We start from the raw sequence: 256,321 nt of genomic DNA on the forward strand, positions 1-256,321 counted from the left end.
GCCCTTCAAATCCACTTCAAAACTGAACTGGTCCCTGAAAAATTCTGATTTTGATTTTTTTTTTGTTATTGGAAAATTGCTGCTGAACTTTGAAGCCCTCTGATGTCTTCCAAAAGTAAAAATGTAATGTTCCAGTACGGGATATAGTCCCGTAGAGTACTTGTGCCCTGTCAGGTTGAGTCCCTCTGTGTCCTAGGGGCCCTCCTGCAGTGTCTCCCCCATAATGATATACTGTACATCTAATGTATAGTGTTATGTATATTTTGTATAAAGGACCTTTATGGACCTTTAAGTTGTCACATGATAATGTGTTCACATGATGTGTTGTGTTACCCAGAGAGCACCAGCTTACCAGGTGACCTGGGCTTCTGGCTCAGCCCCTCTTTATAGGAGGGGCAGCCATTACAATCACTCTCTTAGTTGCTGAGGAACAGTAAAGACCAGACATCTCAGAGCTAGTGTCCAGCTCATCTGGAGGCCTCAAGCCTACCTACAGCCACATTCCAGTAAGTCAAGTCTATGTCTGCTGTCACTACCTACAGTCCAGTCAAGTCTAAAGTCGAGTCTATAGTCAAGTCAATGATACTCAGCGTGGTTCAACTAAAGTCACTACAAGTCCCAGCAAGCTGCGAGGTCCTTCTATGTTACTGGCCACCTCTCTGGGATCCTGGCCTAGCTGTAAAGACTATTTCCATCTGTCTATATCAGTAAAGCTACCGTTAACTCTTACCTGGTCTTGGACTATTATTGCCCTGCTAAACCTTGGGATAGCGGTGCTACCGTTCGGGTGGTTACCGGGAAAACCATGCCCTGGCGTCAATATTAGGGGTTAATACCACCTAGCCCCTGGGCTACAACATCTGCCCCATGCATCTACACTTCCACACCCCGTGGCACTCCACAAAAACATGTCAACTTTATGATGCCAACATAAAGTAGACATATTGTATATGTGAATCAATATATAATTTATTTGAGATGTCCATTTTCCTTATAAGCAGAGAGTTTAAAAGTAAAAATAAAATGCTATATTTTCAAATTTTTCATCAGATTTTATAATTTTTCACCAAGAAATGATGCAAGTATCAACAAAATGTACCATTAGCATAAAGTAGAATATGTCACAAAAAAACAATCTCGGAATCAGAATGAAAAGTAAAAGCATCCCAGAGTTATTAATGCTTAAAGTGACAGTGGTCAGATGTGCAAAAAATGCTCGGCTCCTTAAGGTGAAAATGGGCTGGGTCCTTAAGGGGTTAAGGCCCCCATGGCCCCCAACGATTAACTCCCCCCACATGGGTTACATCGCTTTATGCCATTGAACACTCACCCATAGTGACACCAGTCCAGCCAACCCCGGCGTACATTTCATTTATCTGTCTATCTATATACTGTTTTTTTCGCCGTATAAATGCACTTTTTCTTCCGCAAAACTGGGGGGAAAAAGTCGGTGCGTCTTATATGGCGAATACACCCCTATCGTGGCGGTCCCTGCGGCCATCAACGGCCGGGACCCGCAGCTAATACAGGACATCACCGATCGCGGTGATGCCCTGTATTAACCCTTCAGACGCAGCGATCAAAGCTGACCGCCGTGTCTGAAGGGAAAGTGACACTAACCCGGCTGTTCAGTCGGGCTGTTCGGGACCGCCGCGGTGAAACAGCCCGACTGAATAGCCGGGTTAGTGCTTACAGGACACCGGGAGGGACCTTACCTGCCTCCTCGGTGTCTTCTCCGTTCAGGGATCCCCTGTATGGCCGGCACTCACCTTCCTCGTCATCACGTCATCGCGTACGTGCGTCGGCGTGCGTAACGACGTGATGGCGGCGATGGAGAGCGAGGATACCCGGCCAGCAGCAGAGACGTTCCGGAGCGACGGGGACATGGCGACAGCGATGGAGCGACATCCAGGGCAGCGGTGACGGGTCCGGAGCGGCGGGAACACGTGAGTATTACCTCCTATGCAGTGGTCTTCAATCTGCGGACCTCCAGATGTTGCAAAACTACAACTCCCAGCATGCCCGGACAGCCAACGGCTGTCCGGGCATGCTGAGAGTGTAGTTTTGCAACATCTGGAGGTCCGCAGGTTGAAGACCACTATTGGGTTCAAAATCTTAATTTTTTTTAGATTTTGCACCTATAAATTGGGTGCATCTTATACGCCGATGCGTCCTATAGGACAAAAAATACGGTATATATATATAATATATATATACAGGGTGGGATACACCTTAATAAAATGGGAAAATGGTTGGTGATATTAACTTCCTGTTGTGGCACATTAGTATATGTGAGCGAGGAAACTTTTCAAGATGGGTGGTGACCATGGTGGCCATTTTGAAGTCGGCCATTTTGAATCCAACTTTTGTTTTTTCAATAGGAAGAGGGTCATGTGACACATCAAACTTATTGGGAATTTCACAAGAAAAACAATGATATGCTTGGTTTTAACGTAACTTTATTCTTTCATGAGTTATTTACAGGTTTCTGACAACTTATAAAATGTGTTCAATGTGCTGCCCATTGTGTTGGATTGTCAATGGAACCCTCTTCTCCCACTCTTCACACACTGATAGCAACACCGCAGGAGAAATGCTAGCACAGGCTTCCAGTATCCGTAGTTTCATGTACTGTATCTCGTATCTTCACAGCATAGACAATTGCCTTCAGATGACCCAAAGATAAAAGTCTAAGGGGGTCAGATCCGGAGACCTTGGGGGCCATTCAACTGGCCCACGACGACCAAGCCATTATTCATTTTTTTATTACCTGTACCAGTATTCCTGACAGACAGTGAAATAGTTACCATATAGTTAACACCCACACTGCATTTAGATTTATAAGCTAAGCAGCACTGCCATCTACTGACATTTTTGGGGTACTGTTAAGGATAAGTGTTGCATAGAAGATTCCGGAACACAGAGACAAGATCTGTTTTTTAGCCTCTGTATACACCCAGTATAACTGGAGATCAGAGTTAAAGGGGTATTCCAGGTTTATACATCTTATCCCCTGTCCAATGGATAGGGGATAATATGTATGATCGCAGGGGTCCCGCCGCTGGGGAACCTTGCGATCTCGGTGCAGCCCCCAGCATTCTGTGCCAGGCGCTGCCTTCAAGACACGGATGTCATGGCCACATCCCCTAGTGACATCACAGCCACGCCCCCTCCACTAATGTCAATGGGAGGGGGCGTGATGTCCGTCACGCCCCCTCCAATAGAAATGAATGGAGGGGGCATGGTATGACATCACTAGGGGGCCTGGCAGTGATGTCATGTCCCTGTCTCGGAGGCAGCGCCCCGGAGGCTGCACCGAGATTGTGGGGGTCCCCAGCAGCGGTACCCCTGCAATCAAACATCTTATCCCCTATCCTTTGGATAGGGGCAAAGATGTATAAACCCAGAATATCTCTTTAAATAGAGTCAGAGGGGACATGTCTTACTAGCTGCTTCCCCTCTGAGGAATACAACAAAAGACAGACAGTGCTCCATAGTGTGACACCGTTGTTGCACAAAGGGTTTGGAATAGACGAATATTGCTCTTACCCCAATGGGTTACACTCCCCCAAGTGCAACAATGGATCAAGGTGTAGAGTATAAATATGAATAAGGCGTCAGCAGCCACTCCTCGTCTCGTCAGATATAGCAAAAGTAACAGTAGAACTCCAAGGTGTGGATAGGATACATGGGTGCTCAACAACCAGGTAGCAGGATAAAATGTTTATTCACCCATAATGCAATGCGTTTCACAGCACAGCTGCTTCATCAGGCATAGTTAGATGGGTTCACAGCATGCTATATATACACCATTTAAGCACCTAAGGGGTTACACAATTGTATAAAAACATTTTTTATATAGAAAACTGTTACAATAATTATGAGTAATTATAAAAATGTATACAATAATATATAATATGACATAAAAGATATGAAATTGAAATAATAAATTTTTAAATAAAAATTTATGAAAATAAAATAAAAAAAATCTAAAATGAAAAAATGAAATAAAATAAAAATAAAAATCAAGTTTGAATAGATGACTGGATCTCCAAAGTGCATGACCCAATGTATTAATGGGAATCTTAAAAATATATATATGAGGCTCCTTATTATATAATGCCAATGTATATGTGCGATCCAATCACATATATCAGAACAAAGCGCACCTTGTCAACATGGATTTAAATGTTTGAATAAAGACCTTAGCCCATCATCGTAGATGGTTACAACTCCAAATGTTAACGGAGTCAAATATCGTATATAGCCGATCAAACGGCTACAACTATCCTATCTGTATTGGTACCAAATATATTATAAGCCAGGAAACCAATGAATGCTTTTAAATTTGAATATAAAATTAAATGTAGAGTAAAGCCACTCAATAATTGTCCCAGGGTATGCATGAATGTGAAAAAATAATAATTAAATATAAGACTGATGGAATAAAATGAAATAAAATAAAAAATGATAATAAATGATAAATCAATGAATGAGCCAAGATAAAAATAAAAATAGATGAAAATAAAAATAAATAAAAATGAAAATAATAATAAAAATAAATAATAAATGAAAATAAAAATAAATTTAAATAAGAAAATAAAAATAAAAAATGAAAATAAAAATAAACATGAAAATAAATAAAAATAGAAATAAAATTGTAAATAAAAAATAATAAAAATAAAAATAAATGTAAAACTAATAATGAAAATAAAAATAAATAAAAATAAAGATAAATAAATATGAAAATAAAAACAAAAATAAATAAATATGAAAATAAAAATGACAATAAAAATAAGGATGAAAATAAAAAGGTAAATGAAACGTGAAATGAAAAATGAAAAATAGAAAAAAAAATTATAAAAATATAAAGGATAATAAATAAACAAAAACTAGTGAAATGTGATGTTCAAAAGTATATCGTTGTATAATGTGAAGATGATGATATAGACTTTGAGGTGAAGGATTGCGACCTGAAATGAAAATGTTATTTGGCATTTTCAATCATTTCATTTAATCCTCCTGGGGCTAAAGAGCCTAGTGAAAAAATCCAGAAGGATTCTCTATTAATCAATCTCTGAAACCTACTTCTAGTTTGAGGTGGAATGGTTTCAATAATCGTAAGCCTCAGAGATTTAATATTGCGCTATCATGATACAATGTTAAATGTCGAGATACACTGTGCAACATAACATGTTTTGATCAAAAAGTGCGCTAAGAGCCTCCATTTTGTTGACCAAGTGTGCTGCTGCCATTTTCTTTTTTTACATGTCTTGTACTTGCCACAGCAGCGTGCACCCGTGTATTGGGTTTAGGTGCTGGCTACATTTTTGTTTTATTTTGTTTTTGCTGTGCAATGTGGGGGGGAGTGGCTCCCTCTGTAGCCGTGCATCCCCTCCCCTATTTCACAGGAGGTGGTTTTAGGTTGTTAGTGGATCCAGCATGTCGCCCAGCCTGAGGTTAGTGAATGTTAGGGTCCCATCCTATATGAGGCCACCTCCACATGGTGGATGGGGGGACACGTTTTGATCAAAAAGTGCGCTAAGAGCCTCCATTTTGTGGACCAAGTGTGCTGCTGCCATTTTCTTTTTTTTACATGTCTTGTACTTGTCACAGCAGCGTGCACCCGTGTATTGTACTGCGGAAATTTAGGTTGGGTTGGGGGGCGGGGGGGGAGGTAGCAATTTCTTGAGAACCGGATCATCCAAAAGGATGTTCCAGTATTTGCTCAATGTTTTTTTAATGTTTCTAGTCGCACAGTTGTAATTTGTGATAAAGTTATGTTTGAACGTATTAGTAATTTTCATAATTGGATCTGGTAAGGTTGTACTGTCACATAAAAAATCAATAGGTTTAGATTGAACCAAAGATACTTGTTTCTTCCCCTTCACTCTATTAAAGGCATCAGACAATAACGCTTTAGGATAACCTCTATTGAAAAAACGTTGTTGTAAAATTAGGGCTTGTTTATTAAAGTCCTTATCTAATGTACAATTCTTTCTCACCCGAAGGTATTGGCCATATGGCACATTACGTATCCATTTTGGAAAGTGAGCACTATTAAAGTTAAAGGGGTACTCCGGTGAAAAACTTTTTTTTTAACCCCTTCCCGACCTATGACATACCTGTACGTCATGGGTGGCAAGGTGTTCCTGACCCATGACATACAGGTACGTCATGAACATTTTTGCCGCTACTCGCGGCACCCCGCAGTGCCCGGAAAGATGGTGGCTAACTGATAGCCAGCCATCTTACCATGCGACCACGGGGGGTTTCATCCCCCCCCCCCCAGCGATCGCTGCTATCAGCTAATCAAATCTGACTAGCTGATAGCAGCGTTTCGCTATCAGAATACTTAGCAGCGCGGTGTGTGAGTCCCGATCACGGGGATCGGGACACACACCGCTCTGCTAAGTGTCCCTGACCCGTCCTCCGGCGTCACTTACCCGTCCGAGCGGTGTCCCGAGCGGTCCCGGCGGCGAGCGGTGTCCTCCAGGCGGTCCCGGCGGCGCTGCGTCCCGGAGGTGAGTTTACGGCAGCAGTGCGGCATCTTCATTGGCAGCAGTGAGATCGCCGTAAAGCGATCTCACTGCTGCCTCTGGGAGTTTCAAAACTGCAACTCCCAGCATGCCCAGACAGCCTTTGGCTTTCTGGGCATGCTGGGAGTTGTAGTTTTGCAACATCTGAAGGTCCTCAGTTTGGAGACCACTGTATAATGGTCTCCAATCTGTGCTCTTCCAGATGTTGCAAAACTACAAATTTCAGCATGCTCAGTCTGTCCAGGCATGCTGGGAGTTGTAGTTCTCTAACATCTGGAAGAGCACAGATTGGAGACCATTATACAGTGGTCTCCAAACTGTGGACCTCCAGATGTTGCAAAACTACAACTCCCAGCATGCCCAGACTGCCCAAGCATACTGGAAGTTGTAGTTCGGCAACATATGATCCTTCAGATATTGCCGAACTACAACTTCCAGCATGCCTGGGCAGTCTGGGCATGCTGAGAGTTGTAGTTTTGCAACAACTGGAGGCACACTAGTTGGGAAACATTGTCTGTTTCCTACCTCAGTGCCTCCAGCTGTTGCAATTGTTGCAAAACTATAACTCCCAGCATGCACTGACAGACCATGCATGCTGGGAGTTGTAGTTTTGCAACAGCTGGAGGCACACTGGTTTGGAAACACTAAGTTTGGTTGCAAAACACTTGAATGTTTATTACTTAACCCCTTAAGGACCAGGCCATTTTATACCTTAAGGACCGGAGCGTTTTTTGCAATTCTGACCACTGTCACTTTAAACATTAATAACTCTGGAATGCTTTTAGTTATCATTCTGATTCCGAGATTGTTTTTTCGTGACATATTCTACTTTAACTTAGTGGTAAAATTATATGGTAACTTGAAAATGAAAATTTAGCATTTTTCTAACTTTGAAGCTCTCTGCTTGTAAGGAAAATGGATATTCAAAATAAAACATTTTTGGGTTCACATATACAATATGTCTACTTTATGTTTGCATCATAAAATTTATGAGTTTTTACTTTTGGAAGACACCAGAGGGCTTCAAAGTTCAGCATCAATTTGGAAATTTTTCACAAAATTTTCAAACTCGCTATTTTTCATGGACCAGTTCAGGTTTGAAGTGGATTTGAAGGGTCTTCATATTAGAAATACCCCATAAATGACCCCATTATAAAAACTACACCCCCCAAAGTATTCAAAATGACATTCAATAAGTGTATTAACCCTTTAGGTGTTTCACAGGAATAGCAGAAAAGTGAAGGAGAAAATTCACAATCTTCATTTTTTACACTCGCATGTTCTTGTAGACCCAATTTTTGAATTTTTTCAAGGGGTAAAAAGGAGAAAATTTTTACTTGTATTTGAAACCCAATTTCTCTCGAGTAAGCACATACCTCATATGTCTATGTTAATTGTTCGGCGGGCGCAGTAGAGGGCTCAGAAAGGAAGGAGCGACAAATGGTTTTTGGGGGGCATGCCGCATTTAGGAAGCCCCTATGGTGCCAGGACAGCAAAAAAAAAAAACACATGGCATACCATTTTGGAAACTAGACCCCTCAGGGAACGTAACAAGGGGTAAAGTGAACCTTAATACCCCACAGGTGATTCACGACTTTTGCATATGTAAAAAAAAAATATATATGTTTTACCTAAAATGCTTGGTTTCCCAAAAATGTTACATTTTTAAAAAGGAGAAAATACCCCCCAAAATTTGAAGCCCAATTTCTCCCGATTCCGAAAACACCCCATATGGGGGTGAAAAGTGCTCTGCTGGCGCACTACAGGTCTCAGAAGAGAAGGAGTCACATTTGGCTTTTTGAAAGCAAATTTTGCTCTGGGGGCATGCCGCATTTAGGAAGCCCCTATGGTGCCAGAACCGCAAAAAAAAAACCACATGGCATACCATTTTGGAAACCAGACCCCTCGGGGAACGTAAAAAGGGGTAAAGTGAACCTTAATACCCTACAGGTGTTTCACGACTTTTGAATATGTTAAAAAAAAAAATGTTTTTTTACCTAAAATGCTTGGTTTCCCAAAATTTTTACATTTTTAAAAAGGGTAATAGCAGAAAATACCCCCCAAAATTTGAAGCCCAATTTCTCCCGATTCAGAAAACACCCCATATGGAGGTGAGAAGTGCTCTGCTGGCACACTACAGGTCTCAGAAGAGAAGGAGTCACATTTGGCTTTTTGAAAGCAAATTTTGCTCTGGGGGCATGCCGCATTTAGGAAGCCCCTATGGTGCCAGAACCGCAAAAAAAAAAAACACATGGCATACCATTTTGGAAACCAGACCCCTTGGGGAACGTAAAAAGGGTTAAAGTGAACCTTAATACCCTACAGGTGTTTCACGACTTTTGCATATGTTAAAAAAAAAAAAAAAAATTTTTACCTAAAATGCTTGGTTTCCCAAAATTTTTACATTTTTAAAAAGGGTAATAGCAGAAAATACCCCCCAAAATTTGAAGCCCAATTTCTCCCGATTCAGAAAACACCCCATATGGGGGTGAGAAGTGCTCTGCTGGCGCAATACAGGTCTCAGAAGAGAAGGAGTCACATTTGGCTTTTTGAAAGCGAATTTTGCTCTGGGGGCATGTCACCTTTAGGAAGCCCCTATGGTGCCAGGACAGCAAAGAAAAACCACATGGCATATCATTTTGGAAACTAGACCCCTCGGGGAACGTAACAAGGGGTAATGTGAACCTTAATACCCCACAAGTGATTCACAACTTTTGCATATGTAAAAAAAAAAAAAAAAATTTTTACCTAAAATGTTGGTTTCCCAAAAATTTTTGATTTTTAAAAAGGGTAATAGCAGAAAATACCCCCCATAATTTGTAACACAATTTCTCCCGAGTACGGCGATACCCCATATGTGACCCTAAACTGTTGCCTTGAAATACGACAGGGCTCCAAAGTGAGAGCGCCATGCGCATTTGAGGCCTAAATTAGGGATTGCATAGGGGTGGACATAGGGGTATTCTACGCCAGTGATTCCCAAATAGGGTGCCTCCAGCTGTTGTAAAAGTCCCAGCATGCCTGGACAGTCAGTGGCTATCTGGTAATACTGGGAGTAGTTGTTTTGCAACAGCTGGAGGCTCCGTTTTGGAAACAGTGGCGTACCAGACGTTTTTCATTTTTATTGGGGAGGGGAGGGGGGCTGTGTAGGGGTATGTGTATATGTAGTGTTTTTTACTTTTTATTTTATTTTGTGTTAGTGTAGTGTAGTGTTTTTAGGGTACAGTCGCACGGGCGGGGGGTTCACAGTAGTTTCTCGCTGGCAGTTTGAGCAGCAGCAGAAAATTTGCCTCAGCTCAAACTTGCAGCCGGATACTTACTGTAATCCTCCGCCCATGTGAGTGCACCCTGTACGTTCACATTGGGGGGGGGGGAACATCCAGCTGTTGCAAAACTAAAACTCCCAGCATGTACGGTCTATCAGTGCATGCTGGGAGTTGTAGTTTTGCAACAGCTGGAGGCTCCGTTTTGGAAACGGTGGCGTACTAGACGTTTTTCATTTTTATTGTAGGGGTATGTGTATATGCAGTGTTTTTTACTTTTTATTTTATTTTGTGTTAGTGTAGTGTAGTGTTTTTAGGGTACAGTCGCATGGGCGGGGGTTCACAGTAGTTTCTCGCTGGCAGCTTGAGCTGCAGCAGAAAATTTGCTGCAGCTCAAACTTGCAGCCGGATACTTACTGTAATCCTGTACATTCACATTGGGGGGGGGGGGGGGGGGGAACATCCAGCTGTTGCAAAACTACAACTCCCAGCATGTACGGTCTATCACTGCATGCTGGGAGTTGTAGTTTTGCAACAGCTGGAGACACACAGGTTGTGAAACACCGAGTTTGGCAACAAACTCAGTGTTTTGCAACCAGTGTGCCTTCAGCTGTTGCAAAAGCTACAACCCCCAGCATGTACGGACAGCGGAAGGGCATGCTGGGTGTTGTAGTTATGCAACAGCGGGAGGCATACTACTTTGGCTGGGGATGCTGGGGATTGTAGTTATGCAACAGCTGGAGACACACTGGTTTGCTACTTAACTCAGTGTGCCTTCAGCTGTTGCAAAACTACAACTCTCAGCAGTCACCAACAGCCAACGGGCATGCTGGGAGTTGTAGTTATGCAACCAGCAGATGCACCACTACAACTCCCAGCATGCACTTAAGCTGTTTGTGCAAGCTGGGAGTTGTAGTTACACAACAGCTGAAGGTACACTTTTCCATAGAAAGAATGTGCCTCCAGCTGTTGCAAAACCATAAGTCCCAGCATGCCCATAAGTGCATGCTGGGAGTTGTGGTGGTCTGCCTCCTCCTGTTGCATAACTACAGCTCCCAGCATGCCCTTTTTGCATGCTGGGAGCTGTTGCTAAGCAACAGCAGGAGGCTGTCACTCACCTCCTGCTGCTGCTGATCGCCGCACAGGTCAGTCCCGCCGCCGCCGCCGTCGTCGTCGCTCCTGGGGCCCCGATCCCAACATTAACGCCGGGGATCGGGGTCCCCAGCACCAGGGGTGCACGTCCCGCACCCGCTCACGTCCTCCGGTAGAGGGGCGGAGCGGGTGCTGGAGTGACACCCGCAGCAGGCGCCCTGATTGGTCGGCCGGTATTCCGGCCGACGAATCAGGGCGATCGTGAGGTGGCACCAGTGCCACCTCACCCCTGCAGGCTCTGGCTGTTCGGGGCCGTCTCTGACGGCCCCGATCAGCCAGTAATTCCGGGTCACCGGGTCACTGGAGACCCGATTGACCCGGAATCGCCGCAGATCGCTGGACTGAATTGTCCAGCGATCTGCGGCCATCGCCGACATGGGGGGGCATAATGACCCCCCTGGGCGATATGCCGCGATGCCTGCTGAACGATTTCAGCAGGCATCGGGCACCGGCTCCCCTCCGGCTAGCGGCAGGGGGCCGGGAAAGGACAGGACGTACTCCTACGTCCTCGGTCCTTAAGGACTCGGAAACGGGGGCGTAGGAGTACGTCCATTGTCCTTAAGGGGTTAACTTAGTGTTTCCAAACCAGTGTTCCTCCAGCTGTTGCAAAACTACAACTCCCAGCATGCACGGACAGCCAAAGGGCATGCTCGGAGTTTGCAACAGCTGGATGTTTGCCCCCTCCCCCCAATGTGAATCTACAGGGAACACTCACATGGGCGGAGGTTTACTGGTACGCTACTGTTTCCAAAACGGAGCCTCCAGCTGTTGCAAAATAATAACTCCCAGTATTGCCGGACAGCCATTGACTGTCCAGGCATGCTGGGAGTTTTGCAACAGCTGGAGGCACCCTGTTTGGGAATCATTGGCATAGAATACCCCTATGTCCACCCCTATGCAAATCCCTAATTCAGGCCTCAAATGCGCATGGCGCTCTCTCACTTTGGAGCCCTGTCGTATTTCAGGGCAACAGTTTTGGGACACATATGGGGTATCGCCGTACTCGGGAGAAATTGCCTTACAAATTTTGGGGGGCTTTTTCTTCTTTAACCCCTTATGAAAAGGTGAAGTTGGGGTCTACACCAGCATGTTAGTGTAAAAAAATAAATTTTTTACACTGACATGCTGGTGTTGCCCTATACTTTTCATTTTCACAAGAGGAAAAAGGGAAAAAAGACCCTCTAAATTTGTAATGCAATTTCTCCCGACTACGGAGATATCCCATATGTGGGCGCAAAGTGCTCTGGGGGCGCACAACAAGGCCCAGAAGGGAGAGTGCACCATGTACATTTGAGGCGATTTGCACAGGGGTGGCTGATTGTTACAGCAGTTCTGACAAAAGCAAAACAATAAATATCCATATGTGACCCCATTTTGGAAACTAAACCCCTCACGGAATGTAATAAGGGGTGCAGTGAGCATTTACACCCCACTGGTGTATGACAGATTTTTGGAACAGTGGTCTGTGAAAATGAAAAATAACATTTTTGATTTGCACAGTCCACTGTTTCAAATATCTGTCAAACGCCAGTGGGGTGTAAATGCTCACTGTACCCCTTATTAAATTCCATGAGGGGTATAGTTTCCAAAATGGGGTCACATGTGGGGGGGTCCACTGTTCTGGCACCATAGGGGCTTCCTAAATGGGACATGCCCCCCAAAAACCCTTTCAGAAAAACTCGCTCTCCAAAATCCCATTGTCGCTCCTTCCCTTCTGAGCCCTCTACTGCGCCCGCCGAACACTTTACATACGCATATGAGGTATTTCCTTACTAAAGAGAAATTGGGTTACAAATTTTAGGGTGATTTCTCTCCTTTTACCCCTTGTAAAAATTCAAAAATTGGGTCTACAAGAAAATGCGAGTGTAAAAAATGAAGATTTAGAATTTTCTCCTTCACTTTGCTGCTATTCCTGTGAAACACCTAAAGGGTTAAAACACTTACTGAATGTCATTTTGAATACTTTGGGGGGTGCAGTTTTTATAATGGGGTAATTTATGGGGTATTTCTAATATGAAGACCCTTAAAATCCACTTCCAACCTGAACTGGGCCCTGAAAAATTACGATTTTGAAAATCTTGAGAAAAATTGGAAAATTGCTGCGGAACTTTGAAGCCCTCTGGTGTCTTTCAAAAGTAAAAACTTGTCAATTTTTTTATGCAGACACAAAGTAGACATATTGTATATGTGAATCAATATGTAATTTATTTGGAATATCCATTTTCCTTTCAAGCAGAGACTTTCAAAGTTAGAAAAATGCTAAATTTTCAAAATTTTCATGAAATTTTTAGATTTTTTACCAAGAAAGGATGCAAATATCAGTGAAAGTTTACCAATAACATAAAGTAGAATATGTCACGAAAAAACAATCTCGGAATCAGAATGATAAGTAAAAGCATTCCAGAGTTATTAATGTTTAAAGTGACAGTGGTCAGATTTTCAAAAAATGCCCAGGTCATGAAGGTGAAAATGGGCTGGGTCATGAAGGGGTTAAATCAACTGGTGCCAGAAAGTTAAACAGAGTTGTAAATTACTTCTATTAAAAAATCTTAATCCTTCCTGTACTTATTAGCTGCTGAATACTACAGCGGAAATTATTTTCTTTTTGAAACACAGAAGTCTGCTGACATCACGAGCACAGTGCTCTCTGCTAACATCTCTGTCCACCTCCTGTGAAATAGGGGAGGGGATGCACGGCTACAGAGGGAGCCACTCCCCCCACATTGCAAAGCAAAAACAAAATAAAATAAAAATGTAGCCAGCACCTAAACCCAATACACGGGTGCATGCTGCTGTGGCAAGTACAAGACATGTAAAAAAAGAAAATGGCAGCAGCACACTTCAACAAAATGGAGGCTCTTAGCGCACTTTTTGATCAAAACATGTTATGTTGCACAGTGTATCTCGACATTTAACATTGTATCATGATAGCGCAATATTACATTTCTGAGGCTTACGATTATTGAAACTATTCCACCTCAAACTAGAAGTAGGTTTCAGAGATTGATTAATAGAGAATCCTTCTGGATTTTTTCACTAGGCTCTTTAGCCTCAGGAGGATTAAATGAAATTATTGAAAATGCCAAATAACATTTTCATTTCAGGTCGCAATCCTTCACCTCAAAGTCTATATCATCATCTTCACATTATATGACAATATACTTTTGAACATCACATTTCACTAGTTTTTGTTTATTTATTATCCTATATATTTTTTTATTATTATTTTTCTATTTTTCATTTTTCATTTCACATGTTTAATTTACCATTTTATTTTCATCCTTATTTTATTTATTTTTTTTAATATTCAAAAAGGTCTTATTGAAACCAACACAACAACATACAAACCATAGAACGATAGTTCAAGCGCAGTGGAAGCAATCAATAAGTATGTAATTGCTCAGGCATTGACAGTATAGAGCAGTATAGAGCAGACTAACAGCACGCTTTGAACATCGGTGCATCGTGCAAAGTACTGCCGACAAATGAGCTAAACTCCGAGCAAGGCAGTGTAGTACCAACATCCGCACTGGAGGACAATCGGATAGGAAAAACGGAAAGACAGCAAAGGGAGAGTAGTTAGGGAGAGAGGGCAGGGGGGGGGGAATGAGGAAGCAGAGGGAGGAAGAGTGAAGAAAAGGAAAAGGAGATAGAAGGGAGCAAGGGGGGAGGATAAAGACTGACCTGTAATATGACGACCCGCACCGCCTCGGTCCCGGCCCGGACCAGCGTTCGCCCATCAGCAGGGGATGACACCGGAGAAGAGCACGGCAGTCGGGGGGGGGGGGGGGGGGATGGGGGATGAGTTCATGACATCACCCCTCTCTGTAGAGGGGAGTTTCTAGGAACGTCAGCCAGGGTCTCCAGGTCACAACATACTTTTTGTCGCGGCCCGAAGAGTCTGCCATCAATTCTTCCATACTATAAAGGAACAGGATCTCTTGGTACCATTCTGAGACAGTGGGGGGAGGAGTGACTTCCAATGCCTGGGGATCACTGATCTAGCATGAACTGGGCTAGGGTTTTAGCAGGGAATTTCCAAGCTGCGGGCATGATAGACAAGAGAAGGACCTTCGGGTCCTTTTGTGTAGGACACACTTGTCACTGTTGAGATTCGCGAGATCACAATTGACCAGAAGGGTTGTAGAGAAGTACAGGACCACCATACATGGGACATGGTGCCCTGAGCTCTCCCACAACGCCAACACAAGTCCGACAGCGATGGGTACATTTTGTGCAGTAATATGGGAACCCTGTACCATCTAGAGACTATCTTGTAATTTGTTTCCGGAGCCCTACAGGAGATGGAGAATTTGTGGCATCGGAGGAGAGCTGCAGACCAATCTGATGGGGCAAAGGTGGTGTGCAGCTCCCTCTCCCAGGCCATCACAAACGCTGGGGGGTTCTGAGCCGCCTCGTCCAAAAGGAGTTCGTAAATCTGAGAGACTGCCCTGGACACCAGGGAGGTGGAAGTACACAGCACCTCGAAGGGGAGAATTGGCTTGTCAAGTGGATGGTCCTGCCAGAGGTCTCCACAAAATGGTTGAGTTGCAGATATTGCATTCGTCTAGCTGGAGTATGAAGGGGTTCCGGCACCAAGTCAGCGTAGGAGCGTAGCACAGTCCCTGTTAGAAAAGTCTTCAGGGGCAGAGTCGGAGGGGCAGAGTAACCAAGAAAGGAGGAGCAAGACAACCCGGGTGGGAAAAGGGGGTTACCAAGGACAGGGGTCAGGGGACCGTCAGGAGAGAACAACGTAGTCTTAGGGAGGTAGCGTCGCAGGGTTGAGATAAGTTCCCTGGTCACCCATGGTAAGGCGCGTAGTACGTCCGACGTGGGTGACCCCCGGGGGAGCCAGGGGTAAGTGGTCGGTTCAAAGGGGTCCCAAACAATTCCACAGCCACCCATCACTTTGTGGTCCGACCATGGAAGAAATCCAGGAGTCTCATAACTGTAGCAGCAATATAGTACGATCGGCAGTCAGGGACCGCGAACCCACCTGCCTTCTTTCGTCTAGTCAGCACTTGCCTGGAGAGCCTAAATGGCCGACCCTCCCAGAAGAAAGAGCGAATCAGTGTGTCTAATTTGTGAAAAAATGGAAAAGGGATAGTCAGAGGAACTGCTTGGAGGAGGTACAATAGGCACGGTAGGACTCATCCTTATTTTTATTGTCATTTTTATTTTCATATTTATTTTTATTTATCTTTATTTTTATTTTCATATTTATTTATCTTTATTTTTATTTATTTTCATTTTCATTATTATTTTTATTTTTACATTTATTTTTATTATTTTTTATTTCCAATTTTATTTCTATGTTTATTTATTTTCATGTTTATTTACATTTTTATTTTCATTTTTATTTTTATTTTCTTATTTATATTTATTTTTATTTTCATTTATTATTATTTATTTTTATTTTAATTATTATTTTCATTTTTATTTATTTTTATCTATTTTTATTTTTATCTTGGCTCATTCATTGATTTACCATTTATTATCATTTTTTTTATTTTATTTCATTTTATTCCATCATTCTTATATTTATTTATTATTGTTTCACATTCATACATACCCTGGGACTTTACTCTACAATTAATTTTAGATTCAAATTTATGAGCATTCATTGGTTTTCTGGCTTATAATATCTTTGGTACCAATACAGATAGGATAGTTGTAGCCATTTGATTGGCTATATACGATATTTGACTCTGTTAACATTTGGAGTTGTAACCATCTACGATGATGGGCTAAGGTCTTTATTCAAACATTTCAATCCATGTTGACTAGGTGCGCTTTGTTCTGATATATGTGATTGGATCCCACATATACATTGGCATTATATAATAAGGAGTCTCATATATATATTTTTAAAATGTCCATCAATACATTGGGTCATGCACTTCGGAGATCCAGTCATCTATTCAGACTCGATTAAAAAATTTTATTTTTTATTTTTTAATTTTTTCAATTTTATTTTCATTCATTTTTATCTTTAAATGTATTATTTCAATTTCATATCTTTTATGTCATATTATATATTATTGTATACATTTTTATAATTAAATAAAATCTCATAATTATTGTAACAGTTTTATATATAAAAAATGTTTTTATACAATTGTGCAACCCCTTAGGTGCTTAAATGGCCCTGAAGGGGTTAATGTACTACTATAAGTGTATAGATAGCGTGCTGTGAACCCATCTAACTATGCATGATGAAGCAGCTGTGCAGTGAAACGCGTTCCATTATAGGTGAATAAACATTTTATCCTGCTACCTGGTTGTTGAGCGCCCGTGTCAGGCCATCGTAACCCAGGACCGATTGAGGTCAAGTGCTTCTGCCAAAGAGAAAAACTGTCCAAAAAGATTACTTTCTTAAGGCATAACCTCTTTGAGACAAGCAGGAACATTTACACACCACCTCAGGGAAGCAACAGCGGGCAACATTAAATAATTAGTAACAATAAGGACTAGTGACACACTGTAACAGCAGTACCTCTTTTGTACATGTGTAACCCTTTCACACCCATCACAATGGGGAAGTATTGGAGGTTTTTGCAATCTCCCAGTAAAGACTCGTAGCAACTCCTCCTTCTCTCCCTGTGTCTGGAATCACGTACCCCATCTTGGGGATCACAACATCCACCAACCAGATACAGTACCTGGATGCCCCAGGGGAACCCGCCCCATACTACCACCTTAATGCAGGCCCTTCATTGATAACTATGTGGAAAGTCTAAAGAGTGCAGTTGGGCTTCAGAACCCACTCAAGGCACTGGTGACATTACCGTGTTTCTAGTGCTGAGAGGAGAACTACAAGAACCAGCAGACCCTACACATAACGGCAAGACTGTCACACATGTAATATTGAAAAGTGGCAATGTTACACATGGAGGTGGTAGTTAGACCAAAAATACATTTACCTGTCCAGAAAGGAAGGTAAGAGGACCTCCGCTCGTGTCCCAGCTGATCGGGACACCGCAATTTCACTGCGGTAATCCCGATCAGCCCCACTGAGCAGCCGGGCAGCTTTCACCTTTGTTTTAGACGCGGCGTTCAACTTTGAACGGAGCGTTTAAAGGGTTAATAGCGCGCGGCACCGCGATTGCTGCTGCGCGCTATTAGCCCCGGGTCCCGGCTTCAGATACATGCCGGGACCGACCCAATATCATGTGGAGTTACCACGTGACCCCGTGTTATATCGCGGGAGTCGGCCAAGGACGTAAATATACGTCCTTGGTCGGCGTAAAGTAAACACTATAACACCTGAAAGAGAATAAGTATTTTGTGTACAGGAATTGAGACTTCTGTACAATAACCATGGACTTTGGTTTGACATTTTATAATAACAGACATTTTATTGGCAAAACACCAAAAATATTCAGGTACATTCACCTGCTGTATGGGTGCACATTTTGCACACAAAAATATATTACTATGAAGATATGTACAATAAACAGACACACAAGGATCAACAGTCCACCTGTGTTATGAGTCCTATTAGAACACGGCTGCCTCCAAAGCTGGGTATACACTTAGAAGGATCTCCTTGGACAAGGAGTCTCTCGGCCAGGGGCCCGGCAAAAGCTTAAGTGGTTACGTTGCTAAACCAGGAACTTTCATGGCATAGTGCTGCCAGCTACTTTTCCTCTTAGACAGGTTGCAACGGGAACAGGACAGTCTGTTGAGAAAACAAAGGTACTGGGTACCAAACAGTTAATGACAGGCAAAAGAAAATGAATGACTTAAACAGGGTATCTTCGGGATTCCCAACCTCGCTTATCAGGATTCTTTTTCCTCTCGGACATATAGCGAGGAGTGCGAGGTGGGAACTCCCTCATGGGATGAATAGCAGTGTCCCATGAAACATTAGTGAGCCTCTATTGTGAAACCGAAGGATTGACACTCACTACAAAATGAATGGCCCCTGCTGAGACCACGGGTAACACTGTTGGTGCTGGTTGATTCGGCCTCACTTCCTTGAGTGGAGTAGGCCGCGGCACTTCTGTGGTTGGTGCCAGCTGTTTAGGCCTCACCTCCTCAGAGGGAGTAGGCCTGGGCACATCCTGTGCTGGAGCTGCTGCAGAAAGATAGGAATACTTGGGGTGCATGACAGGTGCTCTGTTCTCCTCCTCTTCACAGGCTGTTTTAGGAAGCCTCATTGGCCGAATTCCGTGGGGGTCTGCATCCCAGTCGTCCGATGGGAAGTGTGTGAACAGTATCTGAGTCCCTGGTGATGCCACTTTCGGGGTAGCCGGCCATGCGTCATCCTCTGGTCGCGGGGGTAGGTTGCAGGCCTCCTTGGCCCCAAGGGACAACTGCTGCAAGCGGTCAGAAAGGTCTCGGAAAAATTGCGCTGCAGCCATGGCAACTTTCCTCTGCTCCGGCGCCATCTTGATTCTCTCCTCACGTGTCGTGGTGGTCTGTACACCTCGCTGCCATCTCAAGACTGAAGAGGTCTGGCTGCGTGGCTTCTTCTATGGGAGGCTTCAACAAAATGGCCACCAGCCGGAAGGACGTCATCGGTGCAGCTCTGACTTCCTGCCCCCCGGCAAACACAGAGTATTACAGTTCCACTTCGGCATTGCAACGTGTACTTGGTGTCCACGGAGAGGGGCGGGTCGCAGACCAGCGTGGGACATTTTCGCGCGCTTCTCTGGTAAATCTTTAACCCTTTCAGGTACTTGTTGCACTGGAAAGTGCAGCATGGCTTCGCTGCAAATTTTACACATGGTCACAGAAAGAAAATCTTCACCTCCCCCCTTACTTTTTCGTTTGCCCCAGTTAAGCACAATCTCAACAGTAAAGTCCTGTACACTTCTGGGCTTGATTTTAATCGCTACATGCGATAATTCCAGACAGTTCATATAGCACATTTCTTATTAGGGGGAGGATTATGGCTTCTGTCAGGGTAGCAAAGTTCTTTAAGGCACACACTCGTATCCTGTTCGTAAGACGCCAAAAAGACTTGTGGTGGTCTTGGGTGTTGCAGTAATGGTGTAGGGTCGGGTGGTGTTAACCCTTGAATGTCGTGATGCCAGGGTGCGGTTTCCTCAATGTAATGGTCCTACCGCCAACCGTCCCACAAACGGCAGGGAGAAATAAAGGAATGTCCACAGCAGATTTTATGAAGTAAACTTGAAGTAACTTTACTGCATATTTTATGCAACGGCATGGAACACAACAGTCTTTTGAGAGAGAGAACCAGGGTACAGGTTCCTCACAGGTTTGCTGGGACTACGGGATCAATGAGCTTTGATGCTAGCCACTGTGCTATTATTTTTTAGGAGATTTGAGTTTCTAGTAGTCACACAGGATTTAGTAGATTGAGCTCGGATAACTCACGGTTTTGTGGCTGCTAGGTATTAGGCTTCAGGCCTAGCTTGAATTGATTCTGAAGATATGAGATGTGCTTTCTTTTAAGTGCCAGGAACAAGAGAGAGAATTTAGTGGCTGCAGCCCCTTATATATTAAGGGGGTGGGACAAAGCTCATAAATCCTGACCCAGTGAACTCTGGGTATTACATGACCTAAAGGTCCTTAAACCATAGCACAATTTAATTAAAGGCACGTGACCTCTAAGGTCCTATACAGAGGTATTCCTATATTACATATTATATATATATATATATATATATATATATATATATATATACATTAAATACCATTTATATGAGGCGAGTAGGCGAGTCCTACAGGAGAGCCCTATTGACATGGAGGGACTCTGGCTGAGGGGACTTTAGATCCCCTGTAGTGGGACACCATAATGTAGTCTGCATATTGGGTTATATGGCTGCAAGTATTATGTCTTTTCATGGATCTGGGAAAGTCCAATATAGAAAAGTTACATAAATGATAATATAAACTAAAAAGCTCATACTAAACAATTTTTAAAACTTGCTCTTGAAAGATAATTAACCCATTAAGGACCACAGGTTTTTCAGTTTTTGCACTTTCGTTTTTTCTCCTTACCTTTTAAAAATCATAACCCTTTCAATTTTGCACCTAAAAATCCATATGATGGCTTATTTTTTGCGCCACCCATTTTTCTTTGCAGTGACATCAGTCATTGTATCCACAAATATACGGCAAAACAGAAAAAAAATCATTGTGCGAAGAAATTGAAGAAAAAATGCCATTTTGTAACTTTTGGGGGCTTCCGTTTCTACGCAGTACATTTTTCGGTAAAAGTTACACCTTATCTTTATTCTGTAGGTCCATACGATTAATGTCACGATTCGGCTGGCAGGAGGTGGATCCTCTGTGCCAGAGAGGGATTGGCGTGGACCGTGCTAGTGGACCGGTTCTAAGTTACTACTGGTTTTCACCAGAGCCCGCCGCAAAGCGGGATGGTCTTGCTGCGGCGGTAGTAACCAGGTCGTATCCACTAGCAACGGCTCAACCTCTCTGACTGCTGAAGATAGGCGCGGTACAAGGGAGTAGACAAGAGCAAGGTCGGACGTAGCAGAAGGTCGGGGCAGGCAGCAAGGATCGTAGTCAGGGGCAACGGCAGGAGTTCTGGAACACAGGCTAGGAACACACAAGGGAACGCTTTCACTGGCACGATGGCAACAAGATCCGGCGAGGGAGTGCAGGGGAAGTGAGGTATACATAGGGAGTGCACAGGTGAACACACTAATTAGACCAACTGCGCCAATCAGCGGCGCAGTGGCCCTTTAAATCGCAGAGACCCGGCGCGCGCGCGCCCTAGGGAGCGGGGCCGCGCGCGCCGGGACAGGACCGACGGAGAGCGAGTCAGGTACGGGAGCCGGGGTGCGCATCGCGAGCGGGCGCCACCCGCATCGCGAATCACATCCCGGCTGGAGGCGGTATCGCAGCGCACCCGGTCAGTGGATCTGACCGGGGCGCTGCAGTAGCGAGGATGTGGCGAGCGCTCCGGGGAGGAGCGGGGACCCGGAGCGCTCGGCGTAACAGTACCCCCCCCCTTGGGTCTCCCCCTCTTCTTGGGGCCTGAGAACCTGAGGACCAGACTTTTGTCTAGGATGTTGTCCTCAGGTTCCCAGGATCTCTCTTCAGGACCACAGCCCTCCCAATCGACTAAAAAAAATTTTTTCCCTCTGACCGTCTTGGAGGCCAGTATCTCCTTAACTGAGAAGATGTCAGAAGAACCGGAAACAGGAGTGGGAGAAACAATTTTGGGAGAGAAACGGTTGATGATGAGTGGTTTAAGGAGAGAGACATGAAAGGCATTGGGAATACGAAGAGAAGGAGGAAGAAGAAGTTTGTAAGAGACAGGATTAATTTGGCACAAGACTTTGAAAGGACCAAGATAGCGTGGTCCCAGTTTGTAACTGGGGACACGAAAGCGGACATATTTAGCGGAGAGCCATACCTTGTCTCCGGGAGCAAAAATGGGGGGAGCTCTTCTTTTCTTATCGGCAAACTTTTTCATGCGAGATGAAGCCTGTAAAAGAGAATTTTGGGTCTCTTTCCATATGGTGGAAAGATCACGAGTCACTTCATCTACAGCGGGCAAACCAGAGGACAAGGGAATAGGGAGGGGGGGAAGAGGGTGACGGCCGTACACCACGAAAAATGGGGATTTAGCAGAAGATTCAGAGACTCTAAAGTTGTACGAGAATTCGGCCCAAGGTAGAAGATCTGCCCAGTCATCCTGGCGGGAGGAAACAAAATGCCGTAAATAGTCACCCAGGACCTGGTTAATTCTTTCTACTTGCCCATTGGATTGAGGATGATAAGCAGAAGAGAAGTTTAATTTAATCTTGAGTTGTTTACAGAGAGCCCTCCAGAATTTTGACACGAATTGGACACCTCTATCCGAGACAATCTGCGTGGGCAAACCGTGAAGACGAAAAATGTGTATAAAAAATTGTTTTGCCAACTGAGGCGCTGAAGGAAGACCAGGAAGAGGAATAAAATGTGCCATCTTGGAAAATCGATCAACGACCACCCAAACAACAGTGTTGCCACGGGATGGGGGTAGGTCTGTAATAAAGTCCATACCAATCAGAGACCAAGGCTGTTTGGGGACAGGCAGAGGGTGAAGGAGACCAGCAGGCTTCTGGCGAGGAGTCTTATCCCGGGCACAGACAGTACAGGCCCGCACAAAATCAACAACATCTGTTTCCAGAGTCGGCCACCAATAGAAACGAGAGATGAGTTGCAAGGACTTTTTGATGCCCGCATGGCCTGCGAGGTGGGAGGAGTGACCCCATTTGAGAATCCCGAGACGCTGGCGTGGAGAAACAAAGGTCTTCCCTGGAGGAGTTTGCCTGATGGAGGCTGGAGAAGAGGAGATCAGACAGTCAGGAGGAATGATGTGTTGCGGAGAGACCTCTACTTCCGAGGCATCCGAGGAACGAGAGAGAGCATCGGCCCTAATGTTCTTGTCGGCAGGGCGAAAATGAATTTCAAAGTTAAAACGGGCAAAGAACAACGACCACCTGGCCTGGCGAGGATTCAGCCGTTGGGCAGACTGGAGATAGGAGAGATTCTTGTGATCGGTGAAAATGATAACTGGAAATTTTGATCCCTCCAGCAGATGCCTCCATTCCTCAAGTGCCAATTTAATGGCCAGTAGTTCTCGATCCCCGATGGAGTAGTTCCTCTCCGCCGGAGAGAAGGTCCTAGAAAAAAAACCACAAGTAACAGCATGCCCGGAAGAATTTTTTTGTAGAAGGACCGCTCCAGCTCCCACTGAGGAGGCATCAACCTCCAATAGGAAGGGTTTAGATGGGTCAGGTCTGGAGAGCACGGGAGCAGAAGAAAAAGCAGACTTGAGCCGTTTAAATGCGTCTTCTGCTTGAGGAGACCAGGACTTAGGATTGGCATTCTTCTTGGTTAAAGCCACGATAGGAGCCACAATAGTGGAAAAATGTGGAATAAATTGTCTGTAATAATTGGCGAACCCCAAAAAACGTTGGATAGCACGGAGTCCGGAGGGGCGTGGCCAATCTAAGACGGCAGAGAGTTTATCTGGGTCCATTTGTAGTCCCTGGCCAGAGACCAAGTATCCTAGGAAAGGAAGAGATTGACATTCAAACAGACATTTCTCCATTTTGGCATAAAGTTGATTGTCTCGAAGTCTCTGAAGAACCATGCGGACATGCTGGCGATGTTCTTCTAAGTTGGCAGAAAAAATCAGAATATCGTCCAGATACACAACAACACAGGAATATAAGAGATCACGAAAAATTTCATTAACAAAGTCTTGGAAGACGGCAGGGGCGTTGCACAGGCCAAAGGGCATGACCAGATACTCAAAGTGTCCATCTCTGGTGTTAAATGCAGTTTTCCATTCGTCCCCCTCCCTGATGCGGATGAGATTATATGCACCTCTTAAGTCCAGTTTGGTAAAGATGTGGGCACCTTGAAGGCGATCAAAGAGTTCAGAGATAAGAGGTAGGGGGTAGCGGTTCTTTACCGTGATTTTATTAAGTCCGCGGTAATCAATGCAAGGACGTAGGGAGCCATCTTTTTTGGACACAAAGAAAAATCCAGCTCCAGCAGGAGAGGAGGATTTGCGGATAAACCCGTTTTTTAAATTTTCCTGGATGTATTCAGACATAGCAAGAGTCTCTGGGGCGGACAGAGGGTAAATTCTGCCCCGGGGTGGAGTAGTGCCCGGGAGGAGGTCAATAGGACAGTCAAAAGGCCTGTGAGGGGGTAAAGTCTCAGCTTGCTTTTTGCAAAATACGTCAGCATAGTCCATATAAGCCTTAGGGAGACCGGTTACAGGAGGAACCACAGGGTCACGGCAGGGAGTACTGGGAACCGGTTTAAGACAGTCCTTGAAACAAGAAGTACCCCAGCTCTTGATCTCTCCTGTGGACCAATCAAGGGTTGGGGAATGGCGTTGAAGCCACGGTAGTCCAAGGAGAATTTCGGAAGTGCAATTGGAGAGGACCAAAAACTCAATTTTTTCGTGATGAGGTCCGATGCACATTAGGAGGGGTTCCGTGCGGTAACGCAGGGCACAGTCCAATCTTTCATTGTTAACACAATTGATGTAGAGGGGTCTGGCGAGACTGGTCACAGGGATGTTGAACCTGTTGATGAGAGAGGCCAAAATAAAATTTCCTGCAGATCCGGAATCCAAGAAGGCCTTAGTAGAGAAGGAGAAGGTAGAGGCAGATATCTGCACAGGCACAGTAAGGCGTGGAGAAGCAGAGTTGACATCAAGAACTGTGTCACCTTTGTGCGGAGTCAGCGTACGTCTTTCCAGGCGGGGAGGACGGATAGGACAATCCTTCAGGAAGTGTTCGGTACCGGCACAGTACAGGCAAAGATTCTCCATGCGGCATCGTGTCCTCTCTTGAGGTGTCAAGCGAGACCGGTCAACTTGCATAGCCTCCACGGCGGGAGGCACAGGAACGGATTGCAGAGGACCAGAGGAGAGAGGAGCCGGGGAGAAAAAACGCCTCGTGCGAACAAAGTCCATATCCTGGCGGAGCGGAGCGAGTGGCAAGATGAATGAGTTCATGTAGGTTAGCAGGAATTTCTCGTGCGGCCAGAACATCTTTAATGTTGCTGGATAGGCCTTTTTTAAAGGTCGCGCAGAGGGCCTCATTATTCCAGGATAATTCGGAAGCAAGAGTACGGAATTGGATGGCGTACTCGCCAACGGAAGAATTACCCTGGACCAGGTTCAGCAGGGCAGTCTCAGCAGAAGAGGCTCGGGCAGGTTCCTCAAAGACACTTCGAATTTCCGAGAAGAAGGAGTGTACAGAGGCAGTGACGGGGTCATTGCGGTCCCAGAGCGGTGTGGCCCATGACAGAGCTTTCCCAGACAGAAGGCTGACTACGAAAGCCACCTTAGACCTTTCAGTAGGAAACTGGTCCGACATCATCTCCAAGTGCAGGGAACATTGTGAAAGAAAGCCACGGCAAAACTTAGAGTCCCCATCAAATTTATCCGGCAAGGAAAGTCGTAGGCCGGAAGCGGCCACTCGCTGCGGAGGAGGTGCAGGAGCTGGCGGAGGAGATGATTGCTGAAGCTGTGGTAGTAGCTGCTGTAGCATCACGGTCAGTTGAGACAGCTGGTGGCCTTGTTGCGCTATCTGTTGCGACTGCTGGGCGACCACCGTGGTGAGGTCGGCGACAACTGGCAGTGGAACTTCAGCGGGATCCATGGCCGGATCTACTGTCACGATTCGGCTGGCAGGAGGTGGATCCTCTGTGCCAGAGAGGGATTGGCGTGGACCGTGCTAGTGGACCGGTTCTAAGTTACTACTGGTTTTCACCAGAGCCCGCCGCAAAGCGGGATGGTCTTGCTGCGGCGGTAGTAACCAGGTCGTATCCACTAGCAACGGCTCAACCTCTCTGACTGCTGAAGATAGGCGCTGTACAAGGGAGTAGACAAGAGCAAGGTCGGACGTAGCAGAAGGTCGGGGCAGGCAGCAAGGATCGTAGTCAGGGGCAACGGCAGGAGGTCTGGAACACAGGCTAGGAACACACAAGGGAACGCTTTCACTGGCACGATGGCAACAAGATCCGGCGAGGGAGTGCAGGGGAAGTGAGGTATACATAGGGAGTGCACAGGTGAACACACTAATTAGACCAACTGCGCCAATCAGCGGCGCAGTGGCCCTTTAAATCGCAGAGACCCGGCGCGCGCGCGCCCTAGGGAGCGGGGCCGCGCGCGCCGGGACAGGACCGACGGAGAGCGAGTCAGGTACGGGAGCCGGGGTGCGCATCGCGAGCGGGCGCCACCCGCATCGCGAATCGCATCCCGGCTGGAGGCAGTATCGCAGCGCACCCGGTCAGTGGATCTGACCGGGGCGCTGCAGTAGCGAGGATGTGGCGAGCGCTCCGGGGAGGAGCGGGGACCCGGAGCGCTCGGCGTAACAATTAAAATGATACCATACTTATATAGGTTTGATTTTGTCGTACTTCTGTAAAAAATCATAACTACATGCAGAAAAATGTATACGTTTAAAATTGTCATCTTCTGACCCCTATAACTTTTTTATTTTACCACTTATGGGGTGGTATGAGGGCTCATTTTTTTGCACCGTGATCTGAAGTTTTTAGTGGTACCATTTTTGTATTGATCGGACTTTTTGATCACTTTTTATTCATTTTTTCATGATATAAAAAGTGACCAAAAATATGTTATTTTGGACTAAATATACGTCCTTGGTCGTTAAGGGGTTAAATTATAATTTGGCTTCATGATACTTACAGAGGGAGACAGCTCTCCATTAGACATATGGGCCTCGCTCAGACGTCTCTCTTGTTCTAGTTCTTCATTGGCTTGTGTCATGGCACCAGATAGCCAGGTGTCTACATCTACCCCGACCTGGCGCAGCAGCTCTACGCGAGTGTCAGCTTTTACCTTGCTGACCTAAAATATAAAACATTTTAAAAAATAAATAAATAAAATAAAAAGTAGAGACTACATGAAAACAACAGCAGCTTTGGGCTAGTTCACATTGGCACCATGATCCGTTAAAGGGAATTCCGTTGGAAGAGCAAGAGTTGAGCAGAGAAAAAAAATACTGTACTCTTATTTTTTTTCTTTGCTCAACTACTGCAAATTAACAGACACCCGACAGATACTATTCAAGTCAACAGGATCAGTCGGGACCAAGCAGTGTCAGTTGTGCTCCGACACTTTCAGGGTCTGTTCGGCGCAATAAATGGCAGTGTGAACCTAGCTTTAGCAAAGATAAGTTAAAGAACACTGTACTTTTCTAGGGTTAAAGAATACTAAGGTTTATAGTCTAGCAATGGGTCCTATGCGGCCTCTACTGTGATCCCTAGCTGCAGCATGGATCCTATTACTGTGGGAAATTGTGTGGCTGCTGGTCTCTCTTCTGCCATTCCTTGGGGAGCTGTAATTACCCTGTGGTGCCCTATTGGAGTCCTGGCCTCTTTCTTCAGGGACTTTTGCTGGCCTGTCTGCTGAGCCTCCAATCCGGCTTGTGAATAACCTGGTGGGAGACATCTCTACTTGCTGGGACTTGTGGTGCATTGCAAGCTCCTTGGATCTATCCTCATTGCTGGGGTGATCTGTGCTTACTGGACTGTGTGGCTAGTGACTTTCTACCTGCTCTCTGTCTGGCCCTGTCAAACATGGATGGCCCCCATGGTAGCAATAGAAATAAGAAATCCTCCCGCTCCTGTGGCCCTTCTCACTGGGATTCTGGTGCTCAGACCCCGCATGCGGCTAAAGTCTTTGTGCAGGTGACGAAAGCGCTGAGCCAGTTCTTCAGGGCTCCGGACCGTCCTGGGGTGAATCTCCTGATCCTCCGCTGTCCTTATTTGCGGGATCTACAACTCCGCCACCGCAACAGTCCTGCAAGACCAGTTTATGATGGTTTATGATGATGCTACTATGGACCAGCGGTTCACTGAACTTTTGACTGCCTTCACCTCCTGTCTGTCAATTATGGTGACCAAAGTGGAGGAACTTAGGCAAGAGACATGAGACACAAATAATAAGGAGAATAGGGTCTCTAAGGTGGAAGATACTTTACACCCACTGCCGGAGCGAGTTGACAAGTTACGGGGGTTCTGAGTCACATGGATGACATGGAAAACCGCCTGAGGCACAATAACAACCGCCTTGTAGGCCTTCCTGAGAAGGGGGAAGGGAATGATCCTGTGTTGTTCCTGGAAACATGGATGAAGGAGATCCTTCTTGTGGACACATTTTCTCTGTATTTCTCCCCCTGACAGACCATCGGATTGAACTGTCCTGGACTACCCTGCTAAAGACTACTCTACATGATTGTCTTTAGATAGTGGTTAGGGAGTTAGCTTTTGCTTAGGGCCTCCATAGGTTCCTGATCCCCTAAGGTTTCTCGGGATAGTTTCTTCAGTTACTGGCCGCTTTAGTTTATGATGGGGTGGAGGGAGGCTTTTTTGTACTGGTAGTTCTTAGTGTACTGTGTTAGGGATAAGCTGTTTACTATGTCCCATTTAGTGTTAGACAGGGTTTCCTTGGGGATGTTTTGCTTATGCATTGTTGCCATTGTATATATGTTTTGTGTCTGTGCCCTGTTTGTCTTTCTGTTGGTTGTATGCGGTGTGTGGTCACGGTGCTTAAAAAATCACATTCGTTTTTACATTTGACAAAAAGAGGAGGTTTAGTTATTACGTCAAACTCATCATGTTCCATTTTGATTGTTTTTTTGAGTATTGCATCTGTATATATTAGCATATCTAGCATCCATTTATTTCTTGGCAGAAGTTCTTCTACTGGGAAATTCCAGAGTTCTCTGTCTGTCAGATATTTTGTCTTTTGACTTCTTATCTTGGTCCTCCTGACATCATCTCAAGGTCTCCATCTTAGACACGAGCAAATTGCAAGCTGATTTATGGATTAAGGGTAGTTAACAAATATCTTTCTCCAGCATCAGCAAAGGCATATCAGTATTAATATATTGATCAGTCATCAGAAACATAAGGGTCATCCTTATCAATTCCCCCCTAAAGGTATTTGTTAAACGTACACTTTACCCTAGAATATACTCCGCCTAACAGTCTCAGGTTCAGGGGGAAAAAAGAAAAAAATGGGTATGGGATGCTTCACTGGTTTGAAACGAGTGGCTCCTTATGAACCACCCCCCTTTGCACCCCTACTGATCCTTCACCTAGGACTCCTATATTAGCCCTATTCTACTGGAGCAACTAATAAGCACCAACGCTACTATAAGTCAGTGAATGCAATCTACATTTAATCGAATGGGACAACAATGGCTAAAAAGCAGCATTGTATGTTCTACAGGGCCTGAAAAGTAGCTAAAGCAAAATTATGCAAAACAGAAAAGTGACTTAACAGTATCTGTGAGCCAAAGAGATAAACTATACTGAGGGGAGAGGAAAACCAAAACAAACAGAAGAAGAGAAAAAAATAAAGGAAAAAACTACCAATTTTTTCATTTACTAAATGTATTACTGCAAACATTAATTACCTTTTGTCCCATGAAATTATCTATTTGTCACATATTAAACCATTATTTATGTAAAAAGAATATACATCAGGAACATTGTGTAGGAGTGTAGGAAACCCTCCTGCAGTGTGAGGCGTGTATCCATGTTGCTTTTTCTTCCATCTTCACCGATGGGTGGGTGTAATATGCAAAAACCTGCTGTTTGGGGTGTTTAGAAATGATCTTTCACCATACGTACTAATTGATATAATTTTCATCCACATTGTAAAGATGATCACAACCAATTAGGTACATTACCAAATATATGTGAGGCCTCTAACTTTAAGTAATGGGAAAGAGAAGATGCCCCAGAGCATGAAGACTCCCGAACAACATGGACATTAAGTGGTTAAGCTTTGCTTCAACAGTATATAAGGAAAATAGGAGAATAATTTGCCCTTATAACAATTAACAACACCATTGTTTATAGCTAATGTCTGACTATGAAGGGCAATGTAGCTAGGACCTTTAGAGATAACCTAAACAAAGCTGATATGATGCTTGAGAACATCCTGTTGTTATGAAAAAATGTCCATGAGAACAGAGGTTAGTATGTGCATCTTTAAAACTCTATTAAATGTTAAAAATCACTGGTGTTATGGGTGATCTAGTGTACAGCTTATATACAGAGTATGAATATAAAATATATGTTTGTGTAATGCACCATTTCATTTCAATCATTCTAGTATTTAGGGTTAAGATTTGAATGCATCTACTTAAACATGGCTGCCAGGATCAAAATGGAGACTCATGTCTCTCCACTTCCTTCTGATCCTATCAAAATACACAACATATTTAAAACACCCCCCCCCCCTTCATTTCCGTGAGTCAACAGGAAATTGAATTAACTGAAATGAAGGAAGTGTTCCCCATCATCATGTATTGGAGAACATACCTTTAATTTAAAAATAAATGGACCACAAATTGTGTGTACTTTTACGACACATACCCAATGTGCAAATATAATTATGCAACTTCATTTTCAGTGTATTAATGTTGATATTAGTTGTAAACAATTAGTGAATAAGTGTCCTAATGTTAGTGACAATCATTTAGATGACCACGGTAGGAACAAATGTCTCGAATATTGATTTAAAAAAACTCAGCTGTTAGTCCGGCACCTGATACCTCGGATGTAATGTACCAAGCTTCTATTTTTTCAATTTAGTTACAATTCAATTATTATTATTATTATTTAGAATTACATTTTACCTTGATTTGGTACAAACTGCTACGTGATGCAGATAAGAGATGTTCACAGTGAGCTGAAAAAACATGTTTACATAAAGCTGCAAAAATGTGACAGCCAATTTCTCCCTTCGCTATGCCCCCTCCTTCTTTGCTTCTTCTATTATAGAGGGCTGTTAAGTGTTAAAGTATACAGCTTTGCCATTCTTAGAGATTTTTTCCTTTATCGGGGATTATTTATAAAGAAAAAAAAAATATATATATATATATTAAAATGTACCTCTATTATCCTGCATCACACTCTCATATTTATTGTATTTATGGTTACGGAATCAGTACAGTCAGACAAGGACATACTTTTATTGGCCCACCTTAGGCAGTCAGATGAAGTCTACTCATAGTCTCTGAAACAGGTAAGATGATTATGGAGTGTGCTGGTCGGGTACCTTTAATGTTTTACCTAGGTCATAACAGATGCAGATAATGAAGTCTGCACAAACCCTCTTTTTGAATTGTTGAAGCCTAAGGCCACCCAATATATGGACATTACTACACACATAGATCCCCACTGCTTAGCGTATGAGGCCAAATATGTTACCATGGGGTACAAGACTGCTGGCACACCTTCAGATGCCGTCTTTGCCCTGTACCACCTTTGTCTTCTTCCATTGGTCTCTCTCAGCATGCATTGCCGGTTCCTGCAAGAGACTCTGACTTTGAACACTTGAATTGCCAACTACAGATTGGTTCGCCCCAGGATTCAAGAAAACCTTTACTTCAATAGGCCCATACTTGTGGGAGGTAATAAAAGTGTACCCATACTCATTGTGTCATACCTTCAAATATCTTAAATATATCAGTGAATATCTTCAACTCTACTTTCTGAACCAGCAGCTCAGATCGAGTGGTTTATTGCAGTAGAACTTCATTCTGCGTGTGGTCACCATATATCCTGTCTTATATATTACATCTTTACATTACTTGGAAACAGCTTACTTATAACTCAGCATCAACCATGGATGCTCTGATATTTTATCATGGCTCTTCAATTCTTAACCTCATAAGTTCAAAACAATTTAAATCATAATCTGAGAGTAGCACAGCTACCAAAAGGGGAAGAAGGAGAAAGATAAAAAATTATCATTATATGGTTATTCACTCAAATATTGGTATTATTCAAATAAATGCAATGTAGAATGTATAGGTATATCACATTGTTTGTGCAGGTCCTAGAAACATACTCAGTATAAAACAGTATATATATATATATATATATATATACACACATTTTCTTAAAGTGTGATTTTTGCATTTCAGAAGAGGAGGCTGTCATTCTTCCTATATGGCAACACCTTTCAAGGATGGACCCCCCCCCCTTTCTCCTCCTAATACTCTATGTCACCAGTCACCACCCCTTCAAACCTGTCCCTCTACTTTCCCTAAAGCTAGGTCAGTCTTCAACAACCTTTGAACATCCAGTGTCTGACTGGATTTCTGTGTTACTTTACATCAAGACACATACAAGACACATGTAACAATACCGACATACAACACACAGGGGCCATATAACACGCAGGGCCCACATTCTCACCAAAAATGAAAAAGAATTAAAAAAATATATAAAAATAAAGCTCTTTTGGGGAAAGAAAATTAGCTGATTTTAAATATTTAGGTAATACTTATCAATTAAATAGTGATTACTTTCTTCCTTTTATCTTATTTGAAAAACTTCATCTCTTATTACTCCTGTAAGATAATCAGACAATTAATCGCATTTTCTGATACATTTCATTTTTTGGCAACCGTCCTGTGCAACTGTGAAAACAAGGAAATTAATTAAATATCATCAAATAAGTTCAATTAATACCACGTGGATTTTCTTTTGTTTCACATCAAGCTATAAAGGATCCATTACAACACAAACAGCTTCACAAAGAAAACATTCACTGGTCATATTCCATACATTCCTGATTTATTAATACACATCACACATTCTACACAACACACCATTCTATGAACGTCATCACATGACTTCATACACACAGCTTTCCCAGAGATCTAGCATACCATCGGTATTCCACAGCACCAAACATTCCTGAACAAAGGATTAACACCTTTTACAGTTTCAACAAACTCTTTGGACTCTTCTACATTCTTGTACCATAATATCACTTAAGTGAACACTTTCAACTCTGCTAATCCTAATCTTTCTCTGCGTCTTCTGCAGCATACTGTTTCTCATCCTCCTAAACAGCAGCAGCAGTCACCTTTACATTTCCCTTTGCCTTTCAGCTTATAACTGAATTAAAAATTGTACAAAACACTGCTGTATTTAAATACCTCTATCCATTAACCATCAGTATATTCCAAACTTTCAACTGCCTTAATATCCACATGCTTTTCCTTCTTCACATCTTTTTCCATCAAAACGTTGAGTCTCTATTTTGTTTCTCTCTCTAATCCTATCAAGCTACTTACAACAGTCCGCTCCGACCTCACCTATCTCTTCATTTGCACACACCATCGACTCCCGGACCAAAACCACCAACTTCCTCAACACCATGCACACAGCCATTAGTCCACTCAAACTACCATTCAAAATCCCCAAGGAACATTCTTTAGGAGACACTGAGACAATCAATCCTACACAACAACTTAATTTACAACACAGATACAGTTTTGAAACTTCTTTGCATATTCTGCACACTTCTTTCCTTTGCACAACTCAGTCACCCATTTCTTTAGAGATAAAACATTAGGGCTCAATTAACACATAACACATTTAAATACAGTTCTATCTTTTCATCTAAGTCTGGCTGTGGACTGTTCACATCTATCAAAGTTTAACCATTTCAAAGTTTTTTTAAGGATTTTTTGGGGAGTAGTGAGGACTGTGGAATTACCCTTTTAACAAGATCTCTCAGAGGATATATCGGCCGTACAAAGATTGGGACTCAGCACAAACAAAAAAGGGTGCATATAGGTACAACCAAAATTTGTCTCCTGATACTAATCTTCTGGTACAAAATAGACTGGCTGATACACAAAAGTAAAATAAAAAATATATATATCAGCAGTACATTAAAAAGTTATCAAGGATACAGTAAAAAGATACTGGACTGGAATCTACCAGCAGTACAATACACAAAAGATATCACTTGATACAAAAGATACTGGACTGCTACAATTACTCAGATTACTCTTATACCCCAAAAGTTACCAGCTGCACGATTTCACACAAAAGTTATTCTCTGATACAGATACTGAACTCGTAAAGACAATTTTTCACACCCCAAAAGTTACAAGCGATACTGGACTGGGTTTCTACCAGCAGTACAATTTTACACAAAAGTTATCAGAGAATACATAACTATTTACCAGAGATTTTAAAAAAAAGTTAAAATCTACGGCACATTTAATTCCTTTGACCGCATCCACTGAGTAGATCAAGGAAACTCAAAAATCTAAATCCAAGCAAAATGTTTTCCCGAATCGAAAATGTCTGTTAGATTCCCTAAAGCTCAAAAATCCAAAAGAAATCTTATTAAAGGGGTACTCCGGTGGAAAACTTTTGTTTTATTTTTTAAAATCAACTGGTGCCAGAAAGTTAAACAGATTTGTAAATTACTTCTATAAAAAAATCTTAATCCTTCCTGTACTTATCAGCTGCTGAATACTACAGAGGAAATTATTTTCTTTTTGGAACACAGAGCTCTCTGAATCACAAGCACAGTGCTCTCTGCTGACATCTCTGTCCATTTTAAGAACTGTCCAGAGTAGGAGAAAATCCCCATAGCAAACATATGCTGCTCTAGACAGTTCCTAAATGGACTGTGCACTGTGCTTGTGATGTCAGCAGAGAGCTCTGTGTTCCAAAAAGAAAATAATTTCCTCAGTAGTATTCAGCAGGTAATAAGTACTGGAAGGATTAAGATTTTTTAAAAGAAGCAATTTACAAATATGTTTAACTTTCTGGCACCAGTTGATACCCCCTTTAACCCCTTAAGGACCAGGCCAATTTTCACTGTAGGACCAGAATGTTTTTTGCACATCTGACCACTGTCACTTTAAGCATTAATAACTCTGGGATGCTTTTACCTTTCATTCTGATTCCGAGATAGTTTTTTTGTGACATATACTACTTTATGTTAGTGGTAAAATTTTGTTGATACTTGCATCATTTCTTGATGAAAAATTCCAAAATTTGGTGAAAATTTTGGAGAGGCGGAGCCTAGCTGCAGACTGAGATGGTGGTGTGAGCCCACTGCTCTCCGCCCAAGCACGCTCCTGGCACCTATAACTACCCTATTTTTAGCCTAATAATGGGAAAGTTGGATGGGGAACCTACTGTGACTCTGCTAAACCCCCAGGACTGGGAAGGAACCAGGCGGATATGACCACATTTCTGAAGAAAAAGAACGTGGCCTCCCCGGCCAGACAACCCAAGATGGTGCCCGCAACTTCTCTATAGCGGCATATGAAGACGCCACGGACTCAGACGGTGAGGAGAAGGGGGTGTCTCCCCCGGTTGTTACCCAGCACTTTCTAAAGACTTTTATGAAGAAAGTCTTATCAGATGCTCTGCAGCCGGTTCTTGCTGACTTAACAGAAATTAAGTCTGAGATGCATGCCATAGGGCATCGGACTGAGGCCCTGCAGACGGAATACTCGGGAATGGCGGCGCACGCAGAAGTAATCGAAATCCCCACATGGCTTCCTGTTGCGGACTTACCTTCTTTACCATCGCTTTCACCACAGGACAGCTGGAAAGAGTTCTCCAAGCAGAGAAACAGCAACAAGAAGAAAAAGATGCCGGTCCAAGATCTGCCACCTCCCTGCTGAGAGGACTGGGACTTCACCACCATCAGGAGGGATTGAGATTCACAATAGGACTCTAATTTTGTGGCTTCTCAGATGGTTCTGTGATTCTGTGATAAAGGTCAGACTGTCCATGTTACCTGCTTAGTTGTCGGGCAAAGAGCAGTGTCTCCTACATTTAGTCTTGTCTTTCATAGGCTTGGTCTCACTTATGGATGTCTACCGCAGTGTTATGTTGCTACATGGACGTGATAATGGGAATACGATATATTCGTACCCCTCTCAGGCTGTATTTCTATTGTTTAGAATTTGAGTGACAACTGTTAGCTTCATATTACTGAGCCTTCTCTGCATGAGTGTACAGTTAGCGGGGATCTTCTAATGAAGGGGCGTATGTCTGTTGCTACTTCATACTACTTTAACACAATTCTTTCCACTCTACCATTATTTTAGAACCTCTCGGCTCTCTTCTCATTTTATCGCTTTCATACCTGGACCCTAGTTGCCTCTTTCTATATCTGCCCTTACCTTCCTCCCCCTCCCCCCCCCCCTCCTATCTATTCATTTTCCTCCTTTCTCTACCTCTCTCCCCTCTGATCAGACTCTCCCCTCTCCCACACTTTTCCTACTTTACCTTCATTGTCAGGCTATCTTACTCTCCACTCTCTACCCTGCTACACTTCACATGCTCGGTAGCCTGGAGCTTACCTCTCGGTCAGCCCCACATGTTCCAGGTCTTCTACATACATAAATTTTCACTGTCAGGGTACCATACTTATCTTTTCCTAACCTTTCTTATTTTCACCTTTCTTATCCCCCTCCTCCCCTCATATATTCAGGGTTATTAGAAAGCAGAAAGCGACAATATTAATGCTTCAAGAAACGCACTTTAGAGAACACAAAATTCCTAAGTTACCTACTAGACACTTTGACAGGTGGTATCACTCTTGCAACCCATCCTCAGCTTCTAAAGGGGTGTCCATGGCGATCCACAACTCCCTCCCCTTGAAGGTGATGGATACATATAGGGATGCTGATGGATGGCTGCTATTCCTGATGATGAAATCCCTTGCAGCTACATTCACACTAGCCAATATATATATATATATATATATATATATATATATATATATATATATATATATATATACACGCCTAACCAGGGCCAGGTGACAAGGTTATTGCAAGTACTGGATACTCTGTCCTTATTTGCTGAGGGTCCGATAGTCTTGGGAGAAGATTTTAATTTGACAATGAATCCTCTTTTAGACTCCACAGCTTGAAAATCACACATCTCATTTAGGGTCCTTGCTAAGGTGACTTCTAAACTAATCAATTTGTCTCTTATAGATGCTTGGCGTTACCTCCATCCCGCGGAGAAGGACTTCACGCATTATTCCTTGGTCCACGCCTCCTACCAGAGATTGGACTATCTCTTTATAAATTCGTCCCTGCTCCCTAATCTCCCAGCTGCAGGTATTGATTCTATCACTATTTCCAACCATGCTCCTATTTCTATTTCTTGGATGGATCCTTCGAGAAAGAGATTTTACGGTAAGTGTTAAAAAAAATCTCCTTTTCTCTCTCGGCTCCATTGGGGGACACAGACCGTGGGACGTACCAAAGCTGTCCCTTGGGTGGGCAGATAAGTAATCAGGCAGATGGCCGATCCACTGCCACCTGCAACACTTTACGCCCCAGACTAACATCAGCCGATGCGAAAGTAGGAACTCGGTAAAACCTCGAGAAAGTGTACAAAGACGACCAGGTAGCCGCCTGCAAATCTGCGAGGCCGAGGCTCTATTCTGGAGAGCCCAGGATGCCCAACAGAACAAGTGGAATGAGCCACAACCTTGAAAGGAGGAATCCTCCCCTTGCAGCGATAGGCTTCCGAAATGGCGGACCGAATCCACCTAGAAATGGTGGCCTTGGAAGCAGGTAGTCCCTTGCGACGACCTTCCATAAGGACAAAAAAGGAATCACACTGACGAAATGAAGAGAGATGGAAGGATAAGCTCGAACAGCTCGGACTACATCCAGCTTGTGTAGTAAGTGCTCTTCAGGATGAGAGGGAGCAGGACAAAAGGATGGCATGACAATGTCCTCATTGAGATGAAAAGCCGAGACCACCTTGGGCAAAAAGGAAGGATCTGGCTGGAAAAACGACCTTGTCCTGATGGATCACCAGAAACAGAGAACGGCAGGAAAGAGCTGCCAGTTCAGACACCCTCCGGATGGAGGTGATAGCCACAAGAAACGCCACTTTCCAAGAAAGGAGGTGGAGAGACACGTCTCTAAGGGGCTCCAAGGATGCACCCTGGAGGGCACTCAGAACCAATTTCAAGTCCCAAGGAGAGAGGAGGACCAATAAGGAGGAACAGAGTGTGCTTCTCCTGGAAGGAAGGTCCGGACATGAGAATGCGAAGCCAGAGGCCGCTGGAAAGGAATAGCAAGGCCGAAACCTGACCTTTAAGGGAACTGAGAGACAACCCCAGTTCCAACCCCGACTGCAAAAAGGAGAGAAGACGGGAACCGAGAAGGTTACCGGAGAGAAGCCCTGAGCCGTACACCAACGAAGATAAGACCACCAAGAATGGTGGTAATTTCTTGCGGAGGAGGGCTTACGAGCCTTGAGCAAGGTGTGAATGACTGGGAAGAGAACCCGCGGCCCTCAGAACCGCGGTCTCAACCGCCGCGCCGTCGAATGTAGCGACTGTAAAATGGGATGGCAAGGAGGACCCTGAGCGAGTAGGTCCGGGCGGAGCGTAAGGCGCAGGGGAGTGTCGTCCAGGAGCCTTCCTGTCGATTTATGTATGCCACGGATGTGGCGTTATCTGACAGAACACGGACAGGACGGGATTGAAGATGGAACTCCCAATGAATAAGAAAAGAAGAATGGAAGAATATGTTTATCGGAAGAAGGGTCTCCAGGGGAGACCAAAGTCCCTTAACCGTCCAATCCCGGAACACGCCACCCCAGCCCGACAGGCTGGCATCCATTGTAACCACCTGCCAAAAAAGGGGAAGAAACGACCGCCTTTAGAGGAGAAGGGGGGGTGGAGCCCCCAGAGCAAAGACTGACGGACCCTGCGAGGAGAACAATCTGACGATCGATGGATAGAGGAGACCTGTCCCATCGAGAGAGAAAGGGGCGGTAATGAAACTGGGCAAAGGGTATGGCCTCCATAGTTGCCACCATCCGACCCAGGACCTCTATACAAGTACGGATGGAGACTGATACCTGGGGCCGAAGGGAGCAGACCCCCGACCGGAGCGCTAGACGTCTGTTCCGGAAGACCAATTCGGGCAGAGGCCGTGAAGAATCGAAGTCCCGGAAGGGTTAGAGACTGGGTAGGACGGAGGACTGACTTGTCCCGGTTGATCATCCACCCAAAGCAAGTCAGAGTGTGGAGAGTGACGTTCAGATTCTCCAGAGTCAGGGCTCTGGTTGGAGCCTGATGAGAAGGTCGTCAGGTAGGTGTCACCGAGATTACCCTTGACCGTAACAGGCCCATCACAAGCCCCTCCCCCGAGGCTAGACCAAGGGGGAGGGCTACAAATTGAAAGTACCCTTCTGGAACCGCAAAGCGGAGGTACCGATGATGGCCCGTAAATAATGACACATGGAGGTAGGTATCCTTGATGTCCACCAATGGAAGGAACTCTCCTTGTTCCAGGGACGCCACTACTGAACGGAGAGAATCCATTCTGAAGTGGCGGATGGGAAAGAGACGATTGAGACGCTTGAGATCCAGAATCGGCGCACAGAACCGACCCTTTGGGGACCCCAAAAAGACTTGAAAGGAACCCCGAAAAACGTTCCCCTGGAGGAACGGGGCCAAAACCCCCCTGGAGAAGCAGGGATTGGAGAGCCGCTCTAAATTGCTTCGCCAGGAGGAGAAGACCGGGGGCCCGGAAACAAAAAAAGCGATCCCCCGGAAGGGAGGTGAATTCGATCCCGTAACCATTGGACACCACGTCCCTGACCCCAGAGTCCTGAATACATGGAATCCAGATGACTTGGAAAAACAAGAGACAACCTCTCACCTGAAAGAAACAGCGGGTGAGGGCCTTACTGCATGCAGAAGTGGGTTTGCGGTTGTCCGATTTGGGCGCAAAACGGCTGGACCGGTTGGAGTCCGACTTCCAAGAGGGGCGTGCCCGGAACGAGGGAGCCTTCTTGTCCTGCGAGAGTGCCTGTCCGGACCCTTAACTGGGGCCAGAGGTCCGAAAGAACCAAAGGAAAAACACTTCCTTTGGGAAGGAGGGCGTGCCTTATTTTAAGGTAACAAGGAACTCTTACCTCCCAATGCCTCGGAGATAATCTCATCAAGGCGTTTGTCAAAAAAGATGGCCACCCGTAAAGGGAAGCCCAGTGAGAGGCATTCCGGAAGCGGCATCCGCATACCAAGCCTTAAGCCACAGAGATCGACGGAGAGCCGCTAGGTGACCCACAGCAAAGGCAGAACAAAGGGCTGACTGCATGGAAAATGCGCACAGAAAATCCCCAACTTTAGCGCTTGGAGAGCCAGATCAGGAAGATCCTCTGGGGGGGAATCCCGCTAAGATATCCTGATGGGGATTTTGGCACCACTCCGACAGGGCCTTGGACACCCATGTCGAGGCGAAGATGGGAAGAAGAGAAGAGCCAGTTGCTTCCGAAGCGAACTTCGCTAAGATTCTACCTTCTTGTCCGTGGAACCCTTGAAGGCGGCGGCATCTGCCAGAGGCAGTGTAGTCGCCCTAGAGATCCGGGAGATTGGTGGATCCACAGAGAGAGGAGAAACCACCTAAGCGACAAATCCTTGTCAAAAGGATAACGTAGTTGCCTTCTTGAATTGTCTTGATTCCCGGGAACCTCTTGTCTGGATGTCTCCCTGCGGATACCAGAATGTCATCAAAGTCAGCATGAGAGCTGAACTATTGAGGTGCTGGCTTAGCACGATGAAAGGATACTTCTGGATGACATCCAAAGATCCTGGGTCCTCCAAGTGAAAGGTGTCTCTTATGGCTGTCACCAATGAGATTACCATTGCAATGAGCGCGAGCGGTCCTCTGAGTCAGATGCCGGCTCGGAAGCGTTGTCCACCAGTTCACCAGGGGAATGAATGAGCAGAGGTAGCTCTGGAAGTGGGTGACCCAGACTGGGTACACGGCTCTGGCGTGGCAGAGCGGCAACCCGAGAAGGTCCTCTGGAGGAGCGACGTTTGTGCCCAGATGACAGAGGGGGGGGGGGGGAGGGCGGGCCCACGAGGGGAACGCTCTTGTCTATCTGAAGACTCAATGCAGACGAGGCACCCCTAGCAAGCTTGTGAGAGCGTGGAGTACCAGGAGACGAGAAGCGGCCCTCCCAGGGGTCCTGCAAGAGAAGACCCCTTAAAGGCGGACACCACTTCCCGTGAGGCCTCAGCCACCGAACGGGAGAATTGGGTCAAGTCAGCCATATACCGGGTCAGGGAAGAAACCCGGGCTGGAGTAGCAGCTGAACCCACCGGGACCGGGGTGGCATCAGGGAGCACCCGGGGGTCTGGGGGAGCAGTGGAGCATGCAGGGCAAGAGGTCTAGGCAGAGCCATACATTTTAGCATCACAGTGCTACAGATATAATAAGGCACTGAAATTCCAGGTTTCTGCGTAGAGGGAGAATAACCCTAGAGAGGAGACCTGTCCCATGAACTTTCTCCCCTAGACTGCGTCCCCTGTTAGCTGCAGAGAAAACCCGCTCCCTGCAGTCAGGTCAGAGCTACTGAACAGGCCAGCCAATAGGAAGGGAGGGGCGTGCCAGAAGCAAGGCACACGGTAACCGGCCTCTTCACATAGAAAAATCGCGCCCACTGCGCTGATTGGATGCTGCTTCGCGTCCCTGAGAGCTCCAGCCCAGTGGGCGGAGCTACAGACGGCCAAAGAAGAACCGTCATGGCGCCTGCTCCATGTGCCGAGCGCCATGTCAAGTCCGCATGGCGCTTGGGGGAATAGGGCGGACGGCCTAAACGCCGGCAGAGACGGCTGGCAAAAGTGAAAGTAAGCCGGCGCTGAAGCGCCCGGCTCGTATCAGCGCCGCGGCTCTCAGCCGTGAATAAGGCACTGAGGGAATATGAAAGTAAGCCGGCGCTGAGAGCGCCGGCCCGAACAGCGCTGCGGCTAACAGCCGCATATAAGGCACTGGGGTGGTATGACTAAGGCGACCAAGGTTGCTGAAACGCGTCACTTTACTCCATGATCCGTGTTGCTGTTTGCTGTGTGTATCTTCAATAAATTTCCATCTTGCATCGTGCTTTGTGCTGGACATTCCACTACTTTTGCACTGGGGTAGTAGAACCAAAGCACCCACACACACACACACACACACACACACAACATAGTAAAGTGCCCCAAAACACATGCCCTACATATATGCCCCCTTAGGTGCCACTGCTCCCCCAATAAAAAATGCAGCCCCTGTATAAACCAGCCCCATAAACTGAAGGTGGGCCAAAAACTCCAGAGGTTGCGAGCTCCGTACCTATGGAGAAAAAGGGGGGGGGGGGAGGGAAAGTACTTACCTCAGTCAGAAGAACTTACCTAATGGAGTCTTCAGTGAAGTCTTCAGCCAGCTTATGGTCCCTGCATCACGCCTAGCTGCTATAGCGCGACCGAGGCGAGCAGAGACATAGGAGGACCCGGACCCATGAGGTACCACCCAGGCGCTGGCCGTTGGCGAGGGGGGGTGAACAGCGCATATATGAAATGTCTGTGGTCCCTTACTCGCAATGGGGAAATGGGGAACCGCAGTCCCTGAGTCTCCACCTGAAAACAGAAAAGAAAAAGGAATAAAAAACTAACACGTCCCTATACTAGGAAAACAAAAAACAGAAGACCTGGTCTGGAGCAAACCAGACCCGTCCACCTCCTTAGACACTAAGCTTAAACTGATTACCTCAGAGCCTGAAGGCGGGTATATCCTGCTGGGAGGAGCCGACTTTTTTTTTATTACCATAGTGTCACACCTCCTACAGACAGCAGCATACACCCACGGTCTGTGTCCCCCAATGGAGCCGATAGAGAAATCACTTTTTTCTAGACATATATGGAAGATAACCAGACCTCGCTTGGCGCATTGATTGCTAATTAGGTCGCCACTGAAAAGGGGTATTGGCCTACCAGACGTAGGTACTATTTATAGGGCGGTTCAATTGCAGAAATGGATGGAGCTGGTTGCTCCCTTACCAGAGCCACCCACACATGATTGTTTAAATGCTAGATCCAGGGTTCATTCACCAAGTCTTTTGCAGGACCTGTGGTTCCCCCCAAAAGTGAGATTTAGATTTGATTCTCCCCATCTTCTCTATTTAGGTATCCTCGCTACATGGTCAGACCTTTCTTCCTCTCTAGCCCCTTCTGTATCACCTCTTCTTCCTGCCAGTCTAATACCTGTGGCTGTGGGTAAGCAGTCCGCCACGTATCAGCCAATGTGGGATAAGCTTAGCAACATCCGTATATCACATCTACTGAGACCCTGGTTTTGCTGCTACCCACACAGAGGTACTTTTTTATGCACATTTTGTTAGCTGCTGCTCAGACTTTATGAAAAAATTTGGCCCACTGAGGAAGGTCACGAGGTTCAAAGAAATGGTCTTTCCTAAGCATAGAAGTATAGCGGGTGCCTCCCTTTGGTTATGTTTTCACCCCAGACTTCCATCCCACACTACATCGCCTCTTGGGCACAAGAATTAGGCTTGAGCCTCTCTGACACAGATGTGGCACTTATCCTTAGACATTCACATGGCTTTTCTCGCTGTGTACGGTTGCAGAAGTCAGACTATAAAGTAGTATCCAGATGGTATAAGATGCCAGAATTTCTCTAAACTCATAAGTTGTCAAACACTAATGTGTGCTGGAGGTGTGGATCGCATGTAGGTACTCACGCGCATATATGTGGACTTGCCCGGTCATAGCGGACTTCTGGAGGGAAGTAAATAAAGTGATAGATGCTATTACACATTCCACAATTCCCCTATCTCCATCCTCAGTACTTCTGGGTATGCCATCCTTGGGATATACTCCGGGAAAACATTCTCTCATTGCTCACCTACTAGCTACTGCTAAATCCCTTGTCCTGATACACTGGCTGCAAACGAATCCACCTTCTATGGAGGAATGGGTGACTAAGATCCATCAGTTGTGCAGGTTTGAGGAATTGTGCCATAGAGCGAATAGGACACATGACAAATTCTTGAAAGTGTGGAAACTTTGGTTGATCTCTGAGTATTGTACACTACACATATCTGCTTGTAACTTATTGGACACTACTGGAATGTAATGATGGTTTTTCTTAATGGCATCCCCTCCTACCCCCCTCCTTTCTTTCACCCCACCAATCCATCCTTACATACGATTTTCCCCACCTTGATTATTTTACTGATGTATACAGCTTATGCAACATACGGAGATTTGAAATTGTTTGCTGTTATTTTGTTCTGTAAAGGGCAATTATTCTATGCCCACTGTTGTATGTATGTTTATGTGAAAACCCAATAAAAACATATTTGAATTTTTTTTTTTTAAATGTAGCTTTTTTCTAACTTTGAAGCTCTCTGCTTTTAATGAAAATAGACATTCCAAATAAATTATATTTTGATTCACAAATACAATGTGTCTACTTTATGTTTGCATCATAAAGTTGACATGTTTTTACTTTTGGAAGACATCAGAGGACTTCAAAGTTCAGCAGCAATTTTCCAATTTTTCTCAAAATTTTCAAAATCTGAATTTTTCAGGGACCAGTTCAGGTTTGAAGTGGATTTGAAGGGCCTTCATATTAGAAATACCCCACAAATTACCCCATTATAAAAACTGCACCCCTCAAAGTATTTAAAATGACATTCAGTAAGTTTGTTAACCCTTTAGGTGTTTCACAGGAATAGCAGCAAAGTGAAGGAGAAAATTCTAAATCTTCATTTTTTACACTCGCATGTTCTTGTAGACCCAGTTTTTGAATTTTTACAAGTGGTAAAAGTTGAAAATCCTCTATAAATTTGTAACCCTATTTCTCTCGAGTAAGGAAATACCTCATATGTGTATGTCAAGTGTTTGGCGGGCGCAGTAGAGAGCTCAGAAGGGAAAGAGCGATAATGGGATTTTGGAGAGTGAGTTTTTCTGAAATGGTTTTTCGGGGGCATGTCACATTTAGGAAGCCCCTATGGTGCCAGAACAGCAGAACCCCCACCCCCCACACCACCACCACATGGCATAACATTTTGGAAACTACACCCTCAAGGCACGTAACAAGGGGTCCAGTGAGCCTTAACACCCCACAGGTGTTTGATGACTTTTCGTTAAAGTTGGATGTGTAAATGAAAGAAAAAAACAGTTTTTACTAAAGTGCAGTTTTATGAGTTTTCATGAGGCGGGACACTGCTGATGATCCTGTGATTGGCTGTGCATTTTCTAGTGCTTAGGAGCAGAGACCAGCACCATCAGCATGAGCACTGTTAAATATAAAAATATTTATCTGTATAAACCTTTTAACACATACATACATGTACTTGTACCAATGGACAGTATCCGAAAAAAAAACTTTAATGCCAACTGTTAAAAACTCTTAAAGCGTACCTTAAAAAAGCTGTTATATGTTGCTCAGTATCTCATCCTGATCATGTACATATCATTTTTATGTGTCTATGACCTATATTTTTCTCAGAATTCGCTTTATTTCTGAATTACCTTTATGTTGTCAAAGGTAACATTAGTTGATAACCACTCCCCCTCCCTCCCTCTCCTCAGTCACTGGTCTCAGTGAGCATCTGTTACCCTTTCCTTTCTGTTTTTATGCTATACACACACAATGTGTGCGTACAGCTTTTGCAAAACTACAGCTCCCAGCATGCCCACACATCCTTTGAATGTGTAGTTTTGAAACAGCTGGAGGCATATGATTGGTAAAACACGGATTTACAGCAGCGCTGCTGCAGGCTGTGTTCCTCCTACTGTTTCAAAACTACAACTCCCGGCATGCCCAAACATCATTTGGCTATGCAGGCATGCTGGGAGTTGTAGTTTTGCAACAGCTGGAGGCATATGATTGTAGTCCCCCTGTATTAGATACACACACATTGACTTCATTTATTCATACACATGTACATTACCTAGACAACACAGATTTACACACACACACACACACACACACATATATATATATATATATATACACACACATATATATACAGGGACACTTTTTAAACAAAAAATCCTCCATTCAGTCCCTATCTTCAGTCACCAGCTTATTTCATCATCTGCTCACAGGCAGCAGTGTATGTATCCCAGGAGGCAGTTTTTTGACTGAACATTTTTAATGAACGCGATTACAGAACCTATTGGTTTTGCATGCTTTACAACCTATCAAAAGTTTTTATATCTGACAGTGCCCATTTAAGGACTGCAATCCCATGGCAACATGAGTACTCAGCGGACAGTTAAATACTGACTCTTAGTCTAGCTTATGTCCCTAGAGCTGTCTAGAATTCACACACAAGCATTAAAGGGGTTATCCACCATAGGGTGATTTTAGTATGTACCTGCCAGACAGTAATGGACATGCTTAAGGAAAAATCTGTGCTTTTTTTTAGGCTAAATTGCTATGTTGTCAGATTACCATAATGCTGTGGCTACTTTTTTTGTTAACTGGGTATTTCCTGTTGCAGTTCGTTTTCTCAAACTACAAAACCCATAGTTCCCTGTTTGTAAGTGGGAGGTAACTTTCCTCCCTCCCACACCTCAGCCACCCCACCCATTAATGCACAAATGAGTTGCATTCCATTCAAAAGACCATTGTTTTCTAATCAGGGTGCCTCCAGCTGTTACAAAAATACAATTAGTTGCAGAATTATCTTTCCCACCCAGTGGTCGCTCTACCCATTGAAGCAGGACAGGCTTCCTTTGCATACCTGACTTGTGATGTCTCGACTGCACTGCAACCTGGGAAAACCTGAGATTTAAGTAATTTTTATGCTGTTAAACATAAATATTGTGGGGGGGGAAAAAAAAATCACAAAAGAATTGCGAGACCAACATCAAACACAGGTACAGACTATATTATGAGCTACATTAACTTTACAGCCCCTGTAGCATATTCAAATAATAAAAAAAAAAATCCTGGAATATCCCTTTAAAATGGAATTACAGAAAGTAAAAACAATAATAAAAAAAACTCAGTTTTGTTTGTTTTTTAAATAATTCATTTTTATTAAATAAAAATCTTGAAACTGTAAAAAAACATTAAATATTCCCACACTTAATAACTCATACAATAAAGTTATATCATCTGTTAAATAAAAAGAAACTAAGAGTAGCTATCAGAATTGTTTTAATGCATTCTGCCAAAATTAAATATTCTTACAATTAGACGTGAACTAATGCATACACCCTAAAATGTTAGCAAAAAAGGCCTCAAACCACACATCCTTATGAAAAAGTGGTGGGTGTGACACGTGTCAGGAATACAGACTGTTATCAGCGACTGTTACATGTTTAAACTGTAGGTTGACTTTTGAGGCTTTATGTAGTTTATAATTTTCTATGACCCATTTATTGATGTGATTCTAATTCTACATTGCTAACCTATATTTCATGGAGTGATTCTAATGCACACATCTTGCTGTACTATGTCACTAATGTATGTTGCACGTACTCTTATTTCAATATTCATTTTAAACAAAGTTTTTTTTTTTCTTTGTATCACTTTTTCCATTTACACCTTCAGTGTTAAGAATCAATAAGAAATAGATTTGGTTACTGTAACTCTAAAAGACATATATTGAAAGATAAACCTAGCCTGCTACTGCAGTTTAAACTTATTTATGGACATTTATCAATGGGTTTAGTCAGGTTTTCTTTACTATAATTGTCGCAAAATTGTCGCAACTGCGACTACGCAATTTTTCGTGCAACATTTTGACTGGAAAGCGAGAAAAGCAAGTTTTTCAAAAATTAACTATGTAGTAATAATTTTAAAATGGACTACGGGTAGTCAGGTATTTATTAACTGCGACAGTCGCAACTGCGTAAAAAAAAGTCGCAACAGGGTTAAAAATTGACTAAATTTACTCCAGCTCAAACATGGAGCAGAAAAAGCTACTACCAAAGTAAAAAAGGAAAAATTGCTTACGTGAAAGAAAATCATCAACAGGCGGAAACCAGTTGATAAATAAGTCACACATAAGCAAAAAAAACAGTAAGGAAAAAATGACTAAAAAAAAGAATACATAAGCAAACATTGATAAATGTCCCTCATTGTACCTAGTGGCAGGTGAACATAAAAATTATCAGCATCAGGTATTCAAAGTGTGTTTTTGTAGAAGTCACTTGGGAAAAATATGCTAAAATGAAGTTCAAGACTGGATGAGAAAGTAGAGGTGAGTTATTGTTATGGTTAAACCAACACAAAGAGTAGGCTCTATGGGTCAGAAGCAGAGTAGGCTCTATGGGTCAGAAGCAGAGCAGGCTCTATGGGTCAGAAGCAGAGCAGGCTCTATGGGTAAGAAGCAGAGCAGGCTCTATGGGTAAGAAGCAGAGTAGGCTCTATGGGTAAGAAGCAGAGTAGGCTCTATGGGTAAGAAGCAGAGTAGGCTCTATGGGTAAGAAGCAGAGTAGGCTCTATGGGTCAGAAGCAGAGTAGGCTCTATGGGTCAGAAGCAGAGTAGGCTCTATGGGTAAGAAGCAGAGTAGGCTCTATGGGTAAGAAGCAGAGTAGGCTCTATGGGTAAGAAGCAGAGTAGGCTCTATGGGTAAGAAGCAGAGTAGGCTCTATGGGTAAGAAGCAGAGTAGGCTCTATGGGTAAGAAGCAGAGTAGGCTCTATGGGTAAGAAGCAGAGTAGGCTCTATGGGTAAGAAGCAGAGTAGGCTCTATGGGTCAGAAGCAGAGTAGGCTCTATGGGTCAGAAGCAGAGTAGGCTCTATGGGTAAGAAGCAGAGTAGGCTCTATGGGTAAGAAGCAGAGTAGGCTCTATGGGTAAGAAGCAGAGTAGGCTCTATGGGTAAGAAGCAGAGTAGGCTCTATGGGTAAGAAGCAGAGTAGGCTCTATGGGTAAGAAGCAGAGTAGGCTCTATGGGTAAGAAGCAGAGTAGGCTCTATGGGTAAGAAGCAGAGTAGGCTCTATGGGTAAGAAGCAGAGTAGGCTCTATGGGTAAGAAGCAGAGTAGGCTCTATGGGTCAGAAGCAGAGTAGGCTCTATGGGTCAGAAGCAGAATAGGCTCTATGGGTAAGAAGCAGTTTTACACTAAAGGGATGTCAGAACATGTGGGTATTTTTGTTGAATGCTTTCATTGTAAAGGCAGATGTGGGTGTCATTACTGCCAGATGCCATGCTATGGAGTCTGATTTAGAAGGGATTGGATAAGTTTTGGTAGTTAGCGTTGGAACTTTTAAATGTTGGAACAGGTAACTTAAATCATTAAAGAAACTGCAGTGAGTATGACTTGAGTTAGGGATGCTATGGTACTGGAGTTGCGCTCTGCGGTGGGCTTGCACACACACAACTTATTCCTGACTGCCAGGAAGAAATGGGAGGTAAAATGGTTTAGCAATCTAAGTGCCACATCTGATCAGAAAGGGGAGATTTATCAAAACCTGTTCAGAGGAAAAGTTTCTGAGTTGCCCGTAGCAACCAATCAGATTGCTTCTTTAATTTTTAGAGGCCTTTTCAAAAATGAAAGAAGCGATCTGACTGGTTGCTATGGGCAACTCAGCAACTCTTCCTCTGGACAGGTTTTGATAAATCTCCCCCAATGAGACTAAAGGTGCCTATATACAATAGACCAAAGTTGATATTTGTCGCAAAACCTGAACAATGAACAATTGTTCTAGACGAGCAATGACAGGCTGTAACCATCTAAAAAGGAGTCATCAAATTTATGGGAACAATTTCTCCTTAAAAAATTCAACAGGCAATCATTTGTACAATGGTTGTTCATCAACATACTTCTACCTAATACATATTAGGTACATATTTCCCCCTTACGGGACAGATAGTCCCAACAGACAACGTGGAATATAGCATGTATTCTCAGGAGCCTGGTTCTCTTTGGTGGCTCAGCTTTACTCGAAGCTTTAAGCAAATAAAAAAAAGCTAATTCAATCAAAATTATTTTCCTGAATTACTATATCACTAAAACTAGGTAAAACATCTACTACAGTCTGAACTTTAAAATGGCTTCGCTTCTTATGCTGGGCAAGAGCTGCTCTATGGCTATAACATTTTCCACATTCCGAACATGAAAATGGCTTCTCCCCTGTATGTATCAACTGATGATTAACTAGGACAGATTTCTGTCTAAAATATTTTCCACATGCTGTACATGAAAATGGTTTCTCCCCTGTATGAGTTCTGTAATGTTTAACAAGATCAGACTTTTGGCTAAAACATTTCCCACAGTCTGAACATGAAAATGGCTTCTCCCCTGTGTGGCTTCTTAAATGTTCCATTAGACTTGATTTTCTTGTGAAGCTTTTCCCACACTCTGAACATAAAAATGGTTTCTCACTGTGAGTTCTCTGATGTACATCAAGACATGACTTCTGGCTAAAAGATTTCCCACATTCTGAACATGAAAATAGCTCCTCCCCTGTGTGAGTTAAACTATGTTCAATAAGGTGGGATTTCTTAGCAAAGTATTTTCCACACTGCAGACATGAAAATGGCTTCTCCCCAGTATGGATTACCTGATGTTTAACTGCAGCTGACTTATGGCTAAAACATTTCCCACATTCTGGGCATGAAAATGGTTTTTCCCCTGTATGAGTTCTTTGATGTTCAATAAGACATGATTTCCTTGCAAAACATTTCCCGCATTCAGAACAAGAATAAGGTTTCTCCCCTGTGTGACATTTCTGATGTTTAACAACATCTGATTTTTGGATAAAACATTTCCCACATTCTGGACATGAAAAAGGCTTTACCCCTGTGTGAGTTTTTTGATGCTCAACAAGATTCGACTTTGTTGTGAAACATTTGCCACATTCTGAGCATGAAAATGGCTTCATCCCTGTGTGAGTTATCTGATGTTTAAAAAGATCTTGTTTTCGGGTAAAACATTTGCCACATTCCAAACATGAAAATGGCTTAACGCCTGAGTGAATTTTCTGATGTGTAACAAGGACTGATTTTTGCATAAAACATTTCCCACATTCTGGACAAGAAAATGGCTTCTCCCCTGTGTGTGTTCTCTGATGCACAATAAGATCTGATTTCTGTTGAAAACCTCTATCACATTCTGAACATGAAAATGGCTCCTCCCCTCTGTGCCTTCTTTGATGTTTAAAAAGAACTGATTTCTGGCGAAAACTTTTTCCACATTCTGAACATGAGAATGGCCTCTCATCTCTGTGTATTCTTTCATGCATAGAAAGATTAGATTTCTTTGAAAAATGTTTCCCACATTCAGCACATGGAAATACTTTACGCCCTGCTTCTCCTGTAGTTTGATCAACACTCTGGTACTGTCCAGGTGAAGGTTCCTCCTGATTGGTGAGATCAGCAGATGGCCCTCTAATGTGAATGAATGAGGGTATATTTGTTGTAAGGAGTGTCCTGGAATGTTCTCCATGATTGTCTTCTATGATACTGTTATATTTTACTTGATAATCTTGAGCTAAATTGAGATGTTCTGCAAAGTCATCTGTTAGATAGAAGAACAGATTTCATCTTTTGCACTACACAATTACATACAAAGAAACATTTCTGCAACACTCTGCAAGGCATCCCTAACAAGGCAGCCCTGTGTATGTGTGATGACAGCACAAACATTTCTAACAACACCCACAACTGAGATGGAGACCTGTTACATTCATCCAAATGGGACTTTGTTCATCAGCAAGCATGTGGATTTCTGCAAGCCCTATTAAGATACATGGGCCAGTCACAAAGACTTCTTTCGCCTATAAATAAAAAATCCTTCCTGATTCATGCAGGATCATAATTTTACTTTAATAGCAATCATCCTATATATAATGTTTTACAAGAAAGATGTTCCTTCCCAAATTAAAGCAGAATTAAAACAATGACCCTCCTATTTCGTCTTAAACTTTCCCATGTAAACATCTGAAAACCTTTTCACTTTAACTATGGTTTCCATCAACAGGATCCTACCTAGTACCCAATTTATTTTCTTTTAGAAATGTACATGCACCATCTTCCTGCTACCTTTTACTCCCTTTTCTGTTTCGTAAATGTTTATTTTATAAATATTTCATGGGGAATTTCTTTTGTCGAACACACAAAAAATCATCCAGTTCTACATATAATACTTTTTTACATTACTTTCAAAAACTGTTATAAGACTGTTCATCTGTTGTATTTTTCGCCGTATAAGACGCACTTTATCTTTCCCAAAACTGGGGGGGAAAAGTCGGTGCGTCTTATACGGCGAATACAAACCTATCGCGGCGGTCCCTGCGGCCATCAACGGCCGGGACCCGCGGCTAATACAGGACATCACCAATCGCGGTGATGCCCTGTATTAACCCTACAGATGCAGATCAAAGCTGACCACCGCGTCTGAAGGGAAAGTGACACTAACCCGGATGCTCAGTCGGGCTGTTCGGGACCGCTGTGGTGAAATCGCGGCGTCCAGAACAGCTTACAGGACACCGGGAGGGACCTTACCTGCCTCCTCGGTGTCTGCTCCGTGCCGAGATCGCCTGCATGGCCGGCGCTCTCCTTTCACGTCATCACGTCGTCGCGCACGCCGTCCCGTCATCCAATAGGAGCGGCGTGCGTAGCGACGTGATGACGGGAGCATGATGACGGTGATGGAGAGCGTGGATCCCGGGGAAGAAGACGTCCGGAGCATCGGGGACACCACGGGGATGCGGCAACAGCTATGGAGCAACATCCAGGGTAGCGGTGACGAGTGGTGACAGGTCCGGAGCAGTGGGGACACGTGAGTATTACCTCCTATCCAGTGGTCTTCAACCTGCGTAGCTCCAGATGTTGGAAAAATACAACTCCCAGCATGCCCGGACAGCCAACGGCTGTCCGGGCATGCTGGGAGTTGTAGTTTTGCAACATCTGGAGGTCCGCAGGTTGAAGATCACTGTTGGGTTCAGAATCTTTTTTTTCTAGATTTTGCACCTTTAAAATTGGGTGCGTCTTTTATGCCGGTGCGTACTATAGGGCGAAAAATACGGTAGTTATTATTTGACTAACTTTAATGAAGAATTTTAAATCTGGTGTGGCTTTGCTGCTGTGAAACTGCGGCAGGTTTTCTGCTGCAGAAAAGTAGTATGGCGGTATAGGTTAGTATTTACATTAGTCACTTTTGTTGCTTTTTTTTTGGTAATTTTTGCAGTCAGTTTTTACAAGAATGTTTCAATTTTGCCAAAATTCTGCATATTGTTTGGTTAGCTCGATGGTAAGTCTCCATTATGTATTCTTTTTGTATCTAGGCACGGTGATGCATATTTACCCTTCCTTGCTGGTGTTTGTTCCTGCCAGATGGGAAAACTAGCTTTTAGAAAAAATCTGCATTTTCTTCTTTCTAAATAAGTGCAAAGTTAATTTGTTATTGATAAATAATATTATCTCTACATACTCTTATGCTCACATGTTAAGATGTTATTTACATGATTGCATGTACTATAGCAAAAATATAATACAGGGTATGTTCTATAGCAGATACTATTATACAGTAACCCCCCCGACCTACGATGGCCCCGACATATGATAAAATCGACATACGATGCTTTTATATGTCGGGGCCATCGCATTAACTGCTATCCGACAGCGCAAAATGCTTAAGCTGCTGTCGGATAGCAGTTTAAGCATCCCGGGCAGGTTCACTTACCTATTCCCGCTGCTCCGGGTCCACTTCGCGATCCTCCGGTGTCTTCCGCATCTTCTCCAGGGTCCGGGCCTCGCTTTCCGGCGTCGTTATTACGTCACTACGCACACCGCGCCGGCGCAGCAGCGTAATAACGTCATCAGAAAGCGAGGCCCGGACCCTGCAGAAGATGCGGAAGAAGCCGGAGGATCGCGAAGAAGACACCGGAGCAGCGGGACAGCATCGGGAGCGGTGAGGACCTGGTCCGGAGCGACGGGGACAGGTGAGTACAGCTTCCTATACTTTACATTGCACGGATCCCTCAACATACGATGGATTCGACAAACGATGGGTCGTTTGGAACGAATTACCATCGTATGTTGAGGGACCACTGTATAGGTGTCATGACTGTATATTATTTCTGAAGAATTGTACCATTTAATGTATACTAGTAGGTTTATGGTATCTAGGGTGCTAAATAACCTACTCTAGCTTCATTATTGTCAGGGAAGGTGGAGTCCAGCTGGTCAACAAGGGAAAATATTTGAGTTTTTCAGCATTTAATGGTTAACACTCACCGCTGTTCATATCTCTAGGAATTTCCTCCTCCTTACACTTGGTTACAATGGTATACGTCTCTTCTTCATCTGTTAAAACGTCATCTTTGAAATCAGATAATTGTTTAACCTAATCCACCATACAGGGAACAAATAATAAACAAATATGAAGATAGAAAAGTCTTGGAAAAAAGCAAAAATGTGTATAACCAACTTAAAAATTCTATGTGGCTGCACCAGTATATATATTTATAAAGAATAGATAAACTTCAGTCCATCCATTCCCTAAACATAACATTATACATACTTATTATTATGTTGCAGTCACAATCATTGACCGCTCTCATATATAGTATTTGATAACATCTTAGTTCCGTCTACCTGATAATTCTGTGGAACATTTGGAATATCTTCTGAATTATCCTGGGAATGCAATGGCCTGGGACTTCCCTCTAGTGGATTTCTCTTACTAGAGCCTTCTGTAAAAACACACATACAAGGCTGAATACAATGTTTAAACGTGACTGTCAAGTGATCTACTTATATTGGTGATCCCTTTAGACATTCAGATTTATATAGATGAAACAGCTAAAGAGAATTCTATAGAAATCAAACAGCCTGCTAGATGATCATAGTAACCATTTACAGAAAATAGTTCGATGCATTACTCCCCACTACTTCTGCAGTATTTGTAAATTGATGCCATTCATGTTATTTTTAATCCTGAGTAAGAGATGGGGTAGTGACAGGCCTGAGCCGGCCATGAGTAGACATCAGAACTGTAGTCCCGGCACTCAGCCGCTTGCAGCTAGGCCGCATGAACTGTCTATTCACGCACACTAAAGACCCGCCGGCCGGCACCTCAGGGGCTGAGAGCAGACTTGTGTGTGCCTGCAAACCTGCTCCCAGCAACAATTTGCCTGTATCACAGAAACGCCGGCGGGAGGTTGGTGGGGGCTGGAGAGGGAATAGGGTTCTGAGCAGCGGCCCCCGGCTACTAAAATCAGCTGGGGGCCGCCACCCCCTCCATACACCCTGAGCGCCGGTGTGAGGTGCAGACTTGCATCCCATGCAAGTCTGCATCGGCTCCTGTGCCTCACGCCGGCATTAAATAAAAATAAGGGGGAAATCGGTCTGTCACTGCTTGCCCGATACAGGGCTAAATCTATGAAAAATTCTCCTGCCCGGCGCCCGAAATACATGTCCTGGGCATCGGGCGATAGGATTTCCACATCCCTGATGAACATGTGGTGTCATTACAATGTTTCATTGCAACATACAACTGACATTATATAGTATGTTAAAACTGCTTCTCAAAGGTTTAAAGGGGTACTCCGCTGCTCAGCGTTTGGAACAAACTGTTCCGAACGCTGGAGCCCGTGATGTCATAGCCCGCCACCTCAATGTAAGTCTATGGGAGGGGGCGTGACGTCATGAGGGGGCGGGGCTATGATGTCAGGAGCTCCTGGCTCCAACGTTCGGAACAGTTTGTTCCAAACGCTGCGCAGCGGAGTACCCCTTTAAAGGGTTTGCCATGACCAGCCAGAAAATTACCCTGAGGCAAAAGTATTACAACATAACTATTCAGATTAATCGCCATCCATGAAATACATACAATATTTAAATAACTCAAGTTACTTTCTGTTTTGACTCATAGAGGGTGGTCAGGACCCTTTTTAAAGATCATGCCCAAGATATTAGTTTGGAGCCACTTCAGCTCAACAATGCATTTTGTGCACTCTATAAAATAACTAATTTCATAATACTTAAGAGGATTGGTTCAGAAATATTTAAAACATCCCAAAACAACCATGCTACAAGCATAGCTTACAATTGATCATGCTGTTGTATGAATCCCGAGGCTGCCTGAACAAATTCTGAAAATGATGTCATGTCTGAGTGCCTGACTAGCACAGCAACTTGATTAATGACAGATGCTTTGTAATGGAAATATAGTATTCTATTTTTTATTTTATCCACCTCCTGCTGTAATAGTCTTTTTTTTTCTTCTTGTACCTTGCACTATGTTCTCAGTTTGTTTGATTTTATATTTGTTATGTATGCTCAAAGAAACTACTACTTCTGCCTTATTTGCACAACCACTTCATTTTTACACTTCACCTACAAGTGGGACTATTTTTTTTTGCCATCTTTTTGTTTGGCAAATGTTCACATTGTCATCTTGTTGACCTGGTGTATGTGTATTAAACTTCAGCAAAAAAAAAAAAGTACATTCACAGACTGCAGTTATTAATGTAAGGGTTCATTCACGTCACGTTTTTGCAATACAGTTCCCTTATCAGGTTTTTGAGGAAAAACAGATTCCTCAAAACCTGACTAAACTGTATCAAAACGTGTGTACACATTTTAACCCGTATACAGTTAAAAAACTTATACGGTTTGAAAAATTACATCCGGTTGCATCCGTTTTTTAAGAAAAAAACGTATACGTTTTTACATTTTCACTATATTTTGAATAAAGTTTTACTTGTTTGATTGAAATTCCAAGAAAGTCAAAAACCGTATGGTGAAAACCGGATGGAACTGTATGCACATACAGTTCTGTACAGTTCCCATTGACTCCCATGTTAAAAAAAAACGTATACGGTTTAATACAGTTTTTCAACCGGACCTAAAACCGTGGTAGACTACGGATTTGGGTACAGGAAAAAAAAACCTGACAAAACCCGTACAGGATGCAAAACGGACACAAACTGATGCATCTTTTGGCATACGGTTTTCAATGGAGAGTCAATGCATACGTTTTCCAATACGGTTTTCACATAGAAAACGTATACGGGAACTGTATCGCAAAAACGTGGTGTGAATGCACCTTAACTAAATGATCGAACACAGCATCAAACCTGCAGCAGATCCTGTATGTGTGAATACACACCGAAAAATGTTGGATATTTTCTGCTGCAGCAAATTCACAGCAGTCTTCAAGTGGGCCATGCAGATTTGCAATGGATTTCAGCATCTGTCATTTTCTGATTATTGATTGTCCCTAATTGTCATTACTCACCGGCGCTTATATCAGTAGAAACTTCCTCCCCCTCATACAGCTGGGTTATCTCCGCATATGTCTCGACTTCTGTTACAACTTCAACTTTGATATCACGCAGATTCATAACCTAATTCACCACATATAAATCAAAGAAGTACGATTAAGAGAGATTCAAAAAGAAAAAAAAACTATCATGATTTTTATAGTAGAAGTGCATGTTTATACCAGGTACGAACATCAAATTCTTCAAATTTTAGTTCATTACATATTTAAAATAAATAAAAAAATACTAATATTATTATAATAAGTATCATAGATAGATCTGATGTTCTTGATGCCATTACAGCATTGTGAGAGAAGGACCTTACTTGGGGGCGGGAAACGTGGACATAACAATAGGCACCTCCTCTGCTGCCCCAGTGGAATCCCAAGATTTAAAGGGGCACTCCGGTGGAAAACTTTTTTATTTTTTTTAAATCAACTGGTGCCAGAAAGTTAAATAGATTTGTAAATTATTTCTATTAAAAAATCCAGTACTTATTAGCTGCTGAATACTACAGGGGAAATTATTTTCTTTTTGGAACACAGAGCTCTCTGCTGACATCACGAGCACAGTTCTCTCTGCTGACATTGCTGTTCATTTTAGGAACTGTCCAGAGCGGCAGATGTTTGCTATGGGGATTTTCTCCTACTCTGGACAGTTCTTAAAATGGACAGAGATGTCAGCAGAGAGCAATGTGGTCGTGGTTCAGCAGAGGGCTCTGTGTTCCAAAAAGAAAAGAATTTCCTCTGTAGTATTCAGCAGCTAATAAGTACTGGAAGGCTTAAGATTTTTTAATAGAAGTAATTTACAAAAAAAAAAAAAAGTTTTCCACCGGAGTATCCCTTTAATTTAGTTTGAAATTTTTTATTGTATTATTTGGTTATTAGTGCAGCCAAAGAAACAGAACTGGGCAAGGAAAAGGGGTGGTTCTGTTGTAGAATTAGGAACTATAACATTTTCTTTATTACAGGCAAATAAAGGATATATAACAATGGTCTTCAACCTGCGGACCTCCAGATGTCGCAAAACTACAACTCCCAGCATGCACGGACAGCCAACGGCTGTCTGTGCATGCTGGGAGTTGTAGTTATGCGACATCTGGAGGTCCGCAGGTTGAAGACCACTTATATATAGGATAATAAATTAGGGAGAAACAGCTTGGAGAACCTGCATCTAAAATTCACGTGATCTCCCGCAGAGACACCCAGAAAGAAGCCAGATTGCTGCAACTCCATCTGAAAGAATTATGCAGCCAGCGCCCCAAAAAGATAACACAATTTACTGGTACTAGGTAGTCAAGGAGCACCCAATACTTAAAGGGGTTATCCAGGAAAAAACTTTTTTTTATATATATATATCAACTGGCTCCAGAAAGTTAAACAGATTTGTAAATTACTTCTATTAAAAAATCTTAATCCTTTCAGTACTTATGAGCTTCTGAAGTTAAGGTTGTTCTTTTCTAAGTGCTCTCTGGTCTCGGGAACACATGTCTCGGGAACCGTCCAGTTTAGAAGCAAATCCCCATAGCAAACCCCATAGCAAACCTAAACTGGGCGGTTCCCGAGACACGTGTCATCAGAGAGCACTTAGGCAGAAAAGAACAACCTTAACTTGAGAAGCTCATAAGTACTTAAAGGATTAAGCTTTTTTAATAGAAGTAATTTACAAATCTGTTTAACTTTCTGGAGCCAGTTGATATTTAAAACATTTTTTTTCCTGGATAACCCCTTTAAAATATAGAAATATTTTGGGTATTCAAAAAAAAAAAAAAAAAACAGCTGTTCCAAATTCCAAAAGGTACAAACAGGAGGTATCTATCTATTCATATATCCAGGTTTCCTGTCCCTAGGATGAAGTTCTCCTCTTGTTATGCTGTTGTGGGGGAGGAGAAAAAAAATAAGTGATTTGAAAGTAGAACAATGTTGAACTGATGAATGTAGAAAAACAAAAAACAAATGCTGTATATGATAAAGATAAATCTACCTGATCCTCCTGTGGGATAGTCTGATTTCCCTCTGGATAATCCTTGAGAAACAGAAGACTGGGAAGTTCCTCTGGGGTTTCTTCCTTAGTGGATTCATCTGTAATTAACACACTAGTGACTGAATACCCACATTAGTTATACAGTGAATATCTAATTTTACAGCTCTTCCATATCTAATATGCAATTGTACAGCCCAGTATTTTGGGCCTTATTTTGTCAGTAGTTTTACAGAAACCAGAGGTAAAAACGACACCAAGAAAAAACTATAAAGATGTGCACCTTTTTTTGTCTTTTTGGACCCAGTTCTGGTCTTGGAAAAAATAACGACAAAAATGAGGCTCAAAATATTGTACAACATTTGAGAAAGAAAAAATGCTCAACTCACCATCCACTGATGTTACAAGGTGCAGAGACCTAGACTGTAGAAAGACCTCTGGAGCTCGGATGATTCGGGCCGCTTCCCGTATGCAGAGACCATGAAATAGGGAGGGATCCAGCTCGCAGAAAAAAGATTAGTTAAAACGTAGCTTTTACTGTCTCACATTAAAAACATAATAGATAAACACAAAAAGGGAGAAGAAAAGGGGGGGGGAAAGACCCCCCTAAAAACCGCAGGCCGACGCGTTTCAAGCTACACAAAAACTCTTAGCCATGACTAAGAGCTCTTGTGTGGCACGAAACGCGTCGGCCTGCTGTTTTTAGGGGTGTCTTTCCCCTCCCCTTTTCTTCTCCCTTTTTGTGTTTATCTATTATGTTTTTAATGTGAGACAGTAAAAGCTACGTTTTAACTAATCTTTTTACTGCGAGCTGGATCCCTCCCCATTTCATGGTCTCTCAAAATAGTGTGTGACCCCAGCCTAAGGTTTCCCCATGCAGAGTGTGCTGCTAAACTGCAACAAAATCCACATAACACATGAGAATTCCCTAACCCAATAGGTAAGACATGGATTTGTGAATTATCATGAATTTTTTGTGCAGATTTGACATTTGAATGTGGACTACGATGGACGTTTATCAATGGGTTTAGTCAGGTTTTCTTTACAATAATTGTTGCAAAATTGTCGCAACTGCGACTACGTGTGTTTTCGTGCGACAATTTGCATGAAGAACAAGAAAAGCAAGAAAATTCTAACTTGCTTACGTAGTAAATTTTTCAAAATGGATTTGCTTTAGTCGCAACTGCGCAAAAAAAAGTCGCAACAAGGTAAAAAATTGACTAAACTTACTCCAGCTCAAACATGGAGCAGAAAAAGCTACTACCAAAGTAAAAAAGGAAAAATTGCTTACATGAAAGAAAATTATCAACACGCTGAAACCAGTTGATAAATAAGTCACACATAAGCAAAAAAAAAAAGTAAGGAAAAAATTACTAAAAAAAGAATACATAAGCAAACATTGATAAGTGTCCCCAAATGTCTTTATACTTTCCTGCTGTTTATATATATATATATATATACACACACGTCACACGCCGCCCGCCCTGTAGTCGCCGGTAATCAGACCCGGAGTGAACATGCTCCGGGGACTGATTACAAACGGGGTGCCGCGTGCAAGATCACGGGGGTCCCCAGCGGTGGGAGTCCTGCGACCAGGCATCTTATCCCCTATCCTTTGGATAGGGGATAAGATGTCTAAGCACCGGAGTACCCCTTTAACTCTTCCTCATCACAGATTTTGATAAATCTCCCCCATAGTGTGCATGTACAGTTCACAAGTGTTCAATAGTAATAATGAATAATAAAATGTTATACTAATTGTAATAAATAAAAGTAAGCAAATTAATGTTGAAGTACATATTATAATATTTCTGTTACTATGAGTATAATAGATCCTACTCTACACCATAGATGTAAAGGATTTGTAAACTTTGGTGACCCAGAAGACAGATTTATCATATTTATTCAGATAATATATTTATATTTGCTGTATAGAACAGGGTATTGATCTGCGCTATTGCATAACAGTGGTTACCAAAGGGTTCAGTATTTTTCTATATGTTCATTAATGACCTTGAAGATTCTAATACATTTTATAATGCAGGGAGATAATATATTACAAAGGAAGTAAGAGAACCTAAACACTAAAAGGCAGAGACTCCTGTTTTGATATAAGTCCCTGCTTCTGTATGTCATTTCTGTGACATCCCACATTATTAGACAGGAGGGTGCAGAGTGGTGGGCCAGCACAGCGGTAACTTAGCAGCAAGACATATTGTGTAAAGCTGGTCAATGTACAGGAGCCAGGACCCATGTCTATGACTGGAGTCCTTGTGACTGTATATTAGGATTTACCTTGAACAAATCCCCAAATAAAACAGATTAAGACAAGTTCAAATTATTTGAGGACATTTCTTGAAGGCTGATAAACTAGCAGCATGTAATACATTTTAAAGGTAAACTGATAGCATGGTCACCCACACTAACCTGGATATACAGATAGATAGTAAGAAACAGAGTCATCTGCACTAACCTGAATGTACAGATAGGAAGAAACAGGGTCAGCTGCACAATCTGTGTATTCAGCTTAGTGCGGATGACCCTGTTTCTTACCATCTATCTGTATATTCATGTACAACACAAATAGAGAAACATAGCCGTACATCCACCATTTGTATTTTGATCTACTTACTTCTCAGCATAATTTAAAAAACAGGTTATTAGTATACATTTTGATCAAAAAGTACAAGCCCACTCGCCACGTTAAAGCCACCCAGTCAGAGTGAGTCCCTAACCTAACACTGGCGTAGCACCGGGTGGAGACCACCGCCTCTGAGTCCCCATGCCCACAGGGGGAACGACCCAGTGGTCAGGCAGCCCCACTGCTGCTCGACCAAGCCCCTGGCTTTGGGCCGCACCACCCCACAGACAAAGCATCACAGAAACAATGGCCGCCAGAGACCCACACCAGTGTGAACACTTACCATGTGCTCCCTACCAAGAGGGCTGGGAGAATGGAAGGAGGAATCCCATATGCAGTCTCCTGCTAATTAAAAATGCTTGGGCCAAATGGGTGGAGTGGAGTGCTGGCCATGGAAGGAGGGAGAGACTACAAATGTACAACACAAATCGAGAAACATAGCCGCACATCCACCATTTGTATTTTGATCTACTTGTTTCTCAGCATAATTTAAAAAACTAACAGGTTGTTAGTATACATATTTGTATTATATTCAGGTTAGTGCGGGTGACCCTGTTTCTTACCAAGTGAAAATAGGTGCAGCTCTTCAGGAGATATTTATGTTGTTGCTAATATGATAATTTATTCTTATCTGCAATGGAGGAAGCTGCAGATTTATAGGCAATGCTTTCCCCCACTAGCTCTGGCGCCCCCTTCAGCCGATAACCACATTCCTTCTGTCAATAATCCCCCTTCCTCCATAAACCTGCTGAGGAAGAGTGGATGAATTTTTATGTAGGGGTGGCATTATTGACCAAAGGGGGCAGGGATCTTGCCAGAGCTAGCGGGAGAAAGCATGGCACATACAGCAGCAGGAGCCTCCAGTGCAGTTAAGAAGAAATTACCATATTAGCAACAAAATCAGCAGCGTCACAAATATTCACCAAATAAGAAACATTAGAAACAGGATCAGACACACTACCTGAACATCTACCTGCACATATATTCAGGTTAGTGCGGGTGACCCTGCTGTCAGTTTCTCTTTAAGGTTGATAAAAAGGGATTTTTGTCTTACCGTAAAATCCTTTTCTCGGAGGATCCATTGGGGGACACAGACCTTGGGTATATGCTGTTGTTGCTAGGAGACTTGACACTAAGGAAACCAAAAGAGTCGGCTCCTCCCAGCAGGATATACCCGCCTACAGAGCCTGAGGTAATCAGTTTAGTTCCCAAGCAGTAGGAGAGGACCGAGAGGCAGAAATCAAGACCAGTCCGAGGTAACCAGAACAAAAAATTAACTGAACAAACCCTCGGACAGGTAACCAAAAAGCTGTGATTTTACGGTAAGACAAAAATCCCTTTTTTTCTATCGGCTCCACAAACCTTGGGACGTACCAAAGCCATCCCTAGGGTGGGCACAGAAAACAATCAAGGGGCAGGCTGGACCACCGCCGCCTGCAACCCCTTACAGCCCAGACTAGCATCAGCGGATGCAAAGGTATGAACCTGGTAGAATTTAGTAAAAAAGTGTGCAAGGACGACCAGGTAGCCGCCTTACAGACTTGAGAGGCTGAAGCCCTGTTATGGAGAGCCCAGGAAGCTCCGACAGTAGTGAGCTGAAACTCTGAAAGGAGGTGTCTTCACCCTGCAATGGTAAGCTTCTGAAATGGCAGACCTGATCCACCGCGAAATGGTCGCCTTCGAAGCAGGTAGACCCTTACGGTGACCGTCCATAAGAACAAAAAAGGAGTCACATTGACGAAAAGACGACGTAACAGAGAGGTAGGTACGCACCGCCCGTACCACATTAAGTTTATGAAGCAAACGTTCCCCGCAATGAGATGGAGCGGGACAAAAGGACGGGAGGACGATATCCTCATTAAGGTGGAAGGCAGAAACCACCTTAGGTAAAAAAAAGAAGGAACCGGACGAAAAACAACTTTGTCCTGATGGACAATCAGAAAGGGAGAGCGGCAAGAAAGAGCCGCCAACTCCGAAACCCGTCTGATGGAGGTAATTGCCATAAGGAACGCCACCTTCCAGGAAAGGAGATGAAGGGAAACCTCCTTGAAGGGTTCAAAGGGCGCGCCCTGTAGGGCGCCAAGGACCAAATTCAGATCCCAAGGAGGTGTAGGAGACCTGTAAGGAGGAGTCGCGTGGGACACTCCTTGAAGGAAGGTCTGAACATGAGAATCAGATGCCAGAGGGTGTTGAAAAAGAATGGAAAGGGCCGAAACTTGACCCCTTAAAGAGCTGAGAGCTAATTGCTGTTCCAGCCCTGACTGCAAAAATGCATGGAGTCGGGGAAAGGAGAACACCACTGGAGAAAAAGATTGAGATTCACACCAACGAAAATAAGACCGCCAGGTACGGTGGTATATCTTCGCGGAAGAGGGCTTGCGCGCCTTGAGGATGGTGCGAATCACCTGTGTTGAGAAGCCACGGGCCCTTAGTACCACGGTCTCAACCGTCACGCCATCTAATGCAGCGATGGTAAATTGGGGTGGCACAGGGGACCCTGAGAGAGAAGGTCTGGATGGAGCGGAACGTCGTCCAGGAGCCGGACAACGTCGGCGTACCACGCCCTCCGTGGCCAATCTGGAGCCACGAGAATGACGGGAATGCCCTCCGCTTTGAGCTTCCTCAGGACCCTGGGAAGGAGAGGAAGAGGAGGGAACAGATAAGGTAGGGCAAACCCCAACCAAGGAATCACCAGTGCGTCCGCTGCCAGAGCACAAAGAGGGGAACCTTCTGGTTGTGGCAGGATGCAAAGAGGTACACATCTGGAGTTCCCCAGAGGTCGCAAATCTCTGCAAATACCTCCGGATGAAGGGACCACTCGCCGGGGTCAGGAGAGGGCCGGCTTAGGAAGTCCGCTTCCCAATTGTTTACACCTGGGATGTGATTTGCCGAGATGGCCGGAACCCTGAGCTCCGCCCAGAGAAGAATCTTAGAAACCTCGGCCATCGCCGCCAAGCTGCGAGTGTCGCCCTGGCGATTGATGTACGCCACTGCAGTGGAGTTGTCCGACTGGACACGAAATGGGCGGCCCTGGAGAAGGATCTCCCAATGCAACAGGCAAAGGTAGATTGCCCTCAGTTCCAAGATGTTGATCGGGAAGAGTGTCTCTCTGGGAGACCAAAGGCCCTGGACTGTCCGGTCTTGGAACCCCCCCCCCCCCCAACCCGAAAGGCTGGCATCCGTGGTGACCACTAGCCAATGGAGGGGCAGGAAGGAGTGCCCCTGAAGAAGTATCGGGGAGCGGAGCCAATACAGAAGGGAGCGGCGAGATGTCCGAGGAAGTACAATCTTGCGATTGAGGGACAAGGGGGACCTGTCCCACCGGGATAGAATCGTGAGTTGAAGGGGTCGAAAATGAAACTGAGCGAAGGGAACGGCCTCCATGGCCGCCACCATTTGACCCAGGACTTCCATGCAAAAGCGAATGGACACCGGGGAGGGGTTCCTGAGTATACGAACCCCCGACAGAAGGGTCACCCGCTTGTCTGGCGGGCGGTGCACCCGGGTGGACTGGGTGTCGAACTGAAGTCCCAGAAAAACCAAGGACTGAGTGGGGGACAGGTTGGACTTGTCCTGATTGACCAACCAACTGAAGGGAGACAGAGCCTGAAGAGTGAGGTGAGACTCTCTAGATTCTGGTCTCTGGACGGAGCCTTGATCAGAATGTCGTCTAAGTAAGGAATCACTGAGACCCCCCTCGTCCGTAGCAGGCCGATCACCGGTGCAAGGACCTTGGTGAATACCCTGGGAGCTGTGGCCAGGCCGAAGGGGAGAGCCACAAACTGGAAATGTCCCTCCGGAACAGCAAAGCAGAGGAACCGCTGGTGTCCCGGAAAAATCGGAACATGGAGGTAGGCATCCCCGATGTCCACTGAGGAAAGAAACTCCCCCTGATCCATGGTCGCCACGACCGAACGGAGAGACTCCATGCGGAAGTGGTGCAGGAGGAGATGCCGGTTGAGCAGCTTTAGATCTAAGATTGGGCGTACTAAAATGCTTGGTTTCCCAAAAGTTTTACATTTAAAAAAAGGGTAATAGCAGAAAATACCCACCAAAATTTGAAGTCCAATTTCTCCCGATTCAGAAAACACCCCATATGGGGGTGAAAAGTGCTCTGCTGGCGCACTACAGGTCTCAGAAGAGAAGGAGTCACATTTGGCTTTTTTGAAGGAAATTTTGCTCTGGGGGCATGCCGCATTTAGGAAGCCCCTATGGTGCCAGGACAGCAAAAAAAAAACACATGGCATACCATTTTGGAAACTAGACCCCTCGGGGAACGTAACAAGGGGTAAAGTGAACCTTAATACCCCACAGGTGTTTCACGACTTTTGCATATGTAAAAAAAAATAAAAAAATGTACCTAAAATGTTTGGTTTCTCAAAAAATTTACATTTTTACAAAGGGTTAAAGCAGAAAATACCCCCCAAAATTTGAAGCCCAATTTCTCCCGATTCAGAAAACACCCCATATGGGGGTGCAAAGTGCTCTGCTGGCACACTACAGGTCTCAGAAGAGAAGGCGTCACATTTGGCTTTTTGAAAGCAAATTTTGCTCTGGGGGCATGCCGCATTTAGGAAGCCCCTATGGTGCCAGGACCGCAAAAAAAAACCCACATGGCATACCATTTTGGAAACTAGAGCCCTCGGGGAATGTAACAAGGGGTTAAGTGAACCTTAATAACCCACAGGCATTTCACGACTATTGCATATGAAAAAAAATACCCCACAGGCGTTTCACGACTATTGCATATGTAAAAAAAATAAATAAATAATATACCCTGGGCGATATGACCCCCCTGGGCGATATGCCGCAATGCCTGCTGAACGATTTCAGCAGGCATCCGGCTCCGGTCCCCAACCGGCTAGCGGTGGGGACCGGAATTCCCACGGGCGTATGGATACGCCCTGCGTCCTTAAGGACTCGGAATGCAGGGCGTATCCATACGCCCTGCGTCCTTAAGAGGTTAAAGGGCCAGCGCACCATTAATTGGTGCCTGGTCCAATCAGTTCCCAATCACTCCCTACACATATAAACCCACTTCCCCTTCCTGTCCTTACCGGATATTGTTGCCCTAGTGCCCTGAGAAAGCGTTTTGTGTGTTCCCTAGCCTGTGTATCCAGACCCTTTGCCGTTGCCCCTGACTACAAATCTTTGCCGCCTGACTTGACCTTCTGCTATGTCTGACCTCGCCTTGCCTTGTCCTTGTGTACCGCCCCTGTCTCAGCTGTCAGTGAGGTTGAGTCGCTATCGGGTGGAACTACTTGGGGGTTACCTGCCGCAGCAAGTCCATCCCATTTTGCGGCGGGCTCTGGTGAATACCAGTAACCCCTTAGATTCCATTCCCTTGGTACGGCCCACGCCATCGCCTCACTGACACAGAGGATCCACTCCCGTGTCCTCCCCGCATACCAGTCCGGACCCTGACAAAAGCACTTGAACCTTCTTTGTTTCTTGAAATCTCTTGTCAGGATGCCTCCAGGCAGACTCCAGCAAGGCTTCAAATTCAGCATGGGAGCTGATCATCTTGGGTGCCGGACGGGCACGATGAAAGGAAACTTCTAGGACCGCGTCCGAAGTTCCTGGGTCCTCTAGGTGAAAGGTGTCTCTTATGGCCAAAACCAATGAGTCCACCGTATCGGTCATGTCTGTGCGGTCTTCTGAATCAGAGGCAGAAGCAGAAGTCTCATCAACTAGTTCTCCAGGGGAGGAGGCAGCTTTAGAAGAAGGAGACACTGACCTGGTGCGCCGTTCTGGGGACTCAAAATGGCGACTCGGGGAGCGTCTTCTAGAAGAGTGACGCTTGCGGGAAGACGTAGCAGAGGGGCGATGCCCATGAGGGGAGCGCCTACGTCTATACAAAGACTCCGGAGAGGAGTCAGAGGAATTACCCCTATTACGCTTGTGAGAGCGTTTAACATAGGGTGAGGGAGAGAGAGTGTCTCTCTTTTTTTTTTTTATTCTTTTTTTTTTTTTTTTTATATATATTTTTATTAACATTTTCAGAATCATACAAAACCAACAGAAACCAGAGATGACATCAATGTCAGATAGAGAAAAGCATGGAATGCATCATAAGACATTTCAGTTACACATAACCCTACTAATAAAAAGGTGTCTCTAACTTCTAGCTAAGAGAATGTGCAATTTCAGAAGTAAGACAAATGGGACCAAAAAAACAGTCCAATCCCACCCTCTCTCTTTCAGCCCCCAAAAACATTTCCCAAAATGCAATATATGTACAACCATGTATTATCGCCATCTTCCACCCCCTGACCCCTAGGGGAGAACACCATCCATCAAAATGGTATGTCTAGCTGAATTTAGCTACCTGGTAGTTCTAATGCTCCCAAGGTGCCTTTAAGAGACTCCATAATGTACCACTCTGTGTGGCGAAACGGTCTGACTGTCAGCGATCCCCGAGGAGTCAAAGTGGGTGATAATAAAGGATTTCCACTTCGCAAAAAATGTCTTAGCACCCGAGTTATGATGACGTTCAGCGTCTAATCTGTCTATCCCCAAGAATAACTTTAATTGAGTTATTAGTAGACCAAAATCCGGAGTCTGTGCCTCCAGTCATTTTAGAAAGAGGCATCTCAGTGCTACCAGTACCACAATATGGACAATACGTGGGATGTGTCTCTCTCTCCCCTCTCCCCCCTCAGGAGGTCTGAATTGGTGAAATAACAGGGCCTGCGGAGTGAAAGGGAGAGAAATCCGCCAGTTGTCATGTATATATGTGCATACCATCCGCCAGTAGTCAGCCGAAGAGGGGCAGTCCCAGACGCAGAGATATAAATTTGTTAGAGATGCACCACACTTGGGGCATTTGGTGATCCTGTCAGGGATGGTAGGTGAGGGCAAAATATTAAAACCATATAGGGCCGCGTGAGACAATTTGAAATACGTTTCACACCACCTCTCATTAATGACCTGCTTACGTATTACACCCCACCCATTTAGTATGATGTCGTGTATGTCCGGGTTCCCTGTCCATCGTTCCCAAGTACTAAAGACTCTCTTTGGGTCCAACTTGAGAAGACGATTCCTAAGTGAGGAATAGAGTGACGAGATAGACGCCCTCCTAGGCTCCAGGCCAATGACATAGTCAAGAGGATGGTTAGTAGCCTCTTTGGAAAGGTCTCTCAATCTGGACGAGCAAAAAGAGTAGATTTGGTTGGCATAAAGTAGATGAGATTGTGGAAGATTATATTTTTGTAAGATCTCCTTAGGTGATAACCACTGGTGAGTGTCTGTATTCACAAGATCCTCCGCTGATACAACCCCTCTAGCTTCCCATAGATTCAGCCATGATGAGGTATTACAATGTGCTAATGTAGGGTGACCCCGTATGGGCATCCGTTTGGAAAGAAGGAACGGAAATCTGTAAGCCCTGAGTGGAGACGACGAATGTCGACATGTTTCAGAAGTAAAGGAAGCGTTTGAAGTGGATACAGGAGGCGAGGAAAACTGATCCTTTTAATGAGGTGACAGCGGCCCAGAAAGAAGCGTGGCAAATTTTCCCACCGTTTGAGTTCCGTGGAAATTTTCCTCAAGAGGGGGGAAAAGTTGAAGGAGTACAAAGTGTCAGGTGTGCGCCCTATGTGTATCCCTAGATATGTGATGTGTGAGATGTTGACTGCCACCCATAAATGCCCTAAGGAGGACAGTGCTCTGGGGTTCCCACCCCCCAATGGCAGGAGGGATCTCTTAGAGGCGTTTACCTTATAGCCCGTGAAGTTGCCCACCCTAGTTAGGAAATCTAAGATCCTAGGGATATCTCTCCCTGGTTCATTCAGGTAAAGTAGGACATCATCAGCGAACATGGATAATTTAAGCTCCCTGGACCCCACCATGATCCCCTCATATACATCACCTGAAAGCAGGGCATGAGCCATAGGCTCAATTGCCAGGTCAAACAATAACGGGGACAAATGGGCATCCCTGTCTGGTACCTCTCAATAGTGATATAGAGGTGGAAAGGAAACCCGGGGTGTAAACTTTGGCTGTTAAGATCATTATAAAGGCCAGATAGAATGAAACTGAAGGCTCCCGTAATCCCAAACTTTTTCAGAACCAGTCCCAACGAACATTGTCAAAAGCCTTTTCGGCGTCAAGAGTAAACAATGAAGGGTGGGTAGCTGGCCGGGACTGGTGCCGAACTTCATCCATTACCGCCAATACCTTTCGTATGTTAGTAACTGCTGATCTAGATTGTACAAAACCAACCTGGTGATCACTTACCAGGCCAGGCAGAAAGCGAGCTAGTCTGTCTGCCAATATCTTTGAGAGTAGCTTGACATCCTGATTGATGAGTGAGATGGGACGATAAGAACCTGGGTCTAGTGGGTCTTTGCCCGGTTTAGGTAGCACCTTTATGTATGCTAGTTTGGCAGCTTGGGATAAACATCCCGTGCGCAATACCTCGTTGAAATAGGCGGTCAAGGGGGGGGGGGCAATTTTATCTTTTAGGAGTTTATAGAATTCCCCTGGGTACCCATCAGGACCCGGGGCCTTGCCATTTGACAGGGATTTGATAACGTGGCACACCTCATCTACCGTTATTTCAGCATTAAGCTCCTGCCGTTGGTCTTCTGACAGGGACGGTAAAGCCAGATTATTCAAAAAGCGTTCACCTTCCCCATCCGAAGCTGGTGGCGCAGCATATAATGTAGTGTAATAGGAGCTCAGTATAGTATCAATCTTGTGTGGGTCGTGATGGATTTGACCCTGTGAATCTCTCAGTGCCAGAACGTCCCGTTTTATTACCGTGTTTAAATAAGTCTACTTCAAAATGCAATCTATAAATGCATTCTCGCCTATCTAGCCATAGTTCATATGTGTAACCAAAATTATGGCACAGTACAGTATATATTATAATTAGGGATCTATGATTCCTATATATAATTATTACATATGGCCCACTATACACTCCTTATACTGAGAATATGCACAAAAAATGGGATGGAGTACTAGATTAATAAAATATTATGACTATTAACAATTCATTGCATTATAAAAACAAGAACGAACATCCTGAAAGGGAAAAGCCAACTTGTGGTGGAAAGAGGGCGTCACTCCAGAAGGTCCACAATGTAAACTACAGTATTAGACACATTACATACCGTATAATCACACCTGTTCATTCTATTGCACAATCCCATAGAGGATATACCTCAACAACTATAAAGTGCTTAGAGACAGTATACATACCAATAAACAAAATAGACATACAAATGCTAGAAGGACCGCTGGAGAGATGCCACACCCAGGACGAAGGACAACCCGAAACGTACATTGGGGTGGCGTCTCTCCAGCGGTCCCTCTCTCATTTGTACATCTATTTTTTTTATTGGTATGTATACTGTCTCTAAGCACTTTATAGTAGTTGAGGTATATCCTCTATGGGATTGTGCAATAGAATGAGCAGTAGTGCAATATATGTAATGTGTCTAATACTGTAGTTTACATTGTGGACCTTCTGGAGTGATGCCCTCTTTCACCACAAGTTGGCTTTTCCCTTTCATGATGTTTGTTCTTGTTTTTATAATGCAATGAATTGTTAATAAAGTCATAATATTTTATTAATCTAGTACTCCATCCCATTTTTTGTGCATAGTTCATATGTGGAACGTGCCTCCTGCCACTTGATCTTATTTGGCGGAGTGGGCGAGTCAATAAAGCGTGAATACGCAGCAGACAGGGTCCTTCCCGGGTTTTATGATCGTGTCCACATCGTGTCCTTCCCGGGTTTTATGTTTCAGGGAGGAGCAGTATGCCATAATTTTGCCTCTCAAATCCACCGTAGCGATTTCCCAATAAAGGGCCGGATCATCCCTGTGGGCAGCATTATAAGTCTCGAACTCCACCCACCACCCCCCCAGGAGGTCCAGAAATTAATCATCTTTGGTCAAATAGGAAAGCGCCATAAGTAATCCGAACCCCTGGGGCAGGATGGCTGCAGCTCCAAGACTACAGGAGAATGGTCCGATAGGACCATGTCCTGAATATTTGTCTCAAGTAGGCTGGTACACAAAGAAGGGCTAATCAGAAAATAGTCTATGTGCGACCAGGTGTTGTGAACATGTGAGAAGTGGGTATACTCACGAATGTCAGGGTGGAGATGCCGCCAGGCGTCCCACAAACCCGTTTGGTTGAGAAATGGGGGGAGAACCTTGTCTCTTTGTCGGATGATCACTGGCGGAGTCAACGCCCCTGACCTATCCAAATGTGGGTTCGCCACTGTGTTCAGATCCCCATCCAGCAATGTAAGTGGGCCCGCTGTGCGACTAACAGTGTCAGCTAGAAGGTTAAAGAAATAAACGTTATCATCATTTGGCGCGTATACATAAAAAATATCATACCTGACCTGCTTGCTCTAACGTGACATGAGACATGCGCCCCTCCGAGTCATGTTCATGAGAGAGCAACCGGTGAGGAAAAGATTTATGTACGAGCATCAGCACTCCTGACCTGCCCTCCACTGCTGGTGAACCCATCACCTGGCCAACCCATAGCTTCTGCATTCTAGAAAAGTCATCTTCCGTGAGGTGAGTCTCTTGTAACAATACAACATCCGGGCATAACCGTTTTAAGTACCTCAGGATGGACATGCGTTTTTGTGGTGATCTCAAGCCCTTCACGTTTCAGGATATTATTCTACACATAGCGACTACAGACCCCGACTGCTACTGGGGCAGGGGGAGAGAGAGCACAACTGTAATGGTAAGTGATCACTCAACTCGGGGGAGAGGAAGACGGGAGTACAAGGAACATATGTGAGAATACCAGACAGACGAGAGGACAAAATGAAAAAGCTCGGGGACATCAGAGTGCCCCGCAGAGGTTCCATTACAATGCAAGAGAGCCACATAGGGAGAGACACCACAATGGGGAGCAAGAATGAGCAAAACAAAGTGAAACATCAAAACAAAAGAACGAAGAATAACAACAAAAAACGTAAGAACCCAGAAGGAGTAAGCGCCCGTGATGGAGAATAGGCCGCCATCAAGTGGGTGTAGGACTTCTCTTTTTTCAGGCACATAAGGAGACTAGGGCCCCCACCCCACACCCCTCTGAACTACAGAAATAAGTGAGGGCTCCCTAATAGCAAAGAGGCTAAAACCTGCGTTGTAACCCAATATAAATCCACTGTTAGTTGAGGTGCATGTGCCTGTCTAAAGCAACAAAATAATAAACATTACCCCCAAAGTAGTGACATGGTGAAGACTCAATGATAAAACGTCATACTGAAAAGATAATATTTAGAAATAATGAAAATAACCAGTTCCGGCAGCAGTGCCCCTAGCCATCTAACTCATTGAAGAAAATAAAAAAGTACTCAATCTGGTCAAGAGGAGCGGCTACTGCGGCTTCTGCTGCGTCTTCCCGGCGATTTTCTCCACTTTCTAGTATCGCCTGGCGAGCGGGCGCGGTCATCTCGTCGGCGAAAGGATCTGGAAGTTGGTTCTCCCCTTTCTGCTGGAGGTGAGGATCGACGAGGAGGGGTTGAACGTGAAGTGTGAGCAGTGGGGGTTAACAAATCCTGGAGAGCTGCTTCCGCTGCCTCTGGAGTTTGATAAGTTTTGAAGGAGCCATCATGCAGAAAAACCTTTAGGGTGGCCGGATACTGTAAAGCAAAACGTCTCTTCGCCATATACGGTGTGGTGCGTATTTTGCTGAAAGCCTTGCCATGTTTTGTTACTTCCGCAGAAAAGTCCTCAAAGATCAATATTTTTCTGTTGCGAAAAGTTAATGGTGAGGACCGTTTACGGAAAGCCCTGAGGATTTCAATTTTATCATTGTAGTCCAGCGAGAGGTGGTCTCATCCAGAGACCATGAATGGTTAGGTTGTAATTGACCTAGACGATGTGCCCGCTCAACTCTACATTTATGTTGCAGGCCTAGGGCTTTAGGGAGGTCATTCTCGCAAAATTCCTGAAGATCTGACTGAAGGAGGGATTCACTGACCCCCACTAAGTGGAGATTATTGCGGCGTGATCTGTTTTCCAAATCATCTAGCTTCTCGCTAACATAGCATAAAAGTCAGTTTTAGCTTGCTTTAACCTAGTAGCCAGTCCACTATTTTCTCCTTCCAGGGCTACTATGTGTGTTTCTGCCTCTACCAGTCGATTATCCTGATCTTTCACTGTGCTTTGCAACTGCGTCAGCGTGATCCTCAGTGCGGATTCCAGTTTGTTGGATAGTAGGAGCGATTAAGTGTACTAAGGCTGCTTCCAAGGACTGAAGATCGCCCGGGCAATTCAGTATAGTTTCGCAGAGGTGGGGGGGGGAGGTGTAGATGGGGTAGCGATAGGTTGCGAGGCTGTAGGCTGCGTGAACAGAATTTGGCTATCTGCCACCTCCATCCCCATTGATGCAGAACGATGGTCAGTGTCCATGTTTGGGGGAGTAGGCAACACGGGTGCTGGGTCAGTAAGTGTCAGTGGCCCGGAGGTGAAATGACATAAAGTCCCTTTGTTAAAGCGGTCCATAGAATTGCTGGTACATCTGAGGCCGGCAATCTGACAGTGATTAGATAGCTAGTAAACAGCTGAGAACAGAGCGGTCTCAGAAGGTATCAGTAGAGTATCAGGTGGTATATGGAAAACAGGCACTGAGTTGTCCAAGACTCTTAACTATCAGAGGCACACTGCATCATCCCCCCAGTAGCCATTAAGCAAACAGGTGGACTGGTACGTAGAAAGAGTGCGGACAGGCCTTGAAATGTCCCCCCTTGCAGGCAGCTTCAAGCAGGTCCCCGGTAAGCACTATGGTGCAGTTCAGAAATTTAGGGTCACAAAGCTGTATATGCCGTCAATAGCCCCTTCACAGAGGTATGGTGGGGACATAGAGGATATGCTGGGCCCCGCTCACCTTTATGTCACAGTTGCCGTGTGCCGGGGTTCCCCTGTAGCTGGTAGTCCGTGCGGCGCGTTTCCGTCTGTGTTGCATACAGTAATAAGCAGTCTCACCGCTCCGCTGCAAGGAGGAGAGATGAAAGATGGAGGCGGGCGGGAAGAGCTGCTGCTCGTGCTAGCGTGGTCTCCCTCAGCTGCAGAGGATCCGATGGACGGTTCGGGGCCGGGGCCGGTATGGGGAGGCACTATTGAACTAGAATTCCCCTGCGAGCCGGTGTTCTCTCTGCGGTGTGGTGACCTGCTGCGCTGTTCCGCTGTTCAGAGGGAAGATGGCAGCTGGTGGGGGCAGCGGGAGGCCGCGTCAGCTGCACCTGTAGCGTCCGCTGATCCGGAGGCCGGGTCACCCCACTTCTCGTCTTTGGAGGCCACGGAAGTCCGGACAGAGGGTCTGGTGCAGAAATAGCGGGGTCCAGAGCCGGTACAGTGCGGGTATGGGGTGTAGCGTGAGGGAGCTCCGTCTCCTAGCTCCTCACATGCCCGCGCCGGAACCGGAAGTCCTCAAGCGAGCCTCTCTTGAGGAACGGTGTAAGGAGGACCTTTTCAAGGCAGTCATCAAAGAACCACAGAATGGGAGACCTGCGCCAAGTCAGAGAGAGGGAAGACACCCATATTGGAGGGGCAGCAGAGCCCACTGGGTCTGGGGGGAGCATCCTGAGTAGGAATACCAGGGGGGGTCAGGAGGTGCAGTGGTGCTGGCGGAACAGGTGGGTTCAGCAGACCCAGAGTCTCACCAGCGTCCGTGAAAGAGAGAGAAGAAAGAGAAAGAGAGAAGAAAGAAAGAGAGAGAAGAAAGAAAGAGAAAGAGAGAAGAAAGAAAGAGAAAGAGAGAAGAAAGAAAGAGAAAGAGAGAAGAAAGAGAGAGAGAAGAGAAAGAGAGAAGAAAGAGAGAAAGAGAGAAAGAGAGAAAGAGAGAAAGAGAGAAAGAGAGAGAAAGAGAGAAAGAGAGAGAGAAAGAGAGAAAGAGAGAAAGAGAGAAAGAGAGAAAGAGAGAAAGAGAGAAAGAGAGAGAGAGAGAGAGAGAGAGAGAGAGAAAGAGAGAAAGAAAGAGAAAGAAAGAGAGAGAGAGAGAGAGAGAGAGAGAGGGAGAGAGAAAGAGAGAAAGAAAGAGAGAAAGAGAAAGAGAGAGAAAGAGAGAGAGAGAGAGACGATGTCGGCGTGGAAATGGCGGCCGCTCTCAATCCCAGTCACATATGCAAGTGCAGGGGGAAGGGAGCGGGTGAAAGCGCTGCCGGCAGCTTACTGCCAAGAAACTGAAAGTAAACTGTGCCCTGAACGCATCGGCACACGATGCGGCCGGAGCACAGGAAATAGGCAGAGTGAGACAGCAGCCGCGGCTGCTGAAGAAAGGACAGAACTGCCAATGTTAAAACACTGGTGTCCAGAGAGGTGCTGACAGTCCTACACCACTGACCAACACCCCCCCAGTTCCCCAATAAAGTAATAGGGAGCCCCTGCCTAGATAGTAAGAGAGGGGGATGAGCAGAGCCACCTCAGAAGTCCACACATAAAAGAGGTAGAAGAGATAATAAAGAGGAGTGGGACAAAACCAGAGGTTGCAAGTTCCCAAAACCTGTAAGAAAAGGAGGGGGGGGGGGAATACTTACCTTAGTCAGAAGAACTTACCTAATGAAGTCTTCAGTCATGAAGTCTTCAGCCAGCTTTTAGTCACCTGCATCATGCCGGGCTGTAAAAAGCGAGACGAGCAGGGAAAAGTGGGGGACCCGGACCCATGAGGTACAACCCCAGGCACTGACCGTTGGCGAGAGGGGGTTGACAGTACATCCACGATGTCTGTGCCCCCTCAATCGCAAATGGGGAAACAGTGAACGCTATGTTCCTGAGTCCCCACATGAAAAAAGGAAAATAAAAGGGAATAAAAAACTAAACGTCCCTAATCTAGAAAAATAAAAAAAAAGTTAGACCAGGTCTGGGGAGAACCCCGGACCAGTGTCCATCTCCTGCAGACACTAAGCTTAAACTGATTACCTCATGTAGGAAGGTATATCCTGCTGGGAGGAGCCGACTCTTTTGGTTTCCTTAGTGTCAAGTCTCCTAGCAACAAAAGCATACACCCAAGGTCTGTGCCCCCCAATGGAGCCAATAGAGAAATGTTTATTTATGTACCTAGTATGGCTATGTTTCCATATTTGGGACTTTTTTGAGACTTAAAACTGCTATTTTTCTTTACCTTAATTCTATTTTTAAAAAAAATGAATCACACTTAGCACCCACACTGTTTAGTTTTATGTCCCTAACTGTAATGACAGTTTACATGCCAAAACACATCCATATTTTGGCATGTATTTCCAGATGAAAACAACCCAAAAAAATAGCAACAAGCCATTTTTTTTGTAAAAAATCATTTTTTTGAGACTCAAAGTGCACATAGCCTTAGTATAGTATTAGTATAGAATGCCCTTTTCAAGAGGTCGTAATAACAAATACAATGTCATTATTAAAAAAAAAAAAAAAAAAAAAAAAAAAAAAAGATAGGTGACAAATAACAAAGGGCACTCAGGTATATAGTTATCATAGCCTAGCAAATTAAGTTGTATATGGTAAAAAAAAATTAAAAAAATTACACTTGACTGACTTTTCAAATTTTTTTTTTTTTTTTTTTTTACAACCTATGTAACTATGATTACAGTGTAACAAAACAAACAGTGTTTAAGGACAAGGAAAGCCTCATCTTACTTTGTGATGTAGTCTGGTGGTTTGCCATTATTATGTCTTTATAATGATCATGGTGTCCTTCTACATACTCCCACTCCTCCTTGGAGAAAAAAACTGTGACATCCTCATATCTTACAGGAACCTGACACACAAAGAGACAAACTCAGTATAACCATGCAATTTGTGAACTATACTGGATTTTGTAGTTCCATTAGCACTCACCCTGTCACGATGACAGCCAAGGTTTTAGTGTGTATTTTCAACTATTTGACTATTTTATTAGGCCGTGCATTTACAATAAATTGAAGAAGAAAAAGGCTAGGCTTTGTGTGCTATTATCACCCTATTTTCAAAGGCTTAGCACAACTTTCTGGCGCACAAAAGTGTCGCAAGTAAACCTGGTATTAAATGATGTTCCTTTTTTTTGTTGTTGTCATTGTTGGCGCTGGACAAACGTGTCACAATTTTTCAAAAGCCATGCCCTACTTCTGAAAATCTGGCGCTTATAACACTGTTATTGGTGCTAATAAAACACTACGGATTACAAAAGTCTTTGAATATTCCCCCTTGTCTTCTGCTTATTGTTAAGGGAGAGTTCTCACAAGTAGGGATTCTCAAAAGGGGAAAACCCCTTTAGGTCACTTAACTGCCTCCATGCACAAGACTAAATACACTGCTCAAAAAAAGAGAACACATCCTAGATCTGAATGAATGAACTAATCGTATGAAATACTTTCGTCTTTACATAGTTGAATGTGCTGACAACAAAATCACACAAAAATTATCAATGGAAATCAAATTTATCAACCCATGGAGGTCTGGATATGGAGTCACACTCAAAATCAAAGTGGAAAACCACACTACAGGCTGATCCAACTTTGATGTAATGTCCTTAAACAAGTCAAAATGAGGCTCAGTAGTGTGTGTGGCCTCCACGTGCCCGTATGACCTCCCTACAACGCCTGGGCATGCTCCTGATGAGGTGGCGGATGGTCTCCTGAAGGATGTCCTCCCAGACATGGACTAAAGCATCCGCCAACTTCTGGACAGTCTGTGGTGCAATGTGAAGTTGGTGGATGGAGCGAGACATGATGTCCCAGATGTGTTCAATTGGATTAAGGTCTGAGGAACGGGCAGGCCAGTCCATAGCATCAATGCATTCCTCTTGCAGGAACTGCTGACACTCTCCAGCCACATGAGGTCTAGCATTGTCTTGCATTAGGAGGAACCCAGGGCCAACCGCACCAGCATATGGTCTCACAAGGGGTCTGAGGATCTCATCTTGGTACCTAATGGCAGTCAGGCTAAATCTGGCAAGCACATGGAGGGCTGTGCGGCCCCCAAAGAAATGCCACCCCACACAATTACTGACCCACCGCCAAACCGGTCATGCTGGAGGTAGTTGCAGGCAGCAGAACGTTCTCCATGGCGTCTCCAGACTCTGTCACATCTGTCACATGTGCTCAGTGTGAACCTGCCTTCATTTGTGAAGAGCACAGGGCACCAGTGGCGAATTTGCCAATCTTGATGTTCGCTGACAAATGCCAAACATCCTGCATGGAGTTGGGCTGTAAGCACAACCCCCACCTGTGGACGTCGGGCCCTCATACCACCCTCATGGAGTCTGTTTCTGACCATTTGAGTGGACACATGCACATTTGTGGCATGCTGGAGGTCATTTTGCAGGGCTCTGGCAGTGCTCTTCTGCTTCTCCTTGCACAACGGCGGAGGTAGCGGTCCTGCTGCTGGGTTGTTGCCCTCCTACAACCTCCTCCACATCTCCTGATGTACTGACCTGTCTCCTGGTAGCACCTCCATGCTCTGGACACTATGCTGACAAACACAGCAAACCTTCTTGCCACAGCTCGCATTGTGCCATCCTGGATGAGCTGCACTACCTGAGTCACTTGTGTAGGTTATAGACTCTGTCTCATGCTACTACTAGAGTGAAAGCACCGCCAGCATTCAAAAGTGACCAAAACATCAGCCAGGAAGCATAGGAACTGATAAATGGTCTTTGGTCACCACCTGCAGAACCACTCCTTTATTGAGGGTGTCTTGCTAATTGCCTATAATTTCCACCTGTTGTCTGTTCCATTTGCACATCAGCATGTGAAATTGATTGTCAATCAGTGTTGCTTCCTGAGTGGACAGTGTGATTTCACAGAAGTGTAATTGACTTGGAGTTACATTGTGTTGTTTAAGTGTTCCCTTTATTTTTTTGAGCAGTGTATATAGACACCTCCCTTGGTGTAACTCTATATAGTCCCAGCATTCCTAGCAGCACTCACCTCTCCAGTCAGCAGCTCTGTGATCTTGTTGGTGAATTCCAGGATCTCATGAAAATTGTTTTTCTCATGAATCCGTGAGTGAGGAGGAGACAACGTGAAAGAAACCTGGTCATCGCCATATGCTTTATCTTCATCACTTATCTTCTTCATGACTATGTAATCCTGGAGAGCATGGAGAGACACATTGGAGGAGATTTATTAAAACCTGTGTAGAGGAAAAGTGGTGCAGTTGCCCATAGCAACCAATCAGATCAATTCTTTCACTTTTCAGAGGCCCTTGTACAAATAAAAGAAGAGATCTGATTGGTTGCTATGGGCAACTGCACCATTTTTCCACTAAACAAGTCTTGATAAATCTCCCCATTGACTTCATTTTATACATTTCCCTTCATTTTAATCTCCTGCAAGATTTATAAAGACATACAGTGATCCCTCAACTTACAATGGCCTCAACATGCAATAGTTTCAACATACAATGGTCTTTTCTGGACCATCGTAAGTTGAAACCAGACAGTCCAGATCTGTGAAACGTGTCAATGGCTGGAAGAACCAACCAATCAGAATGGACATTCACTGGTAAAACCCCTGTATTACTGAAGTGCATGCACTGACTGGTGTCTGGTAGCGCCTCCTACAGTACAGGGAGGTATTACATGTTCTGTACACTTTACCTGTACCAGGGTTATCTGCTCCTTTGGACACCAGGTGAGGGCAACTCCATTACTTTTTTTTAGGACCTTGTGTGTACCCCGAAGAAGCTCCTGTCCTCTACATACACCAGTGTTTCCCAAGCAGGGTGGCCCCAGCTGTTGCAAAACTACAACTCCCAGCTTGCCCGGACAGCCAACGGCTGTCCGGGCATGCTGGGAGTTGTAGTTTTGCAACAGCTGGAGGCTCCCTGCTTGGGAAACACTGACATAGACAGTGATTTACAGCTCCCAGCAGATCTTTCTTAATTTTATATGTAAAGATTTGCTTTATCTGTATTAGTTATCTACTTATTTTTCTTTAATCCTCACTTTTTCCTATTTTTGGATGACATTTTGGTGCCTTTAGAACTAGAGATGAGCGAACTTACAGTAAATTCGATTCGTCACTGACTTCTCGGCTCGGCAGTTGATGACTTAAACTGCGTAAATTAGTTCAGCTTTCAGGTGCTCCGGTGGGCTGGAAAAGGTGGATACAGTCCTGGGAAAGTGTCTCCTAGGACTGTATCCACCTTTTCCAGCCCACCGGAGCACCTGAAAGCTGAACTAATTTATGCAGGATAAGTCATCAACTGCCGAGCCGAGAAGTTCGTGACGAATGGAATTTACTGTAGATTCGCTCATCTCTATTTAGAACCAATTACCAGGTTTCCATAGAGTTATGGACTAAACATACAATGGTTTCAACATACAATGGTCGTCCCAGAACCAATTAATATTGTAACTTGAGGGACAACTGTACATGTGATCCAGAATCCCTCACCTCTCCGGTCAGCAGGTAGATGATCTTTAGGGTGAGGTTTAATATTCTCTCAGCCATATGTTTACTGTCCTTGTCCATTCTCAATAGGCCAATCAAGAGGAGAAGAATGTTTTTGCTTAAGAAAAATAGAGTGAGAAGTAGTCAGAAAATGCATAGTTGATCTTATCACCGGGTTGGAAGTTCTACAAAAAATATTTGTACTAAAAATTATAAAATCATTTTTAATACTGCTACTCATATGCCTCAACATCTCTGTCAAACAGAAGCCAAACAGAGCCATACTTTGTGGAAACAAAATGGGATTCACCGTATTGAGACAGGCAACTACTTGTCTGACAATATCAGAAACAACATAGGACAAGAGAGGTGCTATCTCTAGGGAAAAGTAAACATTTACCTGCCCATTAACCCTTTAAATTATTAGTTTCTGGCTCCTAGTGATGTGAGAGCAGTTTACACATTCTTCATATGCAGCAAAATCCTTACAATAGAGGAGGCCAGCAGACCTGTGGGAGAGATTTGGTCTATCCTCCAGATGAACCATTTATATTAGATCAGTGGGGGTCTGACTACCAGCACCCCCACTAATCGACTTTTTAAAAGGGGCTGCTGCACTCAGAGCGTCACAGCCTTTACACTGTTTACTTGCACTTCACCTGGCTTTGCCAAATTATTTGTAGTAACGGAGCAGGAAACTGCAACATTGTCCTATTCAAGTTAATGGGGCAATGCTGCAAATCCTTGTACTGCAACCACTAAAAGTACAATAATGTAGGTATGACGCAAGAAAATACTGAAGAAGATGCGGCATACTCGCCACTTGGGTCTTTTGAGCTCTAGGGTAGAGATGAGCGAACTTACAGTAAATTCGATTCATCACGAACTTCTCGGCGGTTGCTGACTTTTCCTGCATAAATTATTTCAGCTTTCCGGTGGGCTGGAAAAGGGGGATACAGTACTAGGAAAGAGTCTCCTAGGACTGTATCCACCTTTTCCAGCCCATGGGAGCACCTGAAAGCTGAACTAATTTATGCAGGAAAAGTCATCAACTGCCGAGCCGAGAAGTTCGTGACGAATCGAATTTACTGTAAGTTCGCTCATCTCTACTCTAGGGGCAAAAGGCCAAAGAAAATTGGTGATTTGATTAAAATGTCATGGCCGCCTTCTTAAGCGCCACACCTGTTCTTAGGCTGTATGTGTTAAAGGGGTTATCCAGGAAAAACTTATAGATATATATATATATATATATATATATATATATCAACTGGCTCCAGAAAGTTAAACAGATTTGTAATTTACTTCTATTAAAATATCTTAATCATTTCAGTACTTATGAGCTGCTGAAGTTGAGTTCTTCTTTTCTGTCTAAGTGCTCTCTGATGACACGTGTCTCGGGAACTGTCCAGAATAGAAAAAAAATCCCCATAGCAAACCTCTTCTACTCTGTGCAGTTCCCGAGACAAGCAGAGATGTCAGCAGAGAGCACTGTTGCCAGACAGAAAAGAACAACTCAACTTCAGCAGCTGATAATTATTGGAAGGATCAAGATTTTTTAATAGAAGTAATTTACAAATCTGTTTAACTTTCTGGAGCCAGTTTATATATATATATATATATATATATATATATATATATATATATATATATATATAAAAGTTATTTCCTGGATAACCCCTTTAATACAACTCTGCTCCAATTACCTCAATGAAACTTGGATTCAATACCACACACAACCCGAGGACGCAGTTTTAGGAAGAAAGCAGCTCTGTTTTTGTAATTCTGGATAATCCCTATACGGTTTTACTAGCTGGATGATAAATATGTCCTATTGCCACATAAACTAAACAGTGCATATTTTTTTTGTCTCGCCTGGATAAGATAAAGAGGCCTATATAACATATTTATAGATATATAGAAACACACATAGAATAGACATACATGGTACGCTGTATAGAAAACAAATACTTGTTTATATAAACACTAACCTAATTTATAACCCTGATCTATGTATACACACTATAGCAGTGTTTCCCAACGGTGCCTCTAGCTGTAGCAAAACTACAACTCCCAGCATGCCCAGACAGCCTAAGGCTGTCCGGGCATGCTGGGAGTTTAGTTTTGCAACAGCTGGAGACACTCTGGTTGGGAAACACTGCACTTATACTATATATATATATATATATATATATATATATATATATACATACATACTAGATAGGATACAGATCCGGACATGCTGGGAGTTGTAGTTTTGCAACAGCTGGATGCACCCTGGTTGGGAAACACTGCACTATATACATACACACATATATACATACACACACACACACACATATATATATATATATATATATATATATATAGTAGATAGGAAACAGGTGAGTGTGTGTGTGTACATGTATTGTATGATATATTTAGAGAAACACAAAAAAACACAAAAAAAACACTACTAATGTATACGATAGTTACACACGTATTACTATACTAAGTGACTTTATCAAATAATAACAATATAAGTCACCCTTACCACTATGATTGAGTCCAGTGAGTTAAAGGACCTTTAATGATGTCAGGATCATGTGACCAGTCATGTGTGGGAGGAGTCAGGCTTACAGGCTGTTCTGCTGGAGGAGCTAAAGGACCTTTGATGATGATGTCATAACCATGTGACTGATCACGTGTGGGAGGAGTAATACAGCAGGTAAAGGACCTTTGATGATGATGAAGTCATGACATGTGATCAGTCACATGTATTAGAGGAGGCTGGCTTATAACTATGGAGAAGGTGTTTCATATACGTTTCCGTACAGCTGGGAATGTTATGCTTTGGGATGTGTTCACATGCAGCATATTGTTACATTCCCAGTTATCCGCCTGAATGGGGCTCACAGAAATCCGTGGACTTGCTGCAGTAACAATCCCATTTAGATGCATTGGAAAAGGTGGATACAGTCCTAGGAGACTCTTTCCTAGGACTGTATCCACCTTTTCCAGCCCACCGGAGCACCGGAAAGCTGAACTAATTTATGCAGGATAAGTCATCAACTGCCGTGCCGAGAAGTTCGTGACAAATCGAATTTACTGTAAGTTCGCTCATCTCTAGCAGGGTGGATGGAATTACCCTAGGGGCAGATGGCATTAACCGCTTGTGTTCGTGACGCCAGGGCGTGATTTATCCTCAATACCACCCAAAGGTATACCGCTGGATCCTGTGCTAGGCACAGGGGCAATAATGACCCTGATGCCAGATTACGGAACAACGGTAGCTTTACTGAATTAGGTGGAAAAGTATATACAGCTTTGCCAGGCGCACTGAGGTGACCAGTGACTTCACAGACCTTAGTGCTTGTTGGGACTTGCAGTGGACTGGGACAATTTTGATGCAGACTGAAGACAGGTTGACTTTGTCTGACTATACCCCATTTATAGCTTACCAGCTCTGACTGACACCTGGGGGTAGTAGAATTTTGGCCCCCTCTGGACTCCAGACACACACCATGGACTTGACTGCACTGTGGTTCAGCAAAGACTTAGGGGGAGATTCATCAAAACCTGGCCAAAGGAAAAGTGGCTCAGTTGCCCATAGCAACTAATCAGATCACTTCTTTCATTTTACAGAGGCCTTGTTAAAAATGAAAGAAGGAAGCTGATTGGTTGCTATGGGCGACATTTCCTCTGGGCAGGTTTTGATGAATCTCCCCCTTATAGTCTCCAAAGAGAGCAGATCTCCAAGAGACTGAAGAGACTCCTCTCAGGGCTTATATAGGGGAGACTCAGGTGAGGTCACATGGTCACTGACACCTCACTGGGTTATAATCACATGACATGTTTAACCACATGACAACTGATCTTAAAGCTACAACATTTGATATACATTACATAGCATAATAATAACTGTACAATGGGAACAGATGCAGGGAGCAAGGGTACAGGAGTTTGGGACACCACACAAGCATCCCCAGTTTTTAAGGGGGAGGGGCTAAATCACATTTTTTGAATTTTTTTTCTACTATTTATTTTACACTTTTTAAATCCCATAAGGGACTATTTATTGCAGTCTTTGGATTGCTATTACTGTTCATTGCTATGCATAGGCAAAGCACTGCTCAGTGATAACTGCGATCTACTTATTTATATAGTCTGATTCACCATCATCACAGAAGAGAAAAAGGTGTCCAGCATTCTGTAGGGAACATAAAATGTTTAGCTTTATGAAATCCATTAAAAGTTCGGATACAGGCATGACGTAGTTTCAAGGGAGAAGCTTAAAACATGATGTGTAGCTTTATTAACTCCATTTAGTGTAGGAGTACAGCAGGTGCATTCACATACAGGAGTGACTTGTTTCACACTAAACGTCCCTCATTGGGCCATTTCTTTAAAGGAGTATTCAGTTGTTTTTTTTTTTTTTTTTATTTGATAATGCTACAGGGGCTGTAAAGTTAGTGTAGTTCATAATATAGTGTCTGTACCTGTGTGTGACTGTGGTCTCGCAATTCTTCTGTGATTTTCACCCCAATATTTATTTTTTACAGAATTCAAAATTACTCAAGTCTCAGGTTTTTCCAGGTTGCAGTGTGGCCGAGACATGACATCACTAGTCAGGTGTGCAAAGAGAGTCTGTCCTGCTTCAATGGGTGGAGCGACCGCTGGGTGGGAAAGATATCATTCTACAACTAAATGTATTTTTGCAACAGCTGGAGGCACCCTGATTAGAAAACACTGGTCTTTTGAATGGAATGCAACTCATTTGTGTATTAAAGGAGATCTGTAGTGCTCTGAACTTTATCCCCTGCGATCTCCTGTACAGGGCCGTGGCAATGTACAGGAAAGGGGGCGTTCCGTCCCCGCATGACGCGTCAGCCGGCACGCCCTTCCATGAATCCCATAGAGATATTTGGAGGGGCGTGCTGGCTGCCACATGATGCCGGGATGGAACGCCCCCTTTCCTGTACATTGCCACGGCCCCTTACAGGAGATCGCGGGGGGGCCCAGCGCGATCAGAGCACTTACCTTTAAAACTTCCTCCTTACCTTTAAAAAATCATAACTCTTTCAATTTTGCACCTAAAAATCCATTTGATTACTTATTTTTTTGCGCCACCAATTCTACTTTGTAATGACATCAGTCATCCCGAACAGCCCCCTGAGCTAACCGGCATTGTTTTACTTTCACTTTAGAAGCGGTGTTCAACTTTGAACGCCGTGTCTAAAGGGTTAATAGCGCGCTTTTAGCCACGGGTCCTGACCTCTAACAACCGTGGCCCCGCGTTATAGAACGGGAGCGGACTCAGGGTGTACAGGTACGCCCTGGTTCCTTAACAAGTTAATGGGTGGGGTGGCTGATGTGTGGGAGGGAGGAAAATGACCTTACACATACAAACTCTCTGTTTAATGGTGGTCTTGCAATTCTGTGATTTTTGCCTCAACGTTTATTTTAACAGCATACAAAATGCTTCAGGTTTTCCCAGGTTGCAGTGCAGCCCAAGACATTACATCACTAGTCAGGAGCCTGTCTGCTTTAACGGGTGGAGAGACCGCTGAGTGGGAGGTAGATCATTCTACAAAAATTGAAGTTTTGCAACAGCTGGAGGCACGGCTTATTATCCATGCTAAATCACACCATAGCCGGCCCCCAGCTGATTCCAGTAGCTGAGGGCCGGGGTTAATAGCCGACATGCGGCGATCACCCTTCAGATTGCTGCTGTCAAAGCTGTCACAGCGGCATCTAAAGGGACCTTAAAGTGTACCCGTCAGATCCAACATAAAATCTTTTTTTTTTTTTTTTTATCACTAATCCTGACCATGCACATTTATGTGTCTAGCACCTTTATTTTTTTTATTACACTTTTAACTTAGCTCACTAGTCTGACATCCTCTCAAAGGGAGGAGGCGTGGTCTCACTGTGCAGGTCTCTGCCCCCTCCCTCAGTATGCTGTCTGCTCACATCTCCCCTAGCATTAGCAAAACTACAACTCCCAGCTTGTCCTCACTGACAGTAGCGGGACACAAGCTGACAGTGGGAGGATTTTTCCCCCAGGTGTGAGCCCTGTGCTCACAGCTGTCAAGGAAGTGTGTCCATGACATAGGTGATGATGCATGGACACAGCAGGACTAGTTGTGTCCAAGCAGGCGGGGGGGGGGGGGGGGCAGTTGTTTGACTGGCTTTTTCGGTATGAAATATTGAAAATTTTCTAATGAAAGCAATTGCAAAACCTATTGGTTCTCCATGCTTTACAACATATACATTTTTTTGTATCTAACAATGCCCATTTAAAACACTCCCCAGTGGTCCAGTGGGGTCGATGATAGGGATCGACCGATTATCGGTTTGGCTGATATTATCGGCCGATTTTCATGATTTTGGTCGTTATCGATATTGGCAATTACCTTGCCGATAATCCGGTAATGCCCCGCCCACCGCCCCGGCCAGAGACCGCTGCCGCTGCTGCCCCATTGCCTCCCCCATCCCCGGTTTTATAATTACCTGTTCCCGGGGTCCGCGCTACTTCTGGCTCCTGCTGCGTCCTGTGTTACGCTGTGCGCTGCGCAATGACGAGTGAGGTCCTCATCGTGACGTCACCGTCAGTACACACAGTGACAGTTCAGGATGCCACTGGAGCCAGAAGTAGCGCAGACCCCGGGAACAGGTCATTTTAAAACCGGGGATGGGGGAGGCAATGGGGCAGCGGCAGTGGTTGGACTATGGATCGGCAAGGGGAGAGAAGCGGGTGGGGCAGCGCTGAAATAGTCGATAACTTATACTGATATTCCGGTATAAGTTATCGGCTATCGACTCCCTCCAGCCACACCCGCGAACGTACACAAGGTTTGTGTGTGGGGGGTTACGATCCACTGTGGAGGTAGCCGGAGGGCTTACCTCGCCTTTCTTCCTGCTCTTGATTTGATTGAGCCTGGCTGGATCAGGCTGAACCAAATGAGCACAGAGCACACAGATCAATGGAATTCTATGGAACTCCATTGATCTGTATGAGGAATCTAATGATTCCTCCTAAAAGTCCCCTAAGGGACTAATAAAGTGTAAAAAAAATAAGTTTAATAAAAGTTTAAAAAAACATATTAACCCCTTAAGGACGCAGCCCTTTTTCACCTTAAGGACTGAGCCCTTTTTCGCAATTATGACCACGTCACTTTACAAATTAATAACGCGAAAACGCTTTCACCGAATATTCTGATTCTGAGAGTTTTTTTCGTGACATATTCTACTTTATTTTGGTGGTAAATTTTCGGCGTTAATTGCATCCTTTTTTGGTGAAAAATCCCAAAATTTCATGAAAATTTTGAAAATTTTGCATTTTTCTAACTTTGAAGCTCTCTAATTGTAAGGAAAATGGATATTCCCAATAAATTTTATTTTTCTTCACAAACACAATATGTCCACTTTATGTTTGCATCATAAAATGGACATATTTTAACTTTTTGAAAAAATTAGAGGGCTTCAAAGTAGAACAGCAATTTTCAAAAATGTCATGAAAATTGCTAAATCTGAAGGGACAGATGTTACAGAACTACAACTCTCAGCATGCCTGGGCAGTCGAGGCATGCTGAGAGTTGTAGTTTGGCAACATCTGGAGGGCTACTGTTTGGGCACCACTGTAACAGTGGTCTCCAAACTGTGACCCTCCAGATGTTGCAAAACTACAACTCCCAGCATGCCCAGACAGCCTTTGGCATGCTGGGAGTTGCAGTTTGGCCCCCCTAGTGGTTGCCACAGTAAAGATCGATTTACTTTCACTTTCAATTCCCCCCCCCCCCCACTGTCGATTCCCTACCTGATCAGGATCCTGCAGGCTCCAGCGAAGAGCCCAGGTCCCCAGGCATCTTCTCCTGCAGGTACGGCCTCCATCTTCTTTCCAGAGCCCCTCGACATCCAGGGGCGGGCAGAACGGGGGGTTGCCATGTCAACCCCCTGTCCTGCGCTGCCATTGGTCAGAACTCCGTTCTGACTAATGCCAGGGGATAGGAGTAGATCGCAGCTTTGCGACCTCACTCCTATCCTTTAGGCTGATCGGGGTGGTTTTGCTGACAACTCCGATCAGCCCTATTTTCCGGGTGATCGGGTCACCAGAGACCCGATCAGCCCGAAATTGGAGAAAATCGCATGTCTGAATTGACATGCGATTTTCTCCGATCGCCGACATGGGGGGGTCTCAGGACCCCCCTGGGCGATGTGCCAGGGTGCCTGCTGAATGATTTCATCAGGCATCGGGCTCCGGTCCCCAACCGGCTAGCGGTGGGGACCGGATTTCCCACGGGCGAATGGATACGCCCTCGGTCCTTAAGGACTCGGAATGCAGGGCGTATCCATACGCCTTATGTCCTGAAGAGGTTAAAGGGGTACTCCGGCCCTAGACATCTTGTCCCCAATCCAAAGGATAGGGGATAAGATGTCTGATCGCAGAAGTCCCGCCGCTGGGGACCCCTGCAATCTCTCCTGCAGCACCCAGTCATCAGCCTCACAGAGCGAAGATCGCTCTGTGTCTGATTACTCATGATACAGGGGCCGTAGTATCGTGACATCATGGTTCTGCCTCCTTGTGACATCACGCCCCACCCCTCAATGCAAGTCTATGGGAGGGGGCGTGGGCTTGGTCACTAAGGTAAAAACAGGAGGCGTCCTTAAGGGTTTAAAGCCAATAGACTTTAATGGGATTCTGCACTCCCATTCACACTTCTGAATTTCTGCTGTTGGAATTCCGCAAGTGGAAATTCAGAAGTGTGAATGGGAGTGCGGAATCCTATAGAAGTATATGGGCTTTAATTTGAGGCGGAATTCCGCAAGCAGAAATTCTGCCGTGTGAATAGACCCTAACTTTTGGACCCAAAGTGTGCCATTATATCACACCCCAAACAATACTGGAACCCCCACTCTGTTTGACAGAGGATTTAGTGCAGTCATTACTGTAGGCTTCATTCAGGGATCTCCAGACATACACACAACTGGGAGTAGGAAGAACAGTAAAATCTCATCAGACCATTTCACATTTTCATACCCCCAGTATTAAAGCTTTGTCATCTTTGCACCACTGAACATGCTGTTTGACCTTTCAAGTGTCAACAAACGTTTGGCTATTGCGTCTCTGCCATGGATATTGTCTTTATGCAATAAATGCCCTGATACTGGTGCCCTTAAACTTGCATTCAACTCTGCAATAATTTGAGGGGCCATAGTTTTGGGGGGTTTTTTGGGCAAAAATTTGACAAAGTGCAATTCTATCACTCGTGTCAAGCATTGAATTTAAACTGGAAATAATCACTCTGTATGTGTTTAGGTATACTATATAGCAGTGGTCTTCAACCTGTGGACCTCCAGATGTTGCAAAACTTCAACTCCCAGCATGCCCGGAATTGTAGTTTTGCAACATCTGGAGGTCCGCAGGATGAAGACTACTGTTATATAGTATCAGGGCCATTATGCACATAAGATATCTAGCAGCTAAACACTCATTCAGCTGACAGCCATCTCTTCAATCCCCACATACACATTCACACCCAGCTTGCCTTGGCATGTGACTGGAATGGAGTGAGGATAAGTTCTTGACTCCTCTTGTGGCGGCTTAAGGGGTACTCCAGGGTATAATTAAATTTTTTAATTTTTTTTTTTTTTAAATCAAGTGGTGCCATAAAGTTAACAGATTTGTAAATTACTTCTATTTAAAAATCTTAATCCTTCCAGTACTTGTCAGCTGCTTTATGCTCCAGAGGAAGTTCTTTTCTTTTTGAATTTTTTTTTCTGTCTGACCACAGTGCTCTCTGCTGACATGTCAGGAACTGTCCAGAGTAGGAGCAAATCTCCATAGCAAACCTTTCCTGCTGGACAGTTCCTGATATGGACAGAGGTGTCAGCAGAGAGCACTGTGGTCTGACAGAAAAGAATTCCAGAAAGAAACATAACTTCCTTTGTAGTATACAGCAGCTGATAAGTACTGGAAGGATTAAGATTTTTAAATAGAAGTCATTTACAAATCTGTTTAACTTTCTGGCACCAGTTGATTTAAAAAAAAAAAAAAAAAAAAATGTTTTTCACTTGAGTACTCCTTTAACACCCTGAGATAAAAGCATATGTAGATGGTCAACCGGTGCCAGAAAATAATCAGGTTTGGAAAACACACATCTAATGTGAATGGTCAGCTTTAATTTAATTTATACTCATTGTAGCATGTACTTCAGCACTAGAGAAGTGTTACCCTGCTATGCCTGGTCCTTGAAAGTGAAGTTTACCTATGTGAGGAAAATAGTCTTACAATACAATAGCAATACACACTGGGGGAATAGGCAAAAACAGTGTAATTTCTAGACAGTGCAAATGCAAACGTGTTTCTCGAAAACTACACATGTTAAAAAGTGGTGCAAAATCTGGTGCATTTATTAGATGTGTTAGAAAACTGTCTAACAAACGGTTTTAAAAATTGTTCTGCGCAGAATACCATTCTTTTTGGTGCATAGGGAATTAGGAAACTGTTTTACATAATCTGTGCATCATTGGGTGCAAAGCTCAACACATTTCTGCCACACAAAGTTTTGTTTATTACCCCCAATCTCTATATAAATGTTACCCTAAGTTCTGAAAAGCATATGTGATAGCCTGGGGGAGTAGGGTATGGGGAGTGTAGCTGTGAGGTGACTAAAGGGTGCTTGTTAACCCTTGCTATTCGTGACGCCAGGGTGAGGGCTCCTCAGTAATCTTGTCCTACCGCTACCCTTCCCAAGAGCGATAGGGAGGTAGATAATAATGGAATGTCCACAACCGGAGAGTTTGCTGAAACAGTTGTAACTTTTACTGAAGATTTTAGGCCTAGGTAGGCCGGTAGGTTTTCAGGCCTAGCGTGTCTTTGCAAGTTGCGCAGATCCATCCTGCTAGTCCGGCATCCACGAGAGCAGCAACCCAAGAGAGCGATAATTGGCTACAGCTCCTTTATATGGGCAGGGGCTGGACTAATGCTAATTGGTCCAATACTTGTGTCAATCACCATTACAAAGGATTATGGGTAACATGTGACCCAAGGACCTCCAAAGGTCCTCCAACATACCATAGAGGATATTAATATAGTCACATGACCGAAGTTCCTGCGACGCTAAACAAGGTAAGTAATATACATTATTACTAAATATGTACATGTATCAACATTGTAGAATTAGAGTAGAGGAGAGGCGACTAGGGGCTATCTCACCTGGGGGACCCTACCTGAGCGTAGTTACTCTGACTTTGGAGACCACCACACTAGGTACGGTATGCAATACGGTACCGGGCCACCACACATATTTGCCTAGCTATGACACTATTTGGGATGGTGGACAGAGATTTATCTAGATAGCTTTAGTATTCAGCAGTTACTATTATAACATGGCATGGTTTATTACCCAGCTTTTTCGGGACCCTGATAGACAAATCTACCAGGCTATGGCCCTAGAAAAGATTTGTAAGTAGACATACTTCTCTTGGTAGATTAAGTATTCATATACTGCAGTCCAGATTACAGATCCACAAGGTTTGTTAACTTTTTTAAAGATTTATCATCTTGCTCTTCAATTTCAGTTTTGGCCAAATAGTGGGGCTGGATTAAAGGGGTTATCCACCATAAGGTGATTTTAGTACATACCTGCCAGGCTATCTGGGTATTTCCTGTTGGAGTTTGGTCTCTTAAAGGGGTACTCCAGTGGAATTTTTTTTTATTTTTTATATTAACTGGTGTCAGGAAGTTAAACAGATTTGAAATTTCCTTCTATATAAAATCTTAATCCTTCCTGTACTTAGCAGCAGCTGTATGCTCCAGAGGAAGTTGTGTTTCTTTCTGGAGTTCCAGAGTACAAGCAAATCCCCATAGGAAACCTATCCTGCTCTGGACAGTTCCTAATACGGACAGAGGTGTCAGCAGAGAGCAGTGTGGTCAGACTGAAAAGAACTCCAGAAATAAATACAGCTTCCTGTGGAGCATACAGCAGCTGATAAGTATTGGAATGAGTAAGATTTTTTAAATAGAAGTAATTTACAAATCTGTAAAATTTTCTGGCACCAGTTGATTTGAAAAAAATAAAATAAATTGTTTTCCACCGGAGTACTCCTTTAAACTACACATCCCATAGTTCCATGCTTGTAAGTGTGAAGTTACATTCCTCCCTCTCACACATCAGCCACCCCACCCATTGCAGCACAAATAAGCTCAAAAGATCAGTGTTTTCTAATAAGGGTGCCTACAGCTGTAGCTAAATTATCTCTCTGTCGCTCCACCCATTGAAGCAAGACAGGCTCCCCTTGCACAACTGACTAGTGATGTCATGTATCGAAGCACTGCAACCTGGGAAATCCTAAGATCTGAGTAATTTTGTATGCTGTTAAAAATAAATATTGGGGCGAAAATCACATAAGAATCACCGTCACACACAGGTACAGACACTATATTATGAACTACACTAACTTTACAGCCCCTGTAGGATAGTCAAATAAAAAAAAAAATCCTGGAATACCCCTTTAAGGGCTGTGGCTTGTTACACATGTAAGACTTTTTAAAAAGTCGCAAAAATTTTGTACAACAATATTTCACTCAATAAACAGTGTAAAAACCACAGAATAAAAAAGTACACTAAAAATATTTGCTAATTCATCATACATCATGGAACAACATGATACCATTTGCACAAATTAAACTTGCATAAAAAGGAAATGGAAGCTCCAAAAAAAAGGAGTGAAAAAGTTAAAAATTTGCCTCCCTGTGTGTATCTGTCACATAGTATAAGAGCAACTTAGTCTCAGGTGATTATTGCAGCTCCACAGTGTCCTTCAGGTCTTTGATTGCTGCAAGGAGGGAATGGCCTGTGCCATCAAAAAAAGGTAGTGAAATGTGTTATGCAGATGAGCCAGGTCCCATTTGGCCACACAGTTTTGTGCTGTGCTCAGTATGTTGTGGGGTATAACACAGGCACTGGGCAAAGATAGATTGTGAGCATATTTTAGAAAAAAAATGCCAAGAACAAAAGTCAAAACAAGAGCATTCTGTTGATAAAGTCTTTTTTTTAATCAAATTGATTTACCTATAGCACGACATCTAAAGGTAAATCATTTGCTACAGTCTGAAAATGGCTTCGCTTCTTATGTTGAGCAACTGCTGATTTATGGCTGTAGCGTTTTCCACATTCTGAACATGAAAATGGCTTTTCCCCTGTATGGATTACCATATGCCTGACAAGGGATGATCTCTGTGTAAAGCATTTCCCACATTCAGAACATGAATGTGGCTTCTCTCCTGTGTGAGTTCTTTGATGTACAATGAGAGCCGATTTCTGTAAAAAACCTCTGCCACATTCTAGACATGAAAATGGCTCCTCCCTTCTGTGCCTTTTTTGATGTACAATGAGATCCGATTTCCGACAAAAACATTTCCCACATTCTAAACATGAAAATGGCTTTTCCCCTGTGTGAATTCTTTGATGCATAACAAGGACTGATTTCTGCATAAAACATTTCCCACACTCAGAACATGAAAAGGGCTTCTCCCCTGTGTGAGTTCTCTGATGTGCAAAAAGTGATGCTCTCTGGGTAAAACATTTCCCACATTCAGAACATGAATACGGCTTCTCCCCTGTGTGAGTTCTTTGATGCACAATGAGGTCAGATTTCTGTTGAAAACCTCTCTCACATTCTGGACATGAAAACGCCTCCTCTTTTCTGTGCCTTCTTTGATGTACAATGAGATCTGACTTATAGCGAAAACATTTCCCACATTCTGAACATGAAAATGGCTTTTCTCCTGTGTGAATTCTCTGATGCATAGCAAGGGCTGATTTCTGCATGAAACCATTCCCACATTCTGAACATGAAAAAGGCTTTTCCCCTGTGTGAATTCTTTGATGCAGAACAAGTATCGATCTCTGCATAAAACATTTTCCACACTCAGAACATGAATATGGTTTTTCCCCTGTGTGAGTTCTCTGATGTGAAACAAGGTATGCTCTCTGGCGAAAACATTTTCCACACTCAGAACATGAATATGGCTTCTCTCCTGTATGAGATCTTTGATGTATAAGAAGATCTGATTTCTGCTGAAAACATCTCTCACATTCTGAACATGAAAATGGCTCCTCCCCTCTGTGCCTTCTTTGATGTTTGAAAAGAGCTGGTCTCTGGCGAAAACTTTTACCACATTCTGAACATGAAAATGGCCTCTCATCTTTGTGAATTCTCTCATGCATTGATAGTATAGATTTCTTTTTAAAATGTTTCCCACATTCTGGACATTGAAATGGTCTCTCTGCTTTGTGAGTTATCTGATGTTCAATAACACTTGATTTCCTTTTAAAACTTTTTCCACATTCTGGACATGAAAATGGCCTTTCATCTTTGTGGATTTTTACATGCATAGAGAGAATAGATTTCTTTTTAAAATGTTTCCCACATTCAGAACATGTAAATGTTTTACTCTCTTTCTCTTCTGTACTTTGTTCTACATTTTGTGATTGATAGTATGAAGGTTCCAGGGCATCACTGTGAAAGTCTGCGGGTACAGTTGGTGTAAGAAGTAAAGTGGAACATATGTCATGATTGTCTTCTGTGTTATTGTTATATTTGACTTCATAATCTGGAGATAAATAGAGATTTCCTGGATTTTTGGTGCAATCATCTGGAAATTAAACAAGGTTTTTTTTTTTTTTTTTTTTAAATCTTTTAAAAAACATAATTGAATTGATATTTAAAAATGTTGAACCCATAAAGGTAATCTCTTGATCACTTCTCATAATAACTATAGTAATAATACTGATCTTTTATAGCACTAGTGATGAGCACATTTGTTTTTCTTTAAATAAAAATAACAGTCTATCATTCTAGACCAGTGATGGCGAACCTATGGCACGCGTGCCACAGGTGGCACGCCGAGCCCCCTCTGTGGGCACGCGGCCATAGCTCGCCATCAGCCCATTCGAGACATCCATGTGTCCCAAAAGATCTTTTCGGGACACAAGGATGCCCCGGTTACTTTTCTGCAGCCCCGCGTTAACTTTAAAAACGCAGGGGCCGCCGGGAGGTAGCGCACACAGGGATGTAACTGACAGCAACCGCAGAGTGGAGCGGAGCAGCGAGGAGGAGGATGCACGCGCGCGCATAGTAAGTTACCTGTATGTACGTCATCTTCAGTATTCCGACCACCGCTCCTCCGGTCCCGGGACCTACTGCTATGGCCTGACCCCTGACTGGAGGAGCGTTGGACGGAGCACTGAAGTGGGGCAGTACACAGGCATACAGCCTCCAGCCATACACTGTATATGGCTGAAGGCTGTATGTCTGTGGGGGAGCTATACTGCACCTAAGTGGGGGAACTATACTGCACCTGATGTGGGGAAACTATACTGCACCTAATGTGGGGGAACTATACTGCACCTAATGTGGGGGAACTATACTGCACCTAATGTGGGGGAGCTATACTGCACACCTAATGTGGGGAAACTATACTGCACACCTAATGTGGGGGAGCTATACTGCACCTAATGTGGGGGAGCTATACTGCACCTAATGTGGGGGAGCTATACTGCACCTAATGTGGGGGAGCTATACTGCACCTAATGTGGGGGAGCTATACTGCACCTAATGTGGGGGAGCTATACTGCACCTAATGTGGGGGAGCTATACTGCACACCTAATGTGGGGAAACTATACTGCACCTAATGTGGGGAAACTATACTGCACCTAATGTGGGGGAGCTATACTGCACACCTAATGTGGGGAAACTATACTGTACCTAATTTAGGGAAACTATACTGCACCTAATGTGGGGAAACTCTACTGCACCTAATGTGGGGGAGCTATACTGCACCTAATGTGGGGGAGCTATACTGCACCTAATGTGGGGGAGCTATACTGCACCTAATGTGGGGGAGCTATACTGCACACCTAATGTGGGGGAGCTATACTGCACACCTAATGTGGGGGAGCTATACTGCACACCTAATGTGGGGAACTATACTGCACCTAATGTGGGGAACTATACTGCACCTAATGTGGGGAACTATACTGCACCTAATGTGGTTGAACTATACTGCACCTAATGTGGGTGAACTATACTGCACACCTAATGTGGGTGAACTATACTGCACACCTAATGTGGGTGAACTATACTGCACACCTAATGTGGGTGAACTATACTGCACACCTAATGTGGGTGAACTATACTGCACACCTAATGTGGGTGAACTATACTGCACACCTAATGTGGGTGAACTATACTGCACACCTAATGTGGGTGAACTATACTGCACACCTAATGTGGGGGAACTATACTGCCAACCCAATGTGGGGGAACTATACTGCCAACCTAATGTGAGGAACTACAACCTAATGTGGGGGAACTATACTGCCAACGTAATGTGGTGGAACTACAACCTAATGTGGGGGACTTATACTGTCAGACTAATGTGGGGGAACTGTGCTGCCAATCTAATGTGGGGGAACTACAACCTAATGTGGGGGAACTATAAACTATCAATAAAAAAAAAAACAAGTTTGGATCATTGTTGTGTTCTTCTTTTAAAGCACAATATGTTAATTAGTTATGGCAACTGTATGAGTTGTCTTTTCTAAACTTAAACCTCGGTATTCCGATTTAATTGCTCTGCTGGCACTTTGAGGGAAAAAAAAGTTGGCTTGCATTACGGTTTGGGCACTTGGGCTCAAAAAGGTTCGCCATCACTGTTCTAGACTTTCAGTGAACCCAAGGGTGTGATACATTAATATATATGTTCATGTTATTACCATTTCTAGATATACCAATTAGACAGGAGTGGCCTGAACTAAGTGACATAGAATTAAGGGGGACATTATATGTAATACATTTGAGGTGTAGGGGGTGACCAAACCCCCTTTGTGTGAAACCACATGCCTTCTGCTGCAAGTCCTGCCAGCTTTGTAGAAAAAGAGTTGCATAATTTTTGTGCACAGTTGGAGCTTGCACAAAAATTATGTGACTTTTGCAAGTTTTAGAACTGCTTTAGAAATATATGGGGCTGCAGGAAAAATAAAGCAATTTAATTAGACTTTATTACAATAAACCAAAAAGGGGCCGAATTCTAAAAAGGAGATTTTTTTGTACTCACCGTAAAATCTCTTTCCCGTAGTCTTCATTGGGGGGACACCTAACTGATGGGGTATATGCTCTTGCCACTAGGAGGTGCTGACACTAGGAAAAAGAAAAGTCGGCTCCTCCCTGGCAGGATATACCCGCCCACCTGCAGTGAGGCAATCAGTTTTTTTCACAAAGCAGTTGGAGAAGCCCAAGAGGGAAAACGTCCGGAGGACCCTAGAGAGGTGTCAGGCCCAAGGCCTGATTATGGAAACATACATGTGTTTTTATTGTATCTGTGTATAACCTAAGACCTGGGGGTGAGAGGTCATTCAGACTGTGGGTTTGTGTATTGCATTTTATTGGGGGTCTGGCTGTTTGTTTACATCTCCTTTGAAGTCAAAGGCTTTTTTGAAGTCATGCACTCTGGTCCCATCATATAATCAAACAGATAAGGGGTCAGGAAGAGAGGAGACCCCCTGGTGGGATCAGAGGGGAGGGGGGAATGGAGTCTCCCTTCCAAAAAGGCAGATATATCATATTTAACAATGCTAGACTCAGGGTGTTCAAGTCTGTGCAACAAGCTGACAAGACCATCCTAAGAACAGCTGGAACTCACTCTCATGGACTGCTATATTATCATGCTGTAAGAACTTCATCTTTTGTTTTCTGAACTTGCCTTGCTAAACTCTTTTATATTTTTTTGTACCTGTATGTCATTTGTTTATTTTTATGCATAGCACTGTGATACCTTTTATCAGATTAAATGTTTAATTAATCAGCTCTGGTCTTTGATCTCTAAATATAGGAGCTCACCTTTCTGAAGGCAGCTCTGGTGGAAACACGTTTATCTAAGGGTTAATTTGGTGACTTGCTGGGACTAGTAGTGGATACCCAGAGGTCTGGCGGCCTTAACCCTTGCACCATCACACTCTCTCTAGCGTCTTGGCTGGACCGATAGGGTGTGATCGTGACCAGAGGAATCCCGGAAAAAGAAGAAATGGGTGGGTGTGGTGTCCCCCAATGAAGACTACGAGAAAGATTTTACAGTACAAAAAAATCTCCTTTTCTCGATCGCTCTTCATTGGGGGACACCTAACTGATGGGACGTACCAAATCAGTCCCCTAGGGTGGGAAAAAACAAACACAAGCAGAAAGGAGACAGTCCAAGACTGAACTCGCATGCCCGCAAGGTCTATGGATGAGTCCCCAGGTCGGAGACATACTAGGCCCAGAACAATGAGGTCCTGTAAGATCTCCCATCCAAGGAGAAGGACCAGAACACCAAGGGAAAAGTCCATCCTCTGTAGGGACCCAAGGCACCTGGGTCCATAGAGAGACAAGAAACCACAGGAAAAAGGGAACCAGATGCTTGCAAAAAAACTCTCCTGCGAAAAAACTTCCAGAAAGAAAAGGAAGGAGAGCAAAACAGGAATACCGCCCTGACCAATGGATCACTGAGGAGTCGGAGGCCGGCCGCTATAAATGTCCAAGAACTGAACCATCATCAAGGCTCAAGGAATCTGAGAGAAGAAGGCACACCGCAGCATCTCAGGGCAGAGTCCATCAAGGGAACCAACATTGATAGAACAGAGTGGTCCGAGAAGACCCGAGCAGCCTCAAGAAACATCTCGTCAAAATGGAAATGAAGGATAACCGATAAGAGCCCAGCCAGACTCCCAGGATCCGGGCATTGGAAGTATTACCCCAGGGGACCTGGGGTCAATGCATTATGACTGACCCAGCAAAAAGGTAAGAAGGACATACAGAGCACTAGGCTGTGATAGCGTACAGAAAGCACACAAGCCTAGACTGTAAAATCCACTGTGGAATGCATCTTAGCAAAAACTAAACAGTCCCTCCAGGATGGAAAAACAAGGGTGGCCGAGACGACAACTGGAGTAGAGACCTACGACAGTACCCTGATCCCCGCACCCCAAGTGAAAAGGGGGCGGCAAGCGGGCTAGGCGCAGAAGGAGCAGGGAAAAGCCAATACTGGGCGGACAAAGCCCCCCCGGCTCCAGCACAACCGTCGCCGCCTGGAGGAGCCACCGTGCGATCCAAGAGGGATCGGAGCCCCGCACTCCGAAGCTGGGCAAAAAATACAAGACCTGTTGAGGGTCAATCCAGATAGTGACGAGGAGGCACCTGATCACCCGGACAGAAACCCTGGAAAAGAACATCCGAAGTACAGGGAGAGGCTGAACCAATAGGTGCCCCAGCAGGCCCCATGTCAGAAAAGAGGTGCTCAACCGCCCCGGAACTGCGGATACAACAGTGCCGTAAGCCCCGGAGCGCACTACCGAGCAAAGAAGGTGGCTCTACACCTGCGAACCGGTCCTAGCATATGTGGGAACACCGACCTGAGGACCTCACGACAACAGCGGCGGACCAAGACTGCAGACACTGTGAAAACATCCACAGGACCAGCAGGAAGGAGTTACGCCCACAGCAGACCAAGAGTGCAACCTAAGAAAGTAGAACAAAGACGCTCATGTTGCAGCAAAAGGCCCCGGAATCCACAGACAAAAAAAAAAAAAAACCCACACCCCAACTCCCCAATGGTGCTAGGCACCAGGGCTGCGGTCGCAGACTCAGGAGAGGAAGAATGGATGTGGAGCAGGAAAAAAGGTCAACAGTGTGACCTACAGGAAGAAGGAACCTAAGAACCCACATGCACACACTCTGCGGGACTGCACCCGAGTGAGAGACACCGGACTACAGCTGCACTTGCGGCCGAATGTAGGAGGTGACCAGGTGGATTGGAACACCAAACAGACACAGTCTGGCCATAGGGCAAAAAAGACCGTGGCCACGACTGGTCCTGCACACGACGATGCACAGTGGGGAGAGATACCGGCCCGTACACAGAGTAGCGGGCATGCAGAGAGGGACCTGCCAAGCAGGCCACCCAGTAAACCAGTATGTGGTGCAGTGTATAAGGCACATGGGGCAAATCGGAGAGACTCCCACGAAAACTACCATGGCAGCGGTGAACTATCGTCCACAGGGCGACAATGCATGGTAGATGACCCAAAGCAGCAGTCTGGCTGAGAAAGGAACCCCCCCAGACCATAGGGAAGGGGTACAGCCAGACCGGAGAGAACTGCGCACCTACAACAAAGGAGGAAGGGTGGGGAGCCAAGAAACCCCGCCCCCTGGAGAGAGATAGAGAGAAGCAGAGTAACCGAGTAACGTATCCTTGACATCCCGCATAGTGTCTATGGGACACACTGGGTCAGTTCCACGTACACCACCCACCACAGTGGGGTACTGGAATACTAGCCGCAAAAAAACATCTGCCGTGAGATAGTCGGCAGAAGAAAAAATGCAGACAACTATCTGGCTTACCGGCATGAGTCCCTAGCGGACAGAGAGTCATCCCAGCGGGAACCTCACCAAGTAGTGAGTGTTTGGAAGACCATTCGCAGATACACCGGTGATGTGATGCGTAACAAGTGGCGCAGGAAACCTTGCAGACCACTACCAGTTAGACAGGTAGAGTACTATGGAAAACGAGATAGTGTATTGGCACCTCACTCAGTAGGGAGGTACCAGAACCCCAGTCTCAGATACATCAGACGTGCGATGTATGACAGGCGGTGCAGGCAACCATACAGACCACCGGCTGGCATGGACCAGAGCAGATAATGGAACACTCCGTCGGACACCACTCACAATAGTGAGGTACAGAGACTGCAGAAGCAGAGACAACATGTGGTAGATGTAGGAAAGGCGGTGTCGACCACCAAGCAGATGAATGACTGGCTCACTGGTAAGGGTCCAAGACAACGATGCATCCCATTGGCACCTCACCAGCAATGAGGTACCAGAACTACCGCTGCAGATACAGAAGCCGTTTGAAGTTTGACAGACGGTGTAGGCCACCCTGCAGATCGCTCTCTGGCTAGCCGGCATGGGTGCACAGAAGACAACCAAGCATGCCACCGGCACTTCACTGAGCAATGAGGGACCGGAACCCCAGACGCAGATACATCAGCCATCTGATGTATGACAGGCGGCGTAAGCAACCATGCAGACCACAGTCAGGCTTACTGGCAAGGATACACCGACGACAACTATTCATCTCATCAGTACCTTACTCAGTAGAGAGGGACTGGAACACCAGCCGCAAACACATCCGCCGTGTGACGGTGTCGTCAACTATGCAGACCACCGTCTGGCCTACTGGCATGGATCCACGGAAGACAGCCATACACACCAACAGAAGCGAGGAAACGGAACGCTAGTCGCAGATGCAGCAGCCAAGAAACGTGTGACCAGCGATGTAGGAAACTATGCAGATTACTGTCTGGCTTACTGGAAGGGGTCCATAGAAGACTTCGTAACGAGCCTTAGGGTCCTTAAGACACATCGGTTCAGTCCTCCATATACCGCACACAGCAGTGGGATATCGGAACTGCCGCCACAAACACCTCAGCCGTGAGACGTGTAAAAAGTAACAGAGGAAACCATGCAGACCACTGGCTGGCTTACTGTATGGGTCCTGAAGACACATCGGTCAGTCCTCCATGTACCGCACCCAGCAGTGGGGTATTGGAACTGCAGCGACAGATACATGAGCCGTGATAAGTGTGGCAAACGGCAGAGAGAACCATGCAGACCACTGTCTGGCTTACTGGTATGGGTCCTGAAGGCACATTGGTCAGTTCTCCATATACCAGACCCAGCAGTGGGGTATCGGAACTGCAGCAACGGATACATCAGCCGAGAGACGTGCGCCAAGCAGCAGAGTAAACCATGCAGACCATTGTCTGGCTAACTGGTATGGGTCCTGAAGACACATTGGGTCAGTTCTCCATATACCACACCCAGCAGTGGGTATCGGAACTGCAGCAACAGATACATGAGCTGTGAGACGTGTGACAAACGGCAGAGGAAGCCATGCAGACCACTGTCTGGCTTACTGGTATGGGACCTGAAGACACATTGGTCAGTTCTCCATATACGGCACCCAGCAGTGGAGTATCGGAACTGCAGAAGAATTCTACCCTGAACAACCAACGCTCTGCCATAGATATGGGTCCAGAGCAGACAGCGAACCACTCCCAGTAAGGAGGTAACGGAAGGCCAGCAGGAGTGACTCCAGGAACCCAGGGCTGTAGGCATTAAACTTAAAGCAAATACAATGTAATGCCAGGATTGGCCACAAGAGGGTGCCAAACTGCACCAAATGGCCAGAAAAACAGTTTTTTTTTTTTTTTTTTTTAAATAAATATTACTAATGCAAGATTGTGTTTCCGCCCTCTGGGAGAGGGGGGGGGGGGGGATGGGGAGGGGTGGTGGAGCTAAGCCCACTCCCCCACCTCCAAAGAGAGCGAGCCGCTGTGGTGGGAAATGTAGTCCCCCACTTTACTGCTGTATGGACGGGGACATGTACCAGTCCCCGTCCAGCAACACACCCGCCGCACTAAGGTTGCGGGAGCGGACGGGAAAGAAAGACGGGGGGCAGAGCTAAGCTCAGAGTCCCCGTCCTGGAGCGGGGTCCTGCTGTGACAAAAGACGGGGGCGGAGCTAAGCTCTGAGTCCCCGTCCGGGAGCGGACGAGTCCCGCTCTTGAGAAGACGGGGGCGGAGCAAAGCTCCGAGTCCCCGTCCGGGAGCGGGGTCCTGCTCTGAAGAAGACGGGGGCGGAGCCCAGCTCCGAGTCCCTGTCTGGGAGCAGAGAGTCCTGCTCTGAAGAAGACGGGGCGGAGCAAAGCTCCGATACCCTGTCCGGGAGCGAAGAGTCCCGCACTAAAGACGGGGGCGGAGTTAAGCTCAGAGTCCCCGTCCGCAGCTGACAGGTCCCGCTCTGAAGAAGACGGGGGAGGAGCAAAGCTCCTTATCCCTGTCCCTCCGGCGGGAGAGTTGTCGATCGCGGCGCGAGGGACAGCAGCGCCCGAAGCCCCGCGCAGACTCACGACCGCTGCCCGGGGGTAGTCGGCTGGTAGTCAGTATGCCCCTGCAGCGCGCCAGACCGGAGAGCTTGCTGTGGGGAGGAGAGGGGCGGAGCAAAGCCCCGTCAGGAGAGGCAGAGTCTCTCTCCCCTGTCAGCGCTCTGAAGGCAGCGCCGGCAGAGAGCATCCCCACAGCTGAGACCCCAGGTTCCCGCTCGGAACTTGGCAAGAAGGGGGGCAGAGTTACCTGCATTATGGCTTCCGCCGCCGGCCAGCACAGCGCCGTGGCTGGAGCCGTGACTGTGGAGAAATGAATAAAAGGGAGCTGCCGCAAAAAACAGCGGCTGCCCGGGACAAGTGACACTAACAGTGAGAGCCCCGACCCCATTAAACATCCCCACAAGAGTCAGACCCCTGAAAACCACAAGGAAAGGAATAAACCCTTAAGTCCCGTGCAGGGAGGGGAACATACTCACCCAACCATCTGTACATACTCACCTATCTTCACATACTCACCTAGAGACGTCTTCAGCCAGCATTTCAGTCACCTACATCACGTCATGCTGCTACAGCCCAAGACGAGCAGTCAAAATAGGGGGACCTGGACCCACGGTGCAACCCCAGGCGCTGGCCGTTGGTGTGAAGGGGTTAACGGTGCATTGGAATCTTCGTCAATGTCCCGTGCCCCTTAGCCGCATATGGGGGAACAGGTAGCGCCATACTCCTGAACCCCCACCTGAAAAAGGGAAACAAAAAGGAGTAAAGAACCTGACTAAACAGCCCTTACTAGAAAATAATAAAAAGACCAGGAGAGCTGTGTGTCTACCTCCTAAGTGACACTAGCTAAAACTGATTGCCTCACTGCAGGTGGGCGGGTATATCCTGCCAGGGAGGAGCAGACTATTCTTTTTCCTAGTGTCAGCGCCTCCTAGTGGCAAGAGCATATACCCCATCAGTTAGGTGTCTCCCAATGAAGAGCGAATGAGAAACTTAAATTTTATTCATAATTCCTAAAATTACAATGTAGGAATACTGTATATACTCGAGTATAAGCCGAGATTTTCAGCACGATTTTTCGTGCTGAAAACACCCCCCTCGGCTTATACTCGAGTGAACTCTCCGCCCTTAGTGGTCTTCAACCTGCGGACCTCCAGATGTTTCAAAACTACAACTCCCAGCAAGCCCGGACAGCCATCGGCCTTTGTCATCATCCAGTAGAAAGAAGGGTCCCGGCACTCAGAAGCTTTTTGAAATCTCAAAGGTTTTTATTTATGCAACATGCATAGCATACAGGGTAGGTACGCGTTACGGCTCAATAGCCTTTGTCAACCAGGTTGACAAAGGCTATTGAGCCGTAACGCGTACCTACCCTGTATGCTATGCATGTTGCATAAATAAAAACCTTTGAGATTTCAAAAAGCTTCTGAGTGCCGGGACCCTTCTTTCTACTGGATTCTTGTTACATTGGTCCTCGGGCACCAACTATTGGTTGCAGTGCCGACCTTCTTGGGATTTGTCATCATCCAGACCCCCCCCCCCCCCGGCCCCCCCTTTACTTTTGTACTCACCTCCCCTCGGCGGGACGTTAGGGTGAGCTGGTCCGGTAGTGAGGGATCGTCCGGTAGTGAGGGACCGTCCGGTAGTGAGGGATAGTCATTCCGGGCTGTCCATCTTCACCGGGGGGCCTCTTCTCCGCGCTTCAGACCCAACCCCGGAATAATGACGTTGCCTTGACGACGCACAGGGACGTTCATGAGCAACGTCCCTGTGCTTCGTCGTCAAGGCAACGTCACTATTCCGGGCCTGAAGCGCGGAGAAGAGGGCCTCCCCATGGTGAAGATGGACAGCCCAGAACGACGGTCCCTGCAGCACAGATGGCCCGGACCAGCTCACCCTAGCGTCCCGCCGAGGGGAGGCGAGTACAAAACTAAAGGGGGTGGGGGGTCTGGATGATGACGAAGACCGCAGTGGTCTTCAACCTGTGGACCTCCAGATGTTTCAAAACTACTACTCCCAGCATGCCCGGACAGCCGGTGGCTGTCCGGGCATGCTGGGAGTTGTAGTTTTGGAACATCTGGAGGTCCGCAGGTTGCAGACCACTGTAATCAGACATTGACAAGCGGTGATGATGGAGGGGGTGGGGGGGTGGGATGATGACAAGCGGTGATGATGAAGGGGGGTGTGCTATGATGACAGGGTAATGATGACAGGCGGTGATGATGAAGGGGGGGTGTGGGATGATGACAGGGTGATGATGAAGGGGGGGGTGGGATTATGACAGGGGGGATGATGACAGGCAGTGATGATGATGGGGTAGGGATGGGGTTCGATGATGACAAGTGGTGATGATGAAGGGGGTGTGTGCTATGATGACAGGGTAATGATGACAGGCGGTGATGATGAAGGGGGGTGTGGGATGATGACAGGAGGATGATGACAGGCAGTGATGATGAAGGGGGGATGATGAAGGGGGGATGATGACAGGCTGTGATGATCAAGGGGGGTGTGGGATGATGACAGGAGGATGATGACAGGCAGTGATGATGAAGGGGGGGTGATGAAGGGGGGGATGATGATGAAGTTGTTAATGACGGGGGTCTGGATGATGACAGGGGGATAATGTATTTCCCACCCTAGGTTTATAGTCGAGTCAGTAACTTTTCCTGGGGTGAAATTAGGGGCCTCGGCTTATATTCGGGTTGGCTTATACTCGAGTACGTACGGTAAGTAAAAAAGAAATAAATGAGAAAGAAAGACATTTTTTTTTAGAACCAACAAAATTGTACCAATTGTAACTTAAAGTGTTAATTGTCAGCAGGTTTTTAGGGTATAAAGTAGGGGTATGGATATATACGTATTTTGACCCTGAATATGTACATTAGTTCACTAAACCCTACAGTGCAGAGATACCGAAGTTTAACCCCTTAAAGGGGTACTCCGCCCCTAGACATCTTATCCCCTATCCAAAGGATAGGGGATAAGATGTCAGATCGCTGGAGTCCCGCTGCTGGGGACCCCGGGGATCCCTGCTGCAGCACCCCTCTATCATTCCTGCACGTAATGACGGGCAATACAGGGGCCGGAGCATCGTTACGTCATGGCTCCGCCCCTCGTGACGTCACGGCCTGCCCCGTCAATACAAGTCTATGGGAGGGGGTGTGGCGGTCATCACGCCCCCTGCCATAGACTTGCATTAAGGGGACGGGCCGTGATGTCATGAGGGGTGGAGCCATGACGTCACGCTGCTCCGGCCCCTGTATCGCCCGTCATTACGCACAGAGCGAACTCGCTCTGTGCTGTAATGATGGCGGGGTGCCGCAGCGGCGATCCCCGGGGTCCCCAGCAGCGGGACTGCGGCGATCTAACATTTTATCCCCTATCCTTTGGATAGGGGATAAGATGCCAGGGGCGGAGTACCCCTTTAAGGACCACAGGTTTTTTCATTTTTGCACTTCTGATTTTCAGAAGGTGAGGTGGAAAATACAAAACACTTCCAATTTTGCACCTACTGACCCATATGAGGGCTTATTGTTTGTGCCACCAATTGTATTTTGTAATGACATCAATCATTTCACCACAAAATTTATGGCGAAACCAGAAAAAAAATATTAGGGCAAAATTGGAAAAAGAAAAAAAAACACCATTTATTAACTGTTGGGGGCTTCCGATTCTACACAGTGCACTTTTTGGTAAAAATGACACCATATTTTTATTCTGAAGGTCTATACGGTTACAAGGATACCTAATTTATATAGGTTTTAAAAATTATCTTCTGACCTCTATAACCTTTAAATTTTTCCATATACAGATCTGTATGAGGGTTAATTTTTTGCACCGTGATCTGAAGTTTTTATCGGTACCATTTTTGTTTTGATGGGACTTTATGATAAGTTATACTTATTGACAGCATGCTTCACCGCTCTGCTCCCTAAGCAAATGGAGCAGAGCGATGACGCAGGCTGTGGCCGGGCAGTATCCCATAGAAACCGAATTGCGCATGGATTTACTGTCTAATTGTGTTATTATGGCTTATTTCCACTCTCAAATTGGCAATTCCACAACATACTGCAGTGGGTTTAGAATTAATTCTTTGAGGCGGTATCTATGTAGCGGTGGGAATAGTGGCGCTACAGTAATCCTGTCTGGCTATCCCTGTTCTGTGGCTGTAGGAAGGGATTGGTATTATAAATTTTAGCACTTTTTTTTTTTTGGTGACATTTTAATTTATCTATTAAAAGTTACATCTTAGGGACTTCAAGCTTTTTATGGATCACTCTTATTTTGAGAATTGTTACCAATTGGCGGACATAAAAATCATTGGTATCTTTTATTGTAAAATGCTATGAAGGGATGTGAGTGCAAGAGAATGGGAGGGGGGGGGGGGGTGATGGGTGCAGAGAAGACCGGTTCTCTAAGATTGTACTGACAGAGGGCAATACAATAAAAAAGATTACTGTGAAGATTTATCAAGGAGGAGGTGTGTGTGTGTTTTTTAGCTGTAAATGGTTATCACTCACCGATATCTATAGGAAGTTCCTGCTTAAACAGCTCGGTTTCACCCATATGTGTCTCTACTTCTGTTATGTCTTCAGATTTTACATCACTCAGATGTGTTACCTAATACAATGAAAAAAATGTGTGAATTAAGCAAACAGCCGCAGATTTGATAGCAAGAGTTTATAGTTACTGGTACCTAGTTTAAAAAAAAAATAAGAAAAACATTCAGGTGACCAACTTTGCAAATAAAAAGAAGTGATTTCACTCCACTATTCAGATTCCATTTTTACTGTTATTGAAATAAGGGGACGCCTCTAGCCAATATTTACTATCACTAAGTACCATCAAAATATATTTTTGACTGTCTATTCTTCATCCTTTAATTGTCTGACTTTTTTTTTTTTTTTTAATTAATGAATTTGCTCTCAGCATACAATCTATGATCTATAATCTATAATTATTTGTGGATTACTAGTTGATATGGGTTTCTTTTTACATTTATTTATGCAATTATATTTATTTAAAACCATTTTTTAAACAAATTATATTTTTGGTCTGTTAATTTATATTAATAATAAGTTACTATTATATTTTCTAGACAGTATAGTCTTTCTAGATAGTATATTCATTGACACCTACAAAAACACTGCACAACCATTTTACCTAGTAGGACTGCTTTCTTCTTTGTACACTGCTCAAAAAAATACAGGGAACACTAAAACAACACAATGTAACTCCAAGTCAATGACACTTCTGTGAAATCACACTGTCCACTCAGGAAGCAACACTGACTGACAACCAATTTCACATGCTGTTGTGCAAATGGAACAGACAACAGGTGGAAATTAAAGGCAATTGGCAAGATACCCCCAATAAAGGAGTGGTTATGCATGTGGTGACCACAGACCACTTCTCAGTTCATATGCTTCCTGGCTGATGTTTTGGTCACTTTTGAATGCTGGCGGTGCTTTCACTCTAGTGGTCGCATGAGACAGAGTATACAACCCACACAAGTGGCTCAGGTAGTGCAGCTCATCCAGGATGGCACATCAATGCGAGCTGTGGCAAGAAGGTCAGTGTCTGTCAGTGTAGTGTCCAGAGCATGGAGGCGCTACCAGGAGACAGGCCAGTACATCAGGAGATGTGGAAGAGGGCAACAACCCAGCAGCAGGACCGCTACCTCCGCCATTGTGCAATGAGGAGCACTGCCAAAGCCCATCAAAATGACCTCCAGCAGGCCACAAATGTGCATGTGTCCACTTAACCAGTCAGAAACAGACTCCATGAGGGTGGTATGAGGGCCCGACATCCATTGGTGGGGGTTGTGCTTACAGCCCAACACTGTGCAGGACGTTTGGCATTTGCCAGAGAACACCGAGATTGGCAAATTCGCCACTGGCGCCCTGTGCTCTTCACAGATGAAGGCAGGTTCACACTGAGAACATGAGACAGACATGACAGAGTCTGGAGATGCCGTGGAGAACGTTCTGCTGCCTGCAACATCCTCCAGCATAACCGGTTTGGCAGTGGGTCAGTAATAGTGTGGGGTGGCACTTTTTTGGGGGGCTGCACAGCCCTCCATGTGCTTGAAGAGCCTGACTGCCATTAGGTATCGAGATGAGATCCTTAGACCCCTAGTGAGACCATATGCTGGTGCGGTTGGCCCTGGGTTCCTCCTAATGCAAGACAATACTAGACCTCACGTGGCTGGAGTGTGTCAGCAGTTCCTGCAAGAGGAAGGCATTGATGCTATGGACTGGCCCGCCCGTTCCCCAGACCTGAATCTGATTGAGCACATCTGGAACATCATGTCTCGCTCCATCTACCAACTCTACGTTGCACCACAGACTGTCCAGGAGTTGGTGGATGCTTTAGTCCATGTTCCGGAGGAAGATACCCAAGGGTGGGCATTCATGGTAGAACATAAAAAGAAAGGAAAACATGGGTAAATAGGGGAGGAACTGAAAGAAAACCACTAACCATTCAGAGCCTGTCCACCGTCAGTCCTCCGCCAACTGAACCGCAGCCATCAGAATCAGTCCACGCAATTCCCCACCGGAGGTCCGGCCACCCATTAGGCCAGGGAAGAGGTGATCCATAACATATCTGAAGTTAACCCGTCCTGTAAAGCGGGGACTCCACAAAAGCCAACCAGGGCTGCCATATCAGCACATATCTGTCTTGGCGACCCTTCGAGTCAGCCATCAGTTCCTCCATGCGGCAAAGAAAAAGGACTTCCTTATACCACTCCGAAACCGGAAAAGTGTTTCATATGATTAGTTCATTCATGCAGCTCTAGGATGTGTTATCTCAGTGTTCCCTTTATTTTTTTGAGCAGTGTACATATTACAACTATTAGCCTGGTCCGAATATATATTAAAGTATACCAACAAGAACTGATTTCTTTATATTTTGTTGTTTCTGCAGATTAGGCACATAGGGTAGTGTGTGACACAATAACCTTGGTATACATCTATTATTATAATCCATTTTTCTTTTGCGCTTAACTGGCAATTGCAGTTTGAGCTGCACAGAACTAATATTGCATACATTTGGTAATTCCATCTACCTGATGATCTTGGAAGAAATTCTGAATTTCCTTTGGATAATCCTCATAATATGGAGTACTAGGGAATGTCTCTAGAATTTCTTCTATATGTGATTTCTCTGTAAAGACACAGAAGGCTGAACACAACAGAACAACACAACAGAAGACAATCCCGCTCAAAACCACCTGGTGCACCAGATTGTGGATGTAGATGCAAGACTTCATCAGAAGAACAAAGAAAGTAGTTCTAATGTAGATTTCCCTTTAATATTATAAAATATTGTACACTTTTTTAAGCATTTAATGGTAATCACATTGCTGATACCTGTAGAAATGTCCTCCTCCTTATATTGCTGGGATACACACACATACGTCTCTTGTTCGTCTGTCATGTCTTCAGCCTTTATATTATTGACATTTGTAACCTATTTCACCACATATGGAACAAAAGATGTACAATAAAGAAAAAAGCTGGAGAAGTCTAAAAACTAAACATTTATAATCCCCAGCAAACATGACAATAAAATATTCTTTGTCAGCTCTGTATATATGTACACCAGGTAGTTAGATAATAAACATCTAACTTTAGTTCATCACCTCCCAAGTATTAAAGGGGTACTTTTTTTTTTTATATATATATAATAAAAAAATAGATAACACAACAACAAAACACACCTTTACAAACTACATACCTTCCGCGTTCCCCTACTGCCTCTGGTAAAGCTGATCCCGGTCTCCGGTGCTCTCCTCTTCCTGGTGCTGGGGGTCAATATGTCAATTGCCGCTCAGCCAATGACTGGCCGCAGCAGTGTCCTGCCTCAGTCAGTGACTGGATGAGCGGCAATGTGATGTACTGGGCCCCAGAACCAGAAAGTGGAGTGCGGCTTAGATTGGGGCTGGGTCAATGCGTCTTGTTGCCGCTTGGCCAATCACTGGCTGAGTAAGGACAATGAGGGACACTGACTGGCTGAGCGGCAATGTGACCGATTGATCCCCAGTATGTATTGAACACCTTTAAAAAACAGAATAACATTGACATTTTCGACTGTTGATTAAACATTATCATATTTACTATTGTGTAGTTCAATCTACCTGATAATTCTGTGGGACATTCTCATTTTCCTTTGGATATTCTTTGGAAAGTAGAGAATTGAGACATCTCTCTGGTGTTTCTTTCTTACTGGAAAAACCTGTAGAAGATACACATTTCTATCAACTAAACACAATGACCTATTCAGTCAGTTTCAGAATTTTATGTAAATTGTTGCACTCGAAATTGTAAAATATATGTAAAATTTGTCTTCCTACTCCAAGAAAGAGATCAGGTGAAAAAAGTAAACACAATCAACATGTATATACACCTTTAGCACACACTCTTCTAGCAAATAAATGTAATATTACTGTACATCCTAACTGCATTCATCCACTGCCAGTGTGAGAAACATGTGAACTTAGTTGTTTAACTCTATAGATGCTGCCACAACAACTGTTGTAGGGTGGGGATGCAAAGCAAATAGTCTACTGTAGCTGCCAGGACCTTCTAATAGTCTGCCATAGGTATTTAAAGTGTGCACGGCCTAACAGATTACTGCTCACTGATCCAATGGCAGGTGATAATGCTTTGGAATACAAATTATGCATAGGCATTATATAAGCAATTGTTTGACCGTTTATAAATAGCATTGTAAGTTTAAATGAAATGACAGTGTTTCATTTTAGCATAGCTGCATCTATGCGTTTCATTACGCTCAGGATATGTGCACATGGTGATACATCTACCGCAGAAATCCAGATTTTGGCATCCGCAAAAAGAAAAACTCTTGTCTATTCTTTTTGTGGATTTCCCTTAGAAAAGCATTGTCATCTAAGAGACGGAGCATTACTGAGTGGTCCGAGCGCCTGCCGTATTCTTCAAATGTGCGGAATTCCGCACATTTTACGCATGTGAACATGGCCTTACTTGGTCAGTTATATAGAGCCTAATAGAACTAGTTATAGTTATAGAGCCTAATGTGTCAAAATGAAGTCCTGGGTCAGCTGACTTACTGTAAAGTACAGGATAACATCATCACCTATCAGATCATTCCTGCTAGAGAATTCATGAGAAGTATAGGTAGTATGAGAAAATCATTCCTGTTCTGAATCAGAAACAAACATGTCTGAAAACTCATGCCTGCCACATCAGCTAAAACAGGTTACCACAAGGCATATACAAAAACCTCTACAATATTCTCTAATAACTGCATATGCTGCACTATATAAGCAAAAGCAAAATTCCTGGAGTGAGGTCTCCTCTTACCTGGTGAAGTACTTAACTGGTTATTTTCTATAATAAAGTCCTCATATTGATCCTTGTGTCCTTCTAAATACTCCCACTCCTCCATAGAGAAAAAGATGGCGACATCCTGACTCCTTACAGGAACCTTAGACGTACAGAGGTACAAACTCATCAGAATAAAACAGGGTCAACCGTGTAAGATTTAAAGGGGTACTCCGGTGAAAACCTTTTTTCTTTTGAATCAACTGGTGGCAGAAAGCTAAACATATTTGTAAATTACTTCTATTATAAAATCTCAATCCTTCCTGTACTTATTAGCTGCTGAATACTACAGAGGAAAGTATTTTCTTTTTGGAATGCTCTCTGATGACATCACGACCACAGTTTTCTCTGCTGACGTTATTATAATAATAATAATGCTTTATTTATTGTTGTGCTTAGTGGCATTTGAACCCAAGTCCCCAGCACTGCAAGGCAGCAGTGCTAACCACTGAGACACCATGCTGCCCTTAGCATACATCTGCTAAAATGGACAGAGATGTCAGCAGAGAGCACTGTGCTCGTGATGTCATTAGTGTTCCAAAAAGAAAGGAATTTCCTCTGTAGCATTCAGCAGCTAATAAGTACTAGAAGGATTAAGATTTTTTCAATAGAAGTAATTTACAAATATGTTTAACGTTCTGCCACCAGTTGATTTAAAAGAAAAAAGGTTTTCACCGGAGTACCCCTTTAAATCATCCTGGCTTGGTAATAGTGCAGATTATTCTAAACAACAGGGATAGAAAGGTTTGCTGTCAATGTCTAGTCATGCCACAAGCTTGTGACCATATAATCCAGTGTCTCCATGAAGTTTTTATTGGTCTATCCTTTATCAGAGTGGAACATATTCTTGTTTTTTAATGTAAAATATTTATCCACATAGCATATAAGTTTGACTTTGGGCAGTCCTTGTGCTACAGATGTGGAATTCTATAGACAAAGTTCAACTAAGTTATTTGACAATCAAGTGATCAGGGAGAAGAAACAGAGATTTGGCAGAAACATATCTGGTTTAAGCACATTGTTCAAATTTTAAATATTAAAAGTTTATAAAAATGTGTCCAATATCTATATTATCAATGAAGGTTTACAAATATTTTATACTTATATGGTAAAGACACATTTCTTGTAGGCTTATATACAGTGGGGCAAAAAAGTATTTAGTCAGCCACCAATTGTGCATGTTCTCCCACCTAAAAAGATGAGAGAAGTCTGTATTTTTCATCATAGGTATACTATAAGAGACATAATGAGAAAAAAAAATGGGAATGTCTTGATACTAGAACTCAATCTCCCAGAGTCCATCATGGAGCACGGAGATATCTTGTACTAATTCTCAATTCCCCAGTCACATGAAAAGGTAACAGGGATGTCTTGTTACAAAAACTCAGAAAACGGATACAAACAGATACACAGTGTGAACAGCTACTTTGCAGAAAGGACATACGAATCCTAAAAACCATCTAATCTAAAATCTACTATGAGCATGCTATAGAACCATGGCTAAAACCCAGAACATCTCAAAGATAAATACAAAGTGCATGCTAAGGCAGAAATAGTAGCATTATAGCACAAACAGACAAAGAGTGTTGCACTAACAACTTCATAGCAGAATGTCAATCACCAGCACAGAACTTAGACTGAGCTGGAGATATCTAGACACACATGCACAGCCATTGGGTGAAAGGATACAAGCTTTAACTACTTCCTAACCAGGAAACATCAAACTGTTCAGACTCAACCTAAATCCAATGGCTGTGTCTGAACATAACCAAGACAGACATTACAATTGATCTACCTATGATGAAAATTACAGGCCTCTCTCATCTTTTGTGAAAGAACTTGCACAATTGGTGGCTGACTGAATACTTTTTTGCCCCACTGTATCTGTAGTTGCACGTAGAATGAGATGGATTAACTAAAGCCCAACACTTTTCGTAATTTTGGCATATACTGTAAGAGTATAGGTAAGAGCATTCATTCTATGTATTGACCCACTCAAAGTAATACCAGTTACCATACCTTTATACATTTGTAGTCTTGATTATCCTAAAAAAAACAACAACAACAAAAAAAAAACATTTTTCATGGAGTCACCAACAGTCAGATAGATGTAGCCAGGGGTTTGCAATGCCCTGGGGCCACCAAGCCTGTATCCTTTAAGTCAGCGATGGGACCGCTGTGTGATTGACACACAAGACCCCAGTGCCTGCGCGCTCCATCTATTCTGTGTGCGTGCAGCAAAGTCTGTGTTACGCACTGAACCGGGAGGCATCGGAAGCGAGCGATACCTGACTGTTGGTGACTTCACAAAAAAGTGTTACTATAGGCTACTATAAAAGCAGCGTAAGGTATGGCTGCATTAAACTTCTTAGCAGCTTTCACATACTGAGTAAATTCACAAATACCCCCTAGAGGGTCTACGGGCACTTATATACCAAACAACAACCTTGGGGATGTATGTCCCCTCAGGGAAACCCTGAATAGAGACCCTCTACGGTCTAAAACTTAGCTTTTAATAATTACAAATTAATATTAAAGGTGCTCAAAAATTTCCACTAGGTGGCAATATGTGTTTAAAATTACAGTCCCTATCAGTAAAGTTTTTTAATGCATTCTATGCAGGATGGTCTTAATCACTGAACTCCGTGATTAAGACCATCCTGCATAGAATGCATTAAAAAACTTTACTAATAGGGACTGTAATTTTAAACACATATTGCCACCTAGTGGAAATTTTTGAGCACCTTTAATATTAATTTGTAATTATTAAAAGCTAAGTTTTAGACCGTAGAGGGTCTCTATTCAGGGTTTCCCTGAGGGGACATACATCCCCAAGGTTGTTGTTTGGCTTTCACATACTGGGCTTATTTTTATGGGGGTCGATACTCATGACAGTTGACAAAATGTATTACCTATCCACAGGACATGTTATCCCCTATCCAAAGGAAATGTGCATTAGCTGTCACGCCCCCTCCCATAGACATGAATGGAGGGGGAGTGGCGTGGCATGACATCACGATCATTGAATCCCCCAGGCTTCCGTAACCATAATGCTGAAGCACCGGCTCGGAGATCGCGGGGGGTCCCAGAGGCCGGATCCCCGGGATCAGACATGTTATCCCCAATGTTACCCCTTTAAGTAGGTTATCAAGACTATAATAATAATTATATTTTTAACAAGAACTTTTATTATGTCCTTTAACTATTTGGAACAAGTGATGTACATGCATGTCATCAATGAGGTGTAATTCTCGTACAATGCCAGGGCAGCTGTTGCTGAATGATGTTGCCTTCTGTAAGTACAGCATACATCTGCCTTACATTATAAACACACAAGGCCACAGTCATCAGCCTGGCACTTCCCTGGCATTCCCAGCAGCACTCACCTCTCCGGTCAGCAGCTCAGTGATCTTGTTGGTTAGGTCCAGGATCTCTGGATATCTGTTTCTCTTATGTATCAGTGAGTGAGATGGAGATATCATGATAGGAACACAGACCCTTTTATATGTTTCATCCTCATCCGTTATCTTCTTCACTACTATGTAATCCTGTGTATAGAGATAGACATTGATCTCACTTTATACATTCCCTTCACCTCTCCAGTCATAATTGCTTTATTGAGGCTGGGTTCACACTACGTTTGTATTGTACGGGTGATGGATGGGAGGAGCGAAAACAGTCCGGCAGGAACCACATTCATTTCAATGAGCCGATCGGAGTCAAACTCCGGTCATTTTTTACCCGTATACAGTTTTCGCACAGGACCTAAAACCGTGGTATACCACGGTTTTAGGGCCGGTTAGAGAACCGTATACGGAGCAAAAATGAGCCGACTGGGGTCAGCGTTTGACTCCGGTCGGCTCATTGAAATGAATGTGGTTCCGGCCGGATCCAGCTTGGGTACGGGAGCGGATGATTTTCGCGCCTCCCAACCAGCACCCAAACACTACAAACGTAATGTGAACCGGCCCTAAGAAATATAGGTCATGACACGTCATATGATTTCCAGAATCCCTCACCTCTCCAGTCAGCAGGTAGATGATCTCTAAGGTGAGGTTCAGTATTCTCTCAGCCATATGTTTTCTGTCTTTGTCCATCCAAGATCAGTCAGGAAAATAACTTTTTATTTTATTTTATTTTTTTGTCGAGAACTAGAGTAGAAAGGGAGAGTGAGTTAAATATTAAACCTACATCCTATACAAACTGAAATATCTAATTAGAAATTATATAGGTGAACTCCTGCTAGAAAAAATACACACCGATCAAACATAACATTAAAACCACCTGCCTAAAATGATGTAGGTCTCCCTTTAGGTGCTTCCAAAACATGACCTCTAAAGGTATCCTGTGCTGTCTCACACCAAGACCCTTTAAAGGGGTACTCTGCTGGAAAATTATTATTATTATTATTATTATTATTTTTTATCAGCTGGTGCCAGAAAGTTAAACAAATTTGTAAATTACTTCTATTTAATAATCTTAATCCTTCCAGTACTTATTGAGTGCTGTATGCTCCAGAGGAAGTTCTTTTCTTTTTGAATTTATTTTCTGTCTGACCACAGTGCTCTCTGCTGACACCTCTGTCCATTTTAGGAACTGTCCAGAGTAGGAGAAAATCCCCATAGAAAATCTCTCCTGCTCTAGACAGTTCCTGAAACGAACAGAGGTGTCAGCAGAGAGCACTGTGGTCAGACAGAAAATAAATTCAAAAAGAAAAGAACTTCCTCTGGAGCATACATCAGCTTATAAGTACTGGAAGGATTAAGGTTTTTAAATAGAAGTAATTTACAAATCTGTTTAACTTTCTGGCATCAGTTGATTTAAAAAAGTTGTTTTCCAGCAGAGTACCCCTTTAAACCTAGTAAACTGTAAGGGGGGGGCCTCCATGGATTGGACTTATTTTTCCTGCACATTCCACAGTTGCTCGATAGAATTGAAAGCTTAGGAATTTGGATGCCACGCTCCTCATACCATTCCTGAACCATTTATTGGTACCATGGTAATCACTCTCCCTGGTGCATAGGGGCCACTCTAACTGGTCTGAGGTTACATAACAAGCCGTGATGCTCTGTGAGTTCTGACACTCTTGGAGGATTGGACCAGGCACGCTAGCCTTCGCTCCTCATTTGCATGGGCCTTGGGCACACCTGGCCCTGTCACCATTTTACTTACTGTCCTTTCTAATATATCCGAATGATACTTTTTCAATTCTCTCTTTAGGGTACCCAGGGTGCACAACTTTCTTTACTCCTATTCCCTTCAGGGTATATATACCCCTCCAGGACTAAGCCCTATTACTAGGGTTTTCACATAAAATGTTACTTTTATTATTTTTCACTAAAAGATTTGATCTGGTGAAGTACAAATAATATAAGGTGTATGTTAAAAACACAACCTCTATATTGGTTTATAAAAAAAATCTACAGGTGACTTGCTAAGTCAAAAATACCCACCCTTAATGGGATTGTGCAGGCGTTTTCACACCTGATCTAACATCTACCCCAAAATAGTAAAAAAAATAAAAAAAACACACACACAGCCTGTATAACAGTGTTTAATGTGGTGTCCCCTCAAAATAACTCCACACACAGGGATCTGCCATTTTAGTGTTTTTCTTTTTCCTCCTCACCTTCTAAGAGCCTTAACTTCTTTATTTTCCCCCCAACAGACTTATGTTAGGGCTTATTTTTTGTGTGATCAACTGTACATTGTAATGACACTTTTCATTTTACCATAAATTACCATTTTTTTCAATAAAGTTTGACTTCTTATTAGTGTATTTAAAATTGTCCTGTTCTGACCCCTATAACTTTTTAATTTTTCCTGTGTACGGGGATGTTTGAGGGCTCATTTATTTTGCCGTGATCTATAGTTTTTATCAGTACCTTTCTTGTTTTGATAGTTTTTTTGATCGTTTTTTATAAAAAAGTTTCTGATATGATGTGATTAAAAATCTATATTTTTTACATTTACATAGGAGACAGGAGACAGGTAAGGAGACCTCCGGTCGCCATCTTAGCTGATCTCCTGTACCTGCTTCACAGTCGCGGCAGGACGCAGGACATACATGTACGCCCTGGTAAGCTAAGTCTCAGGTGCCCAGGCCTACCTGTATGCCCTGCGTCCTCTAGGGGTTAATGTCTAAACCTTAGCAACAAAAGTGAGTACACCCCTAAGTAGGAATGTCCAAATTGGGTCAAATTAGCCATTTTCCTTCCCTGGGGTCATGTGACTTATTAGTGGTCTCAGGTAAGAATAGGTAGCAGGTGTCTTAAATTTGGTGTTATCACTCTTACACTCTCTAATACTGGTCAAGTTCAATATGGCTTCTCATGGCAGAGAACTCTGAGGATCTGAAAAAAAGAATTGTTGCTCTACAAAAAGATGGCCCAGGCTATGAGATTTCCAATACCCTGAATCTGAGCTGCAGCTTGGTATGCAAGACCATACATTGGCTTTACAGGACAGGGTCCACTAAGAACAGGCTTCACCATGGTCAACTTGTTGTCAAGTTGAATGCACATGCTCAGCATCATATCCAGAGGTTGTCTTTGGGAAATAGATGTATGAGTGCTGCCAGCATTGCTGCAGAGGATGAAGAGTGTAAGGTGGCAACACAAGTATGTGTTGTGTATAGTCAAGCATGGTGATGGGAGTGTCATGGTCTGGGCCTGCATGAGTGCTGCTACAGTTCATTGAGGGAACCTTAAAGGGGTACTAAACCCATAACCCATCCTTTCCTACTCCCCAATCTATTTATCTGTCTAAATATCATTCATTACATATATAGAGCAGTTTCCCTGTTTCTGCTGTCACTTACATGCAGGGAGTGGTTGAAAAACATCATCCTCTTATTCACTCTGTCTTGAAAAGGTGGGGGCTAGTTTCAGTGCTCCAAGACAAGCCCACGTGATCTATGTCCTGTCTGGCTTCACAGTGTTTGGCTTTTTTTATATCAACTGTCTCCAGAAAGTTAAACAGATTTGTAAATTACTTCTATTAAAAAAATCTTAATCCTTCCAGTAGTTATAAGCTACTGAAGTTGAGTTTTTCTTTTCTGTCTGACAACATTGCTCTCTGCTGACACCTCTGCTTGTCTCAGGAACTGTCCAGAGTAAAAGCAAATCCCCATAGCAAACCTCTAATGCTTCGGACAGTTCCTGAGACAAGCAGAGGTCTCAGCAGAGAGCACTGTTGTCAGAAATAAAAGAACAACTCAACTTCAGCAGCTGATAACTACTGGTAGGATTAAGATTTTTTAATAGAAGTAATTTATAAATCTGTTTAACTTTCTGGAGCCAGTTGATATATAAAACATTTTTTTTTTCCTGGAATAACCCTTTAAGGCAGTGCTGGAAAATAATGGTAGCCACACAAAATATTGACACTTTGGGCCCAATTTGGGGATTTCTTCTTGGGAGTGCACTCACTATTGTTGCCAAAGTTTAGACATTATTGGTTGTGTGTGTTTGAGTTATTTTGAGGGGACACAACATTAACCTCTTAAGGACCCAGGGCATATGGATACGCCCTCACACCCTGGGCCTTAAGGACCCAGGGCGTACTAGTACGCCCTGGCGTTTTCCGGTCTCTGCCGCATGCCGGGCAGAGATCGGAACTGGATGCCTGCTGAAATCCTTCAGCAGGCATCCAGGGCAAACGCCGAGGGGGGCCATGTAGGCCCCCCATGTCGGCGATCGCCGCAAATCGCAAGGGAAATCGCCCTTGCGATCTGCGGCGATACCGGGCTGATCGGGTCTCTGGGACAGACAGCCAGGACCATGCTAATGTATAGGAGCGAGGTGCCACCTCCTCCTATTCCCTGCGATCTGTCGGTTAACTAATCGACCAATCGCAGGGGGGGGGGGGGCGGTTACTTCCTCCCGTCCTGCCCGGCCCCTGAAAGTCCGGAGAGGACGGGAGGAAGACCGGAGGACGCTGCGGGGGACGGGGGAGTGCTGGGGACCGGCCCCGGTACTTACCTCGTCCCTGAAGACCCGGATCCCGGCGAGGAAGATGGCGGCGGCGGCGACAGGTGAGTAGATCTTCAGCCGTGGCCGGGCCCTTTACAGCAATGCACGTCGCCGTAAAGCGACATGCATTGCTGTATTGGGACCCTGTAAACTACAACTCCCAGCATGCCCAGACAGCCCTTGGCGTCTGGGCATGCTGGGAGTTGCAGTTTTGCAACATCTGGAGGTCCACAGTTTGGAGACCACTGTACCCTTCCAGATGTTGCAAAACTACACATCCTCAGCATGCCCTTACTGTCCAGGCATGCTGGGAGTTGTAGTTCTGTAACATCTGGCCCTTCAGATGTTGCAGAACTACAACTCCCAGCATGCCTGGACAGTTTTGGCATACTGGGAGTTGTTTTGCAACATCTGGAAGGGCACAGATTGAGAACCACTGTATTAGTGGTCTGCAAACTGTAGTCCTCCAGATGTTGCAAAACTACAACTCCAAGCATGCTGGGAGTTGTAGTTCGGCAACATCTGGCTCTTAAGATGTTGCCAACTACTACTCCCAGCATGCCTGAGAATGCTGAGAGTTGTGGTTTTGCAACAACTGGTGGCACACTGGTTGGGAAACATTGTCTGTTTCCTAACTCAGTGTTTCCCAACCCGTGTGCCTCCAGCTGTTGCAAAACTATAACTACCAGCATGCACTGATAGACTGTGCATGCTGGGAGTTGTAGTTTTGCAACAGCTGGAGGTCCCCCCCCCTGTGAATGTACAGGGTACATTCACATGGGCAGGGGGCTTACAGTGAGTATCGGGCTGCAAGTTTGCGATGCAGCAAATTTTGCGCGGCAGCTCAAACTCGCTGTAACCCCCCGCCCATGTGACTGTACCCTAAAAACACTACACTACACTAACACAAAATAAAAAGTAAAAAACACTACATATACACATACCCCTACACAGCCCCCCTCCCCTCCCCAATAATAATGAAAAACGTCTGGTACGCCACTGTTTCCAAAATGGAGCCTCCAGCTGTTGCAAAACAACAACTCCGAGTATTGCTGGACAGCCGTTGACTGTCCAAGCATGCTGGGAGTTTTGCAACAGCTGGAGGCACCCTGTTTGGGAATCACTGGCGTAGAATACCCCTATGTCCACCCCTATGCAAATCCCTAATTCTGGCCTCAAATGCACATGGCGCTCTCACTTTGGAGCCCTGTCGTATTTCAGGGCAACAGTTTAGGGTCACATATGGGGTATCGCCGTACTCGGGAGAAATTGCCTAACAAATTTTGGGGGGCTTTTTCTCCTTTCACCCCTTATGAAAATGTGAAGTTGGGATCTACACCAGCATGTTAGTGTAAAAAAATAAATTTTTTCACTAACATGCTGGTGTTGCCCTATACTTTTCATTTTGAAAAGAGGTAAAAGGGAAAAAAGTCCCCAAAATTTGTAATGCAATTTCTCCCGACTACGGAGATACCCCATATGTGGGCGCAAAGTGCTCTGGGGGCGCACAACAAGGCCCAGAAGGGAGAGTGCGCCATGTACATTTGAGGTGATTTGCACAGGGGTGGCTGATTGTTACAGCGGTTTTGACAAACGCAAAAAAAACTAAACCCCACATGTGACCACATTTTGGAAACTACACCCCTCATGGAATGTAATGAGGGGTGCAGTGAGAATTTACCCCCCACTGGTGTCTGACGGATCTTTGGAACAGTGGGCTGTGCATATTAAAAATGTTGTACAGCCCACTGTTCCAAAGATCTGACAGACACCAGTGGGGGTAAATGCTCACTGTACCCCTTGTTACGTTCCTCAAGGGGTCTAGTTTCCAAAATGGTATGCCATGTGGGGTTTATTTTGCTGTCCTGGCACCATATGGGCTTCCTAAATGCGAAGTGCCCCCCGAGCAAAATTTGCTCTCAAAAAGCCAAATATGACTCCTTCTCTTCTGAGCATTGTAGTTCGCTCGTAGTGCACTTCAGGTCAACTTATGGGGTACCTCCATACTCAGAAGAGATGGGGTTTCAAATTTTGGGTGGTATTTTTTGCTATTAACCCTTGCAAAAATGTGAAATTTGGGGGGAAACACCCATTTTTATGAATTTTTTTTTTTTTTTTGTTACGTCTGCAAAAGTCGTGAAACCCATGTGGGGTATTAAGGCTCACTTTATTCCTTGTTACGTTCCTCAAGGGGTCTTGTTTCCAAAATGGTATGGCATGTGGGTATTTTTTGCTGTCCTGGCACCATAGGGGCTTCCTAAATGCAACATGCCCCCCAAAAACCATTTCAGAAAAACGTACTCTCCAAAATCCCCTTGTCACTCCTTCGGTTCTGAGCCCTCTACTGCGCCCACCGAACACTTTACATAGACATATTAGGTATGTGCTTACTCGAGAGAAATTGGGCTACAAATATAAGTATACATTTTCTCCTTTTACCCCTCGTAAAAATTCAAAAATTGGGTCTACAAGAACATGCGAGTGTAAAAAATGAAGATTGTGAATTTTCTCCTTCACTTTCCTGCTATTCCTGTGAAACACCTAAAGGGTTAAAAGGCTGACCGAATATCATTTTGTATACTTTGGGGGGTGCAGTTTTTATAATGGGGTCATTTGTGGGGTATTTCTAAGATGAAGACCCTTCAAATCTGAACTGGTCCCTGAAAAGTAGTGAGTTTGGAAATTTTGTGAAAAATTGGAAAATTGCTGCTGAACTTTGAAGCCCTCTGGTGTCTTCCAAAAGTAAAAACTTGTCAATTTTATGATGCAAACATAAAGTAGACATATTGTATATGTGAAAAAAAAATTAAAATATTTTGAATATCCATTTTCCTTACAAACAGAGAGCTTCAAAGTTAGAAAAATGCTAAATTTTCAAATTTTTCATAAAATTTTCAAATTTTTCACCAAGAAAGGATGCAAGTTACAAAATTTTTTTACCACTATGTTAAAGTAGAATATGTCACGAAAAAACAATCTCGGGATCAGATAGATAACTAAAAGCATTCCAGAGTTATTAATGTTTAAAGTGACAGTGGTCAGATGTTCAAAAAATGGCCGGGTCCTAAGGTGTAAAATGGCTGGGTCCTTAAGAGGTTAAACACTGTTATACAGGCTGTGCACTCACTACTTAACATTGTAGCAGAGGGTCGTCTCTTCATTGTTGTCACATGAAAAGATATAATAAAATACTTTAAAAAATTTGAGGGGTGGACTAACTTATAGGAGATACTGTATATAACATCACTGAAGAGCATTGGCGTAAGGGACGGGGGGGGCGTGGGTTGTAGTGCTCAGTAGAGATGAGCGAACTTACAGTAAATTTGATTTGCCACAAACTTCTCGGCTCAGCAGTTGATTACTTATCCTGCGTAAATGAGTTCAGCTTTCAGGTGCTCCGGTGGGCTGGAAAAGGTGGATACATTCCTAGGAAAGAGTCTCCTAAGACTGTATCCACCTTTTCCAGCCCACCGGAGCACCTGAAAGCTGAATTCATTTACGCAAGATAAGTAATCAACTGTCGAGCCGAGAAGTTCGTGACGAATTGAATTTACTGTAAGTTTGCTCATCTCTAGTGCTCAGTAACCAGAGGGATCCAGAGCGGCTGCCCCCACTCCTGCCAAACACATCTGTCCCACATTTTACATCATACATACAGGAAACAAGTAGCCGTCAGAATATCTTACCCGACAGCTGTGACGGCTCCTCCTGTTCCCTGTGTACTCTCTAATGACATGAAGCAGTAACTGACTACACCCTACAGGACTATGTGAGAGGAAGCAGAGATAACAGATACTAGTTCCCTGGGGGAACATATTAGATGCTGCACCGTCCCTCCTGTGCTCAGTACAAGAAAGATGTCTTCTCCCATTCTCTCATCTTTTTATTGCTAATTTTATTCAATCTGCTAATCTATATGTATGTTTATCTCCTATCAACCAATTCTTCTATGTCTATCTATCTCTACATCTGATCTATCTATATCAGTGGTCTCCAAACTGTGGACCTCCAGATGTTGCAAAACTACAACTCCCAGCATGCCCGGACAGCCGTTGGCTGTCCGGGCATGCTGGGAATTGTAGTTTTGCAACATCTGGTGGTCCGCAGGTTGGAGACCACTGATCTATATCATACCTATCTACCGTGTTTCCTCGAAAATAGTACCTACCCCAAAAATAGGCCCTAGCCGGATTATCGGGGTGGGCTGCAATATAAGCCCTACCCCGATAATAAGACCTAGACCAGTGGTCTCCAACCTGCGGACCTCCAGATGTTGCAAATGTTTGCAACATCTGGTGGTCCGCAGGTTGAAGACCACTGATCTAGACAATGCCCGGGCTGCAAATATTAAAAAGCAATCTTTAACTTACCCGTTGCTAAGGAACCGACCTCGCTGTCCTCCGCTGTTCTCGCTCGCCGGCCGGCTTCTTACATGACAGTCGGCTCAGCCTATCATCGGCCGAGGCGGGACATCGCTGCGGCCGGTGATAGGCTGAAGGCTCTGAGACGTCACAACACCAGGAAGCATCAAGAACAGCGGAGGGACCATGAGGCCGGTGCCTTGGCAACGGGGGAACAAAGGACGAAGGTAAGTTAAAGAATGCTTTTTAATATTTGCAGCCCGGGCACAGGAATAGATACAGCGCAGCGGCTGATAATTATTTGGCAGGGGGGGGGGGGGGGGAGAGAAGCTGCGCTCGCAGATGACAAATGATCAGTACCTCGATGTGGGGATTGTGCGGTGCAGAGCTGGGCTGATAAACCGGCGGGGGTGGGGGGGGAGGGGGGGTTAGGGACGTTGGGGGGCATTTCAGCAGCAGCTCACGCATATCACATGATGATAATTTGGGGGGGGGGGGTGTAAATACCGTGGAACCGCCATGTTATTCACGGTATGGGAGTGCAGAAGGAGTACGGCGCTCATGTATTTGTGGCGCTCCCATAGAGTGCGTACAGATACACCACTCCATGCACAGGAAGAGATGGGGCCCCATTCTTGAGGGGGGATGGGGGGTCTCAGCAGTCAGACACTTATCTCTTATGCTACTGAGAGGGGATACATTTTAAAGTAGTAGAGTAGTGGTTCAAATAAAATTATACATTGTAATATACAGATACATGAAACATACACAATTCTGTCCATTTTACACATTATAAAATATACACTGTATCTAATACATACACTAATATACTACTAATAATAAAATATAAATACAATACAGAAATCATATACTAAACAGTACTCTATATACACACTGCATAGAGAGAAGCAATATTTACATAGAATAGAATGATTACAAGAACATAATAAATACACTTATCCTGAACCTTACATATCAGTAGATGCTAGATACCAGTTGGCTATAGGACCTTTGATGATGTCATGATCACGTGATCATTAGTGTGGGAGGAGTCAGACTTCAAGCTGTGCTGCTGGAGGAGGTAAAGGACCTTTGATGATGTCATGACCATGTGATCAGTCATGTGGGAGAAGTCTCTAGTCTTTGCTTCTAGAGGAATTTCATGTAGTTTTGGTGATCACGTGACAATGTCTTCATGAGTCACAGAAAACTCATCCCCTTATGTCCTACCAGCAGCACAGATGGGGGTGTTCCACCTCCGGGAACTGGTTGGACCAATGGAATTTTTATTGAATAAGTTAAATTAAGTGAGAACTCACCCACACACACCCTATAAAGATGATGATCACCCTCAGTCAATTGTTTTTTTTCATTTTTTTTTTTTTTTTTCAGGACTGGTGGTAATCCCCTCATTTTCATGGGATCCATTTTTTACTTCTTTTCATTTCTTATTTTGAGGGGGGGGGGGATATTTTCCCTCCCTCTATGGTTCAGTCACTTGGTCCTTATATCTGATGCCTGTTTGTTCTCCCCACGAGAAGATTCCTGTGTTTTCTTCTTACTTTTGTTGGAGCTGCTTGCACTCCTCTGAGACAGTATCCTTATTAATCTGGATATCGCTTATTTTTAGTGATGGCTCTACTGACCGTAACCCGTCTAGGAAGGCAACATCCAAAAGCACAAATCTTCTGTACCATGATTGTGCCACTCAGGACGCTTATGATTTCTCTTGGTGTCCCCCTTGCAGAGCAAAGTCCCAGCATCAGAAACCCAGAGTTCAGGAGATGTATGTGTGGGTCAGAGATTATGTGACCTCTTCCATGTCAGCTATAAACGCCTCGTTAGAGGAGTTAAAACAAGCCTAACAAGCAAAACCTTCATTTTCTAGATGCTTTGGTTCAATCCAACCAAGATCCTTGGGGCCTGAGAATCGTTTCGGATGGGTATTCCATATACCTGGAGTCTATTCCTCCTAACAAGTTTACAAGACAAGAGTATTTCCTCCAATCAAGCAAGTAGCTTTGGAATCTTACATTCTTAAGTAGATCTAGAAAGATGCTCTGGAAGAGGCATCTCTTCCAAAACAGGGGCAGAGATCTATTCCCCAGTTTTCCTGGTACCCAAAGTCACAGGACACTGGAGTATTATAGATCTGAGATTTTTTAATCAGTACGTAAAGCACAAGAGCTTTTGTATGGAAACCATCCAATCTTTGGTCAACATTTTATCGCCAGGGGATTACCTGGCTACCCTGGACCTAAAGGATACTTATCTCCATGTTCCTATGCATCCTGCTTCCAGGAGGTTTCTAAGAATCGCTGTCCATGTCGGGGAGATCTTAAAACATCTATAGTTTGTAGCCCTCCTATTTGGAATTTCTTCGGCCCCACATACATTTACCAAAGTTGTGGTGGCAATAGTAGCCGCCCTAAAACTTCTGGGTCTAAATATTGTACCTTATCTGGACGATTGGCTTCAAAAAGCTCCGTCCCAGGTGATCCATCCTAGGTGAATAGTCTCTCTCTCATAGTACCCCGGTGGATAACTATCCCAACACTCATGAGAATGTTGGGACTTATGTCCGCTACCACGGATGTGGTTCCTTGGGCCCTTAGGCATTTACGCCCTCTTCAAACAGAGGATCTTGCCAATTTGAAGCACTGGCCAGCAGGCCTAAACAAGTGGCACTCTCGGTCTTCCACCACTCGGTCCTCTCTCAGAGGGTGGTCTCACCTAGAGGATGGCAAGTCCCTAATCCAACCCTCCTGGCAATCAACATGATTGCCGATCGCCTTAGCAGAGGACTTCCTACAGGAGAGTGGGCTCTCCATCCAAACATTTTCAAGGAAATAACGCTCAGGTGAGGTGTGCCAGAGATCGATCTCATGGCCACGAGGTTCAACACCAAGTTGGAGAGATTCTGCTCCTTTACAGGGAGGACAATGCGGTGGCAATAGAGGCTACATCTTCCCTCCAATTTCCTGGATTCTGAGGGTATTGATGAAACTCAGGCAAGATCGAGCATCAGTCTTAGCCATAATACCATTTTGGCCCAAAAAGAGCTTGGTTCACCCAAAACTTCAGATGAGTTGGGGTCAATATTGCAGATTTACCCCAGAGCAAGTATTAGTGTCGGGGGACACTCACAGCTGCTCAAATCTTCAAATGTTCAACCTGACAGTCTGGAGGTTGACTAGTCCCTTCCTCAGTTAGAAGGGCTTTCTAGTGCGGTCCTTAGAACTATGTAACACTCTTGAACATACTCTACAAACAGATCATATGCAAGAATCTGGAACATTTACCAAAGCTGATGTACCAGGAAGCAGAGGTCGGGCTTGGAGCCATCCATTTCTACAATCCTGAACTTCTTACAAGATGGTATGGATAAGAACTTATCCCCGTCCATGCTAAGAGTACAAGTTTCTGCCATTTCTGCCAGTCAACAGGTCATCATCTCTGGACCCACTAATCAAGAGATTCTTGAGAGGAGCCTCAAGACTAAAAAGTTAATCTCCCCCAATTTGTGCCTTTGAAGGACGTGGATATGAAGTACATTACACTTAAGTAAACATTCCTTCTGGCTATTAGATCTGGGAAATGTATTGGGGAATTGCAGGCATTCTCTGCCTATGAACCTTATGCAAAATTTCAGACAGGGTCTTACTCAGATTAATTCCATCATTCATCCAGAAAGTGCCATCACTCCAGAATTTAAACCAAGTCATCTCACTCTCGGTTTTGGCTCCATGTCCATCCTTGGTTGAAGAGAAAGGCCTTCATTGCCTTCATATCTGGAGATGTCTCAGGATCTACATAGATAGATCAAAAGAGTTTAGGAAGGACGAGAGTCTTTTCATTCTCTTTTCTGGAGCCCGGAAGGGCCATAAAGCCTCAAAATCAGCAGGTGGGTTAAAGAACCCATTCAAGAATCCATGGTATCTCAAAATCTAGAGTCTTAAGAGTGCACTCAACCAGGTCTGTATCTACTTCCTTTGCGGAAAAGAATCTGGTTCCTTTGGAACATATATGCAAGGCTGCATCTTGGAGTTTTCACTCCACTTTTATCACCCACTACAGGACTTGATACTAGAGTTGCCAATTACTCATGATTTAGGCGGACAGAATTATCTGCCGCTAGGTATGAGAGCCCTCCCTTATAGGGTTTCTGCTTGCCATATCCCCATCTGTGCTGCTGGTAGGACGTAAGAAAATCGTTAATTTCTAACGATAATTTGTTTTCTCTTAGTCCTAACAGCAGAACACAAATTTCCCACCCTATGTTATGTATAATTATTACTATAATTATTATCATGCTAGATTCTTCTCTCTTTTTTTTTCTCTAGTATATTGCATAAGTGAGGGTGATCCACTCCTTTATAGGGAATATGTGTTTTTTTTTAAATCAGGGCTGTGTGATTAACTCAAGTAATGCTTTGCCAATGAAAACCATTATGATATTTTTAATCACAAGTTGTACTACACGTACATAGTAATATAATTAGGCATGTTTGGGGCACAGCCAAGCTTCGTGACATCACCGCTGTTGTTTCACTAAGCCTGCCCGCAGCAGGACCCAGCAAATAAACAGCAGCAGTGACATCACAAAGCCCCGCCCATGCCCCAAGACATGTTTACTCTTTCTGTGTAGTCCGCACAAAAATGCATTGCCATCTATGAGACAATGCATTCCCAAGCATTCCTACCAGCATTTTCTCCTGCTGCTCCGCTGTTGTGGCAATGTCCACACAGAATTTTTTTGTGCAGACATTGCCCCTATGAACATAGCCTAAGCAGGTCAAGAAAGTTCCCAACCCAACCATTCATACCTTATGGGTACGTTCAGAGAAGCGGATCCACAGCATATTTTACGCTGCAGAACCGCCACCAATGGATTGCTAAAGGGTGACTCAGATGTGCCCGCTCAGAGCGGCAATACGCCCCTATGAGCAGACACACTGCTGCCATGTGAGAGTCGCCGCGCATGTGTGGTGTACTCGCACACATTGCAGCCACTGCCCCTGTTCCCTGAGCTAGGCCAAGAGCAGCTGCAATATGTGCGAGTATACTCGTAGTGTGTCTGCTCGTAGCAGCATATTTCTTCTCCAAGCATAAAATACACTGTGGATCCGCTTGTCTGAATGTACCCTAAGGTTTTCTAAGGCTGGGTTCACACCAAGTTTTTGCAATACAATTTCCGTATACGTTTTCAATTTGCATACCGTACGGAACTGTATTGAAAACCGTATGCCAAAAGATGCATCCAGTTGTGTCCGTTTTGCATCCAGTATGGTAGCCTTCCACGGTTTCTGTTCGAGGTGAAAAACCGTATTGAAACGTATATGTTTTATTTTTTTTAACATGGGAGTCAATGAAAACCGTACAGAAGCGTATATGTGTATGGTTCCATCCGGTTTGCACCATACGGTTTTTGACTTTGCACAGTTTTTTTGGGAATTTCAATCAAGCAAGTGAAACTTTACACCTCTGTCCGTCATTGGAACTGTCCAGAGCAGCATAGGTTTGCAATGGGAATTATAATGTATAAATAACCATAATATACTATTGGGGACCAGCTGTGCTACCAAACGGGTTTGATTTTGGGCTACGCCTGGGAGGAGTGTCTAAGTACTCTCTAGGTCTTCACTCTTTTTACCAATGCACGATGCAGAGGCTTCTGCTGCTAGAAGGTACCAGGTCTCTCCACAAGAGTGGTCCCTGCATGAGTAACAGCTGTCCCAGCAGATCAGGAAAGAGTTCTCTTACAGGGGTGATCTAGGAATGGAAAACGGCTAATTTCTTCTTGAAAACAAAACACAGCACTACACCTTCAACTTCGTCCTCAGGTTGTGTGTGGTATTACAACTTTGCTCCATTTACTTCAATGGAACTGAGCTGTAATACCACACACATACAAACTGATTCCAGAATACATATCTGTTGCAGCATTATCATTCAGGTGAGTTACCCAGGGTGCCTTTCTTCTCTCCATGCTTTGTCAGCAAATGTCATTTTACACACATTCATACATCCTCTTCCTTGCAACCTACATCCTAGGAGTAACTTAATTGCAAAGAATGGCTACAAGAAAAACAAACAGACAGGGCCTCCCATGGGACAGTACATATAGACAATGAAATGGTAATCAAAAAATCAGGAGATCTGCTCACCTTTTTGGGTTGTGTCACAGCCACAACCACTATAAACGCCTTGTGTGATATTTGCGGTGCTGCCTCCCGGAATCGGATCCTGGACGGTCCAATGCGATCATGTACAGCAGTAGTGAAGAAAAAAAACGGGGTTCCTCTGGTGCTATCCGCAGCGATGACAGGACTTCAGTGGATTATAATATCCAATACACTTTATTTGCCAAAATCAGATGGGTTTTGGGACCTCCTCCCTTTTTCAATGATACAAATGGCTTACAATACATTGATACAGTCTGTGTTATATAGACTACTAGAGATGAGCGAACTTACAGTAAATTTGATTCGTCACGAACTTCTCCGCTCGGCAGTTGATGACTTTTCCTGCGTAAATTAGTTCAGCCTTCAGGTGCTCCGGTGGGCTGGAAAAGGTGGATACATTCCTAGGAAAGAGTCTCCTAGGACTGTATCCACCTTTTCCAGCCCACCGGAGCACCGGAAAGCTGAACAAATTTATGCAGGAAAAGTCATCAACTGCCGAGCGGAGAAGTTCGTGACGAATCGAATTTACTGTAAGTTCGCTCATCTCTATAGACTACTAAAAAAGTGCGCTAGTGTGTGTCTTAATCCTGATTGACAGGATGCCTCGTGTGATCGGCGTTCCTGACTCAGGAAGCGCATTCCTATGATGTAAACAATCCTGTATCAGCTTAGATTAAAAAGAAAGAGATAGCGGGGGGGGGGCGTGGTTTGCCATGCAGGAGTGAGGACGTGCTTCCTAGGAGCTCCGGTCCTGCACCCCTTTTCTGCCTAAGACCTCTGTCTAATCCTATGGGGAACCAAAAAAAGAAGAAGAAGCAGAGACTAGCCCGATCCCGACCGTCCTCTCCACCAAGGGATTTACGGGGCTATTTCACCCATTCACAGCCCCAGAGGAGTATGTCCCTACCTCCTCCAGAGCAGCTCTGCAAGATGACGGCTCCTCCCTCCTCCGCATCAGCTATGGTGCGAAGTCCTGCAGGACCAAGAGCGCTTACCTTAGCGCTGGACCTGGCACCTGTTCCTCCGGTCCCCCTGGATCCTGCTGCTGCCTGGAATCCTCCGCCCTCGGCCTCCTGTGCGCCGAGCACCGCTGCGGCCCCGCTACTACAGGCCAGGGCCTCTCCTTCTATTAGGCCGCAACTGAAGGACCCCGGGGCTGCCCGCGCCGCGCCTGTCGCGTGCGCAGCACAGGCCACGGCAACATGCGCTTCCTCAGTGGATGTCTCCAGCGGCGGAGAGACTGCATCGCCACCTCCTGGAACCGGACAGGTGAGCCAGGGATCTCCCCCATCTACAGTTATCAGTGGCTCCCTGTCTGGGAGCCCCACAGCGCCTACTCCTCAGAGTGAGAGCTGCCTTCCCCATGCGGCAGCCTCACCTCTTCATCTGCTGGCTCCCCTCTCCCCGGGGTCACCGTCTGGGCCAAAGCAGGCCTCTGGCCCCATCGTAGTGCTGCCATCTGCATGCCCGGTGGGGGGGGGCTGGTGCTGGGGCCCCCTCATATGCCCATGGACTGGCCTCCACTCCCAGGCCCTTGCTCTTCCCCCCTGGTGGCCTTTTATGCAGTGCCCCAGCTGGGCTCTGCCTCTCAGCTGATGGCTGCCCCACCATCTCACCAGTGGTCATCAGGCTCCTACTGGGGGCACCCAGCCCAATGCTCTCCCGCTGCCCTGTGTGGGGACGTCCACCTGCCTCCAAGTGAGGGCCCCCCCTAAAGAAGACACGTTTATGGCCTCTCTGGCCCCTGTGGACCCACCCCTGAGTCTCCGGGGCACGCCACCCATACTTAGGGCCCCTTCACCGGGTTCCTCAGCACTGAGCCCAGCCATGGAGGTTCATACTTCCTTTGCACCCTCTTCCCCTGCTGACGGGACTGACCGACCATTAACCCTGGCAGACCTACGCTCTTTGATTACCTCTTTACCAACCAGAGAAGATTTCTCATCCATGGCTTAACAAATGGTGGCTGAATGTAAGCAAGAGTTTGTCCAACTCCGCTCTGAAGTTTCCACTTTATCATCCAAAGTAGAAACAATTGCTTCTGCTCAAGATTCCTCCTCTGCAGCAATTCAATCTCTTCAGGAAACGGTGCAGAAACACAGCGATCAACTTTTTCACTTGCAGCAACACCTGGACGATATGAAAACTGCAACAGGTGGAATAACATTCGCATACGCGGTCTCCCTGAAGCGGTTGGCCCTGATGAATTGCATTCTGCTTTGTTCACGATCTTTAATGACCTGTTGGACCGTCCTGCTGACACCCATATTGAACTGGACCGAGCCCACTGGGCCCTGAGGCCCCCATCACCAGATGACCGTCGCCCCAGGGATGTTATCTGTTGGGTGCATTTTTATACCATCAAGGAGGACATATTGCGATTTTCCCGTTCCCGTCGTCGGATTTACTATAAGGACGTAGAAATACAACTGTTCCCAGATTTATCCCGCCACACCCTGGCGCAACGTGCTGCCCTTCGTCCCTTGCTTGAGGTGCTTAGAGAGCGGGGCCTGTTGTACCATTGGGGCTTCCCCTTCGCCCTCACGGTCCGGAAAGATGGCAGAGCTTACACTCTGCACTCCCCAGACGACCTTCCCGGCTTTCTTAAAGATCTGGACATTCCATCTCCCTCCTTACCTGACTGGCCCACACTGGCCTCGCAAGCCCCCAAACGCCCTATCAAGAGATCTCCTCAGAAAACCTCCAAGCAGGCCTGACCTGGACTCCCACCACGGGACACCAGATGTCAACGCTTGGTCACTAGATGGGAGACTGTCCCTTCCTCGTCCCGGGCGGGCCCACTCCCCACCACCTGAGGGCCCAATTGTAGTGTATTGATTGTCTGCTAATTGCTCTTGATGCCCTTGGCCCCCACTCTTATAATGCATATGGGGTTTATTTTCTTATTTTTTCTTTAACTGTTTCATGCTATGATGTTAACCCATTTGTTCTCAATTTTGACAGGGTTGAGCCGTTTCCTGTTCTTTTCCCATTTTGTCTTCTCTAGTGTCTGCTACCTCTTCTGTTCTACCATATACTAATACAATTACCCCGTTCTCCATCTGCATCTGATCAACGTCTCTACTCCCTGACGGAGGTCTCTCTTCTCTAATGTCTCTCTCATGTGCGTCCTTGGGGGTGCCGGCTCCGGCCTCCTTGCATGCCTGTTTGCTTTCCACGTTTCCCACATAGGCTAAAACTGTCGCGGGCTCTCTCCCCCGGCACAAGTTTCTCTGGTCTTGGACCCTCTCCTTTGTAGATTATGCTGCAGCTGATCATAATCTGCTGCTACTTTTGTTTTGCCTTTTCTTGATCGCCTCCTGTTTGTCTTCTCCCTCTCCTCTTCCCCCTTCCTCTCTTGTCTTTTCTTCCTCTTTGGTTCTTTGTGAAGACGGAGCTAGTGGTCGTGCGCACCCCTCGTCTGTGAACCCCCATGGCGGATCTCAATTTTGCTTCTTTTAACGCGAAGGGTCTCAACACGCCGGCGAAGCGAACACAGATTCTGCACCACCTTCATAAATGCAAGGTTCATATCGCTTACTTTCAAGAAACACCCTTTAAAACTGGCCATGCCCCTACCCTTAATAATAGACATTTCCCACTTTGGTTCTGCGCTAACAATCCGGAGGCACACTCTAAGGGTTGCTATTGCTCTCCATAGGTCCCTCACACACCAAGTCCTTAATGTGGTTCTAGACCCACTGGCTAGATATATCATTCTGTCCCTTTCTGTGGGGGGGGGGGGGGGGGGGGGAGTCTGCTCACAGTGGTTAATGTGTATGCCCCTAACCAGGGCCAGGCAAACTTTTTAGTGGAATTAATAGATATGCTTCTGCCTGTGGTCTCGGGGACTGTGGTCCTGTGCTAGGACTTGAACTTGACTCTGGATCCCACTCTGGATAATTCCCTGGGACGTTCTAGTCTGTCTTATGCGGCCATCAAGCGTGTAAAACGCGCTTTTGGTCTCCTGCAATTGCACGATGTCTGGCGTTTACAACATCCCGCTGACAGAGACTACAGCTTTTTCTCTTCCCCGCACTGGACCTACAGTTGAATTGACCAAATCCTAGTGCCACATACAGCCTTACACTGGGCGAGCTCTTCCTCAATAGGAAACATCTTTTGGTCAGATCATGCTCCGGTGTTTTGCTCTCTCCGCTTACCCTCTCTGAGTCGGTCTACCTGGTCATGGAAATTGAATGAATCTCTACTTTTAGATCCCCTTTGCATGTCTGATCTGACCACAACTGTTTTACCATTCCTGAGCGACCACAGTAATGATATCACGGCTCCCTTTTATCAATGGGAGGCGTTAAAATGCGTTTTGAGCGGGGTCTTCATCAAACATGGTTCTCGGCTGAAGCAGGGTAGAGCCCACGCCCTCCGTAAAGCCCTCCTCCTGGTCTCCTCGCTTGAACTATCTCATAAGCGCTCGCTCTCACAAGCAGTTCTGAGGGAAATTCAACTCGCTAGATTAGAGGTCAAGCGCCTCTTGGAGGCATCTTGCGGGCGCTGGCTACAGGTAGGCCGCAGCAAGTTCTACGAATTTGGCAACAAAAGTGGCCACATGCTAGCTAGAGCACTACGTTCCAAAATAGCCCAGGCCCACGTACCAAGCATACGCTCCCCCAACGGTACCATTGTACACTCCACCCCTGACATAGCTTCCTCTTTCCTTGACTTCTTTTCAAACCTCTATAACCTCCCCCATCCATCCTCCTTCTCCGCCCTCACCTTTTCCGTTCTTGCCGCCGTAGGAGTTGGAGTCCCTCGAGGCTCCCTTTACCCCAGAGGAGCTTGCCATGGTAGGCCGGGACCTTCCGGGTGGGAAAAGTCCCGGCCCTGACGGCTTCACGGCTAGGTTTTTTAAATCCCTCCTTGACGCCCTTTCCGCACTCATGCTCCGGGCGTTTAATTCTGTCTACCCTTCCCATCCTATCCCTCCTTCCTCCCTGCTGGCCAACGTGGTAGTCATCCCTAAGCCCGGGAAAGACCCGCAGTCTTGTGGAAACCATCCTCACATTTCACTATTAAATGTGGATCTGAAGATTTATGCTAAATTACTGGCGACCCGCCTTAACTCTATTCTCCCTTCCCTGGTCCACCCTGACCAGGTTGGCTTTGTGCTGGGGAGGGAAGCCAGGGACAATACGATCAAAACAATTAATTTGATTCATTACGCTCAGTCCTCCAAATTGCCCTTGATGGTACTCTCCCTCGACGCCGAAAAGGCTTTTAATCGCGTCTCATGGTCCTCCCTGGCACAAACCCTAAGTCATATTGGCCTTGGTCCCGTCTTTATCTCCAAAATCATGGCCCTGTATAGCTCCCCTGCGGCCCGCCTGAAGATCAATGGCTCATTATCTGACTCCTTCCCCATACGCAATGGTACGCGCCAGGGTTGCCCCCTATCCCCCCTGCTGTATGTTCTGGTGATGGAACATCTGCTTGCTGACATCAGAACTGACCCCAACATATAGGGGATATCGGTCGGAGACCAGCTGTATAAATGCTCGGCTTTTGCCGATGAGCTTATAGTCTACCTCTCGAACCCTGTAATATCATTACCTAACCTCATGACCCGTATCCGAGAGTTCGGTGCCTGGTCTAATTTCAAGATTAATCTTTCCAAATCCGAGGCCCTCAATGTATCCTTGCCTGGACATACAGTAGACTCTCTCTGCTCTGCCTTTCCCTTTGCCTGGCCCTCCCGAGGTATCACGTATTTAGGGACTAAGCTATCCTCTGACTTATCCCTCTTGTTTTCTCTTAATTTCTCCCCTCTTCTTACACAGTTTAGATTGGATTTGACCGCCTGGGACAAACGGGAATTCTCCTGGTTTGGAAGAATTAGCATCTTAAAAATGAATCTTTTGCCCAGGCTGTTATATCTTCTACAAACTGTACCTATTCATCTCCCATCCTCCTTCTGGCGTGATATCCAGCGCTGCTTCGGACTGTTTGTCTGGTCATCGACACGGCCCCGCTTGAATCGCCTCCTTCTTTCCAGGCCTAAATTGTCTGGTGGAGCAGGCCTCCCGGATTGCCGCTTATACTTCTTAGCCTGTGTGCATGCTCGGGTCCTTGACTGGTCGCACAACTCTGAATCCAAGCTTTGGGTCCACCTGGCCCAAGACCTATGGCCTAAGGCTCTGGCCACCCTTCCCTGGACTTGGTCCCCAGCCCATTTTTCAACCTTATCTACCTCCTACTCCACACACCACACCTTAGCGTCTTTACACTCTGTAGGTGGTAACATTAGCCTAATTGACCATCAGGGCTCTCTCCTACCTATAACTGACCATCCAGATTTTCCACCTTTCCCTTTTGCCTATATGCAATTGCGCCATTTTTATTCCTCCATCCCCGCTCATTTTGCCCTGGCCCCTGACCTACTACCCTTTGAACACCTATGTCTTGCCTCGTCGTACCCTCGCCACTCCATCTCCATTCTTTACAATCTTTTATTATCCCTCCGAATGCCCTCCCTGCCTAATTATTGCAACGCTTGGGAGACGGAATTCGGTGTGCAATTCACCCCTGAGGCCTGGGCCAAATGTTTCTTCCTGACTCATAAGGCAGTGGTAGCCACCAAAGCACAAGAAACGTGCTACAAAATTCTCTCCCGCTGGTACCATGTGCCGGCGGTACTTCACTGCTGGTACCCCTCGGTCCCGAGTGTGTTCTGGCGTTGTGAGGCTGTGGAGGGTACGATGACGCACGTCTGGTGGAGTTGCCCCATACTTGCTCCATTCTGGCGTTCAGTCCTCCGGGTTGTTCGGGAGGTTACTGGGGTCGTGGTTCCCAGTACCCCTGCTGCTGCCCTGCTCTTTATGTTCCCCATGGCGCAAGCGAAATACAAGAAGTCTTTGGCGAGACACCTCCTTCAGGCAGCGAAGGCAGTCATTCCCCGGAGGTGGCAGTCTTTGGACCCCCCTACTTTAGATGATTGGTTGGCGGAGGTTGCTAACTCCCGTCAAATGGAGGAGCTAATGGCGGTACTCCCTGAGGACGCTGTGCATGTTGAGACCACTTGGCTCCCATGGGTGCAATTCTGCTCTTCTCAGAGGTGTAGGTCCCTGTGATATCCCTCTGATGTGACAGCAGTTTCCTATAGTGTGCTGACCCCGTGCGCTGTTGTGGACCCCACTGGCTCCAGACTCCTCTTTTTCTTGTTGCTGGTTCTCCCCTTCCCATTTCACTTCTACTGTTTCTGCCCCTTTTCCCAGTCTCTCCCCTTTCTCTTTTTTCTCTTCCTTCCTCTTTTGGTGTTTTCAGTCTTGTTTTGTCTGTACCTAGATACCCATGTACACTGACGTTAATCCATGTGTTTCTACTGGAGCACTTGTTCTTGTTAAATGTTTCTTTGTTAATGTTCTCAATTGCTTTATCTGGAGCTCCCTGGTCTTAGGGACTGGGAGGCTGTCTAGTGCTCTCATATGTTTGAATGATACACAGTTCCATAGGACACTTTATCTCTGTTGATTTATTTTATTTATTGTTTTCTGTCGACCTACTTGGTTTATGTATGTCTAGAATGTTGTTATCCATTGGGCCTACCCTGGCCACCAGACTTTATTCTCAGGATTGGCTTATATTGATGAATATTCATTGTTTGTATTGTTATTTCTTTGCATCTTTAATAAACTGCTCTTGAATTTGAAAAAAAAAAAAGAGAAAGAGATCGCTAAAATATATAAAATTATTTAAAAATCTTTTTTGTATGTTATAAAAGGTTGTTAATAAAATAATATAAATGTGTATTAATAACACTTCTTGGTCCTTTTTATTGCGGCGATGCTTCTTCTATACAATAATTACAATAAAGTGAGGGGTATATTTAGTTTTCTATTGTCATATCCACTTCCACATCAATAATTGCTTCCTTTAACAATGTTTCATTGTTTATTTGTTATTTACCTACTCCGATAGATTGTCAGTGCGCTTGTGTATTTATCTGCTGATGTTCCTATGACCGTTCATGCTGGCCTTGTGCAGGCGCACTGGCCATGGGTCTCTGACAATTCTTGTTGGTACTCCTTGTTTTCAACATAATCGCAGGTATCTATACTTCTTGATTCCTCTTCTTTGTATTAATTTCTTTTTGTTCACAAAATGTATAAGGGTTTTTAGCCGCAATGAGCCCGATATTTCCCAATTATATTAGTAAATTGGAGGCAGCGTTTTTTTTTATATAAATTTACTTCCTATTGTTTTTATATTTCAGTTTGCATATTTTTAGTATATATATATATATATATATATATATATATATATATATATATATATGTTTTTTTATATCGCCCTTTCAGGCTCTAGGATGCCAAGAAATTGGCTATAGTTTGGACTTTTTTTGAACTGTTTTTAGTTTTAGTGCCTGGGTGACCGAGATAATCAGACATGGTCCAAACATTCATTCAAACCCGATGGTTGCAACATGTCCATTTTGTAAATCCAAAATGATTCACGTTTACATAAAATTTCCGTATCAGTCTTCGCCATCTGCCGGTATTTGTTCCATTGCTGTAATTTTGAAGTCTTGCATTTTACTATCATGTTTCTCCATTGCATGACGGGAAACACTATGCTTCAAAAATTGGTGGGTGATACACACTGGCATATATTAAAACCCGATCCGATTTTGAAAAAAATCCTTCCGTACAGACCAAGTTTCACTTACAGAAAAGCAAAAACAATTAAGAACTTTATTGCTCCTAGCCGTTTGAAAAAGAAGAAAGGAACCCAACAACAAACACAAAAAAATGACAATATCCAACCAATAGGATGCTTCAGATGTAAAAACAGGACATGTAAATTGTGTGAGAGTATAACCCATGGAAAAAAAGAATTTACCAGCAGACAAACTGGGGAAACTTTTCCAATTAAGACAAGAATGGAATGTAGCAACACATATATAATTTATCTGATCGAGTGTACATGTCAACTACAATATATCGGCAGAACTACACAACAACTGCGTAGCAGAATGAATGGTCACCGCTACAATATCACCCACCAATTTTTGAAGCATAGTGTTTCCCGTCATGCAATGGAGAAACATGATAGTAAAATGCAAGACTTCAAAATTACAGCAATGGAACAAATACCGGCAGATGCCGAAGACCAATACGGAAATTTATGTAAACGTGAATCATTTTGGATTTACAAAATGGACACGTTGCAACCATCGGGTTTGAATGAATGTTTGGACCATGTCTGATTATCTCGGTCACCCAGGCACTAAGAAAAAACAGTCCAAAAAAAGTCCAAACTATAGCCAATTTCTTGGCATCCTAGAGCCTGAAAGGGTGATATAAATATATATATATATACACACCATATTTATCGGCGTATAACACGCACTTTTTAGGCTAAAATTTTTAGCTTAAAGTCTATGTGCGTGTTATACGCCGATACACCCCCAGGAAAGGCAGGGGGAGAGAGGCCGTCACTGCCTGCTTCTCTCCCCCTGGCTTTCCTTGGGTCTAGAGCGCTGCTGCCGGCCCTTCTCTCCCCCTGGCTATCGGCGCCGCTGCCCGTTCTGTCCCCCTGACTATCGGTGCCGGCGCCCCATTGCCGGCGCCGATAGCCAGGGGGAGAGAAGCGGCGCTGACAGCCAGGGGGAGAGAAGGGGCAGCGGCACCCATTGCTGGCGCCGCTGCCCCGTTGCCTCCCCCCATCCCCGGTGGCATAATTACCTGGGTCGGGTCCGCGCTGCTGCAGGCCTCCGGCGTGCGTCCCCGGCGTCGTTGCTATGCGCTGCACGGCGCGGCGCATGACGTCAGTTCGCCGCGCCGTGCATAGCAACGACGCAGGGGACACGCGCCGGAGGCCTGCAGCAGCGCGGACCCGACCCAGGTAATTATGCCACCGGGGATGGGGGGAGGCAACGGGGCAGCGGCGACGGCAATGGGGCGCCGGCACCGATAGTCAGGAGGACAGAACGGGCAGTGGCGCCGATAGCCAGGGGAAGAGAAGCGGCGGCAGCAGGGCTCTAGACCCCAGGAAAGGCAGGGGGAGAGAAACGGGCAGCGACGGCCTCTCTCCCCCTGCCTTTCCTGGGGGTATATCGGGGTATACACGCGCACACACGCACCCTCATTTTACCATGGATATTTGGGTAAAAAACTTTTTTTACCCAAATATCCTTGGTAAAATGAGGGTGCGTGTTATAGGCCGGTGCGTGGTATACCCCGATAAATACGGTATATATACTAAAAATATGCAAACTGAAATATAAGAACAAGGAGTAAATTTATATCAAAAAAACGCTGCCTCCAATTTACTAATATAATTGGGAAATATCGGGCTCACTGCGGCTAAAAACCTTTATACATTCTGTGAACAAAAATAAATTAATACTGAGAAGAGGAATTAAGAAGTATAGATACCTGCGATTATGTTGAAAACAAGGAGTACCAACAAGAATTGTCAGGGACCCATGGCCAGTGCGCCTGCGCAAGGCCAGCATGAACTGTCATAGGAACATCAGCAGATAGATACACAAGCGCACTGACAATATATCGGAGTAGGTAAATAACAACAAATAAACATTGAAACATTGTTAAAGGAAGCAATTATTGATGTGGAAGTGGATATGACAATAGAAAACTAAATATACACCTCACTTTATTGTAATATGAAAGAAAATAGAGGAAGCATTGCCGCAATAAAAAGGACCAAGAAGTGTTATCAATACACATTTATATTATTTTATTAACAACCTTTTATAACATACAAAAAAGATTTTTAAATAATTTTATATATTTTAGCTATCTAATGTGATATAGGATTGTTTACGTCATAGGGATGCGCTTCCTGAGATCACATGAGGCATCCTGTCAATCAGGATTAAGACACACACTAGCGCGCTTTTTTAGTAGTCTATATAACACAGACTAGAGAAGTTGAACACGTCTACTGGTGAGTGCGGCATTTCTTCTTTGCTATGAAGTTGCATATTGGACATATTACACCTCCATATCTGATAACCATACTGCACGGGATAGAGGTGACCCAAACTGGCAGTGCCAGACACCTATCTTTTACTATTGGACTATTCATTTTAAGAATGCCTCTTTCTTTTTTTTCCCTCTTGTATCATCCTCCAGATCCAAAGTTTATTTTTACCTACACATATGTCCAAGTCATGTTTCTGGAATGAAGGAACATCAATCAAAAAGTGGGTCTTTCTGCAGAAGCGCTGCTGTAAATTTCCTTCAGTTCAGTAACCACAGAAACTTTCAGGTTTAACCGTTTATTAGAGATAGTCAGAGCAATAGGACCTTCTGGACACCCTTGTCCCTTCCTCAGTTCCGTATAAGTGGGGGTGGCATGGTTTGCATCTCAGAATTGCACCACTATCAAGACACACATTCCCTTCTGAGCCCTCCTGTGTGCTCAGGTAGATTATTACCACATGAGGCACTGTGTACCAACTAGGGTAGCTGGAGCTGTTGCAAAACTTGGAGTTTTGTTTTGCAAATGTTAGGAGTTGTAGTTTTGCAATAGCGCATGGCACCCTGGTTGGAAAACACTTACATTAGGAATACTGACATACCCAGAAGACCCAGCTTCTGGGCTTGGTTGGCTTCAGTGTCTAATAACTATGTAACAGGATAGGGTCATACATAAACCAATAATTCACCTTACGGGCCAGGACTTGTGAAAAACAAAAGAAAGGTGCCATAAAATTAAACCTTTTATTCTAAATCATTAAAACTACACCAAATATTTTAATGGGTGTGTGTCAAAAAAAGTGGTACTATCACCAACAAAAGAAAAGGGTAATTAGCTATAAATACAGCCCCCCAGTCAATAACACTGGATGACCCCTTATTCTGTACATCATCTAATAGGTATATTACCCCCTTGCTATTCACCCAATGCATTTCTGTTCAATCAAAATGTAGAATAGATCGAATATCATCAGAGTTTTTTAAAATGCAAAGGATAATCAAATATATAGCATGTTCACAAAATACAAGGTGTCAGACAATTTCAGCAAATGGCCAAGGGAGATTATACAATGTAATATCAAATGATAATAATCATCATGGATATGATACTCCCCAGCAGGAATGATAACCTGTCAGAAAAAGGATAATACCAAATACCAAAGGGAGTATTTCAATTCTTCTCCTCCTATCATTTACACAAGATATACTGTCCGCCCTAAAAAATGGGTGCTTACCCTTTCTGTAGCATGGTACAATAGGTAGTCATACTCACAGTAAGAGATGAGAGGCCATATATATGCTGCCTGTATAAATAGGACCGAGGTGCTAGTTAATATCAAAACAGGGCACTTTTCATTCTTTACTTTGCCCCTAAACATATTATCCCCTATCCAAAGAATAGGGGATAAGATGTCTGATCCGGCAACGAGGACGCACTGAATACAGAAGCTTATTTACACAGCTGTCATGTCCCTTCCCATAGACATGAATTATGGGGTGCCGTGCCGAAGAGAACGTGGAAGTGGCCAGACTCCCCACGAGCAGACATCCTTTCCCCTATTCTTTGGATAGGGGATATGATTTTCAGGAGCGGAGTACCCCTTTAATTATTCTACATTTTTTTTTTTTTTTTTTAAACTAAATGTAGATTGAAAAATATCACTACACTCCTCTTTACAGGTGTACTTTCCTATATGGTGTCACTTCTGATAGGTAACTAATATTTTAACACTCCTAAAACTCTTATCATGGTACAGCACACAATATTAGCTAAGTAGGCCTCAAATGTTGCATGATGCAGCTACCCTTCAGAGCTCCACCCAAACAGCAGGTAACTGCTTAAAGGGGTTCTCCGGTGCTTACACATCTTATCCCCTATCCAAAAGGATATGGAATAAGATGCCTGATCGTGGGAGTCCCGCCGCTGGGGACCCCCGGGATCTTGCACGCGGCACCCCGTTTGTCATCAGTCCCCGGAGCGTGTTCGCTCCAGGTCTGAATACCGACGACCACAGGGCCGGTGGCGTGTGACGTCACACAGGGGCGGAGGCGTGACGTCACACGCCACTGGCCTTGTGGTCGTCGGTAATCAGACCCCTAGCGAACACGCTCCAGGAACTGATTACAAACGGGGTGCCGCGTGCAAGATCCTGGGGGTCCCCAGCGGTGGGACTCCCGCAATCAGGCATCTTATCCCCTATCCTTTGGATAGGGGATAAGATGTGTAAGCACCGGAGAATCCCTTTAACAAGGTATGTGTGGCTCTGATGGCATAAACTGGGCACAACATATCAATAGGCAGCCTCTATCAATATCAAACTCCAGGCAGTTGCAGAGCCTAGCAAAAATTTCACACATCCTTAAAAGGTAAAAATTTATAATCCAGGATTAGAAAACCAGAGCTAATTTTTTCAATAAACAGTACCACTCCTGTTTCCAGTTTGTGTGTAGTATTGCAGCTCAGATCCACAGAAGTGATTTGAGCCCAACTGTAATTTCACACACAACCTGCGGATAGGTGCGGTGCTATTTTTGGAAGAAGTAAAATATATAAAAAACAGATAAAAGCAGCAAAAGAGGAAACAAAAAGACTTGTTGCCAAGGAGAAAAACTAACTCTATAATGTTCTTTAATTATATAAATTGCCCTTTAAAGTGATGAGGGCAAAGTTATAGATGTGGATCAGAAAAAAGCAAGTATATATTAACCCCTTAACGACATCTGACGTAAATGTACGTCATGATGCAGTGGGACTTAACACACCATCCCATACATTTACATCATGAACATGACCGGGAGCACCGGACAGACCGGTGCTCGCATCATGCACGGCAGGTCCTGGCTGCTGTCAGCAGCCAGGGACCAGCCAGTAATAGCTGACATCAGTGATGGCGCTGATGTCAGTCATTAACCACTCAGATGCTGTGATCAATACAGATCACAGCATCTGTGGCACCTAAAATGGATGATCAGATCGCCCGCATCACTGCCACAGGCATCCGATCAACAATAATGGCGGATGAAGGTCTCCTCACCTGCTTCCGTCCATCTCCAGGGGTCTTCTGCTTTGGTCTGAGATCCAGGAGAAGATCGCCGATAATACTGATCAGTGCTATGCCCTATGTATAGCACTGTTCAGTATATGCAATCTAATGATTGCAATAAATAGTCCCCTATGGCGACATAAATAAAAAAAAAACAAAGTGTAAAAAGAAAGAAAAGTTAAAAAAAAATTGAAAAATCCCCTCCCCCAATACAAATTGTCACTTTTTCCCATTTTACCCCCAAAAAGTGTAAAAATAAATAAATTAATAATCATATTTGGTATTGCCACATGCGTTAATATCCAAACTATCAAAATATAATGTTAATCATATGGTATGGTGAACCGCGTAAACGTTAAAAAAAAAAAAAAGTTAAAAATTGCTGCTTATTTTGTCAAATTTTATTCCAAAAATAAAAATAATAAAGTGATTAAAAAGTAAAATATAAGCAAAAGTGGTACCAATAAAAACTACAGATCACGGCGCAAAAAATCAGCCCTCATACCACCCCATATATAAAAAAATGTGAGTTATAGGTGGTCAAAATAGGGCAATTTCAAACATACTAATTTTTTTTTTTTAAGTGGTACAATTATAGAAAAGCATATAACATGGGTATCATTTTTAATCGTATTGACCCACAGAATAAAGAAAACATGTCATTTTTACTGTAAAGTGTACAGCGTGAAAGCAAAACCCTCCAAAATTTGCTAAATTGCGGGTTTCTTTTCAATTTCCCAGCCCCTGGAGGTGAGATATCTCTCCGTTAGGTGCACAGACCATTCCTGTTATTGCTCTTTGTATATCTAGGTTGTCAGCTTCCCCCTTTCATGCAATTTATGTTTGCTTTCTGGTATATGCTGAATTTTTCTACATCTTCATATTTGTGACTTTGTCCCTTTTCATTTATTTGTTATCACCATGGACATCTACCCCATTTTCTGTATGTGCTACTAGCCGTGCCTGAGCATAAGTTTTTTCGTGGGTTTTGGTATTTATGTATTCTGTTGTAGTTTTGCTCTTTTTGTGTTCTTTTAACCAATAAAATATATTACTAATTCATGATAATCTACATCATGTGTTTTTTTTGCTGGTTATGGATACTAGATTTATGGGGACAGAACATTGATCCAGTGATTTATTCTGATTGCCATACTTTGAGTCAGGAAGGAATTTTTTCCCTTGATATAGGGCAATTGGCATTAGCCTCATAAGGGTTGAATTAGAAATCTTCTCAAGCTCTGAGTTATTTCAACAGCAGTTTACACTTGTTTGCAAACAAACTGCTATAAATCTGGCGAGCACCCAAAACCGCAGCCGTTCAGCAAGCACTCCTGAAAAACTGGGTGGATATTTGCACTTTGCACAACTAAAAAAAATAAATAAATAAAAACGCTTTGGACAATAATTTCCCTGTGGACCATGGTGTCTCTATTACAAATATTTTCCCTCCTCCCAATCACAACTTTCCTGTGGGTAGTTTCACATGTCTAAAGTCAACAATGCAGTTTACAGCAGTATTTAGTATTTATTCCATATATGCAAATCACATCCTGATCAGCCATATAGCTCACAAGTGCACAAACATATTTACTGTTTCCTTTCATACAGCAAATGGGCAAGTGTGCGTGTACAGTCTAGCCTGAATTTCAGTCCTAATCCAGCCCAGCCATTGCATGGTTATCAGTTCATTCCAGGAAGGAATCTACTTAGGCCATGTTAGGTTAGTCAGTCTGTGAGCTTCCCAATGCAGGACATGGCTAAGGGATCTTTATATAAAATATCAGTGAATGTGCTCAAGATGAGATGCCTGGTGAGTGCCTGGTAGGTAGGCCTCTGGGCCTATGTAGGTAAGGCAGACAGGAAGGCAGGCAAGAGAAGTGGCTAGTAGTTCTGTACATTACCTTCCATCAGAAAGAACATAAGGGACTGGGAGCTCCCTTAAGACAAGGTGAAATGCAGCATGGTGTCTGGAGCTGTACAGAGATCCAGGTTTTGCTCGGCTGCTAAGCTTCACACCATTTCACCTTGGTGGGAGATGTAACACATACACTGGGGCAATTATGGGCTCTGAAAGGATTTTTCATGGAGCACTACAGCTAGTGTCAAACATTTGCTACAGCCTGAACATGGCATCGTTTTTTATGTTGGGCAAGAGCTGATCGATGGTTATAACATTTCCCACATTCTAAACATGAAAATGGCTTTTCTCCTGTATGGATTACCTGATGATTAAGTACATCTGATTTATGTCTAAAAGATTTGCCACATTCTGAACATGAAAATGGCTTCTCTCCTGTATGAGTTCTCTGATGCTTCACAAGATCAGACTTCTGGCTAAATGTTTTCCCACATTCTGAACATGAAAATGGCTTCTCCCCTGAATGAGTTCTTTGATGTTCAAGAACGCTTGATTTTCTTGTGAAACTTTTCCCACACTCAGAACATGAAAAGGGCTTTTCTTCTGTGTGGCATTTCTGATGTTTAACAAGACTTGATTGCTTTATAAAACTTCTCCCACATTCTGCACATGAAAATGGCTTTGACCCTGCATGGATCTCCCTATGTTTAAAAAGACTAGTCCTGTGGCCAAACAATTTCCCACATTCTAAACATGAATATGGCTTCTCTCCAGTGTGTTTTTTACTATGTTCAACAACATATGATTTTCTAGTAAAGCACTTTCCACATTCTAAACATGAAAACGGCTTCTCCCCTGTATGGGTTACCTGGTGTTTAACAAGATCTGACTTCTGGCTAAAACATCTCCCACATTCTGGACATGAGTATGGTTTTTCCCCTGTGTGAGTTCTCTGATGTTCAATAAGACATGATCTTCTTGCAAAACCTTTTCCACATTCAGAACAATTATAGGGCTTCACACCTGTGTGAATTCTCTGATGTATAACAAGGACTGATTTCTGGGTAAAACACCTCCCACATTCAGAACAAGAAAATGGCCTCTCTCCTGTGTGCCATTTCTGATGTGTAACAAGACTTGATTTCTTTATAAAATGCTTTCCGCATTCTGAACATGAGAATGGCTTCTCCTCTGTATGGGTTAGTCGATGTTTAACAAGACTGGACTTTTGGCTAAAACATTTGCCACAGTCTGGGCATGAATATGGCTTCTCCCCTGTGTGAGTTCTTAAATGATCAATAACACTCGATTTCCTTGTAAAGCATTTTCCACACTCAGAACATGAAAACGGCCCCTCCTCTGTGTGAGTTAAACAATGTTCACTAAGATAAGATTTACTAGAAAAATATTTCCCACATTGTGAACATGAAAATAGCTTTCCCCCTGTATGATTTACTTGATGATTATAAAGATCCGACTCCTGGCTAAAACATTTCCCACATTCTGGACATAAAAATAGCTCCTCTCCTGTGAGAGTTCTCTGATGTTCAAAAGTAGTTAATTTACTTGTAAAACACTCCTCATATTCAGAACAAGGAATGGTTTTATGCTCAGTTTTTCCTGTGCTTTGTCCTAAAATCTGTAATTGACCCAATAAAGGTTCCTTGTGGTTTCCAGGGTCAGTAGATACGCCGTGCATATCTTTGCTGTGATGGACAAAGGGTATAGTTGTATCTTCTGTGATATTGTTAGATTTTACTTCATAGCCTGGAGATAAGAGATTTCCCACAAAGTTTTTGGTGCAGACATCTGCTGGAAATAAAAACATATTTTATCTGTTGCAAAAACACAATAAATATTTTAAAATGTTTGTAGATGGAGCTTCCCAAGCAATTGCTACAATACATATCAAAATATAATTTTCTACACTAAAGAGAAATTCTCTTTTTGTATCCCGACAAAGTCATCAAGGTAGTACATCAATGAAACAGCAAACATGATGTATATAGTACAGTATATAACATTAAATGATGACAAAATATATATTTTTAATATATACTGTATCTCACATAAGTGAGTAAACCCTCACATTATTGTAAATATTTTATTCATGTGACAAGAAATGACACTGCTGCAATGTAGTGAGTGCGCAGCCAGTGTAACAGTGTGTAACCCACATCCATTAATGTCCAAACTTTGGCAATACTAGCCTCTTCTAAAGAATAAGTATAAGTATAAGAGCCAGCGAGCAGTTTGCTGTAGACAAGCAGACTAAGAATATGGATTTCTGGAACAGTGTTCTATTGTATGAACCAAAATTAACCAAAATTAACTTATTCGGCTCAGATGGTGTCAAGCATTTTAGGCAGCAACCAGGTAAGGGCAAAGACTATGTTAATTTGTTGCATTTCGGAAGCTTACCTGCTTCCTTCCCAGACAAAAGAAGCAGGCAAGCTTCCGAAACGTGTCGGATTAACTTTGTCCTTTACAAGACCTAGTAGTGACGTCACTCATACACTGGAAGAGCTACTCCAGCGGGAAAGCGTCTGGTTGAGACTCCACCGGCCAGAGCAGACTCCCGACCTTCCCATTCACTAAAGCTGCTTGCTTTCTTACAAACAGACTCCATATTGAGGAATCTTCGTTTTCAGGAATCCTAAAAGAATCATAACGGACTTACTCTATTTCTTGTATAGCTATCCATCGGCTCCATAAACTTTTATGAATTATCTATGCACCTGCCTATTAGCCTGCAGAACATTTCACCTGTAGAAACTGCAGAGCGTTATATCTGCTTTAGAGCGTTTATATAATTTATTCTTTATTCGCAATAATTCCTATATTACACAGTATTTGTTCTTCTAAGTCCTGTATAATGCGCTGATTTTATTAGTATTCTATTGTTATTTTGCTTTGTAGGGGAAACATGGACCCATACACATAATTAGCAGCTAAACAGTCACACATTATTGGCCGACCTTGTGAATATTATCTATCTTGAAATGATAAGTTCCCCCATTAACCCCTGGAGAACATGCAACATACATGTCACTCTGCCCTGGGACATATATGTATGTCGCATAGTTTTGCGATCACTGTGTCCGACATGGTGATTGGGCTATGCCGGCTGCGGTTATCAGCAGTCAGGACATCAACGATAATGGTGGACACAAGTGATCATACTGATGTCTGCCATTAACCATTTAGATGCTGTGATCAATACTGATGACAGCAACTAAAGCATTTTGTGGTCTTTGTGAGACTCTTTGAACGACCTGCAGCACTATTTAAGGGGTCCGATGAGTCAAGATGGTGGCTGGAGCTCTCCTTACCTGCTCCGTGCCGCTCTGCTGCCATTTGCTGGTATGGTTTGGCAGACCATACCAGCAGATAAAAATGATACCATGTTTACATAACTTTTCTGTTTTTGTACTGCTTTTTAAAAACATATTCCTTTTTTTTTTTTCTTTTTGGCATTTCAATCTATTGATTGCTTGTACTATTCAATACTATGCATAGGCATAGCCCTGAGCAGTTATATCCGCAATATGCTCATATAACTGATCAGGGCTATGCCTATGCATAGTCCTGAATAGTTCAAGCAATCAATAGATTGAAATGCCAAAAAGAAAAAAGGAATATGTTTTTAAAAAGCAGTACAAAAACAGAAAAGCTATGTAAACATGATATCATTTTTATCGTATTGATGCACAGAATGAAAAAAAGGCTTTCAATTTTACCATAAAGTACGCTGTGTAAAAACAAAACCCACTAAAAGTTGCAAAATTGCGGTTTTATTTTCAATTTCCTGCCAAAAATAATATTTTTGGGTTGTGCTGTACATTTTACGGTAAAATGAAAGGTGTCATTACAAAGTACAATTGGATGCGCAAAAAAACAAGCCCTCATAAGGGTCTGTGGATGGAAAAGGCTCTTAAAGGGCGAGGAGGAAAAACAAAAATGCAAAAATAAAAAAATTGTGTCCACAAGGCCAAAATGGGCTGTGTCCTTAAGGGGTTAATGTTTATCACTCACCAGTGCTGATGTCTATAGGAATTTCCTCCTCCTTACACAGCTGGGTTTCACCCACATATGTCCCTTCTTCCTCTTTTGCCTTCATATTATAGTGCTTTGTTACCCAATTCAAACAATAAAAAATTAAGACAACAGTTAAAATTTTAAAAGGAACAACAATTTGTCAGCCCAGCAATCATAACCGCAATATATATGATGGCAGAAGCATACACCTACACCAAAAATAAATATATATAATAATAATAATAAACAACAGGCTATTTAATAAATGAGTGCAGATTAAACACTATCATGTCTAACATTTGATATTCCATCTACCTGATGATCATTTGGGGTATTCTGATTTTCCTCTGGACAATCCTTAGATGTCAAGGGATTGGGACATGTAACTGATGTTTCTTCCTTACTGGATTCATCTGTAGAAGACACATATGGTGAAGGAACAAATTTACCCATAATCATCTATCCAGCATGTGGTGGGTGTGTGTTTTACATGCATTGGAGCACGTCGTGCAGTAGTGAAGCAGCACTACAAAGGGGGCATACAGGCGGCTGGTGTCACATACAGCAGATTTTTGTTTAAAAAAAATAATAATAATAAATAAAACAACCAAAGCTGTTTCTGAGCCAGAGCCAGACATGGATTCAGCAGGGAGTACAAGTATATGTCTTTCCTCTTTATTTTTAAAGGGGTACTCCAGCATTTTAAAATTTACGCCCTATGCACAGGATAGGGGATACGTGTCTGATTGTGGGGGTTCCAACCACTGGGACCCCAGTGATCTCCTGAACAGCACCCTGTCTCTCCTCATGCATGCGGCGGGGTCAACACGCATTCTCTATGGAAGCGTTGGAGAGTTATGTTCTCAGCAGTCTCCTTTGTTCCCATGGAGAATACATGGAGGGGGAGGGTTGCAGCCTTAGATAAAGGAGTACTGCAGACTTAGACAACTTATCCACTATCCGCAGGATAGGGGATAAGTGTCTGATCACAGGGGGTCCGAACGCTGGGACCCCCGAAATCTCCTGTACAGGGCCGCTGCTCTCCCCATGCAGGAGAGATCTCACGGGAGATCGCAGGGGGTCCGATCCTGCGGATAGGGGATAAGTTGTCTAAGGCTGCAGTACTCCTTTAATGTTCTATGAGACAAAGATCAGAAGTGTAATAGGGAAAGAATTTCTTCATGTACAAATAGAAGAGACTATAGAATGAAAGACTGAACAAGGAGCATATGTAACTGTCTCTGATCAGAGCACTGGCTATTTACATCCTAACAGACTACGCCACTTTTCACAGGGACTTGGGAGGAAGAACAGGAAGACAGGTGTTCATGATGTTCCAGTGCTTCCCACTCTTGTTAACTTTTTTTTTCCTGCCATTATGAGACTTGGTTACTGTCCTGTGTCCACCATTACACCATTTACAGTTAAAGGGGGTACTCCATTTTGAAATACTTATCCCCTATCCATGCATCTCTATGGGAGAGCTGGAGATACACAAGTACAACACTCGTGTAGAGATGCATGGAGGGGTTGTGTTGTCCCCCACTCTGTGCACGGATCGTATACAGCAGCAGCGAAGAAAGTAAGAGTGTTAGTTTTAAAGGTAAGACATATGAAAAAAAGTTTTGTTTTTTTTACAGCTAAAAATACCAGCTGTAAATATTGTGTAAACATGGTCTTAGGAGTTAAGCATTTAATGGGGGGCATGGCTTAGCGCGGCATGTGAGCAGACTCGCAGTCCGGAGCTCCGTTGAGCATCATTTATTTATCCTGGACATCTGGCCAGAATTCAGCTTTTTCTTATTGCCTACCTGTGGGGGAAGGTGTCTGGAGCATTTTGATACAGAGATGGCCAGGCGGAGACGTAATAGGAAGACACAGGGAGTGCCGGAAGAGAGTGAGGCCGAGATTCAGGGGAAGCCAGCGCCATCTTGCGCAGAGGTGTCGGGAGTTGCGGAGCGGCTGCAGCACTTCGCACGTGTCACAGAGCCACCGGTGCGGGCTCCGGTGGATGACTGGAGCGAGGAGGAGCAGGATGGGGCTGACTGGCTGGTCGGGGTCTCTGTCTCTTCTGCGGCCGCGGACCCCTCCACTGTGCTGAGCGGACCTGAAAGTCATGCCGCCACAGGTCAGTCTGAACTTAACTTTCTCTCTTCTGGAGTGCCATCTGCCTGCCAAGGGGACTCCTCTAACATTGCTGCTCTACCCCCTGATGACCATGCTGAGCCTTTCAGTGTTATCTCTTCTGCTGGGACTCTCCCTGGTGTAACTACACAGCTCTCTGCAAATGTTAACCCCTTTGGTGCTGGTGTAGTGCCTGCAACATTAAATACCCCATCATCTACATCTGCTCCTGCAGAGCCCACTTTGAAGGATATCTTTTTGGCTGTCTCCAAGGGCAACAAATGCTACTGGGTGGCCTGCGTGAGGACATTAACATTATCGGCCATGATATGCAAAAGGTTTCTGAGCGGGTTAGTGCGGCTGAGGAAAGGGTGGGGGATCTGGAGGATCAGGTTCCTCCGCTCAAGAGATATGCATCGTGTGATTAATAATCTGATTGCATTTGCCGCCTAATCTGATGACATGGAAAACCGCCTGCGGCGGAACAATGTGCGCCTAGTAGGTGTTCCTGAAAAAGTCGAGGGTCGTGGAGAGTATTTTGAAAATTGGCTCCTTAATATTTTTGGAATAGAGACTTTGACGCCTTTATTTGCTGTTGAGCGCGCCCACTGGGTGCCCAATCTTCCCCTCCGACCTGGACCCCACCTTGAGCTGTTCTCATCCGCATTTTGCACTATAAAGAGAAAGATATCATCATTCCCCGTAAAGCCAGGGACATGGACTTGCTCACTATCAATGGCAGCCGTATCTCTATTTTCCTGGATTTTTTGGCTGAAGTTCAGAAAAGGAGAGCTAAATATACAGATGTTAAGCGACGTCTGGGTGCACTAAATGTGATGTACTTTATGCTATACCCTGCACGCCTCTGCGTAGTTGCTCTAGGAACTACCCATATGTTTGACTCCTTTGTGGCGGCTGTGGAATGGCTTGATATACACGAGGGGCAAATACGGCGCTCCCGTACCTGAGGACTATGTGTATTGATGATGTTGGACCTGCCGGCCTGCCTGGGACTTCCTGTATATTTAGGCCATGTAGTTTTGAATGTGCCTCTGTACCTATGCTGTGCCTTCATATTTTTTGCTTATATTACTGGTTATCTGTTCTCTGGGTACTTATCTATGTTGCCAGATGTCCTCATTATGTTTTGTTCTCATTTGCTCGGATTTGAGCATGGCATGTTGGTGAAGTATCTTCTATCTATACTTCACCTGGTCACGCTACCTGTGCTATTTTTTTGTTGCTCACTCTACCTGCTTTTTGTTGTTTGTCTGGGATGTCTGTGTTGTTCAGTGTCCTTTCATTGTGCAGTGCTCTGTCTTATGTTTCTTCCCAGTTTCACTTATTGACGGCTCCTGCGTCCACCCCCTTACATTGTCACTTATGCTTCCTTAATTGTCTTATGGCTATTGATTTGCATGTGGTGGCGTGGAACGTAAGGGGCCTCAATGATCCCACCAAGCATCGTGCTGTTTTTCAGGCACTGAAACCCTATCAACCTGCTTTATTGTACTTCTCTGAGACACACTTGATGAGTGATACTAAACATGTGCTGAATAAACCATGGTTTGGTCATACCTTCCACACCACTTTTTCCTCACATGCCCGGGGTGTAAGTGTTCTCATTCATAGAAGCATTTTATTTTCATGTGTTTTTAGTCTTATTGATCCGGAGGGTAGATATGTTTACCTTTATGGCACTTTTAACCGTACCCTGTGTGTGCTGGTTGCGCTCTATATTCCCCCCCCCCCCCCCCCCCCCCTCATACTCGAGTGATACCTTGCACTGGGTGGTGTCTTTTCTATCCTCTCTGCCTGACTCACCGCTCCTGGTGGTTGGGAATTTCAATAATTTGCTACAGCCGATGCTTGATAGGTTTCAAAACAGAGGGCCTTCTGAGATTCCTAGCTAGATTTGTGGAGGAGGTGGGGTGGGCAGATTTATGGAGAAGACATAATCCTACTACAATTTTCATCAGAGATATTACCACCTGTAAATCTAAGAATAGGGCGATTCAAACCTCAATGCAGCAACAAGTGCTCCTGGCGGAATAACAGTTTCTCAGTGACCCTTCTGGCCTGACTAGAGATAGTTGATAATCTTTGTAGACTTTGTTAGACTCACATTTGTTGCAGATGGCAGTTAACAGGCGCTTCTTTCAACAGCAGCGCTATTTTGAGTGAGGCTCATACGATTAGAGCCCAGCAGAGGTTCGCCTCTATCCCTTGCCTCTGTGATAGTGCCGGGACTGTTGTCCAAGATGATGCGGACATTTTGAATGTCTTGATATCCTTTTATGTGAAGACATATTCCTCTAAACTGACACATGATCTTGCTGCTATTGACCAGTTTGTTTCTGGCATTTCGCTCCCGGCCCTGTCGCAGACCCAGAGGGATCTTTTTTTTAGATGAGCCTGTTACTCTTGAAGAATTGGAGAATGAGTTGGGGGCCTTGCTTTCTTAGAAGTCAATGGGTGTTGATGGACTCCATCACTAGTATCTTAAACAATATCAAGATATTCTGTTGCCCCGGTTGCTGGGGGTTATCAGGCTGCGGCGGAGGGCTTTCCTGGGTCTATGCTAGAGGCAATTATAGTATTGTTATTGAAGCCCGGTAAAGACCCGCTTTCAGCAGGCTCATGCAGACCAATATCCCTGCTGTGCTCTGATAAGTCGATAGCGAAAGTCTTGGCCAACCATCTAAGCACTTGGGGTGCATGGGGATCAGACAGGTTTATGCCGGAGAAATCTCAGGAGGCTCTTTCTGAAGCTCCAGCTGCAGCCTGAGGGCGCTGTTTGTAGGTCTGTGCTTTCACTCGACGCTGCCAAAGCTTTTGACAGCATCGAGTGGAACTTCCTGTGGAGTGTTATGCGCCGCACGGGATTACGCCCTAAGTTTTCGACGTGGGTACATCTGTTGTATGCTGCCCCTGGTGCTAGAATTTGGGCTAACGGCCTGCTTTCTCACTCCTTTCCCCTGGGTCGTGGTACACGCCAGGGTTGCCCTCTGTCCCCATTCCCATTAGCCATAGCAATAGAGTCCCTGGTGGAACTAATTAGGGCATCCACGGAGTTTAAAGGCTTCCATTATGGGGACTTGGAAGAACGTATTGCCCTTTATACAGACGACATGCTTCTCCTCCTGGGAGATGTGGGGCACTCCTTGCCTCCTTTGATGGCCCTTCTAGAATTATATGGTAGTTACTCCGGCCTATCTATTAATTGGGACAAATCCAAGATCCTTCCTCTTGACCCCCTCCCTTCTATACCAGTTATTGCTAGGGTAGGCCTTCCTGTAGTTTCACAATTTAAATATCTGGGTGTGTATGTTACTGCCCTTCCCTCTGAATATGTTGCTTTCAATCTTGTTCCACTGCTAGACCGTAGTTCTTGTAAAGTAGTTACTTGGCGTATGCTTCCCCTACCCATGATCGATAGTTCTAACCTAGTTAAAATGGTTCTTATGCCCCAGTTTTTGTATATTTTACATTACACCCCTGTCTGGATTCTTATGAAATATTTTCTTAGGATTCAATCCTTATTTAGGGAGTTCATTTGGAATGGCAAGCCGACTAGGATCAGTGGCAAAGCAGCGTGGCAAAGAGGCGGGTGGTTTGTCTATTCCAAATCTTTGGCTAGACTTTTTAGCATCACAGGTTCAACAGTTGAAGGGGTGGGCGCAATATGCTACTATGGGGCGTATGGGAGATTTAGTCTCCAGGCGCATTGGTAAAGTGACCCCTATTTTTCTGCTGGAAATGGCTGCACAGACTCGTCCCCCAGACTTCCCTCCTACCTTTATCCTTATCCGTAAGGTATGGATGAAATTTAAGACTCTTATGCACTATCCTGTTTTTTTTTACATATTCTCCTCTTTGGCATAATCCTAGTCTATCTGAACTGTGTTCGTTACCTGATATGCCCCTTAGGATTACTCACGGGGTTTTGTATCTCTCCCAGGTGTATCATGGGCCGATTTTGAAGTCATTTGCTCAACTGTGGGAGGAATTTTTTTTCCTCACTCATTTTTTTTAACGTTACCTACAATTGGGACATGCCCTTGATGCGCAGTCTCGGGCTTGTGATTTGACTGTCGGCTCATCTGCAGTGGTAAATGATTTGTTCACTCAGACCTCTACTAAAGGTGTCATCTCTGTGCTGTATAGGGAATTGCTGTCCTCTTATCATGAGGCCTATCCGTTGAGTATTAAGGATAAATGGGAGGTGGATGTGGGTCCCATATCGGATGAGCAGTGGACACAGATTTTAACTATGACCCCGTGGCTTGCCGTGTCGGAGGCCCAACGGGTGTCCCAAATTTCTGTTTGTGACATCTTCTTGTTTTTTCTACATTGTCGTTTTGTGTTTTCTATGTACGGGTTGTGTCTGCCACTTGTTGTTGCCCCCTCTTTAGTGTTATTTGATATTACACTTGTTCCCATGTAAAGCTTATACAGTACAGTATTTTTGCATATGCTTTTTGCCTTTACCATGCTTCTTATATGTGGGATGATTTATTGTATTGTACTGCATTATTTTCCAGGATTGTTCTGGTTTTCCCTACTGTGAAGAAAAGACACAGGCTGGGGGGAGGGGGGGGGGGAGGGGGTTTCTGTGAGAGTGGGATTGGGGGGGGGGGTGTTCTGGGTTTATGTAAGTTTTTTTGTGCTGTTTGTTTTATATAAAATAATGTTTAATAAAATGTTCCAATTTAACAAAAAAGCATTTAATGGTCATCACTTACCTGTGCAGATATATATAGCGATGTCCTCCTCCTTACAGAGCTGGGTTACATCCACATATGTGTCTTCTTCCTCTTCTGTTTTGTCTTTAGCTTTTATATCATTTAGGATTGTAATCTAATTCCCACATAGAAAACAAATTATTTGCAATAAAGTAGGGCATTTGAGAAATTTTGTAAAGAAATTAAAAAAGTTGTTATTTCCATCTGTCAGGATAGCAAAATATTTAATGTTAGTAATAAATATTTAGGCTATGTTCTCACGCCGTTTTTTTCCTTTCAAAAACATCCCGATAATAAAGCAGTTTTTCCCCCAACTGAATTCAGGAGGAAAACAGATCTTTCCCCACACACTTTTATTTTAATGCTATGTTCCCTAAGGCTTGGGTTCACAACACATATTAACCCCTTAGCGACATTGGTAAATGTCCGCCCTGGTACATTCCAACTATGAAGCAAGCGCAGGAGCTATACTAGCTTCAAAGACGGCACGTTGATGCCAAAAATACTATTGACCACAGCATCTAAAGCATATGTGGGATTCCTCATCTGCTCTGTGCCAATCTCCAGGGATCCTCTTATATGGTCTGTCTTTTGGCAGGCTGTACAAGTAGATCGCAGTGAAAAGATTGCTATTAATAGTGCCTTATGGTGGCTTAAAAAATGTATAATAAATAGTAAAAAGTTTACTTTTTTTTTTTTAATGAATGAGTCCCTCCCCCAATAACATTTTATACACCCCTATTTTCCCATTTTACACATAAAAGGGGGAGATTTATCAAAACCTGTCCAGAGGAAAAGTTGCTGAGTTGCCCATAGCAACCAATCAGATCGCTTCTTTCATTTTTTTTTTGCAGGCTTTTCAGAAATAAAAGCAGCGATCCTCTGGACAGGTTATGATTAATCTACCCCAAAAATCCTACAATGTAAAAAACGACAGAACACAGTGCAATACAGCCCTGTATACGGAAACATAAGAAAGCTACAGGGGTCAATTTTATGGGTATCAATTTAATAATATTGACCCACAGAATAAAGAGAACTTGTCAGTTTTACAGTAAAATGCCATTTGTAACCACAAACACCCCTTTTCGTAACAACAAATTCCCCTCACAAAAATTTTTTTTGGGTTGTACCTGGTAAACTTAAAGGTGTCATTACAAAATACAAATGTAATGACACAAAACCAAACCCGCATATTGGTCTCAGAATGAAAAAAAATAGAAGTGATGGCTCCTGAAATGAAACAAAAACGCAAAATTAAATAACTGTCCTCAAGGCCAAGTGAAAAACCTTTGTTATTTTATCTTTGTAACCAACACAAAGATAAACAATAACGGAAACAAGGCTAAGAAAACTGACTGGGAGCATACGGAGACACTGATGTGGGCGCTGTGGGATGAGAAATCCGAGCGCGCCTGCGCTTGATCTGAGTGACATCACAGAAAACACTTTCAGAAGCAGGGAAGTCACGCATGCGCATTACGCAGACGGGTACATACCGGAAGTGCATCGGTGTTACCCCGGAAGTGTATGCCGGCCGGTGTATTTAATGGCAGTATGCTGAGCCATACACATGCCGCCGGTGATTAAGGAGTGCGCTTATCGTGGCGCTCGGTATCCATTGTTGGTACAAGGCGGGCATGAGATAGGTATGTACCACAGCTGGGTACCATGTTATATCATGTCTCCCCTGCTTGACTGTGTTAATGCAATGTGTTTTAAAACTGACGGACATGTACTGCTGCTTATTTATCTAGTGTTTCTTCTTTGGAGATGCAGTACAATAGACTGTCCATAATTTATCGGCCATGAGAGTGGTGTCAATCAAGTTATGGTATGTACCCCTCCTGGGGAGAGTTTGCATATATATCTTTTTTTCATTTCTTTCATGTATGTATTTAGCAGTTTTTATGCTGGACTGAGAGAGATGCAAATAGTTTGTTTATGTATTTTTTTTATTCAGGCACCTACTGCATCAGAGACAATCTAAAAACACCAGAGACAAGTTATTTTTATGACTGTTGATTGTATCCTATTAGTTCCTTGAGAAACCCCACAAGTTGGGGGGAAACGCGTCGGAACGGATACCAAATTGTAACATTTTATCTTATCACCTTTCTCACGTGGTGTGGGGAGAGGTCCTAGATTATGAGTAGCACCATTGAATATATATGAGAATGTATTTAATTGTACCACTGACATATCCGCAGTGACTGACAGTTGTGGTACATTATCTCTCTCACAGGGTGCTGTCTATCTAACAATAGGACCTGTGTCTCGTTATTTGATATATTTTTTCACCTATAGGTCACAAATTATAGTTTATTTTTGCTTTAGTTATTCTCATTTTAAAGCATACCATTAAAGTATATATGTTTTAGAAAAAGGTTATTTTCAGCTGCTGTGATACATAGCCCAAAGCCATAATTGTTTCGGCTGTAAAAATAAGTGCTGAGGACTTCTTTGGGGCATTTATGTGAAAAAGGTCTTTTCACTTGTAAAAAGGTCCATGTTTTGAGGCTGAAAATGAGCCTTAAAAACCTGAGTAAACAAAATATCCTTACACTCCGAATATCAATCCATCACCCTTTACATCAGGGGCGCCAAACCCACGGCCCTCGTGATATTTTGCTGCCCCCTGTCCAGTCAGGATTTGGGACATCCCTGTGTCCTGGAAGATCAAGAATGTCCAGGTTAATCCTCTGCAAGCCCACGGCCGCTTTTAAAACGCAGTGACTGGAAAAAGTAGCTTACACAGGGATGTCACTGACGTCCCTGCCATCCACCCGTAGGAGAGGGACCTATGCAGCCTTGCCTAATGGGGGGGATCCTATGCAGCCTTGCCTAATGGGGGGGGGATCCTATGCAGCCTTGCCTAATGTGGGGGATCCTATGAAGCCTTACCTAATGGGGGGGATCCTATGCTGCCTTACCTAATGGGGGGGGGATCCTATGCAGCCTTGCCTAATGGGGGGGGGATCCTATGCAGCCTTGCCTAATGTGGGGGATCCTATGCAGCCTTACCTAATGGGGGGGATCCTATGCTGCCTTACCTAATGGGGGGGGGATCCTATGCAGCTTTACCTAATGGGGGGGATCCTATGCAGCCTTGCCTAATGGGGGGGGGATCCTTTGCTGCCTTGCCTAATGGGGGGGATCCTATGCTGCCTTGCCTAATGGGGGGGATCCTATGCTGCCTTGATGTGACCCAGCCACACCCAGTCTCTACCTCCAGCGGCCCCCAGATAATTTGAGTTTGAGACCTCTGCTCTAGATATTTCAAGAAAAAAAATGTATATAATAATATTATAACAGAAATATATAATGTATTAAATCCATTTACCTGATAATCCTGTGGGCCATTCTGATTTTCCTCTGAATATCTGTAATTATTGGAATATAGAGGACAGGGACATCTCTCTTGTGTTTCTTCCATGCTAGATTCACCTGTAGAAGACACACACAAATATTGACAAAACATAAAAGATCCATGTTTATCATTCAGTTATAGTATGATTTTGGAAAAAACTGCACAAGTTTTTACTTTCTGTCACACGGATCCACCAGCATTCTGCCAAAAAAGGGATGCCGACATATACTGTGGCAGAGAGCAGCCGGAGCCATTCATTCCAATGGCTCTAATGGAGACATCTAGTGACTCTGTTCAGGCCATATAAGCTATTTTAACAGAACTTAACCTCCTGAGCGGTAATCCCGAGCGTGACTCGGGGTTAATTTTCCCTGCCAGGATCGGTAACCCCGAGTCACGCTCGGGGTAGAATTGCAGAGTTCCCGGCGGGGCTGCACGATATATCGCAAAAGCAATGCGATATAGCGATGCGGCATCCGGGAAAACATGCGATTATCTGCTCTGGTCGGCTCCCGTTGCGGGGGCCGGCCAGAGCAGGTAAAGAAAAATACTAAAAGTCAGTGTTTCCCTACCAGGGGGCCTCCAGCTGTTGCAAAACTACAACTCTCAGCATGCCCGAACAGCCAAAGGCTGTCCGGGCATGCTGGGAGTAGTAGTTTCACAACAGCTGGAGGCACCCTGTTAGAAAAACACTGAGCTAAATGTAAAAAGTAATAAAATAAAAAAAACTTTTGCTCACCTAGTCCCGGTCCCTGAAGATGTTGTTCCCCTCCGTGCGCTCTGGTCCCTGCTCTATTCATCTTACAGGACCTTTCACTTTTCAGCCAATCACAGGCCGCAGTGGTGTAAAGCCTGCTCTGCAGCAAATACACTAGGTTTGAAATCTGCCTGGCAAACCTAGTGTATGCTGCTGCAGGACAAGAAGGTGACAAGGGGGGGGAAGAATGTGACAAAGGGGGGGGATGTGACAGAGGGGGGGATGTGACAGAGGGGGGAATGTGACAGGGGGGGGGAAATGTGACAGGGGGGGGAATGTGACAGGGGGGGGGGAATGTGACAGGGGGGGGAAATGTGACATGAGGGGGGGGAATGTGACAAGGGGGGGTATGTGACAAGGGGGTATGTGACAAGGGGGGTATGTGACAGGGGGAGGGGGATGTAACATGAAGGGGGAGAATGTGACAAGGGGGGGAATGTGACAAGGGGGGAAGAATGTGACAAGGGGGGAAGAATGTGACAAGGGGGGAAGAATGTGACAAGGGGGAAGAATGTGACATGAGGGGGGGGATGTGACAAGGGGGGGATGTGACAAGGGGAGGGGAATGTAACATGAAGGGGGAGAATGTGACAAGGGGGGGAATGTGACAAGGAGGGGGGAGAATGTGACGGGGGGATGTGACAAGGGAGAGGGGGAATGTGACAAGGGAGGGGGAATGTGATGGGGGAGATGTGAAATGGGCGGGGGGGAGATGTGAAATTCAGTGCAAAAAATTGTACCGCTTTTGGTACAAATTTCCAGAAAGAATCATACCGCCAGGGAGGTTAAAAGCGCGGTCTGCAATGTTACAAATTTTTTTTTTTACCTCACAAACATTTCCATGTAGGAATTTCCATGTAGGTCAAAATTGCAGTGCCATCAAAACTACATTTTGTGAACAAAACTTTACCACTACGAACTTGGTATTACCTGGTGATAAAAGAGTCTGGTGAGTCTCAATAATAATTTCCTCATACTGATCCTTGTGTCCTTCTAAATATTCCCACTCCTCCACGGAGAAATAGACAGCGACATCCTGACACCTCAAAGGAACCTGAAACAAACACATTTTTTAACCACTTTCAGTCCTGAGGAAGGGGAGCCCTGAACATCACTGAAGTATAAGATGGAAGGGTGGGGGACCAAGGAAATAAGCAATGCTGCGGCACCCTCCTGGGCAAAAGCACCCACTGAACCAAAGTGATTTTACAAGCAATCCCAGGAGTAAGCAGCATGGCACAGGCAAGTCTGATTTACAGCGATAAACATCAGTCTAACATATAGTGAATATGAGCTGACAGACTCCCTTTAGGGTCTATTCACTCTTACAGTATTCTGTGCAGATTTGATGCCCAGGATTTTTTGCTCAAGATTTCAATGTAAACTGAATAACTGAACACAGCTTGAAATCCTGCACATCAAATCTGCGCAGAATACTGTATGTGTGAATAGACCTTTAAAAGGGAAGCTAACAGCAGGACACCAGCACTAAATTGAATATACAGGTAGATGTGGGTGACCCCATTTCTAACGCTTCTTACCAGGTGAAAAAATCAGCCATTCAAGAGATATTCATCTTGTTGCTAATATGGTAATTTCTTATGTACAATGGAGGCGTCAGCTGCTGTATGTGCAAAGCTTATTCCCGCCAGCTCTGGTGATATCCCCGCTTCCTCCTGCCAATGACCCCGTCCCCTTCACAGACATGGAGGAGGTGGTGATTATTTATGTAAGGGTGCAGAGATATCAGCCGAAGGGGATGGTGTTATTGGCCGTAGAAGGCGGGAGAAAGCATTGCATATACAGCAGCAGCCACCTCTATTGCACATTAGAAGAAATTATAAGAAAAATATATTAGAAAGAAAACCCCCAAAAAACATTGCAATCTGTATAAAGCATAGTAACAAGTTTTTTCCTTTTCAAATGTATAAAAAGGAGGAGATTTTATATACTTACTGTAAAATCTCTTTCTCGGAGGATCCATTGGGGGGGACACAGGAACCGTGGGTATATCTTGCTGCCACTAGGAGGCTGACACTAGGCCTTAATAAAAAAAAATTTAAAAAAAGAAGTCGGCCCCTCCTAGCAGGATATACCCCGCCCACTGACTCTGAGCTAATCAGTTTAGTTCCAAAGCAGTAGGAGGAACCGACAAATAACAACACAGGCCCAGACAAAAAAAATAATCAATCGAACCAGCCCACTGACAGGAAATCGGCTCTTAGTGCAACAAACTAATAATCAACAGGTTGGTGCTGTGTCCCCCAAGGGATCCTCAGAGAAAGAGATTTTACAGTAAGTATAAAAGAAAATCTTTTCTCGGCTCCATTGGGGGACACAGGAACCATGGGATGTACCAAAGCAGTCCCTGGGGTTGGAAAACAGAACCCAGACAGAATATCAGGCAGATGGCAACGCCACCGCCGCCTGCAACACTTTTCGCCCAAAACCAACATCAGCAGACGCAGAAGTGTGCACCTAGTAGAACTTTTTGAACTCGGCCTTACACACCTGCAGGGTCGAAGCCCTATTGAACACTGCCCAAGAGGCTCCAACGGAGTGAGCTGTAACCCGGAAATGGGGAGACTTTCCCTTAGAACGATAGGCCTCTGATATGGCAGACCGGATCCACTGGGAAATGGTCGCCTTAGAAGCCGGAAGCTCCTTTTGCCGGCGTTCCGCACAGACATGAATCTTTGTCACTTCCTCCATTGCAGCAAGGCTGCGAGTGCACCCCAAGCAATTGATATAAGTCTCGGCCGTGGTGTTGTCTGTTTGGATCTGAACCGGACAGTCCCGGAGTAGCAACTCCCAGTGAAGAAGACAAAGAAAGATGGCCTGAAGCTCCAGGACGTTGATGGGGAGACAAGCTTCCTGAGGAGACCAGCGGCCCTGAACCGTCCAATCCTGAAAAACACCCCACCAGCCGAGGAAACTCGCATCAGTCGTTAAGACCTGCCAATGCAGTGGGAGAAACAAGCGTCCCTCCCGAAGGAGAGCGGAGCCACCAAATGAGCAATCGGCGAGCCGTGGGGGCAGATGGATCCGGCGGTGGAGGGACCGAGGAGACTTGTCCCACAGAGAAGGGATGGCCAACTGAAGAGGGCGGCACCGAAATTGAGCAAAAAGGAATGACTCCCATGGCCGCCACCATCCTGCCCAACACTTCCATGCACAAACGGATGGACACCGGATCCGGGCAGCGCAATAGGCGGATGCCAGATAGAAGAGCGCTCCACTTGTCCAATGGAAGTAGAACCAGAGCCTACTCTGTGTCAAATCGAAGCACCAGGAAAACCAAAGACTGGGAAAGAGAAAGGTTGGATTTTTCCCCGTTGAGCAAACACCCGAAACTGGTTAGGGTCTGAAGAGTAATGTGGAGACTCTCCTGATTTTGGGTCAAGCTTTGATCAACAGGTTGTCCAGAAAAAGAAGCACCGACACCAGCACCCGAGAGCGGAGGATGGCGATCACCGCTGGCAGGACCTCTGTAAAGACCCAGGGGGCCGTGGCCAGCCTGAAGGGCAGGGCCACAAACTGAAAATGACCTGCCAAAACGGCAAACCGCAGAAAACGTTGGTGCGGTATGGATGTATCCTGGATGTCCACCGAAGACAGGAATTCGCCCTGGTCCATGGACACAACAACAGAACAGAGAGATTCAATTCGAAAGTGCCGAGCTTCAGATCGAGAATCGGACGAACCGTTCCCGCTTTTTGGGGAATGACGAACAGACCTGAATAGAAGCCCAAAAAAATGTTCTTGGGCGGAGAGCGGGGAGGCCGGGACCTGAAAAAACGATCTCGGGGAAAAAAACAACTAGATTCGGTAGCCGTCTGAAACGATGTCCCGAACCCAGGAATCCTGGACCTGTACCAACCAAACATCCCGAAAAAGGGACAGGCGACCTCCCACCCGAGGGGAAGGCTGGGGGCGCCCCTTCAGGCGGTGGTAGGTTTGCGAGTACCTGATTTGGCGGACTAACACCCAGAACGGCCATCCTGCTTCCAGGAGGGGCGCGCTTTGAACGTAGGAGCCTTCGGAAACTACGAAGATGCTGGTTTGTCCTGGGGGCTTGAGCCAAAGGACCGAAACGAAGAGGACACCCAACCGGAGGAGGGTCAGAGACCACATGTTCCAGGGAGCTATCCTGGTAGGCACAGGGGGCGTTGGGACGTGAAGTGAAGAAGGCAGAACAAGTGGGCTCAGTCGAACCACCTGACAGTTTAGTTTTACAACCCGTGTAAGCATAGTAAGTGACTAAGGCGGCGACCACCCGTCTGGGGTCGGACATGGAAAGAACAGAAAAGTAAGTTAACCCAGAGAAAAAAAAAAGGAACAAGCTCACCCAGGTTCCTGTGCCCTGAAGCAGTGGAGCGGCAGTGCAAGTGGGAGTCCCTTGCAGAGGTGTAGGTCCCTTGCAAAGGAGGAGGTTCCTAGAGAAAGGGAAGACCCTTGTTCCAGAAAACTGCGGAAAGCAGCGTGCAGGGACAGCAGCAGCATGCAGGAACAGCGGCAGAACAGCAGCAGAGTGCAGAAACAGCAGCAGCTGGTAGGGAGAACTGTGTTGTCAGGAACAGAATTCCTGAGGAGAGCAGCTGGACAGTGTCTTCAGTGCTCGAGACTAAGGAATCACGTGACCGAGGGAGAGCAGCCCCCTTAGGAGTTCATAGCCTCCCATAGGTGGAGGGACTCAGAGGGAGGAGAGCTGTGACCCCTGCAGATCAGGAGAGGTCGACACCGACGCGCGCTAGCAGGGGATTGGATATGCACATGATGTGCCAAAATAGAGGGCGGAGCTACCCGTCGATTACATATGCCCACCGGCTGCAGCCCCCGCTCCTGGACATATGCACAGCCAGTAATAATACAGAGACCGGCTGCGGTCTGTGAAGAAAAAAAAATTGCAGCGGCAGGGGCCGGAACAGGGCCACGTACGCATGAACGCTGCGGCTTGAACAGAGTCGGCTTGTGCAACAGTCAGCAGACTGGCGCACCAGAATAATGAGCGATGTTGGTCAGACTCTGGAGGGGAATGCCGGCAGTGTGAAAAAAAGGAAGTATAAGAGGAGAGACTGGGCTCCATCAGACTCCCTCCCCCACAAATAAAAATTAAGTATGAAAAAGAAATCCCCAGCAGAAACATAGCCCTCAGTGCCCGGGGTGGGGTGGGGGAGATAAGGAGAGGGAGAGGGGGTAGGGAAACTTACCCAAGATATCCCAATATACTTACCTCAGAAGTCTTCTAAAAGACTGGTGCCACCTGCATCATACCAGGCTGCAAAAAGCAGGGCGAGCAGGGGCCCCAGACCCAGGGCTCTGGTCGATGGTGAGAAAGGGTTAACGGGGCAAACCCTATGGACCGTGCCCTTTGGTCGCAAGTGGGGGGGGGGGGCAGGGGGAAATCAGGCAGCGCCATGCTCCTGTCGCCCCAACCTAGAAAAAAAACAACAAAAAGGATAGAAAAAAGTAACTCAATAAAGCTATAAAAAAGAAGACCAGGTCTGGGGAGCTCCAGTCCTGCGTCTGCCTCCTACTGACACTAAGTTAAAACTGATTAGCTCAGAGTCAGTGGGTATATCCTGCCAGGAGGGGTCGACTTCTTTTTTTAAATTAAGGCCTAGTGTCAGCCTCCTAGTGGCAGCAAGATATACCCACATTTCCTGTGTCCCCCAATGGAGACGATGGAGAAACATTTTTTAAATGGAAACAAAAACAGTGTATAAACATAGCCTTATATTTTTCATACTCAACATGTCTCAAATCTTGTCTGTAGTTTGTCTATCTTATATATGCATTTTAGTTCAAAGCATTACTGTAACTTTTTGTCCCCAAAACACCTGTTGTCTGTCCAGGCATGCTGGGATTTGTAGTTTTGTAACAGCTGGAGGCACCCTGGTTGGGAAACACTGTGTCAGAGACTCCCCTACTCATTGCTGGAATCTAATTGTAAGTCAATGGGGAATGTCTCTTGCTACAAGTCAGACTGAACGATGAGCAAGGGAGTAAAACATACAGCCTTGGGCTTCTTTCAGCAATATCTAGCGATTGGTAGGGATCTGAGAAAAAGACCCCCACCTATCAAAACTTTTAACATGTCAGTGTGACATGTCTTATTTTTTTGTTTGTTTGTTTTTAAGTGACAGTAGCACTTTATATGGAACCTGCCAGCTCTTTCATGCTCCCCTAACTGCAGACAACATGACTTAGTCGCAGCTGCCTCGATTCTCATGTTTTACTATAAAGCCTTGCAAATTATAGTTTTTGACACTGGCTTATGGTTATTTGTGTATGGTGAGATCATTTTTAACCAAGCTGGGCTGGGGGCCACCCAGCAAGTTCTTCCAAAGCCAGGCACCTATAAAAACTTTAGAGAAAAACAGTTTATAGCAGTGGTTCTCAACCTTTTTCGCGACTGTACCCCCAAAAGGTGAAAGTATGTCCACAGAACTTATGTGCGAGCCGTACCCACAGACAAAATTACTTATTTTAATAATGGCGTGTGCTTACCTTTATACTAATGCAATATTTAATCCCCTTGTGCCATTATCCCCCTCCCTCTGTTCCCCTTTTTCCATTATACCCCCCCCCTCCCGCCCCCATCTTAATCCCTTTGTGCCATTATTATCCGATATGGCAAAAGGGGATCAGAGGGAGTGGGGGAATAATGGCAAAAGGGATCAGAGGGAATGGGGAATAATGGCACAAGGGCATTAAGATGGAAAGGGATAATGCTACAAGGGGATTAAGATGGAGGGAGGTTAATCATCACCCCCTCCATACTAATCCCCTTTTGCCCTTATCTCCCCCCCCCCTCCATGTTAATGCCCTTGTGCTATTATTTATCTCTTCCCCCTCTGGGCTAATATATATATATATATATACACAAAATACACATACCAAAATCCTCCCTCTCTTCCATACACTTATTTTTTCCTTTTTTTTTTTTTATTTACATTCCTTGGCCTGTTCAAGTATACAGCCCATCCCATGTGGCCTGACTGGGTATACAGCGCATCCTAGAGTCCTGTTCGGCGGGGCCGCACTGACGTGTGATGTCCTCCTGCGCTGTAAGGCACCTCCGCGCAACATCAGGGGAGGTCACACGTCTCCCCAGCAACCACGCAGCTCCAGTACAGTACTAGCCGCAGCTCCGGCCGCAATACTATACAGGGAGCTGCCACGGCCATTCTCCACTGTGCGCTGACAAATACTGGCCAATGTATGGATGGAATTTGTCAGCGCATCGGCGCAACCCGGCACAACCGGTGGCGTACCCCTAGGGTTACACGTACCACCGGTTGAGAACCCCTGGTTTATAGCAATCAGGGCATTTGACACATAGGCTAGGTTTCCACTTGTTTATTTTTTTTTTGTAGACCTAAAAAAACGCCAGCAAAAAGGCCCGAAAAACTGCCACAGGTTTTTCCTGCTTTTTGGCAGTTTTTCTGTCGTTTTTTCTTGCATTTTCCCTGGTGTGTGGAAACAGCCAAATTTGTACCCTGTTGCAGTTTTTTCACTGTCTTCTGGGTACCACTCAGTGGGTCGGATGCTGAGCGCCCGGTCCACAGAGTGTAAGGAGGTGAGGAGTGATGTATAGCATCACTACTCACCTCCCCAGGCCCTATAGTATACAGGGGGGCATAGTGTACCCGTGTATACTATACAGGAGCCAGGAATCCAGTCACTATACTGACAGGACTCCCTGCTCTTAGGCTAGGTTCAGACTACGGAATCTCCAGGCAGAAAATTTCCGCCCGGAGATTCCGAGTGCGGCCAGCGCCGGCTGAATCAGTCGGCGCTAGGACCGCGCGGACACTGCAGTCCCCAATAGACTGCAATGTGTTCCGCGTGGATTTCCGCCTGAAGAAAGAGCACCGCCTATCTTCAGGCGGAAATTTCTAAGCGGATTTTCAAAGCGGATTTTCCGCTTCACAAATTCCGAAGTGTGAATTTGTGAACGGAAAATCATTCACTACACTATACATTTTAGAAAGCGGAATTTCCGCCTGCAATTTCAAAGCTAAATTGCAGGCGGAAATTCCGTAGTCTGAACCTAGCCTTATAGCCCTTTTGGGCTGTATACAGAATATACAGCTATCTATAGATAGTTGTATATAGTGTATACAGAACAGGAGGTCCACTTACCTCCCTCGTTTCTGTCACCACCGGGTCCGTGTAGCTCTGCCCCCTGGTGATGATGTCATTAGGGGGTGGAGCTACAGACTGGATCCAGGCTAGTAAGTCTGAAGCTCATATTGTCAGTTTTGGATAATGGGAACAGACCCTTCTGCCAGTGTCTACCCAGACAGGGAGACTCCAGCTGTTGCTAAACTACAACTCCCAGCATGCCAAAGGCTGTCTGGGCATGCTGGGAGTTGTAGTTATGCACCAATTGGAGGCTCCCTGTTTAGGTAGACATTGCATTATGGGCGCTCTCCCCTGCAGAGAGTGCAAAAAATGTCCTAACCCATTTTTTTGTTTTTTCTTCTCGTTTCAGATCCGTGTATGCAGAGGATTACGGCAGATTCGATGGATTAACTTGATTTTTTTTATTTTAATAAAATTGTTAACATGGGCTGTGGGGGAGTGTTTTTTTTTTTAAATAAAATAATTTTTCCAATGTGTTGTGTTTTTTTTTTAAATTGAATATTCAGGCTTAGTAATGGAGGCTGTCCAATACAGTGTTTCCCAACCCAGTCCTCAAGGCACACCAACATTCCGTGTTTTTTCAGTTACTCCATTGGAATAGAAGAGGGAAAAATTAAAATCCTGGACTGTTGGTGTGCCTTGGGGACTGGGTTGGGAAACACTGGTCTAATAGATGGAATCCATTACTAAGCCGGGGCTTAGCGTTAGCCCCAAAAACAGCTGGTGATAACCCCCAATTATTACCCCAGTACCCAACGCCACAGGGGTGCCGGGAAGAGCCGGTACCAACAGGCCCGGAGCATCAAAAATGGCGCTCCTGGGCCTAGGCGGTAACAGGCTGGCATTATTTAGGCTGGGGAGGGCCAGTAACAATGGTCCTCGCCCACCCAGGTAAGGTCAGGCTGTTGCTGCTTGGTTGGGATCTGGCTGATACTGAAAATAGGGGGAATCCTATGCGTTTTTTTAATTTTTTTTATTTATTTATGAAAAAAAAAAAAACTGCATAGGGTTCCCTGTATATTCAGTATCAGTCAGATACCAACAAAGCAGCAACAGCCTGATGTTACCAGGGTGGTCGAGGACCATTGTTACTGGCCCTCCCCAGCCTAAATAACGCCAGCCTGTTACTGCCTAGGCCCAGGAGCGCCATTTTTGACTGTTGGTACTGGCTCCTCCCGGCACCCCTGTGGCGGTGAGTACCGGGGTAATAATTGGGGGTTGGCGCCAGCTGTTTTTGGGGCTAACGCTAAGCCCCGGCTTAGTAATGGATTCCGTCTATTAGACAGCCTCCATTACTAAGCCTGAATATTCAATAAAAAATGAAAAAAACAACATATTGGAAAAATTATTTTATTTAAAAAAAAACCCTCGTTAACCGTTTTATTAAAATAAAAAAGTTAATCCGTGGTAATCCATCGAATCCACGAATCTGAAATGGAAAAAAAACACAAAAAAATGGGTTAGGACATTTTTTGCGCTCTCCGCAGGGGAGAGAGCCCATAATGCAATGTTTTCCCAAACGGAGCCTCCAATTGGTGCAATTGGTACGATGTATATCTACTGCTCAGCATCAGCTGTTCTCCCGGCTCGATAGCCTTGAGAACAGCTGATCCCGACATTCACTTCAGGAGGATCGCAGCGGGTGTCAGGAGGAGTGACATCTGCTGTGATCTGTACCTTAGTGCAGGTACTACTGCTCCCAACATGGAGCCAGCTCTGCTCCATGCTGGGAGCTGTAGTACCTGCATTAATAGACAGATCGTAGAAGGTGTAACTTCTGACACCCGCTGTGATCCTCCTGTAATAATAATGTATAGATACGGGCGGCCGCTCTTCTATGGTCCCCTGCACTGACGTATATATAAACATATTCATATTTCCCACAGAGTTGTGATTGGCTGGAACCATCTGGCCAATCACAGCTCTCTGCAGGAAATATGAATAGGTGTATATATATATATACGGCAGTGCAGGGGACCATAGAAGAGCGGCCACATCTATACATTATACAGGGAGGATCGCAAGGGACCCTGGTGATCTTTCAATTAGTACAGGTAACTGTTGTGTTCCATGCAGGGAGTAGTAGTACTACCTAAAATAAAAAACACACACACACACACACACACACACACACACACACACACTACATTTTTATTTTTGTCCGCTACATTTTTAGTGCCCTAGCTGCCCATATAAATTGATCCCTGTTTAAAAATTAATTAAAATTTTGTTATAAAAAATATAAATTTTGTTAATTCCAATTTTTTCCATCACTTCGGTATCTTTTTTATTATTATTTTTTTTTTTATGGTACCCTACGAAATTTTAATAAAAAAGGTATTTCCATCACTTTTTTGGATCGCTAAAGTCCAAAAGAGAATAAAAATCGCCTGAAAAAACCCCAAAGTTAAAACCCCCATGGCGTTTTTGTTGGCGTTTTTTCACTCCCATAGATTTCTATGGGAGGAAAATGCCAAGATTTTCCCGAAAAAATGCCAAAGTCTCGACAACAGGACGTTTTTCAAAAACTGCCAAGGAGTCCAAAAACGCCAAAAGGATAAAAAAAAAATGCCAAACTGAAAAATGTCAAGTGGATTTGGCATTTTGCAGTTCCCTACTGACTTGCAGCTAACATCTGGCCGCAGCGTTTTTTAACAAAAAAAAACACCATGCGGCAGAATGGGCATTTTTATTGGCGTTTTTGTAAAAAAAAAAAAAGTGGAAACCTAGCCTAAATTATGTATCCCTTGGTTGGGAAACTACTGATGGGATCCTTTAAACTGTGTTTCCATACAAGGTCACAGTAATCTGACTGCATCTCCCTGTAATTCCCAGCAGCACTCACCTCTCCTGTCAACAGCTCAGTGATCTTGTTGGTGAGGTCCAGGATCTCCTGATAGCTTTTTCTCTCATGTTTTAGTGAGTGAGGTGATAGCAGTGCAATAGAATCTTGGTTCTTGCTCCATTCTTCTTCAGTTGACCTCTTTACTACTATGTAACCCTGTGCAAAGAAGGGCATTGATTTATATACATTTCATTCATCTTTCCACATTCAATACATAAAATAAAGACATGGGGGGGGGGAGATTTATAAAAAAAAAAAAAAAAATTCCCAGTTGCCCATAGCAACCAATCAGATCACTTCTTTCATTTTGCAGAGGCCTTGTTAAAAATGAAAGAAGCGATCTGATTGGTTGCTATGGGCAACTCAGCGACTTTTCCTCTGGACAGGTTTTGATAAATCCCCCGCCATGGTGTCCAGAATCCCTCACCTCTCCGGTCAGCAGATAGATGATCTCAAGGGTGAGGTTCAATATTCCTTCTCTAATTTGTTTTCTGACCTTGTCCATCCTCGATGAGAAAGGAAAATAACTATTTTCTTTTTAAGAAACCAGAAGGAAAAAAGAAGAGCAAGTGAGTACTTAGGAGAACATCCTATATGAAATATACTAACCCACTAATTCAAAAATTATAGTCTGGACAACATCCTAGGATTGCATCTTTGTACAAGCTTTGCTACATTTACATATATGTGTTAGTTGAATAATCATGCAGCAGATTATTTTAGATTTTTGGTAGCATGTTGACAATTTGCATTCTTGTACTATGTATCTACACCATTGTTTTGTCTAAAATGTAGCCCATATACACTATTTGGTGAAACCTGTGCACATTAACCTCCTAAATATTGAGGTCAGATGTTTCATCCTCACCCACTGCAAACAGGGGCCAAGAAAATCAAGCAGGGAACCACAGACAAATATTTATGGGTCATACTAATGAGCTCAGTGACATTAAAGGGGTACTTCACCCCTAGACAGCTTATTCCCTATTCAAAGGATAGGGGATAAGATATCTGATCGCAAGGGTCCATTAACTGGGATGGCATGGCATGGCACCCCAGTCATCCGCCACATGAAGCGAACTCTGCTCCGTGCCGAATGACAGGCGACCAAAGCTGTCAGGCCCGATCCATTCATGTCTATGGGGAAAATTAGTCACGCCCCCTCCCATAGACATGAATGAAGGGGGCGTGGCATGACATCACAAACACGGAAGTTCCAAGCTTCTGTGTTCAGAATGTTACGGTGCTGGTCCTTTGGATAGGGGATAAGATGTTTAGGGGTGGAGAACCCTTTTAACCTCTTAAAGACGCAGGGCGTACCTGTACACCCTGCGCCCGCTCCTGCGATATAATGCGAGGTCACGCGATGACCCCGCATCATAACGGATCGGTCCCGGCGGCTAACAGTAGCCGGGACCAGTGGCTAATACTGGACATCACTGATCGCAGTGATGCCCGGTATGTAGCATTGATGAAACCGTCCGGAAACACTATGAAAGGAGGAATCTACACAGACATTCCATAAACCGCCTTAAAGAAAATGACTACTGAACCCCAGTTGGACACCATTTTACCCAAACAGGCCGCTCCATACATGACCTTACAATCAAGGTACTGAGAGGGAACTTCAAAAACACACAAGAGAGAAAGACATTTGAAGCTAAAATTATACTGTTTTTTTTATTCCAAAAACAAGGGACTCAATGTGGTTTTGAGCTTTTTATCTCATCATCAAAATTTCTTATAACCTGTGCTATATACTGTATTCTCTTATAACCGGTGCTGTACTGGATTCTCTTATAACCTGTGCTGTACTGGATTCTCTTATAACCCGTGCTGTACTGGATTCTCTTATAACCTGTGCTGTACTGTAATCTCTTATAACCTGTGCTGTACTGGATTCTCTTATAACCCGTGCTGTACTGGATTCTCTTATAACCCGTGCTGTACTGGATTCTCTTATAACCACGTGCTGAACTGGATTCTCTTATAACCTGTGCTGTACTGGACTCTCTTATAACCTGTGCTGTACTGGATTCTCTTATAACCTGTACTGTACTGTAATCTCTTATAACCTGTGCTGTACTGGATTCTCTTATAACCTGTGCTGTACTGGATTCTCTTATAACCTGTGCTGTACTGGATTATCTTATAACCTGTGCTGAACTGGATTCTCTTATAACCTGTGCTATACTGTATTCTCTTATAACCCGTGCTGAACTGTATTCTCTTATAACCCGTGCTGTACTGTAATCTCTTATAACCCGTGCTGTACTGGATTCTCTTATAACCTGTGCTGTACTGGATTCTCTTATAACCTGTGCTGTACTGGATTCTCTTATAACCTGTGCTGTACTGGATTCTCTTATGACCTGTGCTGTACTGTATTCTCTTCTAACCTGTGCTGTACTGTATTCTCTTCTAACCCGTGCTGTACTGGATTCTCTTATAACCCGTGCTGTACTGGATTCTCTTATAACCCGTGCTGTACTGGATTCTCTTATAACCTGTGCTGTACTGGATTCTCTTATAACCCGTGCTGTACTGGATTCTCTTATAACCCGTGCTGTACTGGATTCTCTTATAACCTGTGCTGTACTGGATTCTCTTATAACCTGTGCTGTACTGTATTCTCTTATAACCTGTGCTGTACTGTATTCTCTTATAACCCGTGCTGTACTGTATTCTCTTATAACCTGTGCTGTACTGGATTCTCTTATGACCTGTGCTGTAATGGATTCTCTTATAACCCGTGCTGTACTGGATTCTCTTATAACCTGTGCTGTACTGGATTCTCTTATAACCTGTGCTGTACTGGATTCTCTTATAACCCGTGCTGTACTGTTTCCTCTTATAACCTGTGAGGTACTGTATTCTCTTATAACCTGTGCTGTACTGTATTCTCTTATAACCCGTGCTGTACTGTTTCCTCTTATAACCTGTGCTGTACTGGATTCTCTTTTGTATCTCACTTTGTGCTGCTTAGTTACCAGTCTCTCCCCTGCTCCCTCCTCCCTCCCCCCTTTTTCTCATCCTTATCTATTTAGTCTATGTTCCCATAACAGGACAATTTATGGCCCATCTTAGTGTGAATTCTCCACATCTATTGTCTTAACCCCTGCATATTTGTGAGATGTAACCTGTGTCTTTTGCTTGTGAGCTTAGATTTGCTTTGGACTTAATAAAGGGAGGAATCCCGAAAGCTTGTCTCTACAAAATGCTGTTAGTCCAGTAAAAAAGGTATTACAAAATACTGCAACATTTTATGATTTGCAACTGCATCACTGAACTAATACGGCTACTCAAATTTACTATATACCAGGTATGAATGACAAGCTGTAATGTTTTCATAGTCTCCTCCTATATGGAATCCCAAATCATTTCCTGAAATCCAGTAAACCATAGAAGACAACCATCAAAGCCCACCATCTGAATGATTAGACATACATTACACTAACCTTGTCCACTAAATATCAAGAGATGCTAGATCCCAGTGAGCTAAAGGACCTTTGATGAAGTCATAACCATGTGATCAGTGACAGTAGTGGGTGGAGTCAAGTTGTGCTGTTGCAGGAGCTAAAGGACCTTTCATGTCATAACCATGTGATTGGTCACATGTGTGGGAGGAGTCACGTGTATGCTCTTCATACGCATATTGAGGAGATTTATTATAAAGTCTGTGATGAGGAAGAGTGGTACTGTAAAAACCTGATTGGTTGCTATGGGAAACTTCACAACTTTTCCTCTGTACAGGTTTTGATAAATCTCCCCCACCCTTCCATGTAAAGCAGCAGTGTTTCCCAACCAGAGTGCCTCCAGCTGTTGCAAAACTACAACTTCCAGCATTCCCGGACAGCCGAAGGCTGTCCGGGCATGCTGGGAGTTGCAGTTTTGCAACAGCTGGAGGCACACTTTTGGGGAAACACTGTTTTAGAGTATGTTGTGGTGAAACATGAGTAATAATGTTGGCACACCAAAGTGAGATGCTTATCCCCTTAAGGACCGAGCGTTTTTCCATTTTTGGACTTTCGTTTTTTCCTCATTACCTTTTAAAAATCATAACCCTTTAAATGTTGCACCTAAAAATCCACATGATGGCTTATTTTTTGCGCCACCAATTCTGCTTTGTAATGATATCAGATTTGTCCATACGATTAAAATGATACTCTACATGATATGATACTCTATATATATATATGATACTCTATATAGGTTTGATTTTGTCTTACTTATGGAAAAAATCATAACTACATGTACGAAAATTAATGGGGGAGATTTATCAAAAAATTTGCAGAGCAAGAGTGGTGCAGTTGCCCAGGGGCGGACACAGACAGCAGAGGGCCCCTGTGCAAGGAATGTGCCTGGGCCCCCCCCAGCACTGTGCCCCCTCATGTACCTAGACCCCACCGGAGGGCCTCCACTTACCCCACGTGTGTAGTGTCGCCACTTGCCTTGTCCACCACAGGTGGATGGAACGGCTTCTGAGGTGGGCTCCGGGTGGCCCCTGTCCCTCTCAGTGTGCGGCCCAGTGAGTACTCCCCCGGGTCAGCCTGACCCGTATCTAGCTGGGAGGCAGAGGGCAGTGCTCCCCTTTACATTCGCACCCCTGGACTTAGCACGACACCCCTTGGCACCCCCTGGTTCCTTGGCTTCTTATCCTTAGTGATAGAAGTGGCTTACAGGCAGGGCCAGACTGGGACCAAAAATAGGCTCAGGCATTTTAAAATAAACAGCCCATTTTTATGGTGGGGGTCTGACCCCCACCAATCACCTTGGTTCAAGTGGCTCCCCAGATGTTGGAAAGCTGCAACTCCCATCATGTCTGAAGTGACTACAGCTGATGGGACAGTCGGGAGACTACACAATGATATCAGTGACTACAGCTCTGATGGGACAGTTAGGAAAATACACAATGATATCACTGACCTGAGTGACGTCTTCTCTGTTGTCTTTACTTTTCTGGTCCAGACACCAGGATTTCTTCCATCTTCTCTGCAGAGTCTGACACCTGGACATCATTGGTTCCTTCATTTGTCAGTAGATCCTCATTCTCTGTATGATGACAATAATCATTATAACCTGTACCCCCTGAATATAATACTGCCAACCACTGTACCCCCGAATATAATACTGCCAACTACTGTACCCCCTGAATACTGCCAACCACTGTACCCCCGAATATAATACTGCCAACCACTGTACCCCTGAATATAATACTGCCAAATACAGTACCCCCTGCATATAATACTGCCAACCATTGTACCCCCTGAATACTGCCAACCACTGTACCCCTGAATATAATACTGCCAAATACTGTACCCCTGAATATAATACTGCCAACCACTGTACCCCTGAATATAATACTGCCAACCACTGTACTCCATGAATATAATACTGCCAACCACTGTACCCTGAATATAATCCTGCCAACCACTGTACCCCTGAATATAATACTGCCAACCACTGTACTCCATGAATATAATACTGCCAACCACTGTACCCTGAATATAATCCTGCCAACCACTGTACTCCATGAATATAATACTGCCAACCACTGTACTCCATGAATATAATCCTGCCAACCACTGTACTCCATGAATATAATCCTGCCAACCACTGTACTCCATGAATACAATACTGCCAACCACTGTACTCCATGAATATAATACTGCCAACCACTGTACCCTGAATATAATACTGCCAACCACTGTACCCTGAATATAATACTGCCAACCACTGTACCCTGAATATAATACTGCCAACCACTGTACTCCATGAATATAATACTGCCAACCACTGTACTCCATTAATATAATACTGCCAACCACGATACACCACTGAATCACCCCTTACACCCCACGCACTCCATCTTCAGTCTCCTCATCACCCCATACACCCCACGCAACCCATCCTCAGTCTCCTTATCTCCCACATACACCCCACGCACCCCATCCTCAGTCTCATCCCCCCATACACCCCACACAACCCATCCTCAGTCTAATCATCACCCCCATACACCCCACGCACCCCATCCTCAGTCTCATCACCCCATACACCCCATGCACTCCATCCTCAGTCTCCTCATCACCCCACGCACTCCATCCTCAGTCTCCTCATCACCCCATACACCCCATGCACTCCATCCTCATCACCCCCATACACCCCATGCACTCCATCCTCAGTCTCCTCATCACCCCATACACTCCATCCTCATCACCCCATACACCCCATGCTCATCACCCCATACACCCCATGCTCATCACCCCATACACCCCATGCACTCCATCCTCAGTCTCCTCATCACCGCATACACCCCATGCACTCCATCCTCAGTCTCCTCATCACCCCATGCACTCCATCCTCAGTCTCCTCATCACCCCATACACCCCATGCACTCCATCCTCAGTCTCCTCATCACCGCATACACCCCATGCACTCCATCCTCAGTCTCCTCATCACCCCATGCACTCCATCCTCAGTCTCCTCATCACCCCATACACCCCATGCACTCCATCCTCAGTCTCCTCATCACCCCATGCACTCCATCCTCAGTCTCCTCATCACCCCATACACCCCATGCACTCCATCCTCAGTCTCCTCATCACCCCATACACCCCATGCACTCCATCCTCAGTCTCCTCATCACCCCATGCACTCCATCCTCAGTCTCCTCATCACCCCATACACCCCATGCACTCCATCCTCAGTCTCCTCATCACCGCATACACCCCATGCACTCCATCCTCAGTCTCCTCATCACCCCATGCACTCCATCCTCAGTCTCCTCATCACCCCATACACCCCATGCACTCCATCCTCAGTCTCCTCATCACCACATACACCCCATGCACTCCATCCTCAGTCTCCTCATCACCCCATGCACTCCATCCTCAGTCTCCTCATCACCCCATACACCCCATGCACTCCATCCTCAGTCTCCTCATCACCCCATGCACTCCATCCTCAGTCTCCTCATCACCGCATACACCCCATGCACTCCATCCTCAGTCTCCTCATCACCCCATGCACTGCATCCTCAGTCTCCTCATCACCCCATACATCCCATGCACTGCATCCTCAGTCTCCTCATCACTGCATACACCCCATGCACTCCATCCTCAGTCTCCTCATCACCCCATACACCCCATGCACTCCATCCTCAGTCTCCTCATCACCCCATACACCCCATGCACTCCATCCTCAGTCTCCTCATCACCCCATACACCCCATGCACTGCATCCTCAGTCTCCTCATCACCGCATACACCCCATGCACTCCATCCTCAGTCTCCTCATCACCCCATGCACTCCATCCTCAGTCTCCTCATCTCCCCATACACCCCATGCACTCCATCCTCAGTCTCCTCATCACCCCATGCACTCCATCCTCAGTCTCCTCATCACCCCATGCACTCAATCCTCAGTCTCCTCATCACCGCATACACCCCATGCACTCCATCCTCAGTCTCCTCATCACCCCCATACACCCCATGCACTCCATCCTCAGTCTCCTCATCACCCCATACACCCCATGCACTCCATCCTCAGTCTCCTCATCACCCCATACACTCCATCCTCAGTCTCCTCATCACCCCATACACCCCATGCACTCCATCCTCAGTCTCCTCATCACCCCATACACCCCATGAACTCCATCCTCATCACCCCCATACACCCCACGCACTCCATCCTCAGTCTCCTCATCACCCCATACACCCCATGCACTCCATCCTCAGTCTCTTCATCACCGCATACACCCCATGCACTCCATCCTCATCACCCCCATACACCCCACGCACTCCATCCTCAGTCTCCTCATCACCCCATACACTCCATCCTCAGTCTCCTCATCACCCCATACACCCCATGCACTCCATCCTCAGTCTCCTCATCACCCCCATACACCCCATGCACTCCATCCTCAGTCTCCTCATCACCGCATACACCCCATGCACTCCATCCTCATCACCCCCATACACCCCACGCACTCCATCCTCAGTCTCCTCATCACCCCATACACTCCATCCTCAGTCTCCTCATCACCCCATACACCCCATGCACTCCATCCTCAGTCTCCTCATCACCCCATACACCCCATGCACTCCATCCTCATCACCCCCATACACCCCACGCACTCCATCCTCAGTCTCCTCATCACCCCATACACCCCATGCTCATCACCCCATACACCCCATGCACTCCATCCTCATCACCCCATACAACCCACGCACTCCATCCTCAGTCTCCTCATCACCTCATATACCTTAAGCACCTCATCATTATTACACAGCTGACACCCCCCCAGTCCTTCTCATCAACATTAAACCCCCTAATCACTACACCCCTGACCCCCCTTCTGGTCCTCCTTATCAAAACGATGCTCTCCCAATCCTTCTTATCATTACACCACCAACCTCTTCAACACCCCTCCTGTCCTCTTCATCATCATTACAATCCCCTCCCCAACCCCCCACCGCCCTGCACCCGATCGTCGCGCTCCTCACCTTATCTGCTCAGCGATGCGGCCGTGTGAGGCGGGAGGGTTTGCTGCTCCTGTCGCTTCTGCCGGGGTCAGAGGCCATGACACGTGACGTCAGGGGCTTGGAACAGAGGTGTGTGCCTGCGCGGGGCACGTCTGTTCCCATCATCCCCTGGCCTGTCCATCTCGCCCGGCCGGTTTAAAGGTAAATTATTGCTGTCAGCGGCAGGTCCGGGACCTGTTGCTGCAGCATTTAGTATGAAGTACTGGCAGGGGGTCCTACAGGGGCCCAGACTGTGAGGCCCAGGCTGTGACCTGGGCTACTAGGTGGGCCCCCTAACACGCTGGGCCCCTGTGCAGCCGAACCGGCTGAACAAGTGATATGTCCGCCCCTGCAGTTGCCCATAGCAACCAGATTGCTTCTTTTATTTTTAACCTGTTCAGGACCCATGACATAACGTTACGTCATGATTCCGCTCCCGATCCTAGCGGGTCGGGCCCGGCCTCTAACAACGACCGGGACCCGTGGCTAAAAGCGGGCGGCATTGATCGTGGGGCCGCGCGCTATTAACCCTTTAGACACGGCATTCAAAGTTGAACGCCGCGTCTAAAGGGAAAGTGAAAGCATGCCGGAGACAGCTGGAGGGTCCCTACCTGCCTCCTCGCTGTCCGATCGCCGAATGACTGCTCAGTGCCTGAGATCCAGGCATGAACAGTCAAGCGGCAGAATCATCGATCAATGGTTTCCTATGAGAAACCAGTGATCAATGTAAAAGATCAGTGTGTGCAGTGTTATAGGTCCCTATGGGACCTTTAACACTGCAAAAAAAAAGTGAAAAAAAAGTGAATAAAGATCATTTAACCCCTCCCCTATTAAAAGTTTGAATCACCCCCCCTTTTCCCATAAAAAAAAAACACAGTGTAAATAAAAATAAAAATAAACATATATGGTATCGCCTGTGGCTAGCTATGCCTGTGTGAGGATGTGCGTGGCTCGAGCTCCGGCCCTGTGCCCCAGCATTTGTGGAGACCACTGAGGACTTTTATGGGGAATAACAGGAAAAAGCACAGGAAAGGGGCCCAGACCTGTCCTTCATCCCCCCAGCGAGATATCACGGGCTATTTCACCCATTCCCAGCCGCGCCGCAGCTCCTCTCTGCCGCCATGCAAGATGGCGGACTCCTTCTCATCCCTGCTCGCTCCTGTGGTGCGGCCTGCAGGCGGACCGCATTTCCTCCCTGGAACTAACCTGCCTCCGGATCCCGGTTCAGCCCGGCTGCCACTTACCTCCGGGCCCCAGCCGCATCCTGTCCCGTCTGCTGCCACCTCCGAAGTGCCGGAACCCTAGGCTTCTTCCTCTCTGCGGCCGTTGTTGGAGGCCCCCGAAGCTGCCCCTGCTGTGCCTGTGAGGAGCGTGGTGCAGGCTCCGGTTCCCTGCTTCTCTGCTCCGGAACCTTGTCCTCCTCCTGGCCTTCCGGACTCTTAGGTGAGCCAGGAACCTAATGCTGCTTGTCCCCTTCCTCCCTCCCTGGGAAACACTGCTTTTACCAATGCCATGGCTCTGGGCTCTCCCCCCGCACCGGCCCCTCTGGCTCCTGAGGTTACCCCCTGGCCTCCCTCATCACGGAGTCCTCCTGCTGCTCACTCCCCTGCCGCTGCCACAGGGGGAGCTTTGAGGGGACCCTCCATGACACCCCCCGACTGGCCTCCACTACCTGGACAGTACCCATCCCCTCTGGTGGCCTTCTATGCGGTGCCCTCCCCAGGGTCGGCACCCCAACTTGTTTTGGCCCCCCCTCTCCACAGTGGTCCTCTGGCTCCCCCTGGGACCCCATACATTCAGAGCCCAATCTCTCCCCCAGCTAGCCAGAGTTTGTTGCCTCCCTCTCAGCAGCTTTTGCCCACAGGGAGCCCTTTGATGATGACCTCCATGCCTGGAGACCCTCCACTGAGCTTGAGGGGCACACCGCCTGTGTTTCACACCCCCCTGCCTGACTCCTCTCTACCACCCCCCTCATTGGGTGACGTTTCTACTACTATACCTCCTCCCGCTGCTGGGACGGATCGCCTGATCACCCTGGCTGACCTGCAGTCTTTAATTGTCTCATTACCTACGAGAGAGGACTTTTATGGCTAAACAGGTGGTGGCGGAGTGCAAACAGGAATTCGCCCAACTCCGTACTGAGGTGTAGACATGTGCAGAACCAAAAATTTCGTTTTTTTCGATTTGTTCGTTTTCGTTTTTTTTAAATTTTCGGTTCTGTGAATATTCGGAATGCTGTGCATTCGTCATATTCGGTTTTCGGATGCATCCGCGGAAATTTCTGTCGTTTTCAGATGCATTAGTTAATAACATCGAATGCATTCGTTAATTCGGATCTTTCGTTATGTCTGTAAAATTCGTTAAATTTAGCATTCGTTACTAAACGAAATGCACATTAGTTTCACTTGCTGATCCTCTTTTGTAAAAAATAGCAGGTGTTACCTTAGGATTCTTGTTGTTTTCACCTTTTTTTGCAGTTTTCTCTGTGTAGGAAGGCAAGTTTTCCTCAGGTAAACCCAATGAAAAGAATCATTCATTCCTTACATTCGGTTTACTAATAACGAATGCATTCGTTATTCGTTAACATGCATTATTCGTTATGCGTTACTTAACTAATGCATTCGTTAACTGTATATTCGTATTCTTTTTCGGAAATATTCGTTTTTTTTTTTCATGCATTCGGATTGTAACGAACACCGAAAACGGGAAAATTCGTTAAGTTTAGTATTCGTTCCGAAACAAATTGCACATGTCTACTGAGGTGTCTGCACTATCATCCCGGGTGGACACGGTTGTCACTGCTCAAGATTCCTCTGCTGCTCCACTCCAAGCTCTCCAAGCCACTGTGCAGAAACCCACTGATCAGCTTTTCGTATTATAACAGCACCTGGATGACATGCAAAATCGTAACAGGCGCAAAACAACATCCGCCTCCGTGGTCTGCCTGAGAAGGTGGGCCTCTGATGAACTGCACCCTGCCCTGCTGGCGATTTTTAATGATCTCCTGGACAGGCCTGCGGATGCCCACATTGAGCTAGATAGAGCCCCCCCCCCCCCCCCATCCTGATGACAGCCGCCCCCGAGATGTTATCTGCCGGGTCCATTTCTACGCCATTAAGGAGGACATTCTACGCGTGGCTCGCACTCGACGTCGGATCCTCTACAAGGATGTTAAGGTGCAACTCTTTCCGGACTTGTCCCGTCATACCCTGGCTCAGCGTGCGGCCCTCCGACCCATCCTGGAAGTGCTTCGAGAGAGGGGCCTGATTTATCGTTGGGGGTTCCCATTTGCCCTCATGGTGCGGAGAGACGGTAGAACCCACACCCTGCGCTCCTCAGATGACCTTCCCGGGTTTCTCCAGGACTTGGACATTCCATCTCTCTCCCTGCCTAGTTGGCCAATGCTTGCCCCCGTGGCCCATAAACGGCCCACCCAGCAGTCGCCCCAAAAGCCCCCTAAACAAGCCAGTTCTGGACTGCCGCCACGGGGTTCCCGCCGCCAAAGGTTGATAACTCGCTGGGAATCTGTCCCCTCATTACCCCCTGCGGGACCCTCCGATGCCACTTGATTGTTAAGCTATTGTGATGCCTATTATTGTTTACTTTTCTTGTCTTGCAGGTCCCTGATGACTCCTGGCGGCTTGTATTGTGATTTCTTTATTTTTTTTTTCTTAACCAAATGTTATCCACCACCTTTCTCTTCCTCTTTTCTCCACCACGATTTTCTTTTGCCTTCTCCTCATTTCTGAGTTTCCGCACTTCGCCCACGCTGGTCCGCTTTTCCCTGGCTCCTATCCATACCTCTTCACTGTTTCTACTCCTCTTCTAGTGGTCTCCCTTCCATTCTCCCTGCTCCATCTGGCTTTCTTTTGGGTGCCGAGCTCGGGCTCCCTTCTCGCCTGTCTACTTCCCACTTCCCCCTCATAGGGTGGAGACACCGCTGGGCTCCTATCCTGGCGCCTGTCCTCCGGGTCTTTGACCGCATCTTACGTAGCTTGTGCTGCAGCGGTACTTCTGCTGCTACTTTTGGTGTTTTTCTTCATTTCTTTGCCTTCTTCTCTTTTTCTTCCCGCTGTTTCTTGTTATCCTTCTCCTTGTTTTGTTCTCTATTTCTTTTCTATGCTAGGAAGCCGACGGGTTTGTGCTCCCTCTTTCTTTGCTCACCATGGCAGGGCTCAACATTGCCTCCTTTAATGCGAAGGGACTCAACACGCCTACGAAACGGACGCAGATCCTGCACCATCTCCACAAACGTAAGGTTCATGTTGCTTGCTTTCAGGAGACCCACTTTAAGGTAGGCCATGCCCCAACCCTTTGCAACCGACACTATCTGGTTGGTTCTGTGCCAATAATCAGGTGGCGCGTGCTAAAGGGGTAGCCATAGCTATCCATAGGTCCCTTGTGCATCAGGTCCTTTCTGTTACCTTAGATCCTCAGGCTAGGAACATTGTCTTATCCCTTTCCCTGGGGGGTGCCACGTTCACGGTTGTTAATGCATATGCTCCTAACCAGGGACAGGTAGACTTCCTAGTCAACTTGGTTGACTCAGTCTTGTCTGCGGTTTCCGGAACTGTGATCCTGTGCGGGGATTTGAATTTGACTCTAGACTCTACCCTAGATAATTCCACGGGTCGCTCCTGCTTGTCCTACGCTGCCATTAAACGTGTAAGACGCGCTCTTGCCCTTCTGCAGCTAACTGATGTTTGGAGTTTGCAGCACCCTTCGGACAGGGACTACAGTTTTTTCTCTTCCCCGCATGGGTCCTACAGTCGGCTAGATTATGTTTTGGTCCAACACGCTGCTTTGCCTTGGGAAGTATCCTCCTCATTAGGCAACATTCTATGGTCAGATCATGCCCCGGTTTTCTGTTCTCTCCATCTTCCATCCTTGACTTGGTCAGTCTGGTCGTGGAGACTGAACGAATCCCTGCTTCTGGACCTGCTCTGCCTGGCTGACCTGACCAAGACTGTTTCCTCTTTTTTGGACGATCATAATTCGCATACGACGTCCCCTTACTATCAGTGGGAGGCTCTCAAATGTGTCCTTAGGGGTGTACTTATTAAACATGGCTCCCATCTGAAAAGGGGCAGAGCCCAAGCCCTCCTTACCGCTCTTCTCCGGGTTTCCTCTTTGGAATTATCCCATAAGCGCTCGCTTTCCCAGTCGGTTCTGAGGGACCTGCAGCTCGCCCTGCTTGAGGTCAATCGCTTGTTAGAGGAATCTTGGGGTTGCTGGCTCCAGATGGGTCGGAGTTGGTTATATGAGTATGGGAATAAAAGTCGGCGTATGCTGGCCAGAGTGCTGCGCACTAAATTAGCTCAGGCTCATATCCACTGCATTCGCACTTGCACAGGCTATGTTGTCCACGCAACCCCGGATATCATTTCCATTTTTCATTCCTTTTTTTCTGACCTGTACAACCTACCTCCTCCTGCCACTCCCTCCCAGACCCCGCCCTCCCCGTTCCCTACTCTCTCTTCAGACGCCATGGCAGTGTTAGAAGCCCCATTCTCCCCGGAGGAGCTGAACTTGGTCATTAAGGACCTCCCTGGTGGGAAGAGCCCTGGCCCCGACAGGTATACAGCCAAGTTTTATAAAACCCTTCTGGACTCCATCTCACCCCTTATGCTTCGTGCCTTTAACTCTGTCTCTCCCTCTGTCCCCATCCCTGCTCCCTCCCTGTTGGCCCACATAGTAGTGATCCCCAAACCCGGCAAGGACCCCCAGTCCTGCAGAAGCTACCGCCCCATCTCCCTCCTAAACGTAGACCTGAAGATCTATTCTAAACTATTAGCAGTCCGCCTTAACTCGATTTTCCCCTCCTTGTTTCATTTAGACCAGGTGGGTTTTGTGCCTGGGAGGGAGGGAGGGCAGGGACAACACCATTAAGACTATTGATCTCATTCATTATGCTCAGTCTACCAACTTACCACTCATGGTGTTTTCACTTGATGCCGAAAAGGCTTTCGATCGTGTCTCCTGGTCCTCTCTGGCACAAACCTTACACCACGCCGGGCTCGGCCCCAACTTTATCGCCAAGCTTATGGCCCTCTATAGTTCCCCCGATGGCCCACCTAAAAATTAACGGCTCCTTGTCGGGTCCCCTTCCCATTCGTAATGGCACTCGTCAGGGCTGCCCTCTATCCCCTCTGCTGTATGTCCTGGTGATGGAACATGTTATGGCTGTAATTAAAGCGGACCCCAATATTCATGGGGTGACAGTTGGTGATAATGACTACAAGTGTTCCGAGTTTACCTTACGGACCCTATTGTGTCCCTGCCCAACCTCATGTCACGCCTCCGAGAGTTTGGTGCGTGGTCCAATTTCAAAATTTACTTTTCCAAATCGAAGGCGCTTAATGTCTCTGTGCCGGGACGTACAGTAGACTCTCTTCGCTTGGCTTTCCCCTTTACTTGGCCCCCCAAAGCATCACTTATCTAGGGACCCGGATTCCGTCCGACCTCTCTCAATTGTTCTCCCTTAATTTTTCTTCCCTACTGTCTCATTTTCGTGTAGATTTAACTACATGGGACAAGAAGGAGTTCTCTTGGTTTAGTCGAATGAGCATCCTTAAAATGAACCTCCTGCCCCGCCTGTTGTACCTCCAACAAACCATCCCTGTTCACCTCCCTGCCTCTTTTTGGCGTCTCATGCAGCGTTGTTTTGGATTGTTTGTCTGGTCATCGACACATCCCTGCCTGAACCGTCTGCTCCTTTCCAGGCCTAAATTGTCTGGTGGAGCAGGCTTGCCTTACTGTCGCATGTACCTTTTAGCTTGTGTACATGCTCGTGTCCTTGACTGGTCGCATAACTCCAACTCTAAACTATGGGTCCGCCTAGCTCAAGCTATCTGCCCTAAAGCCCTGGCTACCCTGCCCTGGACCTGGTCCCCAGCCCAATTAGCCAACTACTCGACTTCCTATTTCACCCATCATACTCTCGCCTCTCTACACTCCGCTGGGGCGGGGGGCTGCTTAATTGACCGCCGAGGTCCTCTACTCCCTGTGACCGACCATCCAGACTTTCCTCCTGGGGCCTTCGCAGAGGGGGCCTTTCTTGGGGCCTCCCAGTCTCATCCCCTCCTTTTTCGACATATCTTAGCAGCACGCTGGCTAAAGCCACTGGAGACTCTGATGGAAGAGAGGCCGTCTTGCAGACGGGCTCCCTTTGCTTATCTCCAATTGCGCCATTTTTACTCCTCTTTCCCGACTTCCTTTGAGATGCACCGAGACTTGACGCACTTTGAGCGTCTTTGTCTTGTCTCTTCGTACCCCAGACACTCCATATCCATTCTCTATGATTTGTTATTGTCCCCTAGGTCTCTATCCCTTCTGGCGTACTGCCATGCTTGGGAAGCTGAGCTGGGTAAAACATTCTCCCCGGAGGACTGGGCTAGATGCTTCTATCTGACTCACAAAGCCGCGATCGCCACTAAAGCACAAGAAACCTGCTACAAAATTATGTCCCGATGATGCCGGGTGCCAGCGACCCTTCATCGCTGGTATCCTTCTGTTTCGGAGACCTGCTGGCAAAGTGGTGTGTCTGTGGGTAGGATGACGCATGTTTGGTGGAGCTGCCCTGCACTTGTCCCGTTCTGGCACATAGTTTTGCAGGTCACATCTGAAGTGTCAGGTGTTCATGTCCCCCGTACTCCTGAGGCTGCATTACTGTTCATGTTCCCTATGGCGCAAGCGAGCTACAAGAGGTCTTTGGCGTGACACCTCCTTCAGGCCGCAAAAACGGTCATTCCTCTGAGGTGGAAGTCTTCGGAGCCTCCCACCCAGGAGGAATGGTTCGCAGAGGTTGCCCATTTACACCACATGGAGGAACTACTGACTGTCCTCCTGGCGGATGCTGCTCGTGTGGAGGCCATCTGGCTTCCTTGGTCGCAGTTTTGCTCTTCCCAGAGGTACAGATCCCTGACTTAGACCCCTTGGTCATGAATGACCAAGGGTTGTTCACTCCCTGGCCTCCATGATGACTCCCCTCCCATTTTTCTACACCTTTTTTGTGTATGCTGAGCACCACGTTTATTAAATGGTCACAGAGCATTTGATAAATTTTGTGCAGGTCACATTTTCTAAAATTTCTCTCTTCACATACACCAAAAAGCTAAGTCTGGGCTGGTGTAGTTTTAGACACTTATCGGTGGCTTTGCGCAATTTTTGCGCCTTTTCACAAAAAGGCGCAGTTCATAAAACCCTTCCATATAATGTGTATTGCCAAAATCAGTGGATTGCAACTCAAAATCAACAGAAATGTGCAAACCAAAAGGCGCAAAAAAAAAGGACACTTAGCGCCAAAATAGCGCCAAATATAGACAGGGAAAAAAAGGGTAAACACAAATCACAATTGCACGGATATACTTGTTTGGTGTGCTGCATTTATCCAAGAAATATTGCTCTGGATTGATTTACCACAAACCTATACCTGTGTTTACCCGCTACTGATTGAATACTCTGGATGTGCTTTATCTATCATATCTATCTCATATATATCTATGTTATATTCAGGGGCAGACTGACAGGTCAGGCACCTGTGCAATGCCTGAGGGCCCGGCCTGAGGATGGCCCACCATTGCCAACCTATTAGGACGTTGTGCCGGGAGGGAAAGAGAACCTGTCACCAGCCCTTTCCCTGGTGCCCCAACTCATTTAAATGACGGGATGGGCTGCAGGCCCTATAAACTTGGTGTAGCCACTACCTTCTAGGGCATTACCCACCTGGGGGAACAATCTACTTGAGGCACTATCTACTGGGGGCACTATCTACTGGGGGCATTACCTATGACCTACCTGGGGGCATTACCTACTGAGGGCATCGCCTTCAACCTACCTACTTGGGCATTACCTACTGCTTACCTACAGGGGACATCAACTAATGCTTACCTACTTTGGGCATTACCTACCTGGGAGCATTTTGGGGGGAATTATTTGCTTTGTACATACTGGGGGCATTACCAACCTACTGATGGATTTTATCTTATAGGGGGATTCCTTACCTACCTACTGGAAGCATTACCTAATAGGGGAGGAGAAATTGTCGACCTACCACAGCCCAATCCCCCTACTCTTTCCCCCCCAACACACTTATCTACTCCCTGATACTATGCAGGGCATCAAGGGGGCAATATTTGTTGCATTTAGCATAGGAAACAGGTGGGGATTGTGCTGAAAAAGTGTGATGCATAATATGTTTGTTGTCTGGCAGTTTCTGTGAAGATGAGTCATGACTGGATGATATCTTTATGGCGGTCTGAGCAAGACAGAGAAGAAAAGGAAAGAGAACGACTCTAAGAAGACGCCTTCTGTGATTCAGTAGATGTAACTGCACTGTAATCACTTATGCCATCTACAGAGAGATTTATCAAAATAAGTCAAAAGGAAAAGTTGCTGAGTAGCCCATAGCAACTAATCAGATCGCTTCTTTCATTTTTCAGAGGCCTTTTCAGAAATGAAAGATTGAAATCTGATTGGTTGCTATGGGCAACTCAGCAACTTTTCCTCTAGACAGGTTTTGATAAATCTTCCCTGGGGTCACCACTGTATGGCATTTGTATGGGGGATCTTGGTCTGTGTTCAGTGGTTTTTATACAGTGACTATGTGGTGATAATGGTAGAGGTCATGGTGTGGCGTTATTATTCTCCCTTGTATACTGCTATTATTGGTAATATTGGTCAGCATACAAGATTTGGTCAGGAACAGTATGATGTTAAATATGTATGTTGATAATATTCCTCCTTTCTCATTGAACTAAAGGGGCTCTTGCTTTTCTTGTCCTGTGATTTAAAATAAGGAGATTTTTTAACACTTACCGTAAAATCTCTTTCTCGAAGGATCCATTGGGGGACACAGACCGTGGGTGTATACTGCTGTCTCTAGGAGGTATGACACTATGGCAACATAAAAAGTAGGCTCCTCCCAACAGGATATACGCGCCTCCAGGCCCTGAGCTAATCAGTTTTAGTACCAGAGCAATAGGAGAGGACCGACAGGTCAAGGAAAAAACACGAACTGTCCGAGAACCAGAAGAAAAAATATAACTGAACACACCCTCAGACTCAGAAAACCAAAGAGAAACCCAAAAGGGTGAGAGCTGTGTCCCCCAATGGATCCTTCGAGAAAGAGATTTTACAGTAAGTGTTAAAAAATTTCCTTTTCTCTATCGGCTCCATTGGGGGACACAGACCGTGGGACGTACCAAAGCCGTTCCTTGAGTGGGCAGATAGTCAGGCAGACGGCTGTTCCACTGCCGCCTGCAGCAGTCTATGGCCCAGACTAGCATCAGCCGATGCGAAGGTATGAACCAGGTAGAACTTCGAGAAAGTGTGCAAAGACGACCAAGTAGCCGTCTTGCAAATCTGCGAGGCAGAGGCTTTGTTCTGGAGAGCCCAGGATGCCCCAATAGAACAGGTAGAATGAGCCACAACCCTGAAGGGAGAAACCTTCCCCCTACAGCGATAGGCTTCCGAAATGGCAGACCGGATCCACCGAGAAATGATGGCCTTGGAAGCAGGTTGTCCCTTGCGACGACCTTCCGTAAGGACGAAAAAGGAATCACACTGACGAAACGAAGAAGTGATAGAGAGGTAAGACCTAACAGCCCGAACCACATCCAGTTTGTTGAGTAAATGCTCCTTAGGATGAGAAGGAGCGGGACCAAAGGACGGAAGAACAATGTCCTCATTGAGATGAAAAGCTGAAACAACCTTAGGCAAAAAGGAAGGATCTGGCCGGAAGACAACCTTGTCCTGGTGAAGCACCAGAAACGGAGAACGGCAGGAGAGAGCTGCCAATTCAGACACTCTCCGAATGGAGGTGATAGCAACAAGAAACGCCACTTTCCAAGAAAGGAGGCGCAGGGACACTTCCCTAAGAACCACATTCAAGTCCCAAGGGGGAGAAGGTGACCGATAAGGAGGGGCAGCATGCACCACTCCTTGAAGGAAGGTCCGGACATGAGAATTAGAAGCCAGAGGATGCTGGAAAAGAATAGAAAGGGCAGAAACCTGACCCTTAAAGGAGTAGTCCAGTGGTGACTCAGTGGTGAACAACTTATCCCCTATCTTAAGGATAGGGGATAAGTTGCTTATCGCGGGGGTCCGACCGCTGGGGCCCCCTGTGATCTCCTGTACGGAGCCCCGACAGCCCACGGGAAGGGGGCATGTCGACCTCCGCACGATGCGGCGGCCGACACGCCCCCTCAATACAACTCTATGGCAGAGCCGAAGCGCTGCCTTCGGCAATCTCCGGCTCTGCCATTGAGATTTATTGAGGGGGCGTGTCGGCCGCCGCTTCGTGCGGGGGTCAACACCCGCTATCTGGCCGGAGAGCCGGGGCCCCGTACAGAGAGATCGCAGGGGGCCCCAGCGGTCGGACCCCCCGCGATCTCAAACTTATCTCCTACCCTTAGGATAGGGGATAAGTTTTTCACCACTGGACTACCCCTTTAAGGGAACTGAGAGACAAACCCAGTTCCAATTCCGACTGCAAGAAAGAGAGAAGACCGGGAACAGAAAAAGTAACAGGGGACAAAACCTGAGCTTCACACCAATGAAAATAAGACCGTCAGGTACAGTGGTAAATTTTTGCCGAAGAGGGCTTACGAGCCCTGAGCATGGTGCGAATGACTTGGGAAGAGAAACCGCGGGCTCTCAAAGCTGCGGTCTCAACCGCCACGCTGTCAAATGCAGCGACTGTAAATTTGGGTGGCAAAGAGGACCCTGAGACAGCAGGTCCGAACGAAGTGGAAGGCGTAGTGGAGTGTCGTCCAGGAGCCTGACCACGTCGGCGTACCACGACCTTCGGGGCCAGTCCGGAGCTATCAGTATGGCGGGAACGTCCTCCGCTTTGAGCTTCTTCAGAACCCTGGGAAGGAGCGGAAGGTAACAGATAGGGCAGGGCAAACCCCGCCAAAGAAATCACTATGGCGTCCACAGCTAGCACCAGGGGGTCCCGGGACTTCGCCACAAAGGGAAGGATCTTCCAATTGTGCCGAGACGCGAAGAGGTCCACGTCTGGAATGCCCCAGAGGTTGCAGATCTGCGCGAAGACCTCTGGATGTAGGGACCACTCGCCGGGGTCGGCTGAGGACCGGCTGAGGAAGTCCGCTTCCCAGTTGAGCACACCCGGAATGTGAATCGCCGAAATGGCCGGAACCTTGTTTTCCGCCCAGATGAGAATCTTCGTCACCTCGGCCATGGCTGCCGAGCTGCGAGTGCCGCCTTGACGATTTATGTACGTCACGGCCGTGGGGTTGTCCGACTGGACGCGGACAGGGCGGGACTGAAGCAGGGACTCCCAATGAAGAAGGCAAAGAAGAATCGCCCTCAGTTCCAAGATGTTTATCGGAAGAAGGGCTTCCCGGGGAGACCAGAGGCCTTGAACCGTCCAGTCCCTGAACACACCGCCCCAGCCCGACAGACTGGCATCCGTTGTAACCACTTGCCAGTGGAGGGGAAGAAATTATCGCCCCTGAAGAAGAAGGGGGGAGCGGAGCCACCAGAGCAGAGACTGACGGATCCAACGAGGGAGAGAAATCTTGCGATCGAGAGACAGAGGAGATCTGTCCCATCGAGAGAGAATCGCCAGTTGAAGGGGGCAGTAATGAAACTGGGCAAAGGGTACGGCCTCCATGGCCGCTACCATCCGACCCAAGACTTCCATGCAAATGCAGATGGAAACTGGGACCTGAGCCCAAAGGGAGCGGACTCCTGACAGGAGAATCAGACATTTGTCCGGCGGAAGGCAAATCCGGGCAGAGGCAGTGTTGAATTGAAGTCCCAGGAAGATCAGAGACTGGGTGGGAGAAAGTACAGACTTGTCCCGGTTGACCATCCACCTGAAGCGATCCAGGGTCTGGAGGGTGAGATCCACATTCTCCAGGGTCTGGACTCTGGTGGGAGCCTTGATGAGAAGGTCATCTAGGTAAGGGATCACTGAGACACTTCTCGACCGCAACAGGGCTATCACTGGCGCAAGGATCTTGGTAAAGACCCGAGGAGCAGTGGCCAGACCAAAGGGGAGGGCTACGAATTGAAAATGCCCCTCCGGAACCGCAAAGCGGAGGTACTGTTGATGGCCGGGAAATATTGGAACATGGAGGTAGGCATCTTTGATGTCCACCGAAGAAAGAAATTCCCCTTGTTCCATGGATGCCACTACCGAACGGAGGGATTCCATTAGGAAGTGGCGGATGAGAAGATGACGGTTGAGACGCTTGAGGTCCAGGATTGGCCGCACCGAACCACCCTTCTTGGGGACCACAAAAAGATTGGAATAGTAACCCCGAAAATGTTCCCTTGGAGGAACGGGGACAATAACTCCCTGGAGAAGCAGGGACCAGAGAGCCTCTGGAAACTGCTTCACCAGAGAAGGAGACCGGGGGGCCCGGGACTGAAAAAAACAATCCCTCGGGAGGGAGGCAAATTCGATTCGGTATCCGTTGGACACCACGTCCCTGACCCAAGAGTCCTGAATGTGTGTGGTCCAGATGTCTCGAAAAAGCAAAAGACGACCTCCCACCCGAGAAAAATCTGCGGGTGGGGGCATCACTTCATGCGGAAGTGGGTTTGCGGTTGCCCGATTTGGCCGCAAAACGGTCGGAACGGTTGGTGTCCCACTTCCAAGACGGGCAAGCCCGGAACGGGGGAGCCTTCATGTCCTGCGAAGGCGCCTGCCCAGACCCCTTATTGGGGCCAAAAGTCCGAAAGGACCGAAAGGAAGAGGACTTCCTCTGGGAAGTAGAGCGAGCCTTATTTTGAGGCAACAAGGAACTCTTACCCCCCGTCGCCTCAGAGATAATCTCGTCAAGGTCAAGGCGCTTGCCAAAAAGACGGGCACCAGTAAAAGAAAGCTCTGTGAGAGACCTTTTGGAAGCGGCATCCGCATCCCAAGCCTTAAGCCACATGGAACGGCGGAGGGCCGCCAGGTGACCCGCAGCAAAGGCAGCACAACGGGCTGACTGCATGGAAGCTGTGCACAGAAATTCCCCAGCTTTAGAATATTGGAGAACCAAAGCAGACAGATCCTCTGGGTTGGATTCCGCCTGGATACCCTGACAGAGTTTTGAGCACCACACCGATAGGGCCTTGGACACCCATGCAGAGGGGAAGGTGGGAAGTAGAGAAGAGCCTGCTGCTTCAGAGGCAAACTTCGCTAAGGACTCCACTTTCTTGTCCGTTGAATCCTTGAAAGCAGCTGCATCTGCCAGCGGCAGAGTAGTAGCCTTAGAGAGGCAGGAAATTCGTGGATCCACCGAGGGAGGGGAAACCACCTTAGAGACAAGGTCTTTGTCGAATGGGTAACGCACCTGAACCTTCTTCATTCCCAGGAACCTCTTGTCCGGATGTCTCCATGCAGATTCCAGAAGGGTGTCAAATTCAGCGTGAGAGCTGAACTTTTGAGGTGCCGGTTTAGCACGATGAAAGGATACTTCAGGAGTCACGTCCGAAGATCCTGGGTCCTCTAAGTGAAAGGTGTCTCTTATGGCCGCAACCAATGAGTTTACCGTTTCAACTGTATCCGAGCGGTCCTCCGAGCCAGATGCCGATTCTAAAGCCTCATCCGCCAGTTCACCAGGAGAATGTGAATGAGTGGAGGCAGCCCTGGAGGGGGGCGACCCTGACCGGGTACGCGGCTCTGGTGAGGCATAGTGGCGACTCCGGCATCGTCCTCTGGAGGAGCGACGTTTGTGACCAGATGACCCATGAGAGGAGTGCCCACGTCTACCTGAAGACTCAATGGAAGAGCCAGAAGATGCACCCCTAGTACGCTTGTGAGAGTGTGAAGTATGTGGAGAAGAGGAGCGGGGCCCTTTAGAGGACCGGCGCAGGGCAGACCTCTTCAAGGCAGACACCACGTCACGGGAGGCCTCAGCCACCGAAAGGGAGACTTGAGTCAAGTCAGCCATATAATGGGACAGGGAAGAAACCCAGGCTGGATGGGCGGCCGAATCCACTGGAACTGAAAGAGCATCCGGGGGTACCAGGGGGTCTGGGGCAGCAGAGGAGCAGGCAGAGCAAGTGGGTTCAGCAGAACCAGGCATTTTGGAATTACAGTTCTTACAGACAAAATGTCACGATTCGGCTTCCAGGTAGTGGATCCTCTGTGTCAGCGAGGGATTGGCGTGGACCGTGCTAGTGGACCGGTTCTAAGAGGCTACTGGTGTTCACCAGAGCCCGCCGCAAAGCGGGATGGTCTTGCTGCGGCAGTAGCAACCAGGTCGTATCCACTAGCTACGGCTGCTGACTGCTGAGAAGGCGTGGGACAGAAGGACTAGGCAGAGGCAAGGTCAGACGTAGCAGAAGGTCGGGGGCAGGCGGCAAGGTTCGTAGTCAAGATGGATAGCAAGGGTTCAGGTAACACAGGCTTTGGACACACTAAACGCTTTCACTGGCACAAGGCAACAAGATCCGGCAGGGGAGTGCAGGGGCAGTGATCAGATATAGTCTGGGAGCAGGTGGGAGCCAATTAAGCTAATTGGGCCAGGCACCAATCATTGGTGCACTGGCCCTTTAAGTCTCAGAGAACTGGCGCGCGCGCGCCCTAGAGAGCGGAGCCGCGCGCGCCAGCACAAGACAGCAGGGGACCGGGACGGGTAAGTGACCTGGGATGCGACTCGCGAGCGGGCGCGTCCCGCTGTGCGAATCGCATCCCCGACGGCCATGACAGTGCAGCGCTCCCGGTTAGCGGGACCGACCGGGGCGCTGCGGGGAGAGAGACGCCGTGAGCGCTCCGGGGAGGAGCGGGGACCCGGAGCGCTAGGCGTAACAGTACCCCCCCCCCCCTTAGGTCTCCCCTTTTCTTTGTCCGGTAACTGCCTCCCCTGGGATGAGGACACCGGGAAAGAATGGAGGGTTTCCTCAACGGCAGGCAGCACAGCAGGAGTGGGAATGGGGAGGGAGGGCAGAGGGCGAAGCCTGGCACGGGGCAGTGTGACACCAGGACGGGGGCCATGAGGAGGCATTGAGGCTTGCCTGACGGGACTGGGAGGGGGGAAGAGGCACTTCCTATGGCAGGCAGAGTCCCAGTTCTTGATCTCCCCGGTGGTCCAATCAAGGGTGGGAGAATGAAGCCGGAGCCATGGCAGACCGAGGAGGACCTCAGAGGTACAGTTGGGAAGGACGAATAACTCAATCCTTTCATGGTGGGGTCCAATAGACATCAGGAGGGGTTCTGTGCGGTAACGCACGGTGCAATCCAATCTGACTCCGTTGACCGCGGAAATGTAGAGCGGCTTGACGAGACGGGTCACCGGGATGCTGAATTTATTCACAAACGACTCCAAAATAAAATTCCCAGAGGCACCAGAGTCCAAGCAGGCCACGGCTGAGAGGGAGGAGTTGGCTGAAGGAGAAATCCGCACGGGCACCGTGAGACGTGGAGAAGCAGACTTTGAACCAAGAGACGCCACACCCACGTGAGCTGGGTGCGTGCGTGCGTTTCCCAGACGTGGAGGACGGATAGGGCAATCCACCAAGAAATGCTCGGTACTGGCACAGTAAAGACAGAGATTTTCTTCCCTACGGCGATTCCTCTCTTCCTGGGTCAGGCGAGACCGATCCACTTGCATGGCCTCCTCGGCGGGAGGCCCAGGCGTAGATTGCAACGGATACTGTGGGAGAGGTGCCCAGAGATCTAAGTCTTTTTCCTGGCGGAGCTCTTGGTGTCGCTCAGAAAAACGCATGTCAATGCGGGTAGCCAAATGGATGAGTTCTTGCAGGTTGGCAGGAATCTCTCGTGCGGCCAGCACATCCTTGATGCGACTGGATAGGCCTTTTTTAAAGGTCGCGCAGAGAGCCTCGTTATTCCATGATAACTCGGAAGCAAGAGTACGAAATTGGATGGCGTACTCGCCCACTGAAGAATTACCCTGGACCAGGTTCAACAGGGCAGTCTCGGCAGAAGAAGCTCGGGCTGGCTCCTCGAAGACACTCCGGACTTCAGCGAAGAAGGACTGGACTGTGGCTGTGGCAGGATCATTGCGGTCCCAGAGCGGTGTGGCCCAAGACAAGGCCTTTCCTGAAAGAAGGCTTACTACGAACGCCACCTTAGACCGTTCTGTAGGAAACAAGTCCGACAACATCTCCATATGCAGGGAACACTGAGACAAAAATCCACGGCAGAGTCTAGAGTCCCCATCAAATTTGTCCGGCAGGGACAAGCGGAGGCTAGGAGCGGCCACTCGCTGCGGAGGAGGTGCAGGAGCTGGCGGAGGAGAAGGTTGCTGCTGTAGCAGAGGCAGAAGTTGCTGTAACGTGGCGGTCAACTGCGACAGCTGCTGTCCTTGTTGGGCAATTTGCTGCGATTGCTGAGCGACCACCGTGGTAAGGTCAGCGAGACTTGGCAGCGGCACCTCAGCGGGATCCATGGCCGGATCTACTGTCACGATTCGGCTTCCAGGTAGTGGATCCTCTGTGTCAGCGAGGGATTGGCGTGGACCGTGCTAGTGGACCGGTTCTAAGAGGCTACTGGTGTTCACCAGAGCCCGCCGCAAAGCGGGATGGTCTTGCTGCGGCAGTAGCAACCAGGTCGTATCCACTAGCTACGGCTCTACCTCGCTGACTGCTGAGAAGGCGTGGGACAGAAGGACTAGGCAGAGGCAAGGTCAGACGTAGCAGAAGGTCGGGGGCAGGCGGCAAGGTTCGTAGTCAAGATGGATAGCAAGGGTTCAGGTAACACAGGCTTTGGACACACTAAACGCTTTCACTGGCACAAGGCAACAAGATCCGGCAGGGGAGTGCAGGGGCAGTGATCAGATATAGTCTGGGAGCAGGTGGGAGCCAATTAAGCTAATTGGGCCAGGCACCAATCATTTGACCTGGGATGCGACTCGCGAGCGGGCGCGTCCCGCTGTGCGAATCGCATCCCCGACGGCCATGACAGTGCAGCGCTCCCGGTCAGCGGGACCGACCGGGGCGCTGCGGGGAGAGAGACGCCGTGAGCGCTCCGGGGAGGAGCGGGGACCCGGAGCGCTAGGCGTAACACAAAATAGGAAACTAACGCTCCAGTTGTCTGTTTAGAGGAAGGAACAGTTCTGGGTACGTACATAATGAAAAAAAGAACTCTCTCACCCGAGTCTGTGTACCATGTGGCAGCTGCTGTGAGAGAACTCCGCTGTGTGAATAGAGAGGGAGAAACAGGCCAGCAAATAGCCATAGAGGGGCGTGCCTGGAGCAGGGGCACTGTTTGATTGGCCTCTGCCCCCGAAAAATCACGCGCACAATGCTGATTGGAGGACAATTCGCGTCTCCAGTAAGCTCCGGTGGCCCTGTGGGTGGAGCTATAGCGCCCCGGCCGCCAAGAAGAACAATAGTAATGGCGCCCGCTCCTTGCCCCGAGCGCACGTCAGCCGCATCTGCGTCCGCAGGGAAGTGAGCGATACAGATATCCGCCGGCAGCTGTATGCTGCCGAAACTGAAAGTAAGTCGGCGCTTCGTGCGCCCGAACAGTACAAGCGCCGCGGCTGTCAGCCGCAAAGTAAGCGCCGCGGCTGTGGTCGCATAGTATAACACACACACGTGCATAATAATAAAGTAACCCATTCATTCCCAAAATGCCATTGCTCGTCCCTTTTTAGAATAAAAGATATAACCCCAACACAGGCCAGCCCCTTGGACCCTGAAAGGTGGGCCAAAAAATGAGGGTCTCCAGAGGTTGCAAGTCAGCACCTAAAGGGAGAGAATATATACTCACCTCAGTCAGAAGAACTTACCTAGTGGAGTCTTCTGTGAAGTTTTCAGTCAGCTTTCTGTTACCTGCATCATGCTGAGCTACCATGTGCGAGCGAGGCGAGCAGGGAAATAGGGGGACCCGGACCAATGAGGTACAACCCCAGGCGCTGACCATTGGCGAGGGGGGGTGAACAGCGCATATACGCAATGTCTGTGCACCCCCCCCACTCGCAATGGGGAAACAGTGAGCTGCAGTTCCTGAGTCCCCACCTGAAAACATGAAAGAAAACGGAATAAAAAACTAACACATTCCCTAACTAGGAAAATAATAAAACATAAGACCTGGTCTGGAGAATTCCAGACCATGTCCACTTCCTTCAGACACTAAACTAAAACTGATTAGCTCAGGGCCTGGAGGTGGGTATATCCTGCTGGGAGGAGCCGACTTTTTTTGTTGCCATAGTGTCATACCTCCTAGAGACAGCAGCATACACCCACGGTCTGTGTCCCCCAATGGAGCCGATAGAGAAATATATATTTTTTATAGAAGATGGTTAAGATAGTGGACGGGCTCTGTGAGCATCCTTGGGAGTGAGCATTGAGCTGTGTAAATTTTTAATGGCAGCCCTGATTACCATTCATAGCTGGAGTCAGTCCCCTGTGAAAAAACCCTTTTAAACCTCTTCTCAACCTATGACTTATATACAGGTCATAGGTTGGGTCGAGAAACATGGAGCAGCCTCAGATTCTGACTCATTAACGTATGTGTTTAGTACATCATAAGTCAAAAGTTTCAATAAACTTTATTTTTTGGTGCATTTTATTGTATTATTGCCTGTCTGGACCAAGTACGCCTAAGGAGATGCTCTCTGCCTCACAATCTCTGTATTATATGGCTAAAGGATTATACTATTCCTATGAATGAAAACCCTACTTTGTATTTTTATTTTGAATGCTAAGCCTCCTTTTGAATAAGCCATTTGAACGTCAATAAAACAGTGTGTAACTTTTATGTATATATCCTGAGCATTTTATATGATTTCTTAATATTTACTCCACATATGGTAATTATCTGAATAAATAATTTTTTAGGATTAATGTATTGTGTTTTGATGCAGATAAGTAGAAAAGAATAAGAAAAGAATAAGTAGAAAACAGCCAAATGCCATGTTTTGAAGCTAAGCCAGAAAAACATCTGATTAACTACAGTTATGAAGGTCACTAATATGGGATTTGGCTGGGGGATGTAGCTCTTCCCTGCAGTTGACCTGTGCAAGGACAGCTTGCCATTGCTTTCATAATTGCCAGGAGGCTATAGCTGGAAATGTAACTTGTCAACCTTTGCATCACCTACTGCCAGAAGGATAAGGGATCATGAGTTCAAGCAGACACAGTAGAATGTGGCTGGAATTGAGCAGGAAGAAGGATTCAGTTTGGTTAGGAAAATAACACAGCCACTGGACTAAATATAAGTTTGAGGAAAGAAAATCATAACAAAAAAAAAAAAAAAACTGAGAATGCTGACAATAAGGTTTTTTAATCTACTATCTGAGATAAAATATTTAATACAGTTTGTACATTAATATGGTTTTGCTTCTTATGCTGAGCAAGAGCTGATCTATGGTTATAACATTTCCCACATTCTGAACATGAAAAAGGCTTCTCCCCTGTATGGATTACCTGATGCTGAACAAGACTGGACTTCTGGATGAAAGATTTCCCACATACTGAACACGAAAATAGTTTCTCACCTGTGTGGATTTTTTGATGTTTAACAAGATCAGATTTATGGCTAAACCATTTACCACATTCTGAACATAGAAATGGTTTATCCCCTGTATGGATTACCCGATGTTTAACCATATCAGACTTCTGGTTAAAACGTTTCCCACAGTCTGGACATGAAAAAGGCTTCTCCCCTGTGGGAATTCTCTGATGATCAGTAACACTTGATTTTCGTGTGAAGCTTTTTCCACAATCAGAACATGAAAATGGCTTCTCTCCTGTGTGACTTTTCACATGTGTAACAAGGACTGATTTCTTTATAAAACACTTCCCACATTCTGAACATGAAAATGGCTTCTCCCCTGTATGGGTTACCTGATGTTTAACAAGACTGGACTTCTGAATAAAACATTTCCCACATTCTGGACATGAAAATGGTTTCTCTCCGGTATGAATTCTCTGGTGTTCAATAAGGCGTGATTTCCTTGTAAAACATTTCCCACATTCAGAACATAAATATGGCTTCTCCGCTGAGTGAATTTTCTGATGTGCAATAAGGGCAGATATCTGCGTAAAACATTTCCCACACTCAGAACATGAATACGGCTTCTCCCCTGTGTGAGTTCTTTGATGTACAATAAGATCAGATTTCTGAAGAAAACCCCTTTTACATTCTAAACATGAAAATGGCTCCTCTCTTCTGTGCCTTCTTTGATGTACAATGAGATCTGATTTCTGTCTAAAATACTTTCCACATTCTGAACAGGAAAATGGCTTTTCCCCTGTGTGTATTCTCTGATGCATAACAAGGACTGATTTTTGCATAAAACACTTTCCACATTCAGAACATAAATAAGGTTTCTCCCCTGTGTGAGTTCTTTGATGTATGACAAGATCTGATTTCTGATTAAAACTTTTCTTACATTCTGAACATGAAAATAGCTCCTCCCCTGTGTGTCTTCTTTGATGTTTAAAAAGATCTGACTTTTGCCGAAAACATTTCCCACATTCTAAACATGAAAATGGCCTCTCATCTCTGTGAATTCTTTCATGAATAGAAAGGTTAGATTTCTTTTTAAAAGGTTTCCCACATTCGGAACATCGATATCCTTTACACTCTATTTCTTCTGTGCTTTGTTTAATAACTTGTGATTGACCAGATGAATGTCCCTTCTGAACAGTAGAATCAGAACACAGAACTCTGCTATGAAAGTCTGAGGCTATGGTTGTAAGATGCATTGTGGAATGTTCCCTGCAACCATTTTCTGTGATACTATTATACTTGACTTCATATTCTGAAGATAAAAGGTTTCCATTAATGTTTTTGGTAAAGGCATCTGTTAAAAATAGAAAGAGATTTTAATTGTATCCTTTGCGTAACACAAAGTAGGAATTTTTAAAACTTCCTACATAAAAATGTTAACACCTGGATTTCAATTTTAATCCATTTAGACAAATTCCCTTTCTCTACCATAATGAACATAGAAACAATTCTCAACTACACTTTTACTACCAACAAAGTTTGTAAAGACTTCAGTCCTTAAAAAAAAATCAGTATGGCATATTTCACCTTCCTATGTGCATAACCTTACATTTATCATGGTGAACATCTGTCACTTATGAGCCCAAGCCTCCAACTTATCCATATCCCTTTATAACTGTGTACAATACTCTAGTGTTAAAGTGTAACTCCGATGTTGATCCAGTGGCAGGATACCAGTTTAAATCTCCCAGCAACTTTGTAATCCGGAACTTGTCTGCTGCTAAAGCAATCAGGATGCAGATTTGCAGGAAGTCCCATGCAGATCTAGGGTGACTACCGGAAAATCTATATACTGATCCCTTTAGTCTTGTGCAAGTCTCTGGCTTTGAAGTTTCCAGGAGATTTAAACAATTTAAAACTATTTAACCACTTAACCATAGAGCTTGCTATTTGAATGTAATGCCTGCAAGGGGCAAAAGTAGACTCCCAGCAATATATGAGAAATAATAAAGGGGATAAATCAATAAGAATCCCTAGGGAGGTGCATGTAATACTTAACTTTTAATTTTACAAAGTTAAAATCGTCACCAAATTATATCAGTGCTCAAATGACCCAAACAAATAAATAAATGTTCTGGTTGCGGTATGGATCTCACACCAGAAGCAATATCAAGCATTCAGGGTATCGCTCTCAACGCGTTTCTGCCACTAATGATATGGCGTCATCAGGAGAGACAAAAGACAAAGCTTGAGACACCTTAGAGTTGTGGTACTGAAAGCACACTATAAGTAGATACACAAACCAATGTGACTAAGAGATCACGGCAAGGACTGTCTGTATCAGGCCACCTGCAAAGAAAGCACAACAGAAAGGTACCAATATCATTTATGTGCTCCAGGCATAATAAAGCGCATGAGTAATTCCTGCGGAGCATACACTCACTGTGCCGTGGATATTTTCCAGAAAACCTAAAAAGGGAAGCACATAAAGAAAAGCCCCTATCAGTAACTGTCCAGCTGGTACCTGTAAAGAAGAACCACTTCTCCGCAGTATGCGGCTACTTACAGTTCCAGTCTGCCGGTATCCGTGATCCCAGGACGGCACGCTATACCCGCAGTGGCGGGGAGCCTTGCGGTAAATGCAGGCTGCTAGTGCGCTGCCGTACCTGGGATCACGGCGTGTGACGTCTTATACGCTGGCCGAGCCGCGCGTCACTTCCGCCGCGCCCCTAATAGACGTCATAGGGGCCGGCGATTATCGTGCAGCGCGCGGTCAGATGACGGCCGCAATGAAAACAAAAGGATCATGTGATTACGGCTATGGTAAATACTCTTATATCCTTATATCCTGGTATGTTCATAATGGCTAGATGTTTAAAGCAGGTATTGAGGGAACTAACGGAATAGTGGTTAAGTATATAACCTAAAACTATTTATATATATATATATTTAAGAGGCGATAATTAGGAGGTGCCTAGTACATATATATATATATAGACACATGAGGTGGGCCTATCAGCTATAGCATATTATTTGTCTTTTAGGGACATCAATATGCAGGCCCACAATGAACTAGTGCTTAAATTGATGCGGTTCGTATTGACGCACAATTATTTCCTTTTCAACGGTACTTACTTCCACCAGCTCAGGGGAACGGCGATGGGGAGCCCATGCGCCCCCACATACGCTAACCTTACCCTGGGCTGGTGGGAGGCCACCGTAGTATTTGCAGATACAAGGGAACATTTTAGTGAATCCGCCCTGGTATGGGCTAGATTCATAGATGATGTCCTTATTATGTGGCAGGGTACAGCCCAGGCCTTTCAGGACTTTATCAAATCCCTAAATAACAATGGGCTAGGGCTTTTCTTCACCTTTGAGATACAGGAGAAATGCCTAGCTTTCTTGGACATTATGATTTACAAACAAGATAGTGGTACCTTGCGGACCACCGTGCATAGAAAAGCCACTGCCACCAATAGCCTCCTGAGGTGGGAGAGCTGCCACCCGGGACCCCTTAAACGGGGTATCCCGCGTGGACAATATCTCCGCCTCAGGAGGAATTGCTCGGAGAGGTGTGAATTCGTGGAGGAGGCTGGTAAACTTCGTACACGGTTTAAAAATAGAGGCTATCCCTCACACGTTCTCTCAGCAGCATACCAACATGCACTTGCTACACCTAGGGAATCATTACTTATACCCCGACCGAGGGAAGATCAGTTAGGGGAGATTACGAGAATAATAGCGACATTTGATCAAGGGTCCACCAAAATGCGTGAGATCCTTAATAGACATTGGGATATACTCAGAATGGACCCTGACATACGTGATAAAATCCCAGAGGTACCCCTACTGACTTTCAGGAGAGGTCGTAACTTAGGTGACATACTTACACAAAGCCATCTACCACCGAGATCACTGGGAAACACCTGGTTAGAACAAAGACCTAGACAATCGGGGTGTTTTCCATGTGGACACTGTAAGGCCTGCATTAACATCAGCAGGTCTCAGTTATTTGTTAATGAATCCACTGGAGAACAGTTCAGATTGAGAGAGTTTATCAACTGCTCTACAATATCGGTTATTTATCTAGCTACCTGCCCATGTGGTAAAAAATACGTGGGTAAGACCAGGAGAGCATTCAAGACCAGGATTCTTGAACATCTGGGGGACATCCGACATCGTAGGGATAAGCCCCTTGCAAGGCACATCAATGACTCTCACCAGGGCCGAACAGATAATTTAAAATTCATGGGTATAGAAAAAGTTTGGCCATCACCTAGAGGAGGGGATCTGGACCGTGTACTTCTACAAAGGGAGTGCAGGTGGATTTACAAGCTAGACACCTGTACTCCGTCTGGCCTGAACGAACAGGTTAATTATGCTAGTTTTTTGTAGATCGACCTGGGGGTACCCCCCATTCTTGGTGACTATAGGCAGTTAGTGGAGGCTTTAGTAAGCCTAAAGTCAGTGTCACCAATTTCTAGGGACCTACTAGGCAAGTAGGAGGTTCGGGAGCAGGCCCGCCCTTATTAGGGCGGTTTCCCCTGCCTAGGCACTAGGGCTATAGAACTAGCGCAGGGTTAGGTAGGTTCCCTAGGCCCCCGTTATCCCCTTGTCACGCAACTTATCTAGTGTCCCCTTTTTGGGGGGTACCCCATTAGTTTATAGTTTATAGTTTACAGTTTATATAATATAGTTTATAATATATGGTATATATCTTGTATATTCTATGTTATATTATACTAATTTGAGCCTCAGTTAGTATAAGTTTTAGTCCTCGTCTGCGGAGTCTAACCTCTTCCGAGCATCTAGGGTATATATACCCATGGCCTTTGTGTTTTGGCCTTGTCAAAACTCTATATATATGCAAATTTTATTTCCTCTGACCAGTTTGTATTAATATAATTATGGGAGTCATCAATGAATTATGGCAATAGTACCTAGTTATATAGGGTACCTAGACTTCCCATTATGTATGTATACACTCTTATGGTCCGGCTCTTCTATGCACCTGTTCTATATATATATATGTACTAGGCACCTCCTAATTATCGCCTCTTAAATATATATATATATATAAATAGTTTTAGGTTATATACTTAACCACTATTCCGTTAGTTCCCTCAATACCTGCTTTAAACATCTAGCCATTATGAACATACCAGGATATAAGGATATAAGAGTATTTACCATAGCCGTAATCACATGATCCTTTTGTTTTCATTGCGGCCGTCACCTGACCGCGCGCTGCACGATAATCGCCGGCCCCTATGACGTCTATTAGGGGCGCGGCGGAAGTGACGCGCGGCTCGGCCAGCGTATAAGACGTCACACGCCGTGATCCCAGGTACGGCAGCGCACTAGCAGCCTGCATTTACCGCAAGGCTCCCCGCCACTGCGGGTATAGCGTGCCGTCCTGGGATCACGGATACCGGCAGACTGGAACTGTAAGTAGCCGCATACTGCAGAGAAGTGGTTCTTCTTTACAGGTACCAGCTGGACAGTTACTGATAGGGGCTTTTCTTTATGTGCTTCCCTTTTTAGGTTTTCTGGAAAATATCCACGGCACAGTGAGTGTATGCTCCGCAGGAATTACTCATGCGCTTTATTATGCCTGGAGCACATAAATGATATTGGTACCTTTCTGTTGTGCTTTCTTTGCAGGTGGCCTGATACAGACAGTCCTTGCCGTGATCTCTTAGTCACATTGGTTTGTGTATCTACTTATAGTGTGCTTTCAGTACCACAACTCTAAGGTGTCTCAAGCTTTGTCTTTTGTCTCTCCTGATGACGCCATATCATTAGTGGCAGAAACGCGTTGAGAGCGACACCCTGAATGCTTGATATTGCTTCTGGTGTGAGATTCATACCGCAACCAGAACATTTATTTATTTGTTTGGGTCATTTGAGCACTGATATAATTTGGTGACGATTTTAACTTTGTAAAATTAAAAGTTAAGTATTACATGCACCTCCCTAGGGATTCTTATTGATTTATCCCCTTTATTATTTCTCCTATTTAACCACTTAAAACAGTTAAGCATAATCTGAAAAAGTATATATATTTTACTGTGCAAACTTTATAACTTCAACTTGCATATCACTCAGATTTGTAGCCTAATTCACCAAATAAGGTTTAATTAAAGGGGTACTCCACCCCTAGACATCTTATCCCCTATCCAAGGATAGGGGATAAGATGTTAGATCGCCGCGGTGCCGCTGCTGGGGATCCCCGGGATCCCCGCTGCAGCACCCCGCTATCATTACAGCACAGAGCGAGTTCGCTCTGCACGTAATGACGCGCAATACAGGGGCCGGAGCATCGTTATGTCATGGCTCTGCCCCTCGTAACGTCACGGTCCGCCCCTTTCAATACAAGTCTATGGGAAGGGGCGCGGCAGTTGTCACGCCCCCTGCCAGACTTGCATTAACGGGACGGGCTGTGATGTCACGAGGGGCGGAGCCATGACGTCACGCGGCTCCGTCCCCTGTATCGCCCGTCATTACGCACAGAGCGAACTCGCTCTGTGCTGCAATGATAGCGCAGTGCCACAGCGGGGATCCCGGGGCTCCCCAGCAGCGGCACCGCGGCGATCTGACATCTTATCCCCTATCCTTTGGATAGGGGATAAGATGTCTAGGGGCGGAGTACCCCTTTAATATTAATGGTGGAGAAATTTAGATAATTCTCGACATCTGATTAGATATTGCTATATTACTGAGGATGGTTAAAAAAAATAATACTCACCTATCCATGGTCTCCCAGAGCTGCCAATGTAGCTCTTGTTGCAGCTCCTTCCAGTCTCCAGCTTCCTCTCTCTTCTGCCTGCTTCAAAGATAAGAGGCCAGAGCAGGACCTGCCCGCTCGGCCAATCATTGGCCACAGCACTGTCCCATCTCAGTCAGTAGTTGGCTGAGCAGGTAGGACCAGTCAGAAGAGAGGAGCAGCTGGAGACCAGAAGGAGCCACACTAGCTGAAGAGGACATCGGGTTGGTAACTATACTACAACTTTTTTCCTTTTTTCACCAGCAATATAGCAATAATGTTTAAATGCCAGAACACGCCTTAAATGGTTATTACTCACCGTTGCTGACATCTGTAAAAAGTTCCTCCTCCTTACACAGCCAAGTTACACCAGTATATGTATCTTCTTCTATTATAACTTTAACTTTCATATCACTCAGATTTGTAGCCTAATTTACCAAATATTGAACAAATGAAGTACAATTAAATAAATATGGTGGCAAAATGAGATAATTCTTGACATCTAATTATTTACATTGAGACAGTAAAAAAAAGTAGTGGTCGCGGATCGTTATATTTCCCTTAGGTATCTGTCTCATCCGGGAGAAGCTGGGTAAGTTATGAGAAATCTGAGAGATAGTAACGTTTTGGTCTATTTGGTTAGATGGGAAAGGGAGCTGTAAAAGTATCTATGAGGTGACAAAAGGTTAAGGAAGAAAGTAATCTTGGGCCAAATGATGGCCCCTAGGTCTGCTCTCTTAGTACTCCTTTTACATGCTGCAGAAGGCAGGGTGAACTAAGAGAGCAGTCACAGTGCAATACACAAGGAAACAATTCATATCAAATCTTAAATCAATAAATATATTTATTCTATTTATTGTATATGAGATTGGTATGTAAGAAATCTAAATAGAAAATTCGGTCACCTTGTCTCCCCTCCCACTCCCGAAAAAAACATAAATAAATGAAAAATAAAATATGGAATAATGTTAAACTAATGACTTGAAATTAAACACTACGTATACAGAATTTAAAATGGCAATTTTATCTACCTGATGCTCTTGTGGGGCATTCTGATCTGGATAATCCCCATAATATAAAGAACTGGGATAGCTCTCTGGTGTTTCTTCTTTACTGGATTCCTCTGTAGGAGACAGACACATATAGTGATGGAATATAATGGTGCACATATATTATTTAGTTATCCTGATTTATGTTGGTTATTAAGTCACATATCAAAGGGAATGTATCACCTACCGTATTTTTCGCCATATAGGACGCACCGGCGTATAAGATGCACCCAATTTATAGGTGCAAAATCAAAAAAAATTAAGATTTTGAACCCAATAGTGGTCTTCAACCTGCGGACCTCCAGATGTTGCAAAACTACAATTCCCAGCATGCCCGAACAGCCGTTGGCTGTCCGGGCATGCTGGGAGTTGTAGTTTTGCAACATCTGGAGGTCCACAGATTGAAGACCACCGCATAGGAGTTAATACTCACGTGTCCCCGCTGCTCCGGATCCGTCACCGCTGCCCTGGATGTCGCTCCATCGCTGTCACCGTGTCCCCGTCGCTCCGGAACGTCTCTGTTGCCGGCCGGGTATCCTCGCTCTCCGTCGCCGCCATCACGTCGTTACGCACGCCGATGCACGTACGAGACGACGTGATGACGAGGAAGGAGAGCACCGGCCATACAGGGGATCCCTGAACGGAGAAGACACCGAGGAAGCAGGTAAGGTCCCTCCCGGTGTCAAGTAAGCACTAACCCGGCAGTCTGGCTGTTCGGGACCGCCGCGGTGAAATCGCGGCGATCCCAAACAGCCCGACTGAACAGCCGGTTAGTGTCACTTTCCCTTCAGACGCGGCGGTCAGCTTTGATCGCCGCGTCTGAAGGGTTAATACAGGGCATCACCGCGATCGGTGATGTCCTGTATTAGCCGTGGGTCCCGGCCGTTGATGGCCGCAGGGAGCACCGCGATAGGGGTGTATTCGCCGTATAAGACGCACCGACTTTTTCCCCCCAGTTTTGGGGAAGAAAAAGTGCGTCTTATATGGCGAAAAATACGGTATATTTTTTTCTGTTTAAAGGCAGATAGAGAATCATGTTCTTTTTCTAATCAGTTTCAATTTTTTTATTGTCATTTTTTTCCTTTACCTTTTTTGTGCATTGTTATAGAGGCTGCCATTTTGCTTGAGCTGTTATTTTTTTTTTACAGCTTTTAGAGATATGCTTTCAGCAGGACCCATGGATATACGTCACTAAATATGTGAATGTCACAATCTTGGACACGGGACAAACAGACCTGTAACTGTATGGTTGCGGTGGTGCTCAGCCTCGGAAAGCAGTAACATAAAGCGAACAAGGAAGAAATAGAAGACGACACTCATCATCCAGAAAGATGCTTTATTCACAGCGTGCAGGCATCACACGTACAGGCAGGTATGGCAATGTGAGGACGGGGGTAACTTAACAAGTGATAACAGGTTAAGTTGTATCACTTTATTATTAGCAGTAGTCACATGTTCAGCTGAATGCATCAGGTTGCCTAGCAACAGAGTCGCGTCCCCTCCCTATAGGAGGTGGTGACGCTAGTTGCCACTATACTGGCTTGAGAAAGTGCGTCACACATATAAAACGGCCTGTTCCAGTTGCCCCCGTCTTCACATTGCCATACCCGCCTGTACATGTGATGCCTGCATGTTGTGAATAAAGCATCTTTCTGGATGGTGAGTGCTGTCTTCTATGCCTTCCTTGTTAGCTTTAAGTCAAATAATAAACCTTACCTACTGCCACTCCCCTGATGCCACTAGAATTGCTCTCCCATTCAGTCTTCTTCCTGCTTTTGTGGGTCCAGCGTGTCACACTGTGGCTCAGCTAATCACCAGCCGCTGCGATGTCCTGCCTCGGCCAGTAATTGGCTGAGTGGCAGTGTCATGTATTGAGCACGGGCACCAAAAAGTAGACCGGGATACATCACTCTGCCTCTCAGCCTATCACCAGTTAAGTCAGGACATCTCTGCAGTTGGCAACTAGCTGAGCCACAGTGTGATGTGTTGGGCCACAAAAGCAGAAAGAAGACTGCGACAGAGAACATAAAACATTTCACTGAATAACCCCTTTAACATAAAAACATGATCTAAACATTAGCAATACAAACGAGGCGCAGACCGGTGCGGACCCCAGTGAAACCAACAGTAAAACAAAGGAGAATGTCCAGCCTTCCAGCTCGTGGATGCGATGCTTGACTTTATTCACAGGATATCTTCATAAACACACAGGTAGGGACACAAAGTGACGCGTTTCTAGGCCTTACTCATACTACTTAAACTTCTTACAAATGACTCCAATATGTAGGGAAGAAAGAAGGCGGCCTCCTAATCAGTCTCACCTGAGACTCTCCAGGACCTACCTCTTCCCTACATTCACACGGAAGAAGTACACTTCAAATTCCATAAAACCAAATGTACAACTAAAAACAATAATACAATAAATCACATGCCCATATATAGATATTACATATAGTGATCTTCATACCTTCTTGCTTTAAATAGTTTCAATCAGGTATAATGGGCATATGTGCATGTACCGGTATATCTTTTTGGTGCTTCCAATGTCCATCAGCAACAGCATATCTATTCAGTACCATATCCTTAAACTGCTGAGGTCACATACATATAATTACAATATCTTGCTGGTGCCAATGGACATGTAGTGTCAAAAATTGAAAGAAGGATCCAACTCCAAAATTATACCGAGGCACTATACTGTATACTATTAGACTTAGAGAAATAATAATAAATCTAAAAATGTAATTTCTTTCATATTGCCTGCCTCTAAGAGGAATGGGGGGGCGGGTCCATTCTTCATAACCGCTACTCACAGAGTCTAGTGTGAACAGGTATCACACAATCTGTATCCGAACAGAGAAATGGATTCAATAATGCTACATTACGTCCTGTCATTTATTCATACCTCCCGGGTAGCGAGTGTTAAGCCGGATGATCCAATACACTTCGCAATCCAAGAGTTTCTGTTTGTGATTCCCTCCTCTGATCAGGGCTGAGACTCGCTCGATACCTTGAACTCTCATTGTAGAAAAAGATCCACCATGATGCTCAGCACAATGTCTGGACACCATGGATATATATTTAGAGTTGAAGTGAGGGATATCTGACAGGTGTTTCCTCACCCGAACTTTCAAAGGGTTCATGGTGAACCCCACATATTGTACCCTACACACAATACAGGAGAATAGGTAAATTACATGATTAGTATTGCAATTAATATATTGTTTCACCTTAAATTCTTCCTGATTTGTTTAGGATGTAAATATGGATGCATTCTACATGATCTAGCAACATGTACATTTAGTGTGGCCACATTTATATGACCCAACCGTGTGGAGCCAGGTAGGTTTAGAACAAGCACTATTAAGAAAAAGGCTGGGAGACAGTTTTTGTCCCAACCTTGGTGCTATTTTAGCTACACACTTGTAGCCCCCAGATAGTGCCTTAGAGAACAAAGGATCCGAAAATATAATCGGCATATATTTGTGTATAATATCACACACCATCTTATATTGGTAGTACTGCTGATGCTTTCTTACTTTTTTCTGTAGGAATAATTAATTTCTGCCTCTTTTTTGATCTCGCTATGTTCCATGCACATTGTATGCTCCACATGGGTTAACCCCTAGCAACTAGCTGTTTTTTCTATGTTATTGGCTTCAACTTCAAAATCCTCTATAGAGGAACAATTACGGCGTGCACGGATCATCTCTCCAGTTGGTAAATTATTCACAACATGTGAAGGGTGAGAGGATTTGGCATAAATCCTTTCTATAGGTTCTCCTATACATTCTCCTTCGTTTTGCTATTGGTTTCAGTGGGGTACGCAACGGTCCGCGCCTCTGAGGCTGCGCCTGGAGTGAGCTGATTCACCTGCCTTGCCTTCTTAACATTACATGGACCTGCATCGTGCTCTTCCAGCCCTCCCAAGGTAGCATCCCGCGAATATGGCTGTGAATAGATGTTTGAAATGGGTGGACGATCGTCAAGCTCGAACGTACCGTATGCAATCACTATTTGATGTTTCTCAAGTTGAGACACAGAATTCAGTGGACTTATCTATAACCATGGAACAGCTGCAAGATGCCCTAGCTTCCGAATTAAAGATTTGGTGTGACCTGTCAACACTCAAACAATATACAGAAAATAATATGGTCCCGAGGGGCTTGCGCATTAAAAAATTCCCAACCACTGTCTACAATGAGAAATTCAAAGAAGAATGGGAATTATTGTTAACAGATTCCGCACAAAAATTTATAAAACTCATTATGCAATATGAGGAAGAAGCGCTGAAGGAAGTGAGTGCCAAGATAAATGCACTACCAGTGAAAGCTATGCAATTTGAACACCACTCTATGTTTATTGAATTGGACAATAAAATAATAGACAACATAGTGAAATTAGAAACCACAATTACTGAAGTCAAACAGATGAAAATTTTAAGGGATTTACAAGACTACAAAACCAACACGGTATATCATTGGCCTAATTCTGATGATAAAGAACTAACTCCTAGATCTATTCTCAAGAGAAATAAGGGGCGATCCAAAGCCTACATAACTTGAGTCCATGGAGTCTGCCCTGGAGAATGGTGACTTATCTGCACACAATAACATTCCTAATCCTACAGCTGCATCTCCTCGCCGGTTTCTACCACCTCAGCGACTGTGCACACTAGGTCATTGGCAAAAAACGCCGGGCGGGGCGGAAACACCGGGGCACCACCAAGAGGTCCGAGAAGATACAACCGGAGAAGGTATAGACATTATCTATATTTAATCTAATATCTAATGACCAGTTGACAGTACTATCTAAAGGACTAACACTTTCACCTTTTTGTGGACTGGGACTCTATTGGATCTAAATCAATTTGTAGAAAATATTACTATACGTAAACATTTCTCCATAATTGATAACCATATGACAGGTGTATGTGATGAAAATGATATGTCTAATGAAAATACAAGTCTATTGCATGCACCGGAGATATTTGATGTGGTTCATGGGTCTGGATCTGCTGCTGGTTTTACTTTCAGTGAGCTAGTTGCGGTTTCGGACTTACAGGAGTTGAGAGATAAACATATCTCAGATTCAGTACCTCATTTCCCCATGTCTAATCCAGACTTCTATCCCATAGCGTCTCGTACACCGGTTCTTTACATGTTTCAGGAGGTGGTGGAACGAGAGATTACATTATTGGTACAGGGACCCCCCCATTCTTACTCTAATCTTACACAAGGTCAAAGACGGACAATTTTACAGTTAAAAAAAAGCAGATAAAGAGGGGGCAATTATTCTCCTAGACGGTGGTCTGTATTGTAATTTGAATATACAAATACTTACAGATGATAGGAGATACAGACGTCTGTCAGGAAACCCCACATCTATGTTTCGGAAGCAATTGCAAGAACTTGTAAACCTTGGAGTTGAAGGACGTTTTTTTTCCAAAAAACTGTGTGATTATCTAATCATAGAACACCCTGTAATACCTATCTTCCACTCTTTACCCAAGGTTCACAAGCCCGGTTTTCCACCACAAATGAGACCAATCTTCTCATGATCCGTGCACGACGTTATTGTTTCTCTATAGAAGATTTTAAAGTTGAAGCCAATAACATAGAAAAATGGCTAGTTGCTAGGGGTTACCCCATGTGGAGCATACAACATGCACGGAACACTGAACACAGCAAGATCAAAAAACAGGCAGGAATTAATTACTCCTAAAGAAAAAAGTAAAAAAGCATCAGCAGTACAACCAATAGTATTTTCCACTTAATATAGTCGGCAATATAAGATGGTGTGTGATATTATACACAACTATATGCCGATTATATTTTTGGATCCTTTGTTCTCTAAGGCACTATCTGGGGGCTACAAGTGTGTAGTTAAAAGAGCACCAACATTGGGACAAAAACTATCTCCCAGCCTTTTTCTTAATAGTGCTTGTTCTTTTTATCAATTCTTTATTTATGAATTTTCAAGACACAACAGTTGAGTCAACCAAGGAATTCAACAATAATCATATAAGTTCACAAGTACATAGCGCCTAAGACATTCGACAGACTAACAAACGGTAGGTGTCTGCATAATGAGTCCTATGTATGTACAAGACCCCTGATAAACCCATGAGAGAGACATTGTGGGCCAGGGACACGACATACATGTAAGGATGGGTGAGAGGACCCACTGTCCACGAGCGAGGCCAGCTGCACCCGTGTACCATGGATGGTCTGTCTCAAGCAAGATGATTCAACTTACATGGAAGCATTGAAAGAAGATGAGATGGAAAGAAAGAGTAGGGGGTGAAGAACATAGCAAGTGGTCGGGAATTAGAAAGTGATGGAAGAGAGAGGTGGGGTGAGAAGTTGGAGGAAGGAGGGTGACCACAATAGGAGGGTAATGGATGAGATGGGGGTGGGGAAGGACACAATAGGGAGAAGAAAAAGAGGTGAGGGATGTGGGAGAACCCGAGGACAAGGGAAGACGCGGATGTGGGTAAAATGCAGTACTGATGGAGTTCAATCGGTACGTCCAAACCAGAGTGTGTGATATGTGGGGGAAGGTCAGAAGAAACAAAGGAAACAGCGAGCAGTAATTAGGAAGTTCCAGGGGAGGCTAGGTACCTCCTCCACGGGGTCCACGTCTGCATAAAACGGTCATGTGTGTGAGTCCCCCAGCTCGACAACTCCTCCAAGCGGCATATCTGTGAGACTCTGCCCTTCCATTCATCAACAGTTGGCAGAGTGGTCTGACGCCAGTGTAACGGGATAAGGGCCTTAGCCGCCATGAGTAAGTGCGCTGTCAGGGATTTGGGATGTAGGGGGCACCCCGAGCCCGGGAGCCCAAGGAAGATCTGGAGTGGTGTAAGGTCGACCCTAGTGCCAGTCACCTCAGTCATAGTCTCCTCCACACCCTTCCAGAAGTCTGTTAGGAGGGGGCAATGCCACCATATGTGTGAGAGGGAGCCAATGTCACCCCCACATCTCCAGCACTCCGATGTCTGTGTGAGGCCCCAATGTCTGAGCAGCTCGGGTGTCCTATACCACCTAGCTAGCAGTTTGTAATGTCCCTCCTGTAACCTAACGCACTTAGAGAACCCATGAGAGCTATCTAGAATCTTCTTCTTGTCAGCGTCAGTGAGGATAACATTCAATTCCTTTTCCCAGGAGGTAAGGAAAAGCGGAGGAGTAGCACCGTCCTCGTCCATATAATGTGAGCGGAATACAGAGAGCCGCGGCTTAGTGTCAATGTCCGTGGTAGCTAAAGCTAGTCTTTCCACCCAGGATAGGTCGGAGCCGATGACATATTGCCTCAGTAAGGAGGCACATGTGCGCCGTATAATGTAACTTTGCATGAAATTTAGAGTCGTGGTCGGGATCAGCTCCTGGATTACCTCCTGAGACGGTGGGTGGCCTCCCTACACAAAAGCTTCAGCGGCACGGATCTAAAATGTCTCCAAACACCATCCACCTCAGAGGCGTTGGGCATCAGGATGTGTGGAATCAGTGAGCTCGGTAAAGTTGGGGACAGGGTAGGTCTGCCTCCCACCATACGTCCGCCCGACCTATTAAAAGCCTTTTTAAGCAGGAGTGTCCCCCGCAGCAATGGGTTAGCTATCTGGGTGAGTATGCCTGTCGAGGGGAGCCAGAGTGTTCTCTCGCGTGAGGTATCAGGTACCGCTAGTTGTAGTGATTCTAAAGAAGTGCCCTGCAGAAGGCTAGTGCGAGAGAGAATCTCCATCCATCTCTGCAGATGCACCACCCGGTGCCATTGCTCGACATCTGGGAGAGCTATGCCCCCGTGTGATTTACGCCTGAGCAGGAGTTTGCACGGCAAGCGTGGCTTCTTGCCTGACCAGAGAAATGAGGAGAACAATCGCTTCCATTGAAGCAAATGCTTGGTCGGTAAGGCAATAGGTACCATTCTGAGCAAGTACAGGATGGAGGGCATAATGTACGTCTGTAGTAGATTCCGCCTACCCATCCAAGACAAGAAGGGCAACTGGTAAGACTCTAACTGTCATTTCAGTTTTGCAAACATAGGCACGTAGTTGGCTGCAAACAGGTCGGACAGCGATGGGGGCAAGGCAATGCCTAGGTAAGTAATGTGGTCTGACGGCCATCGGTAAGGGGAGGAGTTTTGTAAGAATACGGCTCTAGTGTTGGGCAAGGAAACATTCAATATTTCCGACTTAGTGTAATTGACCTTAAAGTTGGAGAGCGAGCCGAAATGGTCTAGCAAGTCTTGCACTTTTGGTAAGGCGGTCTCCGGGTTCGTGATGAGAAGGAGCAGATTGTCCGCGAAAGCAGCGGCTTTATGCTCATGCTCACCCACCACCAAGCCTTCTCCCTCCGTAAAGCCTGCAATAACGTCTCCATGACTATAATGTACAATGACGGGGAGAGGGGGCACCCCTGCCGAGTACCATTTCTGATCTGGAAGATGGGGGACAAAGTGCCATTGACCCTAACGCGAGCGCTCGGGCTCGAGTAAAGCGACATGACAGCTGCCGTGAATGCTTGGGGCACTCCAAATGAGGCCAATGTGTGTTGTAAGTACTGCCAGGAGACTCTGTCGAATGTCTTCTCGGCGTCTGTGCCGAGGAGGATAACCGGTGCGTGTGTGGACCTAGCATAATGCATTGCGTGCATCACCCTAAGGGCGTTGTGTCTGCCCTCCCTGCCGCGCACGAAACCCGTTTGATCCGGATGTATGAGGCGTGGGAGATATCGCCCCAGTCTAAGCGTTAGCACCTTGGCCCACACCTTCACGTTAAGATTGAGTAAAGATATGGGCCTGTAGCTAACATAAGAGATGATCCTTGCCTTCTTTAGGAAGGATAGTAATATGTGCTTCGAGCGCTTGAGCAGGCAGGCTACCCCCCATCAATAGAGCGTTGCACCAGTGCATCAACTTGGGGGCCAGACCTCCTGAAATGTCTTATAGTAAGTCAGGCTAAGTCCATCTTGGCCCGGGCTTTTGCCGTTAGGGAAGGATTGTAGTACTTTCTGTACCTCCTCAATGGTGCAAGGCTCCAAGAGGGATGCACCCTCCTCTGCAGTCAAGGTGGGTAGTGCCAGCGAGCGCAGAAAGGATGTTATAGCTTGAGACCGTTGTGTGTGGTCGGGGATATGGGGAGAGATGTTATATAGGGTAGTATAATAATCCGTGAAAGCCGAGGCGATTTTCTTAGTGTCTGTGGTTAGTTGGTGTGCGTCTGTTTTAATGGCAGGGATAAATGTCTTCTCCTTCCGCTTTTTAATCATAGTCGACATCAGTCGCCCCCCCTTGTCCCCATGTTGGAATAACTTTTGACGGAAGCGGATTACAGAGTCTGCATGTTTCTGAGTGAGTATGTCTCGCAGCTGTTCCCTAACGGAAGTGAGTTCCCGGGCAACTGATGGGGATAACGGAGCTCTGAATCGTCTCTCAAGCTCAGTAAGTCGCTCCAACAACGAAGAGACCTAATAGTGCTTGTTCTAAACCTACCTGGCTCCACACGGTTGGGTCATATAAATGTGGCCACACTAAATGTACATGTTGCAAGATCATGTAGAATGCATCCACTTTTGCATCTTAAACAAATTAGGAAGAATTTTAAGGTGAAACAATATATTAAGTGCAATACTAATCATGTAATTTACCTATTCTCCTGTATTGTGTGTAGGGTACAATATGTGGGGTGCACCACAAACCCTTCACTTCCTTCCTTCCTTCCCCCACTTCAACTTTAATATATATCCATGGTGTCCATACATTGTGCTGAGCATCATGGTGGATCTTTTTCTACAATGATAGTTCAAGGTATCGAGCGAGTCTCAGCCTCGATTAGAGGAGGGAATTACAAACAAAAACTCCTGGATCGCGAAGTGTATTGGATCATCCGGCTTAACACTCGCTACCCGGGAGGTATGAATAAAAGACAGGATATAATGTTGCATTATTGAATCCCTTCCTCTGTTCGGATACAGATTGTGTGATACCTGTTCACACTAGACTCTATGAGTAGTGGTTTCTATGTCTATGTGCTGACTTCAGTTTTTAGTGCAGATGTGCTTTCGCATATGCACCTTTCCGTGGTTATGAAGAATGGACCCGCCCCCCCATTCCTCTTAGAGGCAGGCAATATGAAAGAAATTACATTTTTATATTTATTATTATTTCTCTAAGTCTAATAGTATACAGTATAGTGCCTCGGTATAATTTTGGAGTTGGATCCTTCTTTCAATTTTTGACACTACATGTCCATTGGCACCAGCAAGATATTGTAATTATATGTATGTGACTTCAGCAGTTTAAGGATATGGTACTGAATAGATACACTGTTGCTGATGGACATTGGAAGCACCAAAAAGATATACATGCACATATGCCCATTATACCTGATTGAAACAATTTAATCCAAGAAGGTATGAAGATCACTATATGTAATATCTATATATGGGCATGTGATTTATTGTATTATTGTTTTTATTTGTACATTTGGTTTTATGGAATTTGAAGTGTACTTCTTCCGTGTGAATGTAGGGAAGAGGTAGGTCCTGGAGAGTCTCAGGTGAGACTCAGGTGAGACTGATTAGGAGGCCGCCGATAAGGAGGGGGAATAATGAGCAGGGGGGATTGTTAGCAAGGGGGGATGATGAGCAGAGGGGGATGATGAGGCAGAGGGGGGTAATGATGAGCAGGGGGGTGATGAGGCAGATGGGGGTAATGATGAGCAGGGGGGTGATGAGGCAGATGGGGGTAATGATGAGCGGGGGGGATGATGAGGCAGAGAGGGGGGTAATGATGAGCAGAGGCGGATTATGAGGCAGAGGGGGGTAATGATGAGCAGCGGGGTGATGAGGCAGAGGGGGGTAATGATGAGCAGGGGGGATGATGAGCAGAGGCGGATAATGATGAGCAGGGGGGATGACGAGGCAGAGGGGGGTAATGATGAGCAGGGGGAATGATGAGCAGAGGCGGATAATGATGAGCAGGGGGGATGACGAGGCAGAGGGGGGTAATGATGAGCAGGGAGGTGATGAGGCAGAGGGCGGTAATGATGAGCGGGGGGATGATGAGGCAGAGGGGGGTAATGATGAGCAGGGGGGATGATGAGCAGAGGCGGATAATTATGAGCAGGGGGGATGATGAGGCAGAGGGGGGTAATAATGAGCGGGGGAGTGATGAGGCAGAGGGGGGTAATGATGAGCAGGGGGGGGTGATAAGGCAGAGGGCGGTAATGATGAGCGGGGGAGTGATGAGGCAGAGGGGGGGTAATGATGAGCAGGGGGGATTACGAGCAAGAGGGTATGATGAGCAGGGGGAAAGATTAGCGGGGGGAATGATGAGCAAAGGGAATTACAGGGGAAAGGGGCAAACAGGGGATCAGAGGGGGGTAAATGTGGCACAGGGGCTGATAAAAGGGGAGGAATGATGTGGCACGGGGGGACATCAAACTGAAGAGCAGGGGAAATCAAAGTTGGGGAGATGATGAGGCATTAAGTTCCGAGCTTCCAAGTTATTTATTTGACATTTATTTTTTTTCCTCAAATTTTCCTGTGAAAATGAGGGCGAGTGTTCTACGCCGATAAAGATTTGTTTTTGTTTTTTTATAACGTGCAATGGGCAAAGTAAAAAAAAAAAAAAAAAAAAAACACCCTACCGCTGGATAAGTCCTTTAATATCTGTAGTGCAGATTGAACTGTGTATGGAAAAGTAATATCACAATAGTATCTTTTAATGGGTATACCGAAAAATGCAATCATGGCTGCTCCAGAATGTTTATACCTTAACATCTATCCAACAGTGTCAGCAGCTCTTAGCAGCAAATACAGCTGACAGATTCCCTTCAATAAAGGCTCAAATCAGATATACAACTGCTAGTATAGCAGGCATCATGGTGATGCCACTTTTTTTTTCTTTTAATTACAGTATCTATTTTATAGTCTTTTTTAACAAATGTGGCATAAAAGATTGGGGCTAAAAACAGCCACATGGGAATACCACCTAACAAATAGGTTGAAAAACAAATAACTTCAAAACTCTGTTTAGTACCCAAGTTCTGCAATGCCGAAGGAGGTCTACCATTACCTGGTGTTGTGAGTGTTACATGATTCTCTAAAATAATATCCTCGTACAGATCCTTGTGATCTTCTATATACTCCCACTCCTCCATGGAGAAATAGACAGCGACATCCTGACACCTTATAGGAACCTGAAATACAAAGAGATACAAACTGAGGAGAAAAAAATATAAAACTATCCTTGCGTCAACAGTTCAAATAGCATCTTTAAAGATTTTTTTTTCCACACTACTGTTTTTAACCCTTTCTCGACTGTGGTTATATACTTCACCTGTTGGGAAGGGGTGTATGGAGCAGGATCAAGAGCTGAGCCTGATCTTTACGTGGCGAGTGCTGCCGACGTTAATGATTGTGTTGTGGGCAGTCATTTTTCTCCTAAATGCGGTAATCAATAGTGTTTGAAGCATTCAGGGGCTGTCTGACAGGTACCCACAATGTTAGACCTCTGTTCTGCATCCCTGCATGGCATTTGTGGCGTGTCAATTTATTAACATGGCAGGCGAAGGCCTGAAAGCCCCCCAGGCTAATGTGCGAACATGGAAAAAATAAATAACAAAAAAAAGCTAAATTGTTGATTTTTAATCACACACCAGATAACATTTTATAAAAAAAACTATCAAAAAGTCCTTCCTATCTACTCCAAAATGGTACCTATAAAAACTACAGATCATGGCACAATAAATAAAACTCATACAGCTCCATAGATGGAAACATAAATAAGTTCTAGGGCAGGCATTGGCAACCTACGGCACTGCAGATGTTTTGGACTACATCTCCCATGATGCTCTTACAGCCAAAATGCTGACAAAGCATCATGGGAGATTTAGTGCAAAACATCTGCAGTACCGAAGGTTGCTTATGCCTGTTCTAGGGGATCAGAATAGGACGATTTTAAACATATAAATTCATGGTAAAAAGGTTTTAATTGTAATCTTTTTTTTATTTTTTTATTAGGGGCTGGTGGGTATGGTCTTGGCTTCACACATGGCATTAAGGTGTTCCTTAGTTGCTCATTACTTTTATTTTCTTTATGGTCCTTTTTTCTATGCATGTATTTCTCAGCAGTATAGTGTAATCTGCTTTTGATTTGTGATATGCTTTAGTGACTTTTTGTTATGTTTATCATCTTTTTCTGTTTTATTGGTTCTTTTCTGAGCTCCTGTGTTTGTGTGCTCTCTCCATAATCAACGTCCAGTATGTGCTATGGTGTCATATACATTTTATGTGATATGTTTAACCCATTAAGGACCAGGCCCAATTTAGGCTTTAAGGACCAGGCCAATTTTGTTTTTTTTCCCCCCCTTTTAAAAACCATAACCCTTTCAATTTTACACCTACAGACCTATATAAGGGCTTGTTTTTTACGTCACCAATTGAATTTTGTAATGACATCACTTATTTTATAACAAAATCTGCAGCCAAACAAAAAAAAAAAAATTCATTGGGTGAAATTAAACAAAAAAAAAAACAACTGCCATTTTGTAACTTTTGGGGGTTTTCGTTTCGACGCAGTGTACTTTTCTGTAAAAAAATTATCTTTATTTTGTAGGTCCATACAATTACAAGGATACCTAATTTAAATAGGTTTTATTTTATTTTACTACTTTAAGAAAATGTAAACTACATGCATTAAAATTAGTATGCTAAAAATTGTCCTCTCCTGACTCCTATAACTTTTTTATTTTTCCGCATACGGTGAGGCATGAGGGCTGATTTTTTTTTTGTGCTGTCATCTGTAGTTTTCATTGGTACTATTTTTGTTTTAATGGGACTCTTTGATCCCTTTTTATTAACTTTTTTATGGTATATGAATTTTGGAATTTTTTTTTTTTACCTGTACGCCATCGACCGTGCAATTTAATTATTATTATATTTCAATAGTTCGGACATTTGCGCACGCAGTGGTACCACGTGTTTATTTTAAATTCCATTTTATTAAAAAAATGGGAAAAGGGTGCAATTGAAAATTTTATTAGGGAAGGGGTTAATTCACCTTTATTTAAAAAAAAAAAAAGTCACACTTTTGACTTTTTTTTTAGTCCCCATAGAGGGCTATAACATGCAATCTTGTGATTGCATACACTGTTCAATGCTGAGCTTTGGCTCAGTGTTATCGGTGCTCTTCTGCTCTAGCCTGCCATGGCTGCCTGGAGCTTCAGAGGACCGATCAGACAGCGAGAAGGCAGGTAAGTGCCCTCCCGCCACCCACTCAGCTGATCCGGACCTGCGATTTTGCTGCAGATGTCCCGATCAGCTCTGCTGAGCTACCGGCAACATGAGATCCTGCATTTAGATGCCACGATCAACTTTAATTTTAGCATCTAAAGGTTAATGCCAGGCATCGGCCCGATCAGCGATGTCCGGCATTAACCATGGGTTCTGGCTGCTGATAGCAGTCAGGAACCACCAGTACCCCCTTCATCCTTAACAAGTTAACAAACAACAAGTGTTTCAATAAAGTTTATATTTTGTACCATTTGGTTTGTTGTGCACTATTTAATATTAGATGTAATAACCATAACGTGAATAAATAAAAGTGGACAATTGAATTCTCTCTTTTCAATTTTATTAGTGGCTTGTAGCCCTGTTATGGGAACAGATTATTCTGAAAATGGATCTATATGGTGCAATGCTCCTTACATCTCAAAAAAGGCCGTTCATTATTAGAGCAGGGGGTGTGTCACAATCAAATCTATTTGTACCACTGCTGGAGCACTTCTCCTGGTTCCCCCATTGATTTTAATGGAGATATAAGTGTGCCGCCACTCAGTGGCGTAGCGTGGGTTGTCAGCACCCGGGGCAAGGCAATTCATTTGCGCCCCCCAACCCGTGGATTTTAGCACTCGAGTCTCTTCCACTAGATTAGTTAAAGAAACCCTTACCCCTAAGCACATGTATTGTTTGTTATGAAAATACTGATGTAATTAAAGTAAAATGCATCTAAACACAAGTTTATTTTCAAACACTTTATTGAGTGCGAACATGCAATATACATTCTCCACATTTTCAGCAGGTCTATGAATACAAATCTACAAATGTAGTAACCTAGCATGGGCCATGCTATTATATATCATCTCACAACCATCGTAAACAACAAAAAATATCAAGAACAAAAACTAAACATCAAAATGGAACCATACCCTGGAGATGATCCAAGACTGGGCTAGATGGAGCCAACTTCCTCAATTGTAGACAGCTCCCCCACATTAGATAAGCATTTCCCCCACAATAGTAGGCAGGCTCCCCACAATAGTAGGCAATTCCCCCACAATATTAGGCAGCTCCCCCCCCCCCACAATATGAGGCAGCTCCCCCCACATTTGTAGGCAGCTCCCCCCCACATTAGGTCAGCAGTTCCCCCACAATAGTAGGCAGCTTCCCCCCACCCCAAAGACATACAGCTTCCAGCCATATACAGTGTATGGCTGCAGGCTGTATGTCTGCACTGCTGCCCCCACAGTGATCTGGTCACCACTCCTCCGGCCCGGAGTCACATCTACTGCTATGGCCTATATACCATAGCAGTAGGTGCCGGGACCGAGGGAGCGGTGACTGGAACACTGAAGAAGATGATGCGCCGCCGGTCACTTACCAGGACCTGGCCAGCGCGCGTCCTCCTGCGATGATCCTGCGATCCTCCTGCATCTCTATGGTTGTACGCACGGGACGTCAGCGACGTCCCGTGCGTACAACCATAGAGGCGGAGAAGCGAAGGAACGAATGAGGACGCGCGCTGGCTGGGGAATGGTGAGTGACCGGAGGACATCCTTATGTCCCGAAAAGATTTTCCGGGACACAGGGATGTCCGGGATAGGAATACTTCTTTTTATGTGCCCGGGCCGGCTCCCGTGTGTGGCTGCAGGTGGGGGCCGACCAGAGCATATAAAAACTAATACTGTATACTAAAAACCAGGGGGCCTCCAGCTATTGTGAAACTACGACTCCCAGCATGCCCGGACAGCCTCTGCTCCCCTGGTTTTTAGTATACAGTATTAGTTTTTATATGCTCCGGCCGGCCCCCGCCTGCAGCCACACACGGGAGCCGGCCCGGGCACATAAAAAGAAGTATTCCTATCCCGGAGAACGTGCCCTCCCCTCAGATGTTGCGCCCGGTGAGGCCGGCCCCCTGCACCCCCCACGCTACGCCTCTGGCGCCACTGCATTCAAAGTCTATGGTACTGAAAAAGATGGCAAAGTGCTGTACGTTGCAATTTCTGTTATCCCTAAAACTTTGAATGTTGAGGCAATGAGCATGCTTGGCCACCCCTTACAGACAAGGGTACAATCATCAGTCAAGCACCTCCCTTGGTATTGCCAACCCAGCTTTCCCAAGCAGCGCTCACCTCTCCAGTCAGAAGCTCAATTATCTTGTTGGTGAGGTCCAGGATCTCCTGATAGCCGTTTCCCTTTTGTATCAGTGAGTGAGGCAAAGACAACATGATGGGAACCTGGTCCCTGGTATATGCTTCATCCTCATCAGTTATCTTCTTCACGACTATGTAATCCTGGAGAGACACAATGATTTTGCTTTATACATTATCTTTACCTCTTCAGTCATGTCCTTGTTTTATTATGAAATACAAGACATAACATATGACATGGTCTCCAGAACCCCTCACCTCTCCAGTCAGCAGGTAGATGATCTCTATTGTAATGTTCAGTATTCTCTCAGCCATCTGTTTATGGGCCTTGTCCATCCTAAGTATGTCTGGAAACTACCTAGAGGAACAGGGAGTCATAAAGCACTTAGAAGTACAACCTTTATACAGGATACTATCCCAGTAATTGTAAGGTATAAAGGAATACTCATTGGCACTCACTGACAGTTCGGGCTCGTTCACATTGCTGTTGGATTCTGCTCTGTCATGCCCGTTTGCTGAAGGAGTAGTCCAGCGAAAAAAACGTATCCCCTATCCACAGGATAGAAGATAAGTAGCTAAACGCGGGGGGTCCAACTGCTGGGGCCCCCCTGCGATCACCGGGACACCGCCAATGATGCCCGAGAGCTGTACTTGGGTCTTTGTGGAGCTCCCATAGGAATGAATAGAGCGTGTGCATGTCCCTGTTATCGTATTGTGCCCCACAATCCTGTGGATAGGGGATAAGATTTTTCTGCCAGAGATCTCCTTTAAATCCATTCAAGACTTTTACTAATGGATGTAAAAGAATCCCATTGACATAAATCAGATTGTTTTATAATCTGTTGGCATCAGTTTGGTTTCTATTCTGTTTTTTTTTTTTTTTGTTTTTTTTTCAAACACATTTTATTAAATTTTCCAAGTAAAATAACAAAAGAGCAGTATAACAAAACACTTAGCCCAAAATGTCAGGGCAGCGAAAACAGTACAATTTCCTGGACTAAAAGGGTTACACGAGGTATACCGTCAGATAAAACATAAGATGGAATAACCCAAGGCACATGTGACAGAAGAAGAATCAGAGTACAAACAGCCATCACGATATAGGTAGTCTAAGGGCCCCTAGTGTGTCACCCAAGTCGCCCCTGCTATACCACTCAGTAAACCGAAAAGGTCTTACTATGTCCTCAATTTCAGCCGTGGTATACGCTGTTGTGATAAAGACTTCCCATTTAGCAAAAAATTTATTTGTGCGGGTCATTTTGTGTCTTTCTGTGTCTAGCCTGTCAACATGGCAGAACAGTTTGAGTGGGGAAAGTAACATGTCACGGGTAGGTACGGAAGGGGATAACCAGGAAGCGAAAATGCATCGCAAAGCCACTAGCAGAACCACATGTACCAAGTGGGGTACCTTCGGGGGAGGCAGGGAATTGTCATCCGGGGGGGCGGAACTGGTGAAAGAGTAATGCGTGTGGTGTAAAAGTAAGGGTAATGTTCCAGGTGTCACGAATATAGCCTAGGACTATAGGCCAATATTCTACCGTCCTGGGGCAAGACCACACCTATTCTGTTTTTTTTTAAGGGGAAGAAAAAAGACATGCAGCATTTTTTTCCCCGTAAGAAAAAAAATAAAAATGGATATAATAAACTTAACATTGAAGTCAATGGGAAACAGATGATACCTTAATGTCATGTGCTTGACTCCGTTTCCGTTCATGTTTTACAATATATTTTTTGATCCATTTTACCATTTTACTTCTGAGCATGCTCAGAAGAGGTGGGAGCAACCAGGATGTAGCCAAAGGATGAACGGACATAAATGGACAATAATGGATGCAAACGGATACCATTTATCCGTCAGTTAAAATAATGGCATCTGTTTGCATCAGTTTACACCAGTTTGTTTAAAGTATAGTTAAAAGTATAGTCTGTTTTGCATCAATAGAGGAGAATAGTAGGACAGAAGGCAATGGCCATGTGAACTTAGCCTTATCTGCATCTACACTAAAGTTTATATTGACTAAATCTGCAGCTGATTCAGTACTTGTCAATGTAACCTTCATGAATCTCTTCCCACAAAACTATATATCAATCTACATATCAATGTTAAAGGTTCCCTTTTGACCCCTTAAGGACATAGCCAAGTTAACTTTGGGTTTTCATTTTCTCTCTGAGACATTTATCATAAAATGTACGGCAAAGCAAAATATTGTTTGAAATTGGAAAAAAAAAAGCATTCCATTTTGTTCCTTGGCAGCACACAAAGGGTTAATACATTTCTTTTTCCTACTGGACAGAAGAAAATTACTCATTAATTAACAAGTAATTAAACAATTAGGCACACCTAGAAGGGGTTTTCTTACGACTTTTTAGTATGGTTTCTAGCTCTGCCTGTGAGATCTGCATGTTTCCAGTTACCCCGGCGCATGTCTCTTCCCAGAGGTTCTGTGGAAGGGCATGCAGGCAGTCAAGGTAAGTATGTAGTGTTATGGGTTTTGTATCGTGGCCTATAGTATTCACGCTACTCGCTAGGAACTGCTTTGGCGGCTCCCCGGGTTTTCTGTACTGATGGACATTGCAGAGCGCATCGCTTCCGGATTCATGATGCGCTTCCGGGTCATGTATGTCGGCGCTCGGGAAATGATGCAACGCAGGTGGGAACGTTTCAGGCTGGAACGAAAGGTATTTATTTTTCCACTGTATCTTACTGAAGTCCAGCTTCTGCCTGGTGCGTCTCCTTGCTAGCGTTACAGGTATGTCACTTATGTTCTATGTAACAGGTTTGCCTGTGCCTTATTACATATTTTGGTATTCCATTGTGTTTGGGTATATTCAGATTGCCTTTCTTAGGTCGGGCATTCCTCTTATGACTTGAGCTTGCTTTTTTTGGCCATATATTCTGTCACATGCTTATAGTATGTTACTTTATTATCTAGGATAGAAGGTCCTTCTGAATGTTCCTCCAGGAAGAAGAGGGGAAAAGAGCATCACAGGTCATGCTTTCAATGCGGTCAGCCCATTCTGTTCTTCTACTACACTATCATCAGAAGCTAAGGAGCTTTTGGGATGGTTAAGATCCAGTCTGAAGACTACATTAGACGTGAACGGGATTGGGCAGCTCAACCAAGACACAAGGAAAAACATTGTCCTTAAGTCTGGTCTTAGGTATTTCTATATATGAATACGTATATATAATCTCAGTCAGAATAATAGTGAAAAATATATAATTTATAATCAATATACATGTATATAGTAGGCACAGTCTGCAGGGCCCTTGCAGACGTGCTGGGGAGATGATAAATTTATAGTACATACAGCATTAAAGAGTAGTTATAAAATATATTAAAAATGAATATAAAAAGGTGAATATAAAAACATATGCAGCTTATAGGAGCTGTATGTAGAAAGTTCAGCTCACCTCTGAGTCCCGTAGTGCGCGGACTACACCAATGCACAAGCTGAGAACAAAGAACAATGTCCAACGCTACTCTCGGTAAAACTTAGCTATTTATTCCAAATACACCATAGGTACAAAAGATGTAGTAGACACAGATGACGCGTTTCGGCCCGTCAAAGGGCCTTAGTCATACAAAGTGCAAGAAACAAGTGAATCCTTTTGTAGAGGAAATGGAAGGATGTCACATCCCACTAAGGAGGTGCAATCTCATCACTCAATGAGAGAATGTGTTCATGGGTGGATGCGACATTACAGCCATTAATTGTCCAGATGCCAGGCTACATGAAAGACACCGGACATGTATTGCAAATGATGGGTGATGTAGCCTGGCAGGATGATTTCATCTGGATGATGGCAGATGTCACATTCCTCTATGCAGTAATCCCACACCTTCTAGCTTTGAATGCACTGTCCTGGTTTCTTGGAATTTACTCCAATTACCCTAATAATTTACAGGAATATATTCTTCAGGTTGTAGATTTTTTGCTCCTTCAAAATACTGGACTTTCAATGGGGGCGAAATTCTCCCCCTCTCTCACTAACATATACATGTGTTGGTGGGAGAGGGGGACACTCCCCCCCCCCCCAATACGACATCAATTCACTGGTATGGTCTATGGTAAACTAGGAAGGGGGGGGGGCAAAAGAGTGAAAATCCATGAGTCCAATTGCCCCCCGAAACAATGCCAGAACATGTCAGTAGCCCAGAGGTTAAGAAATGACAAGCTCAGAGTCCTGTCTACAAATGCCCGCAGTCTAGGTAATAAAATCAATGAACTTGGGTCAATAATGGCATCTGAGAATGTAGATTTAGTGGCTGTTACTGAGACATGGTTTAATGAAAGGAATGACTGGGACATATCCATACCAGGGTACTCTTTATACAGAAGAGACAGAGAAGGCAAGAAAGGAGGAGGAGTGGCCCTATATGTGAAAGATAGCATAAAATCTAACCTAATACAAGTTAGTGAGGCAACCACAGAGTCAGTTTGGGTTACGTTGCAGTTTGGTAATCATGCAGTTACTCGTGTAGGTGTGATATATAGACCACCTGGCCAAGTTAAAGAAGTAGATGATCTACTAGTTGAAGAAATATCTAAAATGACAATGAAAGGAGAAGTTATCATTATGGGAGACTTCAATCTTCCGGATATAAACTGGAAAACCAAAATAGCTAGTTCTGCCAGGAGTACAGATATTCTAAATTCCCTACTGGGATTATCTCTACAACAAAAGGTTGAGGAGCCAACGCGGAGGGAGGCCATTTTGGATTTGGTATTCACAAATGGGGATTTGGTATATGATGTTATTGTTGGCGAAAGCTCGGGATCTAGTGATCACCAATGAGTGTGGTTTAATATGAGAACAGTGAAGGAGTCACACCACACAAAAATTTTAGATTTAAAAAAAACAGACTTTTCAAAAATGAGATTAGTCATAAATGAGTCCCTATCAGACTGGAACAAATTACATGGAGTTCAGGAGAAATTGAACTACTTAAAATATGCTTTATTGAAGGCAACAGAAAATTGCACTAGACTTGTCAGTAAAAGCATAAAAAGGAAGAGACCACTGTGGTACTCAGCAGAAGTGGCCAACATCATAAAAAACAAAAAACTAGCATTTAGTAATTATAAAGCAATGAAGATAGGGAAATCTACAAGACTAGGCAGAAAGAGGCCAAGCAAGTTATAAGAACTTCTAAAGCACAGGCAGAAGAAAAACTAGCTCAGTCTGTGAAAATAAGGGGATAAGACATTCTTCAGATATATAAATGAAAAAAGGAAATTAAAACAAGGAATAACTAAATTAAAAACAAAGGAAGGAAGGTATGTAGAAGAGAATAAGGGGCTAGCCGAATGCCTTAATGAATACTTCTGTTCAGTTTTTACAGAAGAAAAAGAAGGAAAAGGACCTCTATTAGAGAGGAAAACTAAGGAATCGTTTGATGCATGTGTTTTTACAGGGGGAGAGGTTCTACGTTTGCTTTCTAAAGTGAAGGCAAATAAATCACAGGGGCATGATGAGATACACCCAAAATTATTAAAAGAGTTTTGTGGTGAGCTAGCAAAACCGTTTACAGATTTATTTAACCAATCAATGGTAACAGGAGCCGTCCCGGAAGATTGGAAATTAGCAAATGTTGTGCCCATTCACAAGAAAGGTAGTAGGGAGGAATCAAGCAACTATAGGCCAGTAAGTCTGACATCAATAGTGGGAAAATTAATGGAAACCCTACTAAAGGATAGGATTGTGGAACATCTAAAATCCCATGGATTGCAAGATGAAAAACAACATGGGTTTACTTCAGGGAGATCATGTCAAACAAATCTTATTGATTTTTTTGACTGGGTGACTAAAATAATAGATGGTGGAGGGGCAGTAGACATCGCATATCTAGATTTTAGTAAGGCTTTTGACACTGTCCCACATAGAAGACTTATCAATAAACTACAGTCATTGAGCTTGGACTCCAATATTGTTGAGTGGCTTAGGCAGTGGCTGAGTAACAGACAACAGAGGGTTGTAGTCAATGGAGAATATTCAGAGCACGGTCTTGTCACCAGTGGGGTACCTCAGGGATCTGTACTGGGACCAATATTGTTTAATATCTTCATTAGCGATATTACAGAAGGTCTCGATGGTAAGGTATGTCTTTTTGCTGATGACACAAAGATATGTAACAGGGTTGATGTTCCTGGAGGGATCTGCCAAATGGAAAAGGATTTAGGCAAACTAGAAGAATGGTCAGAACTTTGGCAACTGAAATTTAATGTGGATAAGTGCAAGATAATGCACCTGGGGCGTAAAAACCCTCAGGCAGAATATAGATTATTTGATACAGCCCAGACCTCAGTATCTGAGGAAAGGGATTTAGGAGTAATTATTTCAGAAGACTTAAAGGTAGGAAGACAATGTAATAGAGCAGCAGGAAATGCTAGCAGAATGCTTGGATGTATAGGGAGAGGTATAAGCAGTAGAAGGAGAGAAGTGCTCATGCCGCTGTACAGAACACTGGTGAGACCTCATTTGGAGTATTGTGCGCAGTACTGGTGGCCGTATCTCCAGAAGGATATAGATACTCTAGAGAGAGTTCAGAGAAGAGCTACTAAACTAGTACATCGATTGCAGGATAAAACTTACCAGGAAACGTTAAAGGACCTTAACATGTATAGCTTGGAAGAAAGAAGAGACAGAGGGGATATGATAGAGACTTTTAAATACATAAAGGGAATCAACACGGTAAAGGAGGAGAGCATATTTAAAAGAAAAAAAACTACCACAAGTGACTCTGAAAATAAACAGGTTATTACGTCCACACACAGAAAAAGCATTGTGGTGAATTCGATACTCCATGCTTCTTCATGTCACCCCACACACGTAACCAGAAATCTACCAATAGGAGAAATGATCCGGGCCTGCAGAAATTGTTCTGCGGACCCTGATTTTGGAAGAGAAGCAGATCAGATCGGACAGCGTTTTTGGGCAAGGGGTTACCCTAGATGGGACGTTAATAGAGGTAGAGAAATCGCATCCCGTAAAAAACGCAACGCATTAATTAGTTCTACAAAAACTTCTGCTTCTACAATTCATAAATGGTACAAATCAACACCTATAAATTTTTTCCACCCAATACAACCACGAGTTTAGAGACATTTGCGGCATATTGCAAAAATATATGCCAGTAATTATGAGTGACCCGGCATTCAAGAATGTATTTTCACATGGATATAAGTGCATATTTAGAAAAGCCCCGACAATTGGTCAGTGGCAGTGTTCACAAAATCAAACAATACATAAATTGCAACACCTCTTATGTAGTTTATGTTTTCACGTGTCGTGAGTGTGAACTGCAGTAGATGCACATCAAATCCATTAAAGGTTCATGTCAGAAAACATCTATCCGACATACTGCATTTCAACTCACACCACACCTCAATGGTCTCTCGGCACTATGCCGAAAGACATGCAGTCAGTACTGCATCCCTTGTGTTACAGGGTTTAGAAAGGATCATAACTCCGATCAGAAGAGGAAACATGAAGCAAAAATTACTGGATCGAGAGGTCTATTGGATTCTGAAACTGGAAAGTCATATGCCAAAGGGTTTAAATAAGAGATTGGATATTATATTACATTATTAAAAGTTAAATCCTGTTTGAATATATATAATACAAATAAAATAACTCTTGTGCATATCCTCTAATATTCTAAACAGTCTTAAATAAAATCTTGTCTTCCAATGTGTATTATTTGTACACAGCATATGGCTATGTATATACTTTTATATATAGTTATGCTGTTATATATATATCCATATGAGTATTTGTGTATATTTATATACCTTCTTTCCACCTTCATAATGTATCCCTTTGTAAGCTAACCCAACGTGCTGGCATCTAGTGTGGTCTTATAGTATTATTGTTAATTATAATTGTATTATATTTATTTATTCCACACTAGACGTTCACCATGTCTGGAAGATTTTAGGAGCTTGTTCACATCTTGCGATATTCATATGCGGTTTTGTCCTCAGGTGACACATACAAGATACAATTTCATATTTATGAGTTTTCTTTTATGTCCATTGAGATATCTCCGTGGACAATGCGCATGCTCATATGCAAAGGTTTTATATATTTTTTTGATGCGTCTGATGTGGATACTAAGAATTGTAAAGGATGCTACATTGCAGGGATATCTATTATGTTGATTGATTTCAGCTTACCTGCATGCTGACACCTGGGAGGACGTTGCACCTCCTTAGTGGGATGTGACGTCCCTCCATTTCCTCTACAAAATGATTCACTTGTCTCTTGCACTTTGTATGACTAATGCCCTTTGATGGGCCGAAACGCGTCACCTGTGTCTACTACGTCCTTTGTACCTATGGTGTATTTGGAATAAATAGCTACGTTTTACCGGAAGTAGCGCTGGACATTGTTCTTTGATCCATCTCACAGCCGCCACCAGTCCTCTCCCTCCCCAGGCATACAAACGCTGGTGACACACAGAAGCAGCAGCGGCCAGGTGTCCAAACAGAAAGCCCCAGAGGGTAAGTGTGAGAGCGCCGTGGGACCCCGTCCGGAGCAGTGAGAAACACAGTTGATACAGTGTATACTCACTATCTACCTAAAAGGAAGACTTTCATTATACATAGTATCTAAAACATTTAAATAGGCACTGTCAGATATAAAAACTTTTGATATGTTGTAAAGCATGTATAACCAATAGGTTTTGCAATTGCTTTCATTATTTCATACTGAAAAAGCCAGTCAAAGAACTGCAACCCCTGCCTTCTGGAATGCATTCAGTCCTTCTGTGAACACTGCTTCGTCCTGGACATTTTGGAGGGGGGAGGGGCTGTACACACTGCGGACTCATGTGAAGAGAAGGGGAGGGGCAGTAAGACTGCTGCCGGGCTCTCACTGATGTCTGCTGTGTGAGAGAGGCAGAAAAACATTGCCTTGCAGACGAAAAAGTAAGTGTCCCTGCATGTATGTGTGTGTGGATATATGTGTATGTGTGTATATCAGTGTGTCTATCTAATGTGTATGTGTAAGAATATATGAAGCCAGTGTGTATAATAAAGGGGGATTACAATCACATGCCTCCAACTGTTGCAAAACTAAAACTCCCAGCATGCCTGCACAGCCAAATGATGTGTGGGCATGCTGGGAGCTGTAGTTTTGCAACAGCTGGAGGCACCCTGGTTGGGAAGCACTGAACTGAGGTGAGGAACGGGGAGGAGAGGGAGTGGTTATCACAGTGAGTACCCGCCCCCTGCTTCTGGTGGACAAAATTAAGGTATTTCAGAAATAAAGCTAATTCTGAGAGAAATGTAGGTCATAGACACATAAAAAAAAGTACATGTACATGATCAGGATGAGATACTGAGCAATATATAACAGTTTTGTTTTTTGAGTGATCTGACGGGTGCTGTTTAACTATTCACCTCCACAGGAATCTAAGACATTAGTGTATAGCACTTACCGGAATTGTATAATACAACTATATATGGAAAATATTTAAAATAAGGTGCAGCTCACAACAGAAGGACCGAGGTAATTAAAGCTATAGCCAGACCCCACCGGCAGTAAAATAGGAATAGTCAGAGTAATAGCTTATTCCTCTAGGACCTCACCAACCTTGGTGCATAATGGTGGAGGTGGAAATAAATTTAAATATAACAGTGTTATATAAAATTTTAATTAAATATAAATAAAACAAATTTACACATTAAATTGGCACTGTTAGATGATGATCCCACTGGGCCCTAGTGGGGTATCAAACAATTATTGGAAAAATATTGAGATGGATAGTAACCAATAATCAGATGGATAGTGTCCAATATTCTAGTATTCCAGTGTGTATGAAGGAAAAAGTCCGTTATTAGCGAACGAAAAAAAAAGCCCGTTTTGTAACAGAGTAAGTCACTTAGAAAATAATAAAGTCAATTTCCAGATAAAATATGTAAATGATGTTAAACTGTTTCTCACCACTGTTTCTGGCGGCTCGATGGTCTTTTATTGTATATCACAGTCCCGTACTCCTCTCCTGCTCCGATGGCAGGGGGCACGGCAGTCTCACGTCTCCCTTGCAGCCCCGATGGCAGGGGGGTGCAAAATGTTGGTCCGTGCCGCAGGCTCCGATGGCAGGGGAGCGCGATGTGATGTTCCGTGCTGTAGGCTGCACTTGCTCACCGGCTGTCTCTTGATGGTGTTGGTCTGACACTCCGGCAAGAGTGTCAGTCAGCACGGGAGCGTAAGTGGTTCTAGCGGCAGCGGTGCGTTCAGAAGCGGTGGACAGTCCGGGGATAGCGTCCCACGTGGAAACTTTGACTGCGGGAGATGTAGGCTGTGAAAGGTAATTAGAGGTGAGGTTGCCGCCAGGCAGGGTGGATTAGACTGAATATGCTGGATTAACTCCTCTGTTGCCGGGACTTGTAGGTTTGCCGACGGACACTGGTAATAGCTGTATGAACAGTGCCAAACACCTAAACGAGTTTCGGGGTGCTGGGAATTGTGATCCTCCGACCCCTTCCTCAGTAGAAATGTGTATATAGTAAAACTTAGTGGTAACGCTGTTTTTATAATAAAATTACACCTGTTGGTGATTACTGAAACTGAAGAGAAAACCCGGTCTATGGATTATGGTAAATTGTCTCTTAGATCTATCAAATATGTAGAGCGGAGCAGCTTTCCTAAACCATTCGGGGAAATCGGATAGAACCATGTTCACACCCCGGTTTTCCCGGATAGCCAGATCAGTCATGGCATTCGCAGCGCTGCAAATGGCATGACGATCATGGGAGTTGACAATGATACACTCTGGGAGTGTGTGTTGATGATTTGTTGAATATACACAAAAATATTAAACCGATGTGGCTTAATAATGATACATTGTTTCTACATAAAATAGTAATAATAAAAAGGGACTAATATTGTATACATATACAAATGAGAAATAAACATATATATATATATATATATATATATATATATATATATATGTATATACACACACACATGCACATAGACACATATATATATATGCATATACACACATACTTACAATGCCTATAGTAAATTAAAAATAATGGTAATACAATAGTGAAAATAAAATAAATAAAAATACTTACAATATACATCTAAATAAGAATAAAAATAGAATAAAATTGAAGATAAATATAAATTAAACATTTACAGAGTCAGCAAAAATAAAAATTAATTAATTAAGTTGTGAACACGCAATATCTGACGCAGGAAGATGTACAGTGAGGGGTTCCCATCAGACCACAGACAGGAAAATATGGAAAATACTTTTGGGGCATTTTAAAACTATTGCTGACTATCCCCCCTACCACTAACTATGCTAAGTATATGAAAACAAAAAAAGATATATTGGCCAGTTTAACAAGGCAGTTCTTTTATATTCACCTTTTCTTATTAATTTTTAATATATTTTATAAGTTTTATAAATACTCTTTGTACATACTAATGCTGTATGTATTATAAATTTATCATCTTCTCAGCACGTCTGCAAGGGCCCTGAAGACTGTGCCTACTACATACATGTATATTGATTATAAATAAATCTTATATATATATATATATATATAAAACTCAACGTGTGTGTGTGTGTGTATGTATGTATATATATGTATGTATGTATGTATGTATGTTCCACAAAAACTTTCAAACGGCTAAAGATATTAACATGAAACTTGGCACACATGTTACTTATATGTCAACAACAAACATAGGATAGGTAATTTAACCCTTACTCACCCCCATATGCCAGGGGCGGGGCTTATGTCCCATGCGAGTCAATGGGAAATATATGTTACTGCATAACTTCCAAACGGCTGGAGATATTTCGATAATACTTGGTCACATGTTACTTATATGTCCACTTAAAATATAGGATAGTTAATTTAACCCTTAACTACCCCCATTTGTGAGGGTCAGGTTTTTGTTTTTTTAAAGTCCCATGCAAATCAATGGGAAATGTATGTTCCCATATAATTTCCGTTAGGCTGGAGCTATTTCATTACCTGGTACACATATTACGAGTCAGGATATGAGGACGGGATGGGAGGTCGGGATAGGAGGACGGGATATGAGGACGGGATATGAGGACGGGATATGAGGACGGGATGGGAGGTCGGGATAGGAGGACGGGATATGAGGACGGGATATGAGGACGGGATATGAGGACGAGATATGAGGTCGGGATAGGAGGTCGGGTAGGAGGTTGGGATAGGATGTCGGGATAGGAGGTCGGGATAGGAGGACAAGAAAGGAGGACGGGATATGAGGACGGGATATGAGGACGGGATAGGAGGTCTGGATAGGAGGTTGGGATAGGAGTTCGAGATAGGAGGTCGAGATATGAGGACGGGAAAGGAGGTCGGGATAGGAGGACGGGATAGGAGGTCTGGATAGGAGGTCGAGATAGCAGGATGGGATAGGAGGTCAAGATAGGAGGTCGAGATAGGAGGTCGGGATAGGATGTCAGAATAGGAGGTCGGGATAGGAGGACAAGATAGGAGGACGGGATAGGAGGTCTGGATAGGAGGTCGAGATAGGAGGACGGGATAGGAGGTCGAGATAGGACGTCGAGATATGAGGACGGGAAAGGAGGTTGGGATAGGAGGACGGTATAGGAGGTCTGGATAGGAGGTCAGGATAGGAGGTCGAGATAGGAGAATGGGATAGGAGGTCGAGATATGAGGACGGGAAAGGAGGTCGGGATAGGAGGACGGGATAGGAGGTTGAGATAGGAGGTCGAGATAGGAGGACGGGATAGGAGGTTGGGATAGGAGGTCGGGATAGGAGGTTGGGATAGGAGCTCGAGATAGGAGGACGGGATAGGAGGTCGAGGACGGGATAGCAGGACGGGATAGGAGGACGGGATAGGAGGATGGGAAAGGAGGTCGGGATGTGGGGTTGGGATATGACCCCTTGATTTGCTAGCTGCATCAAGAAAACCTTCCACACTGAAAATTTACTCAAGAGTTATTAAAGTGTGTCAGTCTTGGTGTACAGATCGTCAAATCAACATTCCAGTTCTCTCTCATGTTCTCCAGTTCTTAAAGAATGGTTTTGATAAAGGCCTCCAGCCACACACTCAAGATTTCAGTTTTCAGCCATCAATAATTTCCTTCAAGGCTCCTTATCTAACCATTCTTTGGTCAGCAGGTTTTTTAAAGCAGTGACAAATCTCAGACCTGTGGGAGCATGGGTATTCAGCATAAACTGCCAATAGGCTTCTCTATTCAATCATTTCCTGTGAGAATCGCCTCCTCTCATGCCAGGGGCGGACACAGACAACAGAGGGCCCCTGTGCAAAGAATATGCCTGCCCCCCCCCCCCCCCCCCAGGTAATATGTTTGCTAGGTAAGCAGGTAGTACGTTTGCAAGTAGTAAATTAGGTAAGTAGAACATTATCTAAGTAGGTAGGCAAGTAGTAAGTTTGCAAGTTATTTAGGCAGGTAGTAAGTTCAGTTGGTAGGAAGGCAAGTAAAAGGTTTGCCGCTAGGTAGGTAGGTTACCGTATATACTTGAGAATAAGCCGACCCGAATATAAGCCGAGGCCCCTAATTTCACCCCAAAATCCCAGGAAAAGTTATTGACTCGAGTATAAGCCTAGGGTGGGAAATCCCCCCCTGTCATCATCCAGACCCCCGTCATTAACACCCTCATCATCATCACCCTGTCATCATCACCCTGTCATCATCCCCCCTTCATCATCACTGCCTGTCATCATCCCCCCTTCATCATCCCACACCCCCCCTTCATCATCCAATTGTCATCATCCCCTTGTCATCATCCCACACCCCCCCTTCATCATCCCCTTGTCATCATCCCCACCCCCCTTCATCATCCCCTTGTCATCATCCCACACACCCCCTTCATCATCCCCTTGTCATCATCCCTTGTCATCATCCCCACCCCCTTCATCATCCCCTTGTCATCATCCTCTTGTCATCAACCCACACCCCCCCTTCATCATCCCCCTGTCATCATCCCACACACCCCCCTTCATCATCCCCTTGTCATAATCCCACCCCCCCCTTCATCATCCCCTTGTCATCATCCCGACCCCCCTTCATCATCCCCTTGTCATCATCCTCTTGTCATCATCCCACACCCCCCCTTCATCATCCCCTTGTCATCATCCCCTTGTCATCATCCCCACCCCCTTCATCATCCCCTTGTCATCATCCTCTTGTCATCATCCCCTTGTCATCATCCCCTTGTCATCATCCCCACCCCCTTCATCATCCCCTTGTCATCATCCTCTTGTCATCATCCCACACCCCCCCTTCATCATCCCCCTGTCATCATCCCACACACCCCCCTTCATCATCCCCTTGTCATAATCCCACCCCCCCCCTTCATCATCCCCTTGTCATCATCCCCACCCCCCTTCATCATCCCCTTGTCATCATCCTCTTGTCATCATCCCACACACCCCCTTCATCATCCCCCTGTCATAATCCCACCCCCCCCTTCATCATCCCCTTATCATCCCACACCCCCCCTTCATCATCCCCTTGTCATCCCACACCCCCCCCCCTTCATCATCCCCTTGTCATAATCCCCCCCCTTCATCATCCCCTTGTCATAATCCCCCCCCCCCTTCATCATCCCCTTGTCATCATCACCACATGTCATCATCATCACCGCTTGTCAATGTCTGATACAGTGGTCTTCAACCTGCAGACCTCCAGAGGTTTCAAAACTACAACTCCCAGCAAGCCCGGGCAGCCATCGGCTGTCCGGGCTTGCTGGGAGTTGTAGTTTTGAAACCTCTGGAGGTCCGCAGGTTGAAGACCACTGCGGCCTTCGACATCATCCAGCCCCCTCTCACCCCCTTTAGTTCTGTACTCACCTCCGCTCGGCGCTGGTCCGGTGCTGCAGGACTGTCCAGTGGGGAGGTCGTCCGGTGGGATAGTGGTTCCGGGCTGCCATCTTCACCGGGGGGCCTCTTCTCTGTGCTTCGGGCCTGGAATAGAGGCGTTGCCTTGACGATGACGCAGAGGGACTTTGATAATGAATATACCTCTGCGTCGTCGTCAAGGCAACGTGACTATTCCGGGCCCGAAGCGCGGAGAAGAGGCCCCCCCGATGAAGATGGCAGCCCGAAACCACTATCCCACCGGACGACCTCCCCACCGGACAGTCCTGCAGCACCGGACCAGTGCCGAGCGGAGATGAGTACAGAACTAAAGGGGGTGAGAGGGGCTGGATGATGTCGAAGGCCGCAGTGGTCTTCAACCTGCGGACCTCCAGAGGTTTCAAAACTACAACTCCCAGCAAGCCCGGACAGCCGATGGCTGCCCGGGCTTGCTGGGAGTTGTAGTTTTGAAACCTATGGAGGTCCGCGGGTTGAAGACCACTGAGGGCGGAGAGTTCACTCGAGTATAAGCCGAGGGGGGTGTTTTCAGCACGAGAAATCGTGCTGAAAAACTCGGCTTATACTCGAGTATATACGGTATACGTTTGTTAGGTAGGCAGGAAAAGCATTTGCTAGGTAGGTAATATGTTTGGTTGGTAGGTGGGTGCCCACGTTACATTTGGTAGGTAGGCCCTTAGTCCAGTGTTTTCCAAACAGGCTTTGGCTGTTTGGGCATGCTGGGAGTTGTAGTTTTGCAACAGCTGGAGGCACTCAGGTTGGGAAACACTGGACTAAGGGCCCAACTACCCACCAAAATGCCACTTTCTGCTGCAAAACTCTAACTTCCAGCTTAAGACTGTCTGAGCATGCTGGGAGTTGTAGTTTTGCAACAGATGGAGAGACAATGTTTCGAAAACACTGCCATAGTTAGTGTTTCCCAACCTGGGGGCCTCCAACTGTTGCAAAACTACAACTCCCAGCATGCCCGGACAGTCTTAAGCTGGGAGTTAGAGTTTTTCAACAGCTGGAGGCACCCAGGTTGGAAAACAATGGACTAAGGACCTACCTACCAAACCTGAGTGTCTCCAGCTGTTGCAGAACCATAACTCCCAGCATGCCTGGACAGCTAAAGACTGTCAGGGGAATGCTGGGAGTTGTAGTTTTGCAACAGCTGGAAGTCCCCAAGTTGGAAAATACTGACTAAGGCAGTGTTTTCAAAACAGTGTCTCTCCAGGTGGTCCAAAACTACAACTCCCAGCATTCCCGGACAGTCTCTAGCTGTCAAGGCATGCTGGAAGTTATAGTTTTGCAACAGCTGGAGGCACACTTATTTGTAAACACTGGTGTAACACTGGAGGCACACTGATTTGTAAAACTGGTGCTGAAACAATGATGACACTGAGCGCACCGTGATTCACTGACCTGCAGGAAAAGCAGAAGGCGGCGAACAGAGAACGGGACACCAATATTGGAGCAACGGGGGAGCATAGACAGTTGAGTTAGTTTCTTTTGGAATAATTTTCATCCCTGGCACAGTGGATAAAACTAAAATAAAATACTAAAAAAGCCAGCAAGTAGAAGTAAAACGTCCGTATTTATTCAGGGTTCTTCCTTAAAAGCCTTCACGGTGGCAGACAAACCGTGAACATATCAAAAATATGAAATATTGCACAAACAGAGGGGGGTCCCAAGCATGGCTGATGCGTTTCTGATCTATCGATCCTTACTCATAGCCTGTAGATCCTCAAATGAGGCCCCCTTATATACTCCAGGGCATTTTCCCCATTCCCACAGGAAGGGGAGGGACAGGTCCACATCAAATGTGCGCGTGATTAAAACAAAAACATGGGACCGAACACAGATAAATTATTCGGAGACATATCAGTAATGTAATATTAAATCTGTTTTGCTATTTAGACCGTGGGGTTGAATGCAATTCAAAAGATAAATCCACATGATTTCCCTATTGTGGAGGCATCGAATATGGTCACCTCCCCTTTTATTTAGCTTCACCTTCTCAATGCCTGAGAACCTGAGGGAAGTGGTGTCTGAATTATGACATATTAGAAAATGTTTAGATATGTTAGAAATGTTCGAGCTTAAAGGGCCAGCAGCATGTCTAATATGCTCTTGCATGCGTTTTTTAAGGGACCTTTTGGTGGAACCCACATATGTTAAGTGACATTGTGTGCACATGATTTTATATAAAACAAAAATGCTATCACAGTATATAAAGTTGTGAATGACATGGCATTTGCCATCCACCGTACCTTCTATTTTCTGGCATTTTTCGGCAAAGGGACATACCACACACCGCGATTTACCGCACTTGTGGAAGCCCTTGGTGCTAATCCACTGGGTGGTAACACTAGCCGTGTCCACCATACTGGGAACAAGGAGATTGGATAGAGTAGGTGCCCGCCTCGCTGCAAATCTTACACCTGACTTTATAATCTCCCCTACCGTGGGATCTGTTGATAGCAAAGGTAAGTGTTTAATTACAATGCGTTTGATGTCATTAAATTCTGGACTGTACGTGGTGACAAATGTAGGACAATCTTGTGATTCAGTTGGTTGCTTACTTGTAAAAAGGGATTTTCGATCCATAGGATCCACTCTCGACCGAGCTTTTTTCAAGAGCCATCCAGGGTCACCTCGAGCCGCCAGGCGTGTGCATGCTGCATCAGCTTCCCTGCGGTACACCTCGGCGGAAGAACTGTTCCGCTTAATTTGTATAAGTTCACCTACTGGTATGGCTCTTACTGTTTGTTTGGAATGGCATGAATTCGCCCTTGGGATGGTATTGCCTGATATCTTTTTTCTGTAAGGATCAACCTCAATGTTATTTGTATCAGGGTTGCCACGTAATATGACATCAAAAAAGGGGGTTTCCCTTTTACACCATGTGTGGGTAAACGTAAGATTGAACCAATTATTATTGATATATGTCATGAATGCATCAACGGTCGGATGGTCGGACGACCAAATGATGAACACATCGGATACATACCTCCCATACCATGCGAGGCATGTGGAAAATGGATTGGTGTCAGAAAAAATTAACTGCTCCTCCCACCAAAAAACAAAAAGCTTAGCCCGAGCTGGTGATGACTTTGCTCCCATTGAAGCACCCGTGCGCTGCAAATAAAAATTGTTACCAAACATAAAATAATTGTGTTTTAACACAAAATCTACCACCTCAATAACGTAATGTCTCAAATCCACAGAATATTTAGAAAATCTCATCAGTATATCCGAGATAGCTGATAATGCCAGGTTTTTCGGAATACTGGAATAGAGCGATTCAATGTCGCAAGTAAGCCACGACAGAGAATCGCTCCATGTGAATTCATCCATGATTTTTAGCAAGTGCTTAGTGTCCTTGATATAACTTGGGCATTGCATAACCAGAGGTTGCAGTACTGAGTCCAACCACTCGCATAGGTGCTCGTTAAGGGATCCGATCCCCGCCACGATAGGACGCATCGGCGGCGGGAATTGGTCCTTATGCAGCTTGGGTAGCGAGTGGAAGATAGGAATAATTGGAGCAGGCACGAAAATATAATCCACTTCTTTTTGGGTCAAAATAGATCTGGCTTTCCCCTCTTCCAACAGAGTCAACAGTTCTTTTTGAAAAGGTTCAGTGGGATCCCCACAAAGTTTAAGGTAAGTTTTATCATCAGATAGTAGATTTTCATTTAAATTGATATACAGTCCCGTGTCCATACATACTACCGAGCTGCCTTTATCGGCGGACCGGATCGTCAAATTTTTGTTTTTCTTTAATCTTTATGGCAGCAGCCTCCTTTTTATTCAAATTACGACGAGTTGTATTGGACATTACTTTTGATTGTAGATTAACCAAATCTTTCATGATAAGGTCTTGGAACCAATCAAAAATTGCTGGTCTGGTCTGTATGGGGTAAAAATTTTGGTTTTTAGTGGAGAAGGTATGTGCAGTATTCACTTCATCACAAATTGATATCCCACTATTTTCAAGGAGACAGAGATCTCTAAAAGCAATTTGTTCTGCTAACGTATGCATTAGTGGTAAATCAGGGTTTATAGAAAGTTGAGGTGGGTCCGATGGTTCATCAGCATTTTCCACAAAAAAATGTTTCTTAACTGTTAAAGTTCTCACAAATTTATTTATATCCAAAATTGTCCGATAAACATCAAAATTATGTGTAGGAGAGAAACCCAGTCCTTTCCACAGGACCGAGGTTTCTTCATCTGTAATGATTTGTGCAGAAATGTTGATGACTTGAAAATCCTCTTTTATTACTTTTTCCGTTTGTCCTTGTTACGCTCCGAAGCTCTTCTTCCTATGTTTTCTGCCACCGCGCCTTCCTCGTTTTTTGACTTCTCGCATTGCGATTCTTGTGAGTGTTCACATATTGCGGTTCTGAGTCCCCGCTAGTATCCGTGGTATCTGAACAATCTGAATTTTCAGTAAACTCCTGGTCAGAAGAACTAAATTCACATGGAGCGATTCTCTGTCGTGGCTTACTTGCGACATTGAATCGCTCTATTCCAGTATTCTGAAAAACCTGGCATTATCAGCTATCTTGGATATACTGATGAGATTTTCTAAATATTCTGTGGATTTGAGAAATATTCTGCATTATTGAGGTGGTAGATTTTGTGTTAAAACACAATTATTTTATGTTTGGTAACAATTTTTATTTGCAGCGCACGGGTGCTTCAATGGGAGCAAAGTCATCACCAGCTCGGGATAACCTTTTTGTTTTTTGGTGGGAGGAGCAGTTAATTTTTTCTGACACCAATCCATTTTCCACATGCCTCGCATGGTATGGGAGGTATGTAGACGATGTGGTCATCATTTGGTCGTCCGACCATCTGACCGTTGATGCATTCATGACATATATCAATAATAATCGGTTCAATCTTAAAGGGGTATTCCAGGCAAAAACTTTTTATATATATCAACTGGCTCCAGAAAGTTAAACAGATTTGTAAATTACTTCTATTAAAAAATCTTAACCCTTTCAGTACTTATGAGCTTCTGAAGTTAAGGTTGTTATTTTCTGTCTAAGTGCTCTCTGATGACACCTGTCTTGGGAAACGCCCAGTTTAGAAGAGGTTTGCTATGGGGATTTGCTTCTAAACTGGGCGTTGCCCGAGACAGGTGTCATCAGAGAGGACTTAGACAGAAAAAAACAACCTTAACTTCAGAAGGTCATAATTACTGAAAGGATTAAGTAATTTACAAATCAAAAAAGAAACAGAAGTGGCACCGATACCTTAAACCTCCTAAGACCACGAGATGGAGACGGCGTTCCGCTAGTCTGGAAATCCACCCTGGCAGTGGAGGTGCTAGGACAATAAAGACCGTAGTCACCAAATAGTAATAAATAAAGAGCAAAGGTGCCCTGCACTCACTGCTTCAGTCCAGGTAATCCTGCTCCCATCTCGGGTCACAACTCGAACACGGAGGACATGGACAGTGGAGCGCTCAGAGGCGACTGCCGGCGGTTTCACGCATAGGAATGCACTTCATCCGGCCTCGTTAACGTCATCGCGCTGTGCGAATTATAAAGGTGCAGCTGGTGAGTCACATGATTCCAGGTGAACTCTCACCCCATATTGTGAGAAGGAATAAACGGAAAAGAAACCACATAAGGAAGCAAAAAGCAAGTTAGGTAAGTACATTAATACTAATAAACCTAAAACTGCCCTGAAAAAAGAGAAACTTATAAAAAAGGGGAAAAATCTAATTTATCATTTAACCCTAGTGGTCCTTGCGCGTCAAGCCGTAATATCCATCGCGCCTCAGCACGCAGAAGCAAACGGCGTCTGTCTCCTCCAGAGGGGTGACAAGGGATTGTTTCAAGACCTCCAAATTTTAGAGATGTACAATTTCCACCGTGTATAGACTGCATATGTTGTACAAATCTTGGGGACCCGCCTCCTTTTCGAACCAAATACATATGTTCTCGTACTCGGAGCTGTCTCTCTGTTTTTCCAATATAGAAGAATTGGCAGCTACAAATTAGAAAATATACAACGAAGGTACTTCGGCAGGTAATAAGGTGTTTTATTTAAAAAAAGTAACTCCCTAATTTAATAGAAATCGCATTAATATTATGAGGGCATTGAGGACAGAAACCGCACTTCCCTTTCGGGGCTACACCAGACAGCCAAGTCTCCTTGGAATGTGCTTCTCTATTCAACTTCTGACCCTTTAATAAGTCAGCGATTGTCTTATTTTTTCTGAGACAGGTGTCATCAGAGAGGACTTAGACAGAAAAAAACAACCTTAATTTCAGTAGGTCATAATTACTGAAAGGATTAAGATTTTTTAATAGAAGTAATTTACAAATCTGTTTAACTTTCTGGAGCCAGTTGATATATAAAAAAAGTTTTGGCCCGGAATACCTCTTTAAGTCCCAGGATGCCCTTGGTCCTAGTGGGGTTAAAAGGTCAAAAGATTAAAATATATAAACTAAGAAGACACTGTGAAGTACGGGGATATAGTCGGCAGGCCTGGAGAAATATGTTTCTAAAAGATGTTTTTATGTACTTGATGTATTTCTAGGTGTATATTAATATATATATATGTCAAAGAAGAAAGCAGCACTCCTAAAGCGTGAGTAGGTGCCTCCAGCTGGGATCCGGGTCCAGGATCCTGCATACGTAGTTCCAAGGAAAATGCTGTGGCACTCAAGGTATGGTGAAAAAATTAAAACTATTTATTCATCCGAAATGTGCAAAGAGCGACGTTTCAATGGTCTCACACCATCACTATCAAGTGGCTTGATAATGATGGTGTGAGACCATTGAAACATTGGTCTTTGCACATTTGGGATGAATAAATAGTTTTTATTTTTTCACCATACCTTGAGTGCCACAGCATTTTCCTTGGAACTATATATATATATATATATATATATATATATATATATATATGATACCTTTTTTATTGGACTAACAGAATTTTGTAGAGACGAGCTTTCAGGATTCCTCCCTTTATCAAGTCCAATAGTCAAGGACTTATGATCAAAGGACTTTATAAATTATCAGGGAGGAATCCCAAAAGTTTGTCTCTACAAAATTCTGTTAGTCCAATAAAAAAGGTATTACAATCTGCATCACTGGACTAATACGGCTACTCACATTTACTATACAGATATACACATACCTGAAGATGGTTTAGAACCCTGTGATGTCACACATGCTTGTGATGATGTCACCGTAAGCTGTACAAGGAGGTGCGCGCCGGCTGCAGTCTCTTCAGTGTGTTTTGCATTCACAACCTGTGGTGCAAAGTGTTTGTTAGAGAGTTTCTATTTGCGATAGAGAATTCAAGATTTTGACTGTTCCTTGTCTGAAGAGAGAACCACAAGGTAAGTCTCAGCCTCTTCTATTCATACATACACAGGGCTTTTTGTTTGACAGTTTTTTTTTATTGCTGTTGCTTTTTTTTTAGCAAAAAAAAACCAAGAAATTAATTTCCAAAAGAAATAACAAAAGTTATATTTCTCATAGCATTTTGACAATACTTGGCTTAGGCATTAAACATAATAAAACGCACAGATAGTATCATGACCAGAGCTTTTTCTTGCAAAACTGCTGTCACGATTCGGCTTCAGGTAGTGGATCCTCTGTGTCAGCGAGGGATTGGCGTGGACCGTGCTAGTGGACCGGTTCTAAGAGGCTACTGGTTTTCACCAGAGCCCGCCGCAGAGCGGGATGGTCTTGCTGCGGCAGTAGCAACCAGGTCGTATCCACTAGCAACGGCTCTACCTCGCTGACTGCTGAGAAGGCGTGGGACAGAAGGACTAGGCAGAGGCAAGGTCAGACGTAGCAGAAGGTCGGGGGCAGGCGGCAAGGTTCGTAGTCAGGATGGGTAGCAGAAGTTCAGGTACACAGGCTTTGGACACACTAAACGCTTTCACTGGCACAAGGCAACAAGATCCGGCAAGGGAGTGCATGGGAGGAGGTCAGATAAAGGCAGGGAGCAGGTGGAAGCCAATTAAGCTAATTGGGCCAGGCACCAATCATTGGTGCACTGGCCCTTTAAGTCTCAGAGAGCTGGCGCGCGCGCGCCCTAGAGAGCGGAGCCGCGCGCGCCAGCACATGACAGCAGGGGACCGGGACGGGTAAGTGACCTGGGATGCGATTCGCGAGCGGGCGCGTCCCGCTGTGCGAATCGCATCCCCAACGGCCAAGACAGTGCAGCGCTCCCGGTCAGCGGGACTGACCGGGGCGCTGCAGGGAGAAAGACGCCGTGAGCGCTCCGGGGAGGAGCGGGGACCCGGAGCGCTAGGCGTAACAGTACCCCCCCCCCTTAGGTCTCCCCTTCTCTTTGTCCGGTAACTGCCTCCCCTGGGATGAGGACACCGGGAAAGAATGGAGGGTTTCCTCAACGGCAGGCAGTACAGCAGGAGTGGGAATGGGGAGGGAGGGCAGAGGGCGAGGCCTGGCACGGGGCAGTGTGACACCAGGACGGGGGCCATGGGGAGGCACAGAGGCTTGCCTGACGGGACTGGGAGGGGGGGAGAGGCACTTCCTGTGGCAGGCAGAGTCCCAGTTCCTGATCTCCCCGGTGGTCCAATCAATGGTGGGGGAATGAAGCCGGAGCCAAGGCAGACCGAGGAGGACCTCAGAGGTACAGTTGGGGAGAATGAAGAACTCAATCCTCTCAAGGTGGGGTCCAATAGACATGAGGAGGGGCTCTGTGCGGTAACGCACGGTGCAGTCCAATCTGGCTCCGTTGACCGCGGAAATGTAGAGCGGCTTGACGAGACGGGTCACCGGGATGCTGAATTTATTAACAAACGACTCCAAAATAAAATTTCCAGAGGCACCGGAGTCCAAGCAGGCCACAGCTGAGAGGGAGGAGTTGGCTGAAGAAGAAATCCGCACGGGTACCGTGAGACGTGGAGGAGCAGACTTGGAACCAAGAGACGCCACACCCACGTGAGCTGGGTGCGTGCGTGCGTTTCCCAGGCGTGGAGGACGGATAGGGCAATCCACCAAGAAATGCTCGGTACTGGCACAGTAAAGACAGAGATTTTCTTCTCTACGGCGATTCCTCTCTTCCTGGGTCAGGCGAGACCGATCCACTTGCATGGCCTCCTCGGCGGGAGGCCCAGGCGAAGACTGCAAAGGATGCTGTGGGAGAGGTGCCCAGAGATCTAAGTCTTTTTCCTGGCGGAGCTCTTGGTGTCGCTCAGAAAAACGCATGTCAATGCGGGTAGCCAAATGGATGAGTTCTTGGAGGTTGGCAGGAATCTCTCGTGCGGCCAGCACATCCTTGATGCGACTGGATAGGCCTTTTTTAAAGGTCGCGCAGAGAGCCTCATTATTCCAGGATAGTTCAGAAGCAAAAGTACGGAATTGTATGGCGTACTCGCCAACGGAAGAATTACCCTGGACCAGGTTCAACAGGGCAGTCTCGGCAGAAGAAGCTCGGGCTGGCTCCTCGAAGACACTCCGGAGTTCAGCGAAGAAGGCCTGGACTGTGGCTGTGGCAGGATCATTGCGGTCCCAGAGCGGTGTGGCCCAAGACAAGGCCTTTCCTGAAAGAAGGCTTACTACGAACGCCACCTTAGACCGTTCTGAAGGAAACAAGTCCGACAACATCTCCATATGCAGGGAACACTGAGACAAAAATCCACGGCAGAGTTTAGAGTCCCCATCAAATTTGTCCGGCAGGGACAAGCGGAGGTTAGGAGCGGCCACTCGCTGCGGAGGAGGTGCAGGAGCTGGCGGAGGAGATGGTTGCTGCTGTAGCAGAGGCAGAAGTTGCTGTAACATGGCGGTCAACTGCGACAGCTGCTGTCCTTGTTGGGCAATCTGCTGCGATTGCTGAGCGACCACCGTGGGAAGATCAGCGAGACTTGGCAGCGGCACCTCAGCGGGATCCATTGCCGGATCTACTGGCACGATTCGGCTTCAGGTAGTGGATCCTCTGTGTCAGCGAGGGATTGGCGTGGACCGTGCTAGTGGACCGGTTCTAAGAGGCTACTGGTTTTCACCAGAGCCCGCCGCAGAGCGGGATGGTCTTGCTGCGGCAGTAGCAACCAGGTCGTATCCACTAGCAACGGCTCTACCTCGCTGACTGCTGAGAAGGCGTGGGACAGAAGGACTAGGCAGAGGCAAGGTCAGACGTAGCAGAAGGTCGGGGGCAGGCGGCAAGGTTCGTAGTCAGGATGGGTAGCAGAAGTTCAGGTACACAGGCTTTGGACACACTAAACGCTTTCACTGGCACAAGGCAACAAGATCCGGCAAGGGAGTGCATGGGAGGAGGTCAGATAAAGGCAGGGAGCAGGTGGAAGCCAATTAAGCTAATTGGGCCAGGCACCAATCATTGGTGCACTGGCCCTTTAAGTCTCAGAGAGCTGGCGCGCGCGCGCCCTAGAGAGCGGAGCCGCGCGCGCCAGCACATGACAGCAGGGGACCGGGACGGGTAAGTGACCTGGGATGCGATTCGCGAGCGGGCGCGTCCCGCTGTGCGAATCGCATCCCCAACGGCCAAGACAGTGCAGCGCTCCCGGTCAGCGGGACTGACCGGGGCGCTGCAGGGAGAAAGACGCCGTGAGCGCTCCGGGGAGGAGCGGGGACCCGGAGCGCTAGGCGTAACAACTGCTAAAATGCAATTATGCCCAAAAAAAAAAAAACAAGAAAAAAAGTCCTAATTCATGAAGTTCTAAAAGATATAAGTCTATGAGAAAGGTTTGGTGGTGTAGTAAAAGAATAACAGAAAGATTAGGGCAGAAATATAATAGTATATAATAGAATTCTGTGTGTATTAACAATAGAAATACTCCGGGTACTCCGAAAGGGAACATTTTCAAATCAACTAGTGGCAGAAAGTCATATAAGGGACGGATAGATCCCAATGAGGTGGGGTAGGTTCATTATTAGTAAATGTATATAGCAGGATAGCCCAATTGTATCTACAGTATGAAGTTCACATGGCCCAGTGACCACACAACCAAGCCCTTATAATCCACCATTACTGGGACAGATTCAGGGTTATCAGATATTACTAGGACCGGACAGATTCAGGGTTATCAGATATTACTATGACCGGAGAGGTTCAGGTTTATCAGATATTACTAGGACCGGACAGGTTCAGGGTTATCAGATATTACTAGGACCGGACAGGTTCAGGGTTATCAGATATTACTAGGACCGGACAGGTTCAGGGTTATCAGATATTACTAGGACCGGACAGGTTCAGGGTTATCAGATATTACTAGGACCGGACAGGTTTAGGGTTATCAGATATTACTAGGACCGGACAGGTTCAGGGTTATCAGATATTACTAGGACCGGACAGAATCAGGGTTGTCAGATATTACTAGGACCGGACAGGTTCAGGGTTATCAGATATTACTAGGACCGGACAGGTTCAGGGTTATCAGATATTACTAGGACCGGACAGGTTCAGGGTTATCAGATATTACTAGGACCGGACAGGTTCAGGGTTATCAGATATTACTAGGACCGGACAGGTTCAGGGTTATCAGATATTACTAGGACCGGACAGGTTTAGGGTTATCAGATATTACTAGGACCGGACAGGTTCAGGGTTATCAGATATTACTAGGACCGGACAGGTTCAGGGTTATCAGATATTACTAGGACCGGAAAGGTTCAGGGTTATCAGATATTACTAGGACCAGGGTTATCAGATATTACTAGGACCGGACAGGTTCAGGGTTATCAGATATTACTAGGACCGGACAGGTTCAGGGTTATCAGATATTACTAGGATCGGACAGGTTCAGGGTTATCAGACATTGGTAACCTCAGGGAAGACGTCTCCATATAAAACACTTATAGAGAAGCGTCTTCTTCTGAGGCTGCCATGGTCTTAGTGTTATCTTGTGGTTCTGTGCTGGACATTTCTGCTCTGTATGAAGGATCTATTGTATAATGACAGGAATGATGACATTTTGTCTAATGTGTTCACTTATCTCTCTCTCTCTCTAGTGTTTTCAGGCTCTGACCTGTGACCATGGCCTCTCCACAAGACCCATTGCTGAAGGAGGAGGAAGAAGCAATGGAGGACCATAGTGATATGGATGTAGAAAAGGGCGATATCCCTGAGAGGCAGAACCTGCCATCTCTAAGCGTGATGTCCACCGCACGTTCCATCATCACCATAGTGATCCTCGCCTTTGTTAATTTGCTCATCTATGCGAATCGCTCCAGCGTGGCGGGGGTGCTGCCTTATATACAGAAAGCATATGACACCAATGCTAGTCTGTCCGGCTTATTGAATACATTGTTCATTGGAAGCTACGTGCTGGTCGCACCAATTGCCGGATATTTGGGCGACCACTGTAATAAGAAATATACTGTTTGCGCAGGAGTCATTGTTTGGCTGAGCATGACACTTACCCTGTCATTCATCCCTGACGGGTACTTCCTGCTCTTCCTGCTGACGAGTGGACTGGTTGGAGCCGGAGAGGCGACTTTCTGCACCATCGCCCCCTCCATCATTGCAGACCTTTTTACAAGTGACCAGCGGACCCGCATGCTGAACGTGTTTTACTCCGTCATACCTGTGGGCTGCGGACTAGGATACATCATCGGGCCCAAAGTGACTGATGCAGCAAGGGGTGATTGGCACTGGGCGTTTCGGGTCACCCCTGGCCTGGGCCTCATAGCTGTGGCTTTGATGATTTTGGTCACAAAAGAGCTTCCAAGAACGACTACAAACGGGAAGAAGAACAACAAATCCCAGAAGTTTGCCAAATGGGCGACAGATCTGAAAAAACTATTTAAAAATCGAAGCTTCATGTTAACCACCATGGGATCGACGGCTGTATCCTTCATAGTGGGAGCCATAGGTGTATGGGGTCCGTCATACCTGACCCACGCACGAACACTCCTACAAGAGAAGGACCCTTGCCGTGCTGAACCGTGTGACTATCATGACATCCTAATATTTGGTGTGGTTACAGTCGTTTCCGGCATTCTGGGAGTTGTAGCAGGGACGGAGATAAGTAAAAGATATTGCAAATCCAACCCACGGGCGGACCCGCTTGTGTGTGGATGCGCGATGATGCTCTCCGCCCCTTTTCTTCTGTTGGCATTGACTTTTGGCAACATCAGCCTCGTTGCCACCAACATCTTCATCTTCATCGGAGAGACGCTTCTGTCAGTAAATTTCACCCTCATATCTGACATTATACTAAAAGTAGTAACTCCGTGGAGGAGATCTTCAGCCCTGGCCGTGCAGATGACAATCTATCACCTCCTAGGTGATGCCGGCAGCCCTTACCGCATCGGCCTGATATCTGACACCTACGAACGAGGATATGCCAAATCCCCTCTTCTGAAATACCGCAGCCTGGAGTATGCCCTCATGACCTGCACCATAATGGCAGTCATCGGAGGGGCCTTCTTCATGGCCACGGCCCTATATATAGAGAGGGACGAAAAAGAAGCAGCGATGGAATCAGAACCTCTGTCATCCTCCTCCTCCTCACTGCTTCCTGCCGATGAGGACCGCGCTTCAGATTGAGGAAAAGTCATAGCTTACCTTTATCTTGTTTACTTCATTAAAGAAAAATTAAGAAAAAAATAACTGCATTTGTTCTATGTTCCACTTTACCCCTTATTCTCTACCCAGGGGCGGACACAGACAGCAGAGGGCCCTTGTGCAAAGAATGTGCCTGTGCCCCCCCCCCAAAAAAAAACATCAATTGTTCAGCACCCCCCCTCCATGTGTCACTTACTCAGGTGGACCCCCATAAGTCACTTGCTGTATAAGTTTCTAATTATTTATTAAGGCCTCCCATATGCCGCAGCTCATTCAAGCCCCCACATTAGGTAGTATAGATTCCCAACATTAGGTAGCATAGATTCTCCACATTAGGTAGCATAGTTTCCCCACATTAGGTAGCATAGATTCCCTACATTAGGTAGCCGTTTCCCCACATTAGGTAGCATAGTTTGCCCACATTAGGTAGCATAGTTTGCCCACATTAGGTAGCATAGTTTCCCCACATTAGGTAGCATAGTTTCCCCACAATAGGTAGCACAGATTCCCCACATTAGGTAACATAGTTTCCCCACATTAGGTAGCATAGTTTCCCCACATTAGGTAGCACAGATTCCCCACATCAGGTAACATAGTTTCCCCCCATTAATTAGCATAGTTTGCCTACATTAGGTAGCACAGATTCTCCACATTAGGTAACATAGTTTCCCCACATTAGATAGCATAGTTTCCCCACATTAGGTAACAGTTTCCCCACATTAGGTAGCATAGCTTCCCCACATTAGGTAGCATACTTTCCCCACATTAGGTAGCATAGTTTCACCACATTAGGT

At 45.1% G+C, this 256,321-nt stretch overlaps 2 protein-coding genes across 16 annotated transcripts; both read right to left on the bottom strand.

Annotated features, from left to right (window-relative positions):
• Positions 1-49,597: 49,597 nt before the first annotated feature.
• On the bottom strand, positions 49,598-85,663 carry LOC130282781 (oocyte zinc finger protein XlCOF6-like). Of its 4 annotated transcripts, none has more exons than XM_056531502.1 (10): positions 84,687-85,663; positions 81,253-81,367; positions 79,783-79,944; positions 77,513-77,633; positions 59,264-59,361; positions 57,256-57,364; positions 54,612-54,709; positions 54,252-54,360; positions 53,320-53,391; positions 49,598-51,531 (listed from the first exon to the last, which is right to left on the bottom strand). In XM_056531502.1, the coding sequence occupies exons 1-10, from the start codon at positions 84,749-84,751 to the stop codon at positions 49,988-49,990; spliced, it is 2,493 nt and encodes an 830-aa protein (XP_056387477.1). In that variant the 5' UTR covers positions 84,752-85,663; the 3' UTR covers positions 49,598-49,987. The 4 variants fall into 4 exon arrangements, with proteins under 4 accessions (XP_056387477.1, XP_056387479.1, XP_056387480.1 ...); XM_056531504.1 differs by lacking the exon at positions 84,687-85,663 and adding an exon at positions 83,780-84,158; XM_056531505.1 differs by lacking the exon at positions 84,687-85,663 and adding an exon at positions 83,464-83,497.
• A 5,601-nt stretch (positions 85,664-91,264) lies between these two features.
• On the bottom strand, positions 91,265-227,636 carry LOC130282780 (oocyte zinc finger protein XlCOF6.1-like). 12 transcript variants are annotated; one of them, XM_056531501.1, is made up of 14 exons: positions 227,403-227,631; positions 227,127-227,288; positions 222,791-222,914; positions 210,698-210,789; positions 209,986-210,094; positions 174,421-174,527; positions 173,994-174,149; positions 163,928-164,051; positions 162,214-162,317; positions 158,871-158,985; positions 152,317-152,414; positions 151,999-152,092; positions 148,328-149,775; positions 91,265-95,450 (listed from the first exon to the last, which is right to left on the bottom strand). In XM_056531501.1, exons 1-14 carry the CDS (start codon positions 227,478-227,480, stop codon positions 94,302-94,304), a joined length of 3,960 nt encoding a protein of 1,319 aa, XP_056387476.1. In that variant the 5' UTR covers positions 227,481-227,631; the 3' UTR covers positions 91,265-94,301. The 12 variants fall into 12 exon arrangements, with proteins under 12 accessions (XP_056387476.1, XP_056387470.1, XP_056387469.1 ...); XM_056531489.1 differs by lacking the exon at positions 91,265-95,450 and having other exon boundaries at positions 145,300-149,775; positions 151,999-152,077; XM_056531490.1 differs by lacking the exon at positions 91,265-95,450 and having other exon boundaries at positions 145,300-149,772; positions 151,999-152,077; positions 227,403-227,630.
• Between the last annotated feature and the right edge of the window lie 28,685 nt (positions 227,637-256,321).

The sequence above is a fragment of the Hyla sarda genome, chromosome 7 (genome assembly GCF_029499605.1).
Source record: "Hyla sarda isolate aHylSar1 chromosome 7, aHylSar1.hap1, whole genome shotgun sequence".
NCBI classification, from domain to species: Eukaryota; Metazoa; Chordata; class Amphibia; order Anura; family Hylidae; genus Hyla; species Hyla sarda.

Bases quoted from the DNA above. Each gene is read 5' to 3' on its own strand.
- LOC130282781 (XM_056531502.1), bottom strand. From the start codon at position 84,751: ATGGTGTGTGTCTGGAGTCCAGAGGGGGCCAAAATTCTACTACCCCCA. The intron at 59,362-77,512 runs GTAAGATGAGGC...TGTTAATTACAG, and splicing joins CCACCAGACTACATCACAAA to ATGAATCCACTAAGGAAGAA. The intron at 53,392-54,251 runs GTGAGTGTTAAC...GCACTTATTTAG, and splicing joins TCCTAGAGATATGAACAGCG to AAAGAAGAAAATGCAGATTT.
- LOC130282780 (XM_056531501.1), bottom strand. From the start codon at position 227,480: ATGGACAAGGCCCATAAACAGATGGCTGAGAGAATACTGAACATTACA. The intron at 174,528-209,985 runs GTGAGTAATAAC...TTTCTTAAAAAG, and splicing joins TTTTACAGATGTCAGCAACG to AAAATAGTTATTTTCCTTTC. The intron at 164,052-173,993 runs GTGAGTGCTGCT...TGTTTGTTTCAG, and splicing joins CTGAGCTGTTGACAGGAGAG to GTTCCTTTGAGGTGTCAGGA.